The 288,358-nt window shown below is 39.0% G+C and overlaps 1 protein-coding gene across 1 annotated transcript; it reads left to right on the forward strand.

Moving 5' to 3' along the window:
• Positions 1-82,381: 82,381 nt before the first annotated feature.
• On the forward strand, positions 82,382-218,742 carry GRXCR1 (glutaredoxin and cysteine rich domain containing 1). Its single transcript, XM_052642330.1, has 4 exons — positions 82,382-82,783; positions 149,186-149,428; positions 203,332-203,397; positions 218,563-218,742. The coding sequence occupies exons 1-4, from the start codon at positions 82,382-82,384 to the stop codon at positions 218,740-218,742; spliced, it is 891 nt and encodes a 296-aa protein (XP_052498290.1).
• The last annotated feature ends 69,616 nt before the right edge of the window (positions 218,743-288,358 follow it).

Consider the following 288,358-nt stretch of genomic DNA (forward strand, 5'->3'; position numbering starts at 1 on the left):
TTATTATCTAGAAGAGAGGCACATTTTCCTCTCATATCTCTGATACCTAATAGTTTTTTTGTAGTTTTCAAGTTATGTAGTGGCAAAGTGTTTCACATGCCTGGGGAAAATCTATTGAGTGACAAACACGCAAAGTTCAAGAAAAATTTTGGTGTTTTTTTTTAATTAATGGAACAAATTTTAATTTATTATCTTATACCCAGAAGTTAGTTTTACTAGTGATTTATTGCAGTCCATAACTTACTAGGCTCTGGCACTGATGGTTGATTTACTGTTATATCAGTTCCTTAATTAAAATGAATTATTCATAGTTTTTCCTGGTAAATGACCTAATTATTATGCTAATCAGAATAATCTGAGTCTTCAATGTTTTCTAAAGCATCCTGCCTAATGGCGTTATTAAATATGTGTATAATTAGAGTCTTATAAAAATTCAGAAACATGCTTTGACACTTTTATTTATATTTAGAACTTCAAAAACATCAAATATAGGATATCTTTTGCCCTGACCTCAATTAATTTCTTTTATGTCATTTTCCTTTCCTAATATAAAACTGAATGAGTAAAATAAATAAAATGACAACCAACTTCATTAGCGTTACTCAGAAGTGAAAGATTTTGTACCCAGTCCTACTTTTGAGAACTTTAGCTCTAACAGGAAGATTTTCCTTCATGATGTGGAGACTATTCAAGGCAAAAGGAGTGAACTGACCTGATGCTTATTGTTATGTTGTCAAATCTTACTTATATACAGGAGATGTGACTATACCATGGGCTCACTGCATGCATGCTCAGTCACTTCAGTCATGTTTGACTCTTTGAAACCCCATCGACTATATAGCCCACCAGGCTCCTCTGTCCATGGCATTCTCCAGGTAAGAATACTGGAGTGGATCGCCAAACCCTCCTTCAGGGGAACTTCCTGACCCAGGGACTGAACCCACGTCTCTTACGTCTCCTGAACTCAGGCAGGTTTTTTACCACTAGTGCCACCTGGGAAGCACATGCCATGCCTCATTTAATTCAGTTCAGTTCAGTCGCTCAGGTGCGTCCGACTCTTTGCGACCCCATGAATTGCAGCACGCCAGGCCTCCCTGTCCTTCACCAACTCCCGGAGTTCACTCAGACTCACATCCATCGAGTCAGTGATGCCATCCAGCCATCTCATCCTCTGTCGTCCCCTTCTCCTCCTGCCCCCAATCCCTCCCAGCATCAGAGTCTTTTCCATTGAGTCAACTCTTTGCATGAGGTGGCCAAAGTGCTGGAGTTTCATGCCTCATTACCTAGTGACTATTCATATCTGGGACATTTTTCTTTACTTCTCTATTTTGTTTAATTTCTCAAATCCAAATCATCACACTTGCATATGGTTATCTTATTTCAGGGCCAAAACTTAATATTTGAAGATATTTGGATATTCTTATGCATTCAGTCAGAATTACGTTAATAATCAACTCCCAAGGGCATCTGAAGCTGGAACATCTGGCACACAATCAAAGTTTACTAGGAAATGATTTTGATATCAGGTCTCAAATCAGGCAGTTTGACCAGCCACAGCTGGATGGGTTACCAGCTATGTTACCAAGAACCAATCAGGATTAAAAAAATACATGTTATGCTCAATTTTGTTTCAGTCTAGTTGTTCAAAGGATATTTTGAGACTTGAAAAGAGTAACTCATGGGTTTTGTTAAACGTGAAGCCCATTCTGAAAAAGTAAGACTGACCTTTTTTGTTCACAACTCCTTTTGTCATTGCGCACACAGATATAGATGGTGAATGTGAACATTTTCCATCATTTAATGGCTTATATTTTTTTGTAAGGCTCTCCCTTTAACTCTCTTATTTTCTCTATCATTTTGAAACCATCAATTTCCATTTCAAGTTCTGGAGATCAATAATTGTGTACTCCAGGACTCGCAAGTGAAAGACATTTGGGGACATGATAGTCTTGCTTGTCTTTCTCCTCTTCATCCTAATCCTTTTAGACATCTGTGGTCCAGCTATGAGAGGAGGCAAAGTTGTGTACTGTGACCTGATAAACACTTTCATTCCCATCTTTTAAGAGCTGCTATGATTGGGCATATTCTTGGACAAGCCAGCTCTGGTGGGTACCCTCTACACAATGATGTTACACAAAGATGATGGATATAATATAGCTCTGAGATAGCCTCCTCTCCAAACTCACCTTAAAGTTCAGTTCCTCCATTTCATTAACATAGGAGGAAGAAGAGGGAAAATAAATCATTATCATCTCTTACCTTAACTGTTCAGTGGTGATGTCCTTCTTTTTCTGTTTTTTGACTAACAGTAAACTATGGAATGAGGTTCGTGACATTGTACAGGAGACAGGGATCAAGACCATCCCCATGGAAAAGAAATGCAAAAAAGCAAAATGGCTGTCTGGGGAGGCCTTACAAATAGCTGTGAAAAGAAGAGAGGTGAAAAGCAAAGGAGAAAAGGAAAGATATAAGCATCTGAATGCAGAGTTCCAAGGAATAGCAAGAAGAGATAAGAAAGCCTTCTTCAGTGATCAATGCAAAGAAATAGAGGAAAACAACAGAATGGGAAAGACTAGAGATCTCTTCAAGAAAATTAGAGATACCAAGGGAACATTTCATGCAAAGATGGGCTCGATAAAGGACAAAAATGGAATGGACCTAACAGAAGCAGAAGATATTAAGAAGAGGTGGCAAGAATACACGGAAGAACTGTGCAAAAAAGATCTTCATGACCCAGATAATCATGATGATGTGATCACTAGTCTAGAGCCAGAAATCTTTCAGTGTGAAGTCAAGTGGGCCTTAGAAAGCATCACTACAAACAAAGCTAGTGGAGGTGATGGAATTCCAGTTGAGCTGTTTCAAATTCTGAAAGATGATGCTGTGAAAGTGCTGCACTCAATATGCCAGCAAATTTGGAACACTCAGCAGTGGCCACAGGACTGGAAAAGGTCAGTTTTTATTCCAATTCCAAAGAAAGGCAATGCCCAAGAATGCTCAAACTACTGCACAATTGCAGTCATCTCACATGCTAGTAAAGTAATGCTCAAAATTCTCCAAGCCAGGCTTCAGCAATACGTGAACCATGAACTCCCCGATGTTCAAGCTGGTTTTAGAAAAGGCAGAGGAACCAGAGATCAAATTGCCAACATCCGCTGGATCATGGAAAAAGCAAGAGAGTTCCAGAAAAACATCTATTTCTGCTTCATTGACTATGCCAAAGCCTTTGACTATGTGGATCACAATAAACTGTGGGAAATTCTGAAAGAGATGGGGATACCAAACCACCTGACCTGCCTCTTGAGAAATCTGTATGCAGGTCAGGAAGCAACAGTTAGAACTGGACATGGAACAACAGACTGGTTCCAAATAGGAAAAGGAGTACGTCAAGGCTGTATATTGTCACTCTGCTTATTTAACTTATATGCAGAGTACATCATGAGAAATGCTGGGCTGGATGAAGCACAAGCTGGAATCAAGATTTCCAGGAGAAATATCAATAACCTCAGATATGCAGATGACACCACCCTTACGGCAGAAAGTGAAAAGGAACTAAAAAGCCTCTTGATAAAAGTGAAAGAGGAGAGTGAAAAAGTTGGCTTAAAGCTCAACATTCAGAAAACGAAGATCATGGCATCCAGTCCCATCACTTCATGGGAAATAGATGGGGAAACAGTGGAAACAGTGTCAGACTTTATTTTTTTGGGCTCCAAAATCACTGCAGATGGTGACTGCAGCCATGAAATTAAAGACACTTACTCCTTGGAAGAAAAGTTATGACCAACCTAGATAGTATATTCAAAAGCAGAGACATTACTTTGCTGACTAAGGCCCGTCTAGTCAAGGCTATGATTTTTCCAGTGGTCATGTGTGGATGTGAGAGTTGGACTGTGAAGAAGGCTGAGCACCGAAGAATTGATGCTTTTGAAGTGTGGTGTTGGAGAAGACTCTTGAGAGTCCCTTGGACTGCAAGGAGATCCAACCAGTCCATTTTGAAGGAGATCAACCCTGGGATTTCCTTGGAAGGAATGATGCTAAAGCTGAAACTCCAGTACTTTGGCCACCTCATGCGAAGAATTGACTCATTGGAAAAGACTCTGATGGTGGGAGGGATTGGGGGCAGGAGGAGAAGGGGACGACCGAGGATGAGATGGCTAGATAGCATCATGGACTCGATGGACGTGAGTCTGAGTAAACTCTGGGAGATGGTGATGGACAGGGAGGCCTGGCGTGCTGCGATTCATGGGGTTGCAAAGAGTCGGACACGAGTGAGCGACTGAACTGAAACTGAACTGAATTTACAATCAATGCCCTCCCTCTCCATGGTGAATGACCACATACTGACTCCTCCTGATAAGACACACATATAAGTTTGGGGGGAGGCTTTAGGGGATGTACTGAACATTTCTCTGTGGGTGAGGTCTAGTCTTGCCCTTCTCCTTCTACTCCCCCTTGATTCTGGTCAAAATAAGCCTTCTTTTTGCCTCTTGTTGATGGAACTCTGTCACAGGTGAACTGAACTCTTGAATGGAGTCCTGCCAAAATAGGTCAAGTCCAGCTCCTTCTCTGTTGGTCACATGGGCTGTGGGAAACTCTGATGTTTTTGCTAGAGCTGTGATAAATAACTCTGACCTTATAAGAATTTCTTTTGGACATAATGGTGCAGTATTTCTGGGCCATATGGGATACATATTTATTGTGACTAGTGCCAAATTGCCCTCTAGGAAGTTTGCGCTGGTCTATATTTTCACCAGCAATGGATGAAGTTTCATTTTTACCAACGCCTCTGCCAGTAGTTAGCGTTATCTAGATTTCCAATTTTTGCCAGCCTACAAGAACTTAATTTGTATTTCTGTAATTGCCATTTGTTTTGATTTGTCATCTAGTTGTCAGCATCTTGAGTTTCTTCTATTATTGGATATTCATATTTCCAACTCATTTTTCTATTTGAGTTATTATCTTTCACTATAGAATTTTAAGTGGTCTTGTATATTCTAAACATTAGTCCCTAGTTGGTTTTATGCTTCGAAAATATCTTCTTCCATTCTTTCAGCTATATATTAACTTTATCCATAATGTTTTTTATCAACCAGAAATTTTTCATTTTGATGTAGACAACTTAATCACTTCTCTGTTTGTGCTTTCAAAGTTTTGTTTAAACAAAAAAATTTTGTTCAAATCTGTAGCTGCCCTACATTTTATTCTACCATTTTATCCTTTACATATTCACTCCTTCATAGTCTACTTTGGTATGTAAGATTAAATGGGGATTCACTTTTCCCAAACCTTTTTACTAAATAATTCATTGTTTCTCTGTGAGTTTGTGATGCTACACTTATCTTATATAAAAATGTCCCATATACATGGTATATCCCCGAGCTTTCTATTTTGTTTCATTGGTCGATATAATTATTCTTGTGATAGTATCTTATTTTTAAAATATTATTATTTTAAAGTATGTATTCATATCTGGCAGCTTGCCACTTTTTAAAAAAAATCTTTAAAAACTTTGACTTCCTATTAAATAATAGAATGTTTATTTAGCTGTTTAAAAAGCCAACTGGAAATAGGATGAGTATTACATTGAATTTATAGAATTAGGAAGAGTGAATATCTTTGTAATGTTAAGTCATCTTGTTGAAGAGAATAGAATGTCTATGTAATTTTATAAATCATCTAGTATGACCTTTACTAGAGTTTTATGTTTTCTCCATGGAGTGTGTTCTTGGTTAATTTCTAGATATTTTATGGATTTTCCCCCCTTTTCTTTCTTTTTTCTTTTCTGCTACTGTTGTATTTTCTCATTGGTTATTGTTGGGGTAAGTTAGTGCTATTGATTTTTTAAGTTGTTATACCCAGTTAAATTTCTTTTCTAGTCTTAGTCTTGGTTTGCTAAGATTTTTGAAAAAATAAACAGGTCTGGAACTTGATTAAAGTCTTTTTTCATCATTTAAATAATATGATTTTCCTATCTACTAATGAGATAGGTGGCATTGATGAATTTCATCAAACATAACTACAATAATTTTGTACTTCTAGGATTAACTTCATTTGAGTATGATGTGAACTTCTCAGGTGTTTTTCAGATGAACTATTACATTTGGTGAGCTAGCTGTGTGACCTTGAGCTGTATGACCTTGATGAAGCCACATGATCCTTCTATGCCTAAATTCTTTTTCAGTAAAATGGAGATAATAGTCAGAGAGTTGTCTTTGAATAACGTATTTCAGGGTTTGTTTAGATGAGTGCCTGATGTAATAAAATCTATGTAAATGCTTATAATACAAAATCTTCTGCAGTCAGTTAAATGAGGTTCTAATTTTCTTTTCTTCTGCACTGTGTGAGTTTGATAGCAAAGTGATACTAGTCCCCCAAATGAGTTGAGCAACTTTGGGCTTTTTCAAAGCAAGCATATTTAAATAAACAGAGTGCTAACTTACCATCTTCATTCTAGAGGGTTTTGCCCCCTCTCCACCTTTTTTTAAAAGACAGTAATAACTATTGAGTATGATATTAACTGTGGGTTATATATGGCCTTTATTATGTTGAGGCAAGTTCCCTGTAGGCCTACTTTGTGAGTTTTTGTCATCAATGCTTCCCTGGTAGCTCAGTTGGTAAAGAATCTGCCTGCTATGCAGGAGACCCCAGTTTGATTCCTGGGTCAGGAAGATCTGGTAGAGAAGAGATAGGCTGCCCACTCCAGTATTCCTGGGCTCCCCTGGAGGCTCAGCTGGTAAAGAATCTGCCTGCAATGTGAGAGACCTAGGTTCGATCCCTGGGTTGGAAAGATTCCCTGGAGAAGGGAATGAATACCCACTCCAGTATATTGGCCTGGAGAATTCCACTCCATGGGGTCACAGAGTTGGACACGACGAAGCAACTTTCATTTTGCCATTAGTAGACATTAAATTTTATCAAAAGCTTTTCCTGCATCTGTTGAGATAATCATGTGGTTTTTATTCTTCATTTGCTAATTTGTCGTATCACAACAAATTGATTGATTAGGGGATATTGAAAAATCCTTTCATCTCTTGGATAAATCCCACTTGATCATGGTGCACAATGATTTTAATGTATTGTTGGAGTCAATTTGCTAGTATTTTGTTGAGTTTTGCATCTGTGTTCATCAATGATATTGGCCTGTAATTTGTGGGTGTGTGTGTGATTATCTTTGTTTGGTTTTGTTATCAGGGTGATAGTTTCTTCATAGAATGAGTTCATAAGTATTCCTTCCTCTACAATATCTTAGAATTCTTTCAGAAGAATAGATGTTAACTCTTCTCTAAATGTTTGGTAGAAATCGCCTGTTGAATCATCTGGTTCTGGACTTCTGTTTGTTGGGAGTTTTAAAATTACTGATTCCATTTGGTAATTGATGGTGCTGGTAATTGATCTGTTCATGTTTTCTATTTCTTCCTGATTCAGTTTTGAGAGACTGTACCTTTATAAGACTGTCCATTTCTTCTAGGTTGTCCATTTTAAGGTGTATAGTTGCTTGTGGTAGTCTCTTATGATCCTTTGTATTTCTGTAGTGTCAGTTGTAACTTTCCCTTTTCCATTTCTGATTTTTATTGATTTGAGTCCTCTCCCTTTTTCTCTTAATGAGTCTGGCTAAAAGTTTATTAACTTTATTTTTTCAAAGAACTAGTTTTATTGATATTTTCTATTTTTTTAATCTCTATTTCATATTTCTGCTCTGATCTTTATGGTTTATTTCCTTCTATTAACTTTTGGTTTTGTATTGTCTATATGGTGAGTTTAAGGACAATGAAGGATATGATCTCCAGGTACAAAACACTTGCTTGTATCATTCCTGTTTGCTATCACTTCACCAAGCAACTCAGAGTTTCACCTTTAAGTTAATAAAGAGACATTGTGCTCAATGAGATAAGTACAATGGTGTTTTCAGGAGATGGTGGGAGAGATAGGACAGATGACGTTTAAGAGTACAAACTTATGAGTAGTAAATCCTAGAGATCTAATGCACAGTGTAGTGAATATAACAATGATGTTGTACTATAATCATCAAAATTACTAAGAGACTAAGTCTTAATTATGCCAACCACTAGAAAGAAATGATAATCACGTCAGGTGATATAAGTGCTAATTGTCACTATAATGTTAATCATATTCCAATATATAAATGTATCAAATTGTTGTACTTGTATAAACGTACACCTTACATTTATACAATGTTATCTGTCAAATATATTTCAATGAAAATATTAGATCTAAAAAATAAATATGATAAAAATATTAAAAATAGCAAAGCTTTAGCAGAACAACATATCTTTTTAGGTTGGAAGCTAGCAGCTTAGGGTTTGAGGGAAGAAGGGTTAGGAGGGGTAGGTTTTCCAGTTTGTCCAGGTAGCTCACATATTTTCATCTACACTTCATTCAGCAGAGATTTTGCAATGATTTCACCAGGGCAACTTGAACTCATGTTGCTGATTTCTATAGTAAAAGGCCAGACTATAATCTCCCAGACTAATGTGGCAAGATGCAAGAGCCAACCTGGAAGGTTTTCTTTTCTTATGACTGGTTTCGGCTGTCATTGGCCCCAGGCTGCAGTCAGTCTTCTACCTCTCACACCCAGCCCAGTTAGAAAAAGCATTTGATCCCCAGGGTTTCATGAGCATATGCATTTTGTATGTGCATTAGTTACTATAACTCATACTCCCCTCTTGCTTCTATATTGGTCTCAGATTGAGCAGAGGAACCCAGCAAGCCAGGCTGTTTTGCCCTGTGTTCTGCAACTAGGACACCATGATTGTCCTCTCACTTCCTAATTTGCTGATTTGACTTAGTAGTCCTGACATGCCCTGGGAGCATTTAGACTCAGAGAAGAACTTTCCATCTTTGGCACATTCTCAATGCTGTGACAAAGAACACAGTCACAGCTGATTGCTCTGCTGGGCTTTGGCTGGGGGACTTGTTATTAACTAGGCTCAAATGAAATTTTAAAAGAAAAGGATATTTTTCACATTGGCATTTCAGAAATTGTGCTACAGGAAGTGGTATATACTTGTGCCTTTTCTTGATACAGAACACAAAGTACTTTGGATTGTTCATAGCTCCCTCAATGCACTTCAGCAAAAGAAAAGCTGAAATCTTAAATTTATTGCCAGTCCTAGGGAAGAGCTTACTAAATTCTTCCCTCAGCTCAAATGTAGCCCCTAAACTATTATTAATTATATTAGTTATATAAATAGACTCTAAAGTGATCAATTACTAAATTAAATTAAAATATTCCTCTGGATTACTTTTATTCTGTTGTACTTGATTTAGACCTAATGGGTTTGTATAAAATACTGGCCATCATAGCCACTTGCAGTTATCAATGAAACCAATGCATTATTTCATAGAGGGTATTAGACCTTGCATTGAGGTATGTATGGAAGTGTATAAACAAGTGTAAAACAAGTGGTTGCCTTTCCCATTGGCCTAATTAGTCTCTCTCAAGTACAGATATAAGTTTTGCCTCTCATAGAATCACTATTATTTTTTATGTCAAGGACTGCATTTCCTATTTTTGGTGTTTTTGGTTCTCTTTGTCACTGAAAGGGGAATGTGTCAATTTAAGACAGTTGAGATTAGGTTTAGCAAAGTCTCAGCTATGGATGGAGATCATTTTTGCCTGCAGTTATTAAATGTGAAATTCAATCACTAAATGACTTATTCTCTCCAGTGGACACCCTCAGCAGATGACAAAAAGAACAACTTACTTGGGTCCTCATCAAAGATGACATTAAAATATTCTCTTAAACTTTCTAACTTAATAGCACAACAAATGTTTCTTGAGCATCTACTGTGTGTCAGGCAGTCTTCTAGACCCGAGGATGATGCAAATGGAAACAAGTGAAATTCTTCTCCCATTATTAACAAGGAGACAAAATGAACAAAGTACGCAGTAGCAAGAAGTTCTATAAACATACTAACAGGCTGAGATGACAGGGACTGGGTACCCACTTCAGCTTGGGGTGGTAAAGGTAAGACATGTGCAAAGTAGCATCTGAGCTGACACCGGAGTGAAATGCAAAGATGGAGACAGAGCATCCCAGGTGGAAGGAGGAGCAAGTACAGAAGCTCAGAGGATTGCATTTTTATGAAGGTAACTAGAATCATTGTGGATTGAACTGAGTTATGGAGGGAGAGAGCAGTATGGGATAAGATTGAAGAGGTGGATAGAAATCATTTCATTCAGGGCTTTGGGGCCCTGACCAAGAGTTTAGATGTTATTCTAAGGATAATGGGGAGCACTTCCAATCCTTTAGCAGTCCTGCCATCTGTGCCTTTAAAATGTATTCAAAATATGACAACTGCTCACCCTTATACCAATACTTCTACTTCTTTTAATCCGAAAATGTCAGGATCAAATGCAGCTAAAAAAAACCACAAACGGTTCTGATGTGTACAGAATGGATTGTGGAGAGGTGAGTATAGAATAGAGGTATCAGTTAAGAGATGATTTTGTGGTCCAGATGGGAGGTAATATTAACTTGGATAAAGGTGGCAGTGATGGAGGTGGTAAAAAATGGCCACATTGAGGTTATATTTTGAACTAGCCCCATCACCATAAAACCTGAGACTGTGAAACATGTGGAGAGCAGTTTTCCTGGGTTCCTTTACCCTGTCACTTTCCACCCAGGCGTCCCTTCCCAATAAAGTCTCTTGGTTTATTATCAGCATGTGTGTCTCCTTGGATGATTCATTTCTGAGAGTTAGGCTAGAATCCACTCAGGCCCTCAATGGGGTCCCTCTTGCTGCAACACCTAAGTTTGACTCTGCCGAAGCAGTGACTGTTTTGTCTCATCTTTTATTTTCTGTTTATTTATTAGATTTACTTACTTATGTATCTTTAAGGAAATCTCATAGACAAATAGGGGAACTGGTCTTTGGCTCAGACAGGACAGACTGACCTTGGAATGGAAAGAGCTATGGGTACTTGAACTGGCTTCTTGCCTCAAGTATCCTTTTTTGGACCAAGAGAAAATGTGTTTCCTGTTCTAGGCTCTAGGCTTTGTTTGCCAGACCAGCTGTGAACACTTGTTACAGCCACACAGATGCTGTTCACAGCATGCCTGTGACTGGTTGGAGATTGCTTAGAAGAAACTGCCAGTGGCTTGCTTGACCTTGTTCTCTTTGTTTTGATAATTCTGTCCTAATAATCCAACATCATCGACATTTGACCATGGTACCAGTCAAGACCTGATCTATCTTGCCTTCTGGTTTTCTTCTTTATTAAATGGAAGTATTGTTGTTACAATATTGTGTTAGTTTCAAATGTCCAGCAAAGTGATTCAGCTTTATATATGTATTTTTTAGATTACTTTCATTATAGGTTATTATAAGCTATTGAATATTGTCCCTTGTGTTATACAGTAAATCCTCACTGCTTATCTGTTTTCTTCTTAAGATTTGAATGAATGACCTCTTTGTGTGTAGGTGTGTGTGTATGTAAATGTATATGGTTGTGATCATAGTTTCAGTGTGTCTCTCTGACACCCAAGACCTGTTATCACAAACTATAACCTTTGGCCATTTTTTTTGAAGATGAATGAAAAGAAATAGTTCAGAGTGAAAAAACATAGTTCAAAATTTTATCTGCATAGGTAAATTTATAGTGGTCCCTTTTTATCTTACAATGTTCCTCAGATAAGTTGGTTCCTTTTTAGTTTTCAGAGGGATGGCACAAATAAATTAGAATTTCTGTCTCAGCTGCCATTTTGGCAAGAGTAAAGTTTCTTGTGTAAAGATGAATAAAGAGGGAGGCAGGGACCCAGAGAGTAGAGAATGGGAGGTGTAATTTATCTGTAGACGCTCGACATTGCCCTCTTCATAGCACCAGCAATAAAGAAAAAAAAATGTTTCCAAGTGAACATGAAAAAACAACAGTTGTGTGTCTCAGATGTTAAAGTATGCAGTTGTCTGTTGTGTAGTTGCTAAATCATGTCAGACTCTTTTGCAACCCCATGGACTGTAGCCCATCAGACTCCTCTATCCACGGGATTTCCCAGGTAAGTATACTGGAGTGAGTTGCCATTCCCTTCTTCAGAGGATCTTACCCGACTCAGGGATCAAAACCACGTCTCTTGCATGTCTTGCATTTCCTGCACTGGCAGGCGGATTCTTTACCACTGAGGCACCTGGGAAATGCACACTTTTCACAAATACCTTTTCTGATCTAATGTCCTAAAGGAACTGTGCTTTTGAGATATCTTAGTTCTGTTCATATGTAAATGTAGCTGTGGGTTTCCAGAGATGAGACCTTTCCTTTGTTTTGAGCTCCCTGCAAGAAATTCCAGTTAAAGGTTGGAAAAAGGATAAGCCAAGTGGAGACATATCTGAAGGCTATGGGGCAGGTGGAATTGGGAATTACTTAAGTCTTGTTAGGCGAAAGAGTCTACATATGAATATACTTTGTGTTTATATATATATGTGTGTATATATCTATATACATACACACAAGACTCTGCAGTTCCACTTCTAGATTTGTTGTTTAATATTTAAGGACATTAGTCTGATGAGAGGGCTTTGCTTTCAGAAGCTATCGCAGGTCCCAGATGACAGAGCCGCTTGTCCCCCATGTGGCAGTTTCTGGGTACTGCAGCTACAACCCAGCAAATAGCCGTTCAGAGCATGACAGCTTCTCATCCCACGAGAAAGCACGTCTCATTTGGGTACTAAACCTGGTGACACGCAAAAGGAGATGTATGATATTTATAGAACTGAATGTTTAGAAAGCTCAGCAATGCCACATCAAATGGTTGGAGATACCCAAGGGGCAATGGGTGAAGCATGGTGCCGAGCGCAATGCCGACCTTCCTTTCATTGGGAACCAGAGCTTCACACCATGCTAAGCATTTTGCTACCTATGAAACCCACATTTGAATCAATCACTGGGAGCAGAGCCAGTTGGACCCTGTGGCTCTGTAAAGTCCAGCCGGGTGATGGATGGTAATATTTTTTTGGAATGACTTAAGGAAACCCAGAGGACTGTTGACAGGCAGGGGGTCCTGACATTATTAGATTCCTTCTGATATGTCAGGGCTGCCAGTGAATTTTAGTTTTCCCCAAGGTTCTTTCTGATCTTGGAGGAAACACTGAATAAGCTTCTGGACTGTCAAATTTGCAGTGAGTTCAACTGATATTTCTTTTTGAGACTTTAAAGGATCGTAAATTACAACCGGCTTTTTGATCTCTGTGCTGTCATAGCCCTCAGCTGTAGCAAATGTGCTCAGTAAATGTGTGTTTTGATGGACTAGACTTTTGTAACCAGCCCCCACCTCCCCAGTTTTGGAAGGAATCAAAGGAAACCTTATAGATGTAGTAAGATAAAGAATATGTTTCATTAAATCAAAATATGATTTATAGAAAAGTAAAACATTCCAATAATTTGGGCTCAAGCTGGGACTTCTGTTTAAAAATGTTTTAAATTTCATAGTACTTTGATAGTGTTTTTGTAGAGTTTCACATGATGCTTAACGTATACTACCATTCCATTTGATTTCTGTTTGCTCAGTGATAACATTTGATTGAAGTCCTGGAATTCTTGTCTCAACAGGTTTATTAACCTCAGAGTTTCAGGTCCTAAATCTTATGTGTTTCAATAATTGTTGCTACTACCAATTTAGCAGTATTCCACCTTTGGTCACATTAAAAAAACGATAATGTAGTCAGAAAAGAATGTTAATGTTGGTTCTAAACAAACTATTTAAATTCTCGGAGTAGTGGAAGGAACACTGGATAAGTTAGTAACATTCAGTGTTAAAATGTGGATTCTCCTGCAACAAGCTAGAGGACCTCTGACAAAATTTTTCAAACCTCTTTGATTCTCAGTTTCAACATCAGTGCATTGGGGATAAACATATTAACTTTCTAGTGTATTGTTGATTCACTCCAGAAATTTATTCAGCAGCAGTTTTGTGCTAGGCATTATTCCAAATGTTGAAATACATTGTTGAATAAGACATCCAAAAGCCCTATCCTTATGAAGCTTGCCTTCTAGCTGGGGAAGACAAACAGCATAGACTTAAACAGTTCTGGTAGCCCTAAGTGTTACATAGGATATACATCAGGACAGTGTGGTAAGAATGCCTTGGCTGATAGGGACAGCCCAGCGTCAAACAAGGTGACTGGGGAAAGCTCCTCTGAGGACATCATATTGAAGGTGACCTGAATGACAAAACAGCACTACTCTTGTGAGAGGTCTGGGGAAGCACATTCTGTGGACAGGGCATAGAAATGCAAAGGCCTTAAAGTAGGTTAGAACATGGAACTTTTTTGTTTTCAGCTGTACTGTGTAGCCTGTGGGATCTTCGTTCCTTGATCAGGGATCAAACCCATACTCCCTGCCCTGGAAGTGTAATGGACTACCAAGGAAGTCCAGAGTGTAGTAAGAGCAGACAGCAGTCAGGTCGTGGGTGGCCCCGCAGGCATGGCTTGGTTTCATTGAGTTAGACCAGGCTGTGGTCCTAGTGTGATTAGATTGACTAGTTTTCTGTGAGTATGGTTTCAGTGTGTCTGCCCTCTGATGCTCTCTTGCAACACCTACCATCTTACTTGGGTTCCTCTTAACTTGGGCATGGGGTATCTCTTCACAGCTGCTCCAGCAAAGCACAGCCGCTGCTCCTTAGCTTGGACGAGGGGTATCTCCTTACCACCACCGTTCCTGACCTTCAACGTGGGATAGCTCCTCTAGGCCCCCCTGTGCCTGCACAGCCACCTGGGAGAAATATCAATAACCTCACATATGCAGATGATACCACCCTTATGGCAGAAAGTGAAGAGGAGCTAAAAAGCCTCTTGATGAAAGTGAAAGAGGAGAGCGAAAAAGTTGGCTTAAAGCTCAACACTCAGAAAACGAAGATCATGGGATCCGGTCCCATCACTTCATGGGAAATAGATGGGGAAACAGTAGAAACAGTATCAGACTTCATTTTTTTGGGCTCCAAAACCACTGCAGATGGTGACTGCAGCCATGAAATTAAAAGACACTTACTCCTTGGAAGAAAAGTTATGACCAACCTAGATAGTATATTCAAAAGCAGAGACATTACTTTGCCGACTAAGGCCCGTCTAGTCAAGGCTATGGTTTTTCCTGTGGTCATGTATGGATGTGAGAGTTGGACTGTGAAGAAGGCTGAACGCCGAAGAATTGATGCTTTTGAACTGTGGTGTTGTAGACGACTCTTGAGAGTCCCTTGGACTGCAAGGAGATCCAACCAGTCCATTCTGAAGGAGATCAACCCTGGGATTTCCTTGGAAGGAATGATACTAAAGCTGAAACTGCAGTACTTTGGCCACCTCATGCGAAGAGTTGACTCATTGGAAAAGACTCTGCTGCTGGGAGGGATTGGGGGCAGGAGAAGAAGGGGACGACTGAGGATGAGATTGCTGGATGGCATCACGGACTCGTTGGACATGAGTCTGAGTGAACTCCGGGAGTTGGTGATGGAGAGGGAGGCCTGGCGTGCTGCGATTCATGGGGTCGCAGAGAGTCGGACACGACTGAGCGACTGAACTGAACTGAACTGTAGTTCATTTCAACCACAGTAAGGATTGGAATATTCTCCAAGGACAATGGAAATCATTGGAAACTTTTAAGAAATGTAGTGACCTGGTTTGATTTGTATTTCAAAAAGTTGACTGCTGTGTAGAAAATGGACTGTGGGATAGATGCTATCTATCTTTCAGGAAGAATAGTTAGAAAGCTATTCCTCTATTCTGGGTACCAGATGATGTTGCTGGGACTAGTGAAGTAACAATGGAAATGGTGATAAAAATATGGATTCAGGATGTATTTTGAACTAAACTGATGATAAAACTTGCTAATGGATTAAATTTGAGGGGTTTAATAAAGAGAGAAGTCTGGGATAAATCCTACATTTTTGTTTGATGGGTGACTCATGATTCATGAATTGGGCAGCGCTCAGTCATGTCTGACTCTTTGCAATCCCATGCTCCCCTGTCCATGGAATCCTCCAGGCAAGAATACTGGAGTGGGTTGCCATTTCCTGCTCCAAGGGATCTTCCCAACCCAGGGATTGAACCCAGGTATCCTGCATTGCAGGCAGATTCTTTACCATCTGAGCCACAAGGGAAGCCCCCCTTTGATGGGTAGAACAATCAAATGGGAGTCAAATTTGAGAAGAAACTGCTTTGGGCAAGGAAACTGAGAGTTCCATTTTTCATATGTTAAGTTTAAGTTGTTTTTTAGGATTCAAGTAGAGATATCATATAGGTATCTAAGAATAAGAAGTAGAATATGCAAGCTGGAGCTCTGGGCAGAGCTTTGGGCTGGAGATGTATAAATTTGGGAATGAATAGTTTTGCTGATATTTAAAGCCATAGGCCCTGAAGAGATGGCTCAGGAAAAAAGAATGAGCAGAGATCAGGGGACCTGGGGCACTCCAGTGTTGAAGTGCATATTCAAAAAATCAGTTGAAGAGTTTGGAAAGGAGTAGCTTGCTGATGGATAAAAACAAGAAAATATTCTGTGTCTAGGAAGGGGTTATTTGTGTCTGATGCTGCTGAGAGGTATTAGTAAATGAGGATAGAGACATGGCCTTAAGGTTTGTTCACAGTGACTCAAAATAAGCACACTTGCATTGTAGTGACAGGGACAAGAGCCAGACTGGAGTAGATGGTTATAAGAATTATACTCCACGCAAATCCACTGTCTGGTACGTAATGTGTGCTTGACATATGGTATATATTACTGAGAAAGTATAATTTGGTGGCAGGTTTTGTGGTTTGCTATAGCAACCATTCTCCTTGCCTCCTTCCCCCACCTCCACTTTATTTTTCAGGCAGACATCCCCCCCACAAAATTTGTTCAAGTTTTCGACTCTCCCCTATGCCTAGGGACAAGCCATCCCTCATCTACGTCATTCTTGGTGGTCTCATTCCTCTCCTCAGGGACCATCAACTCCAGTCAGTGGGATCTGAGAGTGGTCTGCTGAAGTGAAAGTGTTAGTTGCTCAGTCATGTCTGAGTCTTTGTTAACCTGTGGACTGCAGACAGCCAGGCCCCTCTGTCCATGGAATTCAGGCAAAAATACTGGAGTAGGTAGCCATTCCCTTCTGCAGGGAGTCTTCCTGACCCAGGGATCAAACCCATGTCTTCAGCATTGCAGGCATATTCTCTACCATCTGGTCACCTTTTCCTTTGCCAATAAAAGGATATTAATGGTAAGAAACACCCCTCTCCTTCACGGAGTTACATCTGTTGGGGATATCTGGAATTGCTGCAGCCATCTGCATACAGCAACTGAGAAAGACAGACTGTCAATGTCAGCATGGAAATATGAAAAGCCATCTCAGTCTCACGGGAGTACTAAGCCAATCTTTAAATCAGTAGTTCTCAGGATATGAATCCCACAAAGTTCTGTATGATGCTGATTTTATTTATAAATAACCTAGTGCTAGACATTGCTCTAAGTTTTACTTACTATCTTTTAGTTCAGTTAACTCGCTCAGTTGTGTCCGACTGTTTGTGACCCCATGAACTGCAGCATGCCAGGCCTCCCTGTCCATCACCAACTCCTGGAGTCCACCCAAACTCACGTCCATCGAGTCGATGATGCCATCCAACCATCTCACGCTCTGTCGTCCCCTTCTCCTCCTGCCCTCAATCTTTCCCAGCATCAGGGTCTTTTCCAGTGAGTCAGCTCTTCGCATGAGATGGCCAAAGTACTGGAGTTTTAGCTTCAACATCAGTCCTTCCAATGAACACCCAGGACTGATCTCCTTTAGAATGGACTGGTTGGATCTTCTTGCAGTCCAAGGGACTCTCAAGAGGCTTCTCCAACACCACAGTTCAAAAACATCAATTCTCTGGCGCTCAGCTTTCTTCACAGTCCAACTCTCACATCCATACATGACTACTGGAAAAATCATAGCCTTGACTAGATGGACCTTTGTTGGCAAAGTAATGTTTCTGCTTTTTAATATGCTGTCTAGGTTAAAGATGAGTAAATTGAGATCAAACAATGTTAAGTGATTGACCTGGAGGATAGGAGAACATAGAGTGGGGATTCAAACCAAGGTTCTCTACCTACCATGTGCATAATATCTCTGTAGCTCATAATAAGTAAGTAAGGCATCAGTAAATGAAGATGTATCTATTTGATATCTATATTTTAAATGATGGGTGACTTTCTGGGTGGCTCAGATGGTAAAGAAACTGCCTGCAATGCAGGAGACCCAGGTTCAGTCCCTGGATTGGGAAGATCCCCTGGAGAAGAGCATGGCAACCTACGCCAGTATTCTTGCCTGGAGAACTCCAAGGACAGAGGAGCCTGGAGGGCTATGATCCATAGGGTCACAAAGAGTTGGATATGACTGTGTGACTAACACTTTCACTTTCATTTCAATAGAGGCAACTGGTTTGAGACTCTTTCTTCTTTTGTTAACTAATGGGCCTAGAACTGCAAAGGAGATGTGTTTCAGCAGTCCTTGGTTGGCACATGCATTGGGTGACAGTGTTCTTGTCTCGAGGGACCAGAATCCAAGTTTCCAAAGAGTAACTTGGCACAAATTAACTGCCAGGTTGTTTACCTGCTAATTTTAAAACAGATAAAAATTTAAAAACTGATAATTTAGGACTTGCTATATGACCTACCTTGTATGCAGTGCTTTAAGTATATTGTACTTTGCGTCATTACATCTTCACTGAAGCTTGAGCTCTAAGAAAATTTTATTTTCTGCATTTTTATGATTGAGAAAGGTCATGAAGTGTTTTAATGTGTATTGTTCCGAACTGCTGAATTTTAGTCCAAGTTTCTCTCATTTCAAAGACCATTCTCTTAACTATCCAATGAATACATTAAATTTTAATTAAAATTTAGCATAAATCTGGAGACCCCGTAGTACACCGAGGTAGCATTTGTCTCAAGAAGGGCTTGTGCATAGGAAATGTCTGAAAGTAAGTAGAATGAGATTAACAACAGTTTTTCTTGATATTGGGGATGAGTTAATTTTTAATTCTCTCTGATAGATCACTGTTGCTAAAATAAAAACTTAGAAGTGATTTAAAAAAAAAATCAGGATTTTTAGTTTATAGATCTGGCAACCAGATGTTAGACAGAGATGGATTTACCAAGATAATGTGGGACTATTTTGTCACTAAACACCTGGCCAGCCGGGCAGTTGTCCCTTTCTTTTTGTCTTTTATTCTGACTTCCGCTGCAGTTATAAGACACGAGACATTCACCTCCACTCCTCTCTCTGAGCATTAAATTCTTTCAGGTTTCTTTCTATAAATCACTAATGTCTTCTTTCCATCTCTCTGGGTATGACTGAGCAATCAGATTTTTCATATTCTAAAGACAAACAGAAATCAATGGCCTAACTATTTATTTTGTGTTGGGTCGATTGGCACATTAAATAAGGGAAAACACGATTTTCTTTTTTTTTTAAATCATCTGAAGATAAGAGAGGCTTGCTTGTTGAGTTGTCGGGGTTCCTTTTCTGTTAAGTCTACCTAATGCTATGTACTCAACCACAGAACAGTGGGTGATTACTTAGTGAATAACCCCAATAACCTCTTAGATTTCTACTTCATCAATCTTTGTATAGCAAACAGATCCTTGATAAGACCCAGGTTGATTGCAAAATGAGTTTCCTGTACATGTTGCCGACAAATCTTTTTCCTGACGACCTAGTTATATTTTGCGGGTTTATATGCTTTTTAGAATTTGCATTTTGCCACCTTCATATAAAACTTTTAACAATGTTTAAGGAATACTGTTGATAGTAATGTTGTAAAATATAGGTGGCCAGGCTGGAACTGAAATAACTGTGTCAAAAATTGAGGAGAACATTTTATAACTTAGTATTTCAGCCAGAAATTGATAAGCCTTCTTGTGATAAGAACTGAAACACTGTCAAATTCAAGTGACTGTGTTATAAGAAGACATTAAAATTTCATGATATGTCCTGAAATGAATATACCTCACTTTATATAAGTAAATGACACTGTTCTTACATTTATAAGCTAAATAGCCCTGTCCCTCACTGCTATCTATCCTTCAAATGTACTGTTTTGTTAGCACATTGCATGTTTTCTTTCATCAACCCATTTTGCTCAATGTACTGCTTTCCCCTCCTCTTCCAGTCTGTAGTATAAGCTGCAATGGCTCTCTGAACCACATGAGGAAAAGTACTATCTTTTCTCTTTTGCTCCCAGATTTTATGCCTAAATCCTTCTCGAGGTGAAATGATTACTAGAGAAATCTAAAAATTAGTTCTGTCTAAAGTGCTACCTTGGAGAAGGCAATGGCACCCCACTCCAGTACTCTTGCCTGGAAAATCCCATGGGCGGAGGAGCCTGGTAGGCCGCAGTCCACGGGGTCTCTGAGGGTCAGACACGACTGAGTGACTTCACTTTCACTTTTCACTTTCATGCATTGGAGAAGGAAATGGCAACCCACTCCAGTGTTCTTGCCTGGAGAATCCCAGGGACGGGGGAGCCTGATGGGCTGCTGTCTATGTGGTCACACAGAGTCGGACACGACTGAAGCAACTTAGCAGCAGCAGCAAAGTGCTACCTCACTCGAAGGTTCTTCATCCCTTCAGAGAAGAAGGGAAATGCCTGCACATGAGCCTGCAGACAGTAGTATGATGGTGTGTGTAAGGGAAAGTCTCAGAGTTCAGCTCAAATATTTATGTAAATTCACTTTGCAACTTGAAGGTAGAGAAATGAGCTGTGATCCTATGCACTAGTTTTAAGTATCAGAAATACTGGTGAACCTGTAGAAGGAAAAAGAAATAGGCATATATCTGGGTTACACCAGTAACAAAATTTTCAGTACTTAAAATTTTAGGTACATTATCTTTCATAAATTTGTATGCATATCTATGTATTTAATTCAGAAATTTACTCTCTAAAAATTTTGTGTTCTTTTCCCTGCATATACTACTACTTTATACATATCTATTTGTCTATATCAGTCTGTATATCTATTTTTTCAATCATCTGTGTGAATCATGCATGTGTGTATGTGTGCTAAGTGGCTTCAGCTGTGTCCGACTGTTTGTGACCTTATGGACTGTATCCCCCCAGGCTCCTCTGTCTGTGGGATTCTCCAGGCAAGAATACTGGAGTAGGTTTCCATACCCTCCTTCAAGGATCTTCCTGACCCAGGGATCGAACCCATGTCTCTTACGTCTGCTGCATTAGCAGGCAGGCTCTTTACCACTAGCACCACTGGAAGCACTAGGTAAATGCTGGTTATCCTAGTCCTTATTTGATAGTGATGGGGTTCAGAACATACTACCCCACAATATGGCATGCTGACTATTTTGACCTGAAAGAATATGAGAAAACTGCAGGTCCTGGAAGAACTCTCTGACCTTCCCCCTTTTCCCCCGAGCAGACCATAAAACCTTCTTGTGAGAGGTGCTCTCCTTATACTTCAGGAAAATGAATACCCATATCCCAGAGATGATTGACACTGATAGGAATGTGAACACACTGCCTGGCTAAGTTTCCCATTTACTACTGTGGCTCATACCCCTTTGTCCTATATATTTTTCGCATGACTTTCTTCATCAGACCTGATATAAAAATGCCCAGGTTTAACAATTTCTTTGGGTCTTCATTTCCTTTTGAAGGCTCCATGTCAAGGAAAATTTATATTAAATAAACCTGTATGCTTTTCTCCTATTAGTCTGTCTTTTGCCCAGCCACTTACAGAGCCTCAGCTGAAGAACCTAGGAGGCTAGTGGGAAAGGAGTCTTTCCTTCCTTGCCATAGTAAAGGTGACATGGTTTCCTGTGTTTCTTGCTCATTTGTGCTTCTTCTTTTGCAACTATCCTATTCATGGACTTATTTTCAGAAAATTCAGACCAAAGATTCCCTACAATGTTCCTTTAAGACAGTATTGCAGTATTTTCTCTTTATGAAGGAAGGAAAAGAGACTGGGTATTGACTGAATCAGACTTAGTATTTGAATGAAACTCTGAAATCTAGAGAGTGCATTTAAGAAATATAATACTGGGACCGAATACCTTTGACTTCTGCAATCGATGTGTAGACCAGCGCATGTATTGTCTTTGTAATTTAAAAAGAAAGACAGTGGAAAAAGCCAAGTTTTTGTGGAAAAAGCCAAGTTTTTGTGTAAAAAGGAACACAACAGACGCATTTCTTTACTGAGCTCAAAAGACTATGCAACCATATATTTAAATTACAGAATCAATTTTGAGTTTGACATTTTGTGATGAGAACACTGAAATGTTGCAGCTAGTTTGGGGAGAAATGGGCTTAGTATATAATTAACAGAGACAAGCCATTACGGAGAACAAAAAAATAAAATTAAATCAGATAAGTGCACATGTCAACTGCTGGGGGGGAGGTGGAATAAAGTATGAATCATTGTATTTTGAATTAAAATAGCATGCTTTGGTAATTGTAGTGTGGAGCTTTATATTCGTTTTCCTGCCATGCTAAACATCCTCACTAAGTTAAAAAATACTAGCTGTGACATTGAAGCAATCAATAGCATTAGCATGAACTAGAGCCAGAACATTTAAAGCAGGATAAGAAAAAAAGCACAGATTTGTAGGTCTGCAGAATGTTGATGAGAGTTTACAGGCTCACCAGATTCTTGTTCTAACTGGGTATATGCACAAGTATATTGGACTCACCATGAGGGGGAAAGCCAGGGAATGGGAAAGGGTATGCTAATCCAGATGATGGCAAGAGTCAGTGCTGAAGATTGCACCATGCAGGTCCCTTTGCATACATCTCTTCATTTCATCACCACAACCCACAAGGGAGGGATTAAGAACCTCACGACTGCCTTCAGCTGTGAGAGGCACCCTGACATTCTAAGTCTTTTCTCTTTCCAAAGCCCATGTTCTTATTGACCTGGAGATGCTGCCACAGCATCTCTTCCCTAGCCCCATTATTTTTTGCTATTGTTTACTCTGTTCCAACTATTGATTCATTCATGCATGATATATCAAATAGCTACCAGATTCTTTTTTTTTTTTTTTTGTCTTTTTCAATCAATTTTTTATTGAAGTACAGTAGATTTACAATGTTGTGTTAATTTCTGCTATAGGGCAAAGTGATTCAGTTATATCAGAAGATATATTTATATACATTCTTTTTAATATTCTTTTCCACCATAATTTATCATAGGATATTGAACACAATTCCCTGTGTTGTTTATACATCCTATATACAATAGTTTACATATGCTAATGCAAACCTCCCCCTCCATCCCTCTTCAAACCCCCTCCCACTTGGCAACCACTAGTCTGTTTGCCATTGCCTTTCTTTTTTTTTTTTTTTCTTTTTTTTTTTTCATTTTTTATTTTTTTTTTTAATTTTAAAATCTTTAATTCTTACATGTGTTCCCAAACATGAACCCCCCTCCCACCTCCCTCCCCATAACATCTCTGTGGGTCATCCCCATGCACCAGCCCCAAGCATGCTGTATCCTGCGTCAGACATAGACTAGCGATTCAATTCTTACATGTTAGTATACATGATAGAATGCCATTCTCCCATATCATCCCACCCTCTCCCTCTCCCTCTGAGTCCAAAAGTCCGTTATAGACAGCTGCGTCTTTTTTCCTGTCTTGCATACAGGGTCGTCATTGCCATCTTTCTAAATTTACCAGATTCTTAATATGTGCCCTGCCCTGTGCTGGATGCTCTCAATACAGCAAGGAATTCGATGGCTGTTTCTTCCAATCATGGAATTTACAGTTGACCAGAGGAAACTGAGAATTATTAATCATTGTCAAACAGCATTAGTTAAGTACCTAGAAAGTACAGTCACTGTCCTTTTTGCATCAGTGTTTTATTTTGGTGTTATCCTCCATTTTGCATGGGAAGAAACAGGCTCAGATACATTTGGCAGTCGGTTATATTTCAGGTGGCTGTGAAGTGTCTGATCTGGGATTCCGGCCTCGGCCTGCAGGATGTTCTGTTGTCTCTTCATGATGTCACCCTGCCTCATTGCTACGCCCGTTGATTCTTCAGTGAATTTCTCATCAGGAGCCTAAGTCCCTGTGCCGCCGTCTTTTGCATTTTTTGCCACTACTGTGTTGTTGTTGCTGCTGCTGCTAAGTCACTTCAGACGTGTCTGATTCTGTGTGACCCCATAGACGGCAGCCCACCAGGCTCCCCTGGCCCTAGGATTCTCCAGGCAAGAGTACTGGAGTGGGGTGCCATTTCCTTCTCCAATGCATGCATGCATGCTAAGTCGCTTCAGTCGTGTCTGGCTCTGGGCGATACCATGCACAGCAGCCCACCAGGCTGCTCTGTCCATGGAATTCTCTAGGCAAGAGTACTGGAGTGGGTTGCCATTTCCTTCTCCATATTGTTACTTTCCCTCTAAGTCAGTTCTCTTGTCAGCATCTCCCACAGATAGGATCATTTTTGCACAAAGTAATGTGTTTGAAGTAATGTGCTAATGCTGTCTCTAATAGCCTCACCTCCCACAAAAAACATATGTGCATATGCACACACACACACACACTTTACCCTTAGGGACATGTGGTAAATGAACTAATATTCAACACGACGGGCTTTCCTTGTGGCTCAGCTGGTCAAGAATCCACCTGCAATATGGGAGTTATAGTGAAGTTGCTCAGTCGTGTCCAACTCTTTGTGGCCCCATGGACTGTAGCCTACCATGCTCCTCTGTCCATGGGATTTTCCAGGCAAGAGTACTGGAGTGGGTTGTCATTGCCTTCTGCAATATGGGAGACCTGGGTTCAATTCCTGGGTTGGGAAGATTCCCTGGAGAAGGAAAAGGCTACCCACTCCAGTATTCTGGCCTGGAGAATTCCATGGACTGTACAGTCCATGCGGTCGCAAAGAGTCGGACACAACTGAGTGACCTTCATGCTCATGTTCACGTTCAACATGATAATTAGACAGTTTCTGAAAAAGTCAGATTCTAGTAACTTTGCTTTTCAAGGCAGGCATAATGCAAATTCAAAGCAAGTTTCAACAGCAACCACATTGGCCATATTGTCTTTAAATCAGACTTCTTTTAGGATGCCCCATAATCTTTGGTGATTTGGGAAGACACTCCCAAATCATTTCAATTGCTCCTACAGAGGTGTTATAACCATATGCTAGCTCTGGCAAAGTGATAAACCTTCCCTCTAAGATAAACTATATGCTCTGACTTGTGGGAGTAATTGTCTCAGGAATACATGGGCTATAGGAAGCAGCTCTCTCTTTATATACTGGGAGTTCTTTGAAGAACATGTAAAGATGTCAACATATACTATCTTAATTAAATAGGTAATGCAAGTCCCTGATGGGCTCCTATCTTGGAGTGTGATTAATGAATACCCCGTCCAGCTGTCTGTATGGTGCCCCTGCTGCATGATATATAGCAAGTTTTCAATCCCTCTGTTAGTCCAAATTTACTTCTTTTTAGAGCTGGGATAGTATCTATTGGGCTTCCCTGGTGGCTCAGTTGGTAAAGAATCTACAGGCAATGTGGGAGGCCTGGGTTAGTTCTCTGGGTTGGGAAGATCCCCTGGAGAAGGGAACAACTCCCCACTCCAGTGTTCTGTAGAATTTCATGGACTGTATAGTCCACAGGGTTGCAAAGAGTTGGACACAACTGAGCGACTTTCACTAATATCTATAGTGGCTTTAAAACTGGCCCCAAATTCTATGACATACTTCCCACCAATAGGTTGAGTCTATGTCCCCTCTCTTTGAAATGATGGGCTTGTGACTTCTTGAGTAGTAGTATATGTTGAGATGACACCCTGTGACTTCCAAGGATAGGTCATAAAGGTCTTGCCATTTCACTCGTGAAGCATTTGCTCTTGGAACCTAGTGCTTCCATGTATATAATACAGTCTTATGACTCAGCGCTGCAGTTGAGAGTCTCAAATGAGTGCAGCCTTCCAGCCATCTCCACTGAAGTGCTAGACATGAAAGCAAGGTTATCTTGGCTCCTCCAGATCAGGCGATTTGCCAGCCAAATAGCACTATGTGACCATCAATGACGTGATGTAGAAATTTCACTTCACATCTAATATGGTCACAAACATACATAAAGTGTTTTGAGGCATAGGACAGGAGTGTAAAATATACTATTTCCTGTACAGTTTTGGGAGTGGCAGTCAGGATGAATACATATGCAAAGATAACATATTGTGAGAGTCACAACTGCTATTCTTGCTCTAAGAGTTCAAAGAAAGTCACAACCAAGAAAGTGATTCTTGAGATCAGAGGCTCCCATCTTCAGGGAGAAGAAGGGAACATTTGTTCCAGAGACTGTGCAAGATACTTGATGTGATTTTAATTCATATTTCATAGATTAAAGGACAAGAGAGGTAATGCATATGTGTCGATCACCTCCTGCTCACCCTGTTGGTGATGGAGGGATTCCTGCCCTGGGGTTATGGGGAAGAGGCTGGCTGAACACAAGACACTGGACAGTGGATGGATGATACTGACAGCAGTTGCATAGCCACATGCACTCCCAGAGAGGGGAGGAGGACACGGCTGCTTGTCAGGGCCATGCAGGTTTGTTCTCAAGAACAGAATGGACAACCAGGGACTGTGAGGCAGGCTTTATATTAATACAATCAAGAGGGTGGAGTGACCCCTGGTTCCCAGGAGAGGATGGGACTTGATTGGAATATCTGTGAGGCCTTTCAGGGAACTGAAACTCAAAACTCAGGGATGAGTTACTCTGTGCCTGGTCCCTCTGATGGAGAGCTTTGTCTGGGTTGGCGATCATAGTGACAGAAACAGACTGTGATGAGGACCTGCTGTTAGGCCATCAGAAGCTCTCCTGGTTTTATACATAAGAAAGGAGCATAGCCCCAAGCATCCTGTATCCTGCACTGAACCTGGACTGGCGATTCGTTTCTTACATGATACTACACATGTTTCAATGTGAACACGTGCACACCCGTGGCAGATTCATGCTAATGTATGGGAAAACCGATACAATATTGTAAAGTAATTAGCCTCCAACTAAAATAAATAAATTTAAATTAAAAAAAAGGAGCATAGGATATTGAGCCTTCATTTTTGGCCTTAAACTCTTACATTATAACATGCTGAAGATGCCAGAGCCTATGAAAAATGGAGCTTGATTTTGAACCTGAGTGTGTCAGGCCCATTGTCCTTCATGGGCTCAAAGTCTGTGCACTGGATGCAAAGGAGTTAGTTAGTTAGTTCAGTCGCTCAGTCGTGTCTGACTCTTTGCGATCCCATGAATCGTAGCACGCCAGGTCTCCCTGTCCATCACCATCTCCTGGAGTTCATTCAGACTCGCGTCCATCAGGTCCATGATGCCATCCGGCCATCTCATCCTCTGTCGTCCCCTTCTCCTCCTGCCCCCAATCCCTCCCAGCATCAGGGTCTTTTCCAATGAGTCAACTCTTCGCATGAGGTGGCCAAAGTACTGCAGTTTCAGCTTTAGCATCATTCCTTCCAAAGAAATCCCAGGGCTGATCTCCTTCAGAATGGACTGGTTGGATCTAGGGGACAAGTGTATGAATATCCCTGAGCATCTGCTACCTCTTTCTATGTCATCCTCCTCTGTTTCACTGAATTTACTCTCAAGGCACCAATACTCTAAGAATGTTCACGAAAGGTAGTGTGTAACAGCAATGTCATAAAAATTCCTTGAATATGTGTTTATCCCATAATTCTACAGATTGTATTACCCTTAGAATTTCTACATACAAATAGTAAAACACGTTCATTCAGACTCAGGTCTCACATGCTATGTAGCAGGACACATTCTCAGACCGCTCCATTCAGCCTGGAGTTTATGTGACCTTTTCACATGTGCTTCGAGCTCTGTCTTTCCAGACAGAGAACAGTATAAGAATATCCCATTGAGAGGAAGGGGGAAGGGAAGAGTGCATTCCTGGAAATGGGAGCATTGCCTGATCACTGTTGAAGCACCTGTTCACAGTAAACATGCAGTGTCTTAGTAATACAACTGCTATTACTATTACCACCGGGGGCTTCCCTGGTGGCGCAGTGGTAAAGAATCCACTAGCCAGTGCAGGAGATGTGGGTTTGATCTCTGGGTGGGGAGATCCCTTGGAGGAGGGCATGGTGGCCCACTCCAGTATTCTTGCCTGGAGAATTCCATGAATAGAGGAACCCGGCAGGCTACCACCCACAGGGTAACAAGGAGTCAAACACAACTGAGCGCGCGCGTGCGCGCGCGCACACACACACACACACACACACACACACTGCCACCATGTACCTTACTTCTCCTTTGCTTCCCAATGACCTATTGTACACTGTTCAACTTTATTTTAAAGAGACATCATCCTGCCCTATGTTTGGGGTCAAGCAGTGGTGGGGCAACTGGTGAGAGGAAGAATTAGGCAGAAACCAGGAGCAGGCAGCAGGGGGAGCTGGGTTGCAAGAAGTCAGGTGAAAACTGGTGGAGAATGGTCAAATAACATGAAGGCCATGGAGCCAAAAACGTTCAAACCAGCAACAGATTGTCCTGAAGACAAAGAGCCCCAACCCATCCAGGTGACACTTGGGAAGTAGGTAGAGGGTGTGATATCCTGATTCTTCCAGCCTTTTCTCCTGCCCTCTCTGAATGCTCTTTTCTTTTGGGCACCCATGTCCTTTCCAGGCCTGCAGTGTTCACACTGCCTTACTGAGGCTTGTACTATTCTGATCCCTTCTTCTAGTATAGAGCTTTCCTGCTCAGGGCTCTAAACTTTGATATATTTTTCTGGGTGATCTGGTGACCAATGTATGCCAAGGAAGCAGTAGGTGCTACAGTGTGGCATTACCTTTCTGAAACTTGCTTTGATGCATCTAGAAGAAACAGGAATTTCAGGTAGAGAAGAAAAGAGACAGTTTGGGGAAATAATTTGCTCTTTGTTGACTCCAAAATTTTATCTCCTAAGAGGTCTTTCTAAAGTGTTCTGTATTCATAGGAGAGATTTGCCTCAAAGTCATAGAATGTTGTACAGCTAAGGAAAGATTAGTTTGGCCATTGTTTCCTAGTCTCCTGATGGCTCCCAGGGCAGGTCTTTAGGTGGGGGCTTATATAATGCTTGTTGATAAACAACATTAACAGAGAAATAACAATTTCTGTCCTGTATTGACATCTGCTGTCACTCTTTGTGACATGCACAATGTACAGTGGGTGAAATCCATAATTGAAATATGAAAGCGACTTTACACAGACGTCTTGGGACTGGATTGTTAGAAGATAATGGCCCTTCAATTGGTCTGTTTGATGCTAATATGGTTGCTATAGGTGCAGCAATTTTAGAGCAGCCTCTGTCTATGAATGAGAGAAGTAAATCTAGGACTTCAGGGATTTTCAGGCTGCTGAAAAAGCCCTCTGCCATCTGTTCCCTCAAATACCCGCCTTGCTTTATGTTGCCTGAAATTCTGCAAATGGTTCTCCAGATTTTCCCTTCTGTTTCCTTTCCCCATGAAAATGAAAATGACAAAATAGATTCACCTGGGGACATACTAGAAACGTCCCCATGCTTGGATCTGACCGCTAGAGTACCTGCTGTATTAGTCTGGATTAGGGCCCAGCTATTGGAATTGTTTTTAGAAGTCCCTGGGTAATTTTAATGTGCAGCCAGTGTCCGTAAACACTGCTGTTGAAACACTAAAATGTACTGATTTGTGCCTGAGATATCTGAGTGTGGGCATTTTGTTCTTGGTTTCTGTTTGATCAGATATCTTCCTGAAAAACAGGTTACTAGAAGGGAGAAGGATAATAATGAGAGCTATGGATTCCTAAGGAAATTGATGGTCAAACTGGAGAGACTGGAGTGGAAGACATGGGGATTCCAAAACCATGCGTTGTCTATTTCACAATGCTTAAAGACTAGGCTCCTTAGGATTAATGACAAACAATGAAGAGACATGCAGAAGCCTCCCCCCAGACACCACATTTAAGGAGCCATCCTCAAGTAGGTCGGGGCTGGGGAATGGCGTGCACATTAATTTTGCAGGCAGCAAGAGGAGTTTTAAGATGTTGCTGCCACATTTGCTTCTGCCCTGTCAACCTATTGGGGAGCTGCATCATCTGTCTTTTGATTTGAAGTTCCAGATTAATGGGCCTGAAAATTGAATGAACTCAGTGACTCCTCAGAGGTTCATGCTGAAATGAAAACAAGTCAGAAGAGGAACTACCTGTGGCTAAGTGTTACAGAATCTTTTACAGCTTAGCATTTGCAAGGTTAAGATGAATCTGAAATGGTAATACAACATGGGCAAACTAAAGTTAGGGTTAGAGCGAAATGTTCTAGAATGTTCTCAGATTTCAAAATGTCATAAGCTGAACAACCAATACATTGATATGTTTTCTTCCTGGCTATGAATCGTTTGCTTGTCTTTACCTGGATGCTTCTCGGGTTTTTCAAAGCAACAAGATTAATCCAAGAAAATAAGTAAATTAAAAGGGGCATATGTGGGAGGGATGCTCAAGAGGGAGGGGATATATGTATATTTATAGCTGATTCACATTGTTGTATGGCAGAAACTAATGCAACATTGTAAAGCAGTTATCTGTCAATTAAAACAAAGTCTTACGATAAATCATAATGGAAAAGAATATTAAAAAAGAATGTGGATATATGTAAAATCAAATCACTTTGCTGTAAAATAGGAATTAACAACATTGTAATCAATTGTGTGGTGTTTAGTTGCTCAGTTGTGTCTGACTCTTTGCAATCCCATGGATTGTAGCCTGCCAGGCTCCTCTGTCCATGCGGATTCTCCAGACAAGAATAATGGAGTAGGTTGCCCTGCCCTCCTCCAGGGGATCTTCCCAACCCAGAGATCGAACCCAGATCTCCCACATTGCAGGTGGATTCTTTACCATCTGAGCCACCAGGGAAGCCCATTGTAATCAACTGTACTTCAATAAAAATAAATAAAAAGTTAAAAGTTCAAAAAAGGGAGCATAAAGGTGGTCTTATAAGAAGTTAACTTATTCCTTTATATTGCTTGAGAATCCTAGAAATATTTTCCCTCTTATCAACAAAAGTGAAGGCTTCTGATTAAGTTGGTTCCCTGGCTTTGGGGAAGGGTCTCTGCAGAGGTGGATTTTCTATGAAGCTGAAGCTCCAGGGCCCCTCACGTGCACTAGCCCCATCTCAGGCCCTGCAAAGAGGGGCCCTAGCAGTGGCTTCTAATGGTCAGTTTTGTAAAATTTCAAAAAAAAAAAAATACAGTATTTTAACAGCAATCAGCTAAAACTACTTTCTCCACCCTACATTTTCCTCTGACATACTTTCCCTCATGGTGTGTAGCTTGGAGTGACTCTGTGCATTTGGGGGATCTAGCTAAGGGATTTATAGAATAAGTTACACAGCTTGTAGTCACTTTGTTGTTGTTGTTCAGTTGCTAAGTCATGTTATGACAGCATGATATGAACTTAGCAACAGTTCATGCAACCCCATGAACTGCAGCATACCAGGCTTTCTTGTCCTTCACTATCTTCTTGAGTTTGCTCAAACTCATGTCCATTGAGTTGGTGATGCTATCCAACCATCTCATCCTCTGTCACCATCCCCTTCTCCTCTTGCCCTCAATGTTTCCCAGCATCAGGATCTTTTCCAATGAATTAGCTCTTTGCATCACTTGGCCAAAGAATTGGAGCTTCAGCTTCAGCACCAGTCCTTCCAGTGAATATTCAGGATTGATTTCCATTAGGATTTACTGGTTTGATCTCACTTTCTGCTAGGAATTCTAGTGTTCATGCAGTTTATAGAGAAACTCACCTGCTCCCATTCAAAGTATGCGACTAGTAGATATCAAACAATTTTTTTCCTTCAAATGTTATAAATTTAAAAATAATTCTAGATATTTCCATAGATAGGTACTTGAGCCAGGTAGATAATATGTTACTGTAGTAAAGATTCTGGTTTCTGGGAAAGCTGGAACTGAGTTAGAACTGTTTGAATAAGGCTTATTGCTGAATGTGCTTCACATAAGGGTGCAGTGAGATGTAGGATTTAATAGGAAGATTACAGACTTGAATTTTTTTCCAGACAGAAATTTTAAAAATTTATTTTAAACTCTTATGTAGTGGTGGTGAGGAGAAACTTCTTCCTAAAAAGTTATAACAGAGAAAATCACATACAGGCCTCCCTTGGAGATATTGCAGGTTCAGTGCCAGACTACTGTAATAAAGTGAATATTGTCTTAAAGTCAGTCACATGAGGTTTTTTTTTTTGGTTTCCCAGTGCACATCAAACTTATGTTTACACTGTATTATAGCCTACTAAGTGTGCAGTAGCGTTATGTCTAAAGACAATGAAGATACCTGAATTCAAAAAAATTACTTTGTTGCTAACAGATGCTAACTGTCATCTGACAATGCAGGGTTGCCACACACCTTCGGTTTGTAAAAAATGGAGTATCTGCAAAGCATGATAAAAGGAGGTAGGCATTAATACTATCTAAAATATGTGTCAAACTCTTTTCTATTTATCTAATTTTTATCTTTCCATTTTTCTGCTATAATTTTTAATTTGTCGATGTTGACGGGGTTATAGAGTTTTGAGACAACTTTTTAGAAGTACAGATTTTAAGTTTAATAAACTGAATTACTCATTCCCATTAGCAGATCTACATGTGGTTTTGTTTTTAGAACCTCAGCTCACTTTGCTGACACCTAACTCACTAAAATTTTGTAAGGGTAGGAGAGAAATTTTCAAAAGATAAAGTAGCAAAGAGATCATATTTGTGCTTATCAGAGGTTAGGCAGGAAGGTGAAGGTGAGGGGGCATTGGGTGAAGACAGTCAAAAGGCACAAACTTCTAATTTTAAGATAAGTAAGTACTAGGGATGTAATACATAGCATGATAAATATAATTAACTTTACCATATGCTATATATGAAAGTTCTTGAGAGTAAATCCTGAGTTTTCGTCACAAGAAAAAAATTATTTTCTTTTTCTTTTATGTTTGTATCTATATGAGATGTTCATTAAACTTACTGTGGAAGTTATTTCATGATGTATGTAAGTCAAATCATTATGTTATACACCTTAAACTTATATATTGATATATGTCAATTATATCTCAGTGAAACTGGAAGGAAAAAAGATAAAGTAGTACATTAAGGAGTATCTAGAATTTGGACTTCATTCTATCTACTTTAATGGGAATGGGAGCAATTTCCATTGTGTGAATTTACCCCAGTAAAGTTTTATTATCCATTAGACATCAGTGTCCCAGGCAGCCTCCTGGCTAATCTGCCCATTGATCCAGCTCAAGATAAAAGTTACTGATTTCATTTTCATTGTCTAGATCTCTTCTAAATTATGTATCACTTGGTTCTTATTTTTAATCTCTGTTTACATTTTGCTGTTTTCTTGTGTGTACTCTACCGTAAGTCACATTAAATCTTTTGTGGAAAGTGATAAGGCATAAACCAAACAATACTGGCTGTTTCAATCTATCTTGCCTGTCATCTTTATTTTTGCCTCTTCCATCTACATCGAAGTGATCAGAATTCTGATGAGATGGTGGCCTGACACATCCATTCTCATCTCTAATCCAACTATCAACTCTTGTCTCCGTAGAGAAACAGGTGCCAGAGTTAGGGTGTGTGAACACTTTGACCTTTCTAGGGGCTGGATTTTTAGGATGATTCTCAGTTCTGGGCCTGGCAGTTGACCCGGGAGGGAAATCTGAATTCTTTTGCTCCCGAAGAAAGGTGTTCCTCTGAGTTCTGTGGATTCCCCGGAGGAAGGGCGTCATCACTCCATTGATGGTCATTCTCCGGAGACCTGCTGACTGTCAAGGCCTTGTGACCCTCCTGACGTGCTGATTTGGAGATCAGCAGTCACGCTTATTCTTGTGTTTGTGGAGGGCACTAAAGAGTTTCCCATTTCATATCCCTGTCTGTGAAGAGCAATACTTCCTACCACTTGGGGATTTCCATCACTCACAGGTACTCTATGAGCTTGGGATGTAAATAAACTTATGGGGATGCTAAAGAAATTATTGTAGTCTGAGGAGATTCAGCAGCAGTGTCTTTGAGATAAAACAAGAGGAGAAAGAGAGGAAGGGTGAGCAAGAAAGAGAGAGAAAGAATGGATAAAAGGATAGGAAATCTTCTAGTATAGTAATAAAACTGTTAGAGGAGACAGATGACTATTAGAATAACCACAACAAAATGTTTTAAGAGAAAGCTTAAGGAGATTCTGTTATAGCTTTAAAAGACTTTCTGAAATTTAAAAATCTGATAATTTAAAAATTTAAAATCTGAGTGGGTGAATTGAGAAGAGATGGGCTTCCCTGGTGGCTCAGATGGTAAAAACTACCTGCAATGTGAAAGACCTAGGTATGATTCCTGGGTAGGGAAGATCCCCTGGAGAAGGGAATGGTGACCCACTCCAGTATTCTTGCCTGGAAAATTCCATGGCCAGGGGAGCCTGGTGGGCTACAGTCCATGGGGTCACAAAGAGTTAGACATGACTGAGTGACTTTCACTTTAGTCACCATACAGATCATCCTGGAGGGTCAAGTAGAAAAACATTGTAAAACAACAAAAATACAAAGAGGATAAAATCATGAGGAAGAAGCTATGAGATTCTGAGGCATCATTAGGAGTTCTGAAGTATAAAGGCTAGAGATTCTAAAAAAAGGAAAGAAGGATAGATAGAAGGAAACACAGCAATTGAAATAACTTGGAAAGATAGCACTGGATTGTAGACCTGTGTATTCAGATTGGAAGTGCCCAGGCAGGATCGATTTCCATAACTGGGAGTTGGAGGAGAGAGAGAGAGAGAGAGAGAGAGAGAGAGAGAGAGAGAGAGAGAGAGAGAGAGAGAGAGAGAGGCAGAGAGACAGAGAGACAGAGAGACAGAGAGCAAACAGGCTTTTGGATACTGACTTGGCTTTTCATTCTGCTCCCAGTGGTATCCCTTTGGGAAGTACGTAAAGCTTTTCTCCTGTCATGTGATGGAGGAAACTTGATAATCTCTGATAACACCATATGGTCATGCTTTATCACACTTTAAACTTCTCATGTGACATCAGCTCTTGTTCCATTGGCTTTCACATCAACTATTATCATCTAGTGAATGAAGAAATTATTGTGTACAAGCACTACTGCCGTATAAGATATTAGTTCCTGTTAGATGGATTATTTTGTGCTGCTGTGCATGCTGCTGGGTTTTGGTGTACAAAATTGGCCTGAGAACTAGGTTTGGGTTGGGAAATGAGGTGAGTGATTTTCTCTGCAATTAGGGAGAATTTGGCAAGTCAGAAACAATCTAGAAACAAGGGGTGAGATTGCATGTAGCTGGGATTTGATATGGTGTAATGTATGCAACAAAAACTCCCACAAGGAATTAACCCAAAGAAAATAATAGAGGTGTGCAATGTCTAATGTCTAATGCTCAGTGTGAAATTGTATTCCTGTGCCATAAGCTCTTCATGGCTCTGCCCTGTCCCTCATATTCATCTAAATCTGCTATAATTATGAAAACCACTCTAAGTATTTGAAGCAGAAAGAGGTTACCTGTCCCCATAATAGGTGCTTTGAAAATAATTGGAGAAGCTAAAGGAAGCAAGGTAGGTTGGGTTTGCAGAAATGTTTTTAGAGGACTGCATCAGTGTCCCTCTAGGCAAGCCATTGTTTCTGAGCCCACAGGAAGCAAGAAGCCTCTACTCTTCCTCTCAGTCCATGGAACCAAAAAAATGGACACTAGTATGCTGGCCTTATATTTCCACAACTTTATTGACAACAGCCGCAGCTGAGAGGCTCCGGAATATGGTCCTTGCTGTGTTTATAGCTTTGGAAGCTTGGGAAAAGGGCGTTGACTTACAGAACCTAATTTGCTTCCAGATTATACCACCTGGAAGATACTTGGTGCACAAGTCAAGAGAGGCAAACCAGAAAAGAAAGCACAGGGCTGATTTTCAAGGGCCAATGAAGTGGGGACAGAGAGATTGTTAGTATTGTTAGATAGTATGGAGGAAGATAATTCATAAACAAGAAATCAGGGAGAAGCATGATTTGAGGAAGAGAACAATCAGGACACCTCAGTCTTTAATTAAGCATGTTAGTAATTCAATGGACCTACTGACTACAGTTGGCACTAACAGAGAAATGAAATTTACTTGCTACCCTACTTGTCAATACTTGTGAAACAAGCTTAAATAGTCCCACTTGCTGCACTTCACAGAGCTGTTATGTTTAAAACTTGATGACCAAAACTAGTGGACTGCACCCAGAGCTAGAGGTCATATATTTTATTTTATTTCATATTTATAAAATTGATCAGGAGACAGTGAATATATATGTATGTTTATAGTTAGAAAGCAGCAAACAATAACCAAAAGATGCTAGGTAAGGGAGGCTGAGCATAAACTAGAGGGTCTACAAGTGAACTACTGGTTGAATTGATTTGACTTTAGTACTTCTATTTGACTATTACATTATATTATTGCTCCATGTTGTTGATGTAAGTGTACTAATGAAATGCACTTACATTTACTTTCTTCATACTTGTTTTCATAAGATGAAAACAATTTTCTTAAGACCATCAACAATATGGAATGATATAACTTTCCTAATGTAGCATATGTCTGCGAGGGGTTGAATGATGTCTCGCCCAATATCATATGTCCTATCCCCCAGTAGCTGAGAATGTGACCTTATTTGAAAATAGGGTCCTTGCAAATGTAACTAGTTAAGATGAAGTCCTTTGGATGGGCCCTTATCTAATGTGGCTGGTGTCCTTATAAAAGGGGAAGTATGGGTACAGATACACACACAGGAAGAATACCATGTGACAGTGAAGGCAGAGATTGGGTGGTTCTTACACAAGTCAAGGAATGCCAATTATTGCAGCATACCACCAGAAGCTAGAGGAGAGGCTTGGAGCAGATGCTTCTTGCCCCTAAAAAGAATCAACTCTATTAACACCTTGATCTCAGACTTCTAGCTTCCAGAACTATGAGACACAATTCTTGGTTATTTGTGCCACCCAGTTTGTAGTACTTTGATATGGCAGCCTTAGCAAACAAATGAAAATGATAAGAATTAAAAAAAACATACAAAGAATATTGAGTTGATAAAGTAAAGTTTAGAAAAATGAACATAAGGGCATTATGTAAACTGTTGCATACACTCAGGGGTTAATCAGCACCTTTCCAGATGATGGAAAATTTGGCCGTGAATTTCAACATGGCTGAACCAGCTGGAAGCAAATTCTATGCCGTTATAAATCACTTAATTAAAAAAAGATATTTAGTCTCTTAGGAGCAATACAAAATTTTTTGATTAGAGATGGAACATTTGGAAGCAATCTTTACGAAAAGAACATGAGGCAATAAAGGAAGATGAATCAGAAATAGAAGGTTAGTGTCATTTCAATAACTGTATGTGGGCGTATTACTTCATTTCTAACCTAAAGTGTCCCCTGTAGTATCATAATAAAAAAAGATAGTCAACTTTAGAGGTGTGTTCAGAATAAAAATTACCTAGACTTTTGACATTTAGATTTTCATCTGAAATAGGGCCTGTTTCCAAGTTGATATAAGAAATAGGCTTGTTAATAGATTGACTGGTGCATAAAACTCAGTGGTTTTTGCCCTAGAGAAGTAACAAAGAAGCCACATCATTAATTCCTCCTCCAGGGGAGCAAATGTTCAGTCTTTCTATCTCTCAGTTCAGTTCAGTTCAGTCACTCAGTCCTGTCCGACTCTTTGTGACACCATGAGTCGCAGCACGCCAGGCCTCCGTGTCCATCACCATCTCCCGGAGTTCACTCAGACTCACGTCCATCGAGTCAGTGATGCCATCCAGCCATCTCATCCTCTGTCGTCCCCTTCTTCTCCTGCCCCCAATCCCTCCCAGCATCAGAGTCTTTTCCAATGAGTCAACTCTTCGCATGAGGTGGCCAAAGTACTGGAGTTTCAGCTTTAGCATCATTCCTTCCAAAGAAATCCCAGGGTTGATCTTCAGAATGGACTGGTTGGATCTCCTTGCAGTCCAAGGGACTCTCAAGAGTCGTCTACAACACCACAGTTCAAAAGCATCAATTCTTTGGCACTCAGCCTTCTTCACAGTCCAACTGTCACATCCATACATGACCACCAGAAAAACCATAGCCTTGACTAGACGGACCTTAGTCGGCAGAGTAATGTCTCTGCTTTTGAATATACTATCTAGGTTGCTCATAACCTTTCTTCCAAGGAGTAAGCGTCTTTTCATTTCATGGCTGCAGTCACCATCTGCAGTGATTTTGGAGCCCCCCAAAATAAAGTCTGACACTGTTTCCACTGTTTCCCCATCTATTTCCCATGAACTGATGGGAGTGGATGCCATGATCTTCGTTTTCTGAATGTTGAGCTAAGCCAACTTTTCACTCTCCTCTTTCACTTTCATCAAAAGGCTTTTGAGTTCCTCTTCACTTTCTGCCATAAGGGTGGTGTCATCTGCATATCTGAGGTTATTGATATTTCTCCTGGCAATCTTGATTCCAGCTTGTGTTTCTTCCAGTCCAGCGTTTCTCATGATGTACTCTGCATATAAGTTAAATAAGCAGGGTGACAATATACAGCCTTGACGTACTCCTTTTCCTATTTAGAACCAGTCTGTTGTTCCATCTCCATCTCTAACCAAGTCTTATACCCAGAGCCTACAGTATTTTGCAGCAAGTTTGAGGTGTTTGATTCTAAATATAGGGTAAAGCGTTTCTATTAACTTGTAAAGCTTTAACAATTATATTGAAAAGTTTTTTATTTTCTTAATCTTGTCTCTCTGGAGTCTCCGTATTTCTTTTTGAAAAATATTTTAATTTTATTGGAGCATATTTGATTTACACTGTTGTGTTAGTTTCAAGAGTATAGCAAAATGACTCAATTATTCTTTTTTAGATTCTTTTCCATATAGGTTATCACAGAATATTGGGTAGGGTTCCCTGTGCTAATCAGTAGATCTCCATAGGTCTTCTATCTTATATAATGTGTGGGTTTCACCCCAAACTCCTGACTTATCCCTCCCCCCATTTCCCCCTTTGGTAACCATAATGTCATTTCTGATATCTGTGAGTCTGCTTCTGTTTGTAAATAAGTTCATTTGTATCTTTTTTTTAACAATTAGATTCCACATATGAGTGGCATCATATGATATTTTTCTTTCTTTTTTATTTCACTTAGTATGATAATCTCCACATCCATCCATGTTGCTGCAGATGACATTGCTTCATTCTTTTTTGACTATGTAATATTCTTAGTCCAATATGACTAAGTAATATTCTGTTGTGTCTATGGACCATAACTTGTCTGTCGATGGACATTTAGGTTGCTTCTATGTCTAGAACAAAAAATTTTAAAATTTTTATGGAGACACAAAAGACCCCAGATAGCCTAATCAATCTTGACAAAGAAGAATGGAGCTTGAGGAATCACACTGTCTGACCTCAGACTATATTACAAAGCTAGAGTAGTCAAAACAATATGGCACTGGCAAAAAAACCCTGACATAATCAGTGGAATAAAGTAGAAAGACAAGAAATAAACCCATGCAATTATGGGCAATTAATCTCTGATAAAGGAGGCAAGAATACACAAGGGGGAAAAGACAGTCTCTTTAATAAGTGGTACTGGGAAAACTGAACAGTCACATGTAAAATATGAAATTAGAACACTCTCTAACACTGTATACAAAAATAAACTCAAAGGAGATTTAAGATCTAAATGTAAGACTAGGTACAAAAAACTCCTAGAGGAAAACATAGATAGAACATTCCTTAACATAAATCACAGCAACATATTTTTGGATCTATCTCCTAGAACATTGGAAATAAAAAAATAAATAAACAAATGGTACCCTAATTAGACTTAAAAGCTTTTGCACAGCAAAGAAAATCACAAAGTGAAGAGACAACCTATGGACTGGGAGGAAATATCACTATTTGCAAATGATGCTACAGATAAGATATTAACTTTCAAAATATACAAACAGCTCATATAACTTAATATTAAACATTGGAAAAGACCCTGATTCTGGGAAAGATTGAAGGCAGGAGAAGGGGATCACAGAATATGAGGTGATTAGATGGCCTCTCTGACTCAATGGACATGAGTTTGAGCAAGCTCTGGGAGATGGTGAAGGACAGGGAAGCCTGGTGTGATGCAGTCCATGGTGTTGCAGAGGCAGACATGACTGAGAGACTGAACAACAAAAATAAACAAATAAACAACCTGATTAAAAAATTGACAGAAGACCTAAATAGATGTTTGTCCAAGGCAAGTGGCAGTTTTAATAAGCAAGGGAGCTCTTACATGTGAAACTTGTCTTGGGCAGCCCCAAGATCTCCACATCCACCCACCAGAATCTTAAAATTTTATGGAGAGGTTTTAACTGGGTTCAGTTACATATACATCTAGATGGTCTCAACAAAATACTGCTATCTCAGATCTATATTTGAAATGACTCCAGCAGGGGAGACAGTGAGGAGCCTCTGGTTGTCTAGGTTCAGCTCATCAGTCATGTCTTCTTGATGACCTCCTCCAACAAGATGATGAGTAGAAAATCACAATGCATAAATGTGTGCAGTTTATAATATTATGGGCTTCCTGGTGGCTCAGATGGTAAAGAATTTTCCTGTAATGTGAGAGACCTGGGTTTGATTCCTGGGTTGGGAATATCCCCTGGAGAGGGAATGGCTACCCACTTCAGTTTTCATAATAATATTAAATTAATAATAATAAAAATCAGTTTTTAATTAGGTTTATATATGTGTTTACTAAAAAATGAGGTACCAGCATAATTACTTTGAAATTTTTTTCTAAGTTATTGATGTCTTAGTAGTTTATTCATTTTCTACTGCTGAATGGTTTTTCCATTGTCCAAATGGAGGAATCAATTTTTATATCCATGTTCTCAGTGATGGACATTTGGATTATTTCCAGTTTTTAGCTGTTACAAATAAAGCTGCTTATAAACATCCATCTACACATTTTTTTTTAATGTACACGTTTTTATTTCTTTTGGGCAAATACCTACGATTGGAAGGACTGCGTCATTTAGTTGTTGTTGTTCAGTCCGTCAGCTCAGTCATGTTCGACTCTCTGTGGCCCCATGGACTGCAGCACACCAGGCTTCCCTGTCCTTCACCATCTCCTGGAGCTTGCTCAAACTCACGTCCAGCTCATTGGTGATGCCATCCAACCATCTCATCCTCTGTCATACTCTTCTCCCTCCTTCAATCTTTTCCAACATCAGGGTCTTTTCCAATGAGTAGGTGTATGTTTAGCTTAAGAAACTATTAGATGGTTTTTCAAAGTAGCATCAATTTACATTCCTAGAGGTTAAAGCATCTGCCTGCAATATGGGAGACCTGGGTTCAATCCCTGGGTCGGGAAGATCCCCTGGAGAAGGAAATGGCAACCCACTCCAGTATTCTTGCCTGGAGAATCCCATGGATGGAGGAGCTTGGTGGGCTACAGTCCACGGGTCACAAAGAGTTGGACACGACTGAGCGACTTCACTTCACTTCTTCACTACATCAGCAACATGCGTTCTCATATGTTCCAGTTATCCATACCCCCTAATACTTGTTATGACTTGATATGACCAGTCTTTTATATGTAGACATTCTAATGGGTGTGTAGTAGTATCATGGTATGGCTTTTATTTGCATTTCCCTAATGATGGATAATGTTGAGCATTTTACAAGGGCTTATCTGCTATCAGTAAATCTTGGGCAAAATGTTCAAATAATTTACTCTTTTTAATTTTTTTTATTATGGTCTGATATTTCTCTTTGTATTTGGATTAAAGTCCATTATCAGATATGAGATTTTCAAATATTTTCTCTTAGTTTATGGTTTGGTCATTTTTGTTTTGTCTTTTTTCTTTTTTTTTTTAATGGTGCCTTTTGGAGAATGGGGTCTTCCCCAATAACTCAGTTGGTAAAGAATCTGTCTGCAATGCAGGAGACCCTGGTTCAATTCCTGGGTTGGGAAGATCCAATGAAGAAGGGATAGCCTACCCATTCCAGTATTCTTGGGCTTTCCTTGTGGCTCAGCTGGTAAAGAATCTGCCTGCAATGTGGGAGACCTGGGTTTGATCCCTGGGTTGGGAAGATTCCCTGGAGAAGGGAAAAGCTACCCAATCTAGTATTCTGGCCTGAAGATTTCCATGTGTTCCATGGGGTTGCAAAGAGTTGGACACAATTGAATGACTTTCACTTCACTTCACTTCACTTCACTTCACTTCACTTCACTTTGGAGAACAGTGGCTCAGATAGTGAAGAATTCCCCTGCAATGCAGGAGACCTGGGTTCAACCCCTGGGTCAGGAAGATCCCTTGGAGAAGGGAATGACAACCCACTACAATATTCTTGCCTGGAGAATTCCATGGACAGAGGAGCCTGGTGGGCTATAGTCTATGCGGTCGCAAAAAGTCAGTCACGACTGAACGACAAACTCTTTTGAGAACAGAAGTTCTTCATTTTGATGAAATCCAACTTATTAATATTTTATTTTATGTAATGTGCTTTTGATATCTTTTCTGAGAAATCTTGGCCTAAATAAAACACAGAAAATTTCCCTTATACTTTGCTTTTGAGGTTCTATAGCATTATACTTTATATTTATATCTATAATCCATTTCTGAGTTAATATTTGTATATGGTATAAAATTCAATTGAAGTTTATCTGTATACATATTAACATTTGTATATGTATAGATATCTATGTTAAAAAGACTTTCCATGGAATTGTCTTTGAAGTTTTGTGGAAAATCAATTAACTATATATGAATCAACATATTTCTGTACTATCTGTTCTATTCCATAGATCAAGCTGTCTATCTTGGAGCCAATACTTTTATGCTAAATTTTTAAGTAAGGTAAAAGAAATTTGTTCTTTTTTCAAAGTTATTTTGGCTATATTAGTTTCTGTGCATTTCCAAGTAAATTTTAGAATTACTTGTCAACTTCTATAAAGAAGCTTCTGAGATTTTGATTGCAACCTAGTTAGAATCTGTACATTCATTTTAGATGATTGCCACCTTAACTAAATTAAGTCTTGTGATCCACAGGCATGACATATTTCTCCATCTAGTTAGATCTTCTTGAATATCTCTTCTCAATATTTTATAGTTTTCAGTGTCCATATTTTAGCATATTTATTCCTAACTGTGATCAGTCATTCAGTTGTGTCTGACTCTTTGTGGTCCCATGGACTGTAGCCTGCCAGTGTCCTCTGTTCATGGAATTTTCCAGGCAAGAATACTGGAGGGTTGCCATTTCCTACTCCAGGGGATTTTCCTGACCCAGGGATCGAACCTGCATCTCTTGCATCTCCTAGATTGGCAGACGGATTCTGTGCCACCAGTGCCACCTGGGAAGCCCCTTATCCATAGTTCATGTGTTTACACTATTGTAAAAATATATTTTAACTGCAATTTCCAGTGGTTGTTAGTAGAAATACAATAAATGATTTTTGAACATTGATCTTTTATCCTGAAACCTTGAAAACTCATTTATTAGTTTTAGTAGCTACATAGATTTTCTGCATAGATAGATTATCAGGGTATCTATGAATGACTAGTAATGTGTATGGGTAGTGGAATTATGGAAGAAATTTTCAATGACCGTTATGTTTCTGACTTGATATCACTATCATTAATATATATTAGAAATCTAAAATTAATATTATGTTTCACAAGAACAAAAGTGATTAAATTTAATGCTAGATAGTTTGAATTCTAAGGTCCTTTGAGAATTCCAATGGAAATGTTTATCTGTTCTTAGCAGAGCAATCAGGAATGAAAATATGTATTTGGGAGTCATCACTATAGATGATGATCTGCTTTGTAGGAATATATAAAATAAAAATAAAAAGAAGGATAAAATCAAGGATAGAACTGTTGGGGGGCATCGTGTTTAGTTTAAGATGGAGAGACTTAGATATTTTCATGTGCTGAGACAAGAGAGAGGAAATCAGTTTAGAGGGACACTTTAATTTCCTTTTCCTTTGTGCTTTGTTCAGAATCACTAATATCTATTTAAATCCAAGAGAAAGTATATTGATCCCCACGTGGGCATCATGTCTCTGCCTCTGGGTTCTGTCTGGATTCAAGGTTCTTGAAAATAAATTTATTTCTCAGCCTTATGTTGCATTTTTGAAATTGTGAATCTGAGAGACAGGTTCTATATGATTTTGAGTCCACAAATATGTCATTTTTTAAAAAGGTCTTTAATAGAATAGCTTCTTTTATAGATGCAGATATAGTGCATATGAGTTAGAGAAAGTTAGAACAAAAAATGAGCAAAATAGAAACAAACATTACATTCTCATTCCCTTAGGTATCAGCACCATTAATGACTTAGTAAACATATTAATTTTGTGCATCCTGTTTTGTAAGCTGCTTTTCTTAGTCAATGATCCTTATCTTTCCTATCCAGTAAATTTTTATCTCATCTAATACCAAGATCATTTTCAAATTTTCAAAGTTCGCTGAAAAATGTCCTTTAAGGTTGATTTGTTTACATTAAGACCACACATTATATTTGGTTACTGTGTCTCTTCAGTTCAGTTCAGTCATTCAGTTGTGTCCAACTGTTTGTGACCCTATGGACTGGAGCATGCCAGACTTCCCTGTCCATCACCAACTCCTGGAGCTTGCTCAAACTCATGTCCATCAAGTCGGTGACGCCATCCAACCATCTCATCCTCTGTCATCCCCTTCTCCTCCTGCCTTCAATCTTTCCCAGCATTAAGATCTTTTCCAATGAGTCAGTTCTTTGCATCAGGTGGCCAAAGTATTGGAGTTTCAGCTTCAACATCAGTCCCTCCAATGAATATTCAGGACTGGTTTCCAAACCCAAGATTGTGTCTCTTAGGTTATTTCAATTTGGCCCAGTTGCTTTTACTTATGATCCTGACTTATCAAAGAGACTGCCATATATCAAACCCTTAAATATTTCATTTCTACAAAGCAGACAGCCTACTTATATAGTGTTGTTCATTGAAAAATGCTATCATAACAAAAATCAGTAATCTGCTCATCACTTTACTAGTGCACCAGTAAGTACTTTGTCAAGTCAGTCATGTTTTTATAAGATGAAGACAACAAGAGCAAGAAGTATGATGAAATAATTAGGACTGTTTCTGTGGATCACTGTGTGTAGAACAGCAAGACCTAGATTCCTCTTTCATCTCTCTCCATGATTCCAGCACATGCCTCCAACATAGGCTTTTAGAGCTCTGATGCCATAGTTCTTGATTCTTGTAGTACCAACTCTTTCTCTTCTTCTTGACATAAAGATGGTAGCTGCTTCCTCTGTCTGATGGTCTTTAAACATATTCACAAATTATCTGACATTCTTCTCACTAAGAGATGAGGGTTATGTCTTTTTCTTTTATATCCAGACTGAACTTACTAACTAATCAAGCATAGAATATGGCAGGTGGGACACTAAGTGATGTTTGAGGGCCAGTCATAATAGAAGGCAATAGCACCCCACTCCAGTACTCTTGCCTGGAGAATCCCATGGACAGAGGAGCCTGGTGGGCTGCAGTTCATGGGGTTGCGAAGAGTCAGACACTACTGAGCGACTTCCCTTTCACTTTTCACTTTCATGCATTGGAGAAGGAAATGGCAACCCACTCCAGCGTTCTTGCCTGGAGAATCCCAGGGACGGGGGAGCCTGGTGGGCTGCCGTCTATGGGGTCGCACAGAGTCGGACATGACTGAAGTGACTTAGCAGCATAAGGGGATACATCTTTTAACCTTTCTCTTGGATTACTTGCCTTTGAAGCCTGGGCCATCAAGGAAGAAGTCTGACATTGTCATGTTGTAAGGAAAGCCAGGCCACATGTCTGAGTGGTCTGGCCAGCAGCCCCCTGCTAAAAGGTCCCAGTCAACAGCCAGCATCAACTATAACACAGGTGAGCAAGTAAGATTTCAAGGTGACTCCAACCTCCATCATGATGTGAATTGAGCCACCCCAGATCCCAGAACTGTGAAAGATAAGGATAAGAAATGGTTGTTTTGAACCCCTGAAGCTTGAGATACTCTGATATGTAAAAATCAAGAAACAGAACACTCAGTTACTCATTTCTGAGTTACCTCATCACCCCCAGTTTTCTCTCTGACCTCATCTACCATTGGTGTAACCAATCCCCTCAATTAAATTTCTTCTCTGAAAAACCTAGAATTGTGTCTATTTTCCTGACAAGAACCTTACTGATAACACTTCCAGGCAGACCCTATGTAAAACAGCCAGGACAGATTGAAAAAAAAAATCAAGATCACACATTGATCTTTTTTAGTTATATGCTTATGTTTATTGCCAACTGGTTTGTAAAACCAGTGTCCTAAAATTTTCCCGTTCTTTCAGAAACTATAAGTATAACCTTTTGAGCATATGTAGAGAACTATGCTGCATTTGAATAATTACAACATAAGAATTTCAGAATTTGTTAAAGTTCGTAAAAAATAAATGTGATTCCATAGTAATATCTTTGTTTCCTTCACTACAGCAATCTGACTTTTTTTTTTGCATACCAACAAAAAGAGAGAGAGAGCTTTAAAAACATCATCTTCGCTATATTTCCTCATATTACAAAGATGATTAATTTCCTAAGGAAAAGCCATTAAAATGAAAATAAAAGTATATGAGTGTTTTTAAACCTCTCTCTTTTTGTGGGCAAGCAAGAAAAAGGCACAGGTCTCCTGCACCTTCTGCATTTACCACTGTACTACCTGGGAATCCCTTGCGGCTCCCCAAAGCTGTCATATGTTGCAGGGTGCTTAAGACTAGGAATTTAGGTTTATGGAAGCAGTGATTCCAAAACTGCATGGGAATCTTCCTCTCAGGGTGTCAGGCTCTGCTGGATACTACAGGCAATAAATCCAGAGTGAACCACAGAGAGTTACATTTTACAGCCTTGGAGCATGTGGGTCCTGAGCTGGTTAGAGTCTAGGAAGCTAGCCTGTTCAGTGCCTGTTTCGTAGAGAAGGAAAATTCTTGGAGCAGGCTTAGTCATATTTTCAAAGCTGCTGTTTTATGGGCATCAAGTCTCTTTCATAGTTAGTGCTGCAATACTAGCTCAGCTGTCATGTTTCCTTTTGCCTTCAATTTCTCTGTCTCCTCTGATGTCATTCTGCATGCCGCACATGGCCTGGGCCAGCCTCAGTTTTCTCTAGCTCAGCTTTGGGAACTGAAATCTACCTCATTTCTTGATTCAGTAGAGACTAAAGTAGGAGACTACAATCTGTCAAACAATAGAAGACAAGACACGTTTTGCTGCCAAAAGCCACAAAATCAGTGCTAGGCCCACTAGGCCCTGAGCTGCATGCAGCCTTGCCTTAGTATCTGCATTGTTGGTCCCTCCACACGGCTGCATTTCTTCCTGTCTCTGTTTCATTGCATCAGTTCTGCTGGATTGGCCCTTAGTTCTGAACCCTTATGTATTCTGAAGGGTCGCTGACAACCTGCCCAGTTCTAACCTAGCTTTCTTCACTGCCTCCCTCTTTACCATACATGGCTGAAAACGGTCTTGTATTCACTAGGTCTCATGATGGTGTTTGTTCCCAGAGAATGATGATTCACAAGCTTGGCCCAGTCCCTTTACCCACCTTAACACTGCATTGAAAGTGAACCCTACCTGGACTCTGCTGTTGCCCTGCCCCAGCTTTCCCAACACACATCATTGAATGTGTGTGTGCTTAGTTGCTGAGTCATATCTGACTCTTTGCGACTCCACGGACTGTAGCCCATCAGGCTTCTCTTTCCATGGGATTTCCCAAGCAAGAATACTGGGGTGGGGAGCTATTTTCTTCTCCAGGGATCTTCCCAACCCAGGGATCATATCCCGTCTTTTGTGGCTCTTGCCTCTCCTGCGCTGGCAGGCAGATTGTTTACAACCATGCTACCTGGGAAGCCCGTCAAATACAGGCACTCATCTGAATGGAAGGTGAGTTTGCTGCACTTTTCTGGATATTGATTACTCCTCTTGGTCTGTTTTCTCCAACCCTAATGCCGTCCTTCCAAGTTTCTTCTCTTCTCACTCCGATCCCTATTCTCTCTTCAGTGGGTCCCTTGTTCGAGTCTGCCTGTATTATAAGACTGTTCTTTGATCTTAACCTTTTCCCTGGCTTCAGTCAGGCTTCACTTCCATTGTTGTTCCAAATAAAGGCACATAAAAAAGTTTGGCATTGAAATATGAGAGGGGAGAAAGATAAATGCTGAGGCAAATTTGTAAAACCAGAGGCTGTGGAGCCCAACAGGTGTGGAATAGAAGGGAAAATAATGGAGAAGCAGGTGATTAGCATTCATCAAGAGAAACTCATAGGAAAGAATATCCAAAACAATACTTATAGCTTCAAGTTGCTGTATATTTAACGATGTACACAGCATAACAATAAAGAGACTCAACTTAAAACTCAACCTGAGAGTGTGAATATGATCTCTTAGCCATTCTTGAGACTTGGTAGCATGGAACAGTGGTCATGGAACAATGTCTCCAGTGGATGCCAGTCCTCATTTGTGTGATGTCCCTATCTATCCAAGTGATCTCCCTGATTCTCTTCTTTAAAAACTGGTGAAATTGATGAAACTAAGCTTTATCTCTGTTTCTTTTTTAGTTCTGACATTCTATGAGCATGGCCCACTGCCCACTCTCAAAATTGAGTCTGTACATTATGGGCTCAGCCAAATGCTCATTTCAGGTCTTTTTTTTTTTTTTTAAAGAGTTCCACATGTCCCAGGAACAGAAGTAAAATTATAGTTATTGGAAGATGATGGCATATGAAACCAGCTACATCAGTTGTAAAACACATCAACTTTGTGCAATATTTAATCTCTGATTTCATAAAAATCATAACATTTTGGCATCCAGCTCATGAAAGATCTATCACTGGTCCAGTTTGTACTACCCTCTAGAGACCATTTCCCCCCCCCACTTGATACTTCTAAAAGGTTCTTAAAAGTTATTTGAGTGAAACATTTCTATGTGCAAAGGCTGTGAAGAGTACAGGTTATACAGAGAAGAAACTTTAAGGATAAGAAGCCTTTTGCCTTTTCTGGATGTGGAATCAGGAATCCCGTTTCAGCCAGAAGTGTGAAAGAAAGGAGCATCAATGAATTGGTCTTTCAGTTCTGAGACCAGGATGTCTATAATCTGGAATGCAAGGTTCAACCAGATATGCATTTGAATCCAAGCTCTTCCTTAATGACTAAGGCATTCAGTCTCTCAGAACCTCAGGTTTCTCAGTAAAACGGGGACAATATTGCATATTTCATAGTTGTATTTTAAGGAATAAAAGAGGTAACATATGGAGCATTTTTTTGGCATACAGGAAATAGTTAGTAAATGTTGCTTTATCATTGTTATTTATTGTTTATGAAGCATCCAAAATGGGGCCTGTTGTTTAGTCATTGAGTCCAGCTCTTCACGACCCCATGGACTGCAGCACGCCTGGCTTCCCTGTCCCTCATCATCTCCTGGAGTTTGCCCAAATTCATGTCCATTGAATCAGTGATGCCATCCAACTATCTCACCTTCTGTCTCCCTCTTCTTCTGCCTTCAATCTTTCCCAGCATTAAGATCTTTTCCAGTGAGTCAGCTCTTTGCAACAGGTGGCCAAAATGTTGGAGCTTCAGCTTCAGCATCAGTCCTTCCAAAGAGTATTCAGGGTTGATTTCCTTTAAGATTGACAGGTTTGATCTCTTTGCTTTCCAAGGGGTTCCCAAGAGTCTCTTCCAACACCACAGTTCAAAACCACCAATTCTTCAGTGCTCTGCCTTCTTTATTGTCCAGCTCTCACATCCCTGTGTGACTACTGGAAAGACCATAGCCTTGACTATATGGACCTTTGTCAGCAAAGTGATGACTTTGCTTTTTAACACACTGACTATCCAGTAGGAATGGGTCTATCCAGTAGGAAACACACCAATAAAAGCAAAAATGAATTTCTCACTTCAAATTACACTTTCTAAATTTCTGAGTTCTTATCTTCAGTGAGATTTTACAATTTAAAAGGACAAAATTTGGTTTCTGAGAAATTAAGAAAAATGTAGTTCACACACGAAAAAGCAAGAATATGTTGGCATTAAAAGCAGTAAATGATTTAAACCAATTAAATAGACTATGAAAATAGAATATTATTTTATACCTCCCACATATGAAAAGCAACTTCTCAGTTGTAAGTTCTAGTTATGATATTATTTGCAAAATAGTAAAAGAATTTGCAGGAACATTTCTATTTAAGGAACTAGTTCTATTTTTTGAACAGTTACCATCACTGAGCTTTTTGTTTGCTCTCTTCCTTTTTTTATAAACTAAGTAGACAGTCAAAAGAAATGGTGAAAGCATATTTTTGGATAAATAGTGCTTTTGGATACCCATGCTAAGAACTGTATATATGTGTATGTGAGTATGCGTGTGTTTATATGTGTGTGTATGTATGTGTGTATGGGTGTATATGTGTGTGTGTATCCTTTTTGTAGAAAAGTGAGGAAAACCAAGGTAGCATCAGTGGATTGTTAAGAACTCTTGAAAAGAAAATATTTGGATAGATTTTCTATTCTAAATCCTAGTTTGGGAAAAATAATAAAAATAATGACTTTAGAATTATATAATATTTTATAGGTCTTCAATAAACTTGTATTTATAGGTTTTCTAAAAACCATGCTTTTGAATGAATGGATTGCTATCCAGTTTTCTTTCCTCAGAGGATGACTAAAGAAGTAATTTTTTTCTTTAAATGTGCAAGCAATAATTTCTGTTTGACTTTGTTGCATAAAGACTTTTCTTCAGCATTCTTGAGAACTGTAACAGGAATAAATGTTACTAAATTTTTGCTGATGCTCCCTCTGAAGTTTTACACTGAAGGCTAAGCATCTCTTCTGCCTCTCTGTACTTCATGCGTCTCTTCTGTGCTGCTTGTCAGATTGCACTGGAAATGCTTTAAGGGCAGAAGTTAAGAAGTTTTGAATCCCTGCTGTTTGACATGACATGTGCTCAATCACATGGATGGAATGAACAGTTGAAAAATGAACAGAATGAACATCTTGGGGAAGAAGCAGGGGTGGTAAGCAAGCTCACAGACAGAACACTGTTAATATCCTTGAGACCATGATTCCTGTTTAGATGGGACTAGCTGGGAAGGGAGTTATCTGAGAACTCTAGAGTATCAGAAAGGCCTGGAATAGGATTCAGTGCCTACTTCATTTATTTTCCAAATCTCCCTATAATAATGTGGTTTGGGAGAAAGAATATACATTAGTTCAGTCATTCTTAGGAAAGGAAGTACCACCCCCAGCAGGCATTCTGCTTTGGAAAGGAAGTACCACCCCCAGGGAGGCATTCTGGAAATTGTGGAAGAGCATGTTTGGGTTGTTAAATATTTGGGAGGAGTCTTCACTGTCATTTAATAAAGTTGGGTCCAGGGATTCTAATTGTCTTGCCATGTGTGGGAGAGCCCTACACAGCAAATGTATACATATCCTCTGCACATCTCAAACAATCTTAACCTGGAAATGAACTCCAGCTGACATGTGAACACAGGTGCTTTTTATGTGGTTTTAATATGCAGTTTATTTACTAGGAAGTGCAACTGATATGTAAATTGAGAAGAGTATGATATTTTACTTTTTGAAAATTTCTCAAAAGTGATTCATCATTTCAAAAAATTATGAAACCGTGTTGGTTGTGTATATGAGTGGTTGACAGGACCTCTGCCAGTTTCCATGTGTGTCTTATTATACTAGTAATGGATGCTTCTATGTTGTATGGCAGGCACCAAACTACTTCAACACATCTTCCATAAGTCAGGTCTCAGCACTTATATAATGAAGTATGTGTGGTTTCTTACCAGTTAACATTTTTTAATTTCTTCCTCATGCTAGTGTTGAGTGTTATATTGAGCTTTTGTGTGAAGGTTGGTTATATAGTTCCAAAAGCCATTCTCTGAATCTCTTAGCCAGAAGTGTTTTCAGTCTTTTTCAGATTTTAGAAAACCAATGAAGTACCTACTCCTGATAGCATGTAACACTCTTGGAGGAATATGGGAGAGCCCCTGTAACCAAACACATTGATTTTGTTGTTGCAAATATTCATAATAGGTGGGATAAATAGAATAAATTACTCTCATCAGTTCAGGTCAGGGGATGTAACCATGTGAAGTTAGGTGCCAAAATCTGGTAAAAGTTTTTAGATTTCAGAGCTTATGGGTTTTAGAATTATGGAGAAGAAATGGTGGAATGAATGCATTATATATATATAGGTGGATTACAGTGCTATGTATTTTATTCCAGGATAGTAAAAGGACTATTAAAATGCTTGGTACAAAAACAGACAGGGGGTGTGATGCAGTTAAGGATCACTGATGGAGCTGAAGAAACTCAGACTTCTGAATAATGATATGCAGTGAATCATTGACCGAGTATAGCCTAGACTTGATTCTGAAGTAGTTCCCAGAGGCTAGAGCTCATTCATGAAATATGGAAATGTACAAGCCAGGTTATTTATCTTTATCTTCTTTCACAGCAAGGGGTTGTACTCAGGGCCACTGGTGCTTTGTTGATACCAGAATGTTATTTACTCCTTTGAAAAGTGAAACGTAAAGAAGCAATCAAAAAAGCCAGATGCTCTCTCCAGATTGCTAAAAAAGAAATTTTGTCCTTTTCCATTTCCCATAAAAGTGCAGCTGTGCCTTCTAAAACTGGAACTGATTCATGTGCTCAGGTGCCAAGGCATAAAAATCAAGAGCGGAGAAAGCTGAAACAAGATATTTCAGAATAGAAATAGGAAATGAGACTAGGGAGAGAGGTAACTGAAAAGAAAGTAAATGAAAAAGTAGAAAGGAAAGAAAAAATAGTGTGTGGGAACACTTTGATGGGGTAAAGTGCGCATAGAATTTTATTAAAGAGTGAATTTATTAGATAAGAAATAATCATTCATCCACCTGATTGTTTTAGTTAGGTTGGGGCCTTGGCTTTATCCATTCAAATTCTCTGGCTTGTATTTTCACTTTTAAAAATACAGGATCCAAAGACAATGAGTAGAGAAGTTTAGAAGAAACCCAACCTTGCCAATTCTGAATGCAGTTTTCTTTTCACATTAGAACTTGAGCTTAAGTGAATACTCCTGAGAATGAGGAGAAAGGACAGGCTTGAGATGTATTTTGAAGGGGGCACAAGCAGTGCTTATGGCACTCTCCAGGTAGAGAGAGACAAAGGAAGGGAAAAGGGTTGAGAAGAGTAGAAATTCGCTAAAAAGAGGAGTGTTATTGCCAGAAGTGGAGATGATTAGAAAGAGGAAGATGAGGCATAACGAAGCTCTAGTTTAGATATTTTACGCTGAGGTGATAATCACATCTTGTTGAAAAGGCCCAGTTGGCTTGTGAAAATAAAGGAAGTCATCAAGTGACTTTGAACCATCAGTACATTTTCATTCAAAGGCTCCATTTTCCTTAAGCCTGTTTATGTGCAGATCAGCTCCAGACAGTTAAAGATTTTTGCATTTGGAATTTTTGATTCCAGGGAAGTGAGCACCTAGGAGTTTTCACCTGGACAGTGCTTTGTAGTAATAATAAAGAACCATTTTGGTGAAATTCCCCCAGTGACTTAAGGTTGTTGGTTGTAAGCAACATGTGTGGGTATGCTAGGTTATGTCTGACTCTTTGTGACCCTATGGACTGTAGCCCTTCAGACTCCTCTGTCCATGGAATTTTCTGGGCAAGAATAGTGGAGTGAGTTGCCATTTCATCCTCTAGGGGATTTTCCTGACTCGGGGATCAAACCCATGTCTCCTGCATTGGCAGGTGGATCCTTTAGCGCTGTACCACCAGCCACACAAAGCTATTCAAACCAGGTTAAGTAAACAGCTGGCTTAAATAGAGGTATACATGGCAGAACAGGCCTCATGAGGAGGAAAGAGCTAGAAATCCCTAGGAATGCAGGGGGTTGCTTTCTCCATCTTCTCTGCTGGAAGCTCTGCAACTGCTGTGTTCTAATTCCAAATGGTGTGATTGGGCTGGCAAGGAACAGGGTTGTCTCTGCCCACTTGGTAGAGCTGCTGGAACAGACATTGTGTATAGGGGCACGGCCAAGGCAAACCATTTGAAAATATACCTTCTAAATGCCATTGGCCACACCTTCCACTGAGTATGTGGAGGGTGGTGGGTTCTGGGCAGGTTGGCAGAAACATACCAAGAAAACAAATCTGTGAAAGCATACTGCTTTGTTAGAATATGAAAATGTTTTAAGAAAAGACTAGGTATGGACTTAGTTGGTTAACTTTATTATAATTTCATCAGATAATTAAAATTATCTCATTTCTTAATTTTACAATTAATTGAAAAACATTTTGGAACACCTTCCAAGAGCCTTCCAGTCATTGTTTTAGATGATAGAATATAGTGTTTATCAAAACTGTTTAAGTCTTTGTTTTAGAGCAGCTTACATGGAAAGGAGAGACTGTGAGAGGAAAAACCATCAGAAAACATGAAGAATAATAAAGCAGGTTAAGAAAAATAGTAACAGATTTTATCTAAGTTGTCAGGGAAGGCAGGATGACTATATAATTTACTGTCTCATGGAGAATCTTTGAGGACCAAAAAAGCATTATTTAGTAATCCTGGGATGACAGACATAAGCTGGGACTGTCCCAGGCAACCTGGTCACCCTCCTGAGAGTGTGACGTTTGAACAGACACCAAGAGAAATAGTGGAGGGGGTGATTATTTCAGGGGAAGTGGTTCAGGAATAGGGAATGCTTGATTATCCCAAAGAGTTGGGTCATTGGGAACTTAAAACTTTAGAATTTTTAAGATCAGGGGAGTGCACTCTGGTGTGCCTACCCCCAAGGATAAGCTGTGTGAGGACTGGCTGATCTGCCACTTCGGAGCCTGACCCGTGATACAGGTGACTGTCAGTGTTGAAGTAGAAGCATCTTGAGATGCCAGCCTCTTCCACCCTATGGTACAGAAAGATGGTGTTATAGAGAGGTTGCTTTGTAAAAGGCTGGACTCAGTTTGTGGCTCTATTTTGTGAAGTCCTTTCTGTCTGGAGACATGGCTCAATCAAAGCCTAACGGCTGCTGTAGGATAAACTGCCCCCTCTATTTTCTGGGTGTGCTCTTTGCCTCACACATGAGCCTCTTCTGGATGTCCTGAAAGAGCTTGAACCACTCACCCTGCTGGTGTGGACTTTCACAGTTCAGCTCCCTGAGAACCCTATAGCTATCTTCTTATTGCCACCTGTTCTCCATGTACCCTGCCCAGCTCAGGAAGGCCATATTCTGTCAGAAAACTACACTCTGGAATTAGTAAACTAGGCAATCTAGCAGCTTGGGGAGGTTGAACTCCTTAGTTCCTCTTCATCATAAAGTACCTATGGTAATGGAGATATTGTGCTGGGTAGAAACAGCAACAGCACCTTGAGATTAATAGCTATGACTCATTGAGGCCAGGTGCTTAAAAACATTGGTTAAGAACTCCAGTCTTCACTTACCCATGAGACAGGTATAATATAAAGTTTATCCATATGAAGTTATTTATACTCTATCATTTTGACCTACAGAAATGACAGTTTCATCTGATTAGACCTAAGGTTTTACATGCAAAGGAAGGGAAGCACAGGGAAGTTACAAAGTTTTTACCAAACTTTACACGCCCTGACTCGGAGTTGGCATTTTAATGCGAGGCAGTTAGCTCCTGGCTCATTGGTCCTGCCACTGTGACTTCCTGGCTACTGGATCTTGTGGGAGGTAGACTGCTTTTCTTTGGGGAGATTTCAGGCTGGAATGTATAGCTGTAGAGAGATTTGCAGAGCCTCCAAAATGCCCTAGTCCTGTGGAACTCGGACCTGGTGCTGGAGCATTTGGACCTGAGGGTGAGACTGTAGTGCTTTGCTCCTAGACTCTAAGAAGACACCGTGAGGCTAGAAATTGAAATGGAAAGTGGGCCAAATAGTCGACTCAGAGAGAGTCTAGATGAGAGAATGTGAGAGGTCAATTGCTATGGCCCGAATGATAAACAGGAGGGTGCCTGAAGCCAAAAGGCAGAAGCCAGGGCCCAGTGTGGGGAGCCAGTTTCCCAGTGTGGGGCTCCTCAGATACCAAGTTCCCTGAGAGCTGTCTGGAGGCAAACAGGGTGGCAAGTTGCATTCTTGCAACTGAACCGCAGGCAGCCGTAGGAATGAGACCAGGCCCCAAAGCCTCTCTGTTTCTGTCCTGCTGCTGCAACTCCGTTTTTGTGTTTTCCTGTGGATAACTGTAGCTCCTCTTTCCCCGTGTTTACAAACAGCTTTCTCAGTGTCCTCATGCAGATGCTGAACAGTGATGACCCCAAGGATGCCCCTAAATTCCAGTGGCCACAAACACTAGTGAAAAGTGTTGCTGTGTAGTTCAAAGTTTTTCAGCGAGAGCCGCCTATTGATCTGGCTTGGGTCAGAGGTCCCTGAAGCCAGGGCAGGTTCCATGCACAGTCCCTAAGGAAGACACACAGTACCATAGGCAAATTTTCAAGCTTGTTATAGTTGCAATTAAGCCAAATTGAGAAGCCAACAGGAAGTTTGAATTTTGCTTTTTTTCTCTTCTGATGTGTCTCCTTGCTGGAATCTTCACCTCTTATTCCAGTATTGCAGCCTGCCCTCCCTTGATCCAGTCTCCCATGTCATAGGAGGCTGTGATAGCCTGTTTCCACACTCCCCGGAGTTTCCTTTGAAAAATAAGTCCAACAAATGGGAGTATTGGTTCTAAAATAAGATGTGTTCTGACCTTAGGTAATGTGAGAAAGATTGGTTATACTCTGTAAAAAAAAAAATTAAAGATCATGGACATATAAAGAATAATCACTTACGATTTTTAGAAAAATAAACATTTGGAGAGATATCAACAAGCCAGCCAGTCCTTTTAGTCTAGGACTGTCCTTCATTTCCCTGGGAGTAGGGAATGACAACCCACTTCAGTATTCTTGCCTGGAAAATTCCGTGGACTGAGGAGCCTGGTGAGCTACAGTCCATGAGGTCACACAAATTCGAACACAGCTGAGCAGCTGAGCACACAAGCAGGCACTTGTGTTCTAGTGCTTGAAGTCCCTGGTCCCCAGAAATCCCCCTTGCTCTCAGGCACACTGGTACTATTTGTCACCTAAAAGTCCAATGAATGCCTTTTACCTCTGTAGAGTAGTAGTTATCAAGGGTAAAGAAGCATATTTTCCTTCTTTTCCTTATAAAATGATGGGGTTAATCCACACTGTTTATCCCTGTAAATCAATACTATTAATAGCTTTAAAATTGCACATTTCTTTGAACTGAGGTTCAGTCAGCATCCAAGTTTGGCAGGTGTGGATTTACCCCATCATATATGGGTGTAAGAAACAGTCTATACAAATATAATATTCTGCTTTCCTTGTTCTAAACTGGCATGTCTCAAATTTGGATGTGCATGGGAATCCCCTGGGGATCTTGTTAAATGGCAGATTCTGAGTCAGTAGCTCTGGGCAGGGTCTGAGGCTCAGCATTTCTAACAAGCTCTCAAGCCAAGTGATACTATTAATGCTCTGTCAACTACACATTGACTAGAAGGATTCTAAATCATAAAATCTATTTCTCAGAACCCCCACTCTTGGATAGAAGAAACTTCAATTAGAATATTATTTTGGGGTATGCCCCTTGAGAATTATATAAGAATTGTGAGGGCTTATTTGGTGATTGGAAAATGAAGAGATGGACTTTGCTTACTATTTCCTAAAGCAGTGAGAACGAAAGAGAAACCAATGTCTTTATAAATTTTCCTGCAACACACATATAGGCATCCCATTTTAAACCCAGGTACTTGTTTTAATTTTTAAAGCTCAAATTTGTCCTGCTATCCATATAGAACTTCTTGTGCTTCTGGTAATAGATGTCTGACTTTGCAAATAATTACTGATGGAATATCTGGCCACTTTGGCTGCCAACATCATCACCTGATTGAAAATTAAAATTTTCTCTCACTAAGTTGAGTGATCCTTTTGCAAAATCAGCTTCTTCTGATCCCATTTCTTTGACCTGAAGTGTAAGACATGGCATGTGAGAACAGTTGGAAACTCAAGGACTCAATGAATGCAAAATCTTATTCTCATAGCTTTATGATAAATTGAGTGCCACCTGGACAGCTTAGTAGAAAATGCTTCTCAAGATGTCCTTGGTCATCTTTTAGATTAGAGACCTTTACTTGATGATCTTGGCATATTTCTGATTGATAGGAATAAGAGACCCGAGGAAGGAATAAACAGAGAGTGCTAGTCCATTTTCTGAAGTGTGGGTTTGGTGCTGGCTGAGCCTGGGCAGACTTTGATCTATCCTGAACAGATGCCTTTAAGAAGAAGTTAGCTGAGCTTTAGGGGCAGCTAATGTCTCCCAGCCTGCAGAATGTTATTAAGGCTTGATTGCAATCTCCTGACATGATAAAACTGAATTGAAGAACAGGAACTGCCTGCTTGGCAGCCCTGTGGACAGTTGGAAAGCTCAGAGAAGGCACAAGCGTTAAAGAAGAAAGAATGCTGACAGAAGCTGGGCAGGCAGACAGGGCTATTTAATTCAGAGGGGTGGGTGTTAATTAATTTATTTGGGGTGAATGAGATCTGATTTCTAAGCCAGACTACAAGCTGTTGCCAGTCTAGTTGGGGACAATGTCCTGCCAGCTATAGGAGTATCATCTGTTGTCTGGGTGGCTGATCTCAGACCATATCCATCTTGCTGGGTCCAGACTCGCCATGCTGTGTCAGTTGGACACCAGCAGCTCATTTTTCTTACCTCTCAATGTTACTCTTATTGTACATGCCTGTCTAGCTGCTTGTCTCTGCTTCACATGTCTCCCAGAGCTCCTCTGGAGCCCCCAAATGTTCTGTGGCATGTGGAGAGAAGGAAACCGGGAGTGAGCGGAAAGTTACCATTCCTTCTAGAATGGCATAATTTTAAATGGATAAAGTTTTGGCTTCCTATACTTTTACGATGGGTCAAATATTATCCAGAAAATAGAAGTTAGTCATTATAATGCACTAAAGCAGGTATCAGGCTCACGGTGTCCCAATCTCCTGTCTGGTCTCTGCTTTCTCATCACCCAAGATTATTTTCTCTCAATTCCATTGTTTCACATAACAAAGGGCCTGTCTCATGATGTCCTCCCGCTTGCAGTTCTATGGAGGCATTTATTATAGTAATTAATTTTTCAAGGCCAAAAATGGTATGACGCGTTATGAAGTGCAAATAGAAATGAGTGCAAGTTTGTGGGTAATTTAAAATGTATTTTGACATAGTGGAAAGAGCACTGGATTTGGGTCAGAAGATCTGGTTCAAGCAAGTCACTTAAAATACAAGGAGCTCCTCTATGTTTGTCAAAACTCCTCAATCTCTAGCCTTAAAAGGATGAAATATATTGCATGCAAATTAAGCCTGTCTAAATACATCTTGAAAAATCGGAGGGATAACTCTGCTTTATTTACTACGAAGATAAGACATTCTCATCTAAAAATGCAGTAAAGCAGACACACAGACACAAATAGTAATCACAATATTTCAACCATGAGATGATCACATATCTATTTTCTGCTGACCATGGGGTAGATTCATACTATCCTGCTGTTCTGGGTGCTTTTATCACCACTGATCCATGCAAAGCCTTTCCTCTCCACCCATCCCATACTCCCAGTACCGTTTCCCTCCTCTGACATAAATATACCTACGGAACATACTTTGGTTTATATTGCCTGTGTAAAATATGTACTGTTATTTGTGCATGTGTTTGTTTTTCTTCTATTGACATGATATATTATTGTCTGTAGAACTCATCCTATTTCTGAATTATTTTATTCAATATAAATACTGTGTATTGTTTTGTATATCACAATTATGTGTAAATTTAGTGCATTGATCCAAATTTCTACATAGCACTTAAAGAGCTATTATTTCCAGTGTCCCAGTGCAATCCACACAGTATTGAAATAAATCCCCTTGTACAGGACCCCTTAGGGACCTGTGAGGTCATGTCTCTAGGTTATATACCTGTGAGTGGGTTTGTGGGGTTTGTGGGTCAAGAGATCTTGAAGGTTTGCATCAGTGTATACACCAATCAGTTATTTTAGGAGGCCCTCAGTTTTCCACACATCTTCAAACATTTATGTATTTAATTTACTTTCTGTCTATATATTTAAAAATAGAAATTTTCTTGTCTTATAATTTACTTCCAAAAGTGTTCTATAGTGGATTTTTTTTTTTAGATTTAGCACAATATTCTAATATTATATTCAAAGTTAGGTCTTAATTATTGGACTGTCATCATTTGTTTAACTGATGCCCTGTTTTGTAATATTCAAGAAAATATTCTTCCAAGATAGGACATAAACAAGTCTACAGTTAAGCCAATATAATTATCAAAATAATTAATTGCATCTTGGATATTTAGACCTAAGAAATAGATTCTGACTCATGTCCACATACCCGTGATTCAACTATTTAATTTGATAATCATATTGCCTTAATGATAGACTTGTTTATGTCCTATCTTCTTGCCTGGAGGATTCCATGGAGAGAGGAGCCTGGTGGAGTACAGTCCATGTGGTCGCAAAGAGTCAGACATGACTGAGCAACTTTCACTTTCACAGGGATCTACATCTTAGCAATCGTGGAGTGTTGATAAGTGAAATATTTTGGTTACAGGAAAGTAATGAAGTTTTGACTGTATTAGAAGTAATTCATTAAGTAAGAGGATAAACTGAAAAGAAATGAAAACATGAGTTCCAGAGCAATTCTATCAAATTGCTGTGCATGCATGTAGCCAATGGAAATAAACAACACAATCAGGTATCTCATATCCTTTATGTAGAGGGATACAGAAACTAAGTGCCTAAACTCATTGGATGGAATTATCTTGGGATAGAATATAATTAAAATAATAAACTGCCCAGTTTTAGCAACTGTTTACTTTTCATATGCTAAACTTCCTTGTAAATTTCCTTATCAAGTTGAGTAAAATTAAGCCAATGTTTGTGTTACATTCTTCAGTGATTTAATATTTCAAGTGTTTGATGTATGTACTGATTACTCCTTCACACACACTCCCCCCCTCCCCTCGCCATCCTTGATACAAAGAGATACTCATTGTATTGAATGTTAGGGGGATACTATGATACTTTCAGATCATCAGTGATTTGCTATAAATTACTTTTGGAGAATTCAATATTAACATGTTGAGCAAAATATCTGATATTAAAAAGAATTTATTTCAACAAACAAAAATTAAGCAGATTCATAGGCTTTGATTAAGAAGTCTTTGAAAGAGAGTCATTACCCTTTTAGATTGCATGCACGTAATGCACAAAATGATGTACATAAAAGGAATTTTAGAAACCTTAGTGTAAGACAAAGAAAGATGAGTGCTGGTCATTATTCTTTTCTGAAGTGTAATATTCTGTGTTATCTGAAATTTAGCTAGACTTTTCTTAAAGGAGTGAGGAAAACTTAGGAAAAAAATGAAATAACCTTACATAAAAATGTTCTCTTTCGGTGATAAGATGTTATTCACCACGCACTGTGCTTTGTATCAGAGCAGAATAATTTAGGTTAATTATTTATCAAGGACAACTATATCCTTAATAGGAGCGCTCACAGAAGACTTTATACTAGTAAACATCTCATTTTTTTCTTGTCTACTTCCTTGGAACAAAGGGAATTATTTTCTGTGAAGAACACTATTTTTAGAATACTATCATTTTAAAACTAATACTTGCAGGTACCTTCGGAAATTTTAGAGGTTAAAATATTCCTGTTCAATCACTCTGTGTTGGTATTTGAACTGTATGACAACTTTTAGAGGAAGATGAAAAGCAAGTCACTTTCTGTATGAGCGAGTATTAGTTCTGTCTGTGTTTGCACAGGCAGGACCGAGGCCAGTACCGGGTACATGAAATACGCTAAAAATATTTGCTGAATAAATTAATGAATTGAGAAATTGAGCAATTGGATTTGCAAAGGAAAAAGTGAAAATATATAGATGAGGATTCACTTTCTGAAAGGTTACAGACATTCAACTTCAAACGTTTCATTTACATAGGACCCAGCTGTGGGATCAACAATGAACTGAAAAGAGTTTAATCTCTTTGTGTCTCACTTCACTTTCTTCGGTCTGGAAAGTGGATATATTCATATTTAACTCCTGTCTTTATTTTTTCCTATGCTTCTCTTTTCTAAATTGTTTTGAATTTGTTTTATGTTGCTATAGTATATGCAATTCTATAGACTTCTTTTAGTCTCTGTAAGAATTGTGTAAACATAAATGGAAGTAATGATAGCCGTTTTGCTTAAAATCAAATTAGAACACTTCTAAGGCTTCAAAATTTCTTAATAAACAATCACTTGTAAACATATATGAAGGATTATTTTTAACACACACCCTGCTTATTACTGTTCTAAGTAAAATATAAGATTATTTTCCCCCATCGTCAGTCACCATTAATGGGCTGCTCCAGCTCCAGAATCTATTGGCCTATGTAGAGTTACTGCCTGACTTACTATTTAGTCTCATCCATAAAATGGATATTTCATAATCCCCTATGCTCAGGAAGGGGCTTCCCTGGTGGCTCAGTGGTAAAGAATCCACCTGCAATGCTGGAGATGATGGTTCAATCCCTGGGTTGGAAAGATCCCCTGGAGAAGGAAGTGGCAACCCACTCCAGTATTCTTGCCTGGGAAGTCCTATGGACAGAGGAGCCTGGAGGGCTACAGATATGGGGGTCACACGAGTCGGACATGAATTAGCAACTAAACCACTACCACATTCTCAGGAATGTTATGAGATTAAATAAGATAAAAGGCAGTGTTCTCTGTCTATTTAATGCAGTTCATTCCTCCCCATCCTCACAGCTGGCAGGTTGCATTTGTGCTGTGAGAGGTGATCAACATGGGCAAGAGAAATCTTGGTGGCTTCAGAGATGCTCCATTCTGAAATATATGAAAGACCTGAGCCTATCCCATAGAAAGGTGAGAGGAGCCAGAGTCTGGCTTTGACCACACAGAGTGAGAGTCAGATGGAGCTGGGGTCCTTGGAGGAGAGCAGAGAGCAGAGGAGGAAGATGGGGAGGAGATGGAAACTGGAGGAAGAAGTCTTGGATATCCCTCTGAGGCTGACTTTATTGGCTAGAAAGGTGACTCTATGGAGAGTGCAAATAAGTGAATGAACCATTCTCGGGACCCCAGTGTCCCGACAGGCTTCTAGTAAAAATACATGTTTCCAGGTAATGAAGTTCTTTGCTGCCTGTTACTCTGGATGTTAAATAAAAGTGATATGTATATGAATATTGTGGCATATGCTTATATTTCATTGACTCTAAGGTGCTATTTATATTAGCTGTAAGATGCATCTTTACTTTATAAACCACTAGGAAAGTTAAAAAAAAAAAACTTGCTTTTAATTTAATCAAGGCACAATATTTTGTGATTTGAAATTTTTAGTTTAAACATATGGAAAAAGCTTTTAAAGGTATATTTACACATAGATTACTCATATGTATTACTTTTGAACATACATATAAACGCAAATAAATGTGAAACAAATTAATTCGGATGTTTCTAAATGTGTTCACATGCAGAGTTTAATTATTATGAATCACCTTTCCACTCAGAGTAATTGATATGTGTGCTTTTTTAGCATAGGGCTATTAGTCCTTTCTGCAGTCAAAAGTACTGATGATGCAATGTTTCTTAAAAGTATGCTACGCCATTGCCTCAGAGTTTCTTCCAAGCCAGTGACAAGAGTCTGCAAGTTTAATGTGCCGGCAGTGACAGCTTTGTCATGGTGACAGCTTTGTCGCAGGGTGATTTGATGGTCAGATGCCCAATAATTTCAGAGATTTTAACACAGTGAAAAATGCAAGCCATAGAATGGATGAAATACTCAAATATCCTGGGACCCTCAGATGCCTCTGTAACTCCTTAGACAGCATTCCAGGTTGGGTCTTGCACATTTAATGCACTGGCGAATATGTGTTGCAGCTTCCACAGCTGGAGGGAACACATGATTTCTCAGTTACAGTGACTCCAGCCTTCAATAGATGGATGGATGGATGGACCTCAAGGTTCCCAACTCCCAAACCTCTAGAATTAAAGAAAAGGGGGTTCAGTGAGTCTCACTTGAAAAATGGCACAACTGTTTGTGAGTGTAGCCCCGTGTGGCATGTATTCTCCCTTTGGCTTATGCCGATCACTACCCATCACACTTGAAGCTGCCTAAATATGCCTGACAGATGTCAGCAGCTGCCTCTGCCCCTTGTGAGCCCACAGTGTCTGTGCCCAACAGTACTGTTTTCTAAAGCTTCCAGTGATTTTTATCTCTAGGGTGTCAGAGATGTGGGAGTTCTTATACATAGTGGGGATGAAGGACGGTCTTCTTAACTCTTCGTTTCATTTTATTCCCTACTCCCAAAGGAGCAAAATTCATTCCTAGAGTTCCGTGAATCTTCCAGGAGACCTCTGGCTTCTGGCTGTCATCCTTGCAATATTAGGGCTTCAAAGCATTCCAAGTTTCTGAGAGCTAAACAGAAACCAAGATAACATCTCCATTATTCCCTCACATCCATCACCTATACTCTCTCATGCCTTCCTTGCCAAGGCAAAATATATCAAACTCTTATCACTCTCTCCTACTTCTTTTAGCCACAAATCAAGAGTGATCCCTGTGCATTGCAACTGGTGCAAAATGAAGAGGCAGAGGAGGTGTGATGATCCATGTTCTATCACTAGTTTTAGCTTGATAGGAATGATGTTTTACCATTTGCACACATATTTCCTTCTTTGTATGAATTTAATCTTAATCTTAGTTTGTTTCTCTCAGGAAGATGATAAACTTTTTGAGAACAAGGATTATCTCATGCACCTTTTGTGAACTTCTTCTAGTGGTGGGAAGTCAATGTAAATGATTATTTTTATTTAGTTTCATTTTTAACATGGCATATATTCATAGTGGGAAAAGATTCTATTTGCAAATCAAGCAGATGAAAGCCAAGTTAGTTAAATTATCTTAAAGTTTCAAGCTAATGTATGGAAAAGCTCAAAAGCTTTGGAAACTGCATTAACTCATTTTGTAAAAGATGCTGCAAATACATGTCTGCAAAGTCCATCTCTTTAAGGTGTATTCGGTACTTTGGGAGAGTTGAATGAGCCCTGTGTTTTGTGAGGTGATGTGATTTTTCAACCAAGAGCTCACATTTCATAACCCATCATGTCTTCTCTTCAGGGAAACTCCCTTGGTCTTTCTTGGGCACCACTTTTGTGCTCTTAAAAAACTTTCTAGTTTACTTTTGGACTCAGATGACAGTCTTACCAGGAACACAAAAACATTTCCAGATCTCTACATGAACATAGAATTTTTATTTTATTTTTTGTCTTGCTGGCTCCCTGTTTTTCCTTTCCTTGCCAATTTTAACCTTCATCTCAGACAGTAGAATCAACAGGGCCCTGTTACCTTGGCAATGATGATAGGATAATAGAATTAGAATGTCTCAATGCTTCATGCTAGCATCATGCTCTTGAAAGCAAAAGAAAACACAATTATGAAATATAACTTGTGGTACTTTAAAGTGGCAGTATCCATTCATTTTAACTATATGCCATTTATTAATGAAAGATAATCTATGTTGAACTTTCAGTGATTTAAAAACAGTTCAACCACAAGAATAAGACAGGAAGTCTGTCTCAGGATAAGGTTTTCATATATGTGTGTGTGTGTATATATATATATATAGTCAGCTTTGTGTGTTTCTTTTGACATTCTACTTTTTCATCAATTTAAAGATAATGACCAAGAAAAATTATCAACAGGTAGTCATTGAGAGTGTTGCCATTTTATCTGAAATAGATTTGAACATTCTTGAGGCTCTTTCTATTTTCTAAAAGCACATTGTCACTATAGAAAAGTAAATTGACACTCTAGGGATTTACACTTCCAAGCTATCACATTCAGCACTGATATTCTGTTGAATTATGCTGCTGATTGGGAAAGGGGGCTTTTGCTGATGTTTCTAATAGTTTGGCTCTTCTGTTCTTTTGTTTCTGTCCTAATTCTGGAAAATCTTAAGTATAAACCTGGTCTTTATGATATTAAAAATACCTTGAGTATTTTTGGATCTGACTCAGTATTTTTTTCAATTGACATATAGTTGATTTACAATGTTGTGTTACTTTCAGGTATATAGCAAAGTGATTCAGAACAATACAAATATACATGTTATTTCCCAGATTCTTTTCTATTAGCGGTTGTTATAAGTTGTTGAATATAATTCCTTATGCTATGGAGTAGAACTTTATTTATCTATTTTATATGTAGTAGTGTGTACCTGTTAATTCCAAACTTCTCAAGGTCCTATTTTACCCTGTCACTCCTGCTTCCCCCTTTGGTAACCAAAGTTTGTTTTCTACATCTGTGATAATATTTGTTTTATAAATAAGTTCATTTGTATTATTTTTTAAGATTCTCTATATAAGTGATATCATATGATATTTATCTTTCTCTCTCTGATTCACTTCACTTATTATGATGATCTCTTTTTCCAGTGCGGCAAATGGCATTATTTCATTCTTTTTTTTTATGGCTGAGTAATATTCCCTTGGTTTTAGAAAAGGCAGAGGAACCAGAGATCAAATTGCCAACATCCACTGGATCATGGAGAAAGCAAGAGAGTTTCAGATAAACATCTATTTCTTCTTTATTGACTATGCCAAAGCCTTTGACTGTGTGGATCACAATACACTGTGGAAAATTCTGAAAGAGATGGGAATACCAGACCACCTGACCTGCCTCTTGAGAAACCTGTATGCAGGTCAGGAAGCAACAGTTAGAACTGGCCATGGAACAACAGACTGGTTCCAAATAGGAAAAGGAGTACGTCAAGGCTATATATTGTCAACCTGCTTATTTAACGTATATGCAGAGTACATCATGAGAAACGCTGGGCTGGAAGAAACACAACCTGGAATCAAGATTGCCAGGAGAAATATCAATAACCTCAGATATGCAGATGACCCCACCCTTATGGCAGAAAGTGAAGAGGAACTCAAAAGTCTCTTGATGAAAGTGAAAGAGGAGAGTGAAAAAGTTGGCTTAAAGCTCAACATTCAGAAAATGAAGATCATGGCATCTGGTCCCATTACTTCATGGGAAATAGATGCGGAAACAGTGGAAACAGTGGCTGACTTTCTCTTTTTGGGCTCCAAAATCACTGCAGATGGTGACTGCAGCCATGAAATTAAAAGACGCTTACTCCTTGGAAGGAAAGTTATGACCAACCTAGATAGCATATTCAAAAGCAGAGATATTACTTTGCCAACAAAGGTCCGTCTAGTCAAGGCTATGGTTTTTCCAGTGGTCATGTATGGATGTGAGAGTTGGACTGTGAAGAAAGTTGAGTGCCGAAGAATTGATGCTTTTGAACTGTGGTGTTGGAGAAGACTCTTGAGAGTCCCTTGGACTGCAAGGAGATCCAACCAGTCCATCTTAAAGGAGATTATCCCTGGGTGTTCTTTGGAAGGAATGATGCTAAAGCTGAAACACCAGTACTTTGGCCACCTCATGCGAACAGTTGAATCATTGGAAAAGACTCTGATGCTGGGAGGGATTGGGGCAGAAGGAAAAGGGGACGACAGAGGATGAGATGGCTAGATGGCATCACTGACTCGATGGACGTGAGTTTGAGTGAACTCCAGGAGTTGGTGATGGACAGGGAGGCCTGGTGTGCTGTGATTCATGGGGTTGCAAAGAGTTGTACACAACTGAGTGACTGAACTGAACTGAATATTCCCTTGTGTGTGTGTGTGTGTGTGTGTGTGTGTGTGTGTGTGTGTATGTATGTGTATATATATATATATATATATATATATATCCACCAAAATTTCTTTTCCCACTCATCTGTTCATGAGCATTTAGGCTGCTTCCAGGTCTTGATTATTGTAAATAGTTCAGCTGTGAACATTGAGATACATGTATCTTTTTGAATTAGAGTTTTTGTCTTTTCCAGGTATATCCCAGGAGTGGGATATTGCTGGATTATATGGTAACTCTATTTTCAATTTTGTAAGGAATGCTTGTACTGTTTTTCATAAGGGTTGCACCAATTTAAATTACCACCAACAGTGTAGGAGGAGGATTCCCTTCCCTCTACAACCTCTCCAGCATTCATTATTTGCAGAGTTTTGATGATGGCATTCTCACCAGTGAGGTGACACCTCATTGTAGTTTTCATTTGCTTTTCTTTAATAATTAGTGGGGAATTCCCAGACAGCACTGGTTGTAAAGAATCTTCCTGCCAATGCAGGAGATATAAGAGATGCAGGTTCGATCTCTGGATTGGGAAGATCCCCTGGAGGCAGGCATGGCAACCCACTCCAGTATTCTTGCCTAGAGAATCCCATGGACAGAGAAGCCTGGTAGGCTGCAGTCCATCAGTTCCCAAAGAGTCCAACATGACTGAAGCAACTTAGCATGCACATAATAATTAGTGACAATGAGCATATTTCCAAGTGCCTGTTGGCCATCTGTGTGTCCTTTGGAGAAAGTCCATTTTGGTCTTCTGTGCATTTTTTGACTGTATTGTTGATTATTTGATATTGAGCTGTATGAGCTATTTGTATGTTTTAGCAATTAATCCCTTGTCAGTGGCATTGTTTGCAGATATTTTCTTCCATTCTGTAGATTGTCTTTTCTTTTTGTTTATGGTTTTCTTTGCATTGCAGAAGACTTTAAGTTTAATTTGGTCCCATTTGTTTATTTTTGTTTTTATTCAATATTTCCATTACTGTAGGTGATACATCAAAAAATATCATTATAATTTATGTGAAAGAATGTTCTGCATGTTTTCCTCTAGGAGTTTTATAGTATCTGGTTATACATGTAGATCTTTAATCCATTTTGAGTTTATTTTTATATATGATGTTAGAGAATGTTTTACTTTATTTTTTTACATGTAACTGTCCAGTTTTCTCAGCAACACTTATGAAATGTCTTTTCTTCATTGTATATTCTTGCCTCCTTTGTCATAGATTAATTGACCATGAGTTTATTTCTGGACCTTGTAGCCTATTCCTTTGATCTATATGCCTGTCTCTATGCCCGTACTGTAATGCTTTGATGACTGTAGCTTTGTACTATAGTCTGAAGTCAGGGAGCATGATTCCTTTAGTTTCATTCTTCTTTCTCAAGATTGTTTTGGTTATTGAGGGTCCTTTAAGTTTCCATACAAAATTTGAAATTATCTGTTCTAGTTCTGTGAAAAATCCTATAGTAAATTTGACAGGGACTGCATTGACTCTGCAGATTGCCTTAGGTAGTATGGTCATTCTAACAATATTGAATTTCACAATCCAATAACACAGTATATCTTTCCACTTGTATGTATCATCTTCAATTTCTTTCATCAGAATCTTACAGTTTTTGCACATCTTACAGAGTGCAGACTTTTTGCCCCCTTGGGTAGGCTTATTCCTAGTATTTTAGACATGATGGTAAGTGGTTTTTTTAAATTAATGTCTCTCTCTGATATTTCATTTTTAGGGCATGGAAATGCAACAGATTTCTGTTTATTAATTTTGTACCCTGCAATTTTACCAAATTCATTGATAAGCTCGAATCATTCTCTGGTAGTATCTTTAGAATTTTCTGTGTGTAGTATCATGGCATTTGCTAACCGTGACAGTTTTACTTCATTCCAAATTTGTATTTCTTTTTCTTATTTGATGTGGCTAGGACTTCCAAAACTATGTTGACTAAAAGTGATGAGAATGGGCATCCTTTTCTCATTTCTGATCTTAGAAGGAATGCTTTCAGCTTTTCACAACTGAGTATGAAATTAGCTGTTGGTTTGTTGTATATGGCCTTTATTATGTTGAGATATGTTCTCTCTATGCCATTTTCTGGACAGTGTTTATCATAAATGGATGTTATTTTTACCAAAAACTTTTTTCTGCATCCCATATAATTTTTTATTTTTCAACTTGTTAATATGTGTATCACATTGATTGAGTTATAGATATTAAAAAATCCTTGCATCCCTGGGATAAATCCCACTTGATTGTGGTGTATGATTCTTTTAATGAATTGTTGAAGTCAGTTTGATAGTGTTTTGTTGAGTTTTGTATCTATGTTCACAGTGGTATTGACCTATAATTTTTGTGGGTGTGTGGTATCTTTGTCTGGTTTTGGTATCAGGGTGATTGTAGCCTCATAGAATGAGTTTGAAAATGTCCCTTCCTCTGCAGTTTTTTGGGAATAGTTTCAGAAGGATAAGTATTAACTCTTCTCTAAATGTTGGATAGAATTCGCCTATGAAGCCATCTGATCCTGGAAGTGTGCTTGTTGGGAGTTTTTAAATTATTGATTAAATTTCAGTCCTGGTCTGTTCATATTTTCTATTTCTTCCTGGTTCAGTCTTGGGAGATTGTAGCTTTCTAAGAATAAATTCAAGCTGGTTTTAGAGGAGGAAGAGGAACCAGAGATTGAATTGCCAACATCTGTTGGATCATGGAGAAAGCAAGACAGTTCAGAAAAACATCTATTTCTGCTTTATTGACTATGCCAAAACCTTTGACTGTATGGATCACAAGAAACTGTGGAAAAGTCAGAAAGAGGTGGGAATACCAGAGCATCTGACCTGCCTGTTGAGAAATCTGTATGCAGGTCAGGAAGCAACAGTTAGAACTGGACATGGAACAACCGACTGGTTCCAAATAGGAAAAGGAGTACGTCAAGGCTGTATATTGTCACCCTGCTTATTTAACTTATATGCAGAGTACATCATGAGAAACGCTGGGCTGGAAGAAACACAAGCTGGAATCAAGATTGCTGGGAGAAATATCAATAACCTCAGATATGCAGATGACACCACCCTCATGGCAGAAAGTGAAGAGGAACTCAAAAGCCTCTTGATGAGAGTGAAAGTGGAGAGTGAAAAAGCTGGCTTAAAGCTCAACATTCAGAAAACGAAGATCATGGCATCCGGTCCCATTACTTCATGGGAAATAGATGGGGAAACAGTGGAAACAGTGGCTGACTTTCTCTTTTTGGGCTCCAAAATCACTGCAGATGGTGACTGCAGCCATGAAATTAAAAGACGCTTACTCCTTGGAAGGAAAGTTATGACCAACCTAGATAGCATATTCAAAAGCAGAGACATTACTTTGCCAACAAAGGTCCGTCTAGTCAAGGCTATGGTTTTTCCAGTGGTCATGTATGGATGTGAGAGTTGGACTATGAAGAAGCTGAGTGCCAAAGAATTGATGCTTTTGAACTGTGGTGTTGGAGAAGACTCTTGAGAGTCCCTTGGACTGCAAGGAGATCCAACCAGTCCATCTTAAAGGAGATCATCTCTGGGCGTTCTTTGGAAGGAATGATGCTAAAGCTGAAACCCCAATACTTTGGCCACCTCATGCGAACAGTTGACTCATTGGAAAAGACTCTGATGCTGGGAAGGGTTGGGGGCAGGAGGAGAATGGGATGACAGAGGATGAGATGGCTGGATGGCATCACTGACTCGATGGACGTGAGTTTGAGTGAACTCTAGGAGGTGGTGATGGACAGGGAGGCCTGGCGTGCTGCAATTCATGGGGTCGCAAAGAGTCGGACATGACTGAGTGACTGAACTGAACTGAATAATTTGTAATTTTTTCTAGGTTGTCCATTTTATTGGCATATAGTTGTTTATAGTAGTCTCTTATGGCCCTTTGTATTTCTGTGGTGTCAATTGTAATTTCCTCCTTTTCATTTCTGATTTTATATATTTGAGTCTGTTCCCTTCCGGTCTGCAATTTCTGCTGAAAAATGAGGAGATAGCTCTATGGGAGTTCCTTTGTATGTTATTTGTTGCTTTTTTTTTGATGCTTTTAATATTCTCTCTGATTCTTTAATTTTTGTCATTTTGATTACAGGATGTCTTGGTGTGTTCCCTTTTGGGTTAATTCTGTAAGGGACTTGTCACATCCTGGACTTGGGTGATTGTTTCCTTTCTCAGGTTAGGGATGTTTTCAGCTATTATCTCTTTAAATATTTTCTCAGACCTCTGTTTTCTCTCTTCTCCTTCTTGGATTCTGGGTTACCTATAATGCAAATATTAATGCCCCTGATGTTGTAAGAGGTCTCTTAAGCTGCCCTTTTTCTTTTTTCTGTTTGGTGGCAGTGATTTCCACTACTGTGTCTTGTAGTTCATTAATCCATTCTTATTTAGTCTACTATTGATTTCATCTAGTGTATTTTTCATTTTAGTTATTGTATTATTCACCTCTATTTGGTTCTTTATATTTTCTAACTATTTTTTAAAAACTTCTGACTTCTCACTCTGTGCATATATTTTCTTTGAAAATTCTTTTATCATCTTTATAACAATTACTCTTAATGGTTTCTTGTGTAGATTGCCTATCTTCACCTCTCTCAGTTCTTCTTCTGGGGTTTTTATCTTGTTCCTTCATCTGAAAAAATATTCCTCTGCTACTTCTTTTTGTCTAAGTTGCTCTTTGTATTTTTAGGTATGTGGTAAGTTAGTTACATTTCTTGACCTTGGAGGAATGACCCTCTGTAAGAGATGTCCTATGCTTCCTAGAAGAGCACTCCCCTATGGTCACCCAAGGTATATGCTCTAGTGGCCCCCCCTAAATGGGCTATTTGGGTCCCTCTGTTGTGGCAGGCTGACTATGTGGGCAGCCTGGTAGGCTTGGTTAGTCCCTGGTCTGGTTGGTTGCCAGGCTCTGTGTTATGAGGATGTTGTTTCCTTCTATTTAGTGGGGTCTGGTAACAAGGTGGTTGGTTGCAGAGCCCTAGTGGGCCCTGGGGCTCATGATGCCTCACAGTTTGGTATGGGGCCCAGGGTGTCCTGAAGGTTATTTTGGCCTGTTAGTAGGTCAGAGGGGCCCAGCTGGTCCCAGGATAGGGTCTGGCTTGCTGTTGGTAGGCTCACTCCCCAGGCTACAGGATAGTAGTTTTCTTCCTTCTGGTGTCTGCCCCCTGATGGGTGAAGCTAGTGCAGGCTTACTGTTGGGAAGGGCCATGTCTGGCCAGGGGTGGGTGGTAATGGGTCTTGGCCCTCTGACGGGTAGGGGCATGTCTAGAGGTGGCTATGGGCTCAGGAAGTTTTTAAAGCAGCCTGTCTGCTGATGGTTGGGATTGTATCCCACCACGGTTAGTCTTTTGGCCTGAGGCATCCCAGCACAGGTATCTATCAGTTGTTGGTTGGGGCCAAGTCTTGGCCAAGATGGCAGCCCCCAGCAGCATTGTTCATGGAAGCATTTGAGTGTTCCCCAATATTTCTCCCACCAGTGTCTATATCCCCAGGGTAAGCCTCATCCTCCATTCCACCCTGCCTCCAGAAGACTATCCAAAGCCAGGAAGGAGTTCTGGCCCATCGTCATATCAAACTACTCCTTTCACCCTGGAGGGCTTCCCTGGTGGCTCAGCTGGTAAAGAATCCGCCTACAATGTGGGAGACCTGGGTTCAATCCCTGGGTTGGGAAGAGTCCCTGGAGGGAACAGCTGCCCACTTCAGTATTCTGGCCTGGAGAATTCTATGGACTATAGTTCATGGGGTCAAAGAGTCACAGGTTCAAAGAGTCAGATATGACTGAATGACTTTCACTTTCACTTTCCTGGTACACATGAGATTTTGTGTGTGCCCTTTAAGGGTGAAGTGTCTATTTCTTTCAGTTCCATAGGGCTCCTGCAATTAGGCCCTGACGGCCTTTAAAGCCAAATGTTCTGGGCGCTAATCTTCCTGGTGCCAGACCCCCCAAGGTGGGGAGCCTTATGTGGGGCTCAGAACTCTCACACCTGTGGCAGAACCTCTGCATTATAATTATTCTCCAGTTTTTGAGTTGCCCATCCACGGTATGAGATTTGATTATATCATGTCATCCCTCTATATTTTGTTGTGTTCCTTCTTTATGTCTTCAGTTGTTTGAAGAACTTTTCTGAGAGGGTCCAGTCTTTTTCACTGATGGTTGTTCTGCAGGTCATTGTGGCTTGGGTGTGCTCAGGAGAGCAGGTGAGACTAGAATCATTCTACTCTGCCATCTTGGACACTCTCCCCCAGTTCAGTCTTTTTGATGGTTTACTCATTAATATTTATTCTTGAGAGCCATACTCATTCATCCTATCTGATCTTTCTTCCATCCTGGGGCCTTTGGATTTACTTTTGTTATCATTCTATGCAGAATATTGAGAAGTAAGCATCCCATGTGTAGGATAAATGTATTTTTAATTTCACTCATTGATTTCCTCTTCATTGGGAATTAAGAGATATCAGATTCATATGCCAATATCCTCAGGTAATAATGGAGTAGTTAAAAAATCTTTTTACCATAAGACGTGTTTATAAGTATTCTGCTGCTACTGCTGCTAAGTCACTTCAGTCGTGTCCGACTCTGTGCGACCCCATAGACGGCAGCCCACTAGGCTCCCCCGTCCATGGGGTTCTCTAGGCAAGAACACTGGAGTGGGTTGCCATTTCCTTCTCCAATGCAGGAAAGTGAAAAGTGAAAGCGAAGTTGCTCAGTCATGCCCGACCCTCAGCGACCCCATGGACTGCAGCCTTCCAGGCTCCTTTGTCCATGGGATTTTCCAGGCAAGTGTACTGGAGTGGGGTGCCATTGCCTTCTCCATATAAGTATACTATATACTGACAATCTGAATAAAGAAGAACATAGAAGTGACCTTTCTTCCAATCATTTGAAAGGACTTTTCTTTGAAGTTTCTTAGCTATACAATATGCAGGAAAATTCAAGAGAAAATAGCAAAATCCTTGTTTTATGCTTGAGAATGAAACTTGAGCATATAGCTACTTGGTGCTAAGTAGACTGGATGTTTGAATCTCTTGGCTTTTATAAGTTGAAGGTAGCCAAGTCAAGGTTTCAACACCTAAATAAGTAAACTTGATTCATCGTTCTTTGATTTTTCTGGGACTGGATTCTACAAGCAGAGTATACTATTTACTCTCTAGCATTCAACAACTTTTAATATAGAGTAGATGATGCCTTTAATGACACCAATAGCATTAAAGATATTTTGCCTGGAAAGTTGTTGCTGTTCAGTCACTCAGTTGTGTCAGACTCTTTGCAACCCCATGGACTGTAGCACGCCAAGCTTCCCAGTCCTTCCCTGTCTCCTGGAATTTGCTCAAACTCATGTCCATTGAGTTGATGATGACATCCAACCATCTCATCCTTCTCCTCCTTCTTTCAATATTTCCCAGAATCAGGGAAAGATTTCCAGTGAGTCAGCTGTCCAAAGTATTGGAGCTTCAACTTCAGCATCAGTCCTTCCAATGAATATTCAGGGTTGTTTTTCTTTAGGATTGAGTGGTTTGATCTCCTTGCAGTCGGAGGACTCTCAAGAGTCTTCTCCAGCACAGCAGTTTGAAAGCATCAGTTCTTCAGCATGAAATCTCTTTATGGTGCAACTTTCACATCTATACATGACTATAGAAAAAACCATAACTTTGACATTTGCCTGGAAAGTAAATAGACATTAATTCCCACCTTATATGTAGACTGGGAGCAGGATAGAAAGAGATGAAAGTACTCATGTTAGGTGTTATTTATGTATCTCCTAAATGTGAGGTCAGTTTGTTCTGACATTAAAACTGAATTTAGCTCGTCTTAATTCAGCAAACATTTTTCTGGTTGCTATTTATATGTAAAACATCCTACAAAATACAGTTGGGAAATGAAAGATGAGAATTGAACTGTAAAAGTCTATTTTGGGAAGCTGTTTCTCTGGGAGCTCTTTATTGGTCCTCCTTCATTGATGGCTATGCTAATTTTAAAGAGTTTAGGTAGTTATATGATAGAAATGCTGGGTGCATGTTGAGTCTACTGAGCAGCCCTGAGACTCTGAGACAACCATGCCTCTCTGGATCCATGGTGACAGGTATAAGCCAGCACTGAAAACCCCTGCTCCCAGTACAGCACTTAATATATAGTCAACGGTCCAGAATTGTATAGAGTGAATAAGATTTTGCAAACTGGAGCCCTTCTCCCAGGGTCTAAGTGTTGACAGAATGGTTCAGCCTTGAAGACCTAGAGTCAGACTAGAAAAAAATTGCTTTGATTCCTTTTCAGTTAATCATGTTCACATGACTCCACATTCTTCTCACTGTCCTCCAAACAGTATAGTAAGCCCTCTGTATCCACAAGGTTCCACACTCATGGTTTGGTTTCAAACAACTGCAGGTGGAAATATCTGAAAAAATTCCAGAAAGTTCCAAAGAACGAACTTAAATTTGACATACACTAGCAATGATTTAAATGCATTTACGTTGTATTAGGTATTACAAGTAATCTAGAGATGATTTGAAGAATTGATATAAGGGAGGATGTGTGTAGATTATATGCAAATACTGTGCTATTTTAATAAGGGGCTTGAGCATCCATAAATTTTAATATCTGTTGGGGTCCTGGAACCAATTCCTCAAGATACCTAGGGATGACTGTATGTGTGTCTAGCTATTTTAAGTAAATGATAAGAATTTATAGCTATCATCTGATAACAGCATTCTGAGCACGTTGTATATACATCATTCTAGTCAGTCTTGCCTGCTGGCGATGGAATGAAACACCAACACTGCAGAGTGGTTTGAATCTTTATATTTTAACACTTGCTTCTTACAGCTGCTTTATTTTATATCCCTTGCACAACAACCTACAGGGCAAGCTGCCAAGCACTATGATTCAGAGACTATACAGTGCGCAGGCGCAGGGCGAGATAACCTTTACCTTGACTTATTTAATGCAGCTAAGACTTTGTTTTGGGGAATTTCCTTATCAACTTAGAATCCGTTTTGTCCCTGGGTCTGTTCCTTTTGAGGAATCAGAGAAACATCCTTGTGTGCAAGAAATGTTCTTTTCCCACGGGAACAAACAGGATTCTTAGCTGAACATCTCGTTTGCAAGAATGTCATCCCTGGTTGAGAGTCTCGTTTGCAAGCACTTCTCAACCTTCCTTATACCTAGTTCCCTACACTGGGCAGAACATCTCGTTTGCAAGAATGTTCAGCCCTGGTTGAGAGTCTCGTTTGCAAGCACTTCTCAACCTTCTTTATACCTTGTTCCCTACACTTGCCAAACATTCTGAGCAATAAAATCTACTATTTGACAAATGAAGAAACTGAGGTTCAAGGTCATTTTCGGGGATGGTATATCCAAGGTTTAAACCCGGTGCTGTGTATACCCACAGCTGCCATTCTTAACCACTAATCTATAAACTAAGAAATCGTCACTCTTTCTTGTTATGTATTAGTAGTTATGTTTTCAACAAATATTTTCTTTAATGCACTCAGTTTCATTTTTGATTTAGAAGTTCTCTGCACGGCAAATGAACATTGAACTGTGAATTTTGATTTGCAAATTCATGTTGGTTAAGAAAATATCAATATTTGGTAAGCTGAAACGTTTCAGGGGTAGCTTACTTTCCCTATTTTACTGATGGTTGTGCATGTGTATATACTAAGTCACTTCAGTCCTGTCCGACTCTGTGGAACACTAGGTACTGCAGCCTGCCAGGCTCCTCTGTCCATGGGATTCTCCAGGCAAGAATACTGGAGTGGGTTGCCATTCCCTTCCCCAGCGGATCTTCCTGATCTAGGGATCAAACCTGAGTCTGTTATGTCTCCTCCATTGGCAGGTGGGTTCTTTATCACTAGTGCCCTTACTGATGGTTAGTAAATCTTTTCCCCCTCTAATTGCCAATGTAGTTAGAAAATAAAAATTGATATGTTCCTTCCATTCAAACAAAAGTTCTGAGAATAGCACTTTGGGAATAAGTTATGATTTATTATTTCTCTAGGAACATGTGTTGCTGGAGAAAAGACCATTACTTTGCCAATGACTGGCAATATTTCTTCAAAACCAAAAAATAAAACAGTAAATATGATAGCTATAAAATAGCAACAAATGGAGACATTTTGCACATATTTTTTTGTGATCCAAGGGATTAAACAATTATCCTCAAAATGCTAGGAATGTGGCTAAAATTATTTTTCACCATGCAGTAATAATCACACAGAATGGTATATGGGGCAATATTTGGAGACAAGATGAGTAAAAACATAATTATATTTTTATGTTATATTTCTCTGCAAATAAGGAAGTAATTTGATATTCTGATGACTTTTGGACTCAGAGGGAGAGGGAGAGGGTGGGATGATATGGGAGAATGGCATTCTATCATGTATACTATCATGTAAGAATTAAATCGCTAGTCTATGTCTGACGCAGGATACAGCATGCTTGGGGCTGGTGCATGGGGATGACCCACAGAGATGTTATGGGGAGGGAGGTGGGAGGGGGGTTCATGTTTGGGAACACAGGTAAGAATTAAAGATTTTAAAATTAAAAAAAATAAAAATAAAAATAAAATAAAAATATAAATTCTAAAAAAAAAAAACCAACCAACCAACCAACAAACAAACAAAAAACCTAATGCCAACAAGAAATATCCAGGCCTAGGTCTAGCTGCTAGAGTACTGTTTCTACTAGGAATTGAACAGAGGGTACTTTTTTCATTGAATACATGATTAATGTTAATTTCCAAAGTAGTTCTACCTTGCTTAATACAATATTCGACCCTCTATAGCTTCTGGAATTTTTAACTTTATATTTTAAATAAATAAATGCCCAATGGTGTCAAACTTGAAATATTTCTGTATTGGTAATGTGGTTTTTCATGGAAATGGGGTGTTTTTTCATGTTTTGAGGGGTTGTATAAATCAAGGCTTAGCTTAGGAAGGAAAGGTCTTGTTAGTTATGCCCTCTTTTGAGAAGAGCTTTGTAAATGGGAATTATTCTCTGGCCACTTTGCCTTTTTTTAGTTCTTTGGACAAACTTCTGGTTTTCTGCCTCAGGGCCTTTTCAACTACCATTTCAGCTGAGGAAATATCTTCAATTACTGTTGCCCCCAAGTCTTTCATGATCAATCTTTTAACTTTGGTAGGCCCTAGTTTCATGCCTCCTATTAGGAGAGGCTTACTGTGATTCTTCTAAAGTAGGCTCCCTTCTTTTATATTTTCTAATTGTATCCACCTTCCCCCTTGGTAATACTAGTTACAATTTTTATTATTACCTCTATTTGTTTACTGACTGTTATCTGTTTACCTCTAAAGGCAAGGATCATGCTTGTATAGATCCAGAAATTCTTGACATTTAGTAGGTGCTCAATAAATATTGTTAAATGAATAAATGATTGTAAGAGTACATCTGAAGGAAAAGAAGGAAATTCTTGCTCAAGGGTGGAGGCCAAACTGGCAAAGCAATGATAATGTTGTTGTGGTTTCATCACTATGTTGTGCCCAACTCATGATTTCATGGACTGTAGCCTGCCAGGCTCCTCTGTCCATGGGATTTTCCAAGCAAGAATACTGGAGAGGGCTGCCATTTCATTCTTCAAGGGGGCCTCCCAACCTATGGATCAAACCTGCATCTTCTGCTTGGCAGATGGATTCTTCACCACTGAGATACTGGGGAAGCCCTGATTATAATGCAGGGAATAATAAACTGATAGTGGAAAAAGGTGGCAAGTGGAGTAGTTGGAAAGTGCTATACTCATATTGAGCAGCTGGGAACAAATTCTAAACAGAATGAGAGTGGAAACTGTTGAGAATAGCATTGGTGTGTTTTATTGGTGATGACTAGAAATTAGGTTATTTTAAAAGAAGAATGATTCTGTGCATCTTAAAATATGCTGTGTTGAGCTATAGCTAATTTTTCTAAGTATTAGATAACCAATGGAAGGTATGGGTCTTAAGTTTATATATCTTTATATTTACTATCATCTCCTGCTACCCTTGGGGGGCACTCAGTAGATGCTTGTGGGATACTTATTGCCTGAATGAAAAAAAGAATTACAAAGATTACCCACTGAAAAGAACAGGTTGATTTTTATTTTAGCTTAAGACAGGTGTCTGAATTTTTTATAATTACCTAGGGTATATTATACATTCAGTTCAGTTCAGTTCAGTCGCTCAGTCGTATCTGACTCTTTGTGACCCCATGAATCACAGCATGCCAGGCCTCCCTGTCCATCACCAACTCCTGGAGTTCACTCAGACTCACGACCATCGAGTCAGTGATGCCATCCAGCCACCTCATCCTCTGTGGTACCCTTATCCTCCTGCCCCCAATCCCTCCCAGCATCAGAGTCTTTTCCAATGAGTCAACTCTTTGCATGAGGTGGCCAAAGTACAGGAGTTTCAGCTTTAGCATCATTCCTTTCAAAGAAATCCCAGGCCTGATTTCCTTTAGGATGGACTGGTTGGATCTCCTTGCAGTCCAAGGGACTCTCAAGAGTTTTCTCCAACACCACAGTTCAAAAGCATCAATTCTTCGGTGCTCAGCCTTCTTCACAGTCCAACTCTCACATCCAGAAATGACCACAGGAAAAACCATAGCCTTGACTAGATAAAAGGAGTACTTCGAGGCTGTATATTGTCACCCTGCTTATTTAACTATATGCAGAGTACATCATGAGAAACGCTGGACTGGAAGAAACACCAGCTGGAATCAAGATTGCCGGGAGAAATCTCAATAACCTCAGATATGCAGATGACACCACCCTTATGGCAGAAAGTGAAGAGGAACTAAAAAGCCTCTTGATGAAAGTGAAAGAGGAGAGTGAAAAAGTTGGCTTAAAGCTCAATATTCAGAAAACGAAGATCATGGCATCCGGTCCCATCACTTCATGGGAAATAGATGGGGAAACAGTGGAAACAGTGTCAGATTTTATTTTTCTGGGCTCCAAAATCATTGCAGCCATGAAATTAAAAGATGCTTACTCCTTGGAAGAAAAGTTATGACCAACCTAGATAGTATATTCAAAAGCAGAGACATTACTTTGCCTAGGATGCGCATATTCTTATACCAGCAGATACTTCCATTTACTTGTAGTCCAATGCAGTGGTTATAGCTATGAATTTCCCTGTGACTCAGACTAGCTCATATATGGCACGATTCCTGATGTGCCCATATGCCCATATTTCTTCCCCATCCAGCTAGCGGATGGGGAAGAAAGAGAAATAGAATGACATACAGGGTCTTGCCAATTGCCTTGGTCCACAAATACCTGTCACTTTTGCACACATTCCCTCGGCAAAAGCCAGGCCTTTGTTCTTTCTCCCTTAAATGCAAGAGGCTGGACAATGTAGTTGTATGTATCAGAGCATCTCAGCATCATATACACTGGAATAAATTTAACAGAATTGTTAACATCTCTAGCGACAGTAGTTGTGACTTTTATTTTTAACTCTGTACTGTTAATTACTCTCTAAATTTTCTGAAATAAGCACAAATTAAGTTTATAATCAGGTAAAAGCTTATAAACATTAAAATAAAAGAGTCCGTGAGAGCTAGCTGAGTGGCCTCCCTCTGGAGGTTTAGATAGGTTGGGGCACTCACTATGGTGTAAGTTTCAATATGCCTTTGTATCTTAGGAACTTCTTCAGGTGCCTGCCAAAGTGACAGAAAATCCACCGAGCGTAGTGTAAGGAGGACCCTTCTCTATGCATGGGTGATTTGGGTATGACATTTATCAGTGCTAATCACCTGGATTGCCTTGGCTGATCTGGCTGACTTGGAGGATTTTCCATTCTTCCCTTGAAGTTCCATATTTCCTTTCCAAAACCTTTCCTTCTGTCAAAGAGAGGAGTGTTTTCTGCTCCCAGAAGTGGGAAAGCAACAAAAGGAAAGTTATTTCTTCTTATAGTCTGTTGAAAAGCTATTCTTTAGCAAAACTACTTGTGCACGAAGATGAAGGTGTAGATTGAAAATTCATTGTATAAATGTGGGTGAAATCTAATTGATGATTTAGTAAGAATTGATATTGATAGCCCTATGCAAGCAGGTAGTATGTCCACTGCCTCTTTTTAAGAGTGTGAAAGAGAAGGAATAGGCACTGTGAGAAGCCTGTGACACCTCCCATCCTACACATTTGATTCCGTATTTTATCTCTGGTTTCCACTCTGAATTTCAGAGGTATTTCTGCCGCTAAGATCCTTTTCAATACTCACCACTGGCTTCAAAGTTCAAGCCTTTCATTTCTTGGCCTCGTACTTACTTTCTGTTTCATTGCTTGCTACTTTCTTGCGCTTGTCTTGCTGAAGAGTCCACCATGGCTATTTAATATTTAAAGATTGGGATCACTTTGCAGGTTTTAGTTTAAAGGTAACCATAGCGCGCGCGCGCACGCACGCACGCACACACACACACACACACACACATTCATTATTCATAGCAGAGATGCACTGTAAGTTCCTGGGAATCTTCTTTCCTTGCGATGTTAGTTTCATGCAAGTGCTACTGCCACTAGAATTAGGCCCTGATATTGCTATGTGGCAGGTAGACTAATGCAGTAACAAGGGATCCAGAACTATGTGAACTGTTTATTATGTGGGTGGATGGGACCATGCTGAAGCGGGAGATGAAGCCAGAAACTGACAGACCACGGAAAGTCCGATTTCGGATAGCATCATCTCACAGTGGCAGAGTTCTGAGGGAGGTGTATGAAGATGGACGGCCAGCAGGCTCTCTGGATTCTGAATGTGCCAGTATCTGTGGCATAGATGGGCTCAGTGAGTCTGATGGACAGCAGAACGGCCACATAGGATCAGAAGGTGATGAACAGGAGAATGACCAGGATAACTTACTGGTGTTAGCAAGGGCAGCCAGCGAGAAGGGGTTTGGGACAAGAAGAGTCAACATTTTAAGCAAGAATGGCACAGTCAGAGGTGTTAAATATAAAGTCAGTGCTGGACAAGCTCTATTTAACAATTTGACCAAAGTATTACAGGTAAGTCATTTGTACTTTGTCCCTCCTTCTTGATCTTTGTTTCTAACTCACTGTCTCAACACCTCTGTTCTCCAGTTTAAAGCAAGCCTTTCTTATTCATGACTATGACGCATTTTATGAGTCACTTCTGCATCTAGGCTATTGTCTCAACAGCCATCAATTTAAAATATGGTCAAATGCTTAGCAAACTAGATTGATTTCTCAAAGCCAAATTCCTAACTTTTAAGTAGTCTTCTAATACATAATGAGTAAAACAATACGTGTTTCTTAGCCAAGGAAGGGAAGAAGACAGATTATAGTGTTCAAAGCATTTGAGCAAAGTTTAGGCATTAATTTCTGGTTACTCATCCTTAATACACAGTTTACCATTTGTCATCACTTGCGTAGACATTTAAACTAGAAAAGATTGAGTGCTACGTTGAGTGGAGTTGGATTTAGTTGGAATGTTATGAAGATAAAAGGCTGATTTGACTTTCTCCCTTTCCTGGTGAGATTGCACATTTCATCTAAGGTACTTTACTCCATTAATTTGACTTAAGAACTCTAGAGCAGTACTTGAAAAAGTTTTTCTTCTATAAATGTATAGTTTGGATCCAGATTTTATAGTCAGAAGTTAGTCTTTAAAATATGATAGATTATGCACCATAATGTAGGAATGCATTATTCATCCTGGGGCCATTGGCAATGATCTTATGTTAATACAAGGTTTTGAAATTGCCTGGGAGCATTGGTGAAATGATTTTCTGTTAAAAACAAGAATATTTATTTCACAAATGGAATTCATAATCACTACCTTTAAAGTAGCAAGCCAATATTTTTTCATTGTAATACCATTTTATATTATTTTCAATATTTAAATAAAATGATCTCTCATGATGAATATTCCAGTGCCTCGACATTAAATAAGGACATGGGAGTGGTGGGGAATTTAACCAAAGATTTTTATTTTTCATTTAAAGGAAGTATTGGGAAAGGTCACATTATGAGGATTTAGAAAAGAAACTAAAGGGTAAAAGCTTTTCAGCTCAAAGGTTTTTTTTTTCATATACAGAATTTACCTATGACAGATTTTATAGATTAGGAGTGGGGGTTGAGAACCAAACATCAGAAATTTGTGAGTATGTTTCACTAGGTTGAAAATAATCCTAGGTGGTGTTCTAGTCATTAGGCTGAGTTCATCTCAGTGCCCTGTGTGTTTCACCCAGTGCAGAAATTGTTATTGCTAAAGTGTAGAACAAGACACTATAATGATTACGTTTATAACTGTTTGCATTCTTGTGATTAATTTAGCTTGCCATGACTTCACCTGCTTTATAATTTGGAGGGTTATTTACAAAACTCCTGTACTAATTTTGGCCCTTGGATTAGAATTTGTTGTTCAAATCTCCCAAGAAACCTATCATTTATGCGTAAATACCTTAAACCTTCAAAGCCTGCAAGAGGAAAGCTTTTCCTCTCTGTGGCTTAATCCTAATGAGGCTATAAACTCAAATACAAAATAGAGGAAATTCCAAGGTCAAAATTTTAGTCCTAAATTAGGTTACAATATTTATTTAGATTTTTATGCTTAATTCCATCATCTTTTTTTTTTATATTTTAACTTTTTTAATTATGAAAGTATAGTAACACATTTACAGGCGACTTAGAAAATACAAAACAAGGTTACATATAGTTCCACTATACATTACAATTATTTTTTAAGTAGATAAATTAAGAGTTTTACTTGGAGTTTCAATATCAAACTCTCAAAAATTAATAGAATGAATACACAGAGAAGTAGAAGGATATATTAGGCCTGAAAAGCACTATGAACCAATTCAAGATAATTAAGATTTATACAGTTTTCACAAAACTACTGCTGCTGCTAAGTCGCTTCAGTCGTGTCCGACTCTGTGCGATCCCTTAGACGGCAGCCCACCAGGCTCCGCTGTCCCCGGGATTCTCCAGGCAAGAACACTGGAGTCGGTTGCCATTTCCTTCTCCAGTGCATGAAAGTGAAAAGTGAAAGTGAAGTCACTCAGTCATGTCTGACTCTTGTTGAGCCCATGGACTGTAGGTAGGCTCCTCAGTCCATGGGATTTTCCAGGCAAGTGTACTGGAGTGGGGTGCCATTGCCTTCTCCATTTCACACAACAGTAGGATACAAATTCTATTCACTTTTCCATGGACTGTAAACTTGGAGACACTGGAACATATCCAGGGACATAAAACAAGGTGCCAAAATTTCACAGTCTAGAGGTATTGAAATCATACAGAGTCTGTTCTCTCATCATTGTGGAATTATGCTAGATCAATATCAAAAATATTTGAAGATAGCCTGCATATTTTCAAGTGCAGTGTGACCTTTACCAAGAGAGATCTTTGACTTAGTCATGAAATGCTTCAAAAAAGTTAGATTGAAAAAAGGAGAGAGGGTAATTGCAGAGAAGAAAGCATCTAAATGAAAAATTAGCATCAAAATGAGAAATTAATATTAAAGATACTTTATAAACAAAATCCCATGTACTTGAAAATTAAATGACCACTTTCAAATGATGGGTGTATCCAAGAAGCCATAACAAGGAAAATTTGAAGATATTGGTAATAGAGTAAAAAATGAAAAGAGAATTTACCAGAATTTGTTGCATGCAGCTGAAGCTGCTCAACGCAGTTAAATACAAATTGGTGTCTTGGGTAAGGTATGAAAACAAATAATGGGCACTAGCATAAAATTTTGTTCATCTTTTTTTTTAAGATAAAAATCCAACAAAACTGTCATTTTCTAATAATGTAACCTCATTCTATTCACTCCATTCTTTAAGAAGACAATAATGGTTACTAGCAGAGGTCTCTCAAAGTTTGATATTCAATCAGTTTTTTTTTTTTCCCAAGTTGGTCATTCTTTTTTTTTAAATAACTGTATAGAAATCAGCATGTTATATTCACAAATTGTGGCCATTATCACTAGTTTCATCATCATTATTATCACTGCCACCATCATTGTGGGGATATTCGCCCATCTTTCCAGGACAAATGTTAAAGGAGCTCCTACCTTATATCAGAGCTGCTTGCTGCACTATTTCAAGGGGCTCCAGTAACATCACTGTCTGTGTGAGCAGCACAGACATCCCCCCAGTATTATCCTGAGAGCTGACTTGGATACTGCTGCTTGCTAAGAGATGTGTAAGTCAAAAGGGATGACAAATGTCTTAGGCATATGTCTTAGGATGACTGAGTCGGTCATGTCCATAGGCATCCCACATGCAGTATCAGAGAAGCCCCAGAAGGTAAAAGCAGAAGTTACCATTCAATTACACTCATAGGTCGGTATAGGGGCCAGAAGTGCCTCTTCCCTGGATCTCTGTATATTTTCCAAATCCCTTGGGAAGTAAGCAGCAAATTTAACTAGATGGAACTGTAATGTAGCAATTTCTCTCAGGGAGGAGAGAATCTGAGGAGTCAGGAGTCCTATCTTGGATATTTGGTGAAGTTTCCAATGCACAGCAAATCTTGAAGAAAGGAACTGTGCTGGAAGAAACGATCAGGTTGTTCTTCCTGCTCTTCCTTTAAGATGTGAAGTTATAAAATCTTAAAACACTCAACCTGAAACTTGAGAGGAAACCCTAAATATAAATAACATCTTTGAAAAACCATGCAAATCACTTTGCTTTCTCTCTATTAGTTTTCCATTATGTTATTACCATCTCTGATAAGTGACTTGCAAAATTTTCAACTGCGCAAAGAATAATCATTGAAATAGTTTTTACTCCAAACATTTATACTTCTGAGCAGCACTTATTAATTAATAGGAAGTTGTCTATAAAAAGGATATTAGAAAAAATTTTTATTTCATTTGTCAATTAATTGCCCTATAGAATTCTGGGTTATTGAAGGTGTGCAGTATGAATCAAGGTTTTTAAGGGTGATGATGGACCCAGAGGGAAAAGGTCACCTGGATTATCCAGTGGCTCTTGTAGATTGTGGTATGTTGGTGAATCACTCAAGGGCCTGGTGCGGGTCTAATTTATGAGTTTTCAGATGCCTGACTTTTTTATCTCTCCCAGAGATCACAGGATGTATGCTTAAGAGGGGCCGATTTGGAAATCTGAAAGCCTAGAATATGGTCATGGCCTGGAAAGAGGCATGTATCAGAAGCTGTTTATGTTACTCTTACATATGGTAACCTGAAGAAGGGCATGGCAACCCACTCCAGTATTCTTGTCTGTAGAATTCCATGGACAGAGGAGCCTTGTGGGCTACAGTCCATGGGCTTGCAGAGTCAGACACAACTGAGCTACTTTCACTTCACTTTGCATATAGTAAAGTTCAAGAATTATTGACCAGGACGTAAAAGGAAATTTTAATGAAAAATATTTCATAGTGTTCTTTATGACTTCAATGTTTAATGAGGAAATAAGATATGTATTGATCTATGATTTTTCACTCTGATCAGGTTAGACCATCAGGAGGGTGTTTACTGAGTCAGAGATAAATAAAGGTATACTGATAGACAGGTTTCCTATTGGTATCCTAATTTATCCACCTCTAGTTGATTTAGAAACAGGTCCAGAAATGTTACCAGTGTAGGTGTTCTTTTTTAGTTCTCTTTAAGAAATTCTGTTGTAAGGATATTTCTATCTAGATAATACTTTTCCTCATTATTTGAAAATTTTAGAAAATTTATTTTTTGTTTAAAAAAATTATTCATTGTTATCTCATGCAAGACAAATTACACAACTGTATTGCTCAAGCTCTCCACCCAGTTCATATGATTAAGTATGAGATACACTTTTCTTTCAGCAGCAACATTATTTCCAAAGGCTCTTACAGTGGTCAGTGATGCAGATGATTAAGGTCATTAATGTTTTCTAATTTATTCTTATAAAATTACATTTCAGACGGTAATCTTTTCTTGATCTTATCTTCAAACTTTGTAAGCATACTCTGTTAGAATTGCCTAAATAATTTCCATAAATTTAGGTCCCTCTCTTTCTACAAATTTGAAATTTCTGTATTAGAGAAAAACAGATGCAAAAAAGTAAAGTAATTACAGCACGCACTATAATTTGGTGGCTCTTTTCAAAGAACTCAAATTAGACATGTAACCTTCATCTGTGTATGTATATGCATATCTCTAACGTGTGAGCTTGTATTGATGAGCATTCTAATGTTTTCAGACAAATAAAATAAAATAATAATGCAGAACAATTATATTATGCAAAGGGTTTTACAAACATTATTTTGCTTAATTGTACTAACATTTTTGTGAAATAAGGAGGATATTATGATGATGATGTCTGTTTTTAAATAGCTGGATATCAGAGAAATCAGTTATTTGACCCAAAGCTAGAAAACTATCTTTCACTGTTTTGGCTTTGTTTGTTTTTAAAAGTATAACACTCTATACAAAAATTCCTCACTTTGCCTTTTGAAATGTTGTAATAACAAATATGAAGATATGTAGGAATAAATATATCATGTTATGATATAATCTGGTCTTTTGAAATTTCAACAATTGGTTAGAAGATTTTTAAATTTATTGTCCATTGAACTTTCAATCTTCACCTAGGGGAGGTTTTTCTGCAGCTAAATTCAGTTTTAAATTGTAATTCTATAACATCATTTGATTGAAGTGTCATGAGATTGGAGAAGTTAAGACAGCAGGGGAATGGCTTAGTTCACTCAAGGAAACAGCTGCTCAGCTTTGCTCACTGACCTTAGCATACAGCTATTTATCTGTATTGGCAGAAGTTTCTGGACATACTTCTTATCCATCTCTGGTTCACTGAATCTAGCTTTGATAATAAAATAATACTCCAGAAAAAAGGAAGCAATACTCTTGATGACTCTTAAGTCCCAATGGTTTATTTGGACTTCTCTGGAAAAACAATGATAATGGTAAAGGTTGATTAAGTACTTCCTGAATGCCAGGCACTGTTCTCATTGTTTATGTGCGTTGGCATATTTGCTCTTCATAGCAACTCTACAAGGTAGTATCATTATTAATCAATTAACTACAGTTTGCACTTCATTTCTGTATATGAAACATTAAATTGTGGGATTTAAAATCATATTTATCTGGGGGAATTCTTATGCAATAGTTTATCAAAACAAGCATCTACTAATGGAAATATTACCTTCTTAGCTATCAGTAGGCAAGAAATTCTAGAATTTTTGATACAATTTCAAATGGTGCAGGAAGCTACATTAAGAAATTAGGCGACATCATCAAAGAAGCAGGAAAAAAAAGCACCAAAATAGAAGTTGGTACTGTTGTTGTTTAGTCACTAAGTCATGTCTGATTCATTTGCGACCCGACCCCATGGACTTTAGCCTGCTGGATTCCTTTGTCCATGGGATTTCCGAGGCAAGAATGCTGGAGTGGGTTGCCATTTCCTTCTCCGTGGGATCTTCCCAACCCAAGGATTGAATCAGTGTCTCCAATGGATTCTTTACTGCTGAGTCACCAACTACTGATATATTATTATGTACAATTAAAGAATTGTTGTAAACTGTAGAGTACTGTGACCACTTTTCACGTGCCATCCCTTTGGTACTGTTTATAACAGTATTTATACTGTGATTCTAATTAGGACCTCAATAAATATTCTTTCTTTGAGTTAATGAATTTAGTGACATAGTCTTAGTGGTTATTTCCTTCTCTTTGTGTTTGGAGATTTCTTATATTGGATAGGAATAGAGTTTGCATGGTGAAGTATTAGTAGCTTGCTCCCATCAATTCTCTAATTGATGTGTTATCTTTAATTGATATGAGTTATCTTTAATGTTCATTCAATCATTTATTTAATAGCCATTTACTGCATATCTATTATGGAGCCGGGACTATGCTAGATAAGATGAGGAATAAAACTTAATTTCTGCCTCCATGGAAGATTGAACAGTATATTATGAATGGCTGTGTAAAGTGATTCCTGGGAGAATTCAGACACAACACTGACATTGTATCCCATCTCCAGAGGATTTTCGCCTTCTGTTTGCTTATTGACCTATCATAGGCATGCCCCCATTCTTCATTTGCCAATGCTTATATTTTTCTTAGTTTTAGTCTTTTTTATTGTTAGACTGTCATTATATTACATTCTTTTCTTCAGCTACCCTTGCTTTCTTTCTAATTTCATTTTGATCTAGATATAAGAACGGAAGGGTAATCTATGTAATTAAAGATACTTATTTTGACCTTATAAGTCCCCAATAGTCTGAAATAGTTACTCTGCCCTTTAGTACTCACTTCTCCAAGTCCTGTGAATCTTATTAAAATCTTGTCTCTTTAGCGCAATAAATATCTAAATTGGAATATTTCATTTTCCTCTGTTTATCAGAATCCTTGTATCATCATGAATTGAAATTTGTGGGAGCTTGTTTGTAATTGTTTGAAGGTCCCATGAAGCTATTTCAATTCTGACTTTAGAACAACACACTGAGCAAACCTGCAGATTCTACAAGATGACTTGAAATGGTTTGATGAACTCTTACTGGCAGCCCATGGTTACCACATAATTAGAGAATTAACACCTGATGTTTCCAAACTTTATAAAAGCAGTATAACAGTAGGATTAGACAAACATCCTCTGAGTGGCATATTCATGCTTGCAGAGTTTCTGATATTTTCTTCTAAAACCAGTGTTTTGGACTTTGTATAAAAGCAATATGAACATTTAATGGTGTATAAATTGGCATACTATACAATTATATGAATCCCTCAATCATTATTGCTTGGAATGAATTTTCAAAATAACACACAGAATAAAATATACAAATTTTTTTTGGTTAAGGACAGTTTATTTACATACACAAATCCATTCAACTAAGAATTTGGATCCATGTGCTTAGTTTTATTTTTCTAATAATTCATTATCTCACCTAACTGCTGACAATTTATGTCTTAGAAACTTTCATTAGAAGGAAAGAAGTATTAGGTTGACCTAAAATTTCGTTAAAGTTTTTCCTCATAAGATGTGATAACCTAAAAAAAAAAAAAAAAAAAAAAAGATGTGATAACCTAAATGAACTTTTTGGCCAACCCAATATTTGCATTTTGTTCATGTAATCTCCCCCACAGTTAATAGACCAAATTAGAGAAGAATTCCTTATTTTATTGATCTTTAAACAACAAAATTAAGCCATGAAAGAATTAAGTTCCTCCATTATGTATCTCTTACATAAGAAATGCTATGGAATTAAAGATCTTTATTATATGAAAACTCTGAAAGCTTGGCTAGTCCACAGTTGGAAAGAATAGTGAAAACCAAAGTATTTATTTGAAAGAGATAGTCTGTTGTAGAAGAGGAGGCGCTGGGGAATTATGCTCTAGCAGGTCAGTGGAAAGAGAATAAGGAGAAGTTAGAGTCCCAGACTGGTGGAGACTAAATGAAGGTCATCTTAGGAAGGGAAGAGAGGTGATGGGCTTTGACCTTAGAGGAAGTTGGTGGGTCTAGAGATTGGGGTTTGGGGCTTCATGGATTAGAACTGGATCAGCATGGAGAAGCTGTGGACAACCCTACTTACGGGGGCTCTGGAAGCAACCAATGCTGGCAGAGCAGCTCTCCTTGACTGCTTGCTGTCTTTGCTGCAGAGCCAGGCTCACATGTCACCCCATGGCTATTTCATGAGTACCTCCCTTTGACAGCTACCAGCATATGGCTTGCAGAACATCTAATGGAAGTGATGCCCTCTCATGTCCTGAGATTCTGCTGAACTCCTTCCAAACTGTCCCAAGTAAACACTCCTCTTTTCAATGACACAGGACTCACGATTCCCCCCTGAAATGAAAACAGGGCCTTTGGCATCCAGATTAATCATGCTGGGTATGTGAAAAATAAAGCCTGCAGTATCCATATTCAGGACTTTCCTGGACAATGATAATGACTCACTTAATGTATTAGTTTCTTACTGCTGTTGAAACAACATGCCACAGACTTGGTGGCTTAAAATAACACAAATTTATTACTTTACAATTCTAGAGATCAGAGGTCTGAAATGTCTCATGGGGATAAAGTGCAGATTTTAACTGGACTATGATCTTTCTGTTCCTGCCTTTTACAGTTTCTGGAGGCTGCGCATTCCTTGGCCACGGTCTTGCATCACTGTGACCACAGCTTCCACTATTACATCTCTTCTTCTAGTTCTTCTACCTCCTTTTTTCTGTAATAAAGACATTTATGATTACACTGAGCCTTCCTGTATAATCCAGGCCAAACCTTCTACTTTAAGATCTTTAACACAATCACTTCTGCAAAATCTCTTTTGCCATTTAAGATAAGGTATTCGCAGGTTGTGGGGACTAGGGCGTGGCCCCTTTGGAGTGGCTGTTAGTCTATATACCACAACTGGTAGGTGTAGTAAGCTTATTTTATCTATGAGAAAACAAAGGTTTTGTGGTAGATTAAATTACTGGCTGTTTTTTCTCTCTTTTCCCTGTGGTACACTGATATAGTTTTGCCATGGCTACCCAAAGACAGGAGTGCGCTTCTACAACCTTTGACTGTAGTCTTGGACATGTGACTCTTATTGGACAATGGAATCTATTGATGTAGCACATGAGAGGCTTGAAGTGTGTTTGCACGTTTGGGTTTGCTGTCTTGTATGCCTTCATTTTATGTCTGGGCTTTTAAAAATAGCTCTATCAATTATCCCCAAGAGTAAGGAAAGAACCAAGTGTGTCTAAGAAACAAAGCCCCAGTTTTCTTTCTGAGAGAAAGAAGGAACAAATGTCCTAATTCTCTGGTAGTGTCTTAAATGATTTTTGTGCTCTCTTTCCCTCCATTAATGGGTAAGAGTATTCTCTGGTGGGAGATGGCTTGGTTTCTGAATCAGAGTCTGAAACTCTGAGGTGAGTATCCTAGGGAAATTTACTTAACTTTTGTAAACCCCAGGTTCCTCATCGGTTAAGTGGGGATAATGATAGTAACTATTTCCCATGAAATGAATGAACTACTGAGTATGTAGCATTTTACACAATGCCTGGCACATTGTACATGGTGAATAAAACTGTTATTTCTGTTATTCATCCCTCAAACAAACTGAATCAATCATTGCTAACTAAGTACTCTGCTAGGCAATGAGGGCAGAGTGATGAACAAAGCATGATTTCTATCCTCAGAGGAGCTGAATTCCTTCTCATGAGGAAGATAAACTCATAGTTCCTGTCAAACATGGTGAGTACCGTAGTGTTTACAAACAGACAGAGGCAGAAATTCTGACCCAACTCTGTAAGTCTTTAGAGATGCTCTTCTCCTCACATAACATCTTTTAAAACTAGGGCTTGCGTGGGACTTCCTGAAAAGACTTCATGGTACAGCAGGCTTTGCTGGCTGCACTCACTTCTCTTTGGGAAAAAACTCAGCTGCTGGCCCTGGACTTGGCTTAGCCTCTGCTACACAAACCTGTTTTCCCGAGGCCAGTTCCTCCGTTCCAGATCTGGTCTTGGCTCTGGCCTCTGTGTCGACCTTTGTCTTCCATTTTCTTTTTAACCTCCTGAGGCTGCTAGGCCACATGTGTGTCTGTTTGGCTCTGTACCTGTGAGCTCAGCCAGCCACCCACGTGCCTTGTGTCTGAGCATTCCTCCACAACGCCTGTCATCCTGAAAGCCTGGCTTGCTCCTTCTGGGTAGAGATAACTCCCATCTCTTCTTTAGTAATAGCCTGGATTGACTTTTTATACCTTTCAACCCTAATCCAAGGGATTATTTGTCTTTATATGGGATGTATTTTGCTATAAGCTACAGAATAGACTACTAGACATGGCTTAAAATACAGGCATTCATTTTTATCAGTTCAGGAGGTGTTCAGAAAAGGCTGTTGCTGAGGTTGTTTGGTGGCTTGATAAGGGGGTAAACAACTCAGTTCCTGTTTTCTGCTCTATCATCCTTGGCTTATTTGTGAAATTCCTCGTGGATCCAAGATGGCTGCCAGACCAGAGTCAAAAACAGAAAGGGAGCAGCGGCAAAAGAGAGCTCCTTCGTAGGTTCGCCTCTTCTATCAGAAAAGAAAAGAGAATTCGAGAAATTTCTCAGAAGAATTCTCTTTCAGTTAATGTCCAGAATAGAGTTTTATGGCTACTGCTTGCTATAGTAGAAGCCTGGGAATATGAGTCATGGCTTTGCCTCTGTGGCAGAGGACAGCATGGAGCCTGGAGTTTGAAACAGCTGTTGGGTAAGCAAGCAACCGTGCCTGCCACACCATTACCCCAGAACTCTGATTGTTGTTTTTCAGTCTCTCAGTAGTGCTGGGCTCTTTATGACCCCATGAACTGCAGCATGGCAGGCCTCTCTGTCCCTCACCATCTCTTGGAGTTTGCCCAAGCTCGTATCCATTGAATCAGTGATGCCACCCAGCCATCCGATTCCCCCCAGAACTGTGATATGACTTAAATTTTACTTTATACAATTTGACTCACATTGGACCATACAGAAGCATTTTAATAGTGATCTTACAGTATAATCTGTGTGCATTGTTTTTACCTGTCCTTGTTTTTTCCTGTCTTTTCAAGTTCATTTCTTAATATTTTTTCAGTATCCATTCCTTTTGATTTATGGCTGCCATACCTGTTTTCTCAGGCCTAGACCTTTTTCTTGTTGCTTTTTACCTTTTGAAAAAGTTTTTTGAACCTTTTTACCAGATGGCTTTCATTATTCTAATACTAGAACTTCAGAAACCTCAAATGACAAGTTGTTGTTCGTCCAGTCATGTCCAACTATTTGCAACCCCATGGACTGCAGCACGCCAGGCCTCTCTTTCCCTCACCACCCCCAAAGTTTGCCCAAGTTTATGTCCATTGCATCAGTGATGCTATCAAACATCAAATGACATGAGGGGATGGTAAACAACTTATTATTAACTCATTGCCATAAATATCTAAGTATATTACTTATCTATTATATCTAGAGTAGGGCCTGATTGTGTAATTTTTAAAAGGTGCACGTCAGCCACACTTGACCTAAGCTGAGCCACCTGAAACAGAAATGAACTTGTATACAGTGCATATGGCTTTATTTTTTCCCTCCTGCTTGCCTTCATTAAATCAGAAACAAAATAAAATACCAAACACAGTGACTGCTGAGTCACAGGGAAGCTTCCCACAGCTTCCTCCTCCACGCCTGCCTTGGAAGTATCCCCTCAGGGCTCCATAGGCAAGGAGGGAGACTCACTTCCCATTTGTGGAGAACAAAGAGAGAGCAGCTCTCTGCATGCAGAGCAGGGCAGACCTTTCTCAGCAAGCCTCTTAGCTTGCTGCTGCTGCTTTCCAGATTCCACTAGTCACAAACAAGCTTTAAAAAAATTATTTAAGCAAATTCTATTGGTATTAATAATGAGAGCAATCTTTTTTTGAATGCCTGCACATACAGAAATTAACTTAGATACCTTTCTTATGGGCTTCCCAGGTGGAGCAGTAGTAAAGAATCTGCGTGCCAATGCAGGAGACTCAAGAGACATGGGTTCAATCCCTGGGTGGGGAAGAGCCCCTGGAGTAGGAAATAACAACCCACTCCAGTATTCTTGCCTGGAGAATTCCATGGACAGAGGAGCCTAGCAGGCTACAGTCCATGGGGTTGCAAAGTCCAGGGGGAAATGACTGAGCATGTGCACACACACACACACACACCTTTTTTCTAATACTGTTTCTTCAATCCTTATAGCAAATTTGGAAGTCAGATATTAATTTATTTTACATGACATAAGCTGACAACATCCCGATTTGATGAAAGAGCAATGAAAAAACATTTGTCCCCAAATATTTTGACCTTTATTTTGATCTGCCATCTGAAATTTTTCCATTATTTTTCTGACTCCAGAGATCTCCTTTGTCTTCATTTGAAGTTCCTTTGAAGGAGAACCTGCGACTGGATTCTTGAGACAAGTGATTTATTGAGGGAACACTCTCGGAAGAAAAGGGATGGAGGGAACAGTTTAGGGTGGCAAGAAAGCTAAGCAAAGAAGCAATCTTGTCTAGAGACTAGCTTCAGCCTGAATACTTGGAATACAAATTATAACATGGATTTGTCCTCGTTTTCAGGAAGGGGCTGGCGTTTGTCATGCCTGTGTTGTCTGTCATTGGCTGTTGGGTGTCTATGTGTGTATATAAATGTCTGTAGTAAAAAGGCATCATCCATTCTGCTGAAACATTGATCCAGAGAAAGGGGAAGCTGTGAGCTTTTAGCAGGCAATATTCACAGTGGCTGGGGGTGGTGGTGGTGGCTGACCCAGCATTTAGGGGCAAACCTGGAGCATCCACTACAGTCCACTTCTTGCACTGTTCAGACTTATTTGCTTCTCCCATGGAATTTATTCCACCCAGGCACAGCCATGCCCCAGTTAGTGGGGAGCTAGCGGGATAAATTATAACCCCCACACTGTAGCTAGTCTTAGAGTGATTTTTGTTTTATCCCTCTCTTACTTTCCACTATAGACCACCTCCTCTTAACTAGCACAACCATAGCTGGCATGGTTGAGTACCTGTATTCTCAGTCCCAGGGGATTCTGAGCCTCTGGTGATTGCTGTACTTGCTCATTTACATTTAAAACCAAGTAAGTACCACAAGTGGCACCTGAGCACCAAACTGATTTTTATCTGTCCCTAATATATAGCAACAGTTTATCCCTTTGACAGTCAGGGTCAATTACCCCATCCAGTGTGATAGCTCCTTTTTTATGACAGCTGGATTACTGTTATAATGAGCCCAAGGTAACGACATGTCAGCTGTAGCTTTAAGTTTAATGGGCCCTGTCCTATGCTGTTTAGTAGAAGTATCCCCTTTTGGGACCAAGGTTTTAATAATAGCTAAAGTTGTAGGCTGTCTGGGGAGGCCTTACAAATAGCTGTGAAAAGAAGAGAAGCGAAAAGCAAAGGAGAAAAGGAAAGATATAAGCATCTGAATGCAGAGTTCCAAAGAAAAGCAAGAAGAGATAAGAAAGCCTTCTTCAGCAATCAATGCAAAGAAATAGAGGAAAACAACAGAATGGGAAAGACTAGAGATCTCTTCAAGAAAATTAGAGATACCAAGGGAACATTTCATGCAAAGATGGGCTCAATAAAGGACAGAAATTGTATGGACCTAACAGAAGCAGAAGATATTAAGAAGAGGTGGCAAGAATACACTGAACTGTACAAAAAAGATCTTCACAACCCGGATAATCATGATGGTGTGATCACTCATCTAGAGCCAGACATTCTGGAATGTGAAGTCAAGTGGGCCTTAGAAAGCATCACTACAAACAAAGCTAGTGGAGGTGATGGAATTCCAGTTGAGTTATTTCAAATTTTGAAAGATGATGCTGTGAAAGTGCTGCACTCAATATGCCAGCAAATTTGGAAAAATCAGCAGTGGCCACAGGACTGGAAAAGGTCAGTTTTCATTCCAATCCCAAAGAAAGGCAATGCCAAAGAATGCTCAAACTACTGCACAATTGCACTCATCTCACACGCTAGTAAAGTAATGCTCAAAATTCTCCAAGCCAGGCTTCAGCAATACGTGAACTGTGAACTTCCATGGAGTTCAAGCTGGGTTTAGAAAAGGCAGAGGAACCAAGATCAAATTGCCAATATCCGCAGGATCATGGAAAAAGCAAGAGCATTCCAGAAAAACATCTATTTCTGCTTCATTGACTATGCCAAAGCCTTTGACTGTGTGGATCACATTAAACTGTGGAAAATTCTGAAAGAGATGGGAATACCAGACCACCTGACCTGCCTCTTGAGAAATCTGTATGCAGGTCAGGAAGCAACAATTAGAACTGGACATGGAGCAACAGACTGGTTCCAAATAGGAAAAGGAGTATGTCAAGGCTGTATATTGTCACCCTGCTTATTTAACTTATATGCAGAGTACATCATGAGAAACACTGGACTGGAAGAAACAAGCTGGAATCAAGATTGCCAGGAGAAATATCAATAACTTCAGATATGCAGATAACACCACCCTTAGGGCAGAAAGTGAAGAGGAACTAAAAAGCTTCTTGATGAAAGTGAAAGTGGAGAGAGAAAAAGTTGGCTTAAAGCTCAACATTCAGAAAACGAAGATCATGGCATGTGGTCCCATCACTTCATGGGAAATAGATGGGGAAACAGTGGAAACAGTGTCAGACTTTATTTTTCAAAATCACTGCAGATGGTGACTGCAGCCATGACATTAAAAGGTACTTACTCCTTGGAAGGAAAGTTATGACCAACCTAGATAGCATATTCAAAAGCAGAGACATTACTTTGCCAACAAAGGTCCATCTAGTCAAGGCTGTGTTTTTTCCTGTGGTCATGTACAGATGTGAGAGTTGGACTGTGAAGAAGGCTGAGTGCCAAAGAATTGATGCCTTTGAACTCTGGTGTCGGAGAAGACTCTTGAGAGTCCCTTGGACTGCAAGGAGATTCAACCAGTCCATTCTGAAGGAGATCAGCCCTGGGATTTCTTTGGAAGGAATGTTGCTGAAGCAGAAACTGCAGTACTTTGGCCACCTCATGCGAAGAGTTGACTCATTGGAAAAGACTTTGATGCTGGGAGGGATTAGGGGCAGGAGGAGAAGGGGACGACAGAGGATGAGATGGCTGAATGGCATCACCGACTCGATGGACGTGAATCTGAGTGAACTCCGGGAGTTGGTGATGGACAGGGAGGCCTAGCGTGCTGCGATTCATGGGGTTGCAAAGAGTCAGACATGACTGAGAGACTGAACTGACTGAAAGTTGTAGGAATGGAAAACACAAGTCAATCACTGTAAGTGATGGTGAATGGGATCATTCTTCTATCTCCCCGTTGGTTCCTGGACCCATGCATTCTAGATATTGGCAATATAGTGTCTTATAATGACCATTGGCTTAAGATGTAATTGGCATCCTGAGGAATGATACCCTTTCCCACAAGGTGTCATCACCAAGCTGATGCATCATCTATGCTTTCAGGCTGCTATTCTATAGCTCTATCCAGTTCTGCATGATGTGGTATATGGTAGGGCCAGTGTTCCTTCCTATTCAAGTAGCTTACTTGAGCCTTCTGAACCTGCTTGAGCCTGATCTTATTTCATTTTCTGATGAATTGTTGCTAAACCTACTCGATCTTAAATGACTTTGTGGTTGTGACAGTATACATCTATAAAGTAGTATACATTAAGACTAATTATATTAGTCTGGAAGGGTAAATGCTCAATTTCTACCAGGGGCTTGGCCATGCCAGAAGCTGCTTTTCAAATACTGTGTAGTTTCTTCTGCAGACAGCATGATTTTGATACAGAACCTAGAGGTTGCTGCTACGTCTTTCCTGGCTAGAGATTTGACAGAGTGTCCTTGTCCACTTCAGACACCTCTAGTAACATGGGATCTGCTGGGCTCTTCAGGGCTACTTGTACTTTGGCCTGTAGCTATTGCAAAGCCCTTCTCTTTGTGAGCCTTACTGTAAGACTGGCAACCTTCTGCGCCACCTACAAATGGATGTGTGTCTTTAACCCCATCCAGCACTGCATTTTTTACTTAGAGATAGAGGGTACAGGGATTTCCCTGGCCATCCAGTGGTTAAGACTGTGCTTCTAGTGCAGGGGGAGCATGGTGGACCCCTGGTTGGAGAACTAAGATCCTACATGCCGGGTGGAGTGGCCAAAAAAGAAAAGGTGCAAAATACAACAACTCATCCTTTCCATTTGAGGGGAAGTTCCAGCATGCCCCAGACCACCAGACTCCTAAATAATTCATCAGGAGTTGCAAATTCTTGGATCTTTATTGGGATTTTCTCCCACATTCTGGAGCATATGTGTCTTACAGTCAGGCACTTAGTATTTTTTGCCCATCATGTCTTAGATGAGCTGTTAATACTGGTGGGCCAGTATGTGGTTCTGGGTAATGTCCATAATTGCCCTCCCACCCAAGTCTCCTAGATGAAGGGAGTAATTCTCTGTCTAAAGGGAGAGGAAGCTGAGAACAGTTTGCAGCCACCACTCATGACAATAGAGATAGAGTACCAGAATGGTGAAGGGAAGGGAGAGTCAAGGATAGACCCCACAGCATCCACTACACCCTGGAAACATACGATGATATCTGGAGACAGTGGAGGAATGATGCTGAGTGAGGAAGGGATCAAAATTCAGGATACTGGGATCTCTCACTATAGCACTGCTTTGGAAAGCAGTTCCAAATGATAGAAAGGAAGTTGGTTGTGAGAATTCTGAGTAGCCTGAGTCCTTTCCTGTGGAAAATGGCAGTGATGTGGTGGGAAGAAGATGGTTATGTATTCATAAAATCTGCAAATTGGTTGTCAAAACCTTTGCAGTTAGAAACTGGCCATGGTGGAAATGTTCCTAGCACAGAGATTAGCAAATACTACAAATTAGTGCTTTTCTCCCTCTCCTGGAAGTAGTATACCAGGAGATCATGGCTACTAAATGCTTTTTAAAAAGAATCGCAAGATAGGATAACGTGAACAGCAAGAGAACCCCAAAATCCAAACTCTAACTAATTAGTCATTTTTCCTGGAACCAGAGCTAGTGCATTTTCCTTTTCCTAAAATGCAATCAGAAGGTGCCATCTGGTTAGCCATTTTTAAAGGTCATTAGTGTTATTTTCTCATTAAAAAGCCTATTTACTTCTGGGGATTGCTTAGTAAGTTTCTATTGCAATAGACATGAAGAAACGCTTCCTATTTTGTTTTCCAGCCCCTAGGCTTGCCTTTGGCTGATCATTTCCTCTTGGAACTAAAAATCTAATCATGTTACTCCCTTGCTAAAAGTAAGCAAATTGTTTTCTGTAGCATTTACGTATAAAACTTCTCAGCCTGGGATATGAGCCTGAGTTCCTCTCAAAATCAGAGTGTAAAATAAGGGTCCGTGTGTGGGTAGTTTTTTGGGGAGTAATCTCAGGGCAGAAGGGAGAGATTGAGGAATGTAGGGGATAAAGCCGATATGGAGATGTCTTAATCACTGTCATGGGAGACTAGGGTTCCTTCCATCCTGGTTCCCACTGGGGCCTTCTTGGGATTGTCTCTAACACCTTTCAGAGTCCACACCAGCCATAAGGGTAAGCATTTATGAACTTTTCCCCTTTGGTGAGGGTTGCCCCAAGAGTTTTACATGTTCCCCACCCCGTCCATGCACACATTTCTGTGCTGTAATATCTAAGAGCTGGGTGGTCTTCCTCCAGTGCCTCTCACTGAGGAGTTGGAGAAAACCTGGGGCAGAAAGCCAAAGATGTGTGACACAAACTTGCAGTGAATTTCTGTCAGTGCAAAATGACTTAACACTCATATGGAACTGTTTCCTGAAGCCATGATTGTGGGGTGGAACACAAAAGTCTGCCGACACACAAGACATGTAAAGCTTTCCGCGAGTTTCCTTTTTACTCTTCCTGTCTCATCCCTGCACATGGTCTCCTTACAGCCTGTGCACACCAATATAGGTATCCTAATCAGACCTTTTAGTTTAATATAACCTGATTTTTTTTTTTTTTTGGTGTATACTCATTTCTTTTCTTGAAATGCTGCCTCTTTTTTCTGTTAGTTAACACAATCTTTTCAGCTAACACCAGATGTGACTTTTTCCTGGAAGCTTCCATGGTTCCCCCTAGTTAGTGCTAAATGCTTCTGTAGTTCTTGAAATATCCTTATTATAGCTCTTATTAAAACACTAACTCTAACACCCAAATTTGTTTACTACCCAGCCTTCCACATAGGTTTATAAGGGACTGTATTTTAAATTTCCATATCCTGAGTACCTAATACAGTACTTGACTATATAATAAATGTTCTTTAGGTACTTGAGGACTAAAAGAATGAGTGCATTTTGATTTTGTGATGCCTTGCTTTTACCTAAAAAGAAAATCTAATCTAAGTCCATTCCAAATAAGTTAAAACATTGATATATTTTGAAAGCAGTGAGGTAAGTATCCAAATAGGTCTCTGATATACATAGATATATAAGTATATACTTATACACACACATATATAAAATATATATACACAGACACCTATATGTGTATTTATACATATGTATAGGCAACTGAAGATGGAGAAGCTCTATACAGTCAGCAAAAATAAGACCTGAAGCTGATTATGTATCGGATCATGAACTTCTTACAAAATTCAAACTTAAACTGAATAGGGAAAATCTCTAGACCATTCATGTGTGACCTAAACCAAATCCTTATGATTATACAGCAGAAGTGACAAATGGATTCAAGGGATTGGATCTGGAGAACAGTCTGCCTGAAAAACTATGGGTGGAGATTTGCAACATTGTACAGGAGGTGGTGACCAAAACCATACCAAAGAAAAAGAAATGAAAGAATGCAAAACATTTGTCTGAGGAGGCCTTACAAATAACTGAGAGAAGAAGAGAAGCAAAAGGCAAAGGAGAAAGGAAAGATATATCCAAAGAATGTAGAGTTACAGAGAATAGCAAGGAGAGATAAGAAAGCCTTCTTAAGTGAACAATGCAACAAAACAGAGGAAAACAACAGAATGGGAAAGACTAGAGAAATCTTCAAGAAAATTGTAGATACCAAGGGAACATTTCATGCAAAGATGGGCACAATAAAGGATGGAAATGGTAAGGGCCTAACAGAAGCAGAAGAGATTAAGAAGAGGTGGCAAGAATCATAGCATAGGAAATCACAGGATATGAAAAGGCATTAATGACCCAGATAACCACAATGGTGTGGCCACTCACCTAGACTCAGACATCCTGGAGTGTGAATTCAAGAGGACCTTAGGAAGCAATACTGAGAACAAAGCTAGTGGAAGTGATGGGATTCCAGGTGAGCTATTTCAAATCCTAAAAGATGATGCCATTAAAGTGCTGCACTCAATATGTCAGCAAATTTAGGAAACTCAGCAGTGGCTACAGGACCAGTAAAGGTCAATTTTTCATTTCAATCCCAGAAAAGGGCAATGCCAAAGAATGTTTAAACTACCGCATAGTGACTATATAGTGAAGTCGCTCAGTCGTGTCCGACTCTGCAACCCCATGGACTGTAGCCTACCAGGCTCCTCCATCCATGGGATTTTCCAGGCAATAGTCCTGGAGTGGCTTGCCATTTTCTTCTCCAGGGGATCTTCCCAATCCAGGGATTGAACCCAGGTCTTCTGCATTGTAGACAGACGCTTTACCTTCTGAGCCACCAGGGAACTACCGCATAATTGTACTAATTTCTCACACTAGCAAGGTAATGATCAAAATCCTTCCAGCTAGGCTTCAATAGTACGTGAACCTAGGACTTTCAGATGTTCTAGCTGAATTTAGCCAGGCCATGGAAGCAACCTAGATGTCCATCAGTAGATGAATGGATAAGAAAGCTGTGGTACCTATACACAATGGAGTATTGCTCAGCCATTAAAAAGAATACATTTGAATCAGTTCTAAGGAGGTGGATGAAACTGGAGCCTATTATACAGAGTGAAGTAAGCCAGAAAGAAAAACACCAATACAGTATACTAACACATATATATGGAATTTAGAAAGATGGTAACGATAACCCTGTATGTGAGATAGCAAAAGAGACACAGATGTATAGAACAGTCTTTTGGACTGTGTGGGAGAGGACGAGGGTGGGATGATTTGGGAGAATGGCATTGAAATATGTATAATATCATATATGAAATGAATCGCCAGTCCAGGTTCGATGCATGATACTGGATGCTTGGGGCTGGTGCACTGGGATGACCCAGAGGGATGGTATGGGGAGGGAGGAGGGAGGGGGGTTCAGGATGGGGAACACGTGTATACCTGTGGCGGATTCATGTTGATGTGTGGCAAAACCAATACAATATTGTAAAGTAATTAACCTCCAATTAAAATAAATAAATTTATAAAAAAAAGAAAAGGCAGTGGAACCAGAGATCAAATTGCCAACATCCGTTGGATAATAGAAAGAGCAAGGGAATTGCAGAAAAACATCTATTTCTGCCTCATTGACTATGTAAAAGCCTTTGCCTGTGTAGGATTCTTAAAGAGCTGGGAATACCAAACCACCTTACCTGCCTACTGTGAAACCTGTATGTAGGTCAAAAAGCAACATTTAGAATCAGATATGGAACAACTGCTGCTGCTAAGTCGCTTCAGTCTCGTTCAAAATTGGGAAAGGAGTACATCAAGGCTGTATATTGTCACCCTGTTTATTTAATGCAGTGTACTTCATGTGAATACAAAAAAGATCTTCATGACCCAGATAATCAATGATGGTGTGATCACTCACCTAGAGCCAGACATCCTGGAATCCGAAGTCAAGTGGGCCTTAGGAAGCATCACTATGAACAAAGCTAGTGGAAGTGATGGAATTCCAGTTGAGCTATTTCAAGTCCTAAAATGATGTTGTGAAAATGCTGAACTCAATATGTCAGCAAATTTAGGAAACTCAGCAGTGGCCACAGGACTAGAAAAGGTCAGTTTTCATTCCAATCCCAAAGAAAGGCAATGCCAAAGAATGCACAAACTACCACTATTGCACTAATTTAACACGCTAGCAAAGTAATGCTCAGAATTCTCCAAGCCAGGCTTCAACAGGACATGAACTTTCAGATGTTCAAGTTGAATTTAGAAAAGGCAGAGGAACCGGAGATCAAATTTCCAACATCTGTTGGATCATTGAAAAAGGGAGAAAATTCCAGAAAAACATCCACTTCTGCTTTATTGACTATGCCAAAACCTTTGACTGTGTGGATCACAACAAACCATGGGAAATTCTGAACGAGATGGGAATACCAGAGCACCTTACCTGCCTCCTGAGAAATCTGTATGCATGTCAAGAAGAAACAGAACTGGTCATGGAACAATAGACTGGTTCCAAATTGGGAAAGGAGTGTGTCAAGGTTGTATGTTGTCACCCTGCTTATTTAACTTATATGCAGAGTACATAATGAGAAATGCTGGACTGGATGAAACACCAGCTGGAATCAAGATTGCCAGGAGAAATATCAATAACCTCAGACATGTAGATTATATCACCCTTATGGCAGAAAGTGAAGAAGAACCAAACAGCCCCTTGATAATAGTGAAAGAGGAGGGTGAAGAAGTTAGCTTAAAACTTAATATTCAGACAACTAATATCATGGCATCTGTTCTCATCACTTCATGGCAAATAGATGGAGAAACAGTGGAAATAGTGATAGACTTTATTTTGGGGGGCTCCCAAATCACTTCAGATGGATTGCAACCATGAAATTAACAGACCCTTGCTTCTTGGAGGGAAAGCTTTGATAGACCTAGATAGTGTATTAAAAAACATAGCCCACTTTGATGACAAAGGTTCATCTAGTCAAAGCTATGGTTTTCCCAGTAGTCATGTACAGATGTGAGAGTTGGACCATACAGAAGGTTGTGTGTTAATTGTTCAGTCAAGTCCAACTCATTGCGACCCCATGGACTGTAGCCTGCCAGGCTTCTCTGCCCACGGAATTCTCCAGGTAAGAATACTGGAGTGGGTTGCCATGAGCGCTGAAGAATTGATACTTTTGAATTGTAGTGCTGGAGAAGACTCTTGAGAGTCCCTGGGACATTAAGGAGATCAAACCAATCGTCCCTAAAGGAAATCAACCCTGAGTATTCATTGAAAGGATTGATGCTGAAGCTGAAGCTCCTAGGCTTTGGCCACCTGATACAAAGAGCTGACTTACTGGAAAAGACCCTGATGCTGGGAAAGATGACCATTGAGCCACTGTGGTCATTTTCACCTGGGATAAGTGCCGTTCATGTCGGCATCCTTATAGCATTAGCTTGACAGCTGAAGACTCATGTGATGCATCTGATTGGCAACACCCATTACGTGTATGATGTCAGCAACAAGAGGGCCTAGGACAGTGACTTCTGGCTATGTCTTGGGGATTACAGAAAGGGAAACTCTTCAAAATTCAGGAACTATGTTCAGAAGAGATTGGGCAACTCAAACTACTCTGTCTAGGAGAAAATCAGTGCCCCAGGTAATAACCCCTGTACTATATGAAAGGTAATTGCTACCTTTTAAAGCTTATTTTACTGAATAGGAAGAAAAATAAGGTAGATGGACCTCGTAAATGAAAACTGTAAGGAAAACTAGCCAGATATGCTTTCGCTTTTATTGTGAATATATCCATATATATTTATATTAATACGATTGTAAAATATATTCTCACTATTAGAAATTCATGAAGAATATAAAAAGTATAGGGAAGAAACAAGAATCATCGAATAATTCTACCAGCATAAAACTACTTTTACCTCTTTGTTTCATACTCATCCACTCATCTAATAAAATTACATAATGTGTACATTGCTGTTTAGTTTAAAGAAAAAAGATGAATACAAAAGGATAAGGGGGCAACAGAGGATGAGATGGTTGGATGGCATCTCTGACTCAATGGACATGAGTTTTAGCAAACTTTGAGAAATAGTGAAGGACAGGGAAGCCTGGTGTTCACTGCAGTTCATGGGGTCACAAAGAGTTGGACACAACTTAGCGACTGAATAATACAACACAATGCTGCTTGGAACGTGGAGCTGTGGCACCTCTAAACCTAAAGTTGCAATGCCATTTGATTGGACATCTCTTAGAGAAAATTATTTTGAACAAATAAATTAAATTCCAGCCAACAGATAATTCTACTCCCAATCCTACACCTGTATAAATCCACTAATCAAGTATAGTAGCAGTAGTGAAAGTCACTCAGTTGTGTCAGACTCTTGCGACCTCATGGACTGCCCCCAGGTTCCCCTGTCTATGGGATTCTCCAGGCAAGAATACTGGAGTGGGTTGCCATTTCCTTTTCCAGGGGATCTTCCCAATCCAGGAATTGAACGCATGTCTCCTGCATTGCAAGCAGATTCTTTACTGACTGACCTAGGAGGGAAGCCAGTACAAGTATAAGCCTAGAACAAAAATATTTCCTCATGTTCAGAGTTCAAGAGAGTTAACCTTGCTCACATCATTTCAGAAAAGTAATGTTATTTAAGGATGTACTTTTGTAAAAAAAATAAAGGTACAAACCAAGAGATAAGAAGATTTGGAATTTAAGAAATACTGGATCCCACTCAGAAGAGCAGTAAAGGAAGATTCCAGGATGAAAGTCTTCAGCAGATCCAGAGAGCAATTGGTTCAGATTGGATTAACAGAATAAATGGTAGTTGAGAAAAGTCCTCCTGCTTAAAGAGGGCTACCTGAGATATACAGGCACTGAAAGCCAGAGGAAAGAAAGTAAGCTATGAACGACAGGAAAAACTACAGAAGCTGAAATGTAGTTATGATCTGAATATATAGCAAATAAAATTTGGCATTTTTAAGATGGTAGTTCTTCAGCCTTTTTTGGTCTTTTGTGCCACTGACATTTTGAAAAATATATGCCAGTTGTTTAATAGAATATCTCTTAGTTTGGGTTTCTTTGATGTTTCCTCAAGTTACACATTTTTGGCTGGGATATTATTTAAATGATAAAATGCCATTATGGGGGTATCATATCTGAAGGTACATGTTATTCATTTTTCCCTAAGAGTGATATTAATTTTGATCACTTTATTATGGTGTTCTCTAATTTCTCAACTGCTTAGTCATTTTCCCCACTTTACTTGCTAAATAATTTGTTGGGAGGTACTTGAGGCTATGTGATTCTCTTGTTCTTCATCAAATTTTTACAACCAAGATTAAGCACCCAATGATGATATTTGCCTGCATTAATTTTCAGAATTATGTTTGCAAAATGATATTTTTTCCCTATAGTGACTGATCAGTATTTTCCTGTAAGGGAGACTCTTTGTTTCTCCTTTGTTATGGATTCATTTATTTATCTATTTATATCAGTATGTAGACTCATGGATTCTTATCATTGAGTTATAATCTACCAATGTTTTTATTTTGATACTATAAATATTCCACTTTTGGTTAGTGGGAGCCCCTTAAAAGTGATGCTGGTGTCTTTCTGACATGCCTCCATCAATCTTTTGAGCATTTCCTTACTTGTGACACAAGATGCTCAAGGCTGACTTTTCCTGCATATCTCAAGAATCGATAATTTCTCCAAAGAGCTCTGGTACCTTCCGGTGCAGAATGGTGTTTGGAAACCAAAGTCTGGGTGGTGGGTTTGCTCACTGCTGCTGGTACATCATTATCTGTTTTTTTTTTTTTGGTGGACAAAGCGAATGATGATGGTAGAAGGAGGGAGCACTATTGTAATTTGCATTGATTTGAAGCTCATGCTCTTCTCTCCTTTCTAGTGATGCTGAATGTATGAGGCATGTGTGGTATTAATTTGTTCCTTGCAGACATTAGTTTTGTGGGAAAGATGTGTAGAGTGATTTGGATTCAGGAAACCATCCTTATCTGAGCACTGACAAGAACTTTTGAGATCTGAGGTCTTCTGCTGTTTCTCATATCCAGGGCACTCTCAGTCTCCAGGGTATTTAAAATTTAATTAAAGATTTTCAGTGAACTGATGTATGTGCTGATGAAAACTGAGAATAGGAGTTTCTGCTCCATCTCCTGACTATCTTTCACTTTAATAGTGTGTCATTGTTTTAGGGTCAAAGAAGGCAGCTTGGGAGGAAACCAGGCCAATAATTACTCCCTTAAAATGAACACTGATAGGAAGATGGCTTTTGTAATGTGCTTTTATGCATTGCTTTCACAAGCTGTTGATACATTTGCCATTTTCTCTTACATATTATATATATATCACATATAATATATAGCTATATTATATATGTCTTAGATACATATATGAATAGTCAAAAGTGTAATCCGTGGCATTTATAAAAGTCTAATCTGATTTTTCTGCTTTATTGACTATGCCAAAGCCTTTGACTGTGTGGATCACAATAAACTGTGGAAAATTCTGAAAGAGATGGGAATACCAGACCACCTGACCTGCCTCTTGAGAAACCTATATGCAGGTCAGGAAACAACAGTTAGAACTGGACATGGAAAACAGACTGGTTCCAAATAGGAAAAGGAGTACGTCAAGGCTATATATTGTCACCCTGCTTATTTAACTTCTGTGCAGGGTACATCATGAGAAATGCTGGACTGGAAGCACAAGCTGGAATCAAGGTTGCTGGGAGAAATATCAATAACCTCAGATATGCAGATGACACCACCCTTATGGCAGAAAGTGAAGAGGAACTAAAAAGCTTCTTGATGAAAGTGAAAGGGGAGAGTGAAAAAGTTAGCTTAAAGCTCAACATTCAGAAAATGAAGATCATGGCATCTGATCCCATCACTTCATGGGAAATAGATGGGGAAACAGTGGAAACAGTGGCTGACTTTCCTTTTTTGGGCTCCAAAATCACTGCAGATGGTGACTGCAGCCATGAAATGAAAAGATGCTTACTCCTTGGAAGAAAAGTTATGACCAACCTAGATAGCGTATTGAAAAGTAGAGACATTACTTTGCCAGCAAAGGTCCATCTAGTCAAGGCTAGGTTTCTCCAGTAGCCATGTATGGATGTGAGAGTTGGACTGTGAAGAAAGCTGAGAGCTGAAGAATTGATGCTTTTGAACTGTGGTGTTGGAGAAGACTCTTGAGAGTCCCTTGGACTGCAAGGAGATCCAACCAGTCCATTCTGAAGGAGATCAACCCTGGGATTCCTTTGGAAGGAATGTTGCTGAAGCAGAAACTCCAGTACATTGGCCACCTCATGCGAAGAGTTGACTCATTGGAAAAGACTCTGATGCTGGGAGGGATTGGGGGCAGGAGGAGAAGGGGACGGCAGAGGATGAGATGGCTGGATGGCATCGCTGACTCGATGGACGTGAATCTGAGTGAACTCCGGGAGTTGGTGATGGACAGGGAGGCCTGGCATGCTGCGATTCATGGGGTCACAAAGAGTCGGACATGACTGAGAGATTGAACTGACCAAATCTGATTTTATTTCTGGAAGCAGAAATATATAAAGAAGAAAAAAAGTGTTCCATTTCTTCAAGTACTGATAGCACAAATGAAAGCTTAGTGTTTCATTCTAAGGAGCTTGTGGCTTTCATTAATCTCATGCTCACTGCTGATGAATGAAAATTGTTTTGTAGTCCCAGGCAGACTGCTCCTGCAGAGTATTTAATCGTAAATGAAGGGTTGGAACAGCTACCAATGAAAATGTTGTATGTCTGCACCTCAGCTGGGGACTCAACAGCCAGGACTTCACGGGCAGCGACTCATGACTTTGTGATTCCTTTCACTTACATGGGGAATGACAAATGGAGCTGCTGACACTCGCTTTAATTAAATAGTCTCTAAAACAGGTGGCCAGTCAGGATGAAGGAGGTACAGAGGGCTTCTTAGATAAGAGCTTCTAGAGTGAATGAATTTCATGGTGAAAGAAGTTGTGCTAGGTGTAAAAGCTACCTTAGTATTTCTGGGCAGGAAAGGATCAACTGGGATTATGAAGCATACACCATAGTCTCTAATAGAGAGCAAGGTAAGTAAGAATTAGACATAATGATAGGAAGAAAGGAAACCCACGAACTGTTCACCTTCATCTTTAGTTTTGCAATATTATGAGATCTACTGTGGAAACTAACTGGTGAATAGGCATTTTAAGATTCCAGTCCAGCCAACACACACTTGTATCTGAAGGTACAGTGGTTTGGAATCAGTTTTATCTGCATGAGGAGAAGGACATGGCAACCCACTCCAGTTCTTGCTTAGAGAATCCCATGGACGGAGGGACCTGGTGAGTTACAGTCGACAGGGTCACACAGAGTCCGAGGTGACTGAGCGACTAACATACTTTATATGCATAAAGTGAAAGTGTTAGTCGCTGATGGACTCTTTGTGACCCATGGACTGTAGCCTGCCAGGCTCCTCTGTCCATGGAATTCTCTAGACAAGAATACTGGAGTGGGTAGCCATTCTTTTCTCCAGGGGATCTTACCAACCCAGGGATCGAATCCAGATCTTCTGCATTGCAGGCAGATTCTATACCATCTGAGCCACCGGGGAAGCCCTTATATGCATAAACTATTTCTCAAAACTCCTCTGGTGGTGTCTCCCTTGCCACACCAGCCTCACTTTCATGAAGGGGTGCGCCTAGAATCACAGTCGTGTATTCCTTCTTTTTTTTTTTTGGCTGTGCTGGGTCTTCATTGTGGTAAGTGAGCTTCTCTCCCTAGTTGTGGCACACAGGCTTAGTTGTCTGGTGGCATGTGGGATCTTATTCCCTGACCAGGGATCAGTCCTGTGTCCCCTGTGTTGGAAGGTGGATTCTTAACCACTGGATCACCAGGGATATCCCTGCAGTCATATATTTCTTGAGCAACTCTAGTTTTAACGAAGTTTTCTCTTTTCCCCTGAGGCACTAAAATCCCCAGGTCAAAGGACTCCTTGCTTCTCAACATGTCATCTAAAACCAGCAGCCTCAGCATCACCTGGAAGTTTGTTAGAAACAGAGGATTTGGGGCCACAGCCAGACCTACTAAATCAGAATGGCATTTTAACAAGAGCCCTGGTGATTCCTTTGCAAATAACTGTTTGAAAAGCCATGCTGGTGAGGACTAGACCTGGCCAGTGACGTTATGGTGTCCCTCCATCCTCTCCTCTACATTCCTAGCTCCATATTCTGCCTCCCACTCTTGTGCAGGCTCCCAACACCCCCTGCCTCTGCCCCTGAAAGTACCCGTGGGTTCTGCACCGATGTGCTCTGTCGTTTGAAGAAGAAGGTGACGACCGAAAGGACGCTTGATCCCATCTCTGCTACCTGTTATTGATTTTGTAACAAGTTCCTGTGCTTGACCACCTCTCTTCTGATACACGAATTCTTTTCCAATAGGTGTCTTGGTTTACTCACATGAATAAAGTACTAGAAGACTCTCCCCTTTGGTCTACATGCTAAACCTGAGGGTGAATCTAAGGCTCAATCCAGGAGCTCTGCTGGCTGTCATTTTAATAATAGCTATCATAATGATTTAATAATGTTTTGAGTTAAAGACAGCCTGTATTAGCTTCAGTTATTTTAAAATCAGATTTTACATCAGCCTGTATCAGGGGCATGTCTTGACAAATCTGGGTTCTCATTTTCTCTTGAGATATCTGCTAGAGCTGTGTAGTTGTTGGCCTATCAGACAGAATTGGGTCTTCCATCATGTCTCTGTCTTTAATGCTTTTTATTATCTCCTTTATTCCAAGTCCAGGGGTCCTTGGTGTTTATCCTTATATCCACTCTGTTGTTTTCTCATGCTTGGCAGGAGTCCCTCTTGTTTGTGTTGCCTGCTTATCTTTCATGGGCACGTGGATTTGGGGTCCTGAGCCAGTTTCTTAGTCTTTATTAAACATGTTTTTTTTTTTTTTTTTTAACATGGTATTTTTAAAGTGTGCCATTTGCTTTTGTTTTTCCATTTAATACAGGTGCGCTGTAGAATTTTCATCCCTTTTCAGGGATAAATCTGGATTCCAAATATAGAACAGAAGTCTGTGATACCAACATAGAAAGTTTTGGACCTCTTAGCCATCAGTGCCTTCAGAATTGAAAGCTCAATAGAACATGAAAATAATACATTTGGACGACAGAGAAACTGACTAAATCATGTTTTCTTGGTTGTTCTCATTGGATCCTTTAGAATACGCTTCACTGGCAGGCACAAGGCCATTTCCAAGAACATGTCACATTAGTTCAGTCGCTCAGTCATGTCCGACTCTTTGTGATCCCATGGACTGCAGGACACCAGGCCTCCCTGTCCATCACCAGCTCCCAGAGCTTGCTCAAACTCATGGCCATCGAGTCAGTGATGCCATCCAACAATCTCATTCTCTGTCATCCCCTTCTCCTCCTGCCTTCAATCTTTTCCAGCATCAGGGTTTTTTCCATGTCACATACTGGTTCAAAAAAAAAAAAAAAATCCCAGAACTCACTGTTTATTGTCTATCTGGAGCTTAAAATTTTAATTTCTAGAGATGATAATTTCTATAAGTGTTCCTTTCCATTTATATTAATGATTTGGAAATCTACCAGCTGATTTCTATATCTGTCAAGGAGTCTAATACATCCTACTATGTGATTTACCATAAAAGATATGGAATATGTGGAATTATGTATACCTTGATTCTCTGTGCTTTTTGGAAGGCACTGCAGCCTTTGTGGCACAAGGGAATGGATGCTGGACCTCAGAGAGGCAAGTAACAAGTCTGGCTCGCGTTTGGGGAGTAGGCAGGAGGTTTGCATTGCTGACCATCCACTGGCAGAGCTCTTCTGTAGTGTGCTTCTTCTGCTTCACTGCAGAGGGAGTTTATCATAGGCCAGTGGGAACAGTGGCAAACACTTCTAGAAGAAGCTGCTTCTCATGAAGTCAGCAGTGTTGGAAAGGTGAAGGGGGAGGTTGGGGCAGAAGCACTGAGCATCTCAACAAAAGAGAACTCTTGAAAATGTCTAAGCATACACTCGCCCATTCAGCCAAGAAGTTTTTTTTCTTTTACAGCTTATGATGAATTAGTATGAGAACTTAATTTGCTACCCCTGCCCTCTGTCCTTAATGCATACAGCAGGAAAGTCAGTTATGAAATTATGAAATATATGTTGGGACAAAGTGTCACATAGAAATAGCAAAGAGCAGTGTATCATATTGAGAGGTGCTAAAGCCTAGAGCATGTGTCAGCTTGGTATGTGCAGAACATCTATGAACAGGGCACAGAGGTTCTGCTTCAAATCACAGCTCCATGCAGTGCACAGGATGGCATCCCCTCTGTCAAACCGAATAAATCCTGCAGGATTTAAGATTCCCTTTCTCTCCTCCTCCCTCCTTCCTTTGCTGCCTTCCTTTTCCCCTCTCCTTTATTTTTCAGAAAATGTCTTTAAAATTCTTTTCAGATAATCAAACACTTCTCACTCTTCTCTCATTTCTCATACTGAGCTGTTCCACTAATCCTGATGAAATTCATACTTAATAGTATGAAGAACCGAAGAGTTCTCTCTGAAAATTTTAACCATTTCTCTCTGGTTTTTCTTCTTCTGTCTTCCTTAGTAAGCAGAGGCCAATAAATTATTCCCAGCTCACTTCACTGTGGGGTTATCATTCACTATGGGGTTGCAATAATTTCCTTTTAAATCTCTATCCCAGAAAATGAATGCTTTCAACACAAAGCTCATTTGTACCAACATGCCTACTTTTACTCATTTCTAGATTGTTTTTCTAAAGATCTTCTAAATTTGGAAATTCAGAACCATACCCTGCTTCTGGGTACTGAACAGCCACATAGGAAACACTTTGACAGAGGGCTGCAGGTTAACTTTCTCCTGAGCATTTGGGGTGGGGCATTGGTACACAGAGAAACCTGTAGCTGCACACTCAGTCATCACCAAACTGTTCATTGAATAGTCTGAACTTGATGAGATTCAAACAGTAAATTGATTTAATTTTTTTATATCACCATCTGAAACATGTTTGATCCAATCTTTTTTTATTTCATCGACATCATGGACAAATATGATAACGATTCCAAGTTTGTCTACACTTAAAGCTCTGTTTCTCTTATTTAACCCTTAGATTTTCTCTCTCCCCCTGCTGATGTGACTTAGGGCTGGGAAGACCTGGAAAGATGAGAGATGTGATCAGATCCTAGAACATACCACCTGCCTGCCTTTCCTTCACCCACTTCCTTTTCTAGGTCCCCATGCCTATGGTGCAGGAAGGAGAAAAGTGATAGAAGGTGACAAGTGTTTCTTTTTTATCTCTTGACTAACACTAGTTGGCTTCCCTAGGTGCCCCTCTGTTGCCAGGTACCCCTAAAATTTGTGGGGGCCTGTGTCATGAGTATGGATAGAAGCCAAGACATCCTATGTCTAAATACTAAGAAGTTGTATATCAAGCAAATGAAGTATTGAATAGACGTGTTCCATGCACTTATTTTGATAGACATTTTTCATATTGACCTTCAAGGCCAGTTGGACTGTGGAGTCCACGAACTCCTTGTAATGTTGTATGTTAACATGATGGCATAGAATGAACCGTCCTTGTCCTCCTCTCCACCCATGGCCCAAGGCTACCATCTTTTTCTTTCCTGGATTTCACAATGATGTTGGCCCTGTATCCCTGTGTATAGTCACTGCAGCCAACAAGTTCAAGCTCTGTTTTACCTCCTGCCACCTGCTGCAAACAGCCACCCCATGGCTACTTTGGGGGCATAGAGGTTTTGTTCCTCAGGGGAGTGGACCCAGGGAAGAAGTCCGTGTAAATTCTGAAAGCAGGCATAGGACCATTTGGAGAGAGAATTCTGGAGTACTCAGAACATGACCTAGAAGAGGGTTTAGGCTTCAGACTGGCAAGTCCCTTTGTCCCTCATCTTGTAGGGATGGGCATGGCTGTAGGAGGGCAAGAATGTTGTCCTTAGAGAGAAGGCTAACCACTGCCTCGGTAATGAACCTCATCTCTCTTTTATCCTCTCCTTATATAAGGTGGGGGTGGGGTGGAAGTGGGATGGGGAGGTAGTTGGAGGATGGCAGAACTTGTTTGTTTCTTAATAAGCCCAAAGGGACTGTTGGGCCCTCTTATTAGGTAACTTATGCTCTACCTTCTCAGTTTACAATCTGAGTGACCCATTCCAGGGCCAATAAGAAAATCTCTCAATATCCTAATATGCATGCAGACAAAATACCTCTCCTATTAGAGTAGGTAGCTTTGCCAGTAAAAAAGAAAGAGGACTATTTAGCCAAATATTTATCTTGATCTTTGCTTTCTGTGTATAGAAATTTTCTTTTACTTCACAGTTATACAAATAGCATACTTGTAATTTGGCTTAAAAATGTATCTGGGCAACATGCAAATTACCAATTTAATCCCTTCTCTTTCTATCTTGGCCCCACGTTTCTACGCCTCCATCTGTCACCAGGCTAGGCAATGCACATACACAGAATTCCCACAAACACCAATTCTTAAAAATCTCCAAAGATGCGCCAATATTTTTTCTTCTGAGACATAGATAATAGATATTGCTCACTTACCGAGCATCATTCCATGTGCAAGAGGGAAGGTGATGTACAGCCTCCTATATGCTAACTTCACTGCATCTTCTCTCACTCAGGAGAACATTTCAAAAGCTAGAATGTGAGTGTGACGTTATTATGGGGGTAACCTTGAACTCTGTATTAAAAGGTAAATCCCTGATAAATAATGCAGCTATAATCGGTAATAAACTATCTGCCACCAGTTGCACAACTGATTGTGATAATAAAGTTGACAAGCAATTCCCTAGATGATCTAAAATGCAGCAAGCAATAGAGAGCAACAAAGAGAGAGGGTCTGATTCTCGAGAGGGACCCTAATTTATGGAGGGCTCTAGATACATGAATCAGATCCTATAATTCACTTGCAAATTCATCAAGCACTCAGTTACTGACATACCTCATCACAGTTGTCTTGCTTTTAGAAATATTTATGTGAAACAAGGTAAGAACTGTATATTAAAACATGTGTGTATATGGGTGCACACACATGTAATATACCAAGAATAATAATTGATGAATTGATGATTTTACCTAAATTATCATATTTAATCCTTAAAACAACTCTGTTGATGAGATAAAAAATCAATACCATTTTATGTATAAGGAAATAGATGATCAGAGAACTTACATAATCTGCCCAAATTCATACATGTAAGAATCAATGAACTGGTACAGGCACTATGGAGTATGTTTTCCCCAAGAAATTTAAACGTAGAACTACCATATGATACAGCAATTCCACTCTAAGAACATATCTAAAGGAAACAAAAGCAGTGTCTTAACGAGATATCTGTACTCCCATATTCATTGCAGCATTATTTTCAATAGCCAGGGTATGTGAACAAGATAAGTGTCCATCAATGGACAAACAGATAAAGTAAAAACTTAAATCTTCTCACTTAAAAAAAAGGTAAATATGTGAGATGATAGAATATCTTAATTAACTCGATGAGGGGGATTCTGTCACAATGAATATTGTAGATCAAATCATCCTGTTGCACACTTTAAATATCTTAACAGTTTTTGGTCAATTATACCCCAATAAAGCTGAAATAAAAAGACAATTAAAACAGCAAAAGTGGTAACAGGAACAGAAGAAGCGATGACCCTGTGTTGCAATTCAGTCCCTTCTGACTCTAAAACCAATTTCCCTAATCACTATTTTCTGCGGTCCCTTTTTTCTCTATTTCTTTCCTTTACTTAGCAAAAATAAACGAAGCACCTGTTACGTGCAAGGTAGGTTTCTAGGAGCTGGGTATACCCTAGGGACAATCCAAAATTCCTGCCTTTTGAGAACTTAAATCTATTTGGAAAGCAAGTAATAATCAAGCAAATATATAACTAAATTAATACGCAATGCACCTTCAGGTGGTGATAAATTCTGAGAAAAAATCTCCATAGAATGAGGAGATTGGGAATGACAGTTGTGGTAGACAACAGGAGCAGGAGCAGGTTGCTTTTTCAGGTTTGGAGGTCAGGGAAGTCTAACAACTGACATGCTTTCACAAGACATTGACTGCTTTATTGAGGGATCTAAGTTCCACTGTGGCCCTGTAAACAGTATGCATTTTTTAGAAGAAACCCTTAGGTGCTTTTTGCAATTTGTTTGTAGGGCTTCCCAGGTGGCAAAGTGGTAAAGAATCTGTTTTCTAAACAGGAGACCCAGGTTCAATCTCTGGGTCAGGAAGATGCCTGGAGAAGGAAATGGCAACCCATTCCAGTATTCATACCTGGAAAGTCCCAAAGACAGAGGAACTTGGCAGGCTGCAGTCCACGGGGTCACAAAGAGTTGGACACGACTTAGTGGTGGAGCACCTCAGTATCTAGTGTTGTATGCCTTTGCTGTGAGCCTTCCCAGTGAAAAAGAAAAGTTTGTGAGCCCTTTCTGAAGGCGTGGAAAGATGTCTGAGGATATTTAAAAACATTTTGAGTTGTATATGGCAAGAAGGTACAGATCCTGGGTTAGATTGAATGCCCCTTTAACTCGGGCAAATATTACATGTTTTGGAAGGAGGAAGAAAATTACTCAAGCGAGGGTCAGTGAGGAATTTGGGAGGGCGTTAGGGAGGGCAAATTGCTAATGGAAGCAGAACGTGAAAACTGTAGATCCCTAAATAAAGCCCCACCTTTGTTTTACTCAAAGAATGCAGAAAACCTTGGAATAATTCAATCCTAGAAGCAAATGGTCCTTTTACAAAGTGCATCAGCACCCTAATTAGAGGTTCATTTTAAGAATACATCTCAGCAAACCAATTAACCATATTTTGCTAATTTCATTCTATTATTTTTTTCAGCAATTTGCTTATCATTGTAATTTATTTCAGCAATTTCCTTAATAGCCTTCTTAGAATGGCACTCTCAGATATAAATGTCTTCAAAAAATATGCTGAATCCGTGCATGTAAAAAATTTACAGTCAATTTCCTTCTTCACAGTATAAATGAAATGGAGTCATTTGGGCTTGTGCCCTTCCGCCATCTTTACAGGGGTTTAATGAGGTGGAGTAGAAGGGCAAGTGGGAGAGAAGAGAAAGCACTTGCTTTGACAGAGGCAAAAAGTGGAGGAGGAGGGGTTGTACTGACAGGCAGCTGGTTCATTTGATCCCTCAGACATTTTCACCACCTCCAAAGATCAGACGCTGAAGCTGAGTTAGACACTTCTGACAGTAAATGAGCAAGAACTGCAATATAGAATACCTCTGGGTGGGAGAAGTTCAGCTCACTCTGACTCATTAATTGCTTCATTAAATATTGCCATGGAACTAACTGCTTTTACCTAACATTTCAAATCTCCTTGAGAGAAATGTTTCTTTGAAATGAGTTCTAACCTTCTTGCTTTCTACCTGAAGATACAATTTTTTAATATTTATTAATTTTTTGAAATATAGTTGATTTGTAAAATGTTAATTTCTGCTGAGCAACAAAGATCTATACATATATGTGTATATATATTCTTTTTCATTATGGTTTGTTACAAGACATTTGAACATCCTGTGCTATACAGTAGGATCTTGTTGCTCAACCATTCTGTGTATAATAGTTGGCATCTGATATCCCCAACCTTCCAGTCCATCCTTTCCCCAGCCTGTCCCTGTTGGCAACCATAAGTTTGTTCTCTGAGAGTTTGTTTCTTTTTCATAGATAGGTTCGTTTGTGCCATATTTTAGATTCCACATAATACACGATATCATATGGCATTTTTCTGTTTCTAACTTAGTATGTACTAAGTACTTAGTATATACTTAGTACTTCACTTAGTATGATAATCTCCAGTTGCATCCATATTGCTGCAAATGACATTATTTCATTCTTTTAAATGGCTGAGTAGTATTCCACCGTGGATTTATATCACATCTTCTTGAAGATACATTCTTGATATCTTTTAAGTTCTTCTAGCTGCCCTACTATTGTTCCTAAGGGAAGAGTAATTCAGCATGGCAGTACTCTATTCTAGGTTTTCACAAGTTTTTTTTTTTTTTTTAAATCTTATTTTGATGTTTCTCTCATTCTGAGTTTCTTTGAGTTCAACTTTGGATATGCTCCAAGTTTTACTATAATTTCCATTTTAGAAGAAAGGAAATTGAAATATAAAGAGGTCAAGTACTCATCTAAGACCACTGTTTCTGTCCATTTGGGCTGCTAAGACAATATCAGAGCAAATGGCTTAAACAACAGCATTTATTTCTCACAGTTCTGGAAACTGCAAAGTTCAAGATCAATGTGCAGGCAAACTTGGTGTCTGGTGAGAGCCCGCTTACTGATTTATCAGCAGTTCTAGTATTCTCACACGGAGCAACAGAGCAATGAGGTTCTACAGGGGTCCCTTTTATAAGGGCATTAATCTCATTCATTAGAACTGCACCTTCATGACCTAATTATCTTCCCAAAGTCCCACCTCCTAGTACCATCACACTGGGAAGTTAAGATTTTAACATGAATTTTGAGGAGATACAAATATTCAGTCCATTACTACCTTGACCCCTCTCCCAAATCATGTCCTTCTCACAAGGAAAATACATTCATTTCATCCCAAAAGTTCCAAAAGTCTTAACTCATTCTAGCATCAACTTTATAAAGTCCAAAGTTTTATCTAAATATCATCTCAAGCAGCTAAGGGTGAAACTTGAGGTATGATTCATCTTGAGACAAAATTTCTCCATACTTTCCATTTAGTAAAACCACACAAGTTATGTGTTCCCAAAATACAATGGTAGCACAAGCATAGGATAGACTCTCTTTTTCTAAAAGGGATAAACATGGAAGAAGGAAGGGGTGACCTGTGATATAGATTCCAAGTAAGTCCCAAACCTACCAAGGCAAGCTCCATGAGTTCTTAAGGCTTAAGAATAGTCCTCTTTGATGATTAATCCTGGTTTGATGATTTACCTTCTGGACTTACTGAAGTGGCAACAAGCCCCACAGCTCAGCATGGCCCTGCTCACTCCATGGCTTTCTGCAGTGGCCCCACCCATGCTGTGGTTCTGTGTTGGAGTAAGAATCATGCCCCAGGGCTCCTCTGGGGTCCTGTTCTTTGATATCAGGTGGTTGTTGTTCAGTCACTGTCGTGTTTGACTCTTTGTGACCCCATGGACTGCAGCACACCAGTCTTCCCTGTCCTTCACCATCTCCCAGAGCTTGCTCAAACTCATGTCCATTGAGTCAGTGATGCCATCTCATCTTCTGTTGTCCCCTTCTCATCCTGCCTTCAATCTTCCCCAGCATCAGGAACTTTTCCAGTGAGTCAGTCCTTCACATCAGGTGGCCAAAATATTGGAGCTTCAGCTTCAGCATCAGTCCTTCCAATGAATATTCAGGACTGATTTCCTTTAGGATTGACTGGTTTGATCTCCTTGTAGTCCAAGGGACTCTCAAGAGTCTTCTCCAATACCACAGTTCAAAAGCATCAATTCTTTGGCACTCAGCTTTCTTCATAGTCCTACTTTCATATCCACCATTACCCAGTTTCAAAACCATTTCTACATTTTTAGGTATTTGTTATAGCAGCACCTCACTTCTCAGTACCAATTTTTATCTTAGTCACCTATACTAGTGGTAGACAGGATGTCTGAGATATGAACTCAACCAGCATCTAGACCCTTAACCTCTAAGCTCTGATCTTTTGTTTTCAGGGGATTCTTTACATTAATTCTATGTCCATTCTATATCTCACTTTTAGCTGCCCTGCTTTATCACCTATCATCACCCTTGTTCATGTCTTCATCATAAGACATTTGTGTGTAGGAGATTGTTATCAATACTAAAAGCTTAGAGCCTGAGGGAAAGGGGTTCCAGACTAGTCCTGCTCTGGTAAAGAGCAACCTCAGACTTATTATATCTCACTGTACTAAAATTTCATCAGCCACTCTTCATCACGGGGAATTTCTCTAGACCATTGCACTGTCTGAATCAGGCCTTTCCTCCTCTTTCTTCAGCTTCTTTCTTCTAGCAGTTTAATTTCTATGTCTTTTCTAAACCAACCAGTGAGCCTGTCTTTGCATGTCCAGAAGTTTGTGTTGGACATGTGCATTTCTCATCAGGTTCTGTGTGTTTTGCCTTTGCTTTCCTTCATCCCTCTATGCAGTTCATTAGCCTCTGGCATCCAGATCACAGTGTTAACATTGACTCTCACTGGTTAAATACTGAGGCTGGTGATCAAACTATAGGTTCATTTTTTAAAATATATATATAATATTGGTTTCCTCAGATTGGAATATTGTGGCATCACTGAGGTCTGGGTTAAAATCTCGTTTCCTCTGTTTATTTGCTGTCCACAGGCATGCAATTTACTACCTCTCTGAACCTCAGATTTCGCAGAGCTACAATGGACATAGTAATCAGATAATGTATATGGAAGAACCTTGTACATAGAAAAGCACTCAGTGATGCTAATTCTTTCCCTCCATTCTTTCCGTTCTTTTCTTTTGCTATAACAGCAGTAATCAGAGGGTAGTCAAGCTAGTAAAATTTCTTATGAGCCTAAGACACGATTTATGTCTTAGGTGTAAACTCTATAACAAACAGTAGAAGCAGTGGCGAGTATTATATGTGAGTGATGACATGGAATATAGTGGGATATAGGTAAAGATAAATTGCGTGTTTAGCTCAGCCTTCCTGAAACACAGATAAAAGGTTGTCTTCTTCTTTTTTTTTTTTTTAACAAATGGGACTTGAACCCCAATACTCTAACTTAGCTCTCTTTGAAATAGGCAGTAGTACTCAAAAGAGACTGAGGGAGTTGGTTTTCTAGGTTAACACTCAGGATATGATTAGACCAGTAGGTCTGTGTTGCAGCCTGGGACTCTGCATTTCCAACAAGCTCCCAAGTGATGCTCTTGTGACTGGTTCATGCACCACACTGATTATTCATTCTGGAGAACATCCTTTTAGGATCCAGGGGTTTCTGGCACCTACTTATTTATTTCCACTTTTAGATCACAGTCAAAACTGACATAAAGAGTCCTATGTCAATGTTTTGTCAAATGTCAAATGGTGAGAAAGTTGTCATGTAGATCTCCATCCTGCAAGCCCTGTACTTGTCCAGCCTCAAGACTGCAGAAAAAGCCTGGAATCAGTGACAGAGACATCATTGGCTTAATGGCTGTGGGATCTTACTTGTCTAAAGAAGGGTCCTGGAGTGATACCCTGCAGTGTGCAGCAGACAACAGGCAGGTTGTGGTGGCAGGCTTCACTACCGGGGGTGGGGGAAGTTACCAATTATAGGAGGAACTGACATCCAGTTGGCTCATGGGAACAAGCAGAGGGGCATGCCCCTCACCACCCCTTTGATAAGCTATCATAGTGGAAATACCTCTGATCTAAAGATGAAAACAATTACAGCTGGGGCTGGAACAAGTACATAGGCATTTACTGGTTAGGCTCTTGTGGTTAAGAGGGAGGGTCAGTCAGGTGAGTAGAGTGTAGGTGAGGCAGTTACTGGTTGAGCAGGGACGTACGGAGAGCAAAAGAATAGCCGCCTTAGGTGGCCTGACCACACAGTTCAGGAAACCTTTTAAGTATGTTACCATATTGAATGCACATTTTCTTATCCAGCTGTTCCATCAGCCTGCCAGCTAAAATTTACTGAGTACCGGCTCTGAGATAGGAGTCTTTTAGAAGTGAGAGATACAACCATGCTGTGATATCCAGAGAGCATTCTAGTTCATCCCTTTAACTCTCCAGTCCTTTTTGGAATGTCAGTACCTAGGAGCTGGTGACATGTCCTTCCTGATTTGATATCACCCACAGCTGCTTCAAATGTGGTTAAAGGCATCACAAAATTCATAAAGACAAATTTAAATATGACTCAAACTCTCTGGCTGGTACAGCGTCACCAGCAGGTGAGCATCCTCAAGATGCAAGGATTGTGTCACACAGTTAAGGGCCAACACAAGTGGCTCTAGAATAAATCCAAGTTTCTTTTTTTTTTGAGTGGGAGTTCAGGGCACTGTGCTATGTGCAGGGACTTAAAGAAATGTGAAGCATCTCTGTTTATTTGTTTGCAGTTTATTTGTTGCAGTTCCTTTGGCCCTGAAATTACAGCCAAGACCAAAGCTAAATGTGAAAGGAGTTATGTGCTCCTGAGTGTTAGAGAGCCGGCAACAGTTGGGGATGCCTACCTCTCTTACTCCTTGGAAGAAAAGTTGTGACCAACCTAGATAGCATATTGAAAAGCAGAGACATTACTTTGCCAACAAAGGTCCGTCTAGTCAAGGCTATGGTTTTTCCAGTGGTCATGTATGGATGGGAGAGTTGGACTGTGAAGAAAGCTGAGCACCGAAGAATTGATGGTTTTGAACTGTGGTGTTGGAGAAGACTCTTGAGAGTCCCTGGACTGCAAGGAGATCCAACCAGTCCATTCTAAAGGAGATCAGTCCTGGGTGTTCTTTGGAAAGAATGATGCTAAAACTGAAACTCCAATACTTTGGCCACCTCATGCGAAGAGTTGACTCATTGGAAAAGACTCTGATGCTGGGAGGGATTGGGGGCAGGAGGAGAAGGGGACGACCGAGGATGAGATGGCTGGATGGCATCACTGACTTGACGGACATGAGTTTGAGTGAACTCCGGGAGTTGGTGATGGACAGGGAGGCCTGGCGTGCTGTGATTCATGGGGTAGCAATGAGTCAGACACGACTGAGTGACTGAACTGAACCTCTCACAAGGTTCACTGGGAAAACCTTCTTCTTCATTGACCGCTATCCTATCTCTTGAGGTGGAGAGAGATAAAAGGAGACCAATGTTTGGTTCTTTACTAAACTTAGGAAGGTCAGTGATGAGAGAATCATCTATGATTCTAGGGAGCCTCAAAGAAGGAGAGATGACCACTTTACTCAACCAGTGGACATGTGCTTCCTGAGAGAGTTTTATAACTTTCCAAAGTGCATAGGAAAACAGCGGAAAGAGAATTAGGGAGAGATGGCATGGTGAGAAATTACTGAGCAGAGAGGAAGCCGGGACACATCCTGTGTCTTGCTCTCAGTTTAAGTAGGTCTGGAAGTGAGACCCTTCCCATACACCTGGCCAATGATAGTGGAGGCTGCAGTCTTTTAGGAACCAGGGCTTTATGAACAAGGAGCAGATGAATCAGAGGGATGTTGCCTGAAACCCTGAGCTGGGCTTCAGCTAGAAGGATGGTCACACCTCCCAAAGGACTGCCAAAGTTAAGAGGTGTTGCATTGCCTATTCGAGTAAGCACCACACCCATCTGTCCATGGTCATGAAGCTAGAGGAACTGCAGTGACCTATCATGGGGAAGACAGCATGCTGACACAGTGAGGCAAGAGGGCTGCCCTCCTCTTATCTACAAGAATATGGAGTCAATGCTCTGTAGAGGGAGAAAAAGAAGTAAAAAGCTGACCACATGGTGTCTCTACCTCCTTCTTCCAAGTGAGCCAAAAGCAAGGAGAGATATAGCCAAACGGAGCCGAGGGAATGGGGAGCTCTACTTCAGGTTTAACATTGGAGCTTAAAAATTAATTTTTAATTATTATTATTTTAAATATTCAAGTGAGGCAGTTCTAAATTGGAAAGGAACAGATAATTTATGGAATCCTTAAGTAGGCCTCTTCACTTAGTAGTATTTGGTAAAGCAAAGTTATGAGCATTAACTGGAAAGCTGAAACAGTTTTATGCTGCTTTATACATGTCATACACATATGTTATATATGTATGATAGGACATCATAGATACATAAAATTACCCACTGCTGGGGTCCAGCCCTGGTGGATCCAGGGTAATTCGAAGTGGGGATGGAGTAGACGTCCTAGGAAAGAACTTATTTAATTACAGATATATAGAGAGATTAGAAAGGGATAGTGTAGTAGGAAAAATTAGTGGAGAAAAAGAGGCTGAATAACATGGTTTACGTGGGATATCAATAAAACTCCAAGACAAGGAGTTTGCACCATCTACATTGGGCCACCTGTGCCACTTGAATATCAGAAGTTGTCCCTCCTTGGGCTCTTTCTCGCGTGGAACTTAAAAGCCGGGGCAAGTAAGTAGACGTGGCGAGCACCCACGCTCCAGATGGAAATTCAGCCAGAAGGGGAAAGAAAGAACGACATGGGGGAATCAGTCTTTCCAGAAACTGATCCGATTTCTTTATTTTTTAGGTTTGCTTATATACCTTTTGTTACAGATAGAGACAAATGGAAATTTTAAAGTCACACGGGGGTCAGCAGTCCTGACCTTTATCAAAATCAGGTGCTTCACATAAATGTATTAAAAAAAAGGTTTTAGGGATTTTACATCATCTTCTGGCCATGAGGCCTGCTGACATTTTATGATCCTTTCTTTCTGGTAACCAAAAAACTTATTTTTTCCAAGGGTGTTTTTTCTTAAACCAGGTGCCATCCTCTGAAGGTACCAGATAAAGTTGCATTCCTATAGGGTGAGGGTGTAGTGGGTTACAACTAAGAAAGGAATTTATTTAACCTAAGGTTAACATGATTAATCCTAAAGGCTAATACTTATTTCTCCTAATGCTAGTTATATTCATTATAAGGACAGGGAATATGGAGATTTAGCAGCAAACATCAGCCAAACAAATGAAAACCCTTCACCAATGTTCCCCTTAAGATCTATTTAGTCTTAAGATAGTGATAAAGTTACATTTTTACATAGCAAGGACACAGTGACTTATAACAAAGTACAGTGATCTATCCTTTTCTATATTCCAAATACATTAATATATTCCCAGGTGCCTAAGGATATGGAGGCCTGGCGGCAATCATTGACTCAACAATGAGAAAAGCCCTATGCTAATTAAGATTTTCAAAATACTCCAAACTCTCTGTGCTGCTTATGGTTGAGAGGTAGTAAACAATCACGTGCGTAGTGGCAGGAGTATGGATAATCCTGTCATACAAGCTAGTCTGTCAGCAGAGAGGTTTGACCTGAGACACTCTTGTCATGCCCAGGGCAGGAAATATGAAGACTTAGTGGCAATTATTGGCACCACAAATTTGGCACCACAAATGAAAAACCTTTTACCAATATAATTCCTAATCAACCCACTATACCAATAATTTCTAACTTCCCAAAAGAATCTGCCTTCAGTAAGTCTAAAACATCTCATGCCTCTTATGGTTGGGAGGCTGTAAACAATCACATGTGGCCAGATGAACCTGTACAGGCAGGCTAGATAACCTTCAGAGGAGTTCGTAAGTTGAAACACTCTTGTCATGCCCAAGAATTTTTATTGACTTGGAGCTGTAAGTTAACTCCTTCTCTGAGAGAGGTAATGGGGGTCAGCCCCCCGTAAAGTCAGAGGTATAGGTGAGAGCATGAAACAGTAAAGTAGGTAGACTCTGGTTTTGGGGGTAGATGAACAGGGGGTTTCCTGAGGCTCGATCCCGCCTTTGCGTATGCTGAAGCCTCCTTCCCCATGACCTTCTCCATGGGTGGAGTTCCTCACGCTGGCTCCTGGCAACCCACACCATTTATCATATCCTAAGTGATATTTTAGTGATAAACAAGCAATGAAAAAGGGAAGACAAGATACACTGGACAATTTTATCATGAAACAAATGGTAATTCAATTTAACACCCTGCCTCTGTACCACACACACCCACACACATACAAGGTACCCACAGAGGCTGCTTTTTATGTCTAAACACATGGATTAGCACTTCTTTTCAAAGAGTTCATATAATTTCTTGAGTATGTTAATCTCTTGGAGTGAGGATTTTGGTTGCCTGAAGCAGAACAAATTCTCTATCTTAGCAAACAGACACTACACATATTCCTAGTCACTTGCTCTATCACTCAGTAGAGTGTTTACTTGACTTCTCTTTGTTTTATACAAAATATTTTCACATACCTGTTTGTATTAGACCTGATGTGTGAGCAAACTTTGCAGGAATAAGAATCACATATGTAACAGCTAAAACTAGTGTCTCATACAGATCCTCCTGCCTTCAATCTTTCCCAGCATCAGAGTCTTTTCCAGTGAGTTGGCTCTTCACATCAGGTGGCCAAAGTATGAGAGCTGGGAAAAGTTGAGGGCAGGAGGAGAAGGGGATGACAGAGGATGAGATGGCTGGGTGGCATCACTGACTTGATGGGCATTAGTTTCAGCAAGCTCCAGGAGATGAGGGACACAGAGGCCTGGTGTGCTGCAATTCATGGGGTCACAAAGAGTTGGACATGACTGAGCAATGGAACAGCAATAGCAACATACAGATCCATGTACAGAGACTGGCATAAGAGTAGATGAGGTCCCATGAGTGAGCTCAGTGAAAGCTCAGGGGCACGGACAAAGATTATTCCTATGGTCAAAGATGCTTTTCTTCGAATCTTTCAAAGATTCTATTCTTTGGGATAGAATACATGTTGTTAAGAATGTTTCCTATGGAGGATTGGGATTCTGATTGGAGACTGCAGAGCAGATTCCATACTCTTAGCTTCTGATGAGGGGAGAAAACTTCTTAAACAAGTTCCTTGAAGAAGCAGATTATTTTGAAAAGCTTGAAACCCTGACTGCTCAGGAACATGTCAAGGCAACAAGTATTTATTATGCTCCATATGTTAAACATGGGCATCCCAGTGATAGGTCACCATCAAATGAAAGACATTCTCTACTGTCAAAGCAAAAGACACACATATGCCTTCAGAGACATGCAAACAATGGCAAAGTTAGCATTTTCTCCATGATGGAGGTAAACAGATTTCTAGTGCTAAGAGGTGGTCAGCAGAAACAAAACTAAATAAACACTGGCTGTTCCATGGGACACATTTGGAGAAGTAAACTGGACATTATGCGGTAAGTGACAAAGTCAGCATCATAGAGAGAAGGCACTAGAGGAAGAAAGAAGAAAGCAGTGGTTGAGGCCAGGAGAGGTCCAGGAGGGCTTTTTGCATAGTGTGACTTAAGTTAGACTTTGAAAGATGGGCAGAATGTGGAGGGGAGGAAGAGGAAGGAGGCTTTTAGATAGTCAGAATATTGTCAGATAGGCACACTTTAGCAAGTCTCAGAAATGAAATTCATCTGCAGGTGAAGAGAGAAGAGCTTTGTGAGAGCAGAGGTTCATGCTGAAGGAGTCTGAGATGCGGGCTGGACGTGCAATGAAGGATAAGTAGACTATGATAGAGGGGCATGAATGCTAGGTGGAAGCATCTGGCAGGATTAAGAACCTTTCCAAATGTGACCTATTACAGAATGTTCTTCTGTGAACTTTCCCCTGTGGTTTATATCATTCTACTCAAGTCTCTCAGAGGGCAGCTTGTTTACACCAATGTATAAAATAAGGTTTTTGCGCTTCGTACATTGGGCAAGCCTTGTATCAATCACTCTTAAGAATCAACCACTCTTTTTTCTTCTTTATTTTTTAAATTATGAAAATATGATACAATTACAGGAGACTTCAAAAATACAGAACACAGTACATATAGTTCCACTATATATTACAACTATTTTTTAAGTAGATAAGATTGTTAGTCGGGGTGTCAGTATCAGACTCTCAAAAATTAGTAGAATGAATAGACTGAAAAGTGGAGGGATATAGTAGACCTGATAAGCACTATGGACCAATTCAACATATTAATAATGAAGATTTATACAATTTTCACACAACAGCAGGATACAAATTCTATTCAAGTTACCATAGACTACAAACCAGAAGATACTAGAATATATCCAGGGACATAAAAGAAGGTGCAAAAATTTCATGATCTAAAGGTATCGAAATCACACAGAGTCAAGAATAAGCCACTCTTAAGAGCCTCATTTGAAGAAAGTAAGGTCTACTTTATCATCCTGCTGATGGCAGAATATTTTGCTACCCTGATCTCCTAAACAGTGGCTTTTAAATTCTGCTGGCGAGTAGGTGCATCATGGTTTTCAGAGAACAAGCTAATAGAATCTACTTTTGCACACTTTATGACATGGTCATAGTCATCAAAATATATTTTCTAATGAAATATTGTCACAGAGAAAACAGAATCATTTAAAATTATTTAAATTAAATTTCTTCTTCCTGAATGATCTGAATGCACTGTATTATTTGGAAGTCTGGTGTTCCTTCCTGTGTTAATAGATGCTTTGTGAAAAATTATACAATGGTCATACAAGGTGGGATAATATGTTTTTTTCACTCTAAGACTTCCCCAACTCATGTTAAATTAACTATGGTTTTCAAGGGGAGAATGTGATATTGCATGAAAGAACCCCCATCCTACTTTTTCTTTCCGCTAGGAAAAATTTGTCATTTTATAAAATTCAGTTAACAAAATGTTCCATCAGATATTTACCCACTTTTCTCCTGGGATTTGTAGTCTTGGCATATGTTTATTTGGGTGAGGGCAATACAGGATGAGAAGTATCCTTCTTTGGAGAGATTGCACTTCTTTGTCAAATGATAAAAATATTAGAAAATAGGATTATCATTTTATTTTTGATATTATTTCAATAAAAAATTACAGTAGGCCAGAATCTGTTGATATTTAAGACCACATACCAAGGTGAAAATTGGCCTTTAATGAGGGAACAGCATCGAGCTCTCTAATTTTCATGAATAATTATCAGAGTTACAGCAATTAGTAATATTTCCACATTAATTAATTACTCATGTTAGATTTATTATGTTATTCAGCCTCTGTCTTTTAAAAATAAATGTTTTATTTGGAATAATTTTTGATTTATAGAAATATTGTGAGGATAAAATAAATAGTTCCCAAATATCCCAAACCCTATTTCCCCTGTTACTAACATCTTAAAACTAGTATGGTGTATTTGACATAATTAATAAACCAATATTGATACATTTTAGTTTTTATTGATATATAGTTGATTTCTAATATTATATTAATTTCAGATATACAGCATAGTGATTCAGTATTTTGGCAAATTATACTCCATTGAAAATTATTACAAGATAATATTGATAGTTCTAACCTCTGTGCTGTACAACATGTCCTTGTTGCTTATCTATTTTATGCATATAATGTATATCTCTTATTCCCATACCCCTAATTTGTCCTTCTCACCTTTCCTCTCCTCTATGGTAATCACACGTTTGTTTTTTACATCTGTGAGTCTGTTTTGCTTTTCATTCATTTGTATTAGTTTTTAGAGCAATACTAAAATATTTGTATTTATCTGTATGATGTTTCATTAAGGAAAATATTCTCTGGGTCTGTCCATGTTGCTGCAAATACAGGATTTCATTCTTTTTTATGGCTGAGTAGTATTCCATTGTGTGATATATACCACATCTTCTTTACCCGGTCATCTATTGATGGGCAGTTGGGCTGTTTCTGTATCTTGGCTGTTGTAAATAGTGCAGCTGTGAATGTTGGGGCGCATGTAACTTTCTGAATTGGTGTTTTATTTTTTCTGGATGCATACTCAGGGGTGGAATTGATGGGCTGTATAATATCAGCAGTCCTGTTGTTAATTTTTTTGAGGAATCTCCATGCTGTTTTCTACAGTGGCTATTCCAATTTACATTTCCACGAACAGTGGAAGTGTTCCTTTTTTCCCACATGCTTGCCAACATTTGTTATTCGTAGACTTTTTGAGATTAAAGTCCATAGTTGATTTAGATTTCCTCAGTGTTCACCTAATGTCCTTTTTCTGTTCTAGGAACACAGGTTAAATAGCATATTTCACTTAGTTTCTCAGACTTTCCTTGGTTTTGAAGGCCTTGATTGTTTGGGGAAGTATTGCTTAGGAATGTTGAAGAATATCTCTCAGATGGAATTCATTTGATGTTTTTCTCAGAATCAGACTGGAGTTCTGTGTTTTGGGGGGAAAATCACGGAGGTAAGGCGACATTTTCATCACATCGTATTTAATGTACATGCTATCAACTTGACTTCGGACAGGTGAAGCTAAACTTGACCACCTGGCTGAGAGAGAGAATGCTTGTCAGATTACTCTTTCTCCCATCTTCCACACTGTGCTTTTTGGGAGGAGGTCACTGTGTAACTCACATTCAAGGACTGAGGAGTTGTCTTAGAGTGCATTTTCACAGGGGTTTCTTTTCCCTGCCTCCTGCCAGAGCCTGGGGCATTTTCTCGGTTCTTTACTGTGAGAATCTGTGGGAGTTCCTACAAATAAAACTCATAAAAGTTTTAGGGGCCACCTAAAAGAGCAGCCCCTTGCTTTTTCACAAGGTCATGCTAGTCCACACTCAACCTCTAACAGTTTATCAAAATTATCATTTAAGTGTCCAAGGACTTCAGCTCCAGGTAAGTGGAGCTCAGCTGTCTCTCTCTGAATGCATCTGTCTCTCCAGGTTTCAAGGTGGCAGTTTGCCTTGCAACCTTACTTCTATGATGGACCCAGAAAAGTCATTGATTTTAGTTTTGCACAACTTTTTTTTCTTGTAAGTAACAGCTTCCAAACTCTACATGTTGGAGTTGAAACCAGAAATTCAAACTATTAACTTTTAAGGGTTAACAATCTCATTTGGTATTTTGGATTAAAATAGTTAATTCCTATGATCATATTGCAGCTATAATATGATCTAATAATTGGGTCAAGGAATAGTAATCATTGGTTTCTATAACCCTTTTCTAGTTTTATTATTCTGATTTTATGACTATATTAACTTTCATATGACACTGATAAACACATTTTCTTTAATTTTAAAAATTATCAACATTTTAGACAATTGACTTTTTGCAAAAAATTATCCTTATTCTTACTCTCTCGTTTTTAATAATGATTAGTCCTCTGAGCACACAAGGCTATTTCAGTAATATAGAGGCATTAAAAATAACTTTTATCATTTGTTATTTTAATGGAGTAGAACATTAAATAATGTTGCATTTGAAATATTTCCTAACTTTCAAGTATTACTTTTATCCTTCATTAAGCCTCTTCATTAAGGTTTATAACTTAAATATTGAAGTAATTATGAAATTGATTAAGCCTGGCTTGCTCTATTGTTTGGTACTATTGTAATTCTTATACATACAGAAATGTTAGTGGATTAGCTTGGACAAGTTATTTAAACTACATATGCTTCAATTTTTCCTTTTGGCAAAGCAGATTAAATAATAATAATAATAATAATAGTATTATTATTATATACCTACCTCGTTGCAGTGTTATAAGGACTAAAATGAGTTACTGTAAATTAAATCTTTAGCTAAGAGACTGATGTATAGTAAGCACCAGATAAATGTTAACAATTCTTATTATCTAGATTATAAGATGGTTTCAATTGCCATTACTTGTGATTTCAGAAACACGTATGGTTGGAGGTAGAAAGTACTGGAAAAACTATCTAGTTTAGGGATTGTAGATAGTCTGCGGGCTGGACTTGACTTTCAGAGGCTTAGTTAACACAGTGTTTTAAAATTAACTTAAATAGTGTTTGAGAGAGCATAAAAATCCAGTTTTTCATAATCCCTGCTACCCCCTATATTATCATTTTGGTTCTTACATTTGCTTTACCTTCATAGCTCCTAAAAAACCTTTGAAAAGTTAGCTCTTTTTCTAGTCCATCCCTCTCATTTAACAGAGAAGCACATGAGTTCCAGAGGGATATAGAAAGGCCTCCAAGTTGTGACCAAACTGGAAGTAAGATTTAGGACTTCTGATTCCTAAGCCATTCATTACAGCATGCTGTGTGGTTTAGTTAGAATGCTCAAATCAAGTCCATCTTGAATGATGAGTGAAGGGCCTAAAATTGAGCTATCATCTTATAATACCTGTCCGTGGGGAGAATGTGTAAATTCTGGAGGACAAAGTTATCATCACAATTAAGAAGCAACATAAAAAACAAAACAAAACAGAATTAAGGTATGTGGCAATATCGCTCTTCCCTTTTTAAAATGATATAAATGAGTCAGGTTAGGAAACTATCAGGATTTTTTTTTCCTTATTAACTTGGCATAGCTCCTAAATTAAAACAGCAACCTGAGCACATCATTTTAACTTCTGCTCACAAGGTTTTCAGTTCACAGCTTGTTTTTGTGCTCTCTGTAAAAGAGGGAGTCAAGCTAAAATTATTTGTGTGGGCCTGGGGCATTTTAATAGAAACCTCTTCTGCTTGTGGGTGTGGAAACAACAATGAATCATTTCTACAAAATATAAGAGAAAGAAAGATGACATCATTAATTTTGAACACTCTGAATCTGGTAAGTTTGATGCAATGGGCAGCACATAAAAACAGAAAAGTTGGTGAGATGGACATTTATTTAAAATGAGATGAGTGCTTTGACAAGGAATTGACTTTTGTATAAGATTTCACTGTCACATTTCTTTCACAAAATCGAGAAAGGACAGCATAGGTACATGACCCTGACTTCCTGTCAACTCAGTGGGAGGTTTTAATTAGGAACTCTTCTTTCAGTAAGAAGGAGAAAATGAGAATAAGGTGACAAGTCTTACAGGTTGACAGTCATAAGGATTAGGCAAATTTCCTATAGAGTATTTGCTTACCTTCCATGGGGCAAATAGAATATGCTGTTTAAAAAGATGGCAAGAACACCGAGAGACTTCCGGTTTCAGGGATTTGCAATCTGTAATTTGGATAAGAATTGTCTGGGGTACTTACTGCACAGGCAGGGCTACTGCACTAGAATCTGTGGGCAGGGGTGATGGTACTAAGACTGTGTCCCAGGAGATCTGATACAAGTGGTCTATGGACCATACTTTGAGGAGTGATGGTGAGGCATCGTGTCTCCTGTAAGAATTTTAAGAATTCATCTTGCTCTCTCTTTCCTTCATTCCCTCCCTCCCTTCCTTTCTCCCCTTTTCCTTCCCTTGCTCTCTCTCCACTTTCCTCTTTCTCTATTTTCAATTCTATTTTAATAGCAGACAATAATGGAAGACTTGAAGATCTGAACTTTGCTTCTGAGTTACTCACAATCTACTTGTTAGACATAATGCCACTAATAATTGACACAAGGAAGTGTAGACTGAAGCATAAGGGGTAAATAGAGATGCTTGCATTTGCATTTGAATGCAAGAAGTCACACAGCCTGTGATGAAAGGGCTGAGATAAGACCAATTAGTGGAAAGCACTGCATTATTGATTTGGGAGGTAGACTTGCTAGGGGTCAATTCTAGTTTTCCACATCACATCTGTATAATCCAGGGCAAGTCATTTTGTATCTCTGAGTCTCAACTTCCACATCTTTTTAAAAAGTAAAAGCTGTAAAAGTGGGGACAGAGGGAAGGAAAAAGGCTTGGAACATATATAGAAAGAACTGATACTTGATTTATGGAAAATGGGGGTGGTGAGGGAAAGCGCTGGAGAAATCAGGACCATTCCCAGATTTTCAGCAGTTGGTTAACTAGGTTTAATGGCAATGATGTTAGTTTCAGGCATTCTCAATGCAAGGTATAAAGGGTGTGTCCTTTTGGGTGGAGATGTTACACTGATAACTGGACATCTAGTCTGGAGTGCTGGAGTGCAGTCTGAGCTGAAGATACACTCTTGGGAGTTCACAGCTTTCAATTAGTTATTGAAATTTTGATGAGCTCATCCAGAGAGAAGGAGGTGGTCCAAGCTGAGAGTCCATGGGAATGAGAATTCTTAGGGGAAGAGTGACTCTAGCTGAACATGGATAGCCAGACATGTAAGAGGAAATCTAGGAAAGATGGATGTTATGTATGCCAATGGAAAACATTTTTATGAGTTTGTGCTCTGAACAAGTTTGCAATCTCCCTGTGACTTATTTACTTTGTCAATTGAAACTGAAATAGCAATATCTATTGCATTTTATATTGTGAGGATTATAGTGATAATGAATCTATTCATCTGATATGATGCCTGTAGCATAAAAATCATCAATGAATTTTTTCTGCTGCATATGTTGATTGAATTATGAATTAAATGGCTGATATTAAAATCTTCCACTTAATGAGACATTAGTTCCTTCAATAATTCAGCCAGATCTCTTTCCTAATGACTGAATTTCCAAAATCTGATAATTAGCTCCAGTAAGGAGTTCTGCCAACTAGGGTCTGTCTAGTCAAGTCTATGGTTTTTCCAGCGGTCATGTATGGATGTGAGAGTTGGACTGTGAAGAAAGCTGAGAACCAAAGAATCAATGCTTTTGAACTGTGGTGTTGGAGAAAACTCTTGAGAGTCCCTTGGGCTGCAAGAAGATCCAGCCAGTCCATCCCAAAGGAGATCAGTCCTGGGTGTTCATTGGAAGGACTGATGCTACAGCTGAAACTCTAGTACTTTGGCCACCTTGTGTGAAGAGTTGACTCATTGGAAAAGACCCTGATGCTGGGAGGGATTGGGGGCAGGAGGAGAGGAGGATGACAGAGGATGAGATGGCTGGATGGCATCACAGACTCAATGGATGTGAGTTTGGGTAAACTCCGGGAGTTGGTGATGGACAGGGAGGCCTGGTGTGCTGCGATTCATGGGGTCGCAGAGTCGGACATGACTGAGTGACTGAACTGAACTGAACTGAAGGAGTTCTGATATCAAAGCAAGCAGTGTCTGGTGAAGAATATTTTTATTTTCTTCCTTCTGATAATACTGTGATTAATCTTGTTTAAAAACACCTGCATTTATTTCTTATTTGAATATGCAGTCAATATCAAGTGCTTATCTTCCTTTAGAAAATTATATTGGTCATCCCAGATAGTACAGAATACACTTGAAAAAAAATATGACTTTTAAGGTTTTGAGTATTATTCTTCACATCAGCTCCTGTAGGCTTCATGTACCTCACAATTTAGTTCCTTTTATTAAAGCAACATAATTTGGGGAAAATGAGATGAAAAGGCAACATTTTCTTGCTTTTGAAATCTAATGGTTATTTGCTTTGAAGTTGAACTGAAAGACTTAGCTAGGTTCCTTTTTGGAATACATAAACAAATTCAACCTCTGGCTTTATGCAGAAATTTCAAACATTTTTATTTGTGCTTTTCTTTTCATGTAACACAAAGCCCCTCCCTTGTTTCATCATGCTTAACATCTGATTTTCAGAGCAATTTATTTCTAAGGCTTGTTTGACTATTTGAGCAAAGCATATTGCAAGGTAAGAGATAGGAAAGAGTAGAAAAGAGAAATGAGACACACTGAATAAAGATCGAGCAAATCTTTCTTTAATGCACCTGCTTGTTTTTAAACTCTTTCCATCTCTTCAGTAGCAACTTGGAGAAAAGTCCTGCTCACAAATGATTGTATCGAGGTCTTAAAAGAACAATGTGTTTCATGCTTGTCTTACTATAAATACCCTTATTTTGTGTTTTAGCAAGCCAATAGGTACAATGAAGAAGATTTAGTCTACTAGAGGTGTGAGTGTATTCTTGACACGGTCACACATTTGTTCAAGCTGGGTTAGATGATTTCCAAGTTTCCTGTCTTCTTTAAGATTGTGTAACTTGAAGTCTTTTTACTCCTAAACCTATGATCTGTGACCTTAAAGTCAATCTATCTCTATTTACCTGCCTATATATCTATCATAAACTCAACAATAGGCTCCTCAACCCCAAAGCTGTTCTTATCCTAATTCCTGAATGCTTAGTCACTCAGTCATGTCTGACTCTTTGAGACCCCATGGGCTATAGCCCACCAGGCTCCTCTGTCCATGGGATTTCCCAGGAAAGAATATCGGAGTGGGTTGCCATTTCCTTCTCTAGGGGATCTTCCCAACCCAGGGGTCGAACCTGCAGCTCCTATGCCTCCTGCTTTGGCAGGAATGGTAAAGAACTCTTTACCACTGAGCCACCTGGGAAGCCCCATCCTAATTCCTAGAGTTTGCAAACATGTTGCCTTACAGCAGAAGGGACTTTGCATTTGCAGCTAGCTATCTGAGCGCCGAAGAATTGATACTTTCGAATTGTGGTGTTGGAGAAGACTCTTGAGAGTCCCTTGGACTGCAAGGAGATCCAACCAGTCCATTCTGAAGGAGATCAGCCCTGGGTGTTCTTTGGAAGGAATGATGCTGAAGCTGAAATTCCAGTACTTTGGCCACCTCATGAGAAGGGTTGACTCATTGGAAAAGACTCTGATGCTGGGAGGGATTGGGGGCAGGAGGAGAAGGGGATGACAGAGGATGAGATGGCTGGATGGCATCACCGACTCGATGGACGTGAGTTTGAGTGAACTCCGGGAGATGGTGATGGACAGGGAGGCCTGGCGTGCTGCGATTCATGGGGTCGCAAAGAGTTGGACACGACTCAGTGACTGAACTGAACTGATGGATCTTGAGATGGAAATATTATTCTGGATTATTGGATGGGACCAATGTAATCACAAGGGTCCTTGTAAGAAAGAGGCATGAAGGGCGGAATCAGAGAAAATGTGTGACCATGGAAACAGAGGTTGTTACAGTATATGGTTGACCCTTGAACAAGAATGGAGGTTAGGGACACTGACCTTTCACACAGTCAAAAATCCTGTATAATTCAGTCAACCTTCACTGTCTTGGGTTTCTTCATGCTAGCAGTTTGGCATTTGAGGATTCAACCAAACTTGGATCAGATTGTGTAATACTGTAGTGTTTATTATTGAAAAAAATCTGTGTATAAATGAACTTGCACAGTTCAAAGATGTGTTGTTCAAGGGTTAGCTGTACTTTGAAGATGGCAGAGGGATGGAGACCCAAGGAATGGAGGTGACCTCTAGAAGATGGGGAAAATGAGGCAATAGATTCCCCCCTGGAGCTTCTAAAGGGGAGGTGGTCCTGCCAAGACCTTGATTTCTGCCCAGTGGAACTTATTTGAGACTTCTGACCTCCAGAATTGGAGATAATTAATTTAGAGATATTACATTTCTGTTGTTTTAGGCCACTACATTTGTGGTAATTTGATACAACAGCCCTAGAACATTATGAAACTTTAGGGTTCATTTCAGCTCAGTTGCTCAGTTGTGTCCGATGGATACCTACTTTCCGATGGACACGACTGAGCAACTGAACTGAACTGAACTGCCCAATTCTTTGTGACTCCATGGACCACAGCACACCAGGCTTCCCTGTCCATCACCAGCTCCTGGAGTTTGCTCAAACTCACGTCCATCAAGTTGGTGATGCCATCCAACTGTCTCATCCTCTGTTGTCCCCTTCTCCTCCTGCCCTCAGTCTTTCCCACCATCAGAGTCTTTTCCAATGAGTCAGTTCTTTGAATCAGGTGGCCAAAGTATTAGAGCTTCAGCTTCAGCATCAGTCTTTCCAGCGAGTATTCAGGACTGATTTCCTTTATGACTGATGACTTATGAAACTTTAGGAGTAATAAATCCTATATCTGTCCCTCTAACTTCTATTTACTCAATGAGATGGGGAAAATGGAGTCAAAGTCAGGATGTGACCTATAGGATCATATAAAGATTTGAGTTCTGTGAATTACTTAGATCAAATACTGGCTCTATCTCTTGCTACTTGTCTGAGTTTAGGCTTGTCACCTACTTTGTTTCCTCATCTGCAAAGCTAAGATAATGATAGCACCTATTTTCCTTATAGAATTAAAGGACTCAGTGCTCATAAGATACATGTATAAGCTTCCTGTGCCAACTTCCAAGCTTCCCTATCAATGCTCTCCAGCAGTTTCTTTCCCTAAATACAATTTTTAGAATCTGGAAAAGAGCATATTTAGGTGAGGTTGGACCATGAGATTCATGAGTCAGAGTGATGTAAGAGTTAAACCTGGAAGCCTAAAGAAGAGGCAGGGATGAGGAATTTGCCTGAGGCTGGTTCCAGTTTTCTCAACCTCTGAGTTTTCACTGGCTTTGAAATAGACTCTCAGTTGATTCTGGGACTTCTACAAAGACTGAGGTCACCTCTTCATAACAATGGCATTTATGAAAGCATCAAGCTGAGATGCGATGCAAGTATTTCAATCTCTAGAGTAGACTCTTATCATATCCCAACCCACTAAAGAGGACTGACTACATTTAGCTGATTATTCAGGCAGTTTCTTTGATGTAGAAAATCCAGAAATATTTTAATCATTTATTGTTTGATTTTGTATTCATAATGTGTATGTCTTTGGGAGAATGGAATAGAAAGGGCACCTTTCCCTTTAGGAAAGCACCAGAGCTTTTATAAAATAAAAAGATGAAAGGCACTATGAAAATGGTCAAGGCAGGACCAAGCACTTATTATTTCTGATGCTATTGTTAAACACTCTAGTTCAGTTTCTTCTGGTTTTGCCACTTGAATCTTTCATAGGATGAGAGGGACAATGTAGTTTTTCAGTATCTCCATTTGTAAGATGTTTCTGATTCATTTGCTGCCTGGTTTTTCACTATGGGTAAGTGCATCATTTTGGGATGGGATGCTCCTGAAATGATGATTTTTGGCATTCACATCAATATTGTGTTACCTGAAGAAATGAGCAGAATTGCAAATGCCAATAAATTGTGTTTGCGACAATTTCTATAGAAACCAAATATTCATGTCAGAAGAGAGATGCTTTGTTTTGATAAAAAGGTGGCTAACATGAGATCCTAGTTCCTCTTCTCCAAGCTGTGTGACTTTGGGGGATAATGATGGTTGGTGTATCTGTAAAGTTTTATAATTTACAGTGTCTTCAGGTGTCTTTGGGCTTCCCTGATAGCTCAGTTGGTAAAGAATCCACCTGAAATGCAGGAGACCCCAGTTTGATTCCTGGGTTGGGAAGATTTGCTGGAGAAGGGCTAGGCTACCCACTCCGGTATTCTTGGGCTTCCCTTGTGGCTCAACTGGTGAAGAATCCTCCTGCAATGTGGGAGACCTGGGTTCGATCCTTGGGTTGGCAAGATACCTTGGAAAAGGGAAAGGCTACCCACTCCAGTATTCTGGCCTGGAGAATTCCATGGACTTTATAGTCCATGGGGTTACAGTCAGAATGACTGAGCAATTTTCACTTTCTCTTTCTTTCAGGTGTCTTTTACCTATGACCCTACAACTCCCTCATGGGCTAGATTATAGCTGTACCTATATGAGAGAAGAGAAAAAGTAATCCCAGGAAAGTAAACTGATTTCCCAAGTTTGTGCAGGTACCAAGTGCCAAAGCAATGGCTCCAGATGGATTTTCTTTCCCCTGCAACATGTTGCTTCCTAAAAAAAAAAACTTTGATTTAAATAATTAAAGTGTGAGTCTCAATTTCTTCCCATGTAAAGTGTGCATATGGACTAGATGGTCGTGCTAAGCCATTTTCAGTCGTGTCTGACTCTTTGCAACCACATGGATTATAGCCCACCAGTCTCCTCTGTCCATGGAATTCTCTAGGCAAGAATATTGGAGTGGGTTGCCATTTACTTCTCCAAAAGTGAAAGTCACTCAGTTGTGTCCAACTCTTTGCAACCCCATGGACTATAGAGTCCATGGAATTCTCCAGGCCAGAATACTGGAGTGGGTAGCCTTGCCCTTCTCTAGGGGATCCTCCCAATCCAGGGGTAGAACCCAGGTCTCCCGCATTGCAGGCAGATTCTTTACCAGCTGAGCCACAAGAGAAGCCATGGACTAAATATAATATCACAAACAAAGACCTAAAAGGGTGATGCAGGCCATGTTAATGAGAGACATTGTCTAGATATAAAGGAAATGGTATTAAATGTGACAACAAGAGCCATGTGTCATCTAAAGTGAAGAGTTGCTGTCAAGCTGCTTTTGCAGAGGAAGGCAGCAAAACCAGTGTTGTCGAGTTTTCTGCTGTTTCAGGAGAAGACAAAAATCTAAATTTTCAAGTGAAATCTCCGTGTTAGATTAATGCTTAATTGGCAGAACTGTGACCCCCTCTCCAAGGTCAAGGGGTGGGAGGGGGCACCTTCATTTCCATTAACTCTGATGTGCTGGAAAATCAGTATTGTTCCAGTTTAACTTTCTGGAAAAATTTATTTCTTTGGTCTGGAGGATTCATTAGGTTCATTGACTTTTCAATTAATGTCAGGCCAACTCAGTAATTGATTTGGACAAATAGATAACTTCTAAAGCATGAAGGGAAATGAAATATAATGACTGAAATAAAATAAAATCCATTTATTTCTGTGATCTTGGAGCATTGTGAAAACAGAATACACTGTACCGAAATCTTTGTGTGAAGAGATTATGCTCATGTGTTTCTTTCATGCCACCATGAGGGCAGCTGAACTTAGAAAAGGAGGGATTTTTATGACATCTTACATTATTCTCTATTGTTTTCTACTCTTAGAATTGATGGCACATCCAAGCAAATTTAAGTAGTAATTTAATGCATTAAAGATATTTATTTTTTGATCATCATGTAACTACGAAGTTAAACTTTGCCATTCAAACTTAGGTGGTTGATGACTTGTGTGAATTTGGACTTGTTGATGATAATAATTGTGGTGATAGTACTATTTCTGTTGTGTGTCCAAAACATTTTGTAATAATGATATTAATAATAAAGAAATAACATTTATTATTTATTATGCATCAGGATTCATGTTAAGGATTTTTTTATTCATTTAATCATTTAATCTTCACAATTTTCCATGAAGTAAGCACTGATGTCTATTTTACAAATAAAAAAACTGAGACTTAAAGAGATTAACTGGTACAAGGTTATTCTGTTACTAAGAGATAGATTCAAATCAAGTCTTAGTTCAGTGTATGCAGAAGAGGTCAGGAGGTATTTCCTGAGCATCTATGTACCAGGTCATATTCTAGGTTCTTGTGTACAAAATGAATTTCTGCTTTATTTGTGTGTGTGTGTGTTCAGTCCCTGAGTCATATCCAACTCTTTGTGACCTCTCTGTCCATGCCAGACTCCTCTGTCCATGGGGTTCTCTAAGCAAGAATACTGAAGTGGGTTACCATTTCCTTCTCCAGAGGATCTTCCCAGATCAGGGATCAAACCCATTTCTCCTACATTGGCAGGCAGATTCTTACCACTGAGCCACCACGGAAGCCCTTGTTTTATTTAGGTTATGTTCTATTTGTTGAGATGATAAGCCAATAAACATACACCATAATGTCCAGCAGCACTAAGTATTCTAAAAGAAAGAATTGCATTAGAGGATGGAGGGTCTATTTTACATGGGATGATGAGGGAGGTATGTCTGAGGAGGTGATATGTACCCAGAGACACTGGAATGAAGTGGAGGGAGGAGCAATGGGAATTTCTAGGATGGTTCCTCCGATAGTCCCTCCGATAGTCTCTCCATGGTACTATTCACTACTCAGTTCTGGAATGGTGTGACCATTTGTTGGTTGTATTTAAGATGGTTGTGGAGTATCTTCCTAAGGCTGTAAGCAAAAATTTAGGAGGAAGACTCAGGTTAAAATTCTGGTTCTGCTCCATTTTCCTCTGAGGCATGTTCAGTTCAGTTCAGTCACTCAGTCATGGCCGACTCTTCGTGACCCCATGAATCGCAGCACGCCAGGCCTCCCTGTCCATCACCAACTCCCGGAGTTTACTCAGATTCACGTCCATCGAGTCGGTGATGCCATTCAGCCACCTCATCCTCTGTCGTCCCCTTCTCCTCGTGCCCCCAATCCCTCCCACCATCAGAGTCTTTTCCAATGAGTCAACTCTTTGCATGAGGTGGCCAAAGTACTGGAGTTTCAGCTTCAGCATCATTCCTTCCAAAGAACACCCAGGGCGGATCTCCTTCAGGATGGACAGGTTGGATCTCCTTGCAGTCCAAGGGACTCTCAGGAGTCTTCTCCAACACTGCAGTTCAAAAGCATCAATTCTTCAGCGCTCAGCTTTCTTCACAGTCCAATTCTCACATCCATACATGACCACTGGAAAAACCATAGCCTTGACCTTAAATTTACCTTCAAGTTTCAGTTTCTTTGACTATAAAATTTGGATAATAATCCTTATCTCTTATCATAAATGAACATTACACATGTAAAGTTCCCCTGTGCAGCCCTGGAACTGTGTGTGTGTGTGTGTGTGTATACACACACTGGAGTCATGCAGCAAATAGTAGTTATTAACCTGTATGTTACAAAGGAACATGAGAAGGTACTCATGGTGTTTGTGGTCAAAGTGTGGGCGGGGGTATAGCATAGAAAATCACCATTTACCCTCAGAACTAAGTAGGGAGTATGGTCAGAGTGGGGTCAGATTCAGAAACTAAGATAAGAGAGTAGGACAGTGTGGATAAAGTAGGTTTTCACATCACAGTAGTTAAGTGAAATAATTCAAAAGGCACTTTGAAACAAGGCAGGCAGGAACTTATTTATTTATTTAAATTAATTATTAAGAAGCATCTCAGAATACGCATACAGCCACAGGGGTTTACAGAGTGGCACAAGGAGGGAGAGAGCGAGAGAGAATTCCTGCCCTTTACTAAGTAAGGCCCACATCCCTGCTTCCAAAGGCAAGTGTCTTGTATATAAAATTGATTCCTGGAGCCAGCGGGTTGGCCCGATGCCTAATAATCAGGAAATCTGGGTCCAGTCCCAGCTAGCCTTCTGACATGCTGCATGGCTCTGAGCTAATCACTTCACCTCTTTGCCTTCAGACAGAGAAAAGGTCTCTGCACCTTGTCCATGTCAAAGGAATCTTTTTAGACTGAAATTAAAAAAAGTTAAAATTGCCCCTCCTGGGATGTTGCTATTAAATGTGGGAGCATAACTTGGTAAAGAGACAAACCTCTTTAAATCATCAGTGTTATCTCACGGGCCTTGAATTAGTTCTACAGTGGTCTGTTTTGGCAATAACTTAATCCTGCAGCAGGGGTAACAAAGCAACAGCGTTGTTCTGGGGTTCTGCTTGGCTGGGTGGAAACACATGGACTTTGAAGTGTATACATCTGGGCTCCAATTTTCTAATTTTGCTGTAATTTTAACTCCATCATCCTGTTGAGGACACTTGTTCTCTCTGAACCTAGGTTTCTAGATCTATAAATAAATATACTAACATCATGTAATTATTGGGAAGATTAAGTAAATGTAAAGTTATTAGCATTGTGTCTGCCATAGCAGGAGACGTGGGTTAGATCCCTGAGTCAGGAAGTTCTCCTGAAGGAGGGCATGGCAACCCCTCCAGTGTTCTTGCCTGGAGAATCCCCATGGACAGTGGAGCCTGGAGGGTTACAGTCCATGGGATAGCAAAGAATTGGACAAAACTGAGCATGCACGCATGCACACACTGCCACCAGCATTTTAAAATGTCAGTCTTTATTATATTTTTTAGTTTTATTTAAGAATTGAATTCCTGGAATTGTCTAGGGACCTCAATTTCAGATCTTGTCAAACCAGGGCCACCTGGACAGGCAAAGGGTCGAGTGGAAATAATCCACCAGATCTGCCCAAGCCTGTGGAGGTGAGTTTACACCAAGCTGACCCTCTATCAGGGAGCAGTGGGGACAATTCTTGGCCTGAGGCAGTGGGAGTTACAGTGGATGTGGGGCTCTAGATGTGTTCCCAGATGCCTCGATGACTACAATACTTACTGTCTGACAGTGGTGATTGCCAGGCAAGGTGCAGCTTGAAGATATATGTTCAAGGCTATGTAGACACCCTTTAGTCTCATTCACAGCGAGTTCTCTCCCTTGACAACACATCTATCTTTGCTGTGGGTTGTTGTGAGGCTTTGGGGCACCCTGAAGATTCATCTTTTTTTAATCAATGGAAAGGAGGCAATGGCTTGCCTTTATTATCACCTAGATCGACTCTCTCAGAACAAGCAGACTGCAGATGCCAAGGGCTTCTTAGAGCTTTCTCAGACGCCTCCATCCTTCATTACACTATTCCCATGGTAACACTGAGGAAGGGAGAAGAGGGACAGCTAACCACTGAGAGGCTATTTTTAGATTTCTGGCCAGATGCTTTGACAAATCTGTTGAGGGAAAGAAAATGAAGCAAGTGTAGAAGAGGATTATTTTCCCCCAAGACAATATCGTTTAAAATTCATATCATAAAACTGGAAACAACCTTGAGAAATCATTCAACCTGCTTCTACTTATAGAAAGATCTACTTTCAAATCATATAAAAAACTGTTTAATAAGATCATTTTTATTTACTTAATTACTTACACAAGATAACTTTATTTCCTACCTTGAATTTATCCCAGATTCCGTCTGAGTTCCCAGACCAAGGGAGTTGGGAAGGAGAATGGAAATGATGGTTCACAGTGTGGATTACACAACCCTGAGAGCATCATTCCTTTAGACTGTACTAATAATGACACTGTTGTTGAGCCTCCCAGGTAGCTCAGCAGTAAAGAATCTGCCAGCCAATTCAGGAGACATGAGTTTGATCCTTGGGTTGGAAAGATCCCTGAAGAAGGAAATGGCAACCCGCTCCAGTATTCTTGTCTGGGAAATCCCACGGAGGAGCCTGGTGGGCTATAGTCCATGGGATTCCAAAGAGACAGACAAGACTTAACGACTAAACAATTACAGCAAAAATGGCACTTGCTAGGTTTGTGCAAATATCTGCTTCACTTATTTTTAAAATATGTAAACCCCTCCCATATTCCTTAAAAACCTCCAGGGATTTCTCATTGCTTTTAAGTTAAAGGCCATAGATCTTTAAACTGTCTGTATATACATGATATTGATCCTATATACATGTCCAGACTCATTCAGTATTATTATAATTCTCCTTCTTTGTGTTTCACATAAGACTTTCAGAATCTCAAACATGCCATCTTCCTCCATGTCAACCTCTTTACACTTGTCTATGATATTTTCCCCCATGCACGTTACCTAGTTAATTTCTGTAATTTCTTCTTTTCCTTTTAATTGGAGCTCAAATAAATACCAGAAAATGCTTTCTTAACCTCTAAACAAAAAAGACCCTTCTGCCATAGCCTCTTCTAACAACTTGTGCATTTCCTTTGCAGCACTTACCAGCTTATAATTCTATATTTATTTATGTAACATTTTTGTTTATTACTTTAAACTATGAGCTCGTTAGGAAATTATATTGTTTGCTCACCATTATATATCTAGTGCCTAGCATATATTTGGCAACTTATTCTAATGACTGTGTAAATGACTAGCAGTTATTTTAAAGGGGCATAAACCTAGGTTTTCTGTCAAGTCAAACTGTCTATGTGACTTACCAGGGTTCCTCAAAATAGAATGTGAACCCAGATTTCCCAGAAAACTTGTTAAAGAGCAGATCTGATTCAGTAGATCTGGGCTGCAGCTCATGATTCTGCATTTCCAACTGGTGTCTAACTAGTTCTAGAACTTGGTTGCACACTGAAATTTCCATGTGCTGTGTGCTCAGTGGCTTCGTGTCTGACTCTTTGCGACCCTATGGACTAAAGCCCTCCAAGCTCCTCTGTCCATGGGATTCTCCTGGCAGGAATACTGGAATGGGTTGCCATTCTCTTCTCCAGGAGATCTTCCTGAGTCAGGGATCAAACCTATGTCTCCTGTGTCTTCTGCATTGCGGTGGATTCTTTACTGCTGGGGAAGCCAGAAATTGCCATGAAGTGAAGTGAAGTCGCTCGGTTGTGTCCGACTCTTTGCGACCCCATGGACTGTAGCCTACCAGGCCCCTCTGTCCATGGGATTTTCCAGTCAATAGTACTGGAGTGGATTGCCATTTCCTTCTCCAAGGGATCTTCCCAATCCAGGGACTGAACCCGGGTCTACCCATAGGAATTAAAAAAAAAAAACAAAATTTCAGTTTTGAAGTCCCACCCTGTGATTCTGATTTAACAGGCATGTGCTTGGACTGGGCTTTAGGGATTTTTAAAAGCTCCTTAATTTATTCTAATATCAAATACTATTGTAGATTCATTGATTTCAGGCAACAAAGCTAATCCTCAACAATAGCTGTATAGGAATATTTTTGTTACCCTTTGCATTAGACAGCATTTAACATGGCCATCCAGTAAGGATTCATGCTGTTACTGTTTTTTAAATGTATATTTCTTAGAGACACACAGGAAAGTGGTACCAAGCATTTGTTTCCTAGCAGAGAGAATCCTATGTGATTCAGTTGTAGTAGCAGAATGGTCCAATCTTAAACTTTCCCACTTCTTCACATAGGGGAACTGTATTTCTTATCAAATATTTAAAACAATAAGTATACTATTGAAAAAAGTGAAGCATTTTGATAGAAACAAATGCAGTTATAAGTCTTTGCAGCCAGAGGAACAATGCATAATTACCCAGATAAAATCATTAGGAAGAAGAGAATCTTAGTGCTCTTCCAAAAGCTGCAACATTTACAGTGAGTTCAGTGATTCCTAGCATGTCCATAAATGTATGAAGAGAAACCAGAGGCTCTTGGGCATTTGGTTACCCTCTTTGAAGATCAATGCTTCTTAATCTAATAGTCCTCTTTTTTGTATTATTAATTTCACTAATGTTTTCCACTGATTTATTTTTGCTTGTGGTTTTATTCTTAAAAGTTCCACAATGTGGAGTGTAACATTTTTGCAGTTATAACTTAACACAGTACTTTATTTTAAGCCCTGCACTAGTTGTTTTCTTATTCTCTCTTACTTAATCTACTCATCAAATCTGTTTGGTATCTACTGCTATTATCACATTCTACATTCTACAGATGAAGAAACTAAGCTAAATGGCTCAGTAACTTCTCAGAGACACAGATAGCCAGAGACATTGTCCAGGAATATATGATATAACTCCCCAGGACTCTCTCCCTTCCAGCGTTAATAAATTTCCAGTCTATAAGCCAAATTCAGCCTTCAGTGATATTGGTCCAAGCGTCTCAATATATTTTGTAATGAGGTGCCACTATTTAGAAAGCAGAAAATTCCTTATAAAAATCCAGGTTTCAAGTTTATATTTACAATAATCTTATTTGACAACACTAAGTGGCATGACTGAAATCCTGGAATTGCTTGAAGCTGAGTTCTGTTTTCCCTTTTCAGATGACGCTCTCCCTGCCCCTCATTAGTACCTGCCTCTTTTACTCCTGGCCCGCTCCAGTATTCATGACACAAGCTTTGCCCCTCCAGAGCTCTGGTTTTCAGCTCAGCCTCTAAATCCTGTTGGGGGAAGAAATGATTCTTATGTCTTTAGTACATTTCACCATCAGGAAAAACAAAATGTCCTCTTTCTCAGTGAAGTTGCCATTGCAGTGCCATCTTCATCACTTCATACCTTTCTAGGACTACCTGTGTGATTGTATCTGGCTGAGTGGTTCACTTTCTTTGACTACAAAATGGTGGAGCTTCGTATCCTACCTTCTGGTTCTACTATTTAGCTCCTTGGAATGGTTTCCAATCAAAGTTTTGATTTCACAGGAGTTTACAAGTTGCATGGTTGTCTTTCAACAACTGTAGCCCCGTGAAGACTCATGTATCCCTTGAACTCACGATGTGTAGTTGGGTTCTGTTCAGCCTCCTTCAAGTAAGACTATGATAAAGAGGAAGAGGATGACGTTGTCCTGGTGACGTCGGGATCACCTAGCTGATATGGTGCTCGCAGTGTCAGCAGGGTTTCCCAGGATTGTAGTCACTGATTCCTGATGTAGCAGGAAATGCAGACAAAAAAGGATTCTCTTCTTAGGAGTCTTCACCTTGGTTTTGAGAGTTGCTTGCCTCTGTTGCAGTGTACTATTTCCTTTATTCCTTTCCATGTCTGGCTTTTACCTGCCGCCCACCTTGGTCTTGGTTTCTATACACTCTTTTTGAGCCACTCAACCTTTTGTTCCTAGTGGTGGTGACTTCTCACTGCCCAAGGAAGCCTGTCACTCAGCAGAACTCACACTCGCACACTTAAACCTCAGAGCAGCCCTATGATATAGGTCCTCTACTCTCAAGAAATTGTGGCTCAAAAACCTTAAAATTTGGTAAGTTGATAAGGAGAAGACTTTTCAAATGGTTAAATTTTAATGTTGACTATTCTGTCCCATGCTTTACTTTGGGTACAAGAGGCCACTATCATAATTGAATGATGTCTACAAAAGATGAGAAAAGTAATTTTACCATTCCTTATTTCCTCACATGGTGTGCCATGTGAGACATCATCAATTTTAAGGTGCACCATTATCTGATATGCTACTAAGAAGGGAAAAAAATACTGTCAATTAAATTATGTCATCTAAATTATGTTGTCACTTTTATTGCAATTACAAATGTTCTAAAATATAAAGACATGTCTTAGAATTGACAAATATGGTACTTACTCAACTTGTATTGTACACATTTAACACCTAAGTCATTGGCTGAAATGTTAATTGTCTTAAAATAATGAGAAGAGAGCAAATGCAAAATATTTACACTAGAATGTTTTCCTTCAGCAACCATCAACTGAGCTGGAATTTGACCGGGTAGTGATTTATACCACTTGCCTTCGTGTGGTACGGACAACCTTTGAAAGGTGTGAACTGGTTAGAAAGATCTTCCAGAACCATCGAGTCAAATTTGAAGAGAAAAACATTGCTCTGAATGGCGACTATGGAAAAGAGTTAGATGAACGATGCCGGCGGGTTTCTGAAGCTCCTTCCCTCCCTGTCGTGTTCATTGATGGCCATTATCTAGGGGTAAGTGTCTGCTAAGGAAAATCTTTTTTATTGAACCCAACCAGTGTTGATAGAAATCTGTAAACCTATGACAAAGCAACTTGCATCATAGCTACCAGCATACTTACTGATTTTCAGAGTTCAATCCAGCAGTTTTGAAGCACTTATTTCTAACCCAAATGATGTATCACTACAGTGTTCATCCCTACAGAGTCGTAGTGAGACAAAATCAGCATGGAATTGTCTTTTTGAATAGAAATACATTTTAAAAATTGTTAGTTAACTTGAGTTTTGAATTGAGAAGCTTGACATATGGGACAAAAACTTTTTTTTAAGTGCAGGCAAGAAAAACAGAATATATGAGATATGCATTTGTGAATTCTCCTATACTACATTATCAAACACTCAATTTCCTACTTAATGAAACTGAGATGACAGTCATGAAATGAAATCAATAAGAAATAGGGCCTGTAGCCAGAATTTTATCTTCTTGTTGTTTAAAATGATTCTTGATTTGAGGAATGCAGGAGTGTGAGACACAAATGCAGGCTTACAGTGAGCAGAGCGAATTCCCAGAGCAGCAAAAAACATGACTCCTTCACTGCTCTCTGAATAACACCATTAGCATAATAGCCCCCATCCATCTATGAATGTGTGTCATCGGTAAGAAGCCCAAGAAGGGGGCTCTGGAGGGGACACTTTGGAGAGAGGGAGAGCAAAGAGCTGAGAGACGCCAGTGGCTGGGGATGTAGGGCTGACAAGGTCACTGATCAGAGAAGAAAAAAGTGAATTGCAATAATTAATTTACATGGCATTCTGTATTTTTCTTGATATTTCTGGTGCCTTGAGTGTACTGAGAAGTCAGTACATATTAATTTTTCAAATCTGGTCTTAACCTTCAGGTTTCAGAGAAAGAAAAAGCCAGAGATTTTTCTTAGCAGGAAATGCTCCTGTTTGTTACAGGGAGCTTGTATCTGATGTCCTGTCTAGAGCCGTGGCTGCTAGAGGCAGTCTGCCATCTTATGGAAAGATTAATGCAGAAAAGCCATGAGTCACTAGCTATGACATCATGCAGTCTTACTTTCAACCAGAGCTGGACACAGATTGATTCTGAACGAGAAGAATTTTGATTGAAGTGTTGAGCCTGAGGTCCCAGATACCCATGGCAATGGTACAGATAATAATGACAGATAAATATATAGATTTTAAAAAGCACTATAGTATACTCTCAGCTTACATGTGTTATCTCATCTAACCATCAGTCTAACTTTAGAAATGAACTCTCTGGAACACTGCTTAAAAGGCAAGATAGCCTTGGAGTCAGGCAGCATTGTTTCAACATGCTCTGATACTTCTAATGCTGGGAAATGCGTAAATCACTCTGTTACCTGGTTTCCTCTTTTGTATGAGAATAATAGTAGAACTTTTCTTAGGCTAATGGTGAGGGTTTTATTATATATGTACGTATTATATTATTTTATTATTACACATGCGTGTGTGTGCTCAGTTGCTTAGCCGTGTCTACCTCTCTGAGGCCCCATGGACTGTAGGTGCCAGGTTTTTCTGTCCATGGAATTTTCCAGACAAGAATATTGGAGTGGGTTGCCATTTCCTACTCCAGAGGATCTTCCTGACCCTGAAATCAAAACATGTCTCTTGCGTCCTCTGCATTGGCAAGAGGTGTTTTTTTTTTTTTTTAATCACTAGGGCCACCTGGGAAGCCCCATTATTATATAATTAATGTATCAATTATATAATGATATGAAATATTAATCAGTTCATATGGTTGGAACAAAGTATGTTTTTAATAAATAGTAGCAATTTTCATCCCTGTTTTGAAAAAGAGAATATTCTTTTGCTCCAAGTCACATAGCTGGGTAATCGGCAGGGCCAGGACTCCATGTTAGGTCAGTCCAATTCCCCAAACCCTTGCACTTTGGCACATCACCTCAAGGAAAGTAATTGTTGTTGGTCTGTTTGCTGCTATATTCTTAGCACCTAGAAGAGAGTTTGTCACAAAGCTCTCAAAAACATACATTAAATGGCTGTAGGAATGATGCTATATTGTCTCTTCATAGCTTTCCTTCTTTAAGACATTCTTCCACAAGGGAAAAAACCTGAAGAACATATATCCACACTGGCAAGAAAATCACTGGTAAAAGGTTGTCAGAATTTGCTTTTTAAACTGGGAAAAAATTCTTCTGACAATGTAAGATATTTTTCAATGTGATGTTTTAAGTTCTGTGAAACTGCACAGTTGATCTTACTGGGTGATCACTAAGATGACTTAGTGGGTAATAAGCTTAGCCCACCCACTGGTGGCTCAGATGGTAAAGCATCTGCCTGCAATGCGGGAGACTCGGGTTTGATCCCTGGGTTGGGAAGATCTCCTGGAGAAGGAAATGGCAACCCACTCCAGCATTCTTGCCTGGAGAATCCCACGGATGGAGGAGCATGGTAGGCTACAGTCCATGGGATCACAGAGTCGACACGACTGAGTGACTTCGCTTCACCCACTGTTCTCATTTTAACCATGCTCATCTTCTTCCTACTTCTCAGTCTAACCTGCCCAAGTGCCTCTCCTGTTGTTTGTCCTTCAGTTTCAGGGACAGAGGGAGAGCATGACAGACAAAGGAGATTGAATGCAGAGTTCTTTCTCAATGACTTTGTCTCTGTGATCACTTTATTACACACAAAATAATCTAGAGGTAGAAGAATCACACACATGCTACCCTGTTGCTTCTGAAATTTGAAGCTGATTCCCCAAGTCTGAAGAGAGGTTCCCCCCCCTTTCTTTTTCTGATAAAAGAGGAATTACTTCTAGATTTATAATTCAAAACGGAGATAAACAGTCTAAAACAGCTTACATAACAAATTCCCCTCCTCCTGCAATAGCCACTTTATTTAGATTCCATGCACAATTGCAAATAGAGGACATTGTTGGGCTTGTAGAACCTTTTCCCTATTTGTGCATCTGAAATGGAAGGATGCCCTCTGCTGGGTTTTGGCATGTGGTGAAGCATAATTCTGGAAGAGGAAGAGAAACTGATGTTGGTAGTTTCCTTAACATCTGTGATGTTTTAAACAGTTATATAGAACCATTTGATTTAGTTAACATTTAGGTAAATGAGAAAAATCAAGATGTGTGAATCAGCTGCACAAATACAACTGTCTTTAAGGATGGAGAGAGAGAGAAACAGCCAGAGCCAGAGAATGAAGTAGACACAGAGGAAAATGGAGACAAAGCGTGGGAGAACATGAGATGGAAGGAGAGAGGAAAAGGACAATTCACAGCTCCCCTATTTTACTGCCAGACTCACAGTGGGTGGTGCCAAAGGAGCTCAGTTGTTTTCATTGAAGGGAAGCTATCAGGGCTCCATCCGAGGGCAAGAATGGAAGAGTTGACAGAGATGCTCTTTTTTTTCTGATGACTCTCTTCCCCAGCCAAACTAAAACCTGAAGATGGAAATAATGCAACAGTCAAGGGAAAGAAATTACTTTAGAAAGCAGATCTACATGGCCCTGCAATGCTCAGTAGTAGAGGGGGAGTTGGTGGAGTTAGAAGCAAATTCAGCTTGGAACTTCCCTGGGGTCGCTATTGTTGCTTTCAGTTTCTCAGTCGTGTCCAACTCTTTGCAACCCCATGGACTGCAGCACATCAGGTTCCCTGTCCTTCACCATCTTCCGGAGCTTGCTCACACTCATGTCCATTGAGTCGGTGATGCCATCCAACCATCTTGTCCTCTCTTCTCCCCTTCTCCTCCTGCCTTCAATCTTTCCCAGCATCAGGGTCTTTTCCAATGAGTCAGTTCTTCGCATCAGGTGACCATAGTACTGGAGCTTCAGCTTCAGCATCAGTCCTTCCAATGAACATTCAGGATTGATTTCCTTTAGGATTGACTGGTTTGATCTCCTTGCAGTCCAACGGACTCTCTTGGACTTTTCCAATGCCACATTTCAAAAGCTTCAATTCTTCAGTGCTCTGCCTTCTTTATGGTCCAACTCTCACATTCATACACGACCACTGGAAAAACCATAATTTTAACCATAAGGACCTTTGCTGGCAAAGTCCTTGGAGTAAGTGTCCTGTTGTTTTTGGCATCAGAAAATCTTGATGTGAAAAGATTATGTCCCAATAGTTTGGACATAAATAATCTTATAAATTCCAGTTGGAAATGAGTTAAAAATTATGTCTTGATTATGGACCAGCCATAAACCTCTACAGTAAGAGTCCACAAAATCTACATTGGAACATAGCTATGAAACATGTAGAATGAATCCAACAGGGGCCTCCTCTCTAACAGAGAGAGGAATGGAGAGGCTGTTGTTCTAGAGGGGTCTCTTAAATTAGCTGATATTGAGTTGTGACTGCTTGGAAATTCTGTATCTATTTAAAGTACTATTTTATTCAATTTAGGAATGAAGAAATTATTATTGAGCATTGCTAGTAGACACACTAGAAATATAGACTCTAAGCTTGTTTAGAGACTACTTCCAACACTTCTCTGCAGAAATGGGCCACCAAGGAAGCCTTTGCCACAATCTGGAAGTGACCAGCTCTAGTAACTTGTTGTCTTTGCCATGGTCCTCACCAGCAAAATAGATGATTTGTTCTCCACCCTTCTTTCTACAAAATTCTCTTCATCAGCATAATAGATGATTTGTTCTCTACCCTTCTTTTTACAAAATTCTCTTCCTAAGTAAAGTCTTGAGTGATCTGTATCTGTTTGCGGTCAATAAACAAGTCACACATGAAAGCAGCGAGAGAAAATGGGAAATGTGCTTGTAGGTTTCTAGCCTCTACACCCCAATATTCTCTCTATAGCACAGGAAGACAGTCTATAAAGTGATGGGGTAGGTTACTGAGTGAGACAAACCATGATATCTGCTGGATATGCTGCTTTTATTTAGTTTTATTTTAACCAGCTTTATTGAGGTACAATTTACATTTAATAAATTGTACACATTTAAATTGTACAGTTTAACAAATGTGTACACCCATGTATCTACCAACACATCCAAAATATACAGCATTTCCATAAGCCCCCAAATATTCTTCATGTCATTTAGTAGTTAATCCCGTCCTCCAAGCCCAGTCCCCTGCTGAACATGGGTCTTTCTCTTAACATAGTTTTCTATTGTTCTAATGACTATGTCTGGTTTCATTATCAGGGTAGTGATGCCCTCATTCAAGTGAGTTTGAAAGTACTGTAGCCCCCGGAATTTTAATGTCTGATTCTCTTTAATCCTTGATATAGAGCACCATATCCATCTGACATCACTTTTCTTTTATGTGAAAGACTTCTTATACACTGCTATTGTAGTGTGGGTCTGCTGTGGATGAATTCTTTCAGTATTTAAATGTCTGAAAAGTTTTTATTTCATTTTTATCTTTAAGAAATATTTTTGCTGGATATATATAGAATTATAGGTTGGATTTTTTTTCCAGTAGTCTAGAGATGTTGGACCTCTGTCTTCTCACATTACTTCTGATAAAACATATGCTGTCGTCCTGATCTTTATTTCTTTGTGTGTAACATGTCTTCTTCATCACCGCCAACCCCAACTGCCTTTAAGCATCTCTGTTTATCACCAGATTTGAGAACCTCAATTATGGTATATCTTGCTGTAACTTTATTCATTTTTCTTTTGCTTAGGGTTCAAGGATATTCTTGAATCAGTTGTTTTATTAGTTTTTGTCAAATGTGAAAAATTTTCAGCTATTTTTTTTTCAAATGTTATTTTTATTTTCCGTTCTTTATTATTTTAAAGAGGCTTTAATTACATCTCTATCAGGCTGCTTGAAGTAGTTCCATAGCTTACTTAATTTCATTTTGGGTAGTTTCTATTGCTATGTCTCCTGGATTCCTAGTCTCTTCTTATATAATATCTAATCTTTGATTACTCCCATCTGTGTATTTTTAGAAATCTCAGATACTGTAAATTTAAAAAAAAAATTTTTTTTTTTTACACTTTACAATACTGTATTGGTTTTGTCATACATTACATGAATCTGCCACGGGTGTACATGAGTTCCCAATCCTGAACCCCCCTCCCACAATCCTCCCAATATCATCCCTCTGGGTCATCCCAGTGCACCAACCCCAAGCATCCTGTATCCTGTATCAAACCTAGACTGGCGATTCATTTCTTACATGATAGTATACATATTTCAATGCCATTCTCCCAAATCATCCCACCCTCTCCCTCTCCCACAGAGTCCAAAAGTCTGTTCTATACATCTGTGTCTCTTTTGCTGTCTCACATACAGGGTTATCATTACCATCTTTCTAAATTCCATATATATGCGTTAGTATACTGTATTGGTGTTTTTCTTTCTGGCTTACTTCACTCTGTATAATCAGCTCTAGTTTCATCCACCTCATTAGAATTGATTCAAATGTATTCTTTTTAATGGCTGAGTAATACTCCATTGTGTATATGTACCGCAGCTTTCTTATCCATTCATCTGCTGATGGACATCTAGGTTGCTTCCATGTCCTGGCTATTATAAACAGTGCTGCGATAAACATTGGGGTACATGTGTCTCTTTCAATTCTGGTTTCCTCGGTGTGTATGCCAATCAGTGGGATTGCTAGATCATAAGGCAGTTCTATTTCCAGTTTTTTAAGGAATCTCCACACTATTCTCCACAGTGGCTGTACTAGTTTGCATTTCCACCAACAGTGTAAGATGGTTCCCTTTTCTCCACACCCTCTCCAGCATTTATTGCTTGTAGACTTGGATCGTAGCCATTCTGACTGGTGTGAAATGGTATCTCATTGTGGTCTTGATTTGCATTTCTCTGATAATGAGTGCTGTTGAGCATCTTTTCATGTGTTTGTTAGCCATCTGTATGTCTTCTTTGGAGAAATGTCTGTTTAGTTCTTTGGCCCATTTTTTGATTGGGTCATTTATTTTTCTGGACTTGAGCTGCATAAGTTGCTTGTATATTTTTGAGATTAGTTGTTTGCCAATTGCTTCATTTGCTATTATTTTCTCCCATTCAGAAGGCTGTCTTTTCACCTTGCTTATATTTTCCTTTGTTGTGCAGAAGCTTTTAATTTTAATTAGATCCCATTTGTTTATTTTTGCTTTTGTTTCCAGTATTCTGAAGGGTGGATCATAGAGGATCCTGTTGTGATTTATGTTGGAGAGTGTTTTGCCTATGTTCTCCTCTAGGAGTTTTATAGTTTCTGGTCTTACATTTAGATCTTTAATCCATTTTGAGTTTATTTTTGTGTGCGGTGTTAGAAAGTGATCTAGTTTCATTCTTTCACAAGTGGTTGACCAGTTTTCCCAGCACCACTTGTTAAAGAGATTGTCTTTACTCTATTGTATATTCTTGCCTCCTTTGTCAAAGATAAGGTGTCCATAGGTGTTTGGATTTATCTCTGGGCTTTCTATTTTGTTCTATTGATCTATATTTCTGTCTTTGTGCCAGTACCATACTGTCTTGATGACTGTGGCTTTGTAGTAGAGCCTGAAGTCAGGCAGGTTGATTCCTCCAGTTCCATTCTTTTTTCTCAAGATTGCTTTGGCAATTCGAGGTTTTTTGTATTTCCATACAAATTGTGAAATTATTTGTTCTAGCTCTGAAAAATACCGCTGGTAGCTTGACAGGGATTGCATTGAATATGTAGATTGCTTTGGGTAGTGTACTCATTTTCACTATATTGATTCTTCTGATCCATGAACATGGTATATTTCTCCATCTATTAGTGTCCTCTTTGATTTCTTTCATCAGTGTTTTATGGTTTTCTATATATAGGTCTTTAATTTCTTTAGGTAGATATATTCCTAAGTATTTTATTCTTTTCATTGCAATGGTGAATGGAATTGTTTTCTTAATTTCTTGTTCTACTTTCTCATTATTAGTGTATAAGAATGCAAGGGATTTCTGTGTGTTGATTTTATATCCTGAAATTTTACTATACTCATTGATTAGCTCTAGTAATTTTCTGGTGGAGTCTTTAGGGTTTTCTATGTAGAGGATCATGTCTTCTGGAAACAGTGAGAGTTTTACTTCTTCTTTTCCAATTTGGATCCCTTTTATTTCTTTTTCTGCTCTTATTGCTGTGGCCCAAACTTCCAGAACTATGTTGAATAGTAGCAGTGAAAGTGGTCACCCTTGTCTTGTTTCTGACTTTAGGGGAAATGCTTTCAATTTTCACCACTGAGAATAATGTTTGCTGTGGGTTTGTCATATATAGCTTTTATTATGTTGAGGTATGTTCCTTCTATTCCTGCTTTCTGGAGAGTTTTTATCATAAATAGATGTTGAATTTTGTCAAAGGCTTTCTCTGCATCTATTGAGATAATCATATGGCTTTTATTTTTCAATTTGTTAATGTGGTGAATTAGATTGATTGATTTGCGGATATTGAAGAATCCTTGCATCCCTGGGATAAAGCCCACTTGGTCATGGTGTATGATCTTTTTATTTTATTTATTTTATTATTTTTTAATTTAATTTTTAATTTTTAATTTTACTTTATTTTACTTTACAGTACTGTATTGGTTTTGCCATGATCTTTTTAATGTGTTGTTGGATTCTGATTGCTAGAATTTTGTTAAGGATTTTTGCATCTATGTTCATCAGTGATATTGGCCTGTAGTTTTCTTTTTTTGTGGCATCTTTGTCAGGTTTTGGTATTAGGGTGATGGTGGCCTCATAGAATGAGTTTGGAAGTTTACCTTCCTCTGCAGTTTTCTGGAAGAGTTTGAGTAGGATAGATGTTAGCTCTTCTCTAAATTTTTGGTAGAATTCAGCTGTGAAGCCGTCTGGACCTGGGCTTTTGTTTGCCTGAAGATTTCTGATTACAGTTTCAATTTCCGTGCTTGTGATGGGTCTGTTAAGATTTCTATTTCTTCCTGGTTCAGTTTTGGAAAGTTGTACTTTTCTAAGAATTTGTCCATTTCTTCCACGTTGTCCATTTTATTGGCATATAATTGCTGATAGTAGTCTCTTATGATCCTTTGTATTTCTGTGTTGTCTGTTGTGATCTCTCCATTTTCATTTCTAATTTTACTGACTTTATTCTTCTCCCTTTGTTTCTTGATGAGTCTGGCTAATGGTTTGTCAATTTTATTTATCCTTTCAAAGAACCAGCTTTTTGCTTTGTTGATTTTTGCTATGGTCTCTTTTGTTTCTTTTGCATTTATTTCTGCCCTAATTTTTAAGATTTCTTTCCTTCTACTAACCCTGGGGTTCTCCATTTCTTCCTTTGCTAGTTGCTTTAGGTGTAGAGTTAGGTTATTTATTTGACTTTTTTCTTGTTTCTTGAGGTATGACTGTAATGCTATAAACTTTCCCCTTAGCACTGCTTTTATAGTGTCCGACAGGTTTTGGGTTGTTGTGTTTTCATTTTCATTCATTTCTATGCATATTTTGATTTCTTCTGTGATTTGTTGGTTATTCAGAAGCGTGTTGTTCAGCCTCCATATGTTGGAATTTTTAATAGTTTTTCTCCTGTAATTAAGATCTAATCTTACTGCTGCTGCTGCTGCTGCTAAGTCGCTTCAGTCTTGTCTGACTCTGTGTGACCCTATAGACGGCAGCCCACCAGGCTCCGCCATCCCTGGGATTCTCCAGGCAAGAATACTGGAGTGGGTTGTCATTTCCTTCTCTAATGCATTAAAGTGAAAAGTGAAAGTGAAGTCACTCAGTTGTACCCGACTCTGAGCGACCCCATGGACTGTAGCCTACCAGGCTCCTTTTCCGTGGGATTTTCCAGGCAAGAGTACTGGAGTGGGTTGCCATTGCCTTCTCCAATCTTACTGCATTATGGTCAGAAAAGATGCTTGGAATGATTTCAATTTTTTTGAATTTATCAAGGCTAGATTTATGGCCCAGGATGTGATCTATCCTGGAGAAGGTTCCGTGTGTGCTTGAGAAAAAGGTGAAATTCATTATTTGGGGCGAAATGTCCTATAGATATCAATTAGGTCTAACTGGTCTATTGTGTCATTTAAAGTTTGTGTTTCTTTGTTAATTTTCTGTTTAGTTGATCTGTCCATAAGTGTGAGTGGGGTATTAAAGTTTCCCACTATTATTGTGTTATTGTTAATTTCCCCTTTCATACTTGTTAGCATTTGTCTTATATATTGCGGTGCTCCTATGTTGGGTGCATATATATTTATAATTGTTATATCTTCTTCTTGGATTGATCCTTTGATCATTATGTAGTGTCCTTCTTTGTCTCTTTTCACAGCCTTTGTTTTAAAGTCTATTTCATCTAATATGAGTATTGTTACTCCTGCTTTCTTTTGGTCTCTATTTGCATGGAATATATTTTTCCAGCCCTTCACTTTCAGTCTGTATGTGTCCCTTGTGAGGTGGGTCTCTTGTAGACAACATGTATAGGGGTCTTGTTTTTGTATCCATTCAGCCAGTCTTTGTCTTTTGGTTGGGGCATTCAACCCATTTACATTTAAGGTAATTATTGATAAGTATGATCCCGTTGCCATTTACTTTATTGTTTTGGGTTCGGGATTATACACCCTTTTGGTGTTTCCTGTCTAGAGAATATCCTTTAGCATTTGTTGGAGAGCTGGTTTGGTGGTACTGAATTCTCTCAGCTTTTGCTTGTCTGTAAAGCTTTTGATTTCTCTTTCATCCTTGCTGGGTACAGTAATCTGGGCTGTAGGTTATTGTCTTTCATCACTTTAAGTATGTCTTGCCATTCCCTCCTGGCCTGAAGAGTTTCTATTGAAAGATCAGCTGTTATCCTTATGGGAATCCCCTTGTGTGTTATTTGTTGTTTTTCCCTTGCTGCTTTTAATATTTATTCTTTGTGTTTGATCTTTGTTAATTTGATTAATATGTGTCTTGACATGTTTTGCCTTGGGTTTATCCTGTTTGGGACTCTCTGGGTTTCTTGGACTTGGGTGATTATTTCCTTCCCCATTTTAGGGAAGTTTTCAACTATTATCTCCTCAAGGATTTTCTCATGGTCTTTCTTTTTGTCTTCTTCTGGGACTCCTATAATTCGAATGTTGGAGCGTTTCATATTGTCCTGGAGGTCCCTGAGATTGTCCTCATTTCTTTTAATTCATTTTTCTTTTTTCCTCTCTGATTCATTTATTTCTACCATTCTATCTTCTATTTCACTAATCCTATCTTCTGCCTCTGTTATTCTACTATTTGTTGCCTCCAGAGTATTTCTGATCTCATTTATTGCATTATTCATTATATATTGACTCTCTTTTATTTCTTCTAGGTCCTTGTTAAACCTTTCTTGCATCTTCTCAATCCTTGTCTCCAGGCTATTTATCTGTGATTCCATTTTGATTTCAAGATTTTGGATCATTTTCACTATCATTATTCAGAATTCTTTCTCAGGTAGAGTCCCTATCTCTTCCTCTTTTGTTTTGTTTGGTGGGCATTTATCCTGTTCCTTTACCTGCTGAGTATTCCTCTGTCTCTTCATCTTGGTTATATTGCTGTGTTTGGGGCAGCCTTTCTGTATTCTGGCAGTTTGTGGAGTTCTCTTTATTGTGGAGTTTCCTCGCTGTGGGTGGGGTTGTATCAATGGCTTGTCAGGGTTTCTGGGTTAGGGAAGCTTGTGTCGGTGTTCTGGTGGCTGGAGCTGAATTTCTTCTCTCTGGAGTGCAATGAAGTGTCCAGTAATGAGTAATGAGATGTCAATGGTTTTGGAGTAACTATGAACTGCCTGTATATTGAAGCTCAGGGGTGTGTTCCTGTGTTGCTGGAGAATTTGCATGGTATGTCTTGCTCTGGAACTTGTTGGTCCTTTGGTGGTGCTTGGTTTCAGTGTAGGTATGGAGGCGTTTGATGAGCTCCTATTGATTAATGTTCTCTGGAGTCAGGAGTTCTCTGATGTTCACAGGATTTGGACTAAAGCCTCCTGCTTCTGGTTTTCAGTTTTATTTTTACAGTAACCTCAAGACTTCTCCATCTATACAGCACCAATGATAAAACATCTAGGTAAAAGATGAAAAGTTTCTCTACATTGAGGGACACCCAAAGAGGTTCATTGTTTTTGAAGCCAATGATCTGGTTTTCTGGGTGCTTGATGTCCTCTGCCAGCATTCAGAAGTTGTTTTGTGGAATTTACTCAGCATTGAAATGTTCTTTTGATGAATTTGTGAGGGAAAAAGTGGTCTCCCCGTTCTATTCCTCTGCCGTCTTAGGACCGCCCCCTCAGATACTGTAATTTTTATCTTTAGACATTTGATTTCTTAAAAAAATGTATTTTTCATGTCTCTACTTAACATGTTCAATATCTTTTTTTAGCTTTTTGATCATATAATAACTTTTAATCTGTTTAACAGTTTCATTATCTGTGTCAGTTCTGGGTTGGTTTTGAAATTCTGAGTACTGTTTTCCACTTCTTTGCCTTCCTGGTAATTTTTGCTTGAATTCCATATACCTGGTTGGATAAAAGTATTTTTATTGGGGTATTTTTGTATTCTTATATATATATTCATATATATATATATATCCTTGTACTTTTTGCTGAAAGGCAGTTAAGTTACTTGGAAATAGTTTGCTATTTTGGGTTTGTTATTAAGATTTTCTAGGCAGGGCCAGAATAGTGTTTCAGTTCAGTTCAGTCACTCAGTTCTGTCCGACTCTTTCCGACCCCATGGACTGCAGCATGCCAGGCCTCCCTGTCCATCACCAACTCCCGGAGTTTACTCAACTCATGTCCATTGAGTCGGTGATGCCATCCAACCATACAAAACTAATTATTCCTTAGTATTACTTTGCCAACAAGGGTCCATCTGGTCAAGGCTATGGTTTTTCCAGTGGTCATGTATGGATGTGAGAGTTGGACTGTGAAGAAAGCTGAGCACCGAAGAATTGATGCTTTTGAACTGTGATGTTGGAGAAGACTCTTGAGAGTCCCTTGGACTGCAAGGAGATCCAACTAGTCCATCCTATATAAGATGGGTCCTAGGTGTTCATTGGAAGGATTGATGCTAAAGCTGAAACTCCAATACTTTGGCCACCTCATGTGAAGAGTTGACTCATTGGAAAAGACCCTGATGCTGGGAGGGATTGGGGGCAGGGGGAGAAGAGGACAACAGAGGATGAGATGGTTGGATGGCATCATCAACTCGATGGACATCAGTTCAGTTCAGTCACTCAGTCGTGTCCGACTCTTTGCAAACCCATGAATCACAGCAAGCCAAGCCTCCCTGTCCATCACCAACTCCCGGAGTTCACCCAAACTCATGTCCACCGAGTCCGTGATGCCATCCAGCCATCTCATCCTCTGTTGTCCCCCTCTCCTCCTGCCCCCAATCCCTCCCAGCATCAGGGTCTTTTCCAATGAGTCAACTCTTCGCATGAGGTGGCCACAGTATTGGAGTTTCAGCTTCAGCATTAGCCCTTCCAATGAACACCCAGGACTGATCTCCTATAGGACGGACTGGTTGGATCTCTTTGCAGTCCAAGGGACTCTCAAGAGTCTTCTCCAACACCACAGTTCAAAAGCATCCATTCTTCAGCACTCAGCTTTCTTCACAGGCCAACTCTCACATCCGTACCTGACCACTGGAAAAACCATAGCTTTGACAAGATCAACCTTTGTTGGCAAAGTAATATCTCTGCTTTTCAATATGCTATCTTGGTTGGTCATAACTTTCCTTCCAAGGAGTAAGTGTCTTTTAATTTCATGGCTGTAATCACCATCTGTAGTGATTTTGGAGACCCAAAAGATACAGTCTGACGGTTTCCAATGTTTCCCCATCTATCTGCCATGAAGTGAGGGGACCAGATGAGTTTGGGTAAACTCCGGGAGTTGGTGATGGACAAGGAGGCCTGGCGTGCTGTGATTCATGGGGTCACAAAGGGTCGGGTATGACTGAGTTACTGAACTGAACTGAACTGATGGGGATGTGATCTTTTGATAACTTTACTCAATACCCCTGTCTGGCTGATGACAACAGGCAGTATTCCCAACCCTTCCCCCAAATACTGTCACTTTTCATACTTTCAGGTGGTCCTTTGCTGGCCTTGAGTAGTTTCCTTACATAAATGTACTAAACATTACCCTGCTGAGCTCAAGCTGGGTCCTCTGCCCGTCTCTGGAGTTCTCTGTGAAGCTCTGTACTCTCTGTCCTATGAATGCTAGCCATCTTAGCTTCCTGGGCTCTAGGTCTATTTCCTTAACTCAAGGAATCTACCTGGTTCTGTTTAAACTCCCCCTTCTTGAATATAACTTGAGTAGCTATTATCAAATGAGCCTGGGAGTCCATAGAACTCACTCATTTACTCCCTGCCTCTCAGAGGTCATAGTTCTTTGTTGTTTAATGTTTACTACCATATAAACAATCCATTAAAAATCATTGTGCTGTGCTTGTACTCATTTGCTCAGTTGTGTCTGAGTCTTTGTGACCCCACAGACTGTAGCCCACCAGGCTCCTCTGTCCATGGGGATTCTCCAGGTAAGAGTAGTGGAATGATTTGTCATGCCTTCCTCTAGGAAAAATTCCCAAACCAGGGGTTAAACCCAGGTCTCCCACATTGCAGGCAGATTCTTTTACCATCTGAACCACCAGGGAAGCCCATTAAAAACAATTATACTGTTTATCAAAATGAATTATTAAGTCGTCCACTTTCAGGCAGTATAACAAAGAGAAATTTTCAGGCTTGATGTCCATGCCACTTATGAATTACATTTTTTCTGTAACATTTATTTTTACAGAAAACATCTCTAAACAAACAGAAAGTCCTGAAGCCTTAAAAATTAGGGGTTTTATCTTTTCTCACATAAAAAATGTACAGGAAGGTGCTCCTGGGAGGGTATAAAGTTCCATGATGTCACCTAAGACCACTTTAGATTTTATAGTTCTTAGCACATACCTTCTATCTTTGAGGTTTAATGGGCCTAATGTTCCTATAATTAATGGCAGGATGGGAATGAGAAAGAAAAGAAAAGAGAAGTACATTCTAGCTAAAGGAGTGCCTTTTAAAGAATCCATCCAGAAATCTCACCCAACTTTGTGTTTTGTTATTCACCTTTATTGCAAAATAGAATTGTGCTCTTCCAGAGGGACACATTGATATGTTGAAAAAAAAAAATCCAGGTTTTTCTTAGAATAAAGCATCATGAATATTGAGTAGGAAGTTAGTATCTGCCACACTGAGCAAAGATCTTTTTGAGTAGTTGACTAGAATAAGCTTCTTCAAACTGCATATTTTACACTAATTGTTTGCTTGAATCAGACAACTCCCTAGTATTCATTCTGTTAAGGAGGGTTGAAGAGATGGTGGACTGATAGGAGGGAATCTTTGGTAAATTTGGTGTTTCTTTATGGGAATGTGTTATATGCAATAATAACTATTTTCATAAACCATCAATGTAAAATTAAGTGTTTTGTTAGGTTTTGAAACTCTTTGGTTTTGAACCTCTTTAAAATATTTACCATATACCTGTGAGAAGTGGTTTATAAATGTTGGAGTTACATGCTTTGAAAATCTGTTGAAAGTTATAGACCATCTCACTGTACATAAGACATAATCTTCTTTAAATATCAAGGCTTTCTGAGAATTTATCCCTAGATAATTAACTTTTCATTAAAAGGAGTACTTTCAAGATGGAGCCTATTGAAGTATACCCTCGCTTCTTAGTTACCTTGAGTATTTTATCAAGTAAGCAACTCACTTCATTACAAGTAATTACAATCATATCTGATTTAGATTCTTTAGCATTTAATTGTGGAATAGATGAATTGTAGATCTTTATTTTTTCCTTTTTCTTCGGAATTCATCTTTTTGGTTATTTCCTTGATCATTAACATTTTCCCCAGAGATCTGGATGAAAGAAGAATCCCTTGAGGTTTCAGATCTACTAATTTTTCATGGATCTCATTTGGTAATAGGTACAGCAAATATTCAATCTTTAAGCATCCTTGTGCAGAGTCATGGAGTATTTGTTCCTGGCCTACTTCAGAAAGTACAGGATGGGGAAGTTTGAAATTTAAGCTTTAAGTCAAGCTGTTGGAGTATAAATGAAGCAAAAATCTGTCATGTGATTGCTTCCTTGTCCTTTTTTTCCTGAATAACTGAGGATTTTTAAAAAACTTTTTATTTTTGTATTGAGGTATAGTTGATTAATAACGTGATAGTTTCGGGTTAACAGCGAAGGGGTCCAGCCATACATATACATGTACCCATTCTCCCTCAAACTTCCCTTCCATTCAAGCTGCCACATAACATTGAGCAGAGTTCCACATGCTCTACAGTAGGTCCTTGTTAGTTATCCATTTTGAATATAGCAGTGTGTACAGGCTTATCCCAAAGAGCAACAACAACAGTGATAGTAAAAGCTAGCTTGAATGATACACTCTGATAAGCTTTCTTCAATCTATTAAAATAAAAATGTAAATTGTACCCCTCTCATTTCTATCATCCCAAGTTTTGTTAGACAAATTAAGAAACTTAGAGAAGGTAAGAAACTCTTTAAATATCTTCAGATCACAAGCCCGGATTCAAATTTAGGAGTGTTGGACTCTAGAGCTCAAACTCTTCCACTCTTCAGCAGCATATTTACATTCTGATTTATTTCATCACTTGAAAACACTCCACATTCAAAATCTTGAACATAGAGATGTCCTGCTCTGACCACAATTTTCTGTCTTTCAATCTCTCTCCATTATTGAACTTGCTCTGTTACCACTGGTATTGTTTATCCATCTCCCTTTCTATTTAGGCACACTTTTGGTTTCACTTTCTTCCCTATATTTCTGTATTCATGAATATAATAATATCTAGTCTGTATCACTCACTGGATTGGCTCCCTTGGCTTTCCACCTCTGTCAGTTCCCAGTCTGGTACAGCTTCCTGTGCTTTTCTTCTCTTATTCTAGCACATCAAGGACATTATTGGAAAAATCTAAAAATGTTAGCAAAGAAGTCTACAACAAAGTTGTATCATCAGCATTATCTAGGCCCACTATTTCATACTCCTGAGAATATCTTATTGGTTTTCTGTTGTGGTCCACATAACCAACTGCTTTGAATGTTTTCTAATTTCCCCAAAACAGAAATCTCATTGGCATCTCTTGATTCCTATTTTCCACATCTGTTATTATCTTTCACTTTTGCTAGTCTTCAAGTCTTTATAAGGTTACGATCTTGTAGGGTATGTTCATTTTTTTACAGCTATTTTACTTTGACATTAAAAAACACAGAAAACTTCTTCATTATTAGCCTTTTATTTCAATTCTTTGGTTTTGATAAATGACCCCACAATTCTTCCAGTCACTCGGACTCCAAATCTCAGTTTTCTTTGATACCTTGTCTTTCTCTTCCTCATATCTAGTCACTTGTCAAGATTTACATTGTATTCCATGGGATCTCAATTTTCACATTTTGAGAGCCCCTTCTAGAAAGGAGTAGCAAAGCAGTGGAAGCAGACATCTGAATGCAAGAGTAAGCTATTTGTCTTACTGGAATGGATGTTAGTTTAGTTATTTAATCTCTCTAAGGTAAAAATAATAAAATACTAATGACTGGGTATTTTGAGAATTATGAAGCATAAAAACTCATAGTGCCTGGAACATGGCACACACTAAGTAATTCTTTGCTAAGATTACAGCAAGAGCTTTAGAGAAAACTTTACATTTATGGGCTGTACATGGAAAGAAAGAGAGAATAAAGAGAATTAATATAGGATTGGATCAAGAAGTCATGAGAGGAGAAAAGGTGCAGAGTATTATTCTGAGTTCACTTTCACATGTTAATTTCCAAGTAGTCTGATCTATGAGGGCAGGATGCTGCACAGTGTCTGAACTTCTGAATAGTGGTAAGTGTTCTAAATATAAAAACTATCATCAAGGTCATGTTTCAGATACTAGTTTCATTTGTGCTGATATGTGGGCTACTAGCAATATTCCATCGCCATTCATGATACCTTTCCGTGAATATTAAACATAGTTATTTAAATAGTGTTACTTTTTTGATTTTAATACTAAGCAATTAAAAGTGCTAATTAAAACATATTAATAATAGTTTATAACATACGAGATTTAAAAATTATTAACAATATACCTATTTCCTCTGAAAATGAAAGAGAAGTTTACGTATAAGACACTATACCATCATAATTTTTTCCTTACAATATGAAACTTTGATTTTCCTCCCTCTCTTTTTAATAGTAAACCTAATTTTACCTTTATTCAACTCAGAATGAATTTCATTGTATTAAAATATGAACAGATGACATCTGATTTACTCTTATTTCTAAGACAAAGTTATTAAATCTAGAGTGTGTGCCCAGCTAAGAAATAGAGTGGGTGAAGGAATTAATGTTTTACATTCTTCTCTTAGCACCTCCCCTCTCTCGTATTCTCTCAGATTAAGACCACTGGGAGACTGGTGGGACTATTAAGATGAGGTTGCAGAAGATCTACTTAATTACTAGGTTTCAAATGTGGAAGATAAACACATGTATAAGTTTCATACAGAAGATTAGAATCTTGGATTTGGAAGGAATCTTAAATGTCATCCTGTCTAATGTCCCTCTCAGTGCATAATTCTTGCTACCATAACCCTGGGCAGAGATGAACAATCTTTGAACACACCCAGTGACAAAACCTCATACTGTTCAAGTCAATCTATTGTGGTACTCCTGTAAATATTAGAAATTTTTTTCTCATGTTGATAACAAGCCTGTATCTATCTTCTTTCACCCATGAGTCTTAGTTCTACCTAAAGTAATTAGAATTAAAATTGTTCCCTCATCCTCTTAACCAAAACTTCATATGCAAAAATGTTGGCAAGTTTTCTCCTTGGTTTATTTCATACTTACTGTTATCTCATGACTTTCTGAGCTTCAAAATCATAATTATTCTCCTTAAGACATATTCCAGTCTTTAAGTGCAGCACTCAAAGCTAGAACCAATCTTCCAGATGATTATCTCCTCAGTAGGATCTCTATCCCTCTAATAGTGGTGCCTGGGTTTACCTTAAGCATCTATGTCATACAATTGATCATCCTGAGTCTGAGGTCACTTAAAAGACTCATGTAATTTTTAAGTGAAATATTTCTCAAGTGAACTCCTAATACCCTTGGATTTTGTTGCATTTTACTGGGTCCCAAGACCTCTTTTCTATGGATGTGTAGTTGCTAGATAGTAATTAATAGCACAGGAAATAAATTTTTAAAATTAAATATAACCTATGATTTTTGATAACTGTCACTCTCTTTCTGTAAGCAGTTCATCCTGGTGCTAACATCATTCCTCAGATCAGGAAGCAAAGTAGTTATCAAATGTCTCAAACTTCCATCCCCAGAGAAATATGCCCATGGGACTGGAATAAACTGTAGTCAAAGTTTGGGTGCTATGATGAAAATAGTTGTAACAGTTAGCTTTTGCTGTGTAACAAATCACCTCAAAACTTAGTGGCTTTAAAGAATCACTTTGTACGCTGCACTTTTGGCTGGGTTTGGCTGTCTTTTATGGTCTACTGGTCGGTTGGCCAGAGGTGGGTAGTCTAGAATGACATCAGTTACATATGTGGAAATTGTCTTCTCAGATTTCCCCTTTCCTAGCAGACTAGCTGGGGAATGTTAAATGGCAGCAATGGGATTTCTAGCAGTGAAAGAAAGCAAGCCCTAAAGCTGAAGCCCACTTCAAGCCTTGGATTGAGTCTTGTTTGTTTTTGTCCTGTTGACTAGAGCAGGTGACATTGTCAGGTTCAGGTTTAAGATGCAGAGAACAGACTCCACCTGTTGATGGGAGGGCTGCCTACATCACGTTGTAAAGGGTGTGCTGGTGACAGTGAGCCCTGCAATCCACTGGGCTGAAGAACTTCATTATCGAGCCCCTGCCTGAGTCTTGTGTGCTCAGTGATATTTTCATGTTGGAAGATTGCATACTTTCGACTGACTAAAGCTAGTTAGTTATACTTTAACACTCCACAAGCCTGCAAAATATTTGTAGAGCATTTTGGCATTCAAGCACATCTGTGTGGAACTAAACCAATGTACCAAATCCCGCTCAAGTTTCCAGAGTCACATTCTATCATCTTGTTCCTTTAGTAATCCTGTACCCTACAGTAACATCTTGTGATATCCTTGATCTATTGACCAAATCTTTGCCTTCCTCCTCACAGATTTGTTTTTCTGTCACTTAACCTCACAAAAGAAATGCAGAAGTATTATGATTAAAATTTCTTCATCTCATATTTTGGATGCTAAACTTAATTCAATGATGTGAAAAGTCATATAGTAGTAAGTACCTTGAAATCTGTTTATGCACAATTTAACTTTACTCCAACACTTAGAGTCTATTAAGAAGAGGGGAACTTTGAGGTATGCTGGTACTAAGTATTTCTAAATAAACCTAAGGAACAGCTTCACCCATACAGTCTTTCCTTAATATGTATCCTGGCTTTGCTACTGAACCAAATTTAGGTCTACTTGGCGGTGTGCAATAAAGCCAATATATTGACACCAGGTTGTGGTGAAGGAAAGTGCAGAATTTATTGCAGGGCCGAGCAAAGAGTATGGGTGGCTAATTCTTAGAAGACTTGAACTTCCCAATGGGTTTCAGGGAAGGGTTTTTAAAGACAAAGTAAGGGAGAAGGTTATAGGATGCCTGATTAGCTTGTGGACATGCTTCTATTGGTTGATGGTGAGGTAACCAGCTGTATTTCGAGAGTCAACTTCACCAGCCTTCCAACTGGTCTGAGGTCTACAGGTCTGTGGTCAAAGGTCAGTTGACTTTGTCTTACCTGATGTAGATTTCAGTATCTGCGAAACAGTTCAAGGACATGGCTCAGAATGTTGTCTACAGTCCTTGAGAGGGAACTAAAGATCCTCGACATTCTGTTATGGATAAACTACTATTATTTTGTCTTGCTTGACTGTTTGCCTTTGTGCTTCATTTTCTTACTTCTCTGATTAAATTTGCGCTTTGGAAATCCATGAAGGCCTGATTGAACAGGTTTTTTTTTACAAACAAGAGGCAGGCAGAGATGGGCTGGGGAAGATGTCTGTCCTATGAAAGTCCCATAATATCCTCCTCAGCTCAGCTGTATCATTTTGCACATTTTACAAATTAAAAATCCATTGTCACATTTTCCGAAGACTTTGCCACTTTAGTTTTTCCTTCTGTAATTTTCTCTGTGCCAGGATACTTATAAAATATCTGGTAGTTTCACTCTTTAGTTATTTGTATATGTCAAATCCTGAGTCTTAAATTTCGTCCTTCGGACCATGGTTCCATACAAGTACAAAATAATGTTTATTTTCAACTTGGGCATAAGTTAAAAGAAGACATAGAACATGCTACCTAATAAGGGACTCCAGGACCCAATTTATCTGCATCTCAACGTAGATATAAATTGCTAAATATTCTTAATCTGATTGAAAAGAAAATGTACTTGTGCATGATCAGTGTTTTCTTATTTAGATTTAAAGAGACATAAGGCTTCTCTGGCGGCTCAGCTGGTAAAGAATCCTCCTGCAGTGTGGGAGACCTGGGTTGGGAAGATCCCCTGAAGAAGGGAATGGGTACCTACTCTAGCATTCTGGCTTGGAGAATTCCATGGACTGTTTAGTCCATGGGGTTGCAAAGAGCTGGACACGACTGAGTGACTTTCACTTTCAATATATGCATTTAAGATTTTTTGAAATACTCTAGAAATATATGAAAATAAATAAATTTATTTATAAATGAATAAATAAAATAAATTAATGTACCATTAAAAAATTCACTTTCACTTTCAATATATGTACCATTAAAAATTCACTTTCAATATATGCATTTAAGATTTTTTGAAAAATTCTAGAAATGTATGAAAATAAATAAATTAATTTATAAATAAATAAAATAAATTAATGTGCCATTCTATGAGTAGGTGAAAGTTAATAGAAAATTTAATGTCTCTATTTTTAATAAACCTTGAAATCAGTATCTCAGTAAAGAAAACTTTGGTTAATAATGAACTCTGTATCTGCTTTCGTGCATATAGAGATTTAGTATCTTGTCAACCACCAGAGGGCTCTCACAATATAAGAAAATATATTAAATGTATAAGAAAATAAATGAAAATAGAAGTCATTTTTTATATATCTTTTTTAGTGTTCAATTAAAAGTTAAATATCTTAAATATATGGATTGCATATAATACTTCAAATCCAGGTTTCATTTCTAGAAATGAAATAGGAGGAACTGTTTAAACATGATAATTCAAAAACTTAAAACAATTAGCTAAATCCTGAATCAAACATTAATACCATTCATTTACATTTTCACTGGAAAAAATTAATGGAAAGTGCATGTATATTTTCTCTGAAAGATTCTAGCCCTTAAGACCTATTTATCTATAAATATCTAGTTTGTTACTTTGGTATGATATATGATTACAACCGAGTGAACATCTCACACGGGATTTGACAAGGTAAATAGCTCTTGTGCCAAGCGGCACACTTCCTTATGTTCAGGTAGGATTGCGATACACTGTGCTATGGTTTTGTTTAATTTTTAATCACCCCTTGGACTCCCAATTTGGTTGAGCTTAGCCCAAGATGCCTTTCTTTCTAAAATAAAAAATTAAGCTAATGACATGACCATATGTTTGGTCCTGATGGTGTTTATTTTCTGGATCAGATTCAAAGGATGAATAGAATGAATAAAATGAAGCAAACCACTTGTTCAGCGACAAGCCCTGAAATACTAAAGTCAGCGGCTCATTACTGGCCTCCTTTCTGGGCTGTAATCAAGGCCAGGAAACCAGCAAGTTTCCCAGTTCTTGTCCATTTGTTGTGAATTTCAACCTGTCTCAGACTCTTGTGACCTGTCTCAGGGACTGTGGAGACTGAATCAGAATTAGTGATTATCAGGACTTGCCTGGTGGTCCAGTGTTTCAGACTCTGTGCTTCCAATGCAGGGGGTGCAAGTTCCATCCCTGGTCAGAGAACTAAGATCCCACATGTTGAGTGGTATGGCCAACAAAATAAGAATTAGTGGTTATCAAATTGTTCTCTGTGGTTCCCTAGAAGTTCCTTTGACTCTTCCTTAGTGGGCATCTGATGGATGGTATGAATGGGAGGGATTTCAATCTCTCTTTGAAATGCCAAACCAAACCCTCACATCCATACCTGTTATTGTATTCTACATATGGTCTCCCTTGAAAGATTTGAATAAACAAAAAGTTCAGCTGAAGGACTTGGGAAAACAAAGAAAGAAAGGTCTAAAGTTCTTTTTAGCAGTTTTATCATATTTGAATTTCTTGGGAAATATCGCTGAAATACAGGGTGGGAGTGGTGGATTACAATCGGATGGGATGGGTTTGGATACTTCTCTTTGCACTGACTCTAGGCTATAGTGATAATTATTGTCCTGACAAGCCTGGGAGGAACAAGAGGATAAGTCATTAAGCAAAACCTGAGTGTCTCTATGTACACATCACTGTACACTCTTTGGGATTCAGAGATCTTTCATACATAGCCCCTGCCTTCTAGAATCAAAATATAAGGAGTGTGTGTTGTGGGGGAGGGGGAGGGTACATATGGATACATATTATATCACTGTAAGCTCAGTTCAGTTCAGTCGCTCAGTAGTGTCCAACTCTTTGCAACAGCATGTCAGGCTTCCCTGTCCATCACCAACTCTCGGAGTTCACTCAAACTCATGTCCATTGAGTCAGTGATGCCATCCAGCCATCTCATCCTCTGTCGTCCCCTTCTCGTCCTGTCCCCCAATCCCTTGTTGTACTCATTTAACATGCACAATTGCACTCATTTCCCATGTTAGCAAAGTAATGCTCAAAATTCTCCAAGCCAAGCTTCAACAGTTTGTGAACTATAAGCTTCCAGATGTTCAAGCTGGATTTAGAAAAGGCAGAGGAACCAGGAATCAGATAGTCAACATCTGTTGGATCATAGAAAAAGCAACAGAGTTCCAGAAAAACATCTACTTTTGCTTTATTTTCTATGCCAAAGCGTTTGACTGTGTGCTGCTGCTGCTGCTAAATCGCTTCAGTCGTGTCTGACTCTGGGCGACCCCATAGATGGCAGCCCACCAGGCTCCCCCGTCCCTGGGATTCTCCAGGCAAGAACACTGGAATGGGTTGCCATTTCCTTCTCCAATGCAAGAAAGTGAAAAGTGAAAGTGAAGGTGCTCAGTCGTGTCCGACTCTTAGCAACCCCATGGACTGCAGCCTACCAGGCTCCTCCATCCATGGGATTTTCCAGGCAAGAGTATTGGAGTGGGGTGCCATTGCTGTGTGGATCACCACAAACTGTGGAAAATTCTGAAAGAGATGAGAATACCAGACCACCTGACCTGCCTCCTGAGATATCTGTATGCAGGTCAAGAAGCAACAGTTAGAAGTGAACATGGAACAACAGACTGGTTCCAAATAGGGAAAGGGGTATGTCAAGATGTATATTTTCACCCTGCTTATTTTAACTTATATGCAGAATACATCATGCAAAATGCCGGGCTGGATGGAGCACAAGCTGGAATCAAGATTGCTGGGAGAAATATCAATAACCTCAGATATGCAGATGACACCACCCTTATGGCAGAAGGTGAAGAAGAACTGAAGAGCCTTTTGATGCAAGAGGAGAGTGAAAAAGCTGGCTTAAAACTCAACATTCAGAAAACTAAGATCATGGCATTTAGTCCCAGCACTTCATGACGAATAGATGGGGAAACAGTGGAAACAGTGACACAATTTATTTTCTTGGGCTCCAAAATCACTGCAGATGGTGACTGCAGCCTAAAAATTAAAAGATGCTTGCTCCTTGGAAGAAAAGCTATGACCAACCTACACAACATATTGAAAAACAGAGATGTCACTTTGCTGGTAAAAGTCCATCTAGTCAAAGCTATAGCTTTTCCAGTAGTCATGTATGGATGTGAGAGTTGGACTATAAAGAAAGTTAAGTACTCAAGAATTGATGCTTTTGAACTGTGGTGTTGGAGAAGATTCTTGAGAGTCCCTTGGACTGCAAGGAGATCCAACCAGGCCATCCTAAAGGAAATCAGTCCTGAGTATTCACTGGAAGGATTGATGCTGAAGCTGAAACTCCAATATACTTTGCCCACCTGATGTGAAGAACTGACTCATTTGAAAAGACCCTGATGCTGGGAAAGATTGAAGGCAGAAGGAAGAGGGAAGGATCGAGGATGGGATGATTGGATAGAATCACCAACTCTAGGGACATGAGTTTGAGTAAGCTCTGGAGTTGGTGATGGACAGGAAAGCCTGGCAAGCTGCAGTCCATGGGGTTGCAAAGAGTCAGACAACACTGAGCGAATGAACTGAATTGAAAGCTAGTTGTGCTAGGTGCTAAGTTAATGGTGAAACAAGGTTTATTTAGAAGGAGAAGAAGAAAGACACATATCCATTAGGGCAATGAAGGAAGTTTCTAATAAGGAGGCAGCATTTGTGCTGTGCTTGTGAAGTGAGTAGGATTTCAACAAGGAGTGGCAGCAGAACACCCAGAATTTCATGCCACACATGTTCCTAGCACAAGAGATTTCTAGAGAGAAATCTAGTGCTATGCCTAACCTGTGAACATGTTTGATTTCTTCTAATGGGATGTGATTCAGTTGAGTTCTGAGAAAGATGTAGATGGTGAAATCAGGGCAAAAGGAACTCTAGGGACTTATGGGGATTTCCTTGAAGAAATAACAGATCAACTTAGATCTCTATAGAAGGTTAGCTTTCTCTGATATATATAAATATAGCTTGACTCCATACTGATTGCACTGAGTTTCCTTATGATCCTTCTTTGAGGTTTCCAGACAGAAATCTGGTGGCTCTGGGGTCCACCGAGAACACGAGATTTCCTCCTTGTTCTTCTCGTTGGGTTCCTCAGATGTCACACATGGTTCAGAGTGTGCTGTGCTCTGGAGCTTGAAATGACCTTCGAGCTTCAGGTTTCAGTTTTCCCTTGAGTGAGTCAAGAGAGTCAAGAGAGTGGTTACACACATGTAGCCAAAGGTGTGAGAAGGTGGTTTGAAGGACCAGGGTATAGGAGAGTGCCATGTTGGCATGGGGACTCTGGTTGAGAATCCTGGCTCCACTCTATTACATTTTATCCCTGGGAAAAAAGGGTAAGAGCAATCTTCTAATAAAAATGAGAAATAAATCTCATTCTGTCACTGACCAAGAGCAATGATGCAGAATGACAGTAAATCTCAGTCCTTTCTTAGGCAAAGGATGCAATCAGTTCAGTTCAGTTCAGTTCAGTCGCTCAGTTGTGTCCAACTCTGTGACCCCATGAATCACAGCACGCCAGGCCTCCCTGTCCATCACTATCTCCCGGAGTTCACTCAAACTCATGTCCATCAAGTCAGTGATGCCATCCAGCCATCTCATCCTCTGTCGTCCCCTTCTCCTCCTGCTCCCAATCCCTCCCAGCATCGGAGTCCTTCCCAATGAGTCAACTCTTCGCATGAGGTGGCCAAAGTACTGGAGTTTCAGCTTTAGTATCTTTCCTTCCAAAGAACATCCAGGGCTGATCTCCTTCAGAATGGACTAGCTGGATTTCCTTGCAGTCCAGGGGACTCTCAAGCGTCTTCTCCAACACCACAGTTCAAAAGCATCAATTCTTCTGTGCTCAGCTTTCTTCACAGTCCAACTCTCACGAACTGAGATTAAAGGGAGGTTATTCATAATAAATATTCTCTCAACATCACTTTTTTCCCTAGGTTCAAACACATATATTTAAAATGCATTACAAGTCATACTATACTAACTTATTAGAGTGTTAGGAGTGAAAATATAATTGAGTGTTTATCTTTTTTTATTTTGTAGAAAGACACTTGATCCATTTTTCCTGAATTTCCCATCATTGATTAGTTAAATACGTTTGAAGTGACCAATTAATAAATGAGTAAGAATCTGTTATGTGTTTGCCAGGGCTTTTGGAAGATTTAGTAGTAAAATAAGCTGTGATGGTTGTACACCAGAAACTTGTAAGACTGTGAAGACACGTGTATATATATGGAGTATACATAGTTTTTTTTTTTTTTTTTTTCCGATTATAAGTGCTATAGGATATCCAAGGGAAAAAAGAGTAATGAAAGATGGAGTTATCTGGAAAGACTTCTTGAGTTCATAGCATTCTGTTCTTTCCTAATCCATTTATCTCTATATGTAGCTCAGCTTTCTGATGTAGTGACCATGAGGATAGAGGGTCTATGTCACCATCTTACTCAGAAATCCATATGACTGTTTCCAAAAAAAATTCTGGAATACAACCATAGGCTTGGCATTAAAATGAAGCTGATCCAATGTCCTCTTCAGAGAGCTAAATAATGTATTGTGTTTGATAATTAATAGGAGAAAGGGGAGTGCTATAAGTCAAAGCTGGGATAATCATTTTATTGAAATGTCCATTTCTCTGCACACCACAAAGTCACTCTTTCAAATTAATTACAACACAGGTGACTAACTTAAGGAGATTTGTGCTTTATATGTTATAATGTAAGATGTATTATGCTGCAGTTATTTTTCCTACCTTTGAAAATTGCCAACACTTAATTGTCCAGATTCATAACTTTCATTGTTTTCTCTGGTCACAATTTCTCTGCTTAGAATTCCATTATTAGTTTTGAAAAGGGTTGAAAATTAGATTTGTTTACATTATACTTGATTCATTCATAGTGGATCAGGCCGTTTCTTCAGTGACCTCAAAGCCCTTTTGTTTTATACTGGGACTCAGAAGCTTACAAGGTTTAGTAACTTGAGTCAAGCAAATAGCATGTTGAGAAAAATGACTTTGCATGGTTATAGCAGGAGTCCCCAACCCCCAGGCCATGGACTGGTACCGATCCGATCCATGGCCTGTTAGGAACTCGGCTGCAAAGCAGGAGGTGATTGGCAGGTGAGCTAGGGAAGCTTCATCTGCATTTACAGCCACTACCCACTGAAGGAGATCAACCCTGGGATTTCTTTGGAAGGAATGATGCTAAAGCTGAAACTCTAGTACTTTGGCCACCTATGCGAAGAGCTGACTCATTGGAAAAGACTCTGATGCTGGGAGGGATTGGGGGCAGGAGGAGAAGGGGATGACAGAGGATGAGATGGCTGGTTGGCATCACTGACTCGATGGAGATGAATCTGAGTGAACTCCGGGAGTTGGTGATGGACAGGGAAGCCTGGCTGCTGCGATTCATGGGGTCGCAAAGAGTGGGACATGACTGAGCGACTGAACTGAACTGAACTGAACCCACTGCTTGTATTACCACCTGAGCTCCATCTCCTATCAGGTCAGAGGCAGCACAATAAACGTAATGCACTTGAATCATCCTGAAACCTCCCCCCTCCCTCTGTGGGAAATTTGTCTTCCATGAAACTGGTCCCTGTTGCCAAAAACCTTGGGACTGATGGTTTATAGTATCATTGTTGTTCAGTAGCTCAGTTGTGTCCGACTTTTTGCGAACCCGTGGACTGATACTGATACGATAGTATCAGTACATTCAGAATATTAGAGTGAGGTGACTGTGGGTGGAGGATGTAAACACTCACATGTTTTACTATGATCACTAAAATATAATTAAAATGGTTTTCTTAAAAAGACTTAAAAATATTTTTATAAAGATGTTAAAATGTGTGTGGTTCTTTTGGTTTATCTATTTTTAAAGTTTCTTACATTTTTTTAATTGCACTCCCAATTTGGGGAGAAGAAGAATAAAAATGCAGTTTTTCTGAGAAGTTCTTTTTTTTCTCCTTTCCTTTTTTTTTTTTTAGCAAATATCATGCATATTAAAATTCATTTCATCTTTGAAAATGGCAAAGTTTCCTTTAATCAATGGTTGGATTTCCTCCTTTCTTTCTTCCTCTGTTTTTCCCTTCCCTCCTTTCTTCTCTTCTTCCTTCCTTTCCTTCCTTCCTAATGAAGAGTGTTTTATCTGTCACAGGTAAAACATACATGAAATTAAAGGAAGAGCTGAAAATATGCTCCTGACCAGATGGGAGCAGTCCACTTCTGTAACATCTCAGAAACACTCCCTTCATCTTTTTGTTATCTGTCTCCTTCTTGCTTTTTCTAGGCTCTGGGTTATTAATTCTTTGATGCATCTCTGCTTGAGCTGCAAAAGTGGGAAAATATAGTGAGGGTACAGAATTTTACCTTATCCTATTGTGTCAATGTCTGAACCATAAGCTTTACTTTCCAATGATTAATTTTCAACTAAGAAACATTGTGTGCATGTTTGTTATGTGTGTTAATTGCTCAGTCATGTCCAACTCTTTGTGACCCCATGGACTGTACCCCATGGACTGTAACCCCAGGCTCCTTTGTGAATGGGAATCTCCAGGCAAGAATACTGGAGTGGGTTACCATTTCCTCCTCCAGGGGATCTTCCCAACCCAGGGGTCGAACCCATGTCTCCTGCATTTGCAGGTGAGTTCTTTACCATTGAGCCACCAGGGAAGCCACATATCATAATTAAACGTTTATCTAAATTCACAGAACATACAACACCACAAGTAAACCCTCATGTACAATGTGGACTTTGGATGATAATGATGCATCAGTATAAGTTCCTCAGTTGTAACAAATGTCCCATACTGGTGGGCGATGCTGATAACAAGGTAGGCTATGCATGTGAACGTGTAGGGAATATGTGGGAAACCTCTGTGCTTTCCTCTCAGTTTTGCTGTGAACCTGAAAGTATGCTAAAAATTTTTTTAATAAAAGAAAAATATAATGTTATCGCCTTAATGCAATCATGTTCTTTGTTTCACATTGCCCTCCAGTTTATAAATATATGCATATATGTACTTTTATGGAGGCATTCACATTAAATGGACCATTTTTACAGTGTTTATTAAGCATATATTACCAAGAACGTTTTTCACTTTCCCTAGTACTTGTAATTAAACCTGAGAATGATTTTATTATGTCATATTGGTGACACATTTGAATTTGTTAAAACATTTCCCTCTTGTTGGAAATTGAGGTTCCTGGTTTTGAGGTTTGCTTTATAAATAATGTGAGTATAGACTTTTGTTACTATTGAATTATACTTTTAAGACAAAATTCCAGAGATGGGAGAATTGAGTTATTTTTGTAGCTTAGTATCAGTCAGTTCAGTCACTCAGTCGTGTCCGACTCTTTGCAACCCCAGGAACTGCAGCACGCCAGGCCTCCCTGTCCATCACCATCTCCCGGAGTTCACTCAAACTCATGTCGGTGATGCCATCCAGCCATCTCATCCTCTGTTGTCCCCTTTTCCTCCTGCCCCCAATCCCTCCCAGCACCAGAGTCTTTTCCAATGAGTCAGTTCTTTGCATGAGGTGGCCAGAGTATTGGAGTTTCAGCTTTAGCATAAGTCCTTCCAATGAACACCCAGGAATTATCTCCTTTAGGATGGGCTGGTTGGATCTCCTTGCAGTCCAAGGGACTCCAACACCACACTTCAAAAGCATCAAATCTTCGGCGCTCAGCTTTTTTCAAAGTCCAACTCTCACATCCATTCATGACCACTGGAAAAACCATAGCCTTGACTAGACGGACCTTTGTTGGCAAAGTAACGTCTCTGCTTTTCAATATGCTATCTAGGTTGGTCATAACTTTCCTTCCAAGGAGTAAGTGTCTTTTAATTTCATGGCTGCAATCACCATCTGTAGTGATTTTGGAGCCCCCCCAAATAAAGTCTGACACTGTTTCCCCATCTATGCAGATGCCATGATCTTCGTTTTCTGAATGTTGAGCTTTAAGCCAACTTTTTCACTCTCCTCTTTCACTTTCATCAAGAGGCTTTTGAGTTCCTCTTCACTTTCTGCCATAAGGGTGGTATCATCTGCATATCTGAGGTTATTGATATTTCTCCCAGCAATCTTGATTCCAGCTTGTGCTTCTTCCAGCCCAGCGTTTCTCATGATGTACTCTGCATATAAGTTAAATAAGCAGGGTGACAATATACAGCCTTGACGTACTCCTTTTCCTATTTGGAACCAGTCTGTTTTTCCATGTCCAGTTCTAACTGTTGCTTCCTGATCTGCATACAGGTTTCTCAAGAGGCAGGTCAGGTAACTTAGTATATTCAACAATAAATTTGAGTTTTTTTTCTTTGCACAGTTTGAAATGTGCTTTTAATTAAAAAGAGTTATAAAGTGTTTATTTAAACATGTATTTTGTTAGCATATGTAGAAATTATTTGTTTAAAAATATTTCTGGTGGCAATAATCTTTTTTGTTTGGAAGGGTAAGAAGTAGTATATTCTATTTTTCCCATTCTTTTTGACTTTGCTGGAAATATATATTTGCACAATTATGTACCAACCACTAGGAGTCACTAGTTTACCACATCCTCATTGCAAACAGTGTATACATAATCCTACGGACACAGCTGAATCGAGTGGCATTGAGGTAAGCCACATATAGTGCAAATCTTACTAAAATAGAAGTACATTTACTGCTTTAAATAGAACATGAAGTATATGCATGCCACGCTTTAGATCAATAAAATGAATTGGTACATTAGGAAATATTTTAGATTTTTAGCAGTTCTCTTCTAAGGTGACGTGTAGACAGTTTTTATCTTTGAAAAATTGGAGGGTCAGTCAGCTGAGGATAAGGTCTCCTTTAGTTTGAGACCTTAAAAGTTGTGTAAAGCAAAACTATGATATACTTGCCCAGGACAGATGTCAGACAATACTAGGCTTTACCTGCTACTGTTTAATCTTAACAGAGAACTCCTCCCATATAAACATCCTGAAGCTTTCAGGGTTCTTCATTATGCTACTCTATCATAGGCAGCATTTAATCAATAAATGGATGCTACTTTTTCAGACTAGTGATATTACTTTAGAACACTGTAGAAAAAATTGTGTATTTTTAAAAATATGTTTTTACAGTTGAGATTTAGGGTCAAAATGATTTCATTAGAAGCAAAATTATTATGGAAGAGAAGTAAAAATTTAATTTGATTTATAAATCCTGCTTTATATGCAATGTCACAGAACTCTATCTCTAACATAAATAGAATTATAGTCATCTGTCCTTGTGACTTGTGGTTTGCTCTGCTGTGGCTAATACTGTCTGATTAAAAATACACATTATGGCAGAGTAGAAATATCTTTGGTTACAAAATGACAGGGAACAAAACAAAGACATAAATTTACTACATTCGGTGCTATTTTATAATCCTAGTAAATCATCTTTAACTTTGACCTAAAGTTACTTGTGGAATAAATGGTCTTAATTTTTCCCAACTTGTGTCTTTTGATATGTGGGCCCTTTGGTTTGCACAATGAAGAAGTCTTGACTGATAATCTATGTATTTAGAGGATGTGTCTTTATAGCTCCAGTAAAAGAACAGATTTGCCTGTGACTAAGCTTTTTTTCCCTTAAAACTTGTCAAGTATTCTCTTTGTTATGAATTTAAACAGCTGTGAATTTATTTAAAACCATAAATTCTATATGCTTAGATTTACTATGGAGAGCTGTCATCTTTAATTATTAGTGTTTTGAGGATGATTCTGTAATGTAGCCTTAAAATAGCAATTATGAAAGATGGTAAAATAATGTGCTGACTGTATAAAAGATAAACTCCAGTAACTATTGTAAATTTTATAAATTAATATCTTATACTAATAAAACAGACATAGGACTAAAATATGACTGCCTTATACTATGCCTATATATTCCTCTCTTTATCTTTCCTCACAATGGAATGGCCATCCTTGGTTATTGTCTCTTAGACCCCAAGTAGTCTTGATTCTACTTCCTGAATATTATTTATCTCTCCTCCTTTTCCTAACATAGTTCCCACTACTTAGTCTCTTATACTTGGTCTGTAGCCATTTTGCCACTTTGTTGAGCAAATGAATGACGTACGAAGTTCTCTGTATGTCTCTGGATAGGTTAGTGGATATATATAGCCTGGCAAGCTGCTGACTGTGTGGTCTTTTTTAATTGAAAAAATGGAAATATATTTGCATATAACACTGTGTAAATTTAAGATGTACATGTTATCCTGATACTTTTATGGTAATGGTTATTATTGATTACAGAGTAGATCTGGAAATGGCAATTTTAATAAACAGAAACATTGTGTTCTATTTATACAAGCCATTTCCTGGCAAATGTTCAAACTCCTACTAAAATCTGTGGCAGAAGAGAATCAAACGTGTAGCTGAAGATGTATTTTAAAAAAGTCTTATTTTTCTGTATTTTCTGACGCTTTGACATCTGGGGCCTTGCTGACACTGGAAGGCATGCCCTCCTGGAGAGAGTTACTTCCTAGAGAGAGCCATTCACATGCAAACCAATGACCCTGAGAACATACCCTCAGCCATCTTCTCTCTCACACTCAGGGCCTCTGTCCCTTTGCTCCAGTCATTCTAAGGCTAAGCTGGCCACTAGACAACCCTTTTCCCTCAGGGTCCATTTCAGCTATTCAAATTAGCCAATTCTAAACCTGCCCCCCCTGCTTTGCCTTTCCTGTGGAAACCACAAGAAAGCCTCTTGCACATGTTCTTTGGCCAAAACCTGTATTCAGTGTTTGGTCCATGCATGACCTGCTGTGCTGCTTCCTCTTGAGAACTCTGAGTATTATTGCTATAAGAGTTCCCCTGGTGGCTCAGATAGCAAAGCATCTCCCAGCAATGCAGAAGGCCCAGGTTTGATCCCTAGGTCAGGAAGATCCCCTGGAGAACGGAATGGCAATCCACTGCAGTATTCTTGCCTGGAGAATCCCACGGACAGAGGAGACTAGTGAGCTACAGCCATGGGGTTGCAAAGAGTCAGACATAACTGACTGTATGTTGCTGCTGCGAAGTCGTTTCAGTCGTGTCTGACTCTGTGCGACCCCATAGACGGCAGCCCACCAGGCTCCTCTGTCCCTGGGATTTTCCAGGCAAGAATACTGGAGTGGGTTGCCATTTCCTTCTCCAATGCATGCATGCATGCTGTCGCATGTCAATTGTCTGCTAATTGGCCTCACCATATCTGAATATAAAACTTATAAAATAGGAAAGAGTTTATTACTTTTTAAAAATCTTACATTTATTGAGCCCTTTGAAACAGGCACAGTGGTTAACTGCTTCACATGCAAGATCTCACTAAATCCTCCGAGCTTTGTGACGTAGATGCTATTATTTCCCCTTTTAAAAATAAAAGGGCTGGGGTTATGAGAGATTAAGAAACCTACCCAAAGATCCACAGCAGAAGTGGTGGAGCAAAATCTCAGTTCAGTTCAGTTCAGTTGCTCAGTCGTCTCCGACTCTGCAAACCCATGGATTGTAGCACACGAGGCTTCCCTGTCCATCACCAACTCATGGAGCTTGCTCAAACTCATGTCCATCGACTTGTGATACCATCCAACCATCTCATCCTCTGTCATCCCCTTCTCCTCCCCCCTTCAATCTTTCCCAGCATTAGGGTCTTTTCAAATAAGTCAGTTCTTCGCATCAGGTGCCCATAGCACTGGAGCTTCAGCTTCAGCATCAGTCCTTCCAATGAACATTCAGGACTTATTTCCTTTAGGATTGACTAGTTATATTTCCTTGCAGTCCAAGGGACTCTCAAGAGTCTTCTTCAATACCACAGTTCAACAGCATCAATTCTTCAGTGCTCAGCTTTTTTATGGTCCAACTCTCAGATACATACTTGACTACGAAAAACCATAGCTTTGACTAGATGGACATTTGTCGGGGAAGTAATGTCTCTGCTTTTGAATATGCTGTCTAGGTTGGTCATAACTTTTTTTCCAGGGAGCAAGCATCTTTTCATATCATGGATGCAGTCACCATCTGCAGTGATTTTGGAGCCTAAGAAAATAAAGTCTGTCACTGTTTCCATTGTTTCCCCATCTATTTGCCATGAACTGATAAAATCAGAAGCCATGATCTTAGTTTCTGAATGTTGAGTTTTAAGCCAACTTTTTCACTCTCCTCTTTAACTTTCATCAAGAGGCTCTTTAGTTCTTCTTCACTTTCTGCCATAAGGGTGGTGTCATCTGTATATCTGAGGTTATTGATATTTTCCCCAGCAATGTTTATCCCAACTGGTGTTTCATTTAGCCTGGCATTTTGCATGATGTACTCTGCATACAAGTTAAATAAGTGGGTGGCAATATCCAGCCTTGAAGTATTCCTTTCCCAATTTGGAACTGGTCTATTGTTCCATGTCCACTTCTAACTGTTGCTTCTTGACCTGCATACAGATTTCTCAGGAGGCAGATAAGGTGGTCTGGTATTCCCATCTCTTTCAGAATTTTCCACAGTTTATTGTGATCCACATAGTCAAAGGCTTTGATGTAGTCAATAAGGCAGAAGTAGGTGTTTTCTGGAACTCTCTCGGTTTTCTGATGATTCAGCAGATGTTGGCAATCTGATCTCTGGTTCCTCTGCCTTTTCAAAATCCAACTTGAACATCTGGAATTTCTCAGTTCATGTATTGTTGAAGCCTTGCTTGGAGAATTTCGAGCATTACTTTGCTAGCCTGTGAGATGAGTGCAATTGTGCGATAGTTTGAACATTCTTTGGCATTGCCTTTCTTTGGGATTGGAATGAAAACTGACCTTTTCCAGTCCTGTGGCCACTGCTGAGTTTTCCATATTTGCTGGCATATTGAGTGCAGCACTTTCATAGCATCATCTTTTACATTTGAAATAGCTCAACTGGAATTCCACCTCTTCCACTAGCTTTGTTCATAGTGATGCTTCCTAAGGCCCACTTGACTTCACATTCCAGGATGTCTGACTCTAGGTGAGTGATCATACCATCTTGATTATCTGGGTCATTAAGATGTTTTTGTATAGTTTTCTGTGTATTCTTGCCACCTCTTTTTAATATCTCTGCTTAAGTTAGGTCCATACATTTTCTGTCCTTTACTGTGCTCGTCTTTGCATGAAATGTTCCCTTGGTATCTCTAATTTTCTTGGTATCTCTAGCCTTTTCCATTCTATTGTTTTCCTCTATTTCTTTGCACTGATCACTGAGGAAGGTTTTCTTACCTCTCCTTGCTATTCTTTGGAACTCTGCATTCAGATGGATATATCTTTTCTTTTCTCCTTTGCCTTTAGCTTCTCTTCTTTTCTCAGCTATTTGTAAGGTCTCCTCAGACAATCATTTTGCCTTTTTACATTTCTTTTTCTTGGAGATGGTCTTGAGCTCTGCCTCCTGTACAGTGTTATGAACCTCCATCCATAGTTCTTCAGGCACTCTATCAGATTTAATCCCTTAAATCTGTTTGTCACTTCCATTGTATAATCATAAGGGATTAGATTTAGGTCATACTTGAATGGTCTAGTGGTTTTCCCTACTTATTTTAATTTAAGTCTGAATTTTGCAACAAGAAGTTCATGATCTGAGCCACAGGCAGCTCCTGGTCTTGTTTTTGCCCACTCTATAGAGCCATTCTTTGCATTTTTGGGTGCAAAGAATGTAATCAATCTGATTTCAGTATCGACCATCTGGTGATGTCCATGCGTAGAGTCATCTCTTGTGTTGGTGGAAGAGGGTGTTTGCTGTGACCAGTATATTCTCTTGACAAGACTCTCTTAGCCTTTGCCCTACTTCATTTTTTACTCCTAGAGCAAGGCTTTCTAAATCCAGAGTCTGTACTCTCAGCTACCAAGCTTGATTTTGCTTTCATCACTCTACTGTACTTTGCCTAAAAGATTGCCAAATTCCTCCCTTCCCTTTCTAGTCCTATTTTTATTGATTGAAAAATTCCTTTCTTTTATTAATATAGAAATAAATTTGAAAGGTATGTATACTGAAACTTCAACCTCATCAATAGAGAGCTCCATATGTTTTACATAATCAATATGCTCCATGTACATATAACTAAGTAGAGCCAAATACCAATTCAACCTATCTCAAAAAGTGGAAAATATGAAAATCACAGTCTGAAGACAATATATTACAGAACTACTAGTTAATGATAAGTTTTAAAAATATAAATGACTGAATAAAAATTCATCAGAGGTCTTATCAGAAAAAAAAAAAAAGAATCTATTCATGCTCTTAAAAAGAAACAGAAAAACCACAGAATCTGCAACAAGGCAAACTTGAATCCCACATTTATAGCATTTCCCAAAAGGAAATCATTTGTTCTAAACATTACAGGTGTTCCTGACTTTTTCATAAGGCAGAAAAGAAATAATTACCTCTGAAAACATAAATTTAAACTGAAGAAAAGTATTTTTCACCTTTATTTTTCTTACCTGTAGTCATTGATTCAATTTTGTATGTTGCAAAGAAATTTTACAAACTGGCTTAAAAAATGCTTTAAAAATGCTTAGCAAATTAGTAGATTTTGGGCACATGTATCTTTTTAAATTCCTTTGCACAACAAAGGAAACTGTAAACTTAACTAAAAGATTAGAATGGGAGAAAATATTTGAAAATGAAGCAATCAACAAGGGATTAATCTCCAAAATATACAAACAGCTCATGCAGCTCAATTAAAAAAAAAAAAAAAAAGGACAACCTAGTCAAGAAATGAGCAGATCTAAATAGACATTTTTCCAAAGAAGTCATGCATTCAGTTGTTCAGTCGTGTCCGACTCTTCGTGACCCCTGAACTATAGCCCTCCAGGCTTCTCTGTCAATGGAATATTTCAGGCAATAATACTGAGTGGATAGCCATTTCCTCCTCCAGGGATCTTCCCAATCCAGAGATTGAATTGGGGTCTCCTGTGTCTCCTGCATTGGCAGGCAGATTCTTTACCACTGAGACACCCGGGAAGGCCCCCACAGAAGACACATAGATGGTTAAAAAACACATAAAAGGTGCTCAACGTCACTAAATTATTAGAGAAACACACCTCAAAACCATAATGACACGTCACCTCACATAGGTCAGAATAGCCATCATCAAAAAAATCTACAAACAGTAAACGGAGAGGATGTGGAGAAAAGGGAATCCTTCTACACGGTTCAGTTCAGTTCAGTTCAGTTCAGTCGCTCAGTAGTGTCCGACTCTTTGCGACCCCATGAATCTACACTGTTAGTGGAATGTAAATTGGTGCAGCCTGTACTGTATGGAGGTTCCTTAAAAAACTAAAAATAGAGCTACCCTATGATCCTGCAGTTCCATTTCTGGGCATATATCTGGAGAAAAGCATATTCCAAAAAATACATACACCCCAGTGTTCATTTCAGCAGTATTTATAATCGCCAAGACCTGAAAGCAACCTAAATGTCCTCTCCCCTTTCTTTGAAAGGAAAGAGACTCATTGTTTCCTACAGAGCAGTGAAGCCATTCTCCTGTGCTCCTTCTGAGCTTCTACTCCTATCCCAGCCCCAGGCCCACTTTTTTCCCTCAAGATACCCCCAAATTGGGACTTCTCCCCCAAAACAGCTTTAACCTTTAAAAGATATCTTGCTTGGAGCAATTGCTAGAAAAATTAAAAAGTTTGTATAAAATCATCATGCACTGAATTAAAAGAATAGTGTCAATTCACTAACTCCTAAGCAGCAGACAAACTCTTAAACCAGTCCAAAGTATATGTTTGGCTCATTGGTTTGTAAGCATCAGTTAGTAAACAACAGGCCCACTAAATTCCTAAGATGGTTGGATATCAGATGGTTGCTGGAGATTAACTTCTATTTAATGTACACTTTTTAACCTGTTGTGATGTATCAGCCTATGCTGATTGGGTTATTACCAAAACATGTTGGGGGAAGGGTGAGGACTATATTATCAATTCACACTTTTTCCAGTCATATACTAGGGACAATGTGTATAGCTATAAGCATTTCTTTCCTTCTACAATTTAATTCCTGCATCTTTCTCAGAGATTACTGGATACCTTTTTAATACCTTCAAAGTTACCTTCTTTGTTCATCTGTAAACTGTGTTTGCAGTGAGACTCTACTCTGTTTCTTTTGCTTGCCCCAAATAAAGTTGTCTTGCTTAGTTTCTGAATTCATCTTGAGCAAGGGCTAAGGAGCATCAGGACTCAGTGGAGGATGGTTTGACATGAAGCTTGATGCTAGACTTTGCAAAGGGTCTAGCTTATTCCTTCACTGAGTTTTTGACTCTTGAAAAGGATCCAGTTTAAAACACTGATGTCAGGAATAGTGACAGTTATTTATTTTGCACTGTGAGGAGAGATATCTTGATTTATGTGGAGTTTTTCTGGAGAAGAAATCTATTTATTTTTACTCTTCAAAATGTAGACTCTTAGCAGTATATGTATCTTGCTGAAAACTTCTGAATGGTTTGCTTGTACTTGTTTGGGCTTGTGTTGAATATCCTTATATTTTAGCTGATTTTGTCCCTCACTGCCAGCCTACTGGAACCAATGCTATGCTTTTTCCTGGTTCCCGTCCTCTGTAATCCTTGTAAATACCAGGAGCAAAGAGATGATAGTTTATTTTGGTCTCACCGGAAATAAAGGTACTGATACTTATGGTCTGATGTAAATGAGGCCTGTATTGAGTGACAGTTTAGTCTCTGAGATATTTTTAATTCAGTTAAATTTTAAAATTTAGTCCTAATTTACTTAAAAACTTTAATTTAAAAATATACTCTTATTTTGCCATAACCTTTGAGAGATTGGTTGGGTGCAATTTATTATTTGTAGCACATTCTTTAGCTTTAATTATATGTCCTCTTTTCTGTGGACCAATGTGTGTTTGTTATGTTGAACCATAATAAGTGGCACTAATGGCAATGCCGTGTTGTTCAACCTTATGTTGTTCAAGAAAAAAGAATCGCTGCAGGAAGGGAGACTGTGACCAGATTGCAAATTACAGGCATTAAGGAGCCAGGCTGCAGTATTTCCTCTTGCTGTACTGAGGTATCCTACACTAATATCTGTGGGAGACAGTACACATGGGGCATGAGATGCCAGATGTAGGGGAAGGGCACCAGGACTCAGCATCTTGCTTTCTGTTCCTTGGTTCTGATGCGAAGGATTTTTGTCTATTAGGGATGCCAAAGCTTTGAAAAGGAAGCCCACAGCATGAAATTTCATTCAGAAGTATTTAGGAGACACGCAGATGCGTCTGACTCCATGCCAAGTGCCAGTTATATACAATGTTGAATTACTTAGCTGTTGTCCTGTCTCATGGAGCTTACATTCTACTGGGGGAGAGGGACAGGAAAATATTAGGAACAGGTGCTAAATTACAGATAGAAAATTACTATGAAGTTAACAGGGTCTAAGATTGAGAGTAATTAGAAAAAGGGTTTATTTAATTTGGGTGATCAGAGGAGGTCTGTTTTAGGATCCGAGACTTGAAGCTAAGACTTGGAACATTACAATGAGGCTGCCATAAAAGCCACCCTGGGAGCTGGGAATTCTGATTGTAGAGCTTTTCTGCATTCAAGCAGGTGCTGATGCTCTAAGGCAGGAAAGAACTGGCATGTTTTGGGTGCTATAAGAAAATTGAAGGAAAAACCTATGGGAAGATCATGAGCTTGACACAGAAGTGAGGCTGTGAAAGTAGTTTAGAGAATTAGAAGGAGACATGCTGTGCAGGATCCTACAGGTCATGGTAAGAGGTCTGGCTTCTGGTATAAATGGAAGACAAAGGTATTCAATGTTTTTAATGAGGGGAATGGCAAATGAGGTGACCATTCTGGCTTTGTAAAAGGTTATTCTGATCTCTGCATGGAGTAGAGATTGATGGCGAGCATGAATAAAACTGCAGAAATAGTGGACTTTGAAACAGAATGTTAGCAATAGAAGTGACAAGAAATGGATGGTTTCAAAATAAACATTGTAGCTGAATAGATAGGACTTCCTGATTGCTTAGATGTGGGGTGATGAGCAAGGAATCAAGATCAACTGCTAGAATGTTGATTTGAGTACCTGTCTACTTGGTGATGTCATTTATAGTTTAGAAGAAGGCTGAGCACCAAAGAACTGATGCTTTTGAACTGTGGTGTTGGAGAAGACTCTTGAGAGTCTCCTGGACTGCAAGGAGATCCAACCAGTCCATTCTGAAGGTGACCAACCCTGTGATTTCTTTGGAAGGAATGATGCTGAAGCTGAAGCTCCAGTACTTTGGCCACCTCATGAGAAGAGCTGACTGATTGGAAAAGACTCTGATGCTGGGAGGGATTGTGGGCAGGAGGAGAAGGGGACGACAGAGGATGAGATGGCTGGATGGCATCACGGACTCGATGGACGGGAGTCTGAGAGAACTCCTGGAGATGGTGATGGACAGGGAGGCCTGGCATGCTGCGATTCATGGGGTCTCAAAGAGTCGGACACGACTGAGCGACTGAACTGACTGAACTGAACTGAACTAAGTAATTGGCCTTAAAAGCCTGGATCATTTCCATATGAGGATTTATGCTTTGAGTCTTAGAAGCAGCCTCATTTATACATTCTAATAAAATTCCTTGACATTATTTTCACAGCTTATAATGTCTTTACTGGTTAATTTTATATTTTCAAATATTTTTTTGTTTTATTTTTAAAATGTTTCTGGGCTCTCTTTATCTTACTTTTCTTAGTCTACTGTGACTTTGGTTATAATATTTTATTTCGCTAGTATATTTTTCCTAGCTTTTATTCGCTTAGTTTCATTTAGTTTTCATTGATTACATTAAACTTCTTTTTATTTTTGGAAGCTCCTTTTAAATTTTACCTTTTACTGTTTTAGGTGTGCTTTCATTTCTCTTAATTTATTTTGTCTTATTTAGTATATTATCTTTTATCTGTGACTGTACTTTGCCTTATTAAATGGGTGGAAGATAAATGATCATTTCATGGATTAGCCCACCTTTTAAACAAGAGACTGTATATTTACCCTCTAGAGTTCCTGAAACAGTCCCGAGAGCCTAGGTACTTTAACAAATAACCTCTATTTCCATCTCTTTGCTTTTGTGCTTCACAGGAAGGAAAATAGAGATGCACAGGTCAGAAATTTACAGCATAAGTTTGCCTTCACTGAGGGCATAATGAAATGCTGAAACACTCCATAAGGCTTAAGAACTGACAAGGTCTAAAATCTATGTTCTTTACTATCTACTATCAGTTAACATTAGACAAAATTTATCATATACTGCTTTTATAGTGTTTTAGTGCAATAATAATAGTAATAGCAAGTATATTAACAGATATTATTATTAACCACTTTCTATGTTCTGTATTAAACAGTAACAATGCGTGTTAGTATCATGCTTTATCCTCATAGTATCCCTTAAAGATAGGTATTATTTTGAAAACATATATATGTATATATTTATAAGTGAAAAAAGTGAAGTTTGGTGAAGAAAAGCATAGACTTTGGAGCCAGGTAGACTTAGATTAGAGCTTCCCTGGTGGCTCAGATGGTAAAGATTCTGCCAGCAATGCAAGAGACCCAGTTTTGACCCCTGGGTGGGGAAAATAAGAAAGGCATGGCTACCTGCTCCAGTATTCTTGCCTGGAGAATCCCATGGACAGAGGAGCCTGGCAGGCTACAGTCTATGGGGCTGCAAAGAGTTGGACATGACTGAGCCACTAACACACAGAGATTCAGATTGTAATCCTGACCTTGCCAACTGTTAGCCGTAGGCTGACCTCAAACAGGCCCTCTTAGAATACTTTTACAATTCCTTTGAGTCTTATGTTCTCTATTTTTACAACTAGGATTTTAAAAGACGGCTTGCAGGGAAGCAGTGTAGATTCAAAAAGTGATGCTTGCAGAGCACATGCTCATTAAGCTTCTGCTTAGAGAAGAGGCTTCTCCCAGGCTCTGCCACAGTGTCGCTGCTCTAACTCCTTCCTCCCACATCCCTTGAGAACTGCCCTCCTGGCATTGTCCTACCCACTGAAACAGCCAGGAGATGAATCACAGACACCTTGTACTCTGAGAAAATTGTAAGCTCCGTTTCTTTGGAGGTCACAGAGGCCAGAACAAAAGGAAATGAGAAAAGGAGTACCAAGCTTTGTTCTCAGTCCTGATTTAGAGACCTGAGTTGATTCATCCTTCTTGAACCTGCCTTCAAAATCAGTGCCTTGATTTGCTTTTCTGGAACAGGAGATAGTCCTGGCAAGAAAAGCCCCTGGTAAAGAGGAGGAAAAGAGCCTAAAAATAGCTACAAGAATCCTCTCTGAACAAGGTTATTATTGTCACTATTTTACTTTTTTCCCTAAATCTTGTAGCTAAAAGCAAAAACAACAAAAAAAAAACATTAAGTTTTGGGCAGTATCCAAGGATTTGTGCTGGTTTCTAAGTCACTCTGTCTGATGTCTTCCTCATCCTATCTCTTTGTCTCTATCTCTAGCTTATCTCAACATAAATCTCTCTCTCTCTCTCTCTCTATATATATATATATATAAACACATCTATACTTATATATGCATATATATCTATATGTCTATATCAGTCTATATATCTATTTTTCAATCATCTATGTGAATCATGCATGTGTGTGCATGCTAAGTCATTGCAGTAGTGTCCAGCTCTTTGTGACCTCATGGACTATAGCCTGCCAGGCTCTTTTGTCCATTGCATTCTCCAGGCAAGAATACTGGAGCAGGTTGCCATGCCCTTCTCCAGGGGATCTTATTCATCCAGTGATCGAACCTGTGTCTCTTACATCTCTTGAATTGGCAGGCAGGTTCTTTATGACTAGCGCCACTTGGGAAGCCCAAATCACGCATAGGTTATTCTTTTAAACAAGGTAGACGATGTATATTTGTCTCTCAAAGAAGTCTGAGTTGGAGGTAGTGCAGGGGTACAGACTGTCTCTTTTCTATAAGCGGTTCTTCTAACTTACTGCACCTCCCTTCAGGGTGAGCCTCACTCCATGCTTCCCACTTTATTTAAAAGAGAAAGTGTAAGACAATCTGCCTAATTTAAGAGTGTGGCTTGGGAGCTGCTTATACTGGCAAGGACTTAGTCGTATGGCTGCAGCTAACCACACAGAGGCTGAGAAAAATAGGCTCTCACTGTATGCTCTGCCCAAAGAGGTCTCAGAGGATTTTCTAACTACAAAGGAGACTGGAGCATGGATAATAACAGTGGAGCAGAGGTAATTAGTATTCTCCCCATACTATTATAGAAGGAAGATAGTCCCACTGTGAGAAGGTCACTGAAGTTGATTTCAGAAAAGAAAGCAATGTCTTTCCAAATGCCATTTCTGAAAGTAAGCTAAATGAAACATCCATGACTTATACAAGTTTGCTGAAAACAAGAAGAAACACATATTTTAATTTCCAAGGCTCTATGTGTGCCTGTTCTCTTGCTCAGTTGTGTCTGACTGTGACCCCCATGAACTGTAGCTGCCAAGTTCCTCTGTTCATGGGATCTCCCAGGCAAGAATAGTGGAGTGGGTTGCCATTCCCTTCTCCCGGGGATCTTCCTGCCCAGGGATTGAAACTGGGTCTACTGAATTGCAGGTGCTTTCTTTACTGTCTCAGAGACCAGGGAAGCCATGCTAAACACGTAAGAGGCATTATCTCATTTATTTCTTACAACTCTGCATGACAGAGATATTTTTCTCTTCATTTTATAGCTGAGAAGGCTGAGGTTTGGAGGGATTAACTGCCCAAACTCACACAGCAAATAAGTAGTCGAGACAGGATTTAATGTGTGGCTGAGCCCACCAGTTTAACCCCAGTGCTACAACCTTCTTGGCAGATCTTGTTACTGGTATGATTTCCTTCCCCTTAGGATTAGAGGAGGATTACCATCATCCTTATTCTCTTGTTTTGAAGATACATAATAAGTGGACTCCCAAAAGAATGAAAGAAATCATCTGATTTGTGGCTGATTGGGTTCATTACTTTCTGTTTTCCTTTCCAGATTCATTCTCTCCTTCTCTGGTTTGCTGTGGGCAAACCTAACAAACTGCACCACTCAAATGCCTTTAGTGTCTGACTTCAAGTGCTTTGCCCTCTGACATCAGTCAGAAGGAGACTAGAACAGGAAATCTGAGGGAGGCAGGAAACAGAGGTATTTATTTTCTCCGTTCCCTTCATTCTGAGGTGCACCTTAGGCAGACCTTGAATTCCTCTTGGTCCCTTTCCCACAACTACATCTTTTGTTGGGCTGCTGCTGCTGCTGCTGCTAAGTCGCTTCAGTCGTGTCCGACTCTGTGCTCTGTATACATTAAACTCAAATGTAGTAACAGCTTCCTCTTTTTGCCAGCACTTGGGTGCTTCATCAAGCCTGTTGGTTTACTTAATGCTGTTCAGACTTCTGTAAATGGGTCCCTCATTAAATGCTCTTCAGCTAAATTGTTTGTACATCCCAATTTCCTTCTGGGATCCTGAAAGATGCATTGGGTTTATTCTCGTAAATTAAACAAACAAAAATATTAGATAACCCATGACCCTTTTACATGGTAGAACTTTATGAAAAAATAGTATAGCTACTTTATTTCATGAGCATGAATTTCACTAGAGATGTCTTTCTAGGTAGCAGCTAGGTAGGAGTGGTGCTTTGATCTTTTGATAATTTTACTGTGTTGCTATTGTTCAGTCGCTAAGTCTTGTCCGATTCTCTGCGACCCCATGGACTGCAGCACTCCAGGCTCCTCTGTCCTCCACTGTCTCCTGGAGTTTGCTCAAATTTACTAAGGTAGTAATGACAAAATAAAGTAATTTTCATTGACTGCTGCAGTGATGATTCTTTAGTTAACCCATCTGTGTTTAGACATCCTTGGATCCCATCTGGGTTAAACCCCATTCAAGTAGGAGCTCCCTCCTATTGATGAAATTTTAACTGACATTTTTATCATCTAATTATATTTCTCAATTACTCTCACCATATGAGTCTTTCTCAAATATTTTTCCTGCTGAGTAATTAAATATCCATGTGTCCCAGAAAAATAATCAACTCAATTTTCATCAACAAAGTTTTTCATTAACTGTCCTTTTTTGAGTCTTCAAAGGTCTAGTTGAAAGCTTACTAAATCTCCCATAATAAAGAATACTTTAGCCATTCTACAACTTAGCTAAGAACTTTTATTGTCTGGAAAGTCCTCAAGTATGTCACTTTTTCAATAGGTTACACAACTGAGTTTTTCATCCCACTGTTTTATATGAGCCCCCCTTTTATTACAGTCCCTTTATGGTGACATTACCCCAAAACAATTGTGAGACTCTTGTTGATTTGCATGTACCTTTTATTATTTATTGACTGTGGATGGAAAATGTTTGTGAACCAGATTTCGAGAGCTTGAAATAGATTCTAGCTTATAAATGCCCTTGGGGAGTTCAATAATAATAATAATAATAATAAACAAGTAAATGATTACTATTTATTGAATTCCTATCATGCATTATACAAAGTTCTAGACTCATATCATTTCATGCCATCTTTCCAACAACACTGTACACATTATTATACACAATTTACAAATAAGGAAACTGAGTCTTAAAGAGTTTTTGTCCAAGTTAATTTGTAAGTGGAGACACTGGGATTTAATCTGGAATCTTATGAAAAAATCATTTGATTGTAAAAATAGACAAGTTGGACTACCTTAAACTAAAAAGCTTTTTCACGGCAAGGGAAACCATCTACAGAATGAAAAGTCCACCTTCAGAATGGGAGGAAATATTTGCAAATCATACATCTAATAAGGGGTTAATATTCAAAATATAAATTCAATAGTGAAAAGGCAAATAATGCAATTAAAAAATGGGCAGAGGATCTGAATGAACATTTTTTCAAATAAGACTTACAAATGGCCAACAAGTACATAAAAAGGTACTCAGTGTCAGTAATTCTCAAGAAAATACAAGTCAAAACCATGAGACATCACCTCACACCTGTTAGAATGACTGTCATCAAAAAGACAAGAAATAACAAGTGTTGGCAAGGATGTGAAGAAAAGGCAATCCTTGTACACTATTGGCAAAAATACAAATAGGTGCAGCCACTGTGCAAAATAGTATGGGTGTTCCTTAAAAACCTTAAAATAGAACTACCATATAATCCAGCAATTCCACTGCTGGGTGTTTATCTAAAGAAAACAAAAGCACTAACTCCAAATATATATGCACTCTGAATGTTCATTTCTGCATTATTTGCAACAGCCAAGATACAGAACAACCTAACTGCCCATCAATTGATAAGTGGTTAAAGAAAATATGATACATATATGTTTTTCAACCAGAAAAATGAAGGAAATCTTGCCATTTGTGATCTCATGAATGGTCCTTTATGGCATTGTGCTAAGTGAAATAAGTCAGAGAAAGAAAGCTACAATATGATCTCACTTATATGTGGAATCTAACCCCCACAAGAAAAATTAAAAAAAAAAGAATCCCCCAAAGTCATAGACACAGAGAACAGATTGATGTTTGCCAAAGGTATAGTGGGTGAAAATAAAATGGGTGAAGGGGGGGGGGTCAAAACTATAAATTTACAGTTATAAAACAAATAAGTTATATGATATTACATACAGAATGGTAACTGTTGTTAATAGTACTATACTGTATATTTGAAAATTGCTAAGAGAGCATATCTGAAAAGTTCTCATCACAAGAAAAAATATTGTAGTTATGTATGATGATGAGTGTTAACTGGACTTCTTATAGTGATCATTTCACAGTATATACAAATACCAAATCATAATGTCATACACCTAGAAACAGTTAGATGTTATATGTCAATTATATCTCAGTTTAAAAAAATACACCTTTGTGAGCTTAGTCACCGTATTCTAAAATTCAATTTATGAGGAGAAAATTTTGTGACACAGTAGGTGACAATCTAAATCTATTAAATAATGCAGTCTTCTGGCTTATTCTGCTCAAGCCTCAATACTATCTTCTTGTAGCCTGGTAACTTGGTATCACTTTTATATGATTTGATATTAATATTTTTGGGGGCTCCAAAATCACTGCAGATGGTGACTGCAGCCATGAAATTAAAAGATGCTTACTCCTTGGAAGAAAAGTTATGACCAACCTAGATAGCATATTCAAAAGCAGAGACATTACTCTGCCGACTAAGGTCCATCTAGTCAAGGCTATGGTTTTTCCAATAGTCATGTATGGATGTGAGAGTTGGACTGTGAAGAAGGCTGAGCGCCGAAGAATTGATGCTTTTGAAGTGTGGTGTTGGAAAAGACTCTTGAGAGTCCCTTGGACTGCAAGGAGATCCAACCAGTCCATTCTGAAGGAGATCAGCCCTGGGATTTCTTTGGAAGGAATGATGCTAAAGCTGAAACTCCAGTACTTTGGATACCTCAAGCGAAGAGTTGACTCATTGGAAAAGACTCTGATGCTGGGAGGGATTGGGGGCAGGAGAAGAAGGGGACGACCAAGAATGACGTGGCTGGATGGCATCACGGACTCAATGGACGTGAGTCTGAGTGAACTCTGGGAGATGGTGATGGACAGGGAGGCCTGGCGTGCTGCGATTCATGGGGTTGCAAAGAGTCAGACATGACTGAGAGACTGAACTGAACTGAACTGATATTAATATTAAGGCAAAAGGAGAGGCGGCCTTCTGCCATAGGAAAGAAAATAATATACATTGTTATGAACATTTGTTTGGATGATATGGATTTATTATAAAAAACAATCAAGATTAACCTCCATAGGAAGTTGTTCTTTAGAACCACACTGAAAAAATTAATTACATAAAACTAAAATCAGTCTTTGGCAGGTATTTTCTAACACCAAAAGTCTGTGTTATATAATTGCACAAAACAAGTCAGCCAGTTTAATTTTACGCTTACTTCTGCCTGCCAGGGACAGAGGAATACTGTGCTTTTTAGAATGAAATTATCCACAGGAGCCTTTACTGGTTTTTTTGGACACTGGTGGGATACTGCTTCAGCTGTTTTGAACACTTTCCAAGCCTAAATGTTTCGTGTAGAATACCAGGGCCTCGGTGGACTTTGTTCATGTGCTGGAGACGATCCAAAGCTAATTCCTGAAGTCAATCCTGCCTTTGTCAGCTGGGCTCAGGTGGCCCATCTCTGGGGTGGATGTAACCTTCCATTCTGGGCCACATGGCAACCATAACAATACACGTTTGTTGAACACATCCTTTGGCAGGCATCCTGCTGCGTAGTAGTTGAGTTGCTTAAACACCAGCTCTGCCATCTGCTCTCCTGATTACACAGCGGAAGGATCCTTTAGCAGCCAGGACTTGACAGTCCTAGCCTCCTGGGCTTCATCAGAAGTCAACTGCCAGTGGTTTGTTCTTTGCTTCCTATCATGTGCCCAGATGAGAGAAGTGATAACTAGAGGAAATCATTTGCATTGTCTTCATCCCTCTGTCTACTCTAGGTATCTGTCTTTCTATTTTGGTCCCTTGCCAGTTTACCTCCACCAAGGTACATGTTGATTCATGACCTTGTTTATTTTCCTTTTTAAGTGGCAATTATTATAAGAAACTGCCATTTGGAGTTTATTATTGAATTTACTACAAAAAGATAGAAGACATAAATTTAGCAAATATTTATTGAGTATGTACAGTGCATTCCACAAAGGGCTGGTCCTTGAAGCTGTAGCCCCTGTCATCACCATGAGGATTGCTGTGCAGTGGGACACAGCATGGTCTAAGAGCACAGAGGTGGGAAGGACTGATTTTTGTCTTAGAAAATCAAAGACATTTCATTAAGAAGGTAACGTTTCCATTGGGTTTGGGAGGATGTACAGGAGTTTCCCAGAAGAGGATGGTGAGGATAGGAGAAACTTTAGGCAAAAGGATGGAGCATGTGCAAAGGCATGTTATCTTATCTTATGCAAGGATGTGGTGTGTCCAGGAAAATGGGAGAAATTCAGAGGATCAGCATATGGTATGACAGCACAGGGCTGGAAAGGTTGGTCCAAAAAGATAGTGAAGGCCTTTGTAGATGGTGCTAAGGATGTTGGGTTTCATCCCAGTCACTCAAAGATATAATAAAATATATACAGAGAAATAAGTGCAGGAAGGCATTAGAGAGGGAAAAGGAACCTGGTTTAAGCAGGCGAGATGAATCATATATTGTTTGGTTCAAGAGCCATTTCTGTAGTGACCTGGAGACTATGGGCTTCTCTGGTGGCTCAGTGGTGAAGAATCCACCTGCCAATCCCTGCAAATGCAGGAGATCTGAGTTTGAACCCTGGGTCGGGAAGATCCCTGAGAAGGAAATGGCAATCCACTCCAGTATTCTTGCCTGGGAACTGCCATGGATAGAGGAGCCTGGCAGGCTACAGTCCATGGGATCACAAAGAGTCAGACACAACTTAGGGGCTAAACAATAACAAAAACAAATGTTAATGTTTTATAGTTAATAAAAAGGCAAGGGTTATTTATTATATCAGCCAATTCTTCTAAAATCTTATGTAAGGCATTGCATTATGTAAACTACTGTGCTAAGAAAACTTTGTTTCAGTGGAGGAGCTGGCTAGAATCAAACTTAAGGCTCAATCATAGCTATCATTTTGTTTTACGTGTGCCACACCATCATATGTAAACTATCAAAGTAAGTATTATTATCACAGTTTTTGAAATGAAGAAACTGAAGTATGAAGAGCATAAGGGAGGTACCTCAGGCCTTGTATTTGACTAACAGAAAGGCCTGGGATACTGCCCTTATCATCACACTTTAGTGTCTTCATTTCAAAAATCGTGACAATAATACTTCACACTGATGATTAAAAGAGCCAGTGTCTGTAAACCACTTAACATATCATTATTATCATTATTTTCAGGAAGATATTAATTTTCAGAAAAAAAACCCATGATTCTACATTAATTGGAAAATATACTAGAAATATTTCCACAGGTATATTGGCAGTCTTGGCAAACTGTGCCAATCAACAGAATCATTAATTCATTTCTAATTGCATGGACTTGTATGTGGAGTTATATTTTAAAAGCAACAAACTCACATGTGACATTCCTAGCCAAATTACCAGCCAGGAAAAAAGACTATTTCTCAAGAATGCTGATGCTTAGGGAAATACACTCCCTTTTTTGGACACAAGGGCTTCATTATTGGTCAAGTAATAATTGGAAAGCTCTCGATGGAAAACAGTATGGAATAAGACCTTTGGAATATGTAAATGCAGTGCAGACAGAGTTACCTTGGTAAATATCAGGTTGAGAGTCACCCTGGTAAATGTCCCAAGGCTCGGGATGGGAGGAACCTAATTTTTCCTGCATTGGCAGGCAGAATTTTTAGTGCTGAGTCACCAGGAAAGCCCATAGTCTTTGCCAATGAGGCTGAGATTCCCATCCTGTTGCTGCTGCCGAAGCAGAGAGGACACCATTTGATGCCTTTGTCCTCTTTGTAGGAGCTTGCACTTAGATTCAGCAAGGACAAGGTCAGGTGGAGGGTGCAGATGTGGAACCCTGGGCAAGCAGGCAATTTTGGTTGTTGTAACAGCTCAGTACGTAGCTCAGGGACCAGCGGGCTCCTCCCAAAGAAACCAGGGGAGGTCCAGCCACGTGGAGCTGTGGCGGAGGCCACACTGAGCAGCTGCAGTGAGGGGGCTGGAAATTCTTACCTCCTTGGTCTCTAATAGAGAGCAGAGCTTTTCCTCCCTCAAGAACTTGGTCCACCATTTGTGCTATAGGCATGCAGATGTCTCCAAGAGCGTAGCCTCTCCTGCCTTTCGTTACATGGCTTATGTGAGCACACCCTGAGTTTCTCGTGAAACATGGAGTCTGCTCCTGTAGTACTGATGGTGCTGGGATGATTTGGCTGAAGAGAGTAAATTTCATGCATCTGGGGTAGTGAGATAGTCCTTTTCTGACCTGTGCATGGTATTCTAAACAGCAGAGTAAGGCACCTTGGTAAGATAAGGAAAGATCTGGGAAGCAGATACATGATGGCTGCGTGGGTACATTCATATTTTTTGTAGTCACTGGGGTACATTTTCTTTCACTGAAGAAAAATGAGTGATATATTTTCCTTACTGCTTAGTTCACTTACCAAATTTCCTGAGGCTTTTCCCATTTTAGTTTATGCAGAGAACCCGTGCCCCTGTAACTCCTAAAAGAAATAGAATGTATCAAGAGTGAAATATACCAGTTATTACCTCATTTTAGGCTTTTAATGTTTTGTTTGGGTGTTTCCTTAGTTTGTTCTCACTCTAAGTAAGTCATATCTGTATTTCTGGCAAAACCACTGACAAACAAAGGAGTATAATGTGTTTTCCGTAGCCCTATACATTCATTCACTATGCTTTGTTGGACATTCCTGACTGTGATTAAGATGATATGCGTGCATGTGTGCTAAGTCACTTCAGTCTTTTCTGACTCTCTGCCCACCAGGGCTTCTCCAGGCTCCTCTGTTTGTGGGATTCTCCAGGCAAAAGTACTGGAGTGGGTTACCATGCCCTTCTCCAAGGGATCTTGCCAATCCAGGGATCAAACTCACATCTCCTATGTCTCCTGAATTGGCAGGCAGGTTCTTTACCACTAGCACCAATATAAAATAAACTGAAGTAAATGAAACGCAAAACTAAAGGCTCCTGTACATCCCTGGTGGAGTTTCCTGCCTGTCTTAAAAGCCTCACCTAGGAATGAGGCTTTTCTTCATCTGGAATCTTCCAAGTCCAGATCAAAGGCTACCAACCTCAGAAAGCCTTTTCTGCTCCCCATAAGCAGATCTTATTTTCTCCCTGCTGGGATCTCCTGGTTCATCCTTTTCCTGTGTCACTCATTTAGCAGTCATCTCCCATTCTCCTTGAGGGTTACTTGGTGGTGTATTTACATAAAAATGTATAGTAATCTCCTAACATGAGGGCCTTTTTTATTTTTTAAATGAGTCTTTGTGTTTTCCACCCTGCTCAGCACAAACAGGAATCCAGGAAGTATTTTTTTTTTATGTGATGATATTTCTGTCTGTCTTGATTAATCAAAAACGGCATTCATGAGTGCTCATTCACTCATTGTGTCCAACTCTTTGTGACCTCATGGACTGTAGCCCTGTTTGGTTCCTCTGTGCATGGGATTTTCCGGGCAAGAATACTGGAGTGGGTTGCCATTTCCTACCCCAAATCAAAAATGGATTCAACACTTCTTCTTTGCCAGGGATATGATGTGAAAAAGGCAGAGGCGGTCTTGTCTTTGATAGGAAATAATGATGTCTTCCTTCTTTCCCCTCTATGGCTGGATGTTGGGAAATAGAGTGGGAAAAGGTAGGTAGAGGCTGGAAGGGAAAGGAAAATGGAGTAGTTCCAAAAGACACGATGGGTTTGTGGGAAAGTGTGCATTGCCTCTGTCTTCCTTTTCACAGTAAAATTTTAAAAGTTGAAAACATTAGCTCTCAAGTAAATCCCCTGCTGGTGTTCTAGTTCCAACTCTGCTTTTTCTCTGGGTGACCTTGGAATTGTTATTTAATCTCACTGAGGCTCAATTTATACTATTATGAGAATCCACCGCATCAAATTAGATGATGTCGGGTGTCCACTCACAATATGTACTTTTGTGGGTGCTTAGTAATTTTATTATTACTATTAGTTGCTCTTGTGTTTATATGCTTGACTCTCAGGAGGGGAGGTCCAGGACTATTTGGAAGAGGGCAGAGGCAGCCCAGGCTGGGGATTTGCTCAGAGGCTTCCTTTCCCAAGTGGCTGGCTTCAGCTTCCTGAACAACTCTGAAGGCTATCCTGGAATCTTCCATATCTGGACTTCATCTGATAGCTGTGGGTTCCCATCGCTCAACTTCTGCTGGGAATCCTTTTGCCCACTATTAGCCTTACTAGATGGGAGAATATGTGAAAGGAAAGAGAAATTTATACTCCTTTGGTTTCCTGGATCTAGGTTTTGTTGTTATTATTTAGTTGCTAAGTCATGTCTGACTCTTTTGCGAACCCATGGACTGTAGCCTGCCAGGCTCCTCTGTCCTTGGAATTTCCCAGCAAGAATAATGGAGTGGGTTGCCATACCCTTCTCCAGGGGATCTTCCTGACCCAGGGATTGAACCTGCATCCCCTGAATTGGCAGGCAGATTCTTTACCACTTAGCCTCCAGGGAAGACTGGTTTTAGGTTTATTTAGATCTGAAGTGAAAAATCCTGTTCAGTATTTTCTGGGTTAAACTTTCCCATGTAGAACTTTTTTTCTCAAATACTAACAAAATGGATTTTCTTTCTCCCCTACCCTCTCTTGTTAATAGGGTGCTGAGAAAATTTTGTCAATGAACGAATCAGGAGAACTGCAAGACCTCTTAACCAAAATTGAGGTAATTGTGCTTTTAGCAACTTATTTTCAGTAATCAAAATGTTCAACACATTCTGATTGTAATTGAGTTTCCCTAATTGAATTTTTCCCTGCATGTTCTTACAAATATGTAACAGGATACGTGTGGCAGTTTTAATTTGCTACCACCTGCCGTGAGGTTTTCTCCAGCTAGAGTGACTTTAGTGTTAGTGTCTAACAACCTCATAGTATTAGGTGAAAATTCCAGTCAGCTTTATTAGAACCTAATTCTCTGTTATAGAGATGTTGATGAGGTATTTCAAGTCAGGCCATTGTCTGGAAGCACAAATAACATTTTTTATGTAAATTATTTTCCTTTCCCCTAAGACTGGCTCACCATTTCTAAAGATAACAGAAAAACTTATTTCTCCAACTGTGTACCTTTTAATTTTGTTCCTGTACTTGTAATTACAACATCTCAGAAATATTTATTTGGGTATATAATGTATCAAATCATTATACACCCAGAAAGTCCTTAATATCTCTCATTTTTACCAGCCTATTTCTCTCTGTATGTAGAATTAAATTCTATATATTTTATAGCCTAACTGGGTCATCTTGAGAGTGAAAAAGATCCATTAGTAATTTTTCTGGGACAGTGAACATGACTCAGACTTTCCCAGGTGAACCATGCAATGTGGTTACATGGATTGGGTGTGCCATGGGCAGCTCTTTTTCCCAGTCTCCTTTGCTGACCTCTTTCCTGATTTTCTTCCATTCCTTCCACTTCATGGCTTCTTACTCCGTTCCCTATTGTTTCATTGCCTCATTCTCCTCCACCGTCATCAAGGCCCCTCTGCGGCATCGCATCTTTCCTACATCATTCCAGATTTCTCCCACCTTCGCATTCCTGTATCCCTCTTCTTCTCTGGTGTTTATCACAGTCATTTAATTTTTCTTACCCCTTTTCTTTGAACATTTGAGTCGTGTCCCAAATGAACTATATGCTCCTTGGTGTTAGGAATCATGTTTTATTCATATTGTAATCTTGCCCAGAAGGACAAACACAATGATGGTGTGTAATCTAAAACTCCTCTCAGCTCTAAAATCTGTATAGATGGGTTCGTTTCTTTCCTTTTGTCCCTACATTCTACTCCAGTCCCATCAATTTGATGAAACCATCAATTTGGTTAATATGTGCCTTTTAATTTAAGTGATTTAACTCAATGTGTATTATTATTTTCTCTGCATACTTTTATTTATACAAATGATATTATATGACACACCTAATTGTGTTTCAAATTCCTTTCTATAGGCACTAGGCTTTTAAGAACCATCTATATTACTATGTGAAACTTTCATCCCTTTTTTTAAATTGCTTCATACTTCTCCATGACAGTACAATTGAATCCAGCTTTCTTTGATGATGGAGATGTTTCTACTGTATCCTGTCCAACATAGTAGTCACTGGATGCATGTGGCTACTGAGCACTTAAAGAATAGTTAGTGTGCCTGAAGAACTGAATTTTTAATTTTATTTAACTCTATTTGATTTAAATTCAAATCAAATAAAAAATTTTAAATAAGTAATATAATTAATCATATCTGACAAATAGCTTATATTTTGGACAGTGCAGCTGCACATAGCTCACATACTATTTTTTATCTACTCATCCACTCATGTCCTCTAACTTCTCCTTCAAATAAACTGCTGCAAGGAGTAACTTTGACCACATTCGTTTGTGAATTTCTCTGAGGGTAGAAATCACTAGATAACAGCTTATGCATATCCCCAGTTTTCCAGGTAGTGCCAGATGGCTCTTCATTATGTTTGTACCATCCAATACTCCCTCCTACAGAGAAAGAGGTTTCCTATGTTTTCACATTCCCCACAATGTTTTACATTGTTCCATAATTTTTGCCAAGGTAGTAGGGATAAAAATATATAGCCTTATCATTTTAATAATGTTTTTCTGATAACCATTGAGTTTGGGCATTTCTTTGTATGCTTGTTAAATTTTTAAATTTCTTCTTCTATATGTTGTATATTACCATAAAGCATCTGCCTACAGTGCGGGAGACCCAGGTTTGATCCCTGGATCAGAAGATCCTCTGGAGAAGGAAATGGCAACCCACTCCAGTTCTCTTGCCTGGAAAATCCCATGGACAGAGGAGCCTGGTAGTTTACCTTCCATGGGGTCACAGAGTCAGACACGACTGAGCAACTTCACTTTCTTTCTTTCTTTTCTTTATGTTATATATTCTTATCCTTTCCCATTAAAAATCTTGGAATTTTTACTGTTGTTGACTTTCAGAAGATCCTTCTATAGTCTAGATGTTAACTTTTTGTTGGTTTTAAATGCTGTCAATATTTTCTTCTCTATTTTTAGATTCTTTCTTGGTGTCCTTCATCCAATAGAAACCTTCTGATATAATCTAACCCACCATTTTTCCTTACTTTTGTGCTTTTTAACTTTTATTTATGAAGTATGTGTCTGTCTTAAGGTCAGAAGATATCAGCCTACATTTTCTTCTATTCACTTTATACTTGTTAATATCTGGTTCTTTCATTAATGGAGGATCCATTTCCATTTTCTTATACATAGTGAGATTTCCAGCATCCTCTATTAAATAATATATTATTTATTTATTGCTTTGTTCTGCCAATTATCAGTTCAGTTAAGTCAAGCAGTCATGTCTGACTCTTTGCGGCCCCATGGACTACAGCACACCAGGCCTCCCTGTCCATCACTAACTCCCGGAGTTTACTCAGACTCATGTCCATTGAGTTGGTGATGCCATCCAACCATCTCATCCTCTGTTGTCCCCTTCTCCTCTTGCCTTCAATCTTTCCCAGCATCAGGGTCTTTTCAAATGAGTCAGTTCTTCACATCAAGTGGCAAAGTATTGGAGCTTCAACTTTAGCATCAGTCCTTCCAGTGAATATTCAGGACTGATTTCCTTTAGGATGGACTGGATTGATCTCCTTGCAGTCCAAGGGACTCTCAAGAGTCTTCAGCACCACAGTTCAAAAGCATCAATTCTCGGCACTCAGGTTTCTTTATAGTCCAACTCTCACATCCATACGTGTGAGAAAATGGATGGAATTTTCTATTTTCTACTGGAAAAATGATAGCTTTGACTAGATGGACCTTTGTTGGCAAAGTAATGTCTCTGCTTTTTAATATGCTGTCTAGGTTGATCATAACTTTCCTTCCAAGGAGTAAGCATCTTTTAATTTCATGGCCGCTGTCACCATCTGCAGTGAATTTGGAGCCCAAGAAAATAAAGTCTGTCACTGTTTCCACTGTTTTTCCAACTATTTGCCATAAAGTAATGGGACTGGATGCCATATTCTTAGTTTTCTGAATGTTGAGCTTTAAACCAACTTTTTCACTCTCCTCTTTCACTTTCATCAAGAGGCTCTTTAGTCTTCTTCATTTTCTGCCATAAGGGTGGTGCCATCTGCATATCTGAGGTTATTGATATTTCTCCTGGCAATCTTGATTCCAGCTTGTGCTTCATCCACTCCAGCATTTCTCATGATGTACTCTGCATATAAGTTAAATAAGCCTGGTGACAATACACAGCCTTGACGTACCTCTTTCCCTATTTGGAACCAGTCTGTTGTTCCATGTCCACTTCTAACTGTTGCTTCTTGACCTGTATACAAATTTCTCAGGAGGCAGGTCAGGTGGTCTGGTATTCCCATCTCTTGAAGAGTTTTCCACAGTGTGTTGTGATCAACACAGTCAAAGGCTTTGGCGTAGTCAATAAAGCAGAAGTAGATGCTTTTGTGGAACTCTCTTGCTTTTTCAATAATCCAATGAATGTTCGCTGCCAATTTTATATTATAGTAAATCCCCATATATGTTCCGGTCTTTGGTTGAGCTTTCTAATAATTTCCACTGATCTGTTTGTTCCTGTTTTACCAATATTGTACTATTTTTATTCCTGTGGTTTAATAGCACCTTTTAGGATCCTATAGAGTGAATGTCCCTCATTACTCTTCTTTTTAAAGATTGATGATTTAGCTTAGCTATTCCTGGACTTTTTTCCTTTGAGTCTATAACTCCTTCATTTGGCAACTTGATTAATACTATCATGCTATATATTAACATAACCTCTCTCTCTCAGCTCAAGGAATCTTGGAAAGAGGATTTTATTCTCTTCATTAAGTCTGTCTCAATTCTACAGATGCCATAAATAATTCAGAAACATTTAAGTCTATTCTTAATGTTGAAATACAATGGTATGGTACTGGCTTATACCATTCATAGGAGTTGTAAGAACTATAACTCTGTTGGGCTGCTTTGCCCATATAACAAAACTGGTAGAGAATTTTCAGCCATCCAGATATCCCTAAACTGCCTGTGAAGGAGCTAGTGTTTAAACAAACTTACCCAGGGAAAGAGACTAGCCTTGGAGAAGCAGTTGGAAGAACCAGGAAAAGTAGACAAAAGACAAGATTCATATCCAAGCACATCCAATTCTTCTGATGTTAGCTTTTGGCAATAAAACAGGAGTTAAATATTCCTGAGGTAGGAAACACTGGATTTCTTTCTAAGTAGCCAGTACTGTTCCTATTCCTGGTATTATATGTATTAAGTTATTCAAACCTCAAAATAACACTGCAAGGTGGGTTCTGTTATTGTCTTTGTTTTTCAGACAAGGCAATGGAAGCCCAGATGTTTAGGTTAGTTGCTCCAGACCTTGTAAATAGTGTTTGACTCAAGATTCTAATCCTGACTCCTTGAATCTGTGAACCATGAGTCTGTGCTGCCTTCACTCTCAAATTAAGTGGCAAGTTGGTATCTGGGAAACCTGACCATATGTGACAGGACCCAGGTGAGAAGTTTACTGGGAGACAGGCAGAGTGTTAGGTCCAGGGAACAGACTGGATTTGTAACACTTGGCTCTTATGCTAATATGGCATTGAACAGGAAATGGGCAAATGGGCAATACCTTTAGAGAGAAACCAGAGAGCTCGTACCAAGTTCTAATTTGCTGTTACTAGGGTGCTGCATGGCAGACCATGACTCCCCTGGTCTTTGTGATTCAGGCCCCAGTTTCTAACAGTTACCCCAGTAATGGAGAGGAAAGTGGCCTAGTGGCTGCAGCTGGGCCCTCAAAAATGGTGTCAGCAAGTCATCTCAAGTTTTCTGGCCTAAGAATTTTAGCATACTTCCCGCCCAAGTAAAACTTTCCCTGGAAACCTGAGGAGGCATTATTTGCTGATGAAGACTTGCCAGTGGCTTCTAACATGGGTAGCAGAGGCAAGTGAAATATAGCAGCAGCTGCTACAAGACTTGGGTTCAATAAGGCTAGCTGGAAGAAGATTAAATAACTTATTTTATGTAAGCGAATGCTTGGGTGAAAAGGATGAATAACAACACCATTTGGGGGGTAAAATTTATTTGTATATTTACTTATATTAATAAACAAACTAAAGATCAAAAGAAAAGAGTGTCCAAGTATTACCCACAAACAATAACTGAGATGGATAGCTGATCCTGCTGGTACCCACACAGAGGAAGTCAGGGCAGCCCTGAGATGTATTAGCAAGCACCTTATTATGGCAGACACTGAATTAAAGATCTCAGATGGTAGAGAAGCTCTAATGTGCTTTTCTGCCTTGTTGTTTTTCTAAAGATTCGAGCAAACGTTTTGATGTCATTGCTATGAGGCTGCCAATATAGTGTTCACTTTCAGTGGTTTTCTTTTTTTCCTTGTAAAGTCTGATTTGTCATTCAGGAAGAACAGAAGTAAGATTCTCAACCACACACTGAGGATGCTGGAAATGGCACAGGCTGTCTGTGTGAGGCACTGGAGCTATCAAAGGCTGGCCCGACCCTCCCTAGAGAGGCAACATTCTGGGTGATGTTCCCTCTCCGTGCAGTGGGTGGCCACAGCATGTTCAGAGGTTACAGCAGCAAAGTACCACCTACTTACCTAGGCAATCAGGCCATGTACTCTGGGTACCTTTTTCTGAAATTGGAGCATCTTTTTAAATAGGGTTGTGGCTGTACATCCCATTGGATCAAGAATCAGATTCACAAATCTAGCTTATATATTTAGGAATATAACAATAAATTTCGACTGTGTCAGCATTTCATAACTCTGCAAATCAAGGTTCAGAAACGATTCTGCTTATTAATGGCTTGATCAGACAGAGAATAGCCTCCTAGGCACTTAACAAGCATTTGCTGAATTAAATCTTTGTTCAGTTCAGTTTAGTTCAGTTGCTCAGTCGTGTCTGACTCTTTGCAACCCCATGAACTGCAGCACACCAGGACTTCCTGTCCATCACCAACTCCCAGAGTTTACCCAAACCCATGTCCATTGAGTCGGTGATGCCATCCAACCATCTCATCCTCTGTTGTCTCCTCCTCTTCCTGCCTTCAATCTTTCCCAGCATCAGGGTCTTTTCAAAGAAGTCAGTGCTTTGCATCAGGTGGCAAAAGTATTGGAGTTTCAGATTCAGCATCAGTCCTTCCAGTGAACACTCAGGACTGATCTCCTTTAGGATGGACTTGTTAGATCTCCTTGCAGTCCAAGAGACTCTCAAGAGTCTTCTCCAACATCATAGTTCAAAAGCATCAACTCTTTGGTGCTCAGCTTTCTTCACAGTCCAACTCTCACATCCATACATGACCACTGGAAAAACCATAGCCTTGACTAGACGGACCTTTGTGGACAAAGTAATGTCTCTGCTTTTTGATATGCTATCTAGGTTGGTCATAACTTTCCTTCCAAGGAGTAAGCATCTTTTAATTTCAGGGCTGCAATCACCATCTGCAGTGATTTTGGAGCCCAGAAAAGTAGTCAGCCACTGTTTCCACTGTTTCCCCATCTATTTGCCATGAAGTGATGGGACCAGATGCCATGATCTTAGTTTTCTGAATGTTGAGCTTAAAGCCAACTTTAAATTGTTGACTATAGTTTAAAACAAAATACATAGACAAAGGTGGATCATCCAGAGATGACTATATGCCAAGTGTTCACTTTTGTGACAATCTATTATGTGGAGTGAGTCTGCTTCATAGATAACCTGGATGAGGGAGTTTATGGTTACAGAGAGTCAGATAAGTTGTTTCTTCCTTGGTAGAACACTTAAGAGAGTTCCCAGTGCTCCTAAAATAAGATTAGATGATCTGAGGTTAAAAATAAGAATTGCATTCATTCCTTAATCTTGAAAAAAACACTAAATACTCGATCTTAGCATCCTGTTTCTGCGTTAGAGAACAGCAAAAAGCTCTTCGTATTTATGAAATTTGAGTTTGTGCCACAAAAGAAACCCATTTCACAATCATTCATGAATTCCACTCTTATCCTCTAGTCCTTTGTTTATGGCTAGGGAATTCTTGGGGGCTTCAGTTTAGATGACTGTGGTATGGAGTGAATATATTCAAAGACCACAGATAAATTCCCTAAAATAAAATTAATATATAAATACTAAAAGCTACATCATCATTTTTATATGGAATCACACAAACAGGCCAAAAGAGAGAAGAAAGAAAGAAAGAGAGAGAAGTCGCTCAGTTGTATCTGACTGTTTGCGACCCCATGAATCGCAGCATGCCAGGCCTCCCTGTCCATCACCAACTCCCGGAGTTCACTCAAACTCATATCCATCCAGTTGGTGATGCCATCCAGCCATCTCATCCTCTGTCATCCCTTTCTCCTCCTGCCCCCAATCCCTCCCAGCATCAGAGTCTTTTCCAATGAGTCAACTCTTCGCATGAGGTGTCCAAAGTACTGGAGTTTCAGCTTTAGCATCATTCCTTCCAAAGAACACCCAGGACTGATCTCCTTCAGAATGGACTGGTTAGATCTCCTTGCAGACCAAGGGACTCTCAAGAGTCTTCTCCAGCACCACAGTTCAAGAGCATCAATTCTTCGTCCATGGGATTTTCCAGGCAAGAGTACTCGAGTGAGTTGCCATTGCCTTCTCCAGGATATCTTCTCAACCCAGTATCCCGCATTGTGGGCAGACACTTTACCAGCTGATCCACCAGGGAACCAAGGCCATCCTCAAATAATGCAGAATCTCTACAGTGCTATGATGAGATCTGCCTTCTACTTGATTGTTGAGAAGATTTAGAGTGGATTCATGTAAAGTGAATAGAAAATTGTCTGGTATGTAATAGCAACTCGATAAGATTAGTCATTGTTAGTCAATATTTCACTAATAAATCCTTATTTGCAGCTGAGAGCTACTTATTAAAAGAACAGGGAAATTCTTGCTCACGGCTGTATCTCCTATGCCATACTCAGTGCCTGGCAATGTAAACTCATATATGGAATGAGCCCGCTGGGTTTTTATTTTTTTTTAAGTCCCTGGCCAAGAATAGATGAACAGATAGAGATAAAAGGGAGGATGATTTCTTACTCCTGTTTTCTGAAATTCCACCTCTAAAGAGTCGGATATGACTGAGCACAAACACTGCTGCTATCCCTAAGGAACATGCCTCCATCCAAACCGCTGTGAAGAGGAGGGGCATTCTGAAGATTCAGCACTCTTACTGGGTGCTGTTATCAACCAGGTCTGCCTGGTTTGTAGCTTTGCTGGGTGTCAGGACACTGAAGAGCTACTCTAGATTTCTTACCTGTTTGAAGATCAAATTGTCTGTAGTCAACTTCTTCACTGAAAGTGGAAATCTGTTTTCAAATTTCTCTGTGATCTGAACATTCACTTTTACTCATTAAAAATCTTTTTCATCATTTGTAAAATGATGTCTCTATTACATCAGATACTGGATATAGACTCTTGTTGAGCTGCAGCCTTCAGGCCTGCAGTTATTATATTTGCTGAAGAAAGAGCCCAGAGTCAGTGACAGAGACATCAGCAGTTTAATAGATGGGAGATCTTACACATCTTTCTTACAAGAAAGAAAGCTGAACACTGAAGAATTGATGCTTTTGAGCTGTGGTGTTGGAGAAGACTCTTGAGAGTCCCTTGGACTGCAAGGAGATCCAGCCAGTCCATCCTAAAGGCAATCAACCCTGAGTATTCATTAGAAGGACTGATGCTGAAGCTCTAATACTTTGGCCAACTGATAAAAAGAGCTGACTCATTAGAAAAAAGACCCTGATGCTGGGAAAGGTTGAAGGCAGGAGGAGAAGGGGATGATAGAGGATGAGATGGTTGAATGACATCACCAACTCAATGGACATGAGTTTGAGCAAACTCTGGGAGATGGTGAAGGATAGGGAAGCCTGGCATGCTGTAGTCCACAGGGTTGCAAAGAGTCAGACATGACTGACTAAACAACAAGACCACATCTGAAGCAGAAGGGTCCTGGAGCAACATCCCACTGCTGGGAGGCAGATGGCAGGCTGGACACAGCAGCAGAGGTCTTCACTCCCAGGAAGAAGAAGGAGACTACCAGCTATAGGGAGAAATACTGTAGATTGGCTCATTGGTTACTAGGGAAATCAGCAGAGGAGGATTTCCTCTTTTATCCCCTTAGGCTATGTACCCTCCTGGGGCAGAGTTCTTCCCTTCATTAAGCTGTCAAAGGGGAGCCATTCTCATCTAAAGATTAGAACAATGACAAACTTGGGTGAGGGACAAGTATATAGATATTTACTCATCAGGCTCTACAACTAAGAGGAAAGTCAGGGGCTTCCTCGGTGGTCCCAGTGGTTAATTAAGAATCCACCTGCCAATGCAGGAGACACTGATTCAACTCCTGGTCCAGGAGGACGCCACATCCCTTGGGGCAACTAAGGCCATGAGCCACAATTACTGAGTCCAGATGCAGCAACTACTGAGGCCAATGTGCCTGGAGCCCATGCTTTGAAACAAGGGAAGCCACTGCAATGAGAAGCCCATGCATTGCAATGAGCAGCCCCCTCTTGATGCAACTAGAGAAAGGCTGTATGCAGCAATGAAGACCCAGTGCAGCCAAAAAAAAAAAAAAAAAAATCAATAAATAAACAAATTTTTCAAAAATCAAGGAAGATCAGTCATGCAAGTACAGTGTAGGTGAAGCAGAGACTAACTGAGCAGCAGATGTAGGGAGCAAGAGAACAGCCATGTTGAGTGGCCTGACCATACAACTTTACGTGGTGGGTAAGCCATTCTTTTTTCTCCCAAGTTTATGGCTAAAAGGCTGAATTTTCTTGAGAGTGGAAATGGCCTCAGAATCTTTCCAATGCTGTGATCCAAGACATCAGAATTCACATGTGAATCAAAATGCATTTACTCTCCTTTTCTTACAGTGGCAAGGCTTTAGACCAGAAGACCAAGTATAGAAGTGGTGTTTAAATAAAATGACTGTATTAGTGGTAGAAAATGACTGTGTCATGTGACCACAAACAATTTAGCTTGAGGCAGCAGTTAATAAAAGTCTCTTCAGATTAGGATTTATTAATAAAATAATGGCTATTAACTGCTAGCCTTACTGAGTAGCTACTATGTGCCAGACAGTATTCTATTCACTTCATATGAATTTACTCATTAAACTGTCTCAACAACCATATAAGTAAAAGACAAATTTTACTATAGCATTGCATAATTCTGACAAAGTTGTTTTAGGATGATCTGGGTCTATCTGTGATTCTCTTTAAAATGGACACTGTGGCTTTTAGTGTTTATATATTAACTTCATTTTAGGAAATTTACGTGTTCTGAATTGCACAGAAGTTATTAAATAGCAGATTCATCGTATATTTAACATTTGATATTTTGGCCCTTTGAAAGTAATCTTTGTAAGTCCTGTTCCAGGCCCATGGTATAAGGTAATGTTACCAAACCAAATTTGGGTCCACTTGCGCAAACAGTAAACCCAATCTACTCAGACCAGATTGTGGTGAAGGAAAATACAGCATTTATTGTGAGGCATCCAGGGTGGGGCCAAGGAAGACGTATGGACTGCTCACATTTGAATTCCCCAGTGACTTTCAAGGAAGGATTTTTAAAGATAAAAGGAGGGAGAAGGTCATAGGATGCTTGATCAGCTCATGGACATCCACCTGATTGGTTGGTGGTGAGGTGACAGGGTGAGTTAACATCCTCAACCTTCTGATTCCAACCCCCCTGGTGTCTACATACTAGTGATCAGCATGCAGTTCACTTCTTCCTCTTGAGGCTGCCCTGGTAGCTCAGATGGTGAAGAATCCACCTCCAATGCACGAGACCGGGATTTGATCCCTGGATCAGGAAGATCACTTGGAGAAGGGAATGGCTACCCACTCCAGTATTCTTGCCTGGAGAATTCTAAGGCCAGAGAAGCCTGGGGGGGTGGGGGGGAGTCCAGTCCATGAGGCTGCAAAGAGTCTGATGTGACTGAGAAACTAACACTTGATGTGGCAAGGTGTGGGTGGGAATCTTAGTATCTGCAGAACAATTCAGGGATATGGCTCAGGATATTATCTTTTGCCCTTGAGGAGTTACAAAAGGAGCTGACTTTATTTCATGGTTAAACTATTATTATTTTGTCTAGCCTGACTGTTTTCATTTGTTTCTGCATTTTTTTCACTTTTCTGATTAAATTTTCTCTTTGGAACTCAGGGAAGGCTAGGAGGCTAAAGATTTTCTATAAACAAGAGGCGGGGGATGAGGTAGGAAGGTGTTCGTCCCCAGGAAAGCCTTATAGAGTTCTGCTCGGTTTCAGTAATTTTTAATTTGGTTGTGTGTTTATTATTATTATCATTATTTCTCTGTGTTAAAAGCCTGGTATTTGGAGTAAGTGACATAGATGGTGAATGAGCCTAGGAAACTCCCTAGCACTCAAATTCATTCTAACTTTGTTGTTCTTTGCTTGCCAGCACGAATGTATTTTATGGCAAAATCTTATGCTATTGAAGAATTTTAAAATATTGAAATGTTTTTACTAGTTGTTAAGGTTTATCAGTCCAGTTCAGTTCAGTCACTCAGTCGTGTCCGACTCTTTGCGACCCCATGAATCGCAGCATGCCAGGCCTCCCTGTCCATCACCAACTCCCGGAGTTCACTCAAACTCATGTCCATCGAGTCAGTGATGCCATCCAGCCATCTCATCCTCTGTTGTCCCCTTCTCCTCCTGTCCCCAATCCTTCCCAGCATCAGAGTCTTCTCCAAGGAGTCAACTCTTCGCATGAGGTGGCCAAAGCACTGGAGTTTCAGCTTTAGCATCATTCCTTCCAAAGAATACCCAGGAATTATCTCCTTCAGAATGGACTGGTTGGATCTCCTTGCAGTCCAAGGGACTCTCAAGAGTCTTCTCCAACACCACAGTTCAAAAGCATCAATTCTTCAGCACTAAGCTTTCTTCACAGTCCAACTCTCATATCCATACATGACTACTGGAAAAACCATAGCCTTGAACAGACAGACCTTTGTTGGCAAAGGAATGTCTTTGATTTTCAATATGCCATCTAGGTTGGTCATAACTTTCCTTCCAAGGAGTAAGTGTCTTTTCATTTCATGGCTGCAATCACCATCTGCAGTGATTTTGGAGCCCAAAAAGAGAAAGTCAGCCACTGTTTCCACTGTTTCCCCATCTATTTCCCATGAAGTGATGGGACTGGATGCCATGATCTTCATTTTCTGAATGTTGAGCTTTAAGCCAACTTTTTCACTCTCCTTTTTCACTTTCATCAAGAGGCTTTTTAGTTCCTCTTCACTTTCTGCCATAAGGGTGATGTCATCTGCATATCTGAGGTTATTGATATTTCTCCTGGCAATCTTGGTTCCAGCTTGTGCTTCTTCCAGCCCAGTGTTTCTCATGATGTACTCTGCATATACTGGTTAGTAAATAGCTACTACACCAAGACTCCCAAGCAGCTCTCCTCTTCCATAAAAGCCACTACCCTATAAGGGTTGCCGGATAAAATATAGGATGTCTGCTTACATTTAAACCTCAATTAAATTATGAATAATTATTTTATTTTAAGTATGTTCCATATAATCTTTGGCATATCTACACAAAAATTTATCTATGGTCTATCTGACATTCAGGTTAACTGGGCAACACATATTTTTAGTTGCAAGATTTGATGATCCCACTCTACTTGAAATCCAAACCTACTTACAATCCAGCACTAATGGGTGCCATCCTAGACTCAGGGTTTTATAAGTCCTTTCTGACTAGTTGGTGTTGTTTCTATGTAAGTCATTAAATACTTTTAACATAATCTCTGGCCTGGTTTTAACGCATGTTGAGGGCCTATCTACCTTATCATATTTTTTCTAAAATTTGATAAGAAGAGCAATATTTACTAATTCTCTTATATTTTGTTTTTAGACTACACTCTTTCTTCGCTGCTTTTGTTTTTATTCAAAGTTTTTTTCTAAAGACATTTTTATATCATGGAAACTATAAATCCGATGCACCACTTTTTGGTCAACTCTTGCACAGGGAAATGACAAAAACCCAGCTACAGAGAAACTAAATTGCTACATACAATCTAACTTTTTGGAAGAGCTTTGAATCTCTACAAACTCGACGTTTCTTGTTTGTGTCCTTCAGACTAGAAATCACTACTTTCCATCAAAGTAATTCTGTTGCTGAAAATAAGATATGACATGAATTTTGCTATCTCAATCTAATAGCAAAGTCAAATGGTAACTGTAAATGAATCTTACTGAATACAGAATATGCAGCTCTGAAAAGTGGTCTGGAAATATATAAATTTTAAAGCAATCAGATCCTTAATGTTTTTTTCCCAAAGCACAGTCCACAGGGTACTGATTATGAGAAAATTGTAGATGCTTTCTAGGAAAGCATTTCTTGCTGGGAAAAAGGTGGGTTAAACCTAGTTAATTGGTTTCCTTTTCCATTGGATTTTTTGGAGACTTTATTAAGTACAATTGTGAATTTCCAGAGAAAGTCTGTATGTATATCTAAGTATGTAAGGTATGTTTGTCTGAGTGTCTGTGTGTGCATGTGTGTGTGTATCTATATTTCCCAAGTGTATTTTGGCAATTATTCTTGTCACAAAAGTTGGCTTGCAAACATTGCTGAAAGTTCCTATTTTGCAAGTTAGAAGCTTGTATTAACTCCCATTCTCTTTGTATTCATTCTGTAATGGCTCCTAAGCTCCCACCAGCAGATGGTTGCCATGTGTGGACTCCAGCAGAGGTTATATGTTCAAAAGAGAGAATGGAAATGTGTATGGAAATTTTTCCTTAACATGCTGGCTCAGTATAAAGAATTCATTTGCAAATGCCGGAGACCTACAGTTCGATCCCTGGGTCAGGAAGCTCCGCGGCAGAAGGAACTGGCAACCCATTCCAGTATTTTTGCCTGAGAAATCCCATGAACAGAGGAACCTGGGGGGCTATAGTTCACGGGGTAGCAAGAGTTGGACACGACTTGACTAAACAACAGCAACAACAACAACAGCATGCTTCCTAGTTAATTTCATTATGCTGTAATGGGTACTTTATTTTTACTTGAGGTAGAAAGGCTGATAGTTATGGTGGGTAGTTTTATGGACTTAGATAAGTCTCAAGATTTCTATGTCTGTTTCTTTAAATGTAAAATGAAGGTAATGATATTAGAGGAGGGCATGGCAATCCACTGCAGTATTCTTGCATGGAGAATCCCCGTGGACAGAGGAGCCTGGAGGGCTACAGTCCATGGGGTCGCAAAGAGTCAGACACGACTGAGAGACTCAGCACAGCACAGCACAATGATGTTTGAATTAGTTGCTTTACATAAGAAGGTATTCTTATATGTGAAGGATGAGATGGGAGAAGATTCTATGTAGTATTTGGAAGTGCTTTTTAAAAACAAAACATTATTTGTACGTTCAATATGATGATGGATCTTCAGTTGACAGAGGCTCCTCCAATCCAGCTTTTATTTTTTCTTATTTTGCAAACTCAGTGCTGCTATTCTATAAACAAAGATACAAAACTAGGAAGTGATACTAAAAGGAAAGTTATAGTATTTTCCTTTAAGGCAAATTACCATCTTCTGAATTTCTTTGATTTGTAAATATGTGTTTTCAAATGATGTGCCCTTTAACTTAAAATGTACCAACCTTTAAGCACCAAGCTTGTGCTGTTGATGGCCACCAATGAGACAATAAAGGAAATGCTAGAGAGCATTTCCTGTGCATCTATTATATACTATAATGGTAGATGGTTGCAAGTCCTCCACCGTCGTATGCTGATGTTGTTTTATAACGGTCCAGTACAGAAAGACAGGAAGGCTGATGGCATTGTCATACTAACACAAATCCTATCCTTCTTGTCCTCCTGCCACCTATTCAGAGAGTGCAGCATCCACACGAGTGTCCCTCCTGTGGAGGCTTTGGCTTTCTTCCGTGCTCTGTCTGCCATGGGAGCAAGATGTCAGTGTTTCGAAACTGCTTTACAGACTCTTTCAAGGCCCTGAAGTGCACGGCTTGCAACGAGAATGGTCTTCAGCGCTGTAAGAGCTGTTTGGGTTAGACTTCACATCCACGGAGCACCTGGTTTCATTGACTGAAAGCAATAATTTGGTTTATACTTTTTTTTTAATGGCTATGTTTCTGGATTAATCAATAAACTTTGTTTATTATAATTTCCTTCATTTGGATTTTTTGCCGTGACTACTTTCATTGATGTATTAAATAAATGTTTATTCAACAGCTACTGTGTGCCAAGCCCTGTGCTAGAGCCTGGTTTCTAACTGGAATTAATGGAGGACCTGCTAAAATTCCAAGATATTCAAAGTCTGATTCCCTAACTGTGTATGATTTTTTAAAGAAAATATAAATATATCCAATGGTGTCTATCACAATGCCACCCTATTGTCTAGGATCAGTTCATTCAGCTCTCCAGATGCATACATTTTATTAATACGTGCGCCTCAGCTGTAGGGAAGAAGAGAGCTCTGGTTAGTGGAAAAGAATATCATACTTATGCTTAAGCAGTAAATTATTTTTAAAGCTGTAAAAGTAGTCTTGGGGCTGATGATATTAATGATAAATCATTAATGTTACTGAATGTATTTTTTCGTGATGATACAAAAGCTGCCAGACTTCTCTGAATTTATATTTTTAAACAGCTGTTTTCTACTATTGGCACTCTCTTGAGCTGGACACAAAATATTACATAGTTTGAACATATAGTAGAAAATATTAGCAAAGTAGACAAAAGTAAATTTTACTATAATTATCAGCAAATACCTACCTGTACACATGTCTGTGCTCTGATGGATTCCTTTACAAATGATTTTTAATAAATCACCTTCACAATATCTGTGACAAGGTAATCAAAATATTTTGCATCTTGGTTTTGCAAAAAGATATAAATATTTACCAAGTACTTTCTAGTCAGCCAGGTGTGGAATGCAAGACAAAGCTTTTGCTTTCATGGAGGTTACACTCTTAAGAAAGAGGAAGTATTAAACAGATAACCAGACACAGGATGAACCTTGTAACTACTACAGAAACAGTACAGGGTGCTCTGGGAATGTGTAGCAGCAAGGCAAACCTGGATGAGTTAGGAAATAGTTTAAGAGTAGACTTTGTTGAGTGACTGATATTTAAACAGAGACATCATGGGTAGTTGGAAGCCAATTGGTCAAAGAGTAAGAGAGATAATATTTTAGGTAGAGAAATAGCATATTTGGGAACTCTAAGATCAGAGAAAAGTTTTTGTTTGAGGAACTGTAAGACATCCAATATGGATAGTTATAATCTGGTAATAATGGAGCAGTTTTTGGCTGAATAAGTTTTCTGCTATACACATATTTACTCCGAACAAAATAAGAAAAAACAACTGTTGAAGATATTGGAAAGCAACTAAAACTAGAAAAGAATCAGAAGGATTTCAGTCACTGGAAGATAGGAAACAAAATAAACCCTACATTTATCCAGCTTACCCTCTGAGAACACTTTCCAGTTTTCACAGAATATAGATCATAAAGTACAAAGTTACTGATTTGAAAAGATAAAACTGGAATTTGAGGCTGCAGAGTACCTGGAATTGAATGGAAAATTTTAAGAAATGAGAGAACCCAAGAGAGGAGAGCTTGTAAGTCTGCTCATAAATTCCACTGAAGTCCTTGGCTGATTCCTAATGTACATACACAGAGGAAGGAAGTGTCTAGGAGGTGAAAGAACTGAGCAGAGATTTCAGCAGCTGCCTATGGTGCAAAGTAAGAATTTGGAGTTGAAGTGGTAAACAATAAATATTTCCTGAACTCTCAGAAGGGCCCTATCTTAAGGCCAGGAAGTAAGGGCTATGTTGTAAAGCTCAGGGAAGAAACAAAACAGACTTGCCCTTGAAAGACCTGAAGCCAAATTTCCATGGTATTGTGATATTTTTCAGTATGTGATTGCCTGCAAGAACAAAGCTCATCACTCATGGAAGAGAAAGGAATTTGTTGAATATGAAACTCTACAGCTAGCAGCACACTTAATGGTAGAATATTAAATACTTTACCCCTAAGATCAAGAAGAGTGCATGAATGTTCACTTTCAACACTTCTATTCAACATTATGATGGGAGTGCTAGATAGTGAAATAAGGCAAGAAAAAAGAAGTCATAAAAATTGGAAAAAAAACTCACTGTCTGTAAACAATGTGATTGTGATATAGAAAATCAAAACTATAAACTAGTAAATTCTGGAATAAAGCTTGCAAAATAATTAGATTTGCTCTTTATAGAGAAATTAGAAATATATACAGCAACAAACGAGTATAAAACTAAAACAATACAATTTATAATAGTATCAGAAAACATCAAGTATGTGGAATACATTTTACAAAAGATGTTTGTATTTAAAATTGTCTATGTTTAAAATTACGACATAGATTTTACTGAGAAATTGTAGAACCCAAATACATGGAGAAATATACCATAACTTCATGGATCAGAAGTCATCATTTTAAAGATGTCTACAGTTCCAAAATAATCTCAATTAAAATCCTATAAAATTGTTTGTATAATCCAACCAATAATTCTAAATGTATATTATAATGCAAGCAATCTAGAATAGTCAAAAAAATTTTGAACAGAGAAAAAAGTATAGACAAAGAGATCAATGGGATAAACTAGAAAATACAGAAATAAACACACATATTAACATCAAATTGATTTCTATTGATTTTTGCCAGTTCAAGACGATGGGAAATGGAGAGTCTTTTAAACAAATAGTGCTGGAATTACTAGATTCCTATATGGAAAAATTGACCTTGAAAACTACTGCTACCACGGCTACTACCTTTAATGCTACCACACCTAGGGGTTAGAGACCAAGGTACTGCTTAACATCCCACAGAGCATAGGACCACACCTCCCCTCAAAAAAAGGTCGTCTAGTCCAGTCAATAGTGTTTAAATTGGGAAACTATTGAAATGTTAAAGCTAAATCAAGAAAATATCTTCACAATCTTGGGGTAGGCAAAGATGCTTTCAACTAGTCACAAGATATCTAAGTATAAAAAAATGATAAATTGTACTTAATTAAATTTAAAATCTCTTCATTGAAAGACAATGTTTTAAAAAATGAAGATGGAAGCCACAACCATGAGAAAATAATCACAGCACAAATATCTGCCATCGGACTTATATCTACGTATGAAAGTGAAAATGTTAGTTGCTCAGTTATGTCTGACTCCTTGCGACCCCATGTACTATAACCCACCAGGCTCCTCTATCCATGGAATTCTCCAGGCAAGAATACTGGAGTGGGTTGCCATTTCCTTCTCTAGGGGATCTTCCCCAACCTAGGGGTCGAACCCAGGTCTCCTGCACTGCAGGCAGATTCTTTACCATCTGAGCCACCAAGGGAAGCCTCCCATATCATATATCTATATATATATGTATTTCTGAAAAATAAATAATAAAGACAATCTAATAGATGGATAGTAGACACATCACAAAAAAATATACGTGGGTGGCCAAAAACAAAGAGAAAATACGTATCATTAATCATTGCTACTGCTACTGCTGCTAAGTTTCTTCAGTCGTGTCCGATGCTGTGTGACCCTATAGACGGCAGCCCACCAGGCTCCCCCGTCCCTGGGATTCTCCAGGCAAGAACACTGGAGTGGGCTGCCATTTCATTCTCCATTAGGGGAATGCAAATTAAAGCCACAATGGGATACTGCCATATAAAATTTAGAATGGCTAAAATTAAAAAACTGAAAATTTAAAGTTTGGTGTATATATGGGATAACTTAAATTCTCATACATCACTAATGAGAATGCTAAATGGCATAAGCACTTAGGAAAGCCATTTGCTTGTTTCTAATAAAGGTAAACACCTGGGCTTCCCAGGTGGCACAAGTGGTAAAGAATCCACCTGCCAATGCAGGAGACATGAGTTTCATCCCTGAGTTTGGAAAATCCCTTGGAGAAGGAAATGGCAACCCACTCCAGTATCCTTGCCTGGGAAATCCATGGACGGAGGAGCCTGGCGGGCTACAGTTCTTGGGGTCACAAAGGTCAGACACGACATAGCGACTAAACAACAACAAAGGTAAACATGCTCTAACTGTATGCTCAGCAATTTTACTCCTAGTTGTTTAGGCAACAGAAATAAAAACATACGTCCACATTGTATAAAAGTTTCACGGAGGCTGTATTCATGAGAGACAAAAAGCAGAAAGATTTCAAATGCCCACTGAGAGGAGAAATGATTAGCAATTTGTAGTGGACTAATACAGGTAGACACTGCCTAGTGAATGGATGAATCTTAAAATCATTTTATGAATAAACTTGTCCAGATACAAAGGAAATGTACTATGTGATTCCACTTATATGAAGCTAAAGAATAGGAAAAATTAATTAATAGAATGGCTTCATCACAGGTGGGAGGCAACAGGAAATTAAGTATGACCAGAATTAAGACAGTGGTACAAGTTATGGCTACTTGAGGGTAGATTTCCCCTCTGACAGGAAATAGGAAAACAGTTTCTTGCTTCAGTGAACAGTTTCTTATCACAATTTGAACACAGTTCTGAGAACCTATCCAGAAATTTCTGACTACTCAGGCCTTGGCTGAAGTGAAAATGTTTGTCACCCAGTTGTGTGGCTCTTTGTGACCCCACAGACTATAGCTTGCCAGGCTCCTCTGTTTATAGAATTTTCCAGGCAAGAATACTGCAGTGGGTAGCCATACCCTTCTCCAGGGGATCTTTCTGAGCCAGGAATCAAACCCAGGACTTTTCTATGTTTCTGCAAGTCCAACTGTGGTCAAAATATTCTCTTGTCTGGGGTTTCAATCAGGCTGGAGAAAGACATTCTAATTTTCAGGCCCCATCTTGGACTATGAATTCAGAAAAATAAAAATGCATTGATGTTCAATTGTGTTCATGAGGAATTTGGTTTCTATCTTTATTCTATTTTTCATGCACTGGCATGGAATTAAAATGTTATGTTTTCTGCTAGTTATTTGTGAGGCTCTAAAGAAGAGCACTATGAAAGAGTAATGAAATTTAAAAGAAAATCTCAGGCATCTTGTAGAATTGCAGAAGTTAATGAGAGCAACAGGTTCAGAAAATAAGCTCATAATAGCCTTATTTAAACATAAATTTGTGTTAACTTTTAGAGAGAATTTGGTTTAGACACTGCACATCTATCTGTTTCAGTTTTATAATGTAAATGTGAGGTAATTAAACCTGATATATTTATTCAGCACTGTTGTCATGTGGGATTAATTAGAATATATGGGAAAGTACTTTAAAAACACTGAGTACTGTACAGAGGCATAGAATAAATTCCTAATTACCATGAAAATTATGCACCTTCAGTATATCCTTTTACTGACCAGATGAGGAAATGAACTAACATTTATTGGACACTTCTGTCTGCTTGACTTTTTAGAAGGTATCTCGTTTATTCTTCATAACTGTAACAAACTGTGACTCAGAATGTTAATTCATTTCTCTAAAGTCTTGAAATTTACCCAAATTTGTTGTATCCTAGGAGTCCATGTGAGCTGCCTTTACTTTGGGGATAAAATGGGAATTCAGTCAAGTAAACAGCAAAGTTGCCCCCAAATAAACATCTACAAAAATGGTAGTGTTGAAATGAAGACAAAGGTCTGTCCTATTCTTCTGTGCTCTTATAATTTCCTCTCTGCAACTATTCATTTATTTCAAAAGCCAGGAAATGCTGGTTATTGGCAAAGGACATAGAGTAATGCAATCAGGCTATGAATAAATATTTTAAAAATATTAAGAAGGGGAAATCAAAAGATGACACATACCTAACAATATAAATATATGGTAATTTCTAAAGTCTTCTTGTCATCCCAGGGTCTTTTTAAAACATAAATCATTGGTATCAGTTACAGTTTTGTCTGGTGTTTCATGCACAAACCTTAGACATAGCAGAGAAGCTAGTTTGTAGCTCCTCAAAGCAGAGTGAAAAATTTAGACTTTTTTTTTTTGCAGGAAATATGACTATAACTTTCTTTTAGATTTGTGCATTGTTATTTTGTAGTTTCCTCACCTATAATAATTTGACAGTAATTTTTTGTTTGTACATGACTTCACGAAGTGATCTCTAAGGTATTAAACTTAGTTTCCATAGAATAAGTATATTCCTCTTTGTGTTCAGATTTAACCAGCCTATATAATATTCTGTTATAATAAACTATTATACTTAATTAGTGCCTCAGTCATGTCCAGCTTTTTGCTACCCTATGGACTATAGCCCGCTATGGATAGAATTCTCTATCGATGGAATTCTCCAGGCAAGAATAGTGGAGTGGGTTGCCATTCCCTTTTCCAGGGGATCTTCCTGACCCAGGGATGGAACCTGGGTCTCCTGCATTGCAGGCAGATTATTTACTGTCTGAGTCACCAGAGAAGCCCTAATGTTATTTACTTATATAATTATACACACAATTATAAACCAAGCTGTAAGGCAACAGATTTGGGAAGAAACAAAGGACGCTTAGGAGATAGATTTGTTTGCTGGTAGCAGAAATATGCAGGCAGAGAGGAATGTTTCTCCTGGTTGCATGCATTCAGCAGGCTGGAAGCATCAGAAGGAATGCATCACAGAGGGAGCAGGGAGCATCTGCCAAACTGAAAAGTGTGCAAAGCAGAAGTTGGCTAATAAAACTTTAGCTAACTGATGTGATGGTTAACAGTAACCAAGGGCATTTAATAACATGCTAAAAGTCATTCATCCTTACCTTCCTCAGTGCCCTTCAGGTTCATCAGCAGCTGGTATTGCTTAGTCACCAGCCTTTCTAAGTGCAGCCTGTGTTTGACTTGCAGTGTTTGAAGACTCAATTACTTTGGAAGATACCTGCTTCTTGGCAAAGGTGAAACACTTCCACATCTGCTTCACTTAGTTTCTCTCTTTGTCTGGCTTATTTCACTTAGCACAAGGTCTACTGCCAGGTCTCATTTATATGTGAAATCTAAAAAGTTGAATACATAGTAGCAGAGTGTAGAAGATTGGTTACTAGGGGAGGGGAGGTGGGGCAAATGGAGAGATGTTAGTCAATGGGTACAAAGGGGTAGTTATTGGATCAGAAAGTTTTATAAATCTAGTGTATAGCATGATGACCATAGTTAGTAATCTTGTATTGAACACTGGAGATTTGCCAGTTGAGCAGATTTCTGGTGCTCTCACCACACAAACATGAGTGCAAGTATAACATACACACACACACAAAAGGTAGTGGTTAAGTGATATATTAACTTGGCTGCAGTGATCATTTCACTATGTGCATGCATGCTAAATCGCTTCAGTCGTGTCTGACTCTTTGTAGCCCACAAGGCCCTTCTGTCCTCGGGATTCTCTGGGCAAGAGGAGTAGGTGGCCATGCCCTCCTCTGGGGGAGTTTCATGACCCAGGGATCGAACCAGCGTCTAAGTCTCCTGCACTGGCAAGCAGGTTCTTTACCACTAGCCACTTGTGTAGCCCCATTTCACTGTGCATATGCATATAAATCATCATGCTGTACACCTCAAATATACACAATTTGTATTAAAGTAAAAAAATTATATTTAAAAAATTAAAAAAAAAGACAGTCTCAGTGAACATACTGAAGCTTTTTTGCTTTATTGGAAGCTATTTCATGAATTCTTATCAGTAAGCACTCCTCTTCAGAGAGAACCACTGGAAATTCTTTGATGGGAGAAAACATTTTTTTCAGCTGTTGAGGAGTATCCATGTTTCAGAGTATAATTCTGCTAAGAAGAGAAAGAATGGAAACTTTTCATTCTGGCCCTATTCTGAACTTTTGAACTTTTCCATTAAAAATAGTACAGAACACACTGGAAAACTCAAAATCCATGATTCAATAGTAAGGTGACTTTAAAAGGAATACAGCTTTTAGAGAAGAATATAAGACATCCTGAAATCTTTGCTTATGTGTAACAAAACATATGTGAAACCTAGTCTTAATACTAATTAATATCTAGAAAAATCTGTATTGATTCTTGACACAGCACATGCCTCATTTAGCATTCTGTGCTAAGTATTTACTTTTTTCCTTTCTATTTTCTGTGATCTTAAACCTTTTCTTTCCATCCACTTGTTAGAAAAATATCAATATCAATGTTATCTGAGCATCTAAAAGATAAGATCAGCTAAAAAAAACACAAAAAGACAGATCATCTAGAAAGCAAAATATTTGTATTATCTAGAAAATGGTGCTAGATATAGTGACTCTTTTATACAATAAAAGAAAAATGTTACGACTAATGGAAAATAGAGATCTTTTAAACTTCTTAAAAATAAAATAAATTGCTGATTGCTTTGGCCCCTGTTTTGAGTATTGTATATTTTTGTGTGTTGCTTTGCATTTCATGGATGAAGATGTGAAGCCTGAAAAGCCCTAAGGAGAAGCACAGGTGCCAGATCTAAGGTGCAGTTTCCTGGGAGACCAGATGCCACTCATCGCTGTGAAGTGTACATATTTGCTTTGACCTTTAGAGATCTGTTTTGAGTGGTTTCCTGTCTGTGGTAGATTTTGCCTGGAAACAACAATTGTCAATATATTTTCTGTCACATTTTTGTTTTCTGGCTAGGAAATATTGTAGCGTGTATTCACAGGAAAGAGAAATCTCTCTGTATTTCAGAACATTCTTCCCTAAGGTAAAGTTGTCTGTACTCTGTATATTTTTTTCAGAGTTGGTATGAATGCTTTGCTGTTATAAATATGTGAATAGTTATAGCAGTATGTTACCCCCACCAAATATGTCCTCTTCCCATTTTCTTCTCCTTTTATGTTTGCAGAAATGGAAATCGGGGAGGATCTTTGAGCCTTTTTATAAAGTAGAAGTCTCTGAATAAAATATTTAAATTCATTAACAATATTATTGTGATAAATAATTGTCAAAACTCTCTGAGTTTCTGGAATCAAAACTAAATGTGGGACTCTCAGTTAAGAAATGTGCCAGGCATTGTGAGGGCTACAAAATGACTATGATGTGACTTTGTCCCTAGCATGATGTGGTTGATAAGACAGGTTACAGTTAAATAGAACACACACTCTGCTCAATGTAGGTTGTTGGTTCTCAGATGTCTGGTAAAGACACTAAATAGTATGAGATGCTCCAAAGGACAGAATATTTGAACATGGGAGAATTCTTGGGGGGCTTAGCTTAAAGCAGTGTCTTTAATAATATCTAGAATTTCTACACGTAAAGATGGCTGGAAAATCATGCCCACCTCTGAACTCAGGCAGGTGGAAAACGAGGTACTTAGCAGCAATGCTTGGAGGTTGGCAAACATCCATCACAGGTTCTACGTGATCCTAAAGAAAATGATGATCCCAGTATGTCACTGTGGTTAGGAACAGGCTCTGGATTCAGACGACTTGGTTTTGAATCCCAGTTCTGCCCTTTACCAACTGTGTGACTTTAGGCAAGTTTCTTGTACTTTCTGTGCCTAAATTTTCTTATTTATGAAATGGGAATAACACGAATACCTAACTCATAGAATTATTAAGAGTATTAAATTAACATACATAAAGTACTTGTGTACTTTTTAGTACCTGCCGCACTGGATTAGAGATTGGGAATACTGTAAAATCTTTGGAAGCACAGGGCTTTGTTTTCATCCTGTAAGCAATGGATGTCTTTTCAGTCAAGTTATCTATTCCAAGAAAGACTGGTTTGGCAAAAGACAATAATTGGATATTAAAGGAAGTAAGGAAATTGGGAAGTAAAAATTTAAGCATTTAGAGTCTAATATACACTCTTCCCCAAAGACAGTGTACGGGACCGCTGCTGCTAAGTAACGCAGTTGTGTCTGACTCTTTGCGACCCCATGGACGCAGCCTACCAGGCTCCTCCATCCATGGGATTTTCCAGGCAAGAGTACTGGAGTGGGGTGCCATTGCCTTCTCCAGTATGGGACTGGTTTTTGCATAATCAGAATATATTAATCTGGGAACCAACAGGGATGAATCCTCTCAATATTACTGTTATATTTTGGCTTCAAATATTTTTGTTTTTTGTCCCCATGATGTCAGGCTATCAACATCCTAGTATTCAAAGAAGGAATGCTTTCATTGGGAGCCAAAATAACAATTTGTGGAAATGAAAGTCGAGACATTGATAAGGTCATTTTTGGCTTTGGATGACATCAGATCTACAGAAAAAAATGTTACTGTTTGATTGATTGGTCTTGTTCGTCAATGGAAAGTAGTTGGTGCTATACAATGTGTGTAGGCAGGAGGCTGACTGGAACCGGGCAGTTTCTCAGACACCTCCTCCTGCTGCCACAGTCAGTGATAAAGGTCAATGGAATTTGGTAGTCTCACAATAAAAGCAGAGTGATCCTAAGGTAAGATAACCTGGAAATATAGGTTTGGATCACTCTACTAGGAAAAGAACCCAGCCCACTATGTGTTGACTGAGGGAGACTTAATGTGAAATAAAATGAGGAAGAAATCTGTCAATATAAACCATGTTTTATGACCAGTTGTAGAAATGAGAGTAGTGATCCACACATTATCACTTCCCCATTATCTCTACATTTTTCTTTACAAGTATCAGCTAAACTCTGTATTCTCTCCACCTCTTTATCTTCCCCTACTATTTTCTAGAATATAGAGTTAGTAACTACCTTTATAACTGAGTCCACATTTAAATTTAGCTTCATAGGAAAACCATGTCAGATTTTGTCTCTCTCTTGGGTCAGCTTCATTCCTTCTCCAGTTCAGTCAGATATCTAGGGGTAACTTGGGTTAAATAAGCAGGGTGACAATATACAGCCTTGACACACTCCTTTTCCTATTTGGAACCAGTCTGTTGTTCCATGTCCAGTTCTAACTGTTGCTTCCTGGCCTGCATACAGATTTCTCAAGAGGCTGGTTAGGTGGTCTGGTATTCCCACCTCTTTCAGAATTGTCCACAGTTTATTGTGATCCAAACAGTCAAAGGCTTTGGCAGAGTCAATAAAGCAGAAATAGATGTTTTTCTGGAACTCTCTTGCTTTTTCCATGATCCAGTGGATGTTGGCAATTTGATCTCTGGTTCCTCTGCCTTTTCTAAAACCAGCTTGAACATCTGGAAGTTCATGGTTCATGTATTGCTGAAGCCTGGCTTGTAGAATTTTGAGCATTACTTTACTAGCGTGTGAGATGAGTGCAATTGTGTGGTAGTTTGAGCATTCCTTGGCATTGCCTTTCTTTGGAATTGGAATGAAAACTGACCTTTTCCAGTCCTGTGACCACTGCTGAGTTTTCCAAATTTGCTGGCATATTGAGTTCAGCACTTTCACAGCATCATCTTTCAGGATTTGAAAGAACTCAACTGGAATTCCATCACCTCCACTAGCTTTGTTCGTAGTGATGCTTTCTCAGGCCCACTTGACTTCACATTCCAGGATGTCTGGCTCTAGATGAGTGATCACACCATCGTGATTATCTGGGTCGTGAAGATCCTTTTTGTACAGTTCTTCTGTGTATTCTTGCCATCTCTTCTTAATATCTTCTGCTTCTGTTAGGTCCAGACCATTTCTGTCCTTTATCAAGCCCATCTTTGCATGAAATGTTCCCTTGGTATCTCTAATTTTCTTGAAGAGATCTCTAGTCTTTCCCATTCTGTTGTTTTCCTCTATTTCTTTGCATTGATCGCTGAAGAAGGCTTTCTTATCTCTCCTTGCTATTCTTTGGAACTCTGCATTCAGATGCTTATATCTTTCCTTTTCTCCTTTGCTTTTTGCTTCTCTTCTTTTCACAGCTATTTGTAAGGCTTCCCCAGACAGCGATTTTGCTTTTTTGCATTGCAGATGGTGATTGCAGCCATGAAATTAAAAGATGCTTACTCCTTGGAAGAAAAGTTATGAGCAACCTAGATAGCATATTCAAAAGCAGAGACATTACTCTGCCAACAAAGGTCCGTCTAATCAAGGCTATGGTTTTTCCAATAGTCATGTATGGATGTGAGAGTTGGACTGTGAAGAAGGCTGAGCGCCGAAGAATTGATGCTCTTGAACTGTGGTGTTGGAGAAGACTCTTGAGTCCCTTGGACTGCCAGGATATCCAACCAGTCCATTCTGAAGGAGATCAGCCCTGGGATTTCTTTGGAAGGAATGATGCTAAAGCTGAAACTCTAGTACTTTGGCCACCTCATGCAAAGAGTTGACTCATTGGAAAAGACTTTGATGCTGGGAGGGATCGGGGGCAGGAGGAGAAGGGGACGACAGAGGATGAGATGGCTGGATGGCATCACTGACTCGGACGCGAGTCTGAGTGAACTCCGGGAGTTGGTGATGGATAGGGAGGCCTGGCATGCTGCGATTCATGGGGTTGCAAAGAGTTGGACATGACTGAGTGACTGAACTGAACTGAACTGAACCTGGGTTAGAATAAAAAATGTATAGGTTCTTGGTGGAAATATTTTCCAGCATATCCTGTAGCTGATGAGAAAGTTTTGTTTTAACATTAAGCTAGTTTATCACTATGCTTTGGAGAAAAGCGCCTGGGAATGAGAGTGTGAATTTACAAAATGTATAGATTTGATTCCTCTACTGTGGCCTGGATTAGTGGGAATCTGGATTAGTAAGTGTATCCCAGTAAAAAGTGACAAATACTAGTTGTCAAAATGTGTAGGATGTATCTTCCTTCACCAGTGACCTGTGATTATGAAGATGATGCCATTAGTGGAATAATCAAATAAGCAAAATGGATTAAAGATTTAAATGGTCAGCTAATGCTCGGAAACAGGATCTCCCCATCCAGAATTTTGGAAAATCTGAGCTTATGTGAGAGATATTTGCTCTTTACTAACTCCATGATAATTAGGAAGAGGTTGACCTACGTAATTGGAAAAATTAAGGTAATGTTACAGTAGGTTGATGCCAGCACATTTTTCTTTTCAAATATCTTAGTAGTAGAAGTGATTTTTGATATATATAAAAACTTACTTCTGAATATTACATTTATACATGGTTATTGTAGCTTTTTGTAAAACAATGGACAATAGGAAAAAGAAATTACCATAAATACACAATTTGATGTTTCCTTCAGAACTTTTCACCTATATCTACACGAACTGTGTAAATTTTGATCATCCTTACTTCCCAGCACTAATGAAATATAAGGAGCCAGAGATGAAATTGCCAACATCCGCTGAATCATCAAAAAAACAAGAGTTTCAGAAAACACCTATTTCTGCTTCATTGACTATGCCAAAGCCTTTGACTGTGTGGATCACAATAAACTGCAGACAATTCTGAAAGAGATGGGAATACCAGACCACCTAATCTGCTTCCTGAGAAATCTGCATACAGGCCAGGAAGCAACAGTTAGAACTGGAGATGGAACCACAGACTGGTTCCAAATAGGAAAAGAAGTACGTCAAGGCTGTATATTGTCACCCTGCTTATTTAACTTATATGCAGAGTAAATCATGAGAAAAGCTTGGCTGAAGGAAGCACAAGCTGGAATCAAGGTTGCCAGGAGAAATATCAATAACCTCAGATATGCCGATGACATCACCCTTATGGGAGAAAGTGAAGAACTAAAGAGCCTCTTGATGAAAGTTAAAGAGGAGAGTGAAAAAGCTGGCTTAAAACTCAACATTCAGAAAACTAACATCATGGCATCCAGTCCCATCACTTCATGGGAAATAGATGGGGAAACAGTGGAAACAGTGTCAGACTTTATTTTTTTGGGCTCCAAAATCACTGCCGATGGTGACTACAGCCATGGAATTAAAAGATGCTTACTCCTTGGAAGGAAAATTATGACCAACCTCAGTTCAGTTCAGTTCAGTTCAGTTGCTCAGTCATACCAGCCTAGACAGCATATTAAAAAGCAGAGACATTACTTTGCCAACAAAGGTCCGTCTAGTCAAAGCTATGGTTTTTCCAGTAGTCGTGTATGGATGTGAGAGTTGGACTGTGAAGAAAGCTGAGCACCAAAGAATTGATGCTTTTGAACTGTGGCTTTGGAGAAGACTCTTCAGAGTCCCTTGGACTGCAAGGAGATCCAAGCAGTCCATCCTGAAGGAAATTAGTCCTGAATATTCATGGAAGAACTGATGTTGAAGCTGAAACTCCAATATTTTGGCCACCTGATGTAAAGAGCTGGCTCATTTGAAAAGACCCTCATGATGGGAAATATTGAAGGTGGGAGAAGAAGGAGATGACAGAGGATGAGACGGATGACATCACTGACTCAATGGACATCAGTTTGAGTAACCTCAGGGAGTTGATGATGGACAGGGAGGCCTGGTGTGCTGTAGTTCATGGGGTTGCAAAGAGTCGGACATGACTGAGCGACTGAACTGAACTGAACTGAACTTAATGAAGTATAACTGACAAATAAAAAACTGTGCATAATTACACTGTACCTTGTGATATCTTGCAATATGTATGCGTTTTGAAATTATTACCACAGTCAAACTAATTAACTGTTTTAAATCACCTTGCAGGTATCTTTTTCTGTGTATACAGTAAAAGCATTTAAGATTCAGTCTCTTAGCAACATTCAGATATATAATATGATATCTTTGTGACCCCATGGACTGTAGCCCGCCAGTCTCCTCTGGCTATGGGAGTTTTCAGGCACGTGTACTGGAGTGGGCTGTCATTTCTCTCCTCCAGGGGATCTTCCTGACCCAGGGATCAAACCCACATCTCCCCTTTCCCCTGCATTTCAGGCGGACTGTTTATCTGATGAGCCATTGGGAAGCCCATTGACACAAATGGTAAAAACGTTTAAGATCCAGTGTTTTAGCAAATTTCAAATACATATAGTGTTGTTAACTATAGTGACTATCATTAAATCTTCATTCTACATTACTGAAACTTTGTGTCCTCTGACCAACATCTCCTAGCCCTCAGCTCCTGGTCACCACCATTTTACTCTCTGCTTTTATATACATCATCAATATAATTATAAATGTAAACTTTCTAGATTCTAGATATAAATGAGATCATGCAGTATTTGTCTTTCTGTGCCTGACATTTCACTGAACAGAGTAGTCTCTGAGTCCATCCATCTTGTCATAAATGACAAGATTTCTTTTTTTCTAAGGCTAAATAATAATATTTCATGGTATATAAGTACCAAATTTTCTTTTTCCATTCATCCATCCATCAATGGATGCTTAGGTTGTTTCCATATACTGGCTACTACAAATAATGCAGCAGTGAGCAAAAGGGCACGGGGTAGCTCTTTGAGACATTGGCTTCATTTCCTTTGGATACGTACCCAGAAGTAGTATTGCTGAATCATACGGTAGTACTATTTTTATTTTAGGAATCTTAGCACAGTTTTCAATAGCAACCACACCAGTTTACATTCCAACTAATAATACACAAGCATTCCCTTTTCTCCACACCTTTGCAAAATTTATTCCTGGTCTTTTTGATAATAAGCATTCTAGCAGATATGAGATGACAACATCTCATCTTTATTTTTACTTTCCTAATAATTTGTGATGTTGAGCACCTTTTTCTGTACCTGTTGGCCATTTTACGTCTTCTTTGAATGAACATTTATTCCATCTTTTCCTCATTTTTAAATCAGGTTATTTGTTTTCTTGCTATTGACTTAAGTTCCTTATGTATTTTGGATATTAAGCCCTTATCACATGCGTGGGTTGCTAATCTTTTCTCACATTATGTAGGTTGTCCTTTCACTCTATTGGTTATTTCCTCACCGTGCAGAAGCTTTTTGGTTTGATGCTGTCCTATTTGTCTAGTTTTGCTCTTGTTGTCTGTACTTTCGGGGTCAGATGTTTAAAATCATTGCCAACCAATGTCAAGAAGCATTTTCTCTAATCCTATAATAGTTTTACATTTTCAGGTTTTATATTTCATACTTTAATTCATTTTGAGCTGATTTTGTATAGGAGTGAGATAAGGATCTAGCTTTATTCTTCCTCATGTGTATATCCAATTTTCTCAGCACTATCTATTAAGGAGATTTTCTCCTCCCTGTTGTGTGTTCTTGGCATCTTTGTTGAAGATCAATTGACCAAAATATGTAGATTTATTTCTGGGCTTTCTATTGTGTTCCATTGGTCTGTGTGTGTGTGTGTGTGTGTGTGTGTGTGTGTGTGTTTTAACACCTGTTTCATGCTATTTTGATTACTATAGTTTTGTAATATACTTTGAAATCAGGTAGTATAATGCCTCCTGCTTTTTTCTTCTTTCTCAAGATTTCTTTGACTATTCAGAGTTTTTTGGTTCCAAATGAATTTTAGAATCAATATATATATTTTTCTATTCAGCAAAACAATGCTATTGGAATTTTTATGAGAATTGCACTGTCTGGATCAGTAGGTAGGCGGGTCTGGTGTCTGGATTCATAGGAGTGGGCCTACCGACTGTCTTTGTAGGGGCAAGTCTGAAGCTCGGTCCCCTGGGCCCAACCTGGTACTGGAAAAGGTCTGGTGCCTGAGCCCACAGGTATGAGCATGGTCCTGAGTCTGAGGCTGGCCTCGCACTGAATATCTAGTTGTATTTATTAAAAAAAAAAAAGTAACATAGGATTTAGATATTGCTTGGTGGAAGGTACTAGTATTGACATTTCATCTGACAACTTTGAAAGAGGTTTTAAATTGAATTATTCAGTGATGTTTATGGGCTAAAATAACAATCCAGTGAACAAATATGAACAAAAATTCATGGCAAGTATAAATATGACTTTCCCCCAGACAATTTCCCTGACTGCATTTGCACAATATTGCTCAAAAAAATTCTATCAATTTGTCCTTGCTCAGGCAGTCTTAACACAAACATTACTAGTATTTCTAGATTTTTTTTTTTTGCATATGGGTGGCACTATAGATTATGAGCTCAAATATAGAATGGAAGATGTGACATTCTAAGATCTGAACAAACTCATGAGACTCAATGTTTTGGACAAGGAACTTGACTGTAAATTTTTAGTAAAATGTCTCCTGAGATCTGATGTAGACAGGGGCTCTCTTTTGAAATTTTTGTTGCCTCTTATATACAGCTTGTAAGGGAAGATGTTCTAACACTTCTCTAAAAGAAATTTTATTCAACTTTCTCTGAGCAGATGACAGCCTCCTGCCATCATCCTCCATTGCTCTTTTTTTATGCCTTTTCCTCTTCTTTGAAGATTAGTTCAGCATGTGGGAATAGAAATTTCTTAGTTTCTTTCATGTTTTCTTCCTCCTCATATTGCTGTCTTAAGAAAAGCCAAGTGATAAACCAGAATTTTTTTTAAAAAATATGATGCTTCACAATATTCAGAAAATATGCAAAACATTTCCCTAGTAGTTTGAAATATAGTCTCTAAAAAGTCAAAATTTGGATTTTGACTAGGTGAACATGCTTTGGAATTTGAGGTATATCTGCCTAAGATATAGGAAAAATTGGTTAAAAATAGAAACATAATTAGGTTCATATGTTTTTTTCTCTATATAGTAAACAGTAAAGTTAATCAACACATGAAAATTAAATGTAATTGAAACAAAATGATCAGTTTTTGTTTTTCAGTCTTACAGACATCTTCAAACTCTTGCCAACATTGCAGATCTGGATTAAAGATAGTGACATTTTTCATGGTCTGAAAGGTTGTGCATGGTGGTGAAATATGCACTACTACTTTTCACTGCTTGACATACCACATCCTGGAAGCCTGTTTTTGCTTTAATAGACATTGTTCTATAGTAAGAAAATGAGTTAAGGGAATTACTGCCATTTGAAAAACAAATTTTTGCTTGAAACTCTAACTAGGGATATAACAATATAACACAGCCCACTGCTGGGTGTCAGATTCTGCTGAAAGACTTTCAGAAAACCTTTGATAATTATGAATCTATCCTCACCAACATCTTTTAATTAAATATAAGCTTCATCTCATAACTTTCAAAAAGTCTAGCCCAGAGAATAATCAGCTAACTGTGGACATGTTTATGTTAATGTGTGAAATTCATAGTAGAATTCAGTGCCTTTGATTTCAAAGAGAAAAGAGAGCTCAGCAACTGGGTTTCACAGACCATGGAAACTCAAGCTGGATGGACCACTGGTATGTGAATGAAAGACTTACTGCATTTGGGCTGCTTGTTTGGAGCACTTTCCTAGTTGTGCACGTGTTTTCCCAAACCATTCATCTTGTATTGAATTTCCTACAAACATACAGATACTTCTGTCCCGTTGCACAGCCCACCTAATGCTTTATTCATTGGATTTGATTTATTTATACTGTGCTTATTCCTCCCAGTGCTCTGATGTGAACTTTATACAAATTCAATATCCAAGGCAAATCCAGCAGTCAAAACTAGTTTTAATAAAAACAAATACTTACCAGGAAAGTATGGGAAGATGAGTCGTGTGTTATATGCTAAGGACCTTATCAATAGGCAGCAGTAAGTGTTCCAAAGGAGTTCTGAATGTATTTCAAAAAAAATGTACTTTATCCCTGAAAACTTCTAGGGGACACCCTTGGATTGACAGTCACATCCAAAGTAGTACATTAAAGGGAAATGTAGAAGTTTTGAAGGCAATTTTTTGATGATGACTGAACTGTCCGTCTTTAAGACCAACTTATGACTGTTGCCAAGTTTCATTCCCACAGGCTTTCAGATATATTCAGGGCAAATGATATTTTTGAAAGTAATGACATTATATTATTCTCAAAAGAAATATAGGCAATGTTTTGTGGGACTTCCGAGTTTGAAAATTTTGTTCACCATGAGTGAAAGTGACTAGATTCTAGATCATATAAGCAGAAGTATTATTTAAGATGAACATGATACAACTGAAGATCTTGAATTTAGTTTTAGAGTGGTTAGACCATGGACTCAGGAGGATGCTACATATTATAGCTTATGAAAAATAAAGCTGATAGCAGATCACAATTATCTTTTTATAAGATGTGGTGCAATGGAGAACACAGACTTTTTGTGTATTCTAGGTATAAAATATTTAATATATAAATTAAAGAGGTACACTTATTGAAAGAGTTGAGGTCAAGGGAGCCACGATTTAAGACCTCAGTCTGAAATCTCAAGTAGATGGTTAAGTTCTCATCTGAAAGCTTCTGGAATTCTTAAGTATCTCCAGGAAGCTCCCAACAACCTGCTCAGGTTTCAGTGGCGAGGCTGGTGGTTCTTGGGTTCCCTAGGAAGACTCTGGGTCTCATGCTTGTCCACACATCTGAAAGAAACTGCCTCTGGAAAAATAATCACTTCATACAAATCTCATGCAAATGCTTCTCATTGGCAAGTCCTAACTCAGAACCAGGCCAAGGAGAGGATGGTGGGAATTATAGAATATATTCCTTACCTTTACAGTCCTAGAATTGACTTTGGAAGGGAAAATAGGTCATGATAAATTGACAGTGAACTCTCCAGCTTAGTTGTTAATGGCAACTTCAGGGAAATATATGAAACTATGTTTCAGATATAAAAACCTGAAATATATTGACAAAGTAGACATTGGAGAAAGAAAACTGAACATTCAACATACAAAGTATTTTCTATTTGTATAGGCAAAATATATAATTTCTTCTCAGTTTATGGTAAATTACTTTAAAATTTACTTTACTTTAGTAAGGTACTTTAGAATGCTAAAGAACATGACCTAAAAGGACAATTTGCTTTACAATGGTTTAGCTACAGGTTTCTATGGTGGGTATATAGTAAGTATCTGCCCAGCTCATGAACCAATAATCTCTCCTTTGCTAAGGAAACCTATGAAAACCCAAGGCCCCAAAGCCACATAATGAAATCCTTGTTGATAGGTTGCTTGGATCGTGGGAAGGCATTTGGCTCAACAAGTTTGTAAGAGTCTTCTTCCAGGGAGTTTTAGGTGAATTTGGGCTTCTCTTGAACACACCAGAGCTAACCTTGGGAACTCTGGACTAGCCAGAGTCTGCATGCCATGTGGACTGGGAAGCTGATCTGTTGTTCGTTCGCTAAGTCATGTCTGACTCTTTACGACCCCGTGGACTGCAACACGCCAGGTTTCCCAGTCTTTCATTGTCTTCTGGAGTTTGCTCAGATTAATGTACATTCAGTTGGTGATGCCATCCAACCATCTCATCTTCTGCTACCTCCTTCTCCTTTTGCCTTCAATCTTTCCCAGCAGCAGGGTCTTTTCTAATAAGTCAGCTCTTCACATCAGGTGGCCAGAGTATCAGGGTGTTAGCTTCAGCAGCAGTCCTTCCAATGAATATTCAAGGTTCTATGGAGACAGACAAATAAAAAGCAAGTCCAGAGAGGAGCAAGTTAGGGGTGCAGTGAGAGCTCTGCTGCTGCTTAGCCCTTCAGTCATGTGACTGTGTGAACCTATGGACTCCAGGTTTCCAATTCCTTGTTGCAGTCTCTTTGGAGACCTGGAGTCACTTGGATTCTGCAAAATATCCGTGTCTATCTAGCAAATTCTACCTCCTCCATGAGTCTAAGCTATATTTTCTTCATGTGTCTCAAGTTGCCTTCTGTTAATTGAAATTATAAACCACTAACCAAGGATGTTCATTACATTTAAACTACTATTCAATTCAGGAATATGTTAATTTAATTCAAGAGAGTCTCTAAAGAACAAAATAATGGCATTATTGCCTTCATATTCCCTTTTTGATTCATTAAGTCATTTACACATTCTTGTTTTTTCTGCTGTCCTATGATCCTGGAAATTTTACCTGACTACTCCTCTCCTTTCTCCCATCTTTCTAACCTATAAGAAGATGAAAAGAGAAATAAAATTTGAAACTCAAACCACGTGGTTATAGATTTACTATAAGTGCCAGTAAATGAGAGACAATTAAATTTAATTACAAAAATGAGACTTCTAGAGGCTTCAAGGTAGCATGTTCCTAAGCCTGTGGGACAAATAAAGTACAGCTTTATCTCTTAGCAATATAATCAAAGCTACACTCCAGAGAGAATGCACTGGATTTCACATCAAATGACAGATTGCCAACTTCTCTTCGGCAAGATAACTGGCCACACTGGTAAGAATATTATTGCTAATATAAAATATTGTAATAGGTAATAGGAAATCTGAACCAGGAATGGCAGATTTAGAAATGAGCTAAAAATCTGACAGCAAAACTTTCATTGTAATTGACTGTCATATAAGGCAAAAGAGAGATAAGTGAAAGACAGAGAGAGAGAGGGGAGCATTTCTTATTGGCATAAGCCTTTACTGAAAAAAATTAAGAAATGTATATTATTGCCAATATCTACTTGATCATTTTTACAAGAAAAAAATGACAATTACTTCATGTATTATTTCTAAACATTGCTTTTGTATTATTGCATTAAAGCTAATTTTATTCACTTAGGCCAAGACACAATATGTGACCACAGAAACATTCAACAGGAAACATTTATGTCCTAAATAATTCAGGCGGCAGAAGAATTTAGATTAGTTTCCTCTAAATAATTTAGGGATAGCTCTTAAAGACACTGAATAATCCACCCATGAACTGAGGAGCAAAATTATGGTGCATAATTTTTGATATTTAAATCATAGATGTCTTTTCTTTTTTTATTCCAGTATAATCAGTCTGCAAAGAATTTTTTTAAAAGGAATGGGTTATGAGTAGACTCTCAAGATACCAGCCCTTAACAGCTTATCGACACTTTGGAACGTTTTGCAAGGAGCTAGAAGATTATAGCCTAATCTAAGGCCCATCTAGTATAAAGCCTTGCAATGCTTCTCTTGTATGATGCACTTTACACAAATCATTTTCCCTTTTCTCTGTATTTCACATTATATGTTCCTATATCTCCACTGCAGGTAGATGGTAAAGAATCTGCCTGCAATGTAGGAGACCCAGATTCCATTCCTGGGTCAGGAAAACCCCCTGAAGAAAGGAATGGCAACCCACTCCAGTTTACTTGCCTGGTGAATCCCATGGACAGAGGAGCTTGGCAAGCTACAGGACATGGGGTAGCAAAGAGACATGGCTGAGTGACTTTCATAGTCCCCTTGAATGTTTGGGATATTGCTCCTAAAGGATATTAGTCTTTTGGCAATTAAAAATGCTTTCAATTTTAGAATAGAATAAGGTGTGTTCAGGTACACCAGAGCCAAAGGTTTTGGTATAGAATATTTCAAAAACTTTATAGGAGATGTGGATGATGAAGTCACAGAATTCCTTTCCGTGACCAATGGCCAATCAAGCCATTTGCTCCCATCATTATGTGAACTGAATTGTTTAGTGTTAAAACACAACAACATTGTTTCAACAATGCATAATTAAAATTAAGCTAAACTATTAGGATAAGGCAAACTTTCAATACATTTACATAATGAAGTGGTTGGGTTTAGAAATTTTGTTTCTATAATAGGATTTTATTAAATACATAACCTTAAAATAAAGATAAGTAAATTAAATACTTATAAGCTTATTACATTTGCTAGTTCATTAAATTTAAGTAAATAAACAGGTAATTTACCCTTTCAGGATTGTTTATTTAAATGCTTCCAAAGAGAACAGTTGCAACTTGCTTTTTAAATTTTTTGTTTTTATTGATGTTTTACAGGTTTTTCCTTTGTTGCTTTTTTAAATATTGCCAATATTTTAGTTTTTTTTAAGTCAACTGTACTGAGATATAATTGTATATGATAAAATTCAGATTTAGACTTTTATCAACAGTATACACCTGCCTAACTACCATCCCAATGAGCATAGCACATTTCCATCCTTCCGAAAAGTTCTGCTGTGCCCGTTTGCTGTCAGACCCTCCTGCTATTCCATCCTCCAGGATCAGGCAGACCTGATTTCTATTATTATATGCACTTTTGCATGTTTTAGAATTTCTTATACAGAAAATCTTACTGTAATTACCCTTTTGTGTCTACCTTTGTTCACTTAGCATAATGCTTATGAGATTCATCGCTATTATCGCATGCGTCAGTATTTTTTTGCATTTACTTAACTATCGGTATTATGTCATATAAATGCACTACAACTTGTTTATGCTTTTGATGGACTTTTAGGTTATCTCCAGCTTTTGGCTTTTGTGATATTACATTAAATTAAATTATTTAATAAAATAACCAGTAAATAATTGAAATTCTGAAATAATTTCAAACAGACAAAATTTATAAGAATACACAAAGAATTTAGTTTTCCTCTAGTCATTTAAGGATTAGGAAATGGTATAATATTACATTATGCCCAAATAATTTGGTGTATAATTCCTATAAACAAAGACATTCTCCTGCATAATCACAATTATCAAAATTAACATTGATATATTATCATCATTGATTCTCTAGCCCCTCTTGAAAGTTCACCAGTTTTCCCGAGTTTAAACAAGAGTGCACATTACAATTTCTTTAATGCCTTTCAATCAGAAACAGTCATTCAGTCTGTCCTTGCCTTTCTGGATGTGAATAATTTTTGAAGATGAGAGTCAGTCACCTTGTAAAATGTTCTTCAGTTGGGATTTTGCCTGATATTTTTAGATTCAGGTTATGCATTTTTTTGGCAATAATATCAGAGAAACAATGCTGTCTTCTTTTCATTGTTTCTAGTTAGGTGGTACAAAATTTTAATTTATCTAGTTATACATGATGTTAACGACCATTTGATTAAAGTGACATCTGCCTAGTTTCTCCATGTAAAATAACTCATTGTCCTTTTGTGATTAATAAGTATTTTGTAAAGAGTGATTGTAAGACTGTATATGTTCCCACTGTACATCAAACTTTATTCATTTTAGCATCCACTGATATATCTTGGGTAAATTGATATTACTATACCATATTGCGATTTTTCTAATTCTATAATTTACTTTATATTTATTAGTTGAAATTATGTCAAGAGAAAATACTCTCTTATCAGCACTCATTTATTTATTTATATTAGTATGGATTCACAGATTCATATTTTTGTAAATGGCTTTTAATTTGCTAATGACTATTTGCTAAATGAAAAGTGAAAGTAAGTGTTATTTGCTAAGTTGTGTCCAACTCTTTGCAACCCCATGGACTATAGCCCACCAGGCTCCTCTGCCCATGGAATTCCCCAGGCAAGAATATTGGAGTGAGTAGCCATTCCCTTTTCCAGGAATCCTCCCAACCTAGAATCAGACGTGGGTCTCTTGTATTTCTGGCAGACTCTTTGCCATCTGATCCACCAGGGAAATAGTCATTTGTTATTCAAATTGTTCTAAATATGGCCAGAGAGTCTCAATGGGCAGCTCTCCCACTTTAATTTTTTTTTACTTTTTAAAAATAATTATTAATTGGAAGATAATTTCTTTACAATTTTGGGTTAGTTTCTTCTGTACAGCAAAATGAATCAGCTATAAGTATACTGATGTCCTTTCCTTCTTGAGTCTCTGTCCCACTCCCCAACCCATCCCACATCTTTAGGTTGTCATAGAGCACTACGTTGAGCTCCCTGTGTTATATAGGAACTTCCCACTAGCTATCTATTTTACATATGGTAATATATATGTTTCAATGCCACCCTCTCAATTTATCTCCTTCCCCCACTATGTCCATAAGTCTGTGTCTGCCTCTCTATTCCTGCTCTGGAAGCAGGTTCATCAATATAATTTTTCTGGATTCCATGTATATGCATTGTTATACAATATTTGTTTTCCTCTTTCTGACTTACTTCATTCTGTATAACAGGCTCTAGGTTCATGCACCTCACTGACTCACATTTGTTTCTTTTTATGGCTGAGTAATATCCCATTGTGTGTGTGTGTGTGTGTATATATATATATATATATATATATATATATATATATATATATATACATACCACAACTTATTTTATCTATTCATCTGTTGATGGACATCTATATTGCTTGCATGTCTTAGTTATTGTAAATAGAACTGCAGTGAACATTGGAGTACATGTGTCTTTTTCAATTATGGTTTTCTCAGGATATATACCCAGAAATTGCATTGCTGGGTCATATGGTAGTTCTATTCCTAGTTTTTAAAGAAATCTCCATACTGTTCTCCACAGTGGCTGTATCAGTTTACATTTCCACCAACCGTGCTAGGAGGTTACCTTTTTTCCACATCCTCTCCAGCATTTATTGTTTGTAGATTTTTTTGATGATGGCCATTCTGACAGGTATGAAGTGATACCTCATTATAGTTTTAATTCGCATTTCTCTAATAATGAGTGATGTTGAGCACCTTTTCATGTGTTTATTAGCCATCTGTATGTCTTTGGAGAAATGTCTATTTAGGTCTTATGCCCATTTTTTAATTGGATTGTTTGTTTTTCTGATTTGAGCTACATGAACTGCTTGTATATTTGGGGATTCATCGGTTGCTTCATTTGCAATTATTTTCTTCCGTTCTCAGGGCTATCTTTTCTTCTTGTTTATGGTTTCCTTTGCTGTGCAAAAGCTTTTAAGTTTAATTAGGTCCCATTTGTTTATTTTTGTTTTTATTTGCATTAATCTAGGAGGTGAGTAGAGAAAATTATGCTGTGATTTATGTCAAAAAATGTTTTGTGTTTTCCTCTAAGGGTTTTACAGCTTCTAGTCTGATCTTTAATCCATTTTGAATTTATTTTTGTGTATGGTGCTAGGAAGTGTTCTAATTTCATTCTTTTACATGTAGCTGTCTGATTCTCCCAGCACCCCTTATTGAAGAGACACTCTTTTTCCTGTTGTACATTCTTGCCTCCTTTGTTGAAGATAAGGTGTTCAGAGGTGCCTGGGTTTATCTCTAGGTTTTATAGCTTGCTCCATTGGTCTATATTTCTGTGTTTGTGTCAGTGTTATGCTGCCTTGATGACTGTAGCTGTGTGGTACGGTCTGAAATCAGGAAGATTGATTCCTCCAGCTTCATTTTTCTTTCTCAAGATTGCTTTTGCTATTTGGGGTGTTTTGTGTTTCCATACAAATTGTGAAACTTTTTGCTCTAGTTCTGTGAAAAATGCCATTGATAATTTGATAGGGATTGCACTGAATCTATAGATTGCTTTGGTTAGTACAGTCATTTTCACAATATTGATTCTTCCAAATTCAAGAACATGATATACTTTTCATTTGTTTGGCTTGTTTTTTATTTCTTTCATGAGTATCTTATAGTTTTCTGTATACTGGTCTTTTGTCTCCTTAGGTAGGTTTATTTAGATGATATTTTTAAGCTAAAATTTTTGTTCTTTAATGTCTTCATTATTTTTTGAGCACTTTCTTCTTTCTAATACATGATTTTCCAGGCTAATTTTTTCAATTTTCTTCAGTTCAGTTTTTAGCTTGAGCTTTAAAATTGATCATTTCATCAAAGAACTCTAGTTTCTTCTAATGGAAATATGTATTTAGAAACCAATATCTGAACACTATACCTAGTGTTTATCTCTACTGGGTGTCACTGCTCCAGGGCCTTCTCAGTGGACATAGGAGATATTTATCTATCTAGTCATAGTGATCCCTTCAATTCCAATTCAGCAGCGATTACATAATCTTTAATGTATTCCTTAGTGAATTCATCCTTCCAGTATGTTTCCAGTCTCCCATTGCTGCTGCCACCACCTCCTTACTACTTATGAAGATGTTATCCCTGCCTTGCTTAGGCTCTGCTGTCAACCTGCAGTGTACCTGCCAATATGCAGACACACTCTTCATTGCTCCAAATGGCCACACTGTTCCCAGCCTACAATGACACCTTCCTTGCTTGCCCCTCCTAATGGCTAAATTATTCAGAGAGAAAGAAAGGAAGGAAAGAAGGTAAATGGGTGGCAGTTATATTTAAATGACTTGTAATCTCACAAATTTTTGGAGTTATCTACCCAAATTGCGACTTCAGGGTAACAAGCCTAATATAGATAACAAACTGTGCCTTTTTTATTTTGATGTAAGGAGCATGCTGATTAACATATTAATTTGTAATGATTGAATTTAACAACTATAGTATCAGAGGTTTAGAACTAAATGAAAAATTGGAATTCATCACCCATGCCAGGTAGGATGGGAGGACAAATGTAGAATGAAGTGAAGTGAAAGTCACTCAGTTGTGTCTGACTCTTTGAGATCCCATGGACTAAACAGTCCATGGAATTCTCCAGGCCAGAATACTGGAGTGGGTAGACTTTAGACTTTCCTTCTCCAAGGGATCTTCTCAACCCAGGAATCCAACCAAGGTCTCCTGCATTGCAGGCAGATTCTTTACTAACTGAGCTATCAGGGAAGAAATGTAGAATAACTTTCCTAAAGTCATAAATAGGAAGCAGCACTTCCCAGGTGGTGCTAGTGGTAAAGAATCTGCCTTCTTGCCTGAAAACATCTCATGGACAGAGAAGACTGGTCCATGGGGTGTAAGGAGTCAGACATGACCGAACTTGCATGCAAACTCAGAATATTTCAGTTTAGTTAATAAAAATTCACTTACACAAAGTTTTCGTAGTGGTAGAAGTAGGGTTCAAATACAGATTGTATGGTTCTTGGGCTTCCCAGGTGGCTCAGTGGTAAAGAAACTTGCTGCCAATGATGAGCTGCAGAAAACGTGTATATGCTTTCTGGGTTGGGAACATCCCCTGGAGGAGGAAATGGCAATCCACTCCAGTATTCTTGCCGGGGTAATCCCATGGACAGAGAAGCCTGGTGAGCTACAGTCCATGGGGTCACAAAGGGTTGGACGCCACTAAAGCAACTGAGCACACATATGTGTATGATTCTAAATCTTTTCTGCCATGCTGGAGAACCTGTCTTTATTTTGGGCAGAGGTCCACACAATCTGTTACTATTAATAAAATTGGCTTAATAAAAATATAGTAATTTCTTGTTTATATTCAGGCATAATTTAGAAGTATTATGGGTTCAGTTCCAGACCACTACAATAAAGCAAAAATTGCAATAAAGCGACTCACCTGAATTTCTGGGTTTTGGGGCACATGAAAGTTATGGTCACACTTTACTATAGTCTTTTAATTGTACAACAGTATTATGTCTAAAAAAATAATTTGCATATTTTAATAAAATTATTTTACCACTGAAAAGATGCTAGCAAACTTCTTAGTCTTTATCTTTCACTGGTTGTCTCATTGTTTTATTTAAATTTATTTTATTGAAGTATAATTGATTTACAATATTGTGTTAACTTCTACTGTATAGAAAAATTGTTCAGTTACATACACGCATATTTTGGTTCTCTTTTTCATTATTTTTTTTCATTTGGTTTCTTTTCATTATGATTTTCTTTACAGGAAATAGTATAGTTCCCTGTACTGTACAGTAGGACCTTGTTGCTTATTCATTCTAGTTGGCATCTGTTAATTCTAATCTCCCACTCCATCCCTTTCTTCCCCTCCCACTTGGCACTCACAAATAGGTTCTCTATGTCCGTGAGTCTGTCCATTTCATAAATAAGTTAATTTGTGTCATGTTTTCATTTCACGTATAAGTTATCCTGTATGATATCTGTCTCTGTCTTTCAGACTCATTTCGTTTTGTATGATCATCTCTGGGTCCACCCATGTTGCTTCAAATGACATTATTTCATTCTTTCTTATGGCTGAGAACTATTCTATTGTATATATGGACACATCTACTTTACCCATTCATCTGTTGATCACCATTTAGGCTGTTTCCATGTCTTGGCCTTTGTAACTAGTGCTGCTATGAACGTGGGGGGTGCATGTATCTTTTTTGAATGATAGTTTTATCCAAATATATACCCAGAAGTGGGATTACTGGATCATATATGGTTGCCTCATTGTTGTCAGGGTGGTGGTTGCTGAAGGTTAGGAGTGAAAATCCCATGGATGGAGGAGCCTGGTAGGCTGCAGTCCATGGGGTCGCCAAGAGTCGGACACGACTGAGTGACTTCACTTTCACTTTTCACTTTCATGCATTGGAGAAGGAAGTGGCAACCCACTCTGGTGTTCTTGCCTGGAGAATCCCAGGGATGGGGGAGCCTGGTGGGCTGCTGTCTATGGGGTCACATAGAGTTGGACACGACTGAAGCGACTTAGCAGCAGCAACAGCAGGAGTGATTGCAGCAATTTCTGAAAATAAGGAAACAGTGAAGTTTGCTGCATTGATTGATTCTTCCTTTGAAGAGCAATTGACCAATGGAACAAAATAGAAAGCCCAGAGATAAATCCACACACCTATGGACACCTTATCTTTGACAAAGGAAGCAAGAATATACAATGGACTAAAGACAATCTCTTTAACAAGTGGTGCTGGGAAAACTGGTCAACCACTTGTAAAAGAATGAAACTAGAACACTTTCTAACACCATATACAAAAATAAACTCAAAATGGATTAAAGATCTAAATGTAAGACCAGAAACTATAAAACTCCTAGAGGAGAACATAGGCAAAACACTCTCCGACATAAATCACAGCAGGATCCTCTATGATCCACCTCCCAGAATACTGGAAATAAAAGCAAAAATAAACAAATGGGATCTAATTAAAATTAAAAGCTTCTGCACAACAAAGGAAAATATAAGCAAGGTGAAAAGACAGCCTTCAGAATGGGAGAAAATAATAGCAAATGAAGCAACTGACAAACAACTAATCTCAAAAATATACAAGCAACTTATGCAGCTCAAGTCCAGAAAAATAAACGACCCAATCAAAAAATGGGCCAAAGAACTAAATAGACATTTCTCCAAAGAAGACATACAGATGGCTAACAAACACATGAAAAGATGCTCAACATCACTCATTATCAGAGAAATGCAAATCAAAACCACAATGACATACCATTTCACACCAGTCAGAATGGCTACGATCCAAAAATCTACAAGCAATAAATGCTGGAGAGGATGTGGAGAAAAGGGAACCCTCTTGCACTGTTGGTGGGAATGCAAACTAGTACAGCCACTATGGACAACAGTGTGGAGATTCCTTAAAAAATTGCAAATAGAACTGCCTTATGACCCAGCAATCCCACTGCTGGGCATACACACCGAGGAAACCAGAATTGAAAGAGACACGTGTACCCCAATGTTCATCGCAGCACAGTTTATAATAGCCAGGACGTGGAAACAACCTAGATGTCTATCAGCAGATAAATGGATAAGAAAGCTGTGGTATATATACACAATGGAGTATTACTCAGCCATTTAAAAGAATACATTTGAATCAGTTCTAATGAGGTGGATGAAACCGGAGCCTATTATACAGAGTGAAGTAAGCCAGAAAGAAAAACACCAATACAGTATAGTAACACATATATATGGAATTTAGAAAGATGGTAATGATAACCCTGTATGCGAGACAGCAAAAGAGACACAGATGTATAGAATGGACTTTTAGACTCTGTGGGAGAGGGAGAGGATGGGATGATTTGGGAGAATGGCATTGGAACATGTATACTATCATGTAAGAAATGAATCTATGTTTGATACAGGATACAGGATGCTTGGGGCTGGTGCACGGGGATGATCCAGAGAGATGATATGGTGTGGGAGATGGGAGGGGGGTTCAGGACTGGGAACTCATGTACACTTGTGGCTGATTCATGTCAATGTATGGCAAAACCAATACAGTATTGTAAAGCAAAATAAAGGAAAAAAAATAAATAAAAAGAAAAGAACAACAAAAAAGAGCAATTTCCCTGGAACATGCAGTATTGTTTAATATCACTTTACATACAGTAAAACTTCTTTCAAAATTGGAGTGAATACTCACAAACTCTGATGCTACTTTCATGGTGGTTTTGTGGCTAAGTCTTGTCTGACTTTTGTATCCCCGAGGGCTGTAGCCTGCCAGGCTCCCCTGTCCATGGGATTTCCCAGGCAAGAATACTGGAGTGGATTGCCATTTCCTTCTCCAAGGTATCTTCCCAACCCAGGGAGCTTTAGCAACTAAATGTATTATGTATTTCTAATCCCTTGTCATTTCAACAGTGTTCACAACATCTTTACCAGGAGTAGATCCCATCTCAAGAAACCACTTTCTGTGCTCATTCATAAGAAGCAATTCTTCATCCCCTAAAGTTTTATCATGAGATTACAGCAATTCAGTAATATCTTCAGGCTCCACATTGAATTTTAGTCTTTTTTTTTTTTTTACTGTTTCCATCACATCTGCAGTGGCAGTAACCTCCACTGAAGAATGAACCCCTCCAAGTCATCTACAAGGATTTGGATCAACTTCTTCTAAGTTCCTGTCAATGTTGATATTTTGACCTCTTCTAATGAATCATGAATCATGAATGTTCCTAATTGCATCTTGAATGATGAGTCCTTTTCAGAAAATTTTCAATTTAGTTGCCCAGATTCATCAGAGGAATCACTATCTGTGGCAGCAGCAGCCTTGCAAAATGTATTTCTAAAGTAATAAAACTTGAAAGCTGAAATTACACTTTGAGCCCTGAGCAGTAGAATGGATGTTGTGTTAGCAGTAGTCATGTCCATCTCCATTAGAGCTCTTGGGTGATGAAGTGCATTGTCAGTGAGCAGTAATTTTTTGAAAGAAATATCTTTTCTTTTTCAGCAGTAGCTCTCAACAGTGGGCTTAAATTTTCAGAAAATCATGTTGTGAACAGATGTGCTGTCATATAGACTTTGTTGTTTTATTGATAATATAGGTAGCACACATTTAACATAAATTTCAGGGCCCTCATATGTTCAGAATGGTAAATGAACATTGGTTTCAACTTAAAGTCACCAGCTGCATTATCTAACAGAGAGTTAAACTATCCTTTGAACTTTGAAGCTGGGCTTGATTTCTCCTCTCTAGCTATGAAAGTCTTAGATGTCTCCTTCCAATGTAAAGCTGTTTCATCTACATTGACAATCTAGTATTTAATGAGGTCACTTTCATTTATCATCTTAGCATGATCTTCTAGATAACTTGCAACGGCTTCTACGTCAGTACTTGCTGATTCACTGTGTATTTTATGTTAAGAAGATGGCTTTTTTCCCTTAAACCTCATGAATCTACCTTTGAGAGCTTTAAGCTTTTTTTTTTTTTTTCTCTCTTCCTGCAGCTTCCTCATCTCTCTCAGCCTTCATAGAACTGAAGATTTAGTGCTTTGTTCTGGATTAGGCTTTGGCTTAACGGAATGTTGTGATTGTTTTGATTTTCTATCCAGACCATTACAACTTTCTCCATATCACCAATAAGCTTATCTTCCTTTCTTATTATTTATGTGCTCACTGGAGTTCAGTTCAATTCAGTCACTCAGTCGTGTCCGACTCTTTGCGACCCCATGAATCACAGCATGCCAGGCCTCACTGTCCGTCACCAACTCCCGGAGTTCACTCAAACTCACGTCCATCGATTCGGTGACGCCATCCAGCCATCTCATCCTCTGTCGTCCCCTTCTTCTCCTGCCCCCACTCCCTCCCAGCATCAGAGTCTTTTCCAATGAGTCAGCTCTTCGTATGAGGGGGCCAAAGTACTGGAGTTTCAGCTTCAGCATCAGTCCTTCCAATTAACACCCAGGAATTATCTCCTTTAGGATGGACTGGTTGGATCTCCTTGCAGACTCCTCTCAAGAGTCTTCTCCAACACCACAGCTCAAAAGCATCAATTCTTCAGCACTAAGCTTTCTTCACAGTCCAACTCTCACATCCATACATGACTACTGGAAAAACCATAGCCTGGACTACACAGACCTTTGTTGGCAAAGGAATGTCTCTGCTTTTCAATATACTGTCTGGGTTGGTCATAACTTTTCTTCCAAGGAGTAAGCGTCTTTTAATTTCATGGCTGCAATCACCATCTGCGGTGATTCTGGAGCCCCCCAAAATAAAGTCTGACACTGTTTCCATAGTTTCCCCATCTATTTCCCATGAAGTGTTGGGATCAGATGCCGTGATCTTCATTTTCTGAATGTTGAGCTTTTAGCCAACTTTTTCACTCTCCTCTTTCACTTTCATCAAGAGGCTTTTTCGTTCCTCTTCACTTTCTGCCATAAGGGTGGTGTCATCTGCATATCTGAGGTTATTGATATTTCTCCTGGCAATCTTGATTCCAGTTTGTGCTTCTTCCAGTCCAGCATTTCTCTTGATGTACTCTGCATATAAATTAAATAAGCAGGGTGACAATATACAGTCTTCTCGTACTCCTTTTCCTATTTGGACACAGTCTGTTGTTCCATGTCCAGTTCTAACTGCTGCTTCCTGACCTGCATACAGATTTCTCAAGAAGCAGGTCAGGTAGTCTGGTATTCCCATCTCTTTCAGAATTTTCTACAGTTTATTGTGGTCCACACAGTCAAAGGCTTTGGTGTAGTCAATAAAGCAGAAATAGATGTTTTTTCTGAAACTCTTTTGCTTTTTTGATGATTTAGCAGATGTTGGCAATTTGTTCTCTGGTTCCTCTGCCTTTTCTAAAACCAGCTTGAACATCTGGAAGTTCACGGTTCATGTATTGCTGAAGCCTGGTTTGGAGAATTTTGAGCATTACTTTACTCGCATGTGAGATGAGTGCAGTTGTGAGGTAGTTTGAGCATTCTTTGGCATTGCCTTTCTTTGGGATTGGAATGAAAACTGACCTTTTCCAGTCCTGTGGCTACTGCTGAGTTTTCCAAATTTGCTGGCATATTGAGTGCAGCACTTTCACGGCATCATCTTTCAGGATTTGAAATAGCTCAACTGGAATGCCATCACCTCCACTAGCTTTGTTCATAGTAATGTTTTCTCAGGCCCACTAGACTTCACATACCAGGATGTCTGGCTCTAGGTGAGTGATCACACCATCGTGATTATCTGGGTCATGAAGCTCTTTTTTGTACAGTTCTTCTGTGTATTCTTGCCACCTCTTCTTGATATCTTCTGCTTCTGTTAGGTCCATTCCATTTCTGTCCTTTATCGAGCCCATCTTTGCACAAAATGTTCCCTTGGTATCTCTAATTTTCTTGAAGAGATCTCTAGTCTTTCCCATTCTGTTCTTTCCTCTATTTCTTTTCATTGATCGCTGAGGAAGGCTTTCTTATCTCCCCTTGCTATTCTTTGGAACTCTGCATTCAGATGCTTATATCTTCCCTTTCCTCCTTTGCTTTTTGCTTCTCTTCTTTTTACAGCTATCTGTAAGGCCTCCCCAGACAGCCTTTTTGCTTTTTTGCATTTCTTTTCCATGGGGATGGTCTTGATCCCTGTCTCCTATACAATGTCACAGTCCTCTGTCCATGGTTCATCAGGCACTGTATCAGATCTAGTCTCCAAAATGTATTTCTCACTCCCATTGTATAATCATAAGGGATGTGATTTAAGTCATACCTGAATGGTCTAGGAGTTTTCTCCACTTTCTTCAATTTAAGTCTGAATTTGGCAATGAGGAATTCATGATCTGAGCCATAGTCAGCTCCTGGTCTTGTTTTTGCTGACTGTATAGAGCTTCTCCATCTTTGGCTGCAAAGAATATAATCAATCTGATTTTGGTGTTGACCATCTGGTGATGTCCATGGGTAGAGTCTTCTCTTGTGTTGTTGGATGAGAGTGTTTTTATCACCAGTGTATTCTCTTGGTAACACTCTATTAGCCTTTGCCCTGCTTCATTCTGTACTCCAAGGCCAAATTTGCCTGTTACTCCAGGTGTTTCTTGACTTCCTACTTTTGCATTCCAGTCCCCTATAATGAAAAGGACATCTTTTTTGGGTGTTAGTTCTAAAACATCTTGTAAGTATTCATAGAACCGTTCAACTTCAGCTTCTTCAGCATTACTGGTTGGGGCATAGGCTTGGATTACTGTGATATTGAATGGTTTGCCTTGGAAACGAACAGAGATCATTCTGTCATTTTTGAGATTGCATCCAAGTACTGCATTTTGGTCTCTTTTGTTAACCATGATGGCTACTCCATTTCTTCTGAGGGATTCCTGCCCACAGTAGTAGATATAATGGTCGTCTGAGTTAAATTCACCCATTCCAGGTCATTTTAGTTCGCTGATTCCTAGAATATCGACGTTCACTCTTGCCATCTTGTTTGAAAGTGAGAGTGAATTCGCTCAGTCGTGTCTAACTCTTTGTGACCCCATAGACTGTAGCCTACCAGGCTCCTCCCTCCATGGGATTCTCCAGGCAAGAGTACTGGAGTGGGCTGACATTTCCTTCTCCAGGGGATCTTCCTGACCCAGGATCGAACCTGGGTCTCCCGCATTCCAGGCAGATGCTTTAACCTCTGAGCTACCAGGGAAGCCCACCATCTCGTTTGACCACTTCCAATTTGCCTTGATTCATGGACCTGACATTCCAGGTTCCTATGCAGTATTGCTCTTTACAGCAGCAGACCTTGCTTCTATCACCAGTCACATCCACAACTGGGTATTGTTTTTGCTTTGGCTCCATCCCTTCATTCTTTCTGGAGTTATTTCTCCACTAATCTCCAGTAGCATATTGGGCACCTACTGACCCGGGGAGTTCCCCTTTCAGCATCCTATCATTTTGCCTTTTCATACTGTTCCTGGGGTTCTCAAGGCAAGAATACTGAAGTGGCTTGCCATTCCCTTCTCCAGTGGACCACATTCTGTCAGACCTCTCCACCATGACTCGCCTGTCTTGGGTGGCCCACAGGGCATGGCTTAGTTTCATTGAGTTTGACAAGGCTGTGGTCTGTGTGATCAGATTGGCTAGTTTTCTGTGAGTATGGTTTCAGTGTGTCTGCCCTCTGATGCCCTCTTGCAACACCTACCATCTTACTTGGGTTTCTCTTATCTTGGGCGTGGGGTATCTCTTCATGGCTGCTCCTGCAAAGTGTCGCCGCTGCTCCTTACCTTGGACGAGGGGTATCTACTCACAGCCACCCCTACTGACCTTGGACGGGGAGTAGCTCCTCTCGGCCCTCCTGTGCCTGTAAATTTCATTCAAGAACATTTCTTTTGCATCCACAACCTGGGTGTTTGGTACAAGAGGCTTAGTTTTTGGCCAGTCTTGACCTTCTGCATGCCTTCCTCACTGAGTTTGATCATTCTAGCTTGTGACTTAAAGTGAGAGATGTGTGACTATTCCTTTCATTTGGACACTTAGAGGTCAGTATAGGGTTACTAATTGACTTAATTTCAATATCTTTCTGTCTCAGAAACTAGGGAGACTCAAGGAGAGGGAGAGAGATGGGGAATGGAGCAATCAGAAGACATGCATTTGCTGAGATAAGTTTGCTGTCCTATATTGATGTGGTTCATGGCATCTCAAATCAAACTACAAGGGTAACATCAAAGGTCACTGATCACAGAGTAATATAACAAATATAATAATAATGAAAAAGTTTGAAATATTGCAAATTACCAAGTGTAACACAGAGACATGAACTGAGAGGATGCCGTTGGAAAAATAGCAACGATAGACGTGCTGTATGCGGAAGAAAGAGATGGAATGTTTCGCTTGAGAAGTCCTAGCAAAAGCTCCATCATGTTTCACTGTTTTTTAATATGTCATATGTTCACCCCTTGACCACTGTGGCTAATTAGAGCTGTCTGCTGAAGTCAAACCTCCCGAGTCCTCAAGCAAGCTAGTAAAGTAGGGAGAACATAGCTTTCTACAGGAACTTTGGAGTATTGTTTTAGAAGAAGAAAACTAAAGGAATGTTAGGAGAGAAAAGCAAAGGATTTTACTAAATGTAATCATAAAGAATTATTATCTTGTAAAACTCTGATTCAATTGTAGCTAACTGCCATATACACTGCCCCAAAGGGCCAATGTACCTCATACAGGAATATTTCGAATGTACCTGAAGTTTTATGATCACATCATAGCCAAGAACACGGGCATCCTGTGCTTTAAAAGGGGCCAGAGCGCTAGACTACGTGTTCATCAGCATCTCTAAAGACTCGGCGTTGTGCCAGTGAAGGGGCTGATGACTTCAATCACTTTTCCCAAGCTTTCTTCATTCTCATAACTTGCACTTAGCTCACTTCTTTCCTTTCATATTTGCCATCACTTAGTTCCAGATTCTTACCATCTTTCTAATCTTCCCTTTCCTAAGCAGAGAATGAAATCTCAAAAATGAAAAAAAGTCAAGTCCTAAATTTCTCATTTTCTTCCAATACGCTCACTGAGAAAGACAAATTCATACATTAAAATTCACATGTCACATGTCTCCTCTTAGGACTTTAGTAGGTGCATGGTTTTTTGCCTAGGGATAATCAGGTATAAGGGTTTCCCAGGTGGCACAAGTGGTAAGGAACCTGCCCGTCAAAGTAGGAGACATAAGAGATGTGAGTTCAGTCCCTGGGTCAAGAAGACGCCCTGGAGGAGGGAATGACAACCCACTCCAGTATTTTTGCCTGGAGAATCTCATGGACAGAGGAGCTTGGCGGGCTACAGTCTGTAAGTTCACAAGGAGTCAGACAACTAAAATGATTTAGGATGAAAGCACATCATTGGGTATATTTATCTTCTCATTAAGTAGAAATTTGACATATTCTCTCAAAGCAGGTTTTGTCCTGTGAACTCTTGAATAGTTCTCAGACAGGATTATTTTAATAAAAATTATGAAAAAAAATTCTTAAGTGTAAATTTATGTGACTTTTAAAAAATTCCATAGTCAACATCAGAAAAAAATTAGATCAAGAATAAGTTAAGGAAGACTAAACAGAATTATTTGTTAATTCACCTCATGCCAGATGTTGGGCCCAGTATTACCAGCATACTGCTGTTAATTCAATAACTTCTTTCCTGGGTGTAACTCAGTTTTGCGACTTATCTCTTTCAGTTAAACATTTCTTTAAAGTGGTTTTATCTCTAGCAGTTAAAATTTTGCTGAACTTGGCCATACTTGAAGATCAAACATTGGCTTATTTTGGGGTCTCAGGGTTGTATTGGATTTTTAAGAAGTTGGGAGTCACCCATGAGCCATCATAGCTCATCTAGTCTCTACTGGAATGTTGCTGTCAGAATCTTAGCCAAATTTTCTCCTACCTATTTTGCACATGTGACCCACTCGTCTAGAAGCTCATGACCACCAACTCTTGAGTATCTTTTGGTCGTAGATCAGCAGATCAATAAGTTATTCTGAGTTAAAAAGAATATATAATTGTGTATTTATATTTACTTGATTTTCTCCAAGTTTATATCATGATCTTAGAGTATAAGAAGAGATTATAATGTCTACCACATTCATTAGCACTTGACTCATAATTCGTTTCCATTCAATGCCAAAACACCCAGGGTGAATACATCTAAATTGCTATTTATATATATATATATATATATATATATATATATATATATATATATATATATATATTATATCAATAAACATCAGGATTCAGTTAGAGGGGGGTTGCTTAAGCCCCACATTCTGAAATAGCCGACCTAAAGAATTGGAGAATGCATTGAAAAAGCATTTCATTTCTCCCTCCCTAGGGTCAGACTATCTGGCACTTCACATTCTGAAGTAGAGCGATGTAAAAGTTCTTTTTCAAAAACTAATAAACAAATAAGAGAAAACAAACTTTACGTAGCCTTCAGTCAGTAAAAAGTTGTAATGGCATAAGCTATATATAAGCTATAAACGGCAACAGTTCTTTTGAACGATGGCCACATTAGTAAACTAAATTGAATTTTTGTTGAGTCATGACATAAGAAACCTTTTACAAGCCTTAGAAAAGCATTGGAAATAATTATTGTTGAGAAATATATCATGATGTGCACTTCACAAACACCACCTTTAATTAGTTGCTCTTATGTGTGAAGAGCAATTAACTTTACTTGTGACTACAGATCCAAGATCTAAATGTCCAGGTGTCTGTCTACACCCTAGAACATAATTTGCATTATGACTAAACAGGGCCACATATTGGCACTAGATTATATCCTGGTTTATTTTGTTTGCTCATCAGCATCTAACATATTATTTGGCACAAAGAAGATGCTTAATAAATGTTTGCTGAGTTGGATCAGCAATCACCCCACATTGAAGTTTTTACTGTAGTACATTATGATAGTTTATTTTTTAATAAATGAAATGATTTTATTTATATATTTCACAATGTAAAAAAGTGTTTTGCTTTGTTTTTGCAATATCTCATTTGATGATTCTTTTTGCTCATATTATTACTATTCATTATTTTATGTAAAAAATTTTTATTGAAGTATAGTTGATTTACAATGTGTTAATTTCTGCTGCACAGCAAAGTGATTCAGTTATACATACTTATAGTCTTTCTTATATTCTTCTTTTCCATTATGATTTATTATAGGATATTGAATATAGTGCCTTATGCTATACAGTAGGACTTAAAAAAAAATTGATTGAGGGTGGATCCCTGTCTTTCAGTACAGAATTCCCACAGTCAAGTGTTGGGCTTAGCTAGAAAGGTTCAATAAATATTTGTTCCACAGACAAATGGAAGTTAAATTAATTATGATACACTTGAAAAGGACCAGGTGAGAAATGCTCCAAATGTGAGAGTTGAAGTCATTGAAACCAGAAGTCTATGGTAGATTTTCCCAAAGACAGACTACAGATTATGGAGACTTGAATTTACATATATTTGACTTCCTATCAGCATGGCTTATGAGCTCTACTCATAAACTCATAAACTTGTTATGCCTGACACTTTAAAATCAGAAATGGTTAATTCTTTGCCAGCAACTATAAGTCATTCACTTCCACTGCTGATTGCGCCAGAATATTTTCTACTTGGAGAATATTTTCTACAAACCAACTTCCTCACCCTCCCAGTAATATCTCCCAATACAATAGAAGTTATTTGAGAGATTTCAGTACCAAGATAATATCTGTTACTATTTACATCCTGATTATTTTCTCTTATGAGATCTAGCTGTCCTTTTGAGATTTTGCTTATTTTTCATCACCAAATATCTCTTGAGCCTATAAAATGTCCTTCCTTGTTTCCTGAGTGTGAATAAACAGTCACAGCATCTAATCCTTCACCTGTAAATCATCTGTTCAGGTTTTTGACAGTGTGAAGCTGATGCAGCACGGTCTTGCTTGTCAGTGTACTTCTCCTGATCTGAAACCACAAATGTTTTCTTCCGAAGATTCCCAGTTTCTCAAAGGTAGGCTTGTGATGTTCCATTGCCTTTGATGACACACGCTCATGGCACAGATGTGGGAGTGACAGGGTTTAGTTTATACATTGTATGGTGTTGAATTTTTCCATGTACGGAGTTATATGTAGGGAGACAGAGGAGATAATTGAAGTAAAAGCATTTAAATGTATGAAATGCTTTCAAATATATCAATATTATGTAATGATGGGAATAAACAGTTACAAATATTCTAAAGTAAATGCTCTAAGAAAAAGAAGGGGAGGGGTATATTTTCCCTTACTGTCAACAGGGAAATTTTTAGTGTTTATTTGTCCTTGCAATATCAGAACATTTATCACTTTCTAATTTATACTGTTCTCATTTTCAACGTATGTTATAGATACAGCCAGTGCCCTTTCCATGGCCCCTCATGCCCAGTATGGTCTCCGTACACACAATGTTGCTAACTGAACACCTCTTACTCTTTATCTGAGTGCTTTCAGCTCCAGAGCAAGGCAAGCTGAGAACTAGAGAATTAATACTCCCAGAGAAGCCTACAGCCAGTGATGGATGGGAAGTTGAGGTATGGATACTCCAGTCTCTCTGCTGCTGCTGCTGCTGCTAAGTCGCTTCAGTCGTGTCCGACTCTGTGCGACCCCATAGACGGTAGCCTATCAGGCTCCACCGTCCCTGGGATTCTCCAGGCAAGAACACTGGAGTGGGTTGCCATTTCCTTCTCCACCAGTCTCTCTGCACATTGGCACAAATCCCTCTGAAGTTCTTGTCTCTCTGCTTGCCAGTGGAATATGGCCTTCTCAAAAGGTGAATTTCTTGATAATGCACTTTTTTGGCTCCTTTCACTTCTCTGTTTTGCTCCCCAAACCTCAGGGATGTTTCCTGGGATTGTCTTCTGAGAGAAATGCTTATGTTTAAATCCTTGCCTCATCATTCTGATGGAACTCAGAGTCCATTCACACTGCAGTGAACTGAGAGCAGAGATTCTAATCACTCTATCATTCATCTCACAACATAGTTCCAACAGTCTTGCACAGACTTGACATTCAATACTGGATGAATGACTTTCTGAGTTTGCTTTAGTAATGCACTTTTTTATGAACACAGATTGGTTTGTAATATTAAACAGTTCCCAAGACTCATCAAGGCATGCTACTAAGAATTAGGTAATAATTATCATGTACTGAATATCTATAGTGGTTGCTAGATTCTGAGGTAGACATTTAGAGAGTGCATCTTATTTTATCTTCATAAATTAAGAACTAGTTAAAATGGACATGGTTTCTGTGGTTAGATTGGCAGGTTTCAGGGTCCATTGCAATTCTGGAAACCCCAGAAAAAGAACTTTCCTATCTATGCCTCTTTCATCTCCTATAAAATGGGATGAAATTACCTACCTTTTCAGTAGTCACCCTAAAACTGAGTTTCTCTGCTGAGTTTATGATTAATCTCTCTATCCCAAATTTTATTCCTTTTCTTGCCCTGTACCTGTTCCTTCAAGATTGAGGAAAATCAAAGAAAATAGGTCATTATAACTGAGCAGGACTCTAGAGGGCCTTCCCAGGACAGACCCCCCAATATCCTCTGCCTGCCTTTTTTTTGTAGAAAAATTTTATCCTTCTAGGCTTTCCCTAAGTTCCAAAGAGCAAATTTAATCAGAGAAATGAGAAAAATGAAGCAAAGGAAAATAATCAAGCAAGACAAAACAATAATCATTTAGCTATTAAGCAAAGCCAAGACATTGAGTTCCTCTTAAAGGGCTATCGATAACATTCTGAGTCATATTCTTGAGCTATGTCTAAAATACTGAAACCCAGCTATTGAAATTTAACTGCATGCTGACCACAGGCATATACATAGATCTCAGACAACTTGGAACCACGTTGAAGATGTTGATTCCTAATGACCTCATTACCAAGCAAACAGAAGTGTGTCCACAAGATGATCAGGCACCCTGTGACCCTTTCTCTCATCCCTTCTTAAAAAACCCTTCCCTGAAATCCACTGCAGGAGTTCAGATCTTCTGAGCATCACCTGCATGTATTCCTTGCTTGGCACCCTCCAGTGAATGCTTATTTTCCTTCATCATTACTTGGCATCAGTAGATTGGCTTTTTTTTTTCATTTTTTTTTATTTTTTAAATTTTTATTTTTACTTTATTTTGCTTTACAATGCTGTATTGGTTTTGCCATACATTGACATGAATCAGCCACGGGTGTACATGAGTTCCCAATCCTGAAACCCCCTCCCACCTCCCACCCCATATCATCTCTCTGGATCATCCCTGTGCACCAGCCCCAAGCATCCTGTATGCTGTATCAAACATAGACTGGTGATTCGTTTCTTACATGATAGTATACATGTTTCAATGCCATTCTTCCAAATCATCCCACCCTCTCCCTCTCCCACAGCGTCCAAAGGTCCGTTCTAAACATCTAAACATTTAAGGCCTTACTGCATGAGGGTGAGTAGAACAGGTTTGGTTAGATAACAGAATGAATGAATTTGATATTATCAATACAAAGTTATGGTAAATAAAATAATTTTTTATTTTTGCATTATTGATGATAATTTTTTTTCTCAAAAGATTCCTATTATCTCTCTCATTTATTCATCAAGTATCTATGGAATATATAATATACTCCAGCTATCATGGTGAGTGTTGGGAATTGATAGGGCCTACATGGGTGCTCATTGTTTAAATGGCTCATTATGTTGACCTCACAAACAAAGGATAAAGTCAGTGACCCTTGCGATTGACCAAATTGGCCAACAGACATTCTGTTTTCCTGCTGGTGTCTAACTTCTCAAGGCTATGAGACCACTGGATTCCAGACCTCTGGCTATGTGAGCACAGGACTCAGCTACAGGCTAAAAATTAACCATCATCCTTTCAGAGAATTTTTCATTGGCAGGGAAGGTGTAAGAAAGACCCCGTCAGAAAGGGAGGACACTGGTTCTCCTTAACGTCCAGTCATACTCTCATTTCCCTTTAATAAATTTCCCTTTTCTTTGCCTAACTGCCTGGCTCACTCTCTTTTCTCCACACTCGCCTTACAGGAATATAGCAGGGAATGAGGAAAACACAGCTCTTGTTTTCATGGAATAGATTTTACAGTTTTGTAAGGGTGACAAACACATTTGTAGTATCATAAACTGTGAAAATGAATGATTATATCAACATTTACCAGGGAGGCATACGATTGTTTGAGAGGTCTGGGAAGCTTGCCTCAGGAAGTAATTTGAAGAATAAGTAGAAATTAGGCAGTTGAAGAATTGGGGGCTGGCTGGGGTGGGGGTAAGCATTCTAGGGAGAGGAAGCAGCTTATGGGGATTCTCCAAAGTAGCAAAACTCTGTGCATTTAAGGAACTGAAAGAAGCCCAGTGGAGCTGGATTTTAGTATTTTAAAATTCTCAACATCCTAGAAAAACCTTGCTTTCACTTTTTCAGTAACTTAGTTTTCTTGTACCATCTTGTAAATTTTTTCAGTATCAGAGCCCTCTTACTCACCTTGAGGTATCCAAGACTTAAAAAAAAAATCTAAAGCTTAATAAAATAAAGTTAGTTCTTACTGACTCAGAAGTAATTTTTCAAAAGTTCTTGGATTTAAATATTCTTTTGTCAGCTCAACTTTAATTTCAGAGGTTTTAGGAAAAGAATAATTATATGCTAATTCTGATCTCAAAATGTCCCTGAGAATTATTAACCAGAAAAGAAAGGAATATTGTATTTAAATATTTTCTACCAGAATAAAATTTTTTAAAAAGGTATTATTATTTTGGATTTTGAGCATTATCTGAGCATGCCTCTGTTCATATTATTTAATGTTTCTAAATATTTAAATAAAAGTCCCAGGAAATTCTGGTGTTAACAACTTTAGGTACGATAAAATTCACACTATTTTCATTTGTGTGAAAGAAGATATTCACTAATTTATAATGTAAATATTTAAAAAATAATAAGATTAGCATAATAACAATACTTTGATATGTGAATTAAAAACATTACCTGCCACGTGTGCATGCTAAGTTGCTTCAGTCCTGTTGACTCTTTGCGGCCTCATGGACTGTAGGCCACCAGGCTCCTTTGTCCATGGGATTCTCCAGGCAAGAATGCTGGTGTGGGTGGCCCTGCCCTCCTCCAGGAGATATTCCTGACCCAGGGATGGAATCCATATCTTTTATGTCTCCTGCATCATCAAGTGAGTTCTTTACTACTAGTGTCACCTGGGGTACCTGCCATATCAGTAAACAAAGGATGTTGAAGTCATCAAGTCATCACATTATAGCTGTCCCCAAAGGGGAAGCCCGGAGCAGACTCAGAATGAGTAAGCATAAGATACTGGCTCCAGATAGGTGAGTGTACATCAAAGCAACGATTTCAGTGAGCCCAGAATCTTGCATATTCCCATATATAAGGAACTAAATTCCTTGAGATATCTGGCTTTCTTTAATCAAGTTTTCTTTTGATATTCTGTACCTGGTCTTTATTGCAAAAACTCCTGTAAATCCTGCCTTTCCCGCTTCCTTTTTGGAACAGTCCCTCAAAGTTTTCTGAGATACTGTGTTGCAGGCTTAAATCCGCATTTTTGTCACCAAATAAAACATAATTCTTAAATTTTAGGTTTTGGGATTTTTTTTTTCTCAGTAAACAGATGTTACCCATGAATAGAAAGGATGAGTTTAAAGTCTTATTGTTTTTAAGTTATAATTTCATGCTAACATTTTTATCAGTTAAATGAGATAATCCATATCTTAGCACATAGTAGCATTAATTTTTTCTGTCACTGCTATTTAGCTATGTATCTTCTTTATGTTTCTCTCCAAATACTTTCCTATTTACCTACAAGAACTTTAACAGCTTCTGAAAAGCAAATAAGTTTTTTTTTCTTTTGATTGATAGTAAATCACAAAGTAAGTTCAGTTCAGTTCAGTCTCTCAGTCCTGTCTGACTCTTTGTGACCCCATGAATCACAGCACGCCAGGCCTCCCTGTCCATCACCATCTCCTGGAGTTCACTCAGACTCATGTCCATCGAGTCTGTGATGCCATCCAGCCATCTCATCCTCGGTCGTCACCTTCTCCTCCTGCCCCCCTATATAATGGACATGAAATCTTTCTCCATAAGCAAAGCTCAGCATCAATAATGACAAAATAGAGATCATTGGACCACTTGTATCTGAGTAATTCAAGTCCCAAATTACTCTAGATATTTCTTTCTCTTCCTTGCTGTTATTTCTAAAAAAACCCAGCCAATCCTATCATTATGAACACTTTAAAGACAGAACAAAAGCTGCAACTTTTGTTGCAATGTTGTGGAATCTAGAGATACAAAATACACCTCAGAGGACATGAAAGACAGTGGAGTACAGTTTACTTCGCCAGTGGGTTCAAGGGAAATCAGTTCCCAACAAGGACCCTGATGTTTCTGAGAGGCCCAGTTTTATACCCTCCACTATGTGACTGGTCACATGTTAGCAACCTCTTTGTTGTATAAGATTGAGTTTTACAACAAGTAGATGCTAGGAGTGGAGAAGGTAACGGCACCCCACTCCAGTACTCTTTCCTGGAAACTCCCATGGACGGAGGAGCCTGGTGGGCTGCAGCCCATGGGGTCGCTGAGTCAGACACGACTGAGCGACTTCACTTTCACTTTTCACTTTCATGCATTAGAGAAGGAAATGGCAACCCACTCCAGTATTCTTGCCTGGAGAATCCCAGGGACGGGGGAGCCTGGTGGGTTGCTGTCTATGGGGTTGCACAGAGTCGGACATGACTAAAGTGACTTAGCAGCAGCAGCAACAGGTGCTAGGAGAACAAGCAATTAATGCTAAAGCAGGGAGGGGGTGTGGTAACAATTATACATCAAGGGGGATTTCTCCATGGTTAATCTAACAGAGGCAGCCTGACCTCAGCTACAGTCTCCATTTGTCATCTGTAGGGAGGTAAGTCTCCAGGAGACCTGGTTTTCACTAACAACCGTTTCCTTACTCTTGGGCAGGGTTCAGGCCTAGTTCACATTCAGTCTTCAAGATGGAGTCTCTCCTGCTTTTCTCACACTGGCCCCAACAGCAACATATCCATCTTGGAGCTGGAAATGCTTCTTACCTCCAAACCAATAGCGAGAAGCGCTTTTCAATAGTTATTCATTGTACCTCTCCTTTGCTGCAGTCTGGGATCTTGGTTTCTAAAAAGGCATGATTCTTTCACTGGGGATGGGTGGAGAGGTAGTCTCTGAATTACTTTAGTTCAGTGCTCTAAGTTAGCATTTTGTAGACGTTCTGGTTGAACCCACAATTCAGGATGATTGTTAGTGATCACATAGAAAGAACAGGTTCAGGAAAGCTTATTTGATAGATATGTAAGAAACCAAAGTAACAATTTGCTCCTTCGTAGATGGTGGGTAGAGAGTTAAGGGCTATGTTGTTATTTAGTCATTTACTAAGTTGTTTCTTAACAATTTTGTAACCCCATGGATTGCGGTCTTCCAGGCTACTCTGTCCATGGGATTTTCCAGGCAAGAATACTGCAATGGGTGCCATTTCCTTCTCCAGGGGATCTTCCTGACCCAGGGACTGAACATGCATCTTCTGCATTGGCAGACAGATTCTTTACCAATGGGCCACCAGGGAAGCTGTAAGAGCTGTACTTGTAACATAACAATGCTTAAGAGGTTGTGTCTGCAGACAACCTACTGCTAACAATGAAGTCATGGAGAGAAGGGTTGGAGTGGGAGGCTAGAGCCAATCAAGAATCTTTGTTTATAAATTAACACAAAAGCACACATCTGTTGGTCTTTTTAAATCAGCTAAGTTTTGAGCTTCCTGTCCCTGAGGGGCAGAAAATCCAACTCCATCATTGCTCTGTCCCTCTTTCTCTGGGGAAGTGCAATGTACTGTGAATTTTATGCTACTGGCCAGATCCTGAGGATGCCTGCTTGTTATCTGTAAACTGTGATGCAATCACTGCTGAGACATTCAGGGATCCCACTGGTTCTGCTGCTTCTAGGTCATACCTAAAGCATGAGATGTTTTGTGGAGGTGGGAGACCACATGGCTGAAGTATCCAAACCTGCTGTGCAGCAATTTCGTTCTGCAATCTGGTGTCCTCTTGCAGTCTGGCACCCTTCAAGGGCTAGCACCCTCTTGAAATCGGTCTGAAGCAGTGCTTCAGAGGGCTTCATACAGCTCCTAATGAACACCACAGACAACTGCCTTCATTACTGGTGTTCAGAAAGGTCTTCTTCAGTCTGTGAAAGATCTTCCTTCTCTTTATGTGTTCTTCAGATAGACTTCCACTGTAAAATTTTTTCTCTCTCTTTAGGAGACACACCTCCATATCTTCGGTGGGTTTGGTTTTGGGAAACAACAGCAAGGAAGGAGATTCCTTCAAGCAACTTTTGCTTTCAGTGCTGCTACAATATATCCATGAAGCATAGACAGATAGTACAAATTAATATTGTTTAAATGAATGAAAATGTAGCAGAATGTACAAGAACAAAAGAATACTTTCAAATTCTACCTGAAACATGGTAACAAAAGAAGCAGTAGTTAAGTGAATGCTTTAATAATTGTTTTGATCACATTTAATGATAGAAGAGAATTAAAATACATAGAGGAATTAAAACAGTATTATATTTTACATATCTCTGTCTATCTACTTATCTATTATCTATCTATCATCTACCTGTCCAGGCTTTAAAGGTCTCCAAGGAGTTTTTCAAGTGGAATTCACTTTTTGAGACCAAATTTTAGCTGTAGCTCCTATCATCTGAACAATGGATTTAAGATCCCCAGAATAGTGACCTCAATTATTTCTCCAAAGAAGTATATCCTTTATGCTGACAAGATAGTGAGTAGAAGTACTTCAGTTTTCTTTTTTCCCCTATTTTGATTTATCTGGGCCTTGAAGTTTCCCGAAAGAGCTTTCTGATGCTCCAGAAGATTGCCAGAACCCAAACAAAGAGTTGTCTTTCAAAGCCCCAAAGTTGTTCCAGAGCAGTACACTTTGTGCCTGGACACTTACAAAGGCTTTCATAAAAACAGCTATTTCAGCCACTCTCTGACCTTCCTCTTTTGCAGATACTAACATTTTACTGCCGTCTCCATCTTCTTGCATCCCACTTTTATACGAACACACACTAATTTGGGCGAGAGCCTTATGTCTCAATGCACATACAGTCAAAGTCGATCTTTCCATTTCAATAGCTCTCCTAAAATCGTAATTATTGCAGGCAGAATAACGGTTCCTGAAATGTCCATGTCCTAATCTCTGGAACCTGTAGATATGTTGCCTTACACAGTGAAGTGAAATTAAATTTGCTGATCAGATGACCTTAAAATAGAGGTATTTTCCTGAATGACCCATTGTATCTAAATATAATCATGAAGATACTTTTAACTGGAAGAAGGATGCAGAAGAAGAGTATCAGAGAGCCATATACTTCTATGAGCATGGTTGGAGATGCAATGCTGTTGAGTTTGATGATGGAAGAAAGTAGCCAGAACCAAGGAATGTGGGTGAAAAAGACAAGGAAACAGATCCGTTCTAAGAGCCTCCAAAAGGAAATGCAGCCTTACCAGCACCTTGATTTTGGCCTGGAGAGACCCATGGCTGGTTTCTAAATGAAGGAATTAAATGATTATTCATTATTAAATGATTATTATAGTAAGTTTAGTGAACATTCACCATCTCATATAAATAAAACATTAAAGATATAGAAGAAAAATATTTTTGCCTTGTAATGAGAACTCCTAGGATTTACTATCTTAATTTTAATATATAACATGTGACAGTATTAATGATATTTATCATATTGTACATTATATCCCTAGTATTTATTAATTTTAATAACTGGAAGTTTGAGCCTTTTGCCTGCCTTCATCCAGTTCCCCCACCCTCACCACCCACCTGAAATAACCACAGATCTGATCTCTTTTTCTATGAGTTTGTTTGTTTTTGAAGTATAATTGACCTACAACTTGTTGTTGATTCCTGGTATACAACATAGTGATTCAATATTTCTTTACACTCCAAACTGATCACCATGATAAGTTTAATTGTCATTTCCCAAGTGGTTTTTGAGAAAGCTTTCTCATATTTCTCAGCTTCCCTTTCTGTTAAATGTGCTTGTGTGGTTGTATTCTGGTCAGTGAAGTGTGAGCCGGCATGGTGTATACCTGGGGCAGTCCAGGCCCTTTGAAATCTCCTGTTGGGCCCTGTTCTTTTTCCGTCCACCAGTTTAAAACAGAGGAACCCAGAGGCCCAGAAAGAGGCTGGGCCTCTGGTGTATGCATCTGTCATCCTAAACTGGACTATAATTTGAGAAATAGAGTAGTAGTGTAGCCTGATAATTGCTAAGTCACTGTAAATTTTGGTGTTGTGGGTTACAATAAATAGCCCACCGTAACTGTAGAGGTCCTCCTTTTGTCTCTGAAGATAAGCTACCTAAATCTAAAATCAGATTCCTTTTTGCTCTATGATACTATAAATTTTAGGCCTTGGAATACCTCATGGGTATACTCTGTTGGGGACTGAAGAAATGTCATTGAATCTGGGACCAGGATAGTATATAAGGAGGCCTGGATGTATAAGTCTCTCCCTTTATTCTGCATATTGAACACCTAGGTGATGCACATGTATGCTGATTTTTATGGTAGATTGAAAAGATTATCAGTTGCTAAAAATGGTGGACTAGAAGTCCTTCCATCTGTGACCATGTGACTGTTCTGCAGAGTCAAGTTGGGAGGTTTGGGGAGGGTGGAACTGAGGGAAGGAGCTTTTAGGGAAGTGGAGAGCAGTTTGAAAGATTAAGTGTTGAGAAGAAGACTGTTTGTGGTTTTTCAATTAAAGATGACGAAAGTGCACCAAGGCTCTGGGATGCTCAAGTCCATCCTAGGGCATTCTATCAATGTAAAAAGTAAAGGTGGAGGCCAATGGCAGCAAACAAGACCACTGAACTTGAGTGGAGATATCTGCTGCTAAGTTGCTTCAGTCGTGTCCAATTCTGTGTGACCCCACAGACAGCAGCCCACCAGGCTCCCCCTTCCCTGGGATTCTCCAGGCAAGAACACTGGAGTGGGTTGCCATTTCCTTCTCCAGTGCATGAAAGTGAAAACTGAAAGTGAAGTTGCTCAATCGTGTCCAACTTTTCACGATCCCATGAACTGCAGCCTACCAGGCTCCTCCGCCCATGGGATTTTCCAGGCAAGAGTACTGGAGTGGGTTGCCATTGCCTTCTCCTGTGGATATCTAGAGGGCAAATAATAAAAATGTCAGTGAGGTTACCAGGTAATGGGTTAGAGGTTAAAATTGTGAACCTGGAGTTGAATGTATCTAAGGAGGTGGAAATTGGTCATATTTTATACATTAGACTGAAGAAGCATATAACATTCACCCAAGAAAACAATAAAAAGTGGAATGGTATAGAGGAAGGGAAACTGGTTTGTCTCCTTATTCAACAGTGGAGTGACCCTAGACAAGACACATCTCATCTGAGTCTCTGATTCCTTATCTTCAGAGATGGGTATTTTATTGCCCCACTTGCTACAGAGACCTATTGGGGGCAATCAAATTAAATATGTATGGGGACACATTTGGTAACATGTAAAATTCATTTCAAAGTAATTATTGTGTCTATAACTCTTATGACTCCAGATTAGCTAAGAAAACCAAGGCATGACTTGGCAGTCAGTGGGAACAATCCAGGGTAGAGTACAGAAAATAGACTTTGAGATGTACACATGTGTTGTAAGGAATAATTATATTATTTTTAAAAGGGTTTTTGATCACCTCTCTGGTGCTGACTTGGAATAACACTATGGCAAGACACGTACATGAACAGTTTCTAGAAAAAGGAGGCATCCCATGTAGGGAGCCATGGGAAAAGCTCCGAGAAAGCAGGTGGGGTGCTGAGGAGGTTGCTGTAGGCAAGTGTCATTATTGGAAGTCACAGTAGAGTAGGCCAGCGAAAAGTATAAGAGTGTGTTTGAATGGTGGGAGGTCACATTTGGGGAGGGCAAGAAAGAGAACTTGGGGCAAAGACCAGCATTATCACACTGGTGTATCTGGCCACCCAGACAGGATGCTCACAGTCAGTTTGTAGGATGTTGACACATCAAGAAAGCAGGACGTTTTAAAAATTTATAATACAATGTACCTGTTCCAATTGGATTGTCAACCTTATCAAAGTTCCTACATCTCAGGACTTCTGTGGTGGTTCAGTGGCTAAGACTCTGCTCCCAGCTCCCAATGCAGGTGGACCCATGTTCCAGAAACTGCATTCCACATGCTACACCTAAGATCTGGTACAGTCAAGTAAATAAATATTTTAAAAATGAGAAGCTCCTTTGTCTCATTTCTCAGTGGTGAGTTAGAATACATGGTGAAAAAGCGAAGCAGGTAAGGGGATATTTTCATTCCAACTAGGATTTTGCCCTAGTGGAAGTTGACCGTTAGACTGAGAGTGGACGGAGGCTGCTTTCTTTTTCCATGTGTCTTATTAGCTGCTTACCAGAAACTATCATTTACCCAACCACTGGTCTCATATGGGTCAGGGAATAATTCAGGTTAAAAATATAAGTATAACCTTATAATGAAAAGCATTGACTCTGTGGCCAGACTGAGTGGGTTCAAATCGTAGCTCCTCCATTTACTAGGTGTGTATTATAGCTGAATTTATTTAATTGCTCTCAGTTTATTCATGAATAAAATGTGCATTATTTCGCATTTCAATTCACAGGACTATCGTAAGGATGAAAAGAGTTAATATATGTCAAGTACTTGGAAGAGTAGTGGCATATTCAAGGTAGTTAATAAATATGAGCTATCATACTTTTATAGTTATTGTTATTACCAAGGGAAGAATTCTAACATGGGTCCAAAGACCTGAATTCTTGTCTATATTTGTCAGGCTAAAGTGACAGAAACAAAATCAGGCTAAATTAAACAAAATGTAGAAGTAATTTACCGGCTTGTATAACTTACAAATTTAAGAGTAAGTCTGATTTTGTGCAGTTGGATGCTACATTCAGTGCTTCTTTGGTGGCTCAGATGGTAAAGAATCGCCTGCAATGCAGGAGACAGTTTTGATCCCTGGGTCAGGAAGATCACCTGGAAAAAGGAATGGCCACTCACTCCAGTATTCTTACCTGGAAAATTCCATGGTCAGGGGCTACCATGGGGTCACAAAAGGGGACACCACTGAGTGACTAACACTTTCACTTTCAGATGCTATAATACATTCAGGAATTTAAATGATGACCTCAGATATCTCCGTTTCTCTCCTTTTCTTGCTTTGTTCTCCTTTAATTGGGATTAGTTGTTAGGCAGACATTTTCTCTATGACACGTGGTGACCTTTGGTAGGTCTATGTTTCCAGCTAAGCAACCAGGAGAGAATGAGATCACCTTTTGCTTGATGAATCCAGCAGGAGTTAAAAAACACACTATGAACCTGTGAGCGGTTTAGTCACTTAAATTCTACCTGATCTAGAGAGGGAGAGTGGTGGTTCCCCCACACAAAATCAGGGTATTATTTTAAGATAAGATTTTAAGATGACTGATGCTGAGCAGACAAAAATACAGGAGACAGCTTGCTGTAGACCCACCTCTGAAATTTACTAGCAATACAACCTTGAACTTGTGACCCAAGCTTTCGGAGTTTTAGTTCTTCAATTATATAATGGGGTTAATGCCAGCTCTATCTAATTCACCATGTCAATAAAAGGGTTAAATAAAAGAATGTGAGAGCCCTTTGCAAACAGCCCTGTCTGAGCATAGGGAAGCAATATTATCTTTATTATCTTCTGCTTGACTTTTCTGGGCTTTAAAGCATCTGTCACCTCCACTATCTTCTGTTTATTTAAACTGATGTGCTGAAAAAAAAATTCCTTCTTGAATCCATTCAGAAAAATACTAAAAGCCAAATAAAAGGCAGCCTGGACTTCTGTAGGTTCTATTAATCACATCAGCCCAATTCAGCACCCTGTCATTTATCATTACTCTTTGTTGATTACACATCAGCCAGTCTTGAGTCCACTTCAACGGAGCCCTACCATCCTAATTCGTTCTAATTAGTGAGACTCTGCATCTCGGTGACAGAGCAGGAGACGTTTTGCTCAAGAGCATTTTTCCCACAGTGTAGTAACTGCATTCCTTCGTTTTGTCTACTCTGCTAATTGCACTTGAAATGGAACTTAGGTTTACATGTTGCAATGTACTTTATCACTCAAAGGACACTCTCAAGTAAAACTGATCTAATCTTTTTTTTTTTTAAGTATTTCATTTCACTTTTTTTTTGTTGTTATAAATGGAAATGATGAGTATCTATAGTTCTCAGGACTGCCCTCCTTGACATGAAAGGATGTATCAATATTACAATGTAAGCACCAGTAGCCTCTTTGGACCATCTCATCTTACTGTAAGCATAATTGTAGATGAATAGTGCTTTTCATGAAAAGAAAAATGATTCTGCAAACTGAAATTGATTCACTCACTGAATCCTCAGCTAAGAATCCTTGTGGGGTAGGTTTTATAGTACCCTTTATACGGATTAGGAAAATGAGGTCTGAGAACAAATGCATTTAGCATTACACAGTTTGGAAGTGGTAGCAGCAAGACTCAGACACATCCATTGATGGCAGAGGTCCAGAGCCACACCCTGCATTCTAAATGAGAAGGGCTGGAGGGCAAGTTGTCCTGTCTGCTGGAGGGCAAGTTGTCCTGTCTGCTGGGCGGCCGCCTCTCACTGGTGTTTCCACTCATGGCAGGTGGCTGTGCCCAACAATGGGTATACATGCAGGTTTCAGTGGCAAGGGCAGGAAAGGGAATCTGTTGTGCTCTGGGAGCTTTGAATCAAGGCATGGTGAGTCAGGTAGGTCACTCTGACTCCTGCCAAGCCTGGAATGGGTGGTTCTTAATTCTGAAAATATTCTCAGCAATTTTAAGGAGGTACGATTGACATCATCATCTATGATATCCTAAGTCATACTACTTGATAACGCTTGTCATATTTAGACACATAGGAAACCATTACCAAAATCAAGATAATGAAAATATTCTTCACCCCCCTTCCTTTGTCTTTCTGTCCCTTGAAAATCCCTTCTACTCTCCCCTCCCACATCACTCCCCCTACCTCCAGACAACCACGGGTCCACTTTCTATTACTGTAGATTAGTTTTCAATCTTCAGAATTTTAGTAAATGAAATCATATGTACTTATTTTTCCTTCTGGTTTCTTTCACTCAGCATAATAATTTCGAGGTACATCTGGGTTGTGGCATGTATCTATACTTCATTTCCTTATACTGATGAGTAGCATTTTGATGTATGAATATATCACAGTATCCATTTACCTTTTTGTTTAATTTTATTAAGTATAGTTGATTTACAATGTTGTGTTAATTTCTGCTGTACAGCAGAGTGATTCAGTTATACATATATATACATATTCTTTTTCATGGAAATCCCTGGTGGGCTATATATAGTCCATGGGGTTGCAAACAGTCAGACATGACTGAGCGACCAACACACAATTCTTTTATATATTCTTTTCTATTAAGATTTATCACAGGATACTGAATATAATCCAGTGTGTTGTACAGTAGGATCTTTATTATTTCATTTGGCTTACTTTGGGTTTTGTTTGCTTTCTTTTTCTGGTTGCTTCAGGAAGAAGCTGAGGTCATTGATTTGAGACTTTCTTTCTTCTTCTACAAGTGTTTAGTGCTAAAAATTTCCCTCTAAGCCCTGCTTTAATCGGAGAAGGCAATGGCACCCCACTCCAGTACTCTTGCCTGAAAAAGCCCATGGACAGAGGAACCTGGTGGGCTACAGTGCAAGGGGTCGCTATGAGTTGGACGCGACTAAGTGACTTCACTTTCACTTTTCACTTTCATGCATTGGAAGAGGAAATGGCAACCCACTCCAGTGTTATTGCCTGGATAATCCCAGGGATGGGGGAGCCTGGTGGGCTGCCATCCATGGGGTTGCACAGAGTCAGACACGACTGAAGCGACTTAGCAGCAGGAACAGCAGCAGCCTGCTTTAATGGGATTCCACAAATTTTGATACATTGTGTGTTCATTTTCATCCACTTCAAGATGCTTTTAAACTTCTTATTTATTTTTGACTCATGGGCTATTGAAAAGTGTGTCATTTAGTTTCAAAGTATTTGGTGATTATCCAGAGACCTTTGTGGTTTTGACATTTAATATTTAATTTCTATCAGAGAACATATTTTTTATTACTTGAGTTATTCGTGAATTTATTGGATTCTTGCTTTATGGTCCAGAAAATGGTTCATTTTTACAAAATTTCCAAGTTTATTTAAAAACAATGTACATTGTGCTGTTATTGGGTGGAGTGTTCTATAAGTGTCAATTGGATTAAATGTATTGATAATGTGGCTCCTTTTTCTCATTCATTCCTGAATTTTGCACATTTTTATCACTTATTGAGTGAGTGCTAAAATTTCCAGCTATTATTGTGGAGTTGTTTTTTTCCCTTTGTAGTTCTATTCATTTTTGCTTCAGCTGAAGCACTATTATTAGATACAAAACCTTGTAGTACTGTTACATCCATTTACTGAATTGATCACATTGTGTTATGAAATGGCACCCTTTAGCCCTAGTAATATTTTTTGTCCTGAAGTCTTCTTATCTTATAATAATATGGCAATTCCAAATTTTTGTTTTGATTACTGTCAGTATGCTATAGATTTTTTACATCCCTTTACTTTTCACTTAAATTACCTTACTATTATTTCCAATTACTTATTTTCTTTTTGTATGAGTATTAAATATTCTCTATTCTATTTGTTTCTTATATATTTATTCACATTTCTCTTTATTTATTCTTTTAAAGCATAATGTGAGAAATTACTCTTTATATGTTGACTCATTAATTTGTTCTTTACTTGTATTCAAACTAATGTTTATCTGCACCCTTAAGGAAATGTTTTAGCAACTGGATCTTCTTTTTCTTTTTAATTTCTTCTTTATAAGTATTCATTCTTGTTGTTTGTAGATAAGTTCGCTCCTATCTTTCCCTGGAGATATTAGATTATTTATTTGAAAGTTCTTTTCATATTATTCTAGCATCTGTTTCTTATTTGTACATTATATTGTTGATTTTTTTTGCAGTAATGACCCATGGTGTTGTATTTTCTCAGATATTTTGAGATTCTCAATTGTTTGCAATGTTTTCTTTTTTTTTAAGAAAAAATATCCTACTGTTTTCGTGCAGGATCAGCTCTAGATTCACAGAAGTAATTTATATTTAGAGGTGTACCTCTAATTGACTTTCTTTTTCTAGAACTGCATCGCCATTTCTGGTCTAGAGAGGAATTTAGTTTCTCCAGAATGCCCTTCAGTACAAAACATGATGGGAGCTTAATGAAGTAGAGTTGCAAAGACATGCCCCCAAATTAGTCTTGTGCTGTTTAGCTCCCCATGCATTTTTAAATATAAAAAATTTAAAGTTGCTGAGGTTCTGGTTGCTTGGCAAGTTTAAAGATTATTTTTTCATTTTCCAGTATCAATAAATTTTGAAAGGGCATGAAGAGTCCTGGTCTCTGTCCTCACAAAGGAAAGATTAGTGGCATGTTCTGTTCATCTGCAGCCCTTGGAGAGATTGAACTGTGTCCGTGAAACTCAAGGGCTACAGAAAACTTGATCCATTTATTTGATTGTCTAAAGCTAGTTCTGAAGAAAGATAGCCATTTCACAGAAGTCTGGACTCATGGAGTCATTTAAGCTTAACCAGGTTATAAGCATGTTTTATGGATAAGCTATGACCATGTGCAGAGAGAGCTGGTTTGCAACCATCTAACATCCTGCTCAAGACACCTATCTATAGGGCCATTATATCTTGGTTCCCCTAAACCATTGAGAATCACAGATCTCCATTCAGAAAGTGCAACACCCATGTCAAGAATCTGTGACAAGACATTTCAGCAACTCGAAGTGATATGAGAAGGATTTCTCCAGAAAATCCCCAAAGACCATTAAAAGGGAGTCAGTTTTGAACATGAAACATTCAGAGAAACCAGGTTATCCTAATATTATCACCTTAAAATCTGAATATGTTTTTATTCTCTTAGGCCAGACCCTGGAGGAATCAGAAATCTTGGCTAGTGGTGCAAAAGTAGAGGGTTTGATGGCAGGAGAGAGAATTAGAAGTCTGTCACTGAGCCCTATGTCTCTTTAGGTGCCAACATCAGGGAAGACTGAGCTTGGGGGAAGAGGAAGCTTGAACTTTATAGCTTGAAATTTACTACCTGAAAGTGGAAATATAACTTATTATAAAGACTATTTTGGTGACTAAATATGGCTAGAAGAACTTTTATTACCTGAGAGTGATAAAAAATATTACACATATATTTCCATTATCATGAGCAAACACCAAGAGTGGAATTGTGGTACCATATGGGAAATATATATTTAACATTTTAAGAAACTGCTAAGCCATTTCCCAAAGTTGTTATAACCATGTTACATTTTCTCCAATGATGTGTGAATGTCTCCTTTGTTCTAGAATTCCTCTGATACTTGGTATGGTCGGCTTTTTAAATGTTAGTCATTTGAATATGTGTATAGTGGCATCTCTTTGTGGTTTTAGTTTAAGCATTCCTAAGAAAAATGACTTTGAGCATCATTTCATGTGCTTATTTGCCATTCATATATTGTCTTTGCTTAAGTGTCTATTTAAATCTTTTCCCGATTTTTAATTTGATTGCTTTCTTATTATTGAGTTTTGATATTTAAAAATATATGTTTGTTTTATCAGTCCATAATATATATGATTTGCAAATATTTTCTTTTCAACAAGAGTAGAGTTTCAAATATTCTTTTTGAATTGTGTTTAATTTTGTATGTAAGAAATCTTCATCTAACCCTAAGATACAGAAGATATGTGCACACAAGGTTTTATATATGAATGTTCACAGTAGCTTTGTTTATAATAGAGAAAAACTAAAAACAACACAAATGTCCATCAACATGTGACTGAATATGCAAATATGTTTTATCCATACAATGAAATACTACTCAGGCAAAAAAAGAATGAATTACTGAAACATGCTACAACATGGATGAATCTCAAAACAATTATGCTGAGTGAAAGACATAAAGTTTAAAAGAATACAGGCTGCATGATTCCATTTATATAATACCCAAGAAAATTCAAACTAATTCATAGAAGCATATCAGTAGCTGCTTGTAGACAAAAGTTAAGGGTAGAAAGGGAGAGTGGGAGGGAATAAAATGGAGCATGATGAAAGTTTGGGGTGTGATATGCTAACTTGATTGTGACAGTCGGTTTTATTTTTACATACTTATACCTTCCATATCACAACTAATCAAACTGTTCACTTTAAAATTATTCAGTTTACTCTATGTCAGTTATTCCTCAATAAAACTGTCAAAACAACTGTTTGATGTCTGACTGTGATTTCCTCCAGAACTCAGGAAAAGAACCTGCCAAGTCTAAATGGATGATTAGGGATAAAGAATATCATTTTTTGAATGGATTTGAAGTATTTTGCTTATTCACTCTATTGGTTACATAATTTGAAACCTGAAAAATCTATGTAAGACTCAGCAGATAAGCTAACAAAAATTATGGTTTACACATACTCTTTTGGCTTTTACTTCTGATGCATCCACCAAGAACTCTGAACCACTTGGATGACATGGTCAGACACTGATGTGATGGGAAGGAATCATGTCAAATTAAAGCATAATTGCAAATTGCACAGCTATAATTAAAACAAATATTTCTATGATATGATATGGCAGTTTGGTCACAAATCTGAAGTAGTTATGCAGAATTTTGTAAATGGAGTGGAAAAAGGGCTGAGATATCTAATACAGAGAGGAAAGTTGGGTAATTTGGCAAGAACCTCTTGGGTGGTAATTTAAGTCCACCTCCTTCCCAAATAACTGTGCAAATTGATATCATGAGTGATAGTTTGGATGAAAAGAGGTTTTAATTTACTGTTCTGATGAAAGCTGGACAAAACTTACTAATGGCCCTTGAGACTGATTAACGTTGAAGGGATCCAATATTACACAGTAACCGGTCATCAGTTGTGGCTGACTGTTTGTAATCCCGTGGACTGCAGCACGCCAGGCCTCCCTGTCCTTCACCATCTCCTAGAGCTTGTTCAAACTCTTGTCCATCGAGTCACTGATGCTATTCAACCATATCATCCTCCTTTGTCCCCTTCTCTTCCTGCCTTCAATCTTTCCCAGCATCAGGGTCTTTCCTAATGAGTTAGTTTTTCGCATCAGGTGGCCAAAGGATTGCAGCTTCAGCTTCAGCATCAGTCCTTCCAGTGAATATTCAGGGTTGATTTCCTTTAGGATTGACTGGTTTGATCTCCTTGCTGTCCAAGGGGCTCTCATGAGTCTCCAACACCACAATTCAAAAGCATCAGTTCTTCGATGCTGAGCCTTCTTATGGTCCAACTCTCACATCCATACATGACTACTGGAAAAACCTTAGCTTTGACTAGATGGACCTTTGCTGGCAAAGTAATATCTCTGCTCTTTATTATGCTGTCCAGGTTTGTTATAGCTTTTCTTCCAAGGAACAAATGTCTTTTAATTTCATGGCTGTAGTCACCATCTGCAGTGATTTTAGAGCCCAAGAAAATGAACTCTTTCACTGTTTACATTGTTTCCCACATCTGTTTGCCATGAAGTGATGGGACCAGATGCCATGATCTTCGTTTTCTGAATGTGGAGTTTTAAGCCATCTTTCTCACTCTCCTCTTTCACCTTCACCAAGAGGCCCTTTCAGTTCAGTTCAGTCGCTCAGTCGTGTCCGACTCTTTGCGACCCCATGAATAGCAGCACGCCAGGCCTCCCTGTCCATCACCAACTCCCGGAGTTCACTCAGACTTGCATCCATCGAGTCGCGATGCCATCCAGCCATCTCATCCTCGGTCGTCCCCTTCTTCTCCTATCCCCAATCCCTCCCAGCATCAAAGTCTTTTCCAATGAATCAACTCTTCACATAAGGTGGCCAAAGTATTGGAGTTTCAGCTTTAGCATCATTCTCTCCAAATAAATCCCAGGGTTGATCTCCTTCAGAATGGACTGGTTGGATCTCCTTGCAGTCCAAGGACTCTCAAGAGTCTTCTCCAACACTGCAGTTCAAAAGCATCAATTCTTTGGTGCTCAGCTTTCTTCACAGTCCAACTCTCACATCCATACATGACTATTGGAAAAACCATAGCCTTAGACTAGATGGACCTTAGTCGGCAAAGTAATGTCTCTGCTTTTGAATATGCTATCTAGGTTGGTCATAACTTTCCTTCCGAGGAGTAAGCGTCTTTGAATTTCATGGCTGCAGTCACCATCTGCAGTGATTTTGGAGCCCCAAAATATAAAGTCTGACACTGTTTCCACTGTTTCCCCATCTATATCCCATGAAGTGATGGGACCGGATGCCATGATCTTCGTTTTCTGAATGTTGAGCTTTAAGCCAATTTTTTCACTTTCATCAAGAGGCTTTTTAGTTCCTCTTCACTTTCTGCCATAAGGATGGTGTCATCTGCATATCTGAGTTTATTGATATTTCTCCTGGCAATCTTGATTCCAGCTTGCGTTTCTTCCTGTCCAGCATTTCTCATGATGTACTCTGCATATAAGTTAAATAAGCAGGGTTACAATATACAGCCTTGACGTACTCCTTTTCCTATTTGGAACCAGTGTGTTGTTCCATGTCCAGTTCTAACTGTTGCTTCCTGACCTGCATACAGATTTCTCAAGAGGCAGGTCAGGTGGTCTGGTATTCCCATCTCTCTCAGGACTATACATTACACCTCTGCAATAAAAATATGAGCTGTGTGGCCATTGTAGCAGCAGAAATTCTGACCCTTCCTTCTGTGAGCTGACTTGTAAACTTTTAGCTTAGGGTCAGTGCAGGCAGGTCAAAAAAAGTGTCCTGCCTGTGCTTCATTGAAATTTAAGGACTTCCATGAATAGTATATTTCTGTCACAACTGAGAAAAATCAGTGAAATGAATATATGTCTTTTAAATATTGGCTTTTACTCCTGAGAAGTAAATGTACCTTCTCTACACAGCTGAAAATTCACAATTTGCCTTTTGTCTGTAGGCTTTGGTATCTCTACTCTATTGACATAACACATCTTATTCTAATGGAATCATGGGAGTATCACTTATGACAGCCTGGTTACTTGCTCTGGTTAAATGGCCTTCCTTGCCAGTGGCCCATCCTATAGGTCTTCAGGAGCAGAAGCCATCATGATGCTACAAAGCTATGCTTGAAAATTTTCTGTGCTTGAAATTTCTTCCCCCCACATCTGGCCATGCATTCCCTCCTGTGTTATGCAGTCTTGGCAAGGAGAAGAGAGCAGGGGTTCAAAGACTTTCCCATGGATTGAAGGAGAGAAAAGTAAATTAGGGAGAGTCCCACAGTCCTTTAGAATGGTTGTTTAAGGTAAAATTAGCTGGGCAGGGATACATAGTTATTATTTCTGGAAGAAACTAAAATCAGACAGAAAGGCAACTTTGCATATTGCTTTGTATTAATGTTTTCCTCCCATTCTTCAAGTAGGCATATTTAGAAAAACATAATCCAAACTCAAACGATGGAAAGTGAATGCAGATATTGGAATATATGCCATTTATTGGTTTTTCCAGGTGGTGCTAGTGGTAAAAAATCTGCCTGCCAATGCAGGAGACGCAGGAGACGTGGGTTTGATCCCTGGGTCTGGAAGATCCACTGCAGGAGGGCATGGCAACCCACTCCAGTATTCTTGCCTGGAAAATCCCATGGACAGAAGAGCCTGATGAGCTACAGTCCATGGGGTCACACTGAGTCAGACACAACTGAGCACACACTCACAATGCTAAGTACTGGGTTTAGCACAAAGGGAAAATTTAAAAGTGGTGGAAACTAAAGTATGCTGAGTGCCCATAATTTGGAGGAACTTAATGTATTTTTTTATTATAAATAAATAAAACATCTTTTAATTTAATGTGTAAAATACTTAATGTATTTTATATAATGTATTTTAGCTTCCCCGGTAACTCAGTTGGTAAAGAATTCGTCTGCAATGCAGGAGACTTGGATTCAATTCCTGGTTTGGGAAGATCCCCTGGAGAAGGAAACGGCAACCCACTCCAGTATTCTTGCCTGCAGAATCCCATGAACAGAGAAGCCTGGCAGGCTAAGTCTATGGGGTCACAAGAGTTGGACACGACTTAGTGCCTAAAACACCACCAATGTATTTTTAGTGTCTTTATTAAAATTGTTTGTCCTAACAGAATCATGTGGAAAAGACAGAATTAAAAACATTTTATGTGTGTGGAAATGGTGACTCAGGGAAGTAAGGAGCATTCCCAGGTCAGAAGTGGAGAATCTGGGATTTACTCCTGGACAATGCAGACTCCATACTCTTGCCATGTTATTACAGAACATACTAGGAATGAGATTAGAAAGAGGTTGCAAAATTCAGAGTAGAGGAAGAAAATAATAAGAGAGTCAGTGAATCTTCAGGCAGCAAAAAACATTGTTAATGCCATTCCACTTTAGGCATGAAGAGAAATTGAAAAGTGTTTTCTAACACTAGTTGCTGTTTCTAATAAAAAAAAGGTGCCATAAATTCATAGATGGATTCTTTCAGGGAGGTTTTCATATCCTATAATGTGTTTTTATCACAAATTTTTTGAAATTAAAAAAATGGAAAAACATTACATTTTGTATAGAATGTGAAAAATCTATGTAACAGGTGAAATGCAATATAAATATTAAAAGCTTTTTAGACAGCACAGTGCATTGTGCCTCTAAAACTGGAATTGTCTATTGACTGTCAATTTTTTTTTCACTTGAGCATCACGTTATAAGCCATGTTTAGTTTTTAATATTCAGAAAGGCAGGGAACTTGGGAGATTTTATACTCCTAAAGCATACTGTCTTTATGCTGAATTCTTATTGAGCATTTAGCTTAAGCAAAAGGAAATAACAAAGAGAATTTTTTCTTTAATTTCCATGTACTATATTTCACTTTGAAGTTTCCAGTAATAATTTACGTCTCAAGACTCATATTTTAAAATATTTTCTGCTAAAAAATACATCATGCCTAATGTGAGTCTGGATTCATATTTTCCTATGGAATTTGGTAACCTGCAGACTATAAACAGAGTTCAAAGCTAGTTAAAAATAGTTTTTCCTCTCTTTTTTTTTGCTATTACTGTTTCATGAAAATTCTATTTGAAGGACTGCTCCATTAGTGATAGTAGGATTTTTGGAACATATGTCATATGTAAAGGATTTGACTAATTAATTCTTGCAGGGTCTTTTTTTTTTTTAAATAAAGTCATGTTTGATAAATTAACAAAATGTTAAGAGTGTAGTCTATTTATTAAATACAAAGTTCTATTGTATAGCACAGATAACTATATTCAATATCTTGTGATAAACCATAATGGAAAAGCATATTAAAAAAATAATGTATTATATATACATATATGTATAACTGAATCACCTTGCTGTACAGCAGAAATTAACATAACATTGTAAATCAACTATGTTTTAATTAAAATATTGATAAAAAAGAGTGTAGTCTATTTCTAAAGATCAACAAAATTAGAATTGTATAGGTCAATGTCAAGCCCCTCCTCCCCTCAAAACCAAAATCACATCAAGAATGTACATCTAAAGTTATAATTAATTAAATGCAGGGGGATGGCTGCACAAGAGATGGAAGGCTGACAAAGCCAAATGAATGAGACAGTCCAGAAATCAGCCATGAGGGAGGCTTGAAGCATCTAAAAAGGGAGAAATGGGTATTATTTGAACCCAAGTTTTTCCCACCCTCCCTACCAACAGTAAGCTGGAACCACACTAGACCACGGAGGAGATGTAGGGAAGAAGATAAATACCCTGATTTCTCTTTATCTCCCATCTCCCAGAGGCCATCCATTGGTGGAACCCTCTGGGTTTCAGTGTCAGAACAGCTTGTGAAATACATCCTGCAGAGATCAGATCCCCTGGGATAGGCGCAAAGGAAAAAGGAGGAGAAATGAATCTGAGAGCAAACTGGTCCAGGATCAGCACAAGAGAATAAGAGGATAAGCCACTTACTGACATATGTTTGTCAACATATAGTAATAGAATGTGCATGCCTACATGCTAAGTTGCTTCAGCAATGTCCGACTCTTTGCGATTCCATGGACTGTAGCCCTCCAGGCTCCTCTGTCCATGGGATTCTCCAGGCAAGAATACTGGAGTAGGTGGACGTGCCCTCCTCCAGGGGATTTTCTGACCTAGGGATGGAACCTGTATCTCCTGCAACTCCTGCATTGCAGGTGGATTCTTTGCCACTGAGCCACAGGGGAAGCCTATGTTAATAGAATACATATTAACAAAGTAAATTTAAAGCAATTACTGAGAAAAAGGAAATAAATAATAAAATGGCTTGGATGGTAAAAAAAAAAAAAGTAAAAAATAATGCCACGTATTTTGAATTCATAGACGGGTAGAATGGGTTTGGATATATATAATTTGTGACATCTTTTCATTATGGAATTATAAGGGGAGGGGAAAAAGAAGGTTGATTAGACATGAAGAGCCTGAGTAAGACTTCTTTAGACCAGAAGGCTGCAAACATTTTCTGTAAAGGGTGGGATAGTAAATATTTTCGTCTTGAGGGGCCATAGAGTCTTGATGTTAACTACTCAACCCTGACACCATAGTGAGAAATCAGCAATAGACGTGGTGCAAATAAGTGAGCATGACTGTGTTCCAACAAAACTTTATTTCAGAAGTAGTGGAGGGCTAGAACTGGCTCATAGATTGCAGTTTCCATCTTGCTCTAGAAAAATTTCTATCAAGACATCATTTCTTTTAACTTTCAATGTTTAGAGACAGACAATTCTTATTTACAGGCTCACACAGTGAGCTTTGGTTTCATATCACCATGGTATGAATTCCAGCTTTGCCATTTGGCTCAGTTGGTAAAGAATCTGAGTGTAATGCAGGAGAGAGACCCCAGTTCAATTCCTGGGTTGGGAAGATCCACTGGAGAAGGAATAGGCTACCCACTCTGGTATTCTGGCCTGGAGAATTCCATGGACTACAGTCCATGGGGTCCCAAAGAGTTGGACATGACTGAGTGACTTTCACTTTCTGCCATTTGGCAACTGTGGGAATTTTGGCAAATTATTTAATCTCACTGATAAATGAGGGTCAGGATGACACTGATGGGATTGTGTGGAAATTATGATATTATACCTGTAAAGTACTTGAGATGATGCAGGGCACTCAGAAAGAACTATAACTAGTGATACTGATATTTGTTGATCTTATTAATTCTAGCTGTCACTATTTAATAGATATTTCATTTCAATGGAATGGATTAATGTGATCTAATATGCATATTTAAACATTTTCACCACCAAAAAATAGGGTAATACTTGACATTTATCCTAGCACTTACTACTCATAAAGCTGTTGTGAACCTTTATTTCAGTGCTTATTATGTGCAAAGTACAGCCAAATTGGGCTTCTCCAGTGGCACTACTGGTAAAAAACCCACTTGCCAATGCAGGAGATGTAAGAGAGTGGTGCAGGTTTGAACCTTGGGTCAGGAAGATCTCCTGGAGGAAGGCATGGCATCCCACTGTAGTATTCTTGCCTGGAGAATCCTATGGACAAAGCAGCCTGGGGGGCTGCAGTCCACTGGGTTGCAGAGAGTCAGGCATGACTGAATCGGTTTAGCATGCATCACACACAGCTGAATTACAATCCAGAACACTGAAAAGATAGTTCCAGAAAAACATCTACTTTTGCTTTATTGACAATGCCAAAGCCTTTGACTGTGTGGATCACCACAAACTGTAGAAAATTCTTAAAGAGATGGAAATATCAGACCATCTTACCTGGCTCCTGAAAAATCTGTATGCAGGTTAAGAAGCAACAGTTAGAACTGGACATGGAGCAACAGACTGTTTCCAAATAGGGAGAGGAGTATGTCAAGGCTGTAGATTGTCACCCTGCTTATTTAACTTCTATGCAGAGTACATCATGCGAAATGGTGGGCTGGATGAAGCACAGCTGGAATCAGGATTGCCGGGAGAAATGTCAATAACCTCAGATATTTTTTCTTAAAAATTAAGAAAATGTTAGATATATAACTAATGCATAAGATACATGTAGATACTAGTTAATTTTTCCACTTACTACCATAAAAATATTCATAAATCTATTATAAAAAGTTAAAATTCACTCAAACTTTTGCACAAAAATCCTTGCATACCATACATGGCAACATCCATTACAGTAGACAATATATGTCATATATTAATACATATAGCGATCATATTGCTGCTTCTTGATATCAATGTGTGAATTGTTATACCTGTAAATAAACGTGCATTTCTTTTTCACATTATCTTTTCATTTTTGATGATTGGTGTTAATAATAAGTATAACAGCTTTGGCGTTTTGTATCATGTAAGACAACATTGATGTAGGTACTGACAGATAATTCATCTTGTAAACAGATGATATAAACTTGTGGTATCAGCAAATATAGTACAGCAAATATCATGCACTTTTTCCTCCTTATGATTTTCTTAACATTTTTTTCTTTTCTCTAGCTTGGTTTATTGTAAGAATATAGTATAAAATACATGTGACATACAAAATATGTGTTAATCAACTGTTTAGATAAGTTAATTGACTTTTACATCAGGTTGCCAGCCAGCATTAGGCTATTAGTAGTTAAAATTAGGGAGGTTCTAAAGTTATACGTGGATTTTTGACTGTGTGGGGAACTGACACCCTTAATCCCTGCATTACTCAAGGTCAATTTGCTAAATTGCAAGCAATTGATACATATATTAAGTGTGGCAAGTGCTCAAAACAAAGAATAAGCCAGCTCACAAATGGCAAAAATGCCTGTGTATTAACTATGCTAAAAAGTTAAATTGACCCCAGTTGTATTTTTACTTCTCTGGTGATCTCTGGCATGATCAGCTTCAGCTGAAAAATTGGGCCAAAGCAATGTACATGTAGGCAAGTATTGAATTCAGTACATTTTTTTAGAGCTCTGAAAGAGATTAAAAACAGGATAAACAAGGCAAGGGTTATTGAAAAATTAAAAATATCTAGTTCAACAACCCCACTTCAGAGGTAAAACTGAGACCTAGCAAATGTCCGAGGACACAAAACCAGGTGGTGAGAAAGCCAGGATTGGCATTAATACTCTAACAACCAGATTCCCTAATTCACTTTTCAGTTTACTTTCCATGCCGATATTGAGTCTCTCTGGACTCTCCCAATGTTCGATTTTAATTTTCCAGATATGTTGATTTTATTTTTTTCATATTTCAAATAGAGGTTTCATCTAAGTCGATTTAGCCAAACTGGTTGGTCCACACTCATTCGTTGATAGCTTATAGCTACAAAAAGACAGCCGTCTCTATACAACAGGCCGGTGTGCTCCACAGATGCTGGGAGCCTAGTGCATGACAATGGACATGGAGCTCACAGCAGAATCATCAGCCAGCTGACCTCTAATGAGGTCCCCAAAATAAACACCTCAGCACATTCTTAAATGAAACTATACGTAATTAAATCCAGAACATACAAAAAGTTTTATATACGCTCAATCAATGGCCCTACACAAACAGCATTTTCTCTTTTCTGTTTGATTGAATAAATTCAGCCAGGACCACAGAGATTTGCTCAACCTCTTTCCTGGAAGGAAAGGTGTTGAAGTAAACTCAGTTGTGCATTTCTGAATAAAACTAGAACAATATAATGATTACCCACCACATTCATTTGAGGACACAAAATAACAGCTTTTATGGACTTCTTATAATTTTTTAAAAGACAATTTGTTTCTAGTGCCAAGAAAATAGAGCACCAGCTGCTACTTAGGCCTATTGAAAGAATTCATTGTGAAATAAAACCTTTAATACAGTAGCATATGGTCAAAGCAAGGTATACAGTAAATGTTACTATTTTGTTGCCTTTTATGATTTACTCTTTTGAAATTCTCACTCTTTTGAAGCCAGCTGTATCTAGATTCTACAAGTAAGTCTCTTGCATATAAAGCAAAAAAATAACTTGTCCCAATTACAACAAAAAATTAAGTCAAGTCAATATTAGGTTTAAGGATCCCTAAACCTCTTTTGATTGGAGAAGGAAATGGCAACCCACTCCAGTATTCTTGTCTGGAGGATCCCAGGGACAGGGGAGCCTGGTGGGCTGCCGTCTATGGGGTCGCACAGAGTTGAACACGACTGAAGCGATTTAGCAGCAACAGCAGCAAACCTCGTTTGATAGATTTAGCACAGCCTACTGAAAAACTGTAAAAACAAACAAAGGAAAAAAAATAAAACAAAAACTCTCAGAGAACATAAAACCAGGAGGAACCCATTGAGCCATCCAATCTATCACTCATTTAAGGAAGCATTTCTCTCTAAAATATTGCTCACAACAAGTGTAACTGTTAGGTTTTAAATGAAATCTCATTTGCATTTCTAGGCAAGACTCCTTGGTCCTTATTCTCTGTCTCTCTGGAGCTTACTTTAACTAGGAGCCGTATTTCAACATATTAAATAAAGGATCATCTAATGCAAACTGTGCTGCTATAATTCCCACTGAAACTCCATTAGGCAAAGGAAAGCTGTCAAGTATAAAATCTGCTGATCCTTAGGGATGAATTGGAGGACATTTTTCCTTTAATGGCTTCATGCTTTGCCAAGCCATAATTCACTTATATTTCTGTCAACAGCTTCATCAGGGTGTGTGTTTGACTTTCCTGAAAATGACATGATGGCAACTTTCTTTACTATGCAAAGTTATTGCCTTGAAACCTCCATGTGGGAAAACGAAAGCTTTTAGTCAACTCTGCTGTGAAGGAAGACATTATAGAACTTGGCTCTTGTGTCACAATAAACATTTTAGAAACCTTAGGGATAAACTAGGCAGCACAAACTGAGTGATTTTAACCACCAGAAATTGTAACAATTTTTATAAAGTGCTTTTCTTGGATTGCATTATAGCATTAAGGAACTGAATTTAAAAATAAAATTCTAGCAGATTTTCAGAGTTAATAAAGTAATGAAATTATTTATAGGAAGAGAATAAAAGGGACTAGATCTGTTCATTTACTTTTAACCTTTTAGAATAAAGCAGGAAATATTGTAGTAATATTTTACATGTTGTCTCCCTATAAAATTAAAAGAAGTATATCCTCTTTCCTCCTTCTTCCCCAGGGAGTGGATGTATGCATTAACATTGTAATGGGACTTCAATATTTATGTAAAAAAATTACAGAATGAACATATATATTTACATGTATGCGTCCGTGTGTGCCAAGTCACTTCAGTAGTGCCTGACTCTGCAACTCTGTAGACTGTAGTCTTCCAGGCTCCTCTGTCCATGAGATTCTCCAGGCAAGAATCCTGGAGTGGGTTGCCATGCCCTCCTCCGGGGGATCTTCCTGACTCAAGGATTGAACCCATGTGTCTTATGTCTCCTTCATTGGCAGGTAGGTTCTTTACCACTAGTGCCACCTGGGAAGTCCATTTACATATATATATGTGTGTGTGTGTAAATATATATATTTATACTTATATGTGTGTATATATGCATATAATCCATAACCCTGGGAGTGGATTTAAGTAAATAAGCATTGTAATGGAACTTCAATATTTATATATAAAAAACTTTCAAGATGAACCTTACAGAAGGAACCTATGTGTTTACATGTATACATATATATACTTGGGCTTCCCAGGTGGCTCAGTATTATAGAATTGACCTGCCACTGCAGGAGATGG

The sequence above is a fragment of the Budorcas taxicolor genome, chromosome 6 (genome assembly GCF_023091745.1).
Source record: "Budorcas taxicolor isolate Tak-1 chromosome 6, Takin1.1, whole genome shotgun sequence".
Taxonomy (NCBI): Eukaryota; Metazoa; Chordata; class Mammalia; order Artiodactyla; family Bovidae; genus Budorcas; species Budorcas taxicolor.

Coding starts and splice junctions, on each gene's coding strand:
- GRXCR1 (XM_052642330.1), top strand. CDS start 82,382: ATGTGGGTGGATGGGACCATGCTGAAGCGGGAGATGAAGCCAGAAACT. Junction 149,429..203,331: donor TTGATGGCCATTATCTAGGG/GTAAGTGTCTGC, acceptor TCTTGTTAATAG/GGTGCTGAGAAAATTTTGTC. Junction 203,398..218,562: donor ACCTCTTAACCAAAATTGAG/GTAATTGTGCTT, acceptor CCACCTATTCAG/AGAGTGCAGCATCCACACGA.